This window comes from Elephas maximus, chromosome 15, assembly GCF_024166365.1.
Source record: "Elephas maximus indicus isolate mEleMax1 chromosome 15, mEleMax1 primary haplotype, whole genome shotgun sequence".
In the NCBI taxonomy this organism is placed as follows: Eukaryota; Metazoa; Chordata; class Mammalia; order Proboscidea; family Elephantidae; genus Elephas; species Elephas maximus.
In genome coordinates, this window is record NC_064833.1 from 13,324,699 (window position 1) to 13,613,056 (window position 288,358).

At 43.0% G+C, this 288,358-nt stretch overlaps 3 protein-coding genes across 11 annotated transcripts; 1 reads left to right on the forward strand and 2 right to left on the reverse strand.

The window, feature by feature from the left end:
* The first annotated feature begins 5,963 nt into the window (after positions 1-5,963).
* On the forward strand, positions 5,964-187,111 carry CYRIB (CYFIP related Rac1 interactor B). Of its 9 annotated transcripts, none has more exons than XM_049853753.1 (14): positions 6,083-6,279; positions 66,964-67,016; positions 139,836-139,870; positions 155,616-155,698; positions 156,610-156,692; positions 163,256-163,377; positions 167,072-167,177; positions 172,831-172,967; positions 173,976-174,053; positions 176,391-176,507; positions 177,607-177,686; positions 179,530-179,656; positions 181,234-181,304; positions 186,362-187,111. In XM_049853753.1, exons 5-14 carry the CDS (start codon positions 156,620-156,622, stop codon positions 186,423-186,425), a joined length of 975 nt encoding a protein of 324 aa, XP_049709710.1. In that variant the 5' UTR covers positions 6,083-6,279; positions 66,964-67,016; positions 139,836-139,870; positions 155,616-155,698; positions 156,610-156,619; the 3' UTR covers positions 186,426-187,111. The 9 variants fall into 9 exon arrangements, with proteins under 9 accessions (XP_049709707.1, XP_049709713.1, XP_049709710.1 ...); XM_049853752.1 differs by lacking the exon at positions 155,616-155,698 and adding an exon at positions 129,964-130,123 and having other exon boundaries at positions 6,084-6,279; XM_049853750.1 differs by lacking the exons at positions 6,083-6,279; positions 155,616-155,698 and adding an exon at positions 5,964-6,050.
* A 4,115-nt stretch (positions 187,112-191,226) lies between these two features.
* On the reverse strand, positions 191,227-201,415 carry LOC126059085 (gasdermin-A-like). Its single transcript, XM_049854618.1, has 7 exons — positions 201,291-201,415; positions 200,272-200,446; positions 197,080-197,185; positions 195,132-195,295; positions 194,595-194,736; positions 192,217-192,290; positions 191,227-191,508 (listed from the first exon to the last, which is right to left on the reverse strand). The coding sequence occupies exons 1-7, from the start codon at positions 201,413-201,415 to the stop codon at positions 191,227-191,229; spliced, it is 1,068 nt and encodes a 355-aa protein (XP_049710575.1).
* Positions 201,416-212,553: 11,138 nt separating this feature from the next.
* On the reverse strand, positions 212,554-226,765 carry GSDMC (gasdermin C). Its single transcript, XM_049854619.1, has 9 exons — positions 226,546-226,765; positions 225,481-225,670; positions 222,876-223,044; positions 219,066-219,171; positions 216,526-216,573; positions 214,443-214,582; positions 213,977-214,106; positions 213,426-213,499; positions 212,554-212,793 (listed from the first exon to the last, which is right to left on the reverse strand). The coding sequence occupies exons 1-9, from the start codon at positions 226,763-226,765 to the stop codon at positions 212,554-212,556; spliced, it is 1,317 nt and encodes a 438-aa protein (XP_049710576.1).
* Positions 226,766-288,358: the final 61,593 nt, after the last annotated feature.

A 288,358-nucleotide genomic window follows, 5' to 3' on the forward strand; every position in this document is an offset into this window, starting at 1 on the left:
GAACTGAACAGAAGATTTCAAAGGGCCTCTAGAGAAGACAAAGTAAGGTGTTATAATGACATGTGCAAAGAGCTGGAGATGGAAAACCAAAAGGGAAGAACACGCTCGGTGTTTCTCAAGCTGAAAGAACTGAAGAAAAAATTCAAGCCTTGAGTTGCAATAGTGAAGGATTCCATGGGAAAAATATTAAGCGACGCAGGAAGCATCAAAAGAAGATGGAAGGAATACACAGAGTCATTATACCAAAAAGAATTAGTCCATGTCCAACCATTTCAAGAGGTGGCATATGATCAGGAACCGATGGTACTGAAGGAAGAAGTCCAAGCTGCTCTGAGGCCATTGGCGAAAAACAAGGCTCCAGGAATTGATGGAATATCAATTGAGATGTTTGAATAAACAGATGCAGTGCTGGAGGTGCTCACTCGTCTATGCCAAGAAATATGGAAGACAGCTTCCTGGCCAACTGACTGGAAGAGATCCATATTTATGCCTATTCCCAAGAGAGGTGATCCAACCGAGTGCCGAAATTATAGAACAATATCATTAATATCACATGCAAGCAAAATTTTGCTGAAGATCATTCAAAAACAGCTGCAACAGTGTATCAACAGGGAACTGCCAGAAATTCAGGCCAGCTTCAGAAGAGGACGTGGAACCAGGGATATCACTGCTGATGTCAGATGGATCCTGGCTGAAAGCAGAGAATACCAGAAGTGTGTTTACCTGTGTTTTATTCACTATGCAAAGGCATTGGACTGTGTATGTGATAATAAATTATGGATAACACTGTGAAGAATGGGAATTCCCGAACACTTAATTGTGCTCATGAGGAAACTTTACATGGATCCAGAGGCAGTTGTTTGGACAGAACAAGGGGATACTGATTGGTTTAAAGTCAGGAAAGGTGTGCGTCAGGGTTGTATTCTTTCACCATACCTATTTAATCCGTATGCTGAGCAAATAATGCAAGAATCTGGACATATGAAGAAGAACATGGCATCTGGACTGGAGGAAGACTCATTAACTACGTGCGTTATGCAGATGACACAACCTTGTTTGCTTAAAGTGAAGAGGACTTCAAGCACTTACTAGTGAAGATCAAAGACCACAGCCTTCAGTATGGATTACACCTCAACATAAAGAAAACCAAAATCCTCACAACTGGACCAATGAGCAACATCATGATAAACGGAGAAAAGATTGAAGTTGGCAAGAATTTCATTTTACTCGGATCCACAATCAGCCATGGAAGCAGCAGTCAAGAAATCAAAACACAGTTTGCATTGGGCAAATCTGCTGCAAAGGACCTCTTCAAAGTGTTGGAGAGCAAAGATGTCACCTTGAAGATTAAGGGGCGCCTGACCCAAGGCATGGTATTTTCAATTGCCTCATATGCATGTGAAAGCTGGACAATGAATAAGGAAGACCGAAGAAGAGTTGACGCCTTTGAATTGCGGTGTTGGTGAAGAATATTGAATATACCATGGACTGCCGAAAGAACAAACAAATCCATCTTAGAAGAAGTACAACCAGAATGCCCCTTAGAGGCAAGGATGGCGAGACCGCGTCTTACATACTTTGGACATTTTGTCAGGAGTGATCAGTCCCTGGAGAAGGACATCATGCTTGGCAGAGTACAGGGTCAGCAGAGAAGAGGAAGACCCTCAATGAGGTGAATTGACACAGTGGCTGCAACAATGAGCTCGAGCATAGCAACGATTGTAAGGACGGCGCAGGACCGGGCAATGTTTCATTCTGTTGTGCATGGGGTTGCTATGAGTCGGAACCAACTTGACGGTACCTAACAACAACAACAACAACTTGTCATTGAAGGTGTTCCCCACGAGGCTACAGAAAACAAACTTGTTTCTTTAGGTATAAAGAACGTGGATGGAGCTTAATGTGCTATAATCACTGAGTCTCTGTGACAAGTACCCTGCTAAAACCAGCCAACCAGTTGCCATGTAGTTGACTCTAACTTTTTTTTTTTTATGGTGACCCCATGTGTTTCAGAGTAGAACTGGGGCTCCACAGGGTTATAATGACAACAACAACATCGTGGGTATAAGGAGCCCTGTGGCCCAGTGGTTAAGCACTCGGCTGCTAACTGGAAGATCGGCAGTTCAAACCCATCAGCTGCTCCAAGGGAGAAAGATGTGGCAGTCTGCTTCTGTAAAGACTACGGCCTTGAGAACCTTATGGGGCAGTTCTACTCTGTCTGATAGGGGCACTGTGAATCGGAATTGACTGACAGCTATGGGTTTTTATTGTGGAAATCTTGAAAAGCATGTAAAAGTCCTGCTCACCAGGTTTTAAAGCCCCGGGTTCTGTGTCCGGAGGTTCGGATTCCTGCTTCAGCCAGAGGCCAGCTCTCTCTTCTTGGGCAAGTCCTTCCACCTCAGTGAATGGACTCCCCGTAAGAGGCCGGCTGAGCCATCTGCACGACTGTCTGCCACCGGCTATCCTCCACAAGCCCCAGGTGGCCGTGGGCATTCTTTGAGTACCTCCCTGTCTCTGGGGAAGGGCTGGTTCTGAAGAGGTGTGGGGAGACGGACAACTGGGTAAGTAGAATGTCACTGAGTTTGCTTTTATCCAGGTGGGATGTGGTGTCTGCTTAACTGCAAAATGCTAAACGGGGGACAAAGGCTGCGTCCCTGGTGTCTCCTGACTTCTACCTTCTGTGCATAATAGCAGTCACTCTTGTAAAAAAGGAGAAGCTCAGCAGGGAAACATTGTGCAGGCATATTTTTGAGGGGCTTCTGCACATAGGATGGAAATAGCTATTTTTGCTTGAAAGGTGTGTGGACTGCACATGCCATGAGACAATAGGGTTTGAACATTGAAAGTAGAATGCGCAGACTGCTTTGCAGCTTACAAAGCGTCACCCACTCGTTGTCTACTGCAGTCCTCTCGACAACAGGAGTTAACACCATCATTTCCACCCTGATGATGGTGACGGTAATGCCTGTCCAGTCCCAAAAGAAGTGAGTCAGACAATGTTTTGTTGTGATCCATAAAGGTTTCATTGCCTAATTTTTGGAAGTAGATTGCCAGGCCTTTCTTCCTAGTCTGTGTTAGTCTGGAAGCTCTGCTAAAACCTCCATGGGTGACCGTGCTGGTATTTGAAATACTGATGCCACAGCTTCCAGCATCATAGCACCATGGAAGTCACCACACTATGACATACTAACAGACAGGTGGTGAATTTCTACTTTATAGGTGAGGAAATTAAAGGGATCAGAGGTTCCATAGCTTGCCCAGGATTGCAGAGCTGAATATTGCAAGCAGGACTTCCCAACTCCAAAAACAGTGCTACTACCTGCCATTGTCAAGGTTGATGCCCAGGGAATCAGAGCACTAGTGAATTTCCAGGTTTTCCCAGGCATTTTCCAGTGGGTGGAGACTAGGCATCTCTGAATTCAGTGGAGTGCAGGATGAATGTGATCCAGCCTCTGCCCACACCTCCACCTAGCTTTTCCCCAACCTGCCCCACATTTACACTCTGTATTATATTCACATCAAACTACTTGCAGTTCCCCTAGCACACCGGAAAGTTTCTTACCCCTGTGATGCAAATGGTTAAGTGCTCAGCTACTAACCAAACTAATGAATTTACACAGATATGCACGTCGGAAGAAAGGCCTGGTCATCACCTTCTGAAAGATCACAGCCACTGAAAACCCTATGGAGCATAGTTCTACACTGATACTCAGGTCGACATGAGTCGAAATGGACTAGACAGCAATGGCTTTTTGTTGTTGTTGTTTGTTTGTTTTTATGTCTTTAACAACCATTATAAAAAAAAACAACAAAGGTACTAGCCCTCTCTCCCCCATCCTACTAATGTGCTAGGTTCTATACATGTGTTACTTCTCTTATCCCAACCACAACCTAATAATGTAGAATTGTCAATTCCATTTCACAGGTAAACTGAAGCTCAAAAGTGGCTAAGTGCTTGGGCTTTGGAGTTAGACAACCTGGGTTCATGTCCAGCTTCATCGTTTTCTAATTAGTATGACCTTGGACAAATTCCTCCTCCTGCTCAGCTTCATACCCTCGTGCACAGCACAGAGCATAGTGGACCTGCCTCGGGAGGCTCTTGTGAGAATTAAATGAGATGGGCACAGTGTTTGGCACTTCGTTGGCACACCATAAATGTTTGGAATTATGAATACCCGCTTCATAAGCGGCCAAGAAAGAAACTTGGCTCAGCTCTGATTCCAAACCCCTTTCCTGCTTCTCCACGTGCTGATGCAGAGCCCCAGCTGGTCCACACCGACTCCTAATTCTCCCCTCACCTCTGCAAGGTGGGCATTAGGGGTGAGGGCATTGATGCTCAGGCAAGCTGAGTCACTGGCCCAGGTCCAAGCAGCCAGTGGGTTCATGGCAGAGCCAGGATTTGAACCTAGGGCTCCCAGCCTTCCCGATACTTCATTCCCGCTTTGTTTAAATGCCATTCAAGACTTCTGGGGAAAGTTTTCCGATCTCCTCCTCTGCCTGCTTTCTCTTTTGTTCCCTCCCTTCCAAGTTGATACACATCCTCCTCACACTGTCCCCAGTACACACTGTCACCTGTGCTGCTTTCTGGCAGTGACTATTCGCATAGCCTCCCACCTCCCCCAAGGAGTGAGGTGCCCTTGAGGATCTGGCTGAAATCTTGGTCTCCGTGCCCCCAGCTCCAAGCACTGGGCCTGGTCGGGAGACATCTTTGTCAAAGAAATGAAGGAACAATAATCCGCTAATGATTATAATGTCAAAGGAATGGGTGGATGGAATTTTATTGGGGCACCTACAGCCCAGGCATGGGCACACTCCCTGACCCCTAACTCTCCCAGGACGGCTGGAGGCAGAGAGGGAAACACAAGGAAAGCCTGCTCCCTTAGCCCTTTTGATGCCTTGCTAGAAGTCAGTGGAATTTTAAAGAACATTGTCTATATTCCCGAGAAATTTGGCAGCATTTTGTGATAATAATAGGATGTGCTTGAGGACTGGGGAGCAAGGCAGAGGGAAGAATAACATCAGTTTCTTAGGGATGTCCTGTTACATTAAGAAAATTACATTTTTTTTTTTTGCCATTCTAGACAATGGGAATCTCCCATAATACCCGAAACTGAATCATAGCAAGGAGCTTTTTATCTGGAAATTTCTGTCCTTTGAGGCCACTTATTGCATAGCTCCCCACCTCCATTCTCCCCTGACCTGCCCATTCCCCCCAAGCAGGTACATTTTTTTTGTTTCCTAGAATAGGCCTGGCACTTAGTGTTGCTGTCAGGTGCACATGGTGACCGCATGCCCAACTGAAGGAAACACTGCTTGGTGCCAGTCCTTTCTCCTTAGACCGTCTTAGTCTGAAATAGTCTGTTTAGCATCATGGCAACTTGCAAGCCTCCATTGGCAGATGGATGATGGATGCCCCTGAGTTGCACTGGCCTGAATCCAACCTGGGTCTCCCGCATGGGAGGTGGGATTCTACCACGCAACCATCAGTGACTTTTGGCACTTAGTAGGCTATCGCTAAGATTTATGGAGGGGCGGGGCGCATGTTTTGAATGGACATCTTCACACTGACCCTTATGCAGGTGGGTCATCATTCCCAAAGAACAGGTGAGGAGGAAAGCCGTCCCCAGGAACAGAATTGGCTGGTCTGAAGGTCAAGAGACTCAGGTTGGAGCAGAAGCTCTGCCTGCCTGTCTGTGACCTTGGGCCATCCCTCTGGGTCCCGAAATTGTCTGTACAGGGAGGACGATGGCCCCCCGCACCCTCCATGCTGCCTCTCACCAGCCTGCTGGGACTCGCCCAAGGTCACACAGTTCTGGGCCACACCACCTAGGCTGGGAGCGCAGGAATCAGGACTGCGCCCCACTACCATCCCCGCGCCCCGCCCCGTCTCCCCACCGCGGTTTTGGGGTGGGGGCCGGCGCGGGGCGGTCCCGGGGCGCCGCGCGCTGACGCCGGGCCCCGCGATGCGGCGGCGGGCACGGGGCGCGGGGGGAGGCGGCGTCGCGAGCGTCCTCCTTTTGTGCGAGCGCCGGCGGCTCGGCTTCTCGAAGGTAAACAGCGTTTCCTCTTCCTCCTCGCGGAGTCTCTTCCTTTTATAGTTATTTCGCGCCTGGCACTCGTCGGGGCTGCTGCTGCCGCCGCGCCGGAGCAGCTCGCAAACCTGTGGCGGTGACGTGGGAGCGGCCAACCCGGAAACGGCGGCGGCGGCACCAAGGCTCCCGGCTCCTGCGTTCCGCGCCCGCTTCCCCGCCGTCCGCCTGCCCGCCCGCGGGGCCGCAGGTACGTGCTGGCCCCGCAGCGCCTCCCGGGCCGCCCGGGCCCCGCGCGCGCCCGCGCACTGGGCTGCACCCTCCCGGGGCGCGGGCTGCGGGGCGCGCGCGTGCTGAGTACGGGAGTGGCGGGAGGGGGTGCCATCCGGGCCGCGTCGGGACGGGCAGCGCTGCGGTGAGAGGGGGGCGTCGAGGCTGGCCGGGACGGCCGGCGCGGGGCGCACCCAGAGGAGGCCCCTGGGGTGGGCTAGGGGCGAGTGGAGGACGCGAGGGGCGGAGGCGGTGGTGTAGCCTCCGGGGGGCACCTAGCAGCGGGAAGCGCGCAGTAGCGCGGTGTGCGCCCCGAGGACGGGGGCGCTTGGGGTGGCTGTCCCCGGCCAGATCCCTCCTGCGCGCCAGGTGAGGGCGCAGGAACTGGCCTGGACTCCCGGCGGAGGGGCCTTTCCCCGGTTGCAGCCCCCTCCCCCCCCCGCCCAGCTAACTTCCATTAGGGGTTTGGGAGGCCAGTCGCTTAGAACAGAGGAACTCTAAAAGCGAACTGCAGTCGAGTGGATTCCGACTTATAGCGACCCTGTAGGACAGGGTGGAACTGCCCCCACAGAGTTTCCAAGGCTGTGATCTTTACAGAAGGAGACTGCCACATCTTTCTCCCGCGGATCGGCTGGTGGGTTCAAACCGCTGACCTTTCGGTTAGCAGCGCAGAGCTTCACCACGGCGCCACGAGGGCTTCTTATAGAGGAACTAGAGTGGGTGAAAAACATCTCCATCGGGCTCAGGACTTCCTCCTGGGGTAGCAACCCGCCTGTTTTTAAAGATCACTTCCTCTTTGCCCTGTATCTCTTCATTATCTTTTTTAAAATGGAAGTTCAGGTTAGGGGGTGGATGTCCTGGCCTCCTTGCAGAACTTTCCTGGGGCTGTGCGGGGTCACAGTGGGCCTTGCACCCTTGTGTCCTTTGAAAACGTGTGGCCTGTGTCTGGGGCAGGAGGAAAGAGGAACCAACGACTTCCCTTGCTGGGGGGAGTTCTTGATCCCTACCCTGCTGCAAAAAATGGAGTGGGTGGGGGAGGGGTCGAGGGAGGAGGAGGAGGCGGTGGTGGTGGGCGGTGGCGGAGGCACCACTGGGGAGTGTCACCCAGACTTTGCACCTATGTTTGATTTAATTCTTGGTCTGGCCACTTAATAGCTGTGTGACCTTGGGCAAGTCGCTTACCCTCTCTGGGTCTCGGGGGTTCTGTCTGTAAAATGGGGTTCTGTGAGAATGGGCCTGGTGTGCAGGGGGCCAGTGGTAATGGAGACTATTGTCAATGTCCTTTTTCAACATCGCCAGTGCCTAGAAGGGCTGCCTGGGGACACATGGCCGTAGCTAGTACATATTTACAAAATGAATGAGCTGGTGGTGAATTTCGAGAAGTGAGTGGGTGTGGTTCCACATTTTGACTTCGTTGCTCTGTGACATCCATCCCACAGTCCCCAGACTGCCACTTTTGCCACCTGGGCTGGATGTAACCCACTTGCTCCCTGAGGAGGATTATCGTGTGAAAATATTGACTCCCTGTGAAAAAGAGCTGAAAACTCCGACTTTGAGACTCTCCCGTTCTTGGGGGATTGCATTTGGTGGAGATAAAAAGGAAGCATCATTTTGATTGCCACTGCCAGATGACTAGCCGGGGCGGCTGCCAGGGCCGACAGCTGGGGATGATCCCTGGTCCTGGGGTTCCTGTAACTGTGGACAAAGCTGGGGAGAGGTGGGTTTTGCCCTTGGTTTTAAGTTGTTGGGTATGCAGAAGTGGTCAGCTGGCCTGAGTTTTCTTCTCAGGAGGCACGTTGTAATTTGCATTCTCTAGATCCTTGCCAGGCAGTCTGGATAGGGAGGGGCAGGGTGTGTGGGATGAAGGAGGTTGGGTGGGTTCATGCACAGGGAGGCTTGGAAATGGCTTTTCCATGAAGGCCCACAACGCTTTTCTGTAGGAGGCGTTGGTGGTTCAGTGGTAGAATTCTCGCCTTCGCTGGGGCCGACTGGGTTCCATTCCCAGCCAGTGCACTTCGTGTGCAGCCACCACCCGTCTGCCGTTGGAAGCTTGCATATTGCCATGATGCTGAACAGGTTTCAGCAGAGCTTCTAGACTGAAACAGACTAGGAAGAAAGGCCTGGCGGTCTGCTTCTGAAAAGCAGCCAATGCAAACCCTAGGAATCATACCAGTCCAGTCCTCAACCCATCACGGGGATGGTATAGGACTGGGGGCGCTTCGCTCTGTTGTGCATGAAGTAGTCGTGAGTTGGGGGCCAGCTCCAAAGCAGCCAACAGCAATATGCTTTTCCGCACTTCACTTTGGGAGATTTTCAAGGAATTGTGCTTTCCCTGGCCGCCATCCCTTCTTCTCTCTGAGCTCCCAGTCTTCTGTGCGCCTCTCTTAGGATCTTGGTCTTTTCACCCCAGAGACCTCTAGGCATGCAGCAAGCAGGAAACCAGTCCGAGTGTTACTATTATTTTAAAAAGGCAACAGCAGGCTCTTAGGAAGCAGCAAGCTGCAGTTTGGGCGGCTGTAGGTTCCTGTGTAACTCCTGTAGTGGAGTGGTTACCTGTGCAGTAACCAGAGAAAACCCAAACTTGCTGCCCTTTAGTCGACTCCAATTCGCGGGAACCCTCTAGGACAGAGTAGAGCTGTCCCATGCCCCACAGGGTTTCCAAGGAGCAGCTGGTGGCTTTGAACTGCCAACCATTTGCTGGCAGCCATGGCTCTTAACCACTGCACCACCAGGGCTGTACCTGTGCAGTAGAGGGGTTATTATTCTCATTTTAGCAAGGCTTAAAGTCCAGGCTGTGGTCTAAGACCCTCAGCCAGTAAGGGACAGACAGAGGACCCTCACTCAGCCTTCCGCCTGCAAAGATGAGTTCTTCCCTGTTGACCGTGCTCCCGTCTGAGTGGTCTTTGTGTCTCCCCTGCACCTGGCCTGGCGTGTGCTGGGCGCTCACTGTATGCGTTTGAAAGAACAAACAAGAGTGATGGTGTCCCCTTTGCCCCATATGGATGCGCATCCTTCAGGGTGCTTCATGGTGAGTGTGCTGGCCTGTAGGTGACCTTGAAGTTGTTTTCTGCTCGTTCTTCCCAAATGTGTCTTGATTCTCCAGTGTGGGTCAGGATCCAGAGATCGATGCACAGAAAGGTGCCCAAGGGATGACGGTGCCAAGAGATTGTGGCCTCACCCTCAGTATTTGATTGGAAACCACCATTCATGTGGCTTCAGCGGTCCAGGACTCGGCCACCTTCAGTGAAACCATCTTCTGGTGGCGTTGTGGAAGCACTGTTGTGTAGGTTTAAAATCAGCACACTAGTAGCTGTGCCCTAGTCATGAGGCTAAAGAGAGGTTAATGCCCAGTTAGAACCCTGTTTTCCTTATCTATGAACAGGCAGAGGTCCCTGGCTGGTGCACACAGTTTGCATTCTATCACTAATCTAAGGGTTGGTGGTTCAAACCCACTTAGCGGTGCCACAGAAGAAAGGCCTGGAGATCTGCTTCTGCAAAGATTTCAGCCACAAAAACCCCAGAGGGCGGTTCTGCCCTGTAACACATGGGGTCAGTTAGGTTGTAGGCTCTCAAAGGCCGGAGCCATCTCTCAATTTAACTTCGAATGAAACTTCTTGAAAGAAGTAAATTTGGGGTGAGTGGGGGGGAGACTGATTTTATTCATTTTTTTTCTCTGAAGAAAGATTCCTTGGGATCCTGTTTTTTAACCCATATCTGAGGGTAAAAGACTTCTTCTCATTCTTTTAAAGTCAGCGCATCACATACTTGTGACACTAAGTTCCTGTCTTCTTATAACCTGAGCAGTGACCTCTTCCTGCTTTCGGCCGAGACCTTACTTCACCAGGTTCTCAGATGGACAGGTTTCCCGTCGCTTTAGTAGAACTTGGTGAGGGGTGGTGGGCATCACCAAGTTGAGAGAAAGATAATAAATTCATGGCCATGGAGGCATGCGGTTGAGGGCGGTTTTTCTCTCATCACCCTTTCCTACCTGTAGAGGCAGTGGGGGCTGGTGTGGGCCTGGGTCCCCATCCTGGCTCTGCTACTTTCTAGCTCTGTGATCTTGGGCAAGAGACTTCCTCTCTCGCTGGTCCTTCTTCATCTTTCTAGCGAGGCTAATCACCACCGCATTTGGACTTGCTTGCTCTGTGACATCCATCCCACAGTCCCCAGACTGCCACTTTTGCCATCTGGGCTGGATGTAACCCACTCACTTCCAGAGGAGGCTTATCTTGTGAAAATATTGACTCCTTGTGAAAAAGAGCTGAAAACTCCGACTTGGAGACGCTCATTCTTGGGAGATTGCATTTGGTGGAAATGAAGAGGAAGCGTCATTTTGAATGCCAGATCAAAGATCAAATCAGAGGTTGTATGGAAAGACACCCAGAACAGTGCTCAGCACACAGTAGGTGCTCAGCACACAGTAGGTGCTCAGCAGATGTCGGTTCATCCCCCTGGCTCCCGCCACACCTGGGCTGTTCTGTCCCTACCAGTCCTATCGCCCTGCCCCTCCACCAGCAGAGCTCTGTTTCTGTTGAAATGGCTTTCCCACTGGGAGATGGAACCCCTGGGCTGGCAGGTTACTCCTAGGTTCATGTTGGAGCCTCCAAGCTTCCCAAAGTCCAAGTGTGCTATTTTAAACCAACTGTGGCCACCCGTATGGTGCTTTCACTGAGTGGAAAGATAACTGTACCAGAGCTTGTCAAGAGGACTAAACTGGGGAGTCACCTAGTTTACATTCTGTCCCACTGATTTTTTTCCCCTCCTTTCCAAAGTCTTACGAGCTGCCATCTGCTCCAGGAGGAGGAGACATCATGTTCATAAATATATAAATAATCAAAGTCAAAGAGATTTGTTTCAGGAAGTGTTGCTGAGAATGATTTTTATAAATATTTAAGATGATCTGAAATCAGTAGAGGAATTGCAGGGTTTATTAAAAAAAAAAAAATGAAAACATGTTTTGGAAGGGCTCCTTGTCTTTCCAAGTTTAATAGGGGTCAAGAGTAGAAGATGACAGAAGGGCATTTTCTGAGCATGAACTTGGGGCCCTGAGGGGAAGGTAGGTAGCCAGTCCACTGGGCTCTGCTGTCAAATGTTGGCAGCTGTGCAATCACGCATTTATGGGGGTGCAGCATGGGGGTAGCCAATCCAAGAGGGGAGGACAGAGCCCAGGGTGAGGGGTCTCACCAATTTTGAAAGCTTCCTGGGCTTCCCCGAGGACCTGGGAGGGGCACTGAGTCACATGTGCCAGGAGTCACCCCAAGGGCTACACACTTCAGAGCCTGCTTGTGAGAGTCAGTGGCAGGCTTCTAGAAGGTTCCTAAGGCTAATCTCCACTGGGTAATGATGGGCTACATTTTAGTGAGTCTTACTAAGGCCCTAAGGTGGCAGAGTCCTAAGGGATGTGGGTCAGGGGAGTGTCAGAGCCAGGAGCCACCTTGGAACAGCGTTTTCCAAACCTGGACGCACTTCTGAGCCACTTAGGGTTTACCTTGTAGGGTCCGAGTCCAGAGGTATAAGGTGGACCCCAAATTCCACATTTCTGACATGGTCCCAAATGATGCTGATGCTTCTGGTTGGTGGACACACTTGGAGTAGGGAGAGCTTCGAGATCATCTAGCCCAGCCCCTTCCCCTCAGCCATTCACGACCGGAGCTGGTGCTGAGGATGCAAACCTGAGTGACACCGGAGGTTTCAAGAGGCAGCTTATAGCTTAGTGGAGGAAGCAGGCTTGCAAGAAAACACATACGATAAAACAATGAAGTCTTAGGTAGACCTCAGCGTGGACTACGGTGGGGGCACACATGGGTGGTGGAGAAGAGAGACATCCTTTATCTGCCACAGTGCTTCGTACCCCGCCCCCCAAACCCAAACCCAAACCAGTTGCTGTTGAATCGATTCTGACTCATGGTGATCTTGTGTGTGCAGAGCAGAACTGCCCTCCACAGAGTCTTCAATGGCTATAATTTTTCGGAAGTAGGTAGCCAGGCCTTTCTTCTGGGGCACCTTTGGGTGGGTTTGAACCGCCAAGCTTTTGGTTAGTAGCCATGTGCTTCAGTGCTTGCACCACTCAGGGACCAGGCTTTGCATCCAGCAGGTGCCTAACAAGCCTAGTAGGACCTAGATGGTCTGAACAGTAGAGGTAGGGGTGGGAGCAGGGAGGGAAGGGAGAGGGGCAGCATGGACAGGACAGCTCCTTCACATGGGATTGTGGTCTGGAGGATGGGGTAGGAACCTCATGCTCACATACAGGTCTTAAGTGTTCAACACTCTGAATTAGCAATTGGGGGAACTGGGACCCCGCGGGGGAAACCTCCTGCCCAAGAGGCAAAGCCAGGACCGGAACCAGGTTCTGACTCCCTGGCCAGCTTTTGCTGCCTCATACCGTCTGCCTGTTAGTGTGTGGAGGACTGGCGAGCCTCTAGCACCAGCCTATGATGGCAAGGGGGTGTGGCGGCTGGACATCCTCTCCCTGCCCAAAATGTCCCTCTGCCCCTGACATCCCTTCAGCAGGAGACTAAACCCTGAAGTCCACAGTGAAAGAGAAGGTCCAACAGGGAAAAGCGACAGTGTTGAGATCAACACACATGTCAGAGACTCGTGCCTGTATCCTTTGGTAAGGAAGGGGGCAAGGACAGTGAGGGAACAGTCCTACCAAGGAGTTAGGGGTGGAAAAGCCTCAGGCAGGAAGAGGAAGACAATCTGTCTGTCCTTTGCTCACCTGCTCAGAGTCTCCTGTGACTGGCCCTGTCTGGCTCCGTGGAATTTAAACCCAAATGCCCACTCAGCAAATAATACATTCTGCGTTGTACAGTTGAAGGGGCCTGCGTTGGAATCCCAGCCCTGTCTCTCAGCAACTGTGTGACCTTGGGCAAATCATTTCACCTTGCTGACTCAGAATCGTCACTGCTAAAGCTGGCCTGATTACACCTAGGAGTGCCTGGGTGGTGCAAATGGTGAAGCGCTCAACTATGGGCAGAAGAGTTGGTAGTTCAAGTCCACCTGGAGGCGCCTTGGGAGACAGGCCTGACTGTCTGCTTCCAAAAGGTCACAGCCTTGAAACCCTATGGAGCAGTTCTTCTCTGCACACATGGGGCCACCATGAGTCAGAATCAACTCGACAGCAACTAACAGCAACAGCAGCGGTTATGCCCACTTCTCCGGGCCTCGAGCATTAAATGGGATAATGTGTATAAGGGCTCCTAGCGTGGGCCCTTGGAAGGTGCTCCAGAAGGAACCCCTCCCTCCCACAGACGACACAGTCGTGGGACAGTGAGAACTCTGATGTCCAGTGCTGGTTTCCAGGGCTCTTTTTCTGGCAGAGGTGGGTATGACTTTGATGGAGGGGGGTATTTCTTCAAGATGCTTTCAGACTGCTGACTTGGCTTGATGGAAAGCTGGACACTGGAACCTTGGTGGTCAGCACCTCTGGGGGTCTCCTTTGAGAAGAGATGGTGGTGGGGTTCAGGAGCATGGGCCTTGGAGCAAGGCAGGCTTTGGCTCAGATCCCACTCACTAACTGAAGTCTTTCACAAATTCCATAACCTGCCTGGCACCACGGTGCCTGTTTTACAGCTCGTGTGGCTCTTACGTTAGAAAATGTCTGGCTTAGGGCCTGGTGTATAATAGGTACACAATAATTCAAGTCTTCTGTCCACACAGCAGAGTCCCTTTGGTGGTGCAAATGGCTAATGCAGTTGGCTGCTTACTGAAAGGTTGGAGGTTTGAGTCCACCCAGAGGCGCTTTGAAAGAAAGGCCTGGTGATCTACGTCTCAAAAATCAGCTGTTGGAAACCCTATGGAGCACAGTTCTACTCTTGACACACATGGGGTCCCCATGAGTTGGAAATGTCTCAATGGCAGCTGGTTGGGGGTCCCCAGGTGGTGCATATGGTTAACACTCGGCTGTTAACCAAAATGTTGGAGGTCTGAGTCCACCCAGAGGTGCCTTGGAAGAAAGGCCTGAAGATCTACTTCTGAAAAGTTAGCCATTGAAGACCCTGTGGAGTACAGTTCTGCTCTGACACAAACGGGTCGCCATGAGGTAGAATTGGCTTGGATGGCACCTGGTTTGGATTCGGATTTACCTGGGCTTCTGCACATGCCTCCCCCACCCCCAGGCTTTGCTCAAAACCAGAGTTGAAGTAGAAAGCAGAAGACAAGGTGGAAGTGAAACTCGGGCAATAACCTCCTAAAATGTCTGCTCTGCCCCTGAACTCTCTCTGTGTGTTGCTCTGTGCTCTTGGGGTACACAGACCAAACAGGCTGGGGAATGAAAGGACCAAGTGAAGATTTATGTAAATTCAGAAAAAGGATATTTTACAGTCACTTCTCAACGCTCCTTCATAGCTATCACATTTTCAATCCGTTAGGGAGGAATCAAATCTATCCTGCCTTTCAACCACGGGTATTTCGTGAGAATCTGCTATGTGCGAGGCCCTGTGATCGATCCATGTTGGGAATAAATACTGTGTCTCTCACTGCCATCTCACACAAGTCCCTGAGGGGCCTGAGCAGTTTAGAGAAGGAAGGATTTAGGATTTGTTTCGTTGGGCTAACCCAGGCCCAGCCCTCTAGGCCTCCTTCTCACGCAGAAGTTGGAGACAGGATGCTAGAGCAAATGATCAGCCCCGGGAAAGACAGACCAGAGGGCTGACTGGAGGGGCAGCAGGAGTTAAAGGCGGAGGTGACATTTCTAGATGCTTTGTGCGGGCATTTCGTAAGTGCTTGTGAATGCCAGGCAAAGGCCAGTTCTCCTGGGACCTTTGAGCCTAGAAGTAACCTCCCTAGTGACAAAACCAAAAAACCAAACCAGTTGACGTTGAGTCAATTCTGACTCCTAGTGACCGTATAGGACAGAGTAGAACTGCCCCATAGGGCTTCCAAGGAGCAGCTGGTGGATTTGAACTGCCAACCTTTTGGTTAGCAGCCGAGCTCTTAACCACTGGGCCACCAGGGCTCCACCTAGTAGCAAGGCTCCTATAAACACCGTGTTGTGGGCATTATTATTATTTTTTGGTCTGCATCATTACAATAACAACTTTCACTTACTGAGCATCGACTATGTGCCATGCACTTCGCACATTTTATTTCTTACCTTCACAATTTAACTCAGCGAGGCAGGTAGTATTATCCCCATTTGACAGAAAAGGAATCTGAGAAAACTTAGAGGCTAACATAAAGCAGAGGTGGAATTCAAGGGTGTGTGTCACTCCAGCTTCAGTACCTACCTACTGCTTTTGCTGCCTCCTTCAGGCAAACCTCAAACATAACCCCACAAATTGCTACATGGAGGTTACCAAAGAACGATACTACGCCTGCTAGATACTGCTGGATGCTACTAGTTACTGCTCGACACTGCTAGACCCTGCTAGACATTGCTAGATACTACTAGGTACAGCTAGACTCTGCTAGACACTGTTAGGGATTACTAAAAAAAAAAAAGCTAATGCTGTCAGGTGCTCCTGGTGTTGTTAGGTGCCGTTGAGTCGGTTCCAACTCATAGCAACCCTGTGTACAACAGAACAAAACACTGCTCGGTTTTGGGCCATCCTCATACTCATTGCTACGTTTGATTCCCTTGTTGGAGCCACTGTATCAATCCATCTCGTTGAGGGTCTTCCTCTTCTTCACTGACCCTCTAGTTTACCAAGCACAATGCCCTTCACCAGGGGCTGATCCCTCCTGATAACATGTCCAAAGTATGTGAGACGTAGTATCACCGTCCTTCTTTCTAAGGAGTGTTCTGGTTGTACTTCCTCCAGGACATATTGGTTTGTTCTTTAGCAGTCTGTGGTATATTCAGTGTTTTCGCCAACACCATAATTGTGAAGCATCAATTCTTCTTCAGTCTTTATTCACTGTCCAACCTTCACATGCATACAAGGCGATTGAAAACACCACGGTTTGGGTCAGGTGCACCTTAGTCCTTAAAGTGACATCTTTGCTTTTTAACACTTTACAGAGGTCTTTTGCAGCAGATTTGCCCAATGCAATACGTCATTCAATTTCTTGACTGCTGCTTTCATGGGTGTTGATTGTGGATCCAAGGAAAATGAAATCCTTGACAACTTCAGTCTTTTCTCCTTTTGTCATGATATTGCTTATTGGCTCAGTTGCGAGGATTTTTATTTTCTTTATGTTGAGGTGTAATCCATACTGGTCTTCTTTGGTAAGTGCTTCAAGTCCCCTTCACTTTCAGTAAGCAAGGTTGTGTCATCTGCATATTGTGGGTTGTTAGTGAGTCTTCCTCCAATACTGATGCCTCATTCTTCTGCATATAGTCTGGATTCTTGGATTATTTGTTCAGCATACACAGTAAGTATGGTGAAAGGATACAACCTTGATGCACATCTTCCCTGATTTTAAACCCCTTGTTCTGTTTGAATGACTGCCTCTTGGTCTACGTACAGGTTCCTCATGAGCACAATTAAGTGTTCTAGAATTCCCATTCTTTGCAATGTTGTCCATAATTTGTTATGATCCGCACAATTGAATGTCTTTGCATAGTTAATGAAGCACAGGTAAACATCTTTCTGGTGTTCTCTGCTTTCAGCCAAGATCATCTGACATCAGCAGTGATATCCCTCATTCCACGTCCTCTTCCGAGTCCAGCTCGAATTTCTGGCAGTTCCTTGTTGATACACAGCTGCAAACGTTTTTGAATTCTCTTCGACACGGTTTTATTTGCATGTGATATTAATGATATTATTTGATAATTTCCACATTCTGTCAGATCACCTTTCTTTGGAATGGGCACCAATATGGATATCTTCCAGTTTGTTGGCCAGGTAGCTGTCTTCCAGATTTCTTGGCATAGACAATTGAGTGCTCCAGCACTGTATCTGGTTGTTGCAACATCTCAGTTGGCGTTCTGCCAATTCCCGGAGCCTCGTTTTTCATCAGTGCCTTCAGTGCAGCTTGGACTTCTTCCTTCAATACCATTGGTTCTTGATCGTATGCTACCTCCTGAAATGGTTGAACGTTGACCAGTTCTTTTTGGTACTGTGACTCTGTATATTCCTTCCATCTTCTTTTGATGCTTTCTCTGTTGTTCAATATTTTGCTCATAGAATCCTTCAGTATTGCAGCTCGAGGCTTGAGTTCATTCTTCAGTTCTTTCAGCCTGAGAAATGCCAAGGAAGTTCTTCTTCCCTTCTGGTTTTCTACGTCGAGCTCTTTGCAGATGTCCTTAGAATACTTAATTTGTCTTCTCAAGCTGCCCTTCGAAATCTGCTGTTCAGCTCTTTTACGTGACCACTTCTTACTTTCGTTTTAGCTACTCTTCATTCCAGGGCAAGTTTCAGAGTCTCTTCTGATATCCGTCTTGGTTTTTCTTGGCTTTTTAGTGACTTTTTATTTTCTTCATGTATGGTGACCTTGATGTCATCCCATGACTTGTCTGGTCTTCAGTCATTAGTGTTCAGTGAGTCAAATCTATTCTTGAGATCGTCTCTCAATTCAAGTGAGATATACTCAAGGTTGTACTTTGGCTCTCGTGGACTTATTTTAATTTTCTTCAGCTTCAGCTTGAGCTTGCACATAAGCGACTGATGGTCTGTTCCACAGCCGGCTCCTAGCCTTGTTCTGACTGATGCTATTGAGCTTTTCCATCGTCTGTTTCCACACATGCAGTCCGTTTGATTCCTGTATATCTGTCTGGCGAGGTCCACATGTACAGTCACCGTTTATGTTGTTGAAAAAAAGGTATTTGCAGTGAGTCATTGGTCTTGCAAAATTCTGTGATGAGATCTCCTTTGTCTTTTTATCACCAACGTCATATTTTCCAACTACCAACCCTTCTTCTTTGTTTCCAGGTTTTGCCTTCCAATCACCAGTAATTATCAGTGCATCTTGATTTCACGTTTGTTCAATTTCAGACCGCAGAACTTTGTAAAAATCTTCCATTTCTGCATCTTTGGATCAGTGGTTGGTGCATAAATTTGAATAATAGTCATATTAATTGGTTTTCCTTGTAGGTGTATGGATATTATCGTATTACTGACAGCATTGTACTTCAGGATAGATCTTGAAATGTTCTTTTTGATGATGAATGCAATGCCATTACTCTTCAATTGTCATTCCCGGCATAGTAGACTATATGATCCTCTGATTCAAAATGGCCAATACCAGCCCATTTCTGCTCACTAATGCCTAGGATATCGATCTTTATGCATTCCATTTCATTTTTGATGACTTCCAATTTTCCTAGATTCATACTTTGTACATTCCATATTCTGATTATTAATGGATGTTTGCCGCTATTTCATACTTCGGGTTGTGCCACATCAGCAAATAAAGGTCCCGAAAGCTTTACTTCATCCCCATCCTTAAGGTCGACTCTACTTTGATGAGGCAGCTCTTCCCTAGTCGTATTTTGAGTGCCTTCCAACCTGAGGGGCTTGTCTTCTGGCATATATCAGACAGTGTTCTGCTGCTATTCATAAGGTTTTTCCTGACCAACTTTTTAAGAAATAGATTTCCAGGTCCTTTATCCTGGTCTGTCTAAGTCTGGAAGCTCCATTGAAACCTGACCACCATGTTTGACCCTGCTGGTATTTGAAATACAGTGGCATAGCTTCCAGCATCACAGTAACATGCAAGCCACCACAGTACTACAAACTGACAGACAAGCGGCGGTAGGTACTACTAGACACTTCTAGGTATAGGTAGATACTCCTAGAGACTATAGAGACTGCTAGACACTGCCAGACACTGCCAGAAGTGTATGGTGGTTTTCTAAGTGGACACCTCATTATGACAGGCATCTCAGAAACCATCGTTGCCAAGTGTGACCGTATCAGCCAAGGATGTTCAGAATTTACACGTAACTATTTTTTTTTATGGTAGATAGATGCCTTGGGTTAATCTGAGCGCTGAGGGTTTTGGTAAGCTCAGTGTGAGACTGACTCATGCTAATAGCACACCTCTTGACGGATGTGGTGTTGGGGGTGTGTAGCTCGTTGTATCGTAGGCATTACTCTGCCTGCAAGTACCTGCCCAACGGAGAGACTCAGGGAAGGAAGGGTCCTGTGGCTTCTTGTTTTGTGGGGTTGAATATGAAGGGTAATATTTCTGCATTTGGAAACTGGTTGTCATGGACTTGAGAAAATGAGATGGATATGGGACTTGAGAAACACTGTTTGCAGTGTTTCTCCACTGATTTTCAGCACGTAAACTTGCCAGAATATTCTCTGCACCTGTTCCCTCTTCACCAGCGTTTCTTTCCTCTTAATCGTAACTTGTGGTTACATGAGCTTCCTGGGCAGAATGGTCAAGAATCCAGATTTTAACCAGGGCCCTCAAGTGATTCTGATACAGTGGTCTGCATCATCCAATTAGAGAAACAGCTATTTCATATAATCTTCTGCCCAAGTAAAATCTGTTCCAAGGAGACCTGGTGGCTCAGTGGTTAAATGCTTGGCTGGTAACTGAAAGGTCAGCAGTTCAAACTCATCAGCCACTCCATGGGAGAAAAGGCCTGGCAATCTGCCTTCGTAAAGGTTCCAGCCATGGAAACCCTATGGGGCAGTTCTGCTCTGTCCTACGGGGTCGCTGTGAGTTGGAATTGACTCAACAGCACCTGTTTCTAACTTTGGGTGTGTTGGGGTGGGGGTGGTTGGTGTGAGGTGGAAAGGACATTTAAGATTACCGTATTTTATCCTTTTTTGGGTCATGGTCTACTTAGGAAATAAAATTCGTGAGACACAGGTGGGGGAGGTATAAGAGGAAGCGATTCTTACCTGGAGGTTACTGGCCCAGTGGCCCTGCCCGCTCAGAGTGCTGAGCAGATCAGTATCTGCACACAGTTGTAACCCACTCTTGGGAGTCTTTGATTCTTGCCCGAGGCGAGGACCTGTTCAGACAGGCAGCAGAGGCTCAGAGGAGTGATATGAGTTGCCCAGTATTGCACAAAACAAAAAACCAAACCCGTTGGTATCAAGTCGCTTCAGACTCATAGCTATCCTATAGGACAGAGTGGGACTGCCCCATAGGGTTTCCAAGGGTGTAATCTTTACAGAAGCAGATTGCCACATCTTTCTCCTGTGGAGTGGCTGCTGGGTTCAAACTGCTGACCTTTAGGTTAGCAGCCGGGCGCTTTAACCACTGCACCACCAAGCCTCCTCAGTGTTGCACAGGAGTTTGCAAATCGTCTGGGCTGCCCCTCATTTAAGGAATGAGAGACCAGACCAGAGACGTTAAAGCCCTGCCAAGGGCCACACAGTAGCCTGTGCCCCACTGAGGAGAGGGTGATTTCTTTTTCCTGTGACCAGACAGCCTGTTCTTGGAAGGCAGGTTATAAAGCCAAGGAACAGTCTAGGCTTCCTGTTCTGATCCAAGATGGTCTGATTTTCTCTAAGTACCTAATAGACTGTCCCTGAGTGGTGCACGCAGTTAATGCACTTGGCAGCTAACCAAAAGGTCGGAGGTTCGAGTCTACCAAGAGGTGCCTCAGAAGAAGGGTCTGGCAATCTACTTCCAAAAAATCAGCCATTGAAAACCCTGTGGAGCATAGCTCTACTCTGACACATGTGGGGTTGCCATGAGTCAGAGTCAACTCAGCAGCAGCTGGTACCTAATGGTCCCCCAAGACCCAAAATACCAAAGGAGAGGAAACTTAACCCAGCAGAGCCACAGCTTAATCGTGACATTCAGAAGTCAGCACAGCAGGCAAAATTCATAGTGGAAATGGCTCCTGACAATTTTGTAAATGGTTCCTAACGGGTAGTATACATGGTTTTGTATGTATAATGGTATAAACTACATGTATAATTAAATAACAGGATGTAAACAGTAATGTACACTATGTAATACAGTAAAAAAAAAAAAAAACCACTGCCGTTGAGTCAATTCCGACTCATAGCGACCCTATAGGACAGGGTAGAACTGCCCCGTAGGGTTTCCGAGGAGTGGCTGGTGGACTTGAACTGCCGAACTTTTGGTTAGCAGCCGTAGCTCTTAACCGCTACATTACTAGACAGTAGACATACACTTTTATAGTATTTAAAGTTTTTTGAACTTACGTGTTTGGCCCTCTGTGTGTAGTTGAATACGCTATGTAAAGTGAGCACGTGGGTGATGTAATTCATCCGTGTGTTCTGGTGCCTCGAGGATATCTTCAGAAGGTGCAGTGACCTTGAGCTTCTACAGTAGTTAGATAAATTACACATGCGTATGTGGTTATTCCAGGGAGTCTTTTGTGCTTTTGTGTCGTTAACCATGCAAGGAGTTCTTGGGTGGAATCTAGTGTCCAGCTGTCCAGTTGGGAGACCCAAGGGACAGAAAGGAGGTAGCCTTTTGGTCCACTGAGCCCTGATTCTAATTTTTTTAGTAAAAGCAGATTCTCTCTTTTATCACAACAGCTCCTAGCTTTAGGAGTGTCTTAGTCTCCTACTGCCGCTATAACAAATACCGCAAGTGGGGGCCTTTAACAAACAAATGTATTTTTTCACAGTTCAGGAGGCTAGAAGTCCGAATTCAGGGCACAGGCTCCAGGGGAAGGTTCTCTCTCTGTTGGCTCTAGGAGAAAGCCCTTGGCGATCTTCAGGTGGCTTGTATCTTCCCCTCAGTTCCTGCTTCCTTCTCTGTGCCCAGTCTGCTCTTTGCCTGTCTCAGAGGTGGTTGGTTTAAGACACACCCTACACTAATTTGGCCTCATTAACATGACAAAGTCCTGTTCCCAAAGAGGATTACACACAGGTATAGGGGTTTAGGATTTACAACACGTATTTTGGGGGAACACAAGTCAGTCCATAACCAGGACCTTTAGGTCTTTGTTGTTCCTGCACATCTTGCCTGTTGCTGACTGCTCAGTCCTTGAGTGGATCCTCAGGGCTTGCCTCCGGGGCCCGTGGGCCCTTTGGAGATGGCCCCATGCATGGTCCCTGGGGCCCTGCCTCCTCTGACTGGAACTGCCTCTTTCCCAAGCAGTCTTTCTCAAAGTTTCTGTGGTGAAATGAAGGGGAAGTTTAGAAAAACAGCATTTGCCTGCTTCTAACTCTACCCTAAACCTTCCCCCTCTCCGAGTAAATGAGGAATAAACTAGGTGTGACCTTTTCAGTGTCCCCCACCCTGTTCCCCTCCCCTCCTCTGTGATCAGGAATGTGGCCTCTCTCCAGATAAACCAATCTTTGTCACAAGACCTTGGACACTTAAAACCAAAAGGAACCCGATCTTTTTTCCCTCCTAATCTTTTTTTAATCATTGTATTAAGTAGCTGTGGTGGCGGGGTGGCGGGGGAGAGGGAGTACTTGTTTCCATCTGGGAGGTTGTTCTCTTTTGCCTTATGGAGCTCCCACTCAGGGAGGGAGAGTTGAAAAGCACCTGAGATTGCACACACCCATGTGAGGAGACCGGAATCTTCCATAAGAGCTCTCTCCAGAGAAAACGCCAGTGGGCACCCCTTGTGCACTCCGTCCCCACCTCATGATGCCAGGAAAAGGTCTCATCCCCGTGAAGGACCTGTGTCTTCTTGCTAGTGGCTGGCTGGGCCCTGAAATGACCCTTCAGAGCAACCGTGGCAATTTATGCCAAGAGCTAGGAAAATGTTCCTAACTTTGACTCAGTGAACCCACTTCTGGGAGCCTCCCCTGAGGAAACAATAAAAAAACACGGGCACAGTGCTGCTGAAGGGTCTTCAGCTCAACTCCTTGTAAAATATCAGAATAATTGGAAATAACCTCAGTGTTGGGTAAAAACCTCACACTTAAATAAGCTATGCTAGAGGCACAGGGTGGACTATTCTGGGCCACTACAAGGAGGGCCTTCGGGGCTATGAGGAAACAGAGAAGAAGTCATTTATAGGAAAAAAAGGCTTGAAGGAAGCACACCAAAATGGTGTCAGGGGTTGTGTTAAGGTGATGGGCATATGGATGGTTTTCTTTTCCGTTCTCTCTTTGACACATTTTCTGTAATGTGATTATGTTACCTTTAGGGGGAGAAAAACTTCTCCCTCCGCTCCTCTCCTGTCTTCTCTGCTTTTCTGAGAAACCTAGTCAAAACCAAACCAAACCTGTTGTTGCCATCAAGTCGATTCCAACTCATAACAACCCTATGGGACAGAATAGAACTGTCCCATAGGGTTTCCAAGGAGCAGGTGGTGGATTCGAACTACCAACCTTTTGGTCAGCAGCCGAGCTCTTAACCATTGAGGCGCTAGGGCTCCAGGAACCTGGAGCCCTACTGTTTCCAGGGAAAGGGGGGAAAAAAAGCCAAAGTTTCATTTCATAAATAGTATACAACAAAACGGATCAATTAATAAAACTTAGATGCAGGCATTCCTGAGGTTAAAATACTAACAGATAATACTAGCCAGATAGTAGGAATACCAGGTATAAGATGACTAGAGAAAGAAAAAGCCTGGTGGTGCAGCAGTTAAGCGCTCGGCTGCTAACTGAAAGGTTAGTGGTTTGAACCTGGCAATCTGCTCCTGTAAGGTTGACATCCCAGGAGAACCTATGGGTGGTTCTGCACTGTCTGAATGGGTTGCTGTGAGTCAGAATTGACTCAAGGACACCTAACAACAACAGAGAAAGACGTGTTGGAGAAATATTCCTTAGAAGCAAGGATGGCGAGACTTCAGCTTGCTTACTTACTTTGGACATGTCGTCAGGAAAGACTGCTTGCTAGAAAAGGACATCATGGTTGGCGAAGTAGAGTGCCAACAAAAACGAGGAAAACCCTCAGTGAGATGGTTGACACAATAGCTCAGCCACATCAGTGATCATGAAGATGGCGCAAGACAAGCAAAATTTCGTTCTGTTGTACATAAGGTTGCCATTAGTTGGAGCTAACCCCATGGCAGCTAACAACAACAGGAAGACAGCTAGCAATTCTTGAATATAATAGCTACGATGGATCAGACTCTGATAGACCTAAGCATGAGACATTCTTATTGCCATTTTATAAATGAGGATACCTAAGGTCAAACAGAAGCCATGTGCTTTTTCTAGGTCCCACCCTTCCTTCCTGGTTAGCAGCTGATGGAATCAAGGGATTGTAGAGCAGCAATCAAGAAATCAAAAGACGCACTGCATTAGGCAAATCTGCTACAAAGGACCTCTTTAAAGTGTTGAAAAGCAAAGTTGTCACTTTGAGGACTAAGGTGCACCTGACTCCAAGCCATGGTGTTTTGAGGCACTTCATATGCATGCGAAAGCTGGACAGTGAATAAGGAAGAACGAAGAAGAATCGATGAATTTGAGTTAGGGTGTTGGCAAAGAATATTGAATATATCATGAACTACCAGAAGAACGAACAAATTTGTCTTGGAAGAAATACAGCCACAATGCTCCTTAGAAGCAAGGATGGCAAGACTATGTCTCATATACTTTGGACATGTTATCAGGAGGGATCAGTCCCTGGAGAAGAACGTCATGCTTGGTAAAGTAGAGGGTCAATGAAAAAGCGGAAAACCCTCAACGCGATGGACTGACACAGTGGCTGCACCAATGGGCTCAAACATAAAAACGATCATGAGGGTGGTGCAGGACCTGGCACTGTTTGGTTCCGTTGTGCATGGAGTCGCTATGAGTCAGAACCGACTTGACGGCACCTAACAACAACAGCACCAACAGAGACAGCACGTCACCGGTAACTGTGTTCATACAGACATTATTTCCAGGAAGGCAAAGTGATTGCTGGCTCTTGCTGAGCTATAGCAAAGTATTTTCTGTTTGGGTGACCTTGTGCCAAAAAAAGAAAAAAAAATAAAGCAAAGTGTAAATTCCAAAGCAAAAATGAAGTTTGGGTTCAGAAGAGGGAAGTGCTACCCTGAGGTAGAAGATAAGCAACACTGTGCCTTCAAGGACCTTGAGTCTTCTCTCCTCCTGAGTCCAGAAATGGGTGTGGGGGGTGCGGGGGGCGGGGGGGTGTATTTGGCATCTACCGGCAGGGCACCTTTTCAAAGCCCTCCGCCTGTGTTTTGTGTTCTGTGGCGGGGATGCCAGGGCAGAGGGAAATGGAAGCTTCTGCCTTCTGAGAAACCCATAAGGAGACGGTACCAGCACAGCACCTCAGCAGGTGGCAGAGCTGTAACGGGTTATGGGATTGCAAATTTTCAGACAGTCTCTGTGGTATTTAAAGTGCAGTTTTTTCTCAAGTTCTGTGTCTGTTATGCAACCCGCTAGTCATCTTTGCCTGCGTCTAGGAGAGATTCTGATTTAAAACTCAGCCATTTTTTTTTTAAAGAATGCACAAAATATCAAAAGGTGCCTGGTACCAAATATATGTTTGATGAATGAATGTGTTGATTCATCTTCTACTCTGGGTAGGAAATTGAAATTAAAATATATATAATCAAACATTGGCAGTCCATCATGATGTCCTTTTTAGTATGTATTTCAGACCTCAGTATTTATACTTTTTACTTCTGTGTATTTGTGTTTCTGTGATTAGGTATGAAATGGGGACACTTCTGTTGCTGTTGTGGGGTGCTATCAAGCTGATTGCGACTCATAGTGACCCTGTAGAACAGAGTAGAACTACCCCATAGCATTTCCAAGGCTGTAATTTTTTTTTAATTTTTACGGGAGCAGATTGCCAGGTCTTTTCTCCCGTGGCGCTGCCGGTGGGTTCGAAAGGTCAACTTTTCAGTTAGGAGCTGAGCACTTAACCACTGAGCCACAAGGGCTCCTTGGGGACATTTTTAGGATGCTTAAATGTGTTCATAACCCCCCCCGCCCACATAGGGACATATCTATCTAGTCCAGAAAATCCCTTGTTCTCCCTTTCCCTGCCCCCTGCCTCCCCACTCTCTTCTCTGGCTTCTGGGCTTTCTGCTTCTAAGCACCTTCTAGTGGGAGTGATAATAAATCAGGTAGTTGTGCTGCTCGGGGTGAATGAATGAAGAAATGATGGGGAGCTCCTTACTGAGTGGGGCCTTGGGAATGGAGAGCCACGAACAAGCCTGACCCAGCTCTGTAAACTCAGGGCTGGAGGTAGAAAACGAAGGAGTAAAATACAAAGCGAGAAAGCTGATGGGAGAGGTCTCTGGCCTGCATACAGCATCTCATTTGATCCTCATCTCAAACTTGTGAAGTCCCTGAGGGGCGCAAACAAATGGTTAAGCGCTCAACTGTTAGCTGATTCAAACCTATTCAGAGGGGCCTTGGAAGACAGGCCTGGCCACCTGCTTCTAAGAGGTCACAGTCTTGAAAACCCTACAGAGCAGTTCCTCTCTCCAGGGCACACATGGGGTCGCCATGAGTCCGAATCTACTTGATGGCTCCTGTCTGCTCCTGATGTTGGTAGCTCTGGTGCACGGTTTCATCCTGGGGAGAAGTTGAAACCTATGGCACTCCCAGGTTTTCATTACCTGAGGGCGTCAGTTTCAGCTGCTGTCTGGGCTGGCAGGACGGGGAAACCCTGCCACCTGGCTCCCATCCTGGGAGGGACAAGACCTGGCCTGTGCATTATGTAACCTGCTCTGCCTTTTTGCTTGATTTGCGCTGTTCCTTTACGTGTGGAGTTGGATCATTAGACCTTCCTTGTTGGGTGCTAGGAGGGTGAAATTGAGTGTGTGTAGCCCTCAGGAGGTCCTTGGCAACACATCTGTCCCTCCCCACTGCCCATACCCTGAGACCACAGCCACCTTGCTGCCCCCTGAGACAGGTGGGGGGCTGTTCCCTGGAGGCAGGATGGGGTCTTTTCTAGGACTCTTCCCGTTCTCCTCTGCCCTCTTCTTCACTGCCCCTCCCTCAGGGAATCCACCTCTCTGCCATTCTCAGAGCATAGTATGACTCCCTCGGGTGACTATTTGAGAGTTAACTCTGGAACAGCGCCTGTGAATAGATGTGCTGGAAGAAAGTGGTTTACCAAGTTTGAGCATTGTCGTCGCTGAATTAAAGATGAGCTTCCTGGTTCTCTGTTCTACTAAGCATTGACCAAACACCGTGTCTTCAGTTTTTTTTTTTTTAAACAAAAAAAAAAAGAAGGAAGGAAAAGCAAAAAAAAAAAGAAGGAAGGAAAAGGAAAAAAAAAAAAAGAAGGAAGGGCGTATATGATAGAAAAGATAAAGTATAATAATAACACCACATACCCATAGAGCACTTTTCACTTATTGTGGTCTTGTTCCCACTAAACATCACCGAGCTCTGGGACTGGACTTTTTTCTCTTTTAGATACACAGCGTGAGGCTCACAGTTTGCCTTGCTGCAAAAGTGCTTGTAGAGTGAGTGCCTAATTTTTTTTCAGAAAATTGAAGCCCAGAGATGTTAAGTGAGTTGCCTAAGGCTACACAGCTGCCCAGGGCCAGAGTTAGGAATTATTTTCTTAGCCAGGGCTCTTCTGAACTGTACCCTATGGTCTCAGAGCAGATGAACTTCACGTTGGCAGAGAATTCAAAGGTCAAAAGACACAATCTAATTAATGATTGTGAAAAGAGGGCAATGGTGGTTTGGTTGTAGAAGTTTCATCTTCTGTGCAGGAGACCCGGGTTCGATTCCTGGCCAGTATACCTCACGTGCAGCCACTACCCATCGGTCAGTGGAGGCTTCTGTGTTGCTATGATGCTGAACAGGTTTCAGCGGAGCTTCTAGACTAAGACGGACTAGGAAGAAAGGCCTGGCAATCTACTTTGAAAAATCAGCCAGTGAAACCCCTGTGGATTACAATGGTCTGATCTACAGCCAATCACGGGACTGGTGCAGGACTGGGCAACGTTTCATTCTCTTGTGCATGGGTTTGCCATGGGTTGGGGGCTGACTCGATGTAGCGAACAACAACAAATTAATGAGAAAGGCTTTACTGAGGCTGCAACCTTCCTTTGTTCTGCAGGCTGGTGTTCCTCGAACTCTCATCATTAGCCTGTTCTCCACATACAAAACTGCTCCCTCCTCTGCTTTCCCCAGTCCCTACCCGTTGTGTGTTCATGCATTTTTCAATCCTGTGATAGTCACTGGGCACCTTTCAAAGATCCGGGAAGCTACATGGGGCTGTATTATTTGCCGAGCTTAAAGGGTTGGAGTCAGGGTGCAGCTCCTGCTGTGGGGGCTGGAGCTGAAGGAGAGGAGCCGGTTTTCTGTGTGTGTTTGGCAGGTGTGTGCACGCCCCTCCTGACCTGTTTGTTAGAAGGGCCTTCAGTGAGGCTGTCTCAGAGCAGCCACTCTGTCTTGTTCCAGCCTCTCCATTTCCTTATCTGTAAAAATTGCCATTTGTGCAGCAGACACGTCCAGGGCCCTGCTGTGGGCTGGCACTGTGGTCGTAGGAGAAGCCCTGAGTCCTAGGACAGCTCCTGTTCCTCCCGGGCAGTGCCGCCATGTCTGTTCAGCCAGCCTCGTTGGTGTCTCCCTTGGGTCCTCTGCATGACAGACTCTAATGACCATAGGAGGCATTCAGAGGAAAGCACTCTAGACAGACTCTCATGGATGCCTCCTGGCCCCCTCCCCACTCCCTTCCTGTGGCCAGTGGGTACAAACCTTGCCTTCGATGTGTCAGTGGATGCCTTTTGGCCCCCTCCCCACTCCCTTCCTGTGGCCAGTGGGTGCAAACCTGGCCCTTGATGCACTTATGTTTTTCCATTTTCAACAAACACGTATTCAACATGAACTCTGAGCCGGGGTTTGGGTTGGTGTTGTTAGTTACTATCAAGTTGACACCCGCTCATGGTGATCCCATGTGTAACAGAATGAAATGTTGTCTGATCCTGAGTTATCTTCATGATGATTGGTATGTTTGAGTCCATTGTTGTGGCTGTTGTCAGTCCATCTCATGGAGGGTTTCCCTCATTTTTAATGACCCTCTACTTTACCAAACATGATGTCCTTTTCTTGCGATTGGTCTTTCCTGATGACGCGTCCAAAGTAAACAAGATGAAGTCTCGCCATCCTTGCTTCTAAGGAGCCATCCTAGTTGTATTTCTTCTAAGACTGATTTGTTTGTTCTTCTGGCAGCCCACGGTATATTCAGTATTCTTCGCCAGCACCACAGTTCGAATGCAGCAACGCTTCTGTCTTCCTTTTTCATTGTCCAGCTGTCCATTAGGTGCCCAGATATATTTCGGTTAGTGTCCCAGACCGTGAGAGGAGATAGACATAGAAATGGATAATTGTATTCCTATGTGAAGTGTTAAAGTTATGAAAAATTTAAAACATACTGTGCGTTGTTTAGAGGTAATAAAAATATAAAGAAATCCATGAAAATGATAAATACCAAGCTCAGGATAGTGCTTAAGTTTGGGAACAGGGGAGAGGGGTTTGACTGGGGTGGTGTAGCCAGGGGACTTCTTTTGTTTTCACTGTATTTTATTTCTTAGTTTGGGTGGGGGGCACAAGAGGTGGTTTTATTATTCTCTATATATTTTTGTACATTTTAAATATGCACAGTAAATATTTTAAATAGAGTTGCAAGCAAGGTGTTATTTGGAAGCCGTAGCCTGGGAGGGTCTCTAGCCAGATATGAAGGTTTGACTTCTCTGCAGCTTTAGCGGAGCACAGGGCTTGGCCAGGCTTTTCCGCAGCTTCAGTGGAGCACAGGGCTTGGCCAGGCTTCTCCGCAGCTTCAGTGGAGCACAGGGCTTGGCCAGGCTTCTCCGCAGCTTTAGCGGAGCACAGGGCTTGGCCAGGCTTTTCTGCAGCTGTAGTGGAGCACAGGGCTTGGCCAGGCTTCTCCGCAGCTTTAGTGGAGCACAGGGCTTGGCCAGGCTTTTCTGCAGCTTTAGTGGAGCACAGGGCTTGGCCAGGCTCACACACTCAGGAGGTGTTGAACCGAACTCTGACTGGAAGGACAGGAAGAGCTTTATGGAGAAAGTGAGAGTTTGAGTGAGTTTTTAAGGCCATCGCTGGGAACAGCATTTCAGGCAAAGGGAACAGCATGTGCAGAAGAGGGAGGCAGGGAACTGTGAGGTGTGAACGGGTGGGATCAACTCAGCTTTGGGTTAGTCCTTTGGGGATCTCTTTTGCTCTTGATTATTTATGCTCAGAATGATGCCGAATCGAGGTTAATTTGGAGTTGATTCCAGATGGGCTCCGTCCGCTCTGGTATTAAAACCAAGCCAGCTTCCGGAGAGCACTTTGATCTTTATCAATACCTTGGCATTGTCAGAGATTGGTCCCAGCCCAGGGAGATTGGCTTCAGCTTCAAGTGCAGAAAGCCATTGGTAAAAACAAGTCTCTGATAAAAGAGTTGGACACGCAGGGTGCAAAGGCTGGTGAGAAAGATTGTCTTGTACGGAAGAGAGCCAAATGTGGATTCCTGGACCGTCTTGAGGTTGCCATTGTCTGACGTTAAAGACTCATCTGGGACTCCCTCTGCCTGCTGGGAGTGGGGAGGAGGCAGGGGGCCAGGCTCTCTGTTTAGTGGTTCCAGTCTTTGAAAACACTGCAAAGGGAACCAGACTCCCCAGGGAGCCAGATTAAAGCACCGATGGGGAATTTCATCATCCCCGCAATCAAAGACATTGATTGTTTTCTGGGCCCCACTGGTTACCCTCCCGCTGTTGTCTTTAACTGGGGAAACTTACTCATTAAGGCTGGCCCTGGGCTTCTCCCTCCTTTGTTCCTTTGATCGCTGAGAACCACTTCCTGTGGATCCTCAGTGTCTTGCCACTTACATTCACATTCAGGCAGGACTCCATCGTGTATTTCAGAAGAGAGGTGTTTTTGTGCACCCCAGGTTCCTGCTAGGACTGAGGAAGAACTAGTTCATGGAAGCTGTCACTAGAAGGGTCCTTGGCCAGTATGTAGTGCAGTGGCCACATTTCAGAGGTGAGAAGATGAAAGGAGACTTGGCAGTGCGTGTCCTCGAGGAGGGCAGCCTCAGCTTCTGACGTTCATCGTTGTTAGCTGCCATCGGGTTGGCCCAACTCATGACAACCCATGGTCAATTGTGGATTGGACCTTTGTGATCTATAGGGTTTTCATTGGCTGGTTTTCACAGCAGTAGATTGCAAGACCTTTCTTCCTAGTCCGCCTTTGTCTGGAGACTCTGCTGAAGCGTGTTCAGCATCATAGCAATGTGCAAGCCTCTGCAGACAGATGGGCAGTAGCTGCTCATGAGGTGCGTTTGCTGGGGATTGAACCCTGGTCTTGTGCAACGAACCACCACTTTCCCCTCTGACATTGATTAAACCCAACCCAGTGCCATCGAGTCGATTCCGACTCATAGCGACCCTATAGGACAGAGTAGAACTGCCCCATAGGTGCCTCTTTTATGTGAGCACAGGTTCTTACCCAGAAGGCTGCCGCCACTGAACTGGAGAGTCCACGGGATTTTTAAATGCAGTCTTGACACGCCATGTGACAATCCAGTGGCTGGAGCGGGAGGGAGACTGCATTAACGGCATTGAGATTTCTCTGGCCCGGTCCAGAGGAACTTAGCACGGATCTCCCGTGGGGGACCAATTAATTCTGCAGGAAGTTATGGTTTACATTTTACCCTGGAAGCTGAGCGCTGCACGCATTCATGCACCCTGGGCTTCTAACGCTGCCGCCCTGCAAGTTTTGTTTAATCACAGTCATGGTTGAAAACTCACAGCATTTCCCCCTGAGTTTATTAGTTAGTTCTTACCCACATTTCATCTGCTTTCTCTTAAACACTTCTTTTGGGTCTGTGTTTATAGAGCCTGAGTAAACACAGATCCTTGACTTTAATTAAGAAGCCAGTAATGGCCAAAAGGGAGGCTCATTCTACTTCTCTTGTCCTATGGATGTTGAAAATGGAGCCCTGGTGGCGTAGTGGTTAAGCCCTCGGCTGCTAACTGCGAGGTCAGCGGTTCGAACCTACCAGCCGCTCTGTGGGAGAAGGATGAGGCAGTCTGCTTCAGTAAAGATTACAGCCTTGGAAAACCTGTGGGATGGTTCTCCTCTGTCCTGTAGGGTTGCTATGAGTTGGAATCATCTCAATGCTAGTGAGTTTGTTTGTTTTTGGTTTTATGGATGTTGAAAAGGAGCCTTGGTGGCGAAGTGGTTAAAGCTCTTGGTTGCAAACTGAAAGCTTGGCAGTCTGGACCCGCTAGCCGTTCTGTGGGAGAAAGATGTGGCTGTCTGCTTCTGTAAAGATTTTCTGCCTTGGAAACCCTGTGGGGCAGTTCTAGTCTGTCCTATGGGGTTGTTGTGGGTCAGAATCCACTGGACGACACACAGCAACAACAACATGGATGCTGAAGGGGGAGTGACCAAGAGCAGGGGATCCTCCAATAGATGTCAGAGTGGCATAGGGGTAAGAAGGGAGTCCCTGGGTGGTGCAAAGAGTTAATGCGTTTGGCTGCTAGCGAAAGGTTAGAGGTTCAAGTTCACCCAGAGGTGCCTTGAAGGAAAGACCTGGCCATCTACTTCCAAAAAATCAGCCATTGAAAATCCTGTGGAGCATAGCTGTACTCTGACGCACATGGGGTTGTCATGAGTTGGAATTGCCTGGACAGCAACTGGTTTGGTATTCTGGATTTGGGGGTGAGGATGTGTGGTCTCCTCCCTCCCACAACAGACCACATGCGCTCAGTCAAGTTTAAGTTACATTTTCAATAGATCACTGACATTACCTGCACTTTGTTTCGTCATTCGTTCACCAAAGGGAAACTGCTTTTTCATAACACCATTTCGTGGTCATACCTTGCAGGGCAGCGATTTCTGCTTGTGTTCACTCCTGTAACCCTGCCCTTAGAATAGAGCATACAGTGGGCACTCAGTAAATGTTTATTTAATAAATAAATGAGGACCTGAAATTCTATCACTGGGAATCCATGTCTTTGTTTTAATCATGGGCTTCCATCCCAGGGGAGGATACGGAGCACTTTGGGTCCCCAGCACTAAGTTGATCACTGGAGAGCTGATGGAACTCTGTGGTTCTGGTGGGGGCGGGGGAGAGCTAAAAGCTGGCTGCGGTGCGGAGAGCCGGTATGGATGTTGGTATGAGGACAGTGAGATTAGAGGCACAGCTAATCTTACTATCGGTACCGTCTTGGCAGGTCACGCAAGCTCTCTGAGACAGGTGTCCTAACCTATAAAATGAGGAGAGAATGGTAAAGCCAGAATCTTCCCTGCCCTTTCCCACTTCGTTTCAGGTTCCCTGATGACGCCTCCCTCCCCCCAGGTGTTCCCGTTGGTACTTACCCAAAACATCCATCCCATTTCCCCCATATACCAGACACTGTGCCAGGCCCTGAGGGGCAGGGGTGCACGGGGTGGACGAGCCCATCTCTCCCCAAGCATTTAGATTGAGAGACAGACAGACAGTGATGACATGGGATACTGCAGTTTAGGGAAGCCTGGGGTCTGGAAACCCTGGGGGCTAGAAACCCTGGTGGCATAGTGGTTAAGACCTACAGCTGCTAACCAAAAGGTTGGCAGTTCAAATCCACCAGGTGCTCCTTGGAAACCCTATGGGGCAGTTCTGCTCTGTCCTGTAAGGTTGCTATGAGTCAAAATCAACTCGATGGCCATGGGTTTGGTTTGTTTTTTTTTTTGGTGGGTGGGGGGCTGTAGCCTGTGGGGAGCATCAAACCTGGCCTGAGGGATCAAGGAGGGCTTCCTAGAGGAAGTGGCATCGAAAAGGGCAGGGGCTGCTTTTTATTACTCTTTTTCTTTCTGGATCTAAGGAGAATGCCTCACACGTAGCAGGTGCTTAGTGAGTGAATGATGAGTGAGCAAATGGGTGTAAACGTGTCTTACAGACTGGAGGTGTGGCGCAAATGTTAGATGTTGGTGCTGTGAATTGTGGAGTGTACAGTAGGACAAGCTCCACCTCCCTGTTTCCTGAGGACCAACTGTTGCCAAGAGCTAGGTCTGCCCTAAAGTGCCCACATCAGCCTCTGCCATGTCCCCCTACTCAGGGAAACTGACTGCCCAAGGGTTGAATTTTTTAGTCAACTCAGTAGCCAGCAGCTCTTCCTAATAGGATACAGATTTGGGCACCCAGCCCCAGTTCTTGGGACCCCAGTTCTAAGGCTGGTGGCTGACTAAGGGGGTGACTCATTGGGGAGGGGGTGTGGAGTAATCCTCAGAGATGTCTGAAGAGCATGTTCACACCATCAGCCTCTCAACCCTCCACTACAATTGCCATCCCCAGAGCCCCTCTTTCAGCAGGCTGAACTTATTTGTGTGTGTGTGTGTGTATGTATGTGTGTGTGTTGGTATGTATGTATGTATGTTTTATTGTGCTTTAGATGAAGGTTGACAGAACAAATTAGTTCCTCATTAAACAATTAATACGCACATTGTTTTGTGACATTGGGTGCCAATCCTCTGACGTGTCAACATTCTCCCCTTCTCAGCTTTGTGTTCCCCATTTCCATTTGTCCAGCTTTCCTGTCCCTTTCTGTCTTCTTCTCCTTGCTCCTGGGCTGGTGCATCCATTTAGTCTCGTATACATGAGCTGTGTGTATTGTTGTTTTATGGGCCTGTCAAATCTTTGGCTGAAGGGTGAGCCTCAGGAGTGACTTCAGTACTGAGTTAAAAGGGTGTCCAGGGAGTGGCGTCTGGGGCCTTAAATGCTAGCAAGTGGCCATCTAAGATGCATCAATTGGTCTCAATCCGCCTGGAACAAGGAAGAATGAAGAACACCAAAGACACAAAATAATTATGAGCCTAAGAGACAAAAAGGACCACATAAACTAAGACTACATCAGCCTGAGACTAGAAGAGCTGGATGGTACCTAGCCACAACTGATGACTGCCCTGACAGGGAACTCCACAGAGAAACCCTGAGGGAGCAGGAGAGCAGGGGATACAGACCCCAAATTCTCATAAAAAGACCAGACTTAATGGTCAGACTGGGACTGGAGGGACCCTGGAGGCCATGGACCCCAGACCTTCTGTTACCCCAGGCAGGAACCATTCCCAAAGCCAACTCTTCAGACAGGGATTGGACTGGAATAGGGGATGGAAAATGATACTGGTGAAGAACAAGCTTCTTGGATCAAGTGGTCACATAAGACTATGTTGGCATCTCCTGTCTGGAGCAGAGATGAGAGGGCAGAGGGGCCCAGAAGCTACCCAAGTGGACACGAGGAGAGAGTGGAGGAAGGACTGTGCTATCTCATCAGAGGGAGAGCTATTAGGAGTGTATAGCAAGGTGTATGTAAATTTTTGTATGAGAGACTGACCTGATTTGTAAACTTTCATTTAAAGCACAATAAAAATTAATTAAAAAAAAAAAAAAAAGGTGTCCAGGGGCCATGCTCCTGGGGTTTTTCTAGTTTCTGTCAGACCAGTAGGTCTGGTCTTTTTTTGTAAATTAGAATTTTGTTCTACATTTTTCTTCAGCTCTGCCTGGGACCCTCTATTGTGATCCCTGTCACAGCAGTCGGTGATGGTAGCCAGACACCATCTAGTTGTGCTGGACTCAGTCTGGTGGAGGCTGTGGTAGTTGTGGTCCATTAGTCCTTAGTCCTTTTGGACTAATCTTTCCCTTGTGTCTTTGGTTTTCTTCTCTCTCCCTTGCTGCAGACGGGGTGAGACCAGTGGAGTATCCTATTTTAGATGGCCGCTCACCAGCTTTTGAGACCCCAGATGCTACTCATCAAAGTAGGACGTAGAACATTTTCTTCATAAACTATGTTATGTGGTTGAGCTAGATGTCCCTCGAGACCATGATCGCCAGCCCTCAGCCGAGCAGCAGACTGAACTTCTGGAGGTCAGGAATAGTGTCTGATTCATCTCTGTAACCCAGTACCCAGCACATCTGGGTCTGGGGTCAGTTTGCAGAATGGAATGAATGAAGCAACGTCAGATAACAGCGATTAAGTTATACAGAATGTAGCTGACGCTAAATGTTTTTCTGGGGCTGGGGAGGGAGAGGGATGTTTCTGGAAATAACCTTTTGCTACTACTCTGGATGTTTTGCAATAGCAGATGCTTGAAATTCTCCTTGACACTTGCTCTCTGTGGTGAGGTGAAGAAACACTTCCTTTATTCACACTTGGCTCTGGGGCTGTGTAGACACGCAGGGGCCTCTCCCCCACTTCCGCCCCCTGGAAGCCCCTGAGTACATTCTGTAGGGCTGAGTTATGGGGCCACAGGGGTCATGGGCCTGCACTCACATATTTCTGCAGTGTGGTGGGTTGGGGTGTTCAGGGGCATTTTCTATATTTGAGCTGCCCAGAATTCCCCCACCTTCCTGTTTGGGGGTTTCCCAGTGTGTGTCCTGGAGGGAAGCCAAGCCCCACCACCCAAAATGGAAGCGGAGGTGGACCAGACATTTTTTTTCTCCCTGCCTCCTGGCTACTAGGGTCTGGGGGTCTGACCTCAGCTTGGCCACATGGGCACCACAAAGATGGCAGTTAGAGGTTACTCAGAGTCAAGGGCAATGAGCGTCCTAAGCAGACGTCCTGGGCATGACCTTGGCCACATTTTCCCTCTGTCCAGTCTTCCCGGGTCCTTTTTCCAAGCCTGGTTCTCCAGCCTGCCTGTTGGTTCTGTTGTTGTTGTTAGGTGCCGTTGAGTTGGTTCTAACTCATAGCGACCCTATCTATATACAATAGAATGAAACACTACCTGGTCCTGCTCCATCTTCACAAATGTCGTTATGCTTGAGCCCGTTGTTACAGCCACTATGTCAATCCATCTTCTTGAGGGTCTTCTTTTTCGCTGACCCTCTGCTTTACCGAGAATGATGTCCTTCTCTAGGGAGTGATCCCTCCTGATAACATGTCCGAAGTATGTGAGATGAAGTCTCGCCATCCACTCACTCTTCCAAGGAGCTCTCTGGCTGTGTTTCTTCCAGCCTGCATGTTGATACTGGGAGCTTCCAGTTATCTTCCCATCAGATCCCTTTTTTCCATAAAGTGGTCATATAGCTGGTTTCTGTTTCCTGTAACTGAAACCCTGACTAGCATGTACACTGGGATCATAGGGAGGCATTCTGCCCCTAATATGAGCCTTGGCAACATGGTGAGATGGCGGGGAGCTTGCTTTGGTGCTCCTGTATCTCCTATTCCTGCCTTTTTCTGAGGCAGACACCCACCCAGCCTGACTCCATTACCCGGAAACCCAGTCTACTGCCGTTCCATCTCAGTAAACATCGAGCCACCTGCTGTGTGTCAGGCATTGTGCTAAGCACAGGGATACAGAGATTAAGAAGTTATAATTTCAGCCTTTAAGGGGCATACAGGCCAGAGGTAGAGACAGGTACAAAATCTGAAAATTCTGTCCAGCATGGTGGGAGCATAAAACAAAAAAAAACCCAAAGCAGTTGCCGTTGAGTCAGTTTTGACTCCTGGCAACCCCATGTGTTGAGAGTAGTACTGCATTCCATAGGGTTTTTGAGATTGTGGCCTTTTGGAAGCAGATTGCCAGGCCTTTCTTCCAAGATACCTCTGGATAGGTTTGAACCACTAACCTTGCAGTTAGTAAAGCACTTAACTGAACCATCCAGGGACTCCTGGTAGGAGCATAGGAGGAGGCAAAGGTGCTATGGTTACACAAGGGACTTCTAACCCCAATAAACCAAACCCATCACTGGCAAGTAGATTGCAACTCGTAGCGACTGTATAGGACAGAGTCGAAGTGCCCCATAGGTGTCCAAGGCTAAAATTTTAAGGAAGTAGACTGCCACATCTTTCTCTTGACCACTGACCTTTCAGTTAGCAGTCAAGCATTTAACAATTGTGCCACCAGGGCTCCTCCTAACCCCAATATAAAACAAAAAAACCAAGCCTGTTGCTGTCAAGTCGATTCCGACTCATAGCGACCCTATAGGACAAAGTAGAACTGCCCCATATGGTTTCCAAGTATCGCCTGGTGGATTTGAACTGCCAACCTTTTGGTTAGGAGCTGTAGCTCTTAACCACTACACCACCAAGTTTTCTCCCTAAGCCCAGTAGGGACCCACATAGAGGAGGTGATGCCCAAGCAGAGGTTAGTAGGATGCAAGGAGTTAGCTAGGTAAAATGGGTAGAGAAGAGGGTATGCCTGAGGAGGGCCAGTATCATCACACGGGAGGTGGCAGGTGACACAGTGAATGGGGAGGCAGAGGGCGGTGGATTGTCAGTGTTATGGATTGAATTGTGTCCCTCCAAATATGTGTTGTAAATCCTAATCCCTATGCTTATGGCTGGAGAGTCCAGGTGGTGCAGTGGTTAAGTGCTCAGCTGCTAACCGAGAGATCAGCAGTTTGAACCCACCAGCCGCTCTGCAGGAGAAAGATGTGGCAGTCTGCATCCATAAAGATTACCCAGTGCCATCGAGTCGATTCCGGCTCATAGCGATCCTATAAGATGGAGTAGAACTGCCCCATAGAATTTCCAAGGAGCGTCTGGTGGATTCAAACTGCTGACCCTTTGGTTAGCAGCCGTAGCACTTAACCACTACACCACCAGGGTTTCCGTAAAGATTACAACCTTAGAAACCCTATGGGTCAGTTCTACTCTGTCCTGTAGGTCACTGTAGGGTTGCTATGAGTCAGAATCAACTCGCTGGCATCGGATTTTTTTTTTTTTATACCTGTGCTTATAATCCGTTCTGAGAATGAGTTATCTTTATTATATTAACAAGACAATATTAGTGTAGGGTGTATCAATCTCTTTTGAGATATAAAAGAGCAAATTAAGCAAGCAAGCAGGCAGGCAAGTGCAGTAGGAGGGGAAGATACATGATTGCCAAGGAATAGAAGCTGAAAAGAGACAAGGACCTTCCCCTAGAGCAGACAGAGAGCGAGCCTTTCCCTAGAGCTGGTGCCCTGAATTCGGACTTCTAGCCCGAGTTTAGGAACTGTGAGAAAATACATGTCAGTTTGTTAAAGGCACCACTTGTGGTATTTCTGTTATAGGAGCACTAAGACATGAGTTAAAATGTGCCCCCCCAAAATATGTGTTGGGATCCTAACCCCTAACCTGTGGCTATAATTCTGTTTGGAAATAGAATTTTCTTCGTTATGCTAATGAGATTAAACTGGAGTGGAGTGGGCTCTAAATACAATTGCTTTTGAGTTATAAAAAGAGCATATTAGACACAGAGGATACACCGGGGGGGTGGGGGGGGGTAGGGGGGGACAACAGATGCCGTGTGAGAATTCTCTACAAGCAAAGGAACCCGGGATTTTTGGCAGACACCAGAAACTAGGAGAGAGGCTCACAGAAGGAACTAAGATGGTCAAGGCCCTGATTTGAACTTTCAGCCTCCAGAACTATGAGAAAATGAATTTCTTTTCCTTAAAGCCACCCACTGGTGGTATTTCTGTTACAGCAGTACTAGATAACGAAAACAGTCAATGTGGAAGGGAAGACAGAAGCCAAAACACAGACGACGTTGTTTGCCAGCAACCAGCGGACTTTTTCTGTAAAGGACTAGATAGTAAGTGTTTAGACTTTGGGGACCCTATGGTCTCCGTTACTACTACTCAACTCTGCAATTGTAGCAATCACAGGCAATATGTGAATGAATGAGCCTGACTGTGTTTTAATAAAACTTTATTTACAAAAACAGGTGGTGGATCTGCCTTAGTCTACAGGCTGTAGTTTGCCGACCTCTGTTGTATGCCATTCTAAGGAGTTAATACCTTATTTTCAGACAGTGGTGAATGTATGTTCTTTTGGTTGCTGATAACGGTAATTGCAGTGCAAACTGGCTTAACTAGGAAAGGGAATTAATGAACACATGTACCCAAAACATCCAGGGGTAGGACAGGCTTTAGGTGAAGTTCGATGTGGGCTCTGGCTCATTTCTCTGCTCCTCTCGGTTCTGCTCTTCCCTGGTGATGGTAAGTTGACTTCAGCAGTTCAAGGCATCACATGTACAAGCTCCACTGTCCAGAGGAAAAGAGAGAACTTCCCTTCATCAGTTCTTATTGGACCTTCTTAGGTCATGTGCCCACCCTTGAACCAGTCGCTGTGGCCAGGAGAATGCCATGTGCTGATTGGCTTAGGCCTGGATTCCTTCTTCCTTGAACTGATCACTGTTGCACACTGCTTGCCTTAGGCCAGTCAGGGGCCACCCATAAGGTTGGAGATGTGGTCAGTTCTCCCCAAACCAAATGGCTGCTACCCAACTGGAAAAGGATGCAGCGAGTCCCTTCATGAGAACTTTGTAAGCGGAAGAGTGATGTACAACTTCTTTGAAAAATCACTGTGGTGGCGTTGTGGAGGAGAACCAGGCTGGAGGCAGGGACCCCTTTAGGGGATTGTTTCTCAGGTGGGGTATTAAGGAGATTGAAAGGAAGGGATGGATTGGAGAATTGCTTTGGAGGTGGAATTGATAGAATTTGTGAGTAATTTAATGTGTGTGAAGGTTGATGGGGAGGGAGAGGGTAACGAAGATAGAGTTATCAAGAAAAGCCAATTTCTGGCTTGGAGTCCCTGGGTGGTACAAACAGTTAAAATGCTTGGCTGCTAAGTGAAAGGTTGGAGGTTTGAGTCCACCCAGAGATGCCTAGGAAGAAAGGCCTGGTGATCTGCTTCTGAGAAATCAGCCATTGAATACCCTGTGGAGCACAGTTCTGCACTGAAACACATGAGGTTGCCATGAGTTGGAACTGACTCTACTGCAGCTGCTTAACTAGTAGACAGAGATGAGAAACACATTTGGAAGGGAAGATGTTGCGTTCTGGAATGAATAAGAGGAATTAGAGGAACCCTTATCCAAGGCTGATGCCCTGGTAGCACAGTGGTTAGGAGCTAGAGCTGCTAACCAAAAGGTCAGCAGTTCAAATCTACCAGTTGCTCCCTGGAAACCCTTTGGGGCAGTTCTCTGCCCTATCTGGTCGCTTTGAGTTGGAATTGACTCGACAGCAAGGGGTTTTTTTTTTTTTTTTCAAATCGAAGTTTACCCTTCCCTACCCACCCAGCCTTGCTTACCCAGATTAGACCCTGTCATGGTGTTTTAGAATTTAGGGACAGCCAGGGAAAGCAGGTTACTCTTAAGGAAAGTTGCTCTTCTTCCTAACCCCGTGTTCCTTTCTACCCTGGCTGCCAGGAAGCTCAGCGCCAAATTTATGCTTAACCACAGCAGCTATAACCAACCCTCAGGTTCCATTTGTTTACTTCTCTGTTTCCTCTGTCATTCTTTTCTTCTATTTATAATCCTTATGGGTCTATTTTTTTATTATGGTAAAAATATAACAAAGTATTTGCCAAGTCAACATCATTTTGCATGTACAATTCAGTAATGTTAATTACGTTCTTCATGTTGCGCAACCACTATACTGTTTCCAGATTATTCCATCCTCCTTAACAGAAGCTCAGTGCTCTCTAGAAATGACCCCCCTTTACCCCCACACTCCTGCCCCAGTAACCTGTATTCAACTTTGGTCTCTATACGTTTGCCTATTTCATATAAGTGGGATCATTTTGTGACTGATTTATTTCACTCACTGTAATGTTTTCAAGGTTCATCCATGTTGTAGTATGTATCAGGACTTCATTTCTCTTTATGGCTGAGTAATATTCCACTGTATGTATATACCACAGTTTGTTTATCCATTCATCTGCTGATGAACATCTACATTATTTTCACTCATTGGCTATTGTGAATAGTGCTGCAACGAACATCTGTAAGATACCATAGTCACAGGTTTGAGGGATTCGGAAGTAGACATCTTTGGGGGACCATTATTCTGTCTATCATGTATCTCAATAAAGTTATTTAAAAAAAAAAAAAAAAAGCTAGTGTAGGATGTGGCCAGCATGTTGGGCTCATGTCAGTGGCCTTTCTGGGTCCCCGTCACCCAAGAAGCCCTGAGCAGCCCTGTCCAAGCAAAAATTAACTGAAAGGTTCCTCCTCATTTTGGCTTCATAATTTAAGGAGAGAGCAGAGGAGGGGGACTAGGGGGAGGAAAGAGAGGAGAGGGGGCTAAAAGAATGACAAATCCCTGCAAGAGGACCTGGATAAGTTGTAGATGAGGGAGGGAATCAGGGTACAGAGGAAAAATGCTTCTAGCTTCATCGACTTGGCACCCCCTCCCCGGGTAATTATAAGGAAAAAGAGAAGTTTTATATCTATACTGATCTAAGTCCATTGGTGCCCTGAAATTTCCATCTCATTGATTATTTTAAAAAGAACCCAAATTAAGTTAGTCCCCAAAGCCAGACAGTCTTGGATTTTGGCAGTCACCTAAATCGGTCCTTAGGGAGCCACTCCAAGTCACTCCCTCAGCAAGGCCAGCACAGCAGGCTCAGGGCCAGCCTGCCCCTTATCATCGTGGGGGGAGGGAGCAACCAGAACTCTGCTTCCGTGCTACTTCTTATTGTTAGGTGCCATCAAGCCGACTTATACTGACCCCATGTGACAGAGTAGAACTGCCCCCATAGGGTTTTCTAGGCTGTAATCTTTACGGGAGCAGATCTCTAGACCCTTTTTCCATGGCGCTGCTGGGTAGATGGAACCGCCAACCTTTTGGTTAGCCACCGAGGGTTTAACTCTTGTGCCACCAATGCTCCTTCTTCTACTTGCAGGTTCGAAATACCAAAGGCCTGCATAACCTCTATTAGCTAGCTCACCCCTATCTTCTGGAGGGGAGCCCTGGTGGCACGGCGGTTAAGAGCTTGGCTGTGAACCAAAAGGTTGGCAGTTTGAATCCACCAGCCACTCCTTGGAAACTCTGTGGGGCAGTTCTGCCTTGTCCTATAGGGTTTCTATGAGTCAGAATCAACTCGACAACATCGGGTTTGTTTGTTTCTTGGGGGGTTTGGATGTTCTGGAGGTAACCCTGGTGGCACAGTGGTTAAGCACTCAGTTGCTAACTGAAAGGTTGGTGGTTCAAATCCACCAGCTGCTCCGCAGGAGAAAGATGGGGCATTCTGTGTCTGTAAAGATTTAACAGCCTTGGAAACCCTATAGGGCAGGTCTGCTCTGTCCTCTAGGGTGTGATGAGTCGGAATTGACTTGATGGCAAAAGGAGGCCCTAAATAAAGCTACCAAGGGGCACCTCTTTGCCTAATCATCATCAATTTTGGGGGACTTCTCAGTATACGAAGTAGTGTTTTCTTCTGCTAGGCTGTGCTCTCCCCAGTGCCTAGCACAGTGTGGGCACAAAGTAGGTGTTCAATAAACATGTGTTTTATATACATACATATGTACATGTATATATCTATATGCATGTTATTTATGTAAACGTTTTATATATCTGTACATGTTTCATATATGTAACATAGTTGTGATAAGCAAATGCTTGTTTTATATATATAAAAACACACATAATATACACGTCCAAAAAAAACCAAACTCGCGGCTGTCAAGTTGCTTCCGACTCATGGCAACCCTACAGGACAGAGTAGAACTGCCCTATATAGTTTCCAAAGAGTGTGAATCTGAACTGCCGACTTTTTGGTTATCAGCTGTGGCAATTAACCACCCCGCCACAAGGGTTTCCAACATATATACATACGCATACTTTATATATGTTGTTGCTGTTGAGTCGATTCCACCTCACAGCTATCCTATAGGACAGGGTGGAACTGCCCAATAGGGTTTTGTAGGCTGTTATCTTTTATGGGGCAGAACGCTAGGTCTTTTCTCTTGTGGAGTGGCTGGTGGGCCAACCTTTTGGTTAGCAGCTGAGTACTTAACCATTGCACCACCAAGGCTTCTTTATATTTAGAGATGTTTTATATCTATAAGCATGCTTCACATCTAGCACATAGTAGGTGTTCAATAAATGTTTATTTTATACGTACACATATACGTAGGCATGTTTTATATATAGACATTCTATATATAGCACAGAGTAGGTGTTCAATCAATGCTTGTTTTCTCTATCTGTATATCTCTATCTTCTAGATATATATGCATACATGAATGGATGGATGAATGAATAAAGAACAAGGCATGGTTTAAAGGCAGCCCTAGCCTAGGTGTTGAAATGAAAACCCCATGACGACAGAGGTTGTATCTCTTTTGCCCTCCACTGTGTTCTTAGTGCAGTACCCACCTGTACTTAGTGTATGCTCAGTAAATATTGGTCAAATGATGGATAGCCAGCCTGGGTTCATTCTACACACATTTCCTGAGCACTTACAAATGCCAGGCATCGGGCCAGGCTCCAGGGAGCCGAGGTTCATGAACAGATGTTCTCCCTGCTTTCTGGGTGGTGGGGCAGACCTGATAGTCATGTGAACTGCGCATTACCCCGTGCACATTGACAGGAAGGCTTTGAAAGGTAAGAATGGGTGTCACGATGGACGGCGAGAGCTGCCAGAAAGATGGCCAGAGAGAGAGATTTAAACTGAGGAAGGAGCCTGCTTTGTGAAGATCCAGAGACAACATCACCCAACTGGGCAGCATGTACCACAGCTGGAAGGGCCTCATTTTCTGGGGAACAGAAAGAAGCAGATGGGACTGCCACCCAGGGAGGAAGGGCAGGGGGCGGCTGTGAGCTCAGAGGAAGGCAGGGGCTGGTGCTCAGGACCATGGAAGAGCAGGGTGGGTTTAGTGTAGTTCTTAAATGACAACAGGAAGTCACTGAAGGTTTTGAGCAGAGGGTGGCAGTGATCTGATTTACATTTTTTTTTTATTAACTTTTATTAAGCTTCAAGTGAACGTTTACAAATCCAATCAGTCTGTCACATATAAGTTTACATACATCTTACTCCGTACTCCCACTTGCTCTCCCCCTCTTGAGTCAGCCCTTTCAGTCTCTCCTTTCGTGAGAATTTTGCCGGCTTCCCTCTCTCTCTATCCTCCCATCCCCCCTCCAGACTAGAGTTGCCAACACAATCTCAAGTGTCCACCTGATATAATTAGCTCACTCTTCATCAGCATCTCTCTCCCCCCCGCTGACCAGTCCCTTTCATGTCTGATGAGTTGTCTTCGGGGATGGTTCCTGTCCTGTGCCAACAGAAGGTCTGGGGACCATGGCCGCCAGGATTCCTCTAGTCTCAGTCAGACCATTAAGTTTGGTCTTTTTATGAGAATTTGGGGTCTGCATCCCACTGATCTCCTGCTCCCTCAGGGGTCCTCTGCTGTGCTCCCTGTCAGGGCAGTCATCGATTGTGGCTGGGCACCAACTAGTTCTTCTGGTCTCAGGATGATGTAGGTCTCTGGTTTATGTGGCCCTTTCTGTCTCTTGGGCTCTTAGTTGTCGTGTGACCTTGGTGTTCTTCATTCTCCTTTGCTCCAGGTGGGTTGAGACCAATTGATGCATCTTAGGTGGGCGCTTGTTAGCATTTAAGACCCCAGATGCCACATTTCAAAGTGGGATGCAGAATGATTTCATAATAGAATTATTTTGCCAATTGACTTAGAAGTCCCCGCAAACCATGTTCCTGATTTACATTTTTAAAAGATCTGACACAATACGAAGAATGGATTGGTGGGGGTGACAAAAGCCCCTTTGTCACTTGTCAAGGAGTGAGTGATATCCCTGCTTGTCGTCCTGTGAACCAAACTCAGAAAGGTTTCGCTAATTACCTCAGTTTTCCACAGGTATTTAATGAGCACCTAATTGAGAAGCCTTGGTGGCGTAATGGTTAAGAGCTATGGCTGCTAACCAAAAGGTTGGCAGCTGGAATCCACCAGCCACTCCTTGGAAACCCTATGGGGCAGTTCTGCCGTGTTCTGCGGGGTTGCTGTGAGAATCAACTCGACAGCCACAGGAATATGTCCCAGGCACTGTGATAGCTGCTGGAGATACTGAGATGAAGGAGACACGGACCTGTCCTTCAGGAGCCTGAAATCCAGTATCCAAGATCAAACTGGATGAGTTTAATTCAGATCAATACTTTTCAAAGGCGACAGAGGTCCAGAGCATTGTCTCAACACATTGTCCTTGTTACCTCCTTTCTTTATCGTTTATTTATAATGATAAATGCCTCTTTCCTAAAGAGATTTGAGACAGCTTAACAAAAAGGAAACTCTGATGGTATGGTGGTTAAGAGCTACGGCCGCTAACCAAAAGGTCAGCAGTTTGAATTCACGAGGCGCTCCTTGGAAACCATGGGGCAGTTCTACTCTGTCCTATAGGGTCACTATGAGTCAGAATCGACTGGACGTGTTTTTTGTTTTACAACAAAAATATACCCATGTTGAAAACAGAAATCAGCCGGTGTTTTGCATGACAAAGGGGACTTTGCAGACGTGATTAAGTTAAAGTTGTTGCGATGGGGAGACTGTCCTGCATTATCCTGGTGGACCCGATGTAATTATAGTAATTATAACGGTTCTTATAGGAGGGAGGCAGGGGAACAGAGTCAGAGAAGGAGAGGTGTGGACAGAAGAGAGGTCAGAGTCAGAGACGTGGAGATGCTGTGCTTCTGGCTTTGAAGATGGAGGAAGGGGCCAGGAGCCAAGGAATGTGGGCGAACTCTAGAAGCTGGGAAAGGCAAGGAAATGGACTCTGGCTTAGAGCCTCTGGAGAGAGTGCAGCCCAGAGGACACCCTGATTTCAGACTTGTGACCTCCAAAACTGTAAGATAATCAATTTGTGTTGCGTAAGCCACTAACTTTGTGGTAATGGGTTACAGCAGCAGTAGGAAACTAATGCAAGTATATTTAACGTATCATAAAACCCACCCATTTCAAGTGCATAATTCCGTGATTTTTAGTAACTTTACCAAGTGGTGCAGCCATGAACGTGATGCAGTTTTAGAACGTTTTCATCACCCCAGTAAGATCCTGGCATCCATTTACAATTAATCTGTGTTCCCACTCCCAGCCCCAGGCAACCGTGAATCTACTTTCTGTCTCTATAGATTTGCCTTTTCTGGATATTTCGTATAAATGGAATCATACAATATGTAGTCTCTTGTGTCTGGCTGCGTCTACTGAGCACAGTGTTTTTAAGGTTCATTCTTGTTGTTAAGTGTATCAGTAATTTGTTCCCTTTTATTCCTGAACCATATCCCACTGTGTGGATATGCCACGTTATGTTTATCCATTCGCCATTGATGAGCATTTTGGTGGTTTCCAGTTTGGGGCTATTTTGAACTGTATTTATGAATATTTTTGTGCAAGTTTTGGTGTGGGCATAGGCTTTCGCTTCTCCTGGGTAGATACCTAGGAGTGGAATTGCTGAGTTGTATGGTAGTTTTAGGAGCACTGGTGGCACAGTGGTTAAGTGCTCGGCTGCTAACTGAAAGGTTGGCGGTTGGAACCCCCCAGCTGCTCTGCGGGAGAAAGGTGTGGCAGTCTGCTTCTGTAAAGATTATAGCCTCGGAAACTCTATGGGGCAGTTCCGTTCTGTCCTATAGGGTTGCTGTGAGTCAGAAGCTAGTCAAGAGCAGTGGGTTTGGTTTTTTGGTTTATGATAGTTTTATGTTGCATGTTTTGAGGAACTGCCAGGCTGCTTTCCAAAGTAGCTGCACAGTTTGCATTCCCAGCAATTCCCCTTACCCTGGCGTTTAATTCCCTAAGATGGCTGGTAGCAAAAGGGGCCAGGTATACATATATGTGCATGCACACACAAGGACACACGTGTTCACATGTGCACACTTGGGGAACATTTTCAAGCTACTGTTTCCTCTTCTGTGATTGGCTGTAGCAGGAGAGATGGGGAAGCTGAGAGAAGCTCCACTGCTTTCCTTACTGACGTTTGAAGAAATAAACCATTCCAGCAGCTGTCTCCCTTCTCCCTAGTATAAGCTCACAGCTCAACAAAGAATAGTCTCCTAGGTTCTAGATTCACGATCCTTGATCCATGCTACATTCCCTCATCACCAGATTCATTTTGAAGATTTGCCGTAATGAGGGGTTTTGGCATATGGGTGAGACCTGATGTTGTTTGTTTTAAAACAAAGGCAGAACTTTCAGGTCAGCAAAAGATGAGCCAGAGGGTTAACTCTCCACGTCTTTCCTCTTTACCCCAAGAAGGTTTAACTCAACTTCAGTAGGTCTCCTCACTGGTTCTAGTTTCTCTTTGTGAATTCTTCCCCATCCCCACCCTCATCTGAGCAAGTCTAGACTCCTCTCTGGATGGGTGGGGTTGAGGACTGGGCCACAGACATAGAGGGTTTAGCCTGTAAATAGATGTCTGCCTGGAAGGGTGTCTGCCTGATGAAGGGCATGTTTGATGGGTTGAGATCCAGACGTATTGCCACCACCACATTTGAGCCAGCCCCCTGGCGGTTCTTCGGTAGCAACATTAAACAGAACACAAGCTTAGTTTTGGACAGAGATTTTAAAAGGAATTTTGCAAATGTTACATATTCTTTCTATTGCAATATGTAACATTTATCTTCTGGGAAAGGGCCATGTAGACTTTAGTGATTTATTTTAAATCCATTGATCCCATGAAGAAAAAAGTGAATAATTTTAGGGTGACCGTTAGAGGTTTAGGAGCCCTGGTAATGCAGTGGTTAAGTGCTTGGCTGCTAACAGTAAGGTCCGCAGTTCGAATCCACCAGCCACTCTGTGGGAGGAAGATGTGGCAGTCTGCTTCCATAAAGATGACAGCCTTGGAAACCCTATGGGGCAGTTCTACTCTCTCCTATAGGGTTGCTAGGAGTCGGAATCAACTAGATGGCAGAGAGTTTGCTTTTTTGTTTTGTTTAGAGGTTTGCTGGCTTTTGAAAGGAAACTTGACCATGAGGCTTCTAGAACATACTAACCCAAAAGGAAACTTGACCATGAGGCTTCTAGAACATACTAACCCAAAACCCAGTGCCGTCAAGTCAATTCCGACTCATAGCGACCCTGTAGGACAGAGTCGAACATACTACCCACTAAAAACCCACTGGACATACTAGAACGTTTTAAATCAGGTTGTAGTCATATGACTCCAGAGCTGCTAGGACCTGGGGGGCACCTGATGAAAGTGTGGCCAGTCCATATGCAGCCAGGCAGCCACTAGGAACTGACCTGGCGCTGGAGAGGGGGTGGGGGTGGTGGTGGCTGGGCCAAGCCGAGTCTCTGAGGACTGTGGACTGTAGGCTCAGGGACACAGTTGGCCAGTTGATGGGTGACAGAAGTGGAAAGACAGTGAATCTGGGCCATCATGTGGGTCAGCAGAGTGGCCAGTCGCTAGGGTAGAGCTCAAGAGACTGGAACCCTATTCAGTGGGAGGTCTTGCTGCCATTTTGAAGATGCAGAAAAAGGCCCAGAAAAGCTAAGGGGCTTGTCTAAGGCTACACAGAGTGAAAGGAGCAGCCAGAAATCCCAACTCCAGGCTGGGCCTGAAATCCTTGTTACTTTGCATGACGCTTTTTCTTTAGAGATTGATGAGATACAGAACACAAGACAAAACAAAGTGACACTGAGGAGGGAATGACTATCCTGGTGACAACTGGCTGGCTCCAGGAGAGAGTGGGCATTTTCATAGAGAATCACCACTGCATGGGTCTGCACCAGGAAGTGGAGGTCGCCTTTCACCGCACAACCAGGACTTTTTATTGTCTGTGGTGCCAATCTTGGCGATGTTTATGGGTCTCAGACAGGGTGAGAAACCACACAAGGTCTAAGGCCTGGAACGTTCCAGCCATTCTGCCAATAAACACAGAGACCCCACGTTGCGGAGACCCAGTGAGATGTAATGCAAAGAGCAGAAAATACATACAGAACTTCTCTGTGGTTTACCTTTTTAAGTGAGCATCTATCAGTGTTGTAATAAAAAAAATTAAAATGGAGATTAAAAAAAAAAAAAAAACATTGCTGTTATGTTGGTTCTGACTCATAGTGACCCTATCGGATAGAGTAGAACTGCGCCATAGGGTTTCCAAGGCTTTAATCTTCATGGAAGCAGACGTCTGGTGGATTTGAACCACTGACCTTTGGGTTAGCAGCCGAGCACTTAACCATTGTGCCACCAGGGCTCCTTAAATTGGAGATAAAGTTGTCTATAAATGTCATGGAAAAAAGTTTATCCTGGCTCCTCTGCCTCCTAGCCGTGTGACCTTGGATGGTTCCGTGGTCTGCCCTGGTTCCTCTGCCCCTTGAATCAAGTCCCCCCCCCTTCATTCAACAAACATTTCTTGAGGCCTTGTCGCTCTTATGAAACTCCCAGAAGTTTTTTGCGTTCTTCATGCCCCTTACCAGGGGTCATGGTCAGAATGGTTAACATCGGGCATTTGACAGAATGCTTTCTGGAAACCCCCACAGGGCCTGACACTGATCATTTCCTTGCTGGATCCTGGGGAGGACTGCGAGTGTTGGAGGGAGGTGGGACTTGGAGAGAGGATTCCTGGGCACAACTTCTTCCTTACCTGTTTAAGGTATTTCAGTATTTTAATGATTGGTAGGGCCATACTGGAGCCCTGGTGGTGCAGTGGTTAAGAGCTCAGGTTGCTAACCAAAAGGTTGGCAGTTTGAATCCACTAGCTGCTCCTTGGAAACCCTATAGGGCAGTTCTGCTCTGTCCTATACGGTTGCTATGAGTTGGAATCGACTAGATGGCAACAGGTTTTTTTTTTTTAACTGGTTTAGGGCCATATTGGTCCCTGGCTAGTACAAACAGTTTGTACTCGACTGGTAACCTAAAGGTTGGTGGTTTGAATGCATCCCGCAGCACTGCAGAAGAAAGGCCTGGAGATCTGCTTCCATAAAGATTACAGCCAAGAAAACCCTATGGAGCAGTCCTACTTTGTAACACATGGGTTTGCCATGAGTTGGAATCTATTCAATGGCAGTGGGTTTTTGGTTGAGGGCCATACTGGAGTCCCTGGGTAGTGCAAACAGCTAATGAGCTCGGCTGCTAACCGGAAGGTTAGAGGTTCCAACTCTGCCCAAAGGTGCCTCAGAAGAAAAGCCTGGTGACCTACGGAAAACCAGCCATTAAAACCCTATGGAGCACAGTTCTACTCTAACACACATGGGGTCACCAGGAGTTGAAGTTGACTTGAAGGCAACTGGAGGGAGGGCCAGCCTGGTGTGAAGCAACAGAACCCTTCCTGCTGGCTGGGAAGCTTTGAGGGCGGGGCGGGAGTAGAACGTCCCTCCCTTCACCTCTCCCCCACCCCAGCACTGGCTCACACCCTCAAATGTCTTCTCGTGGGCCTTTCACACAGCGGGTGCCCCACTGATTTTCGTGGAGGTCAGTTGAGGAAAGCGGGGGATGATTGCCCTGGAGATGGCCACCTCGCCCACGCCCCCCCATGCTCAGCCAGCCCGTGCGGTTGGCCCACGCCCCCCCATGCTCAGCCAGCCCGTGCGGTTGGTGAAGAGTGACCGCCTTTTTCTCTGAGGTTGGATGAGGCCACCTCTGCCCACATTCAGTGTCTTTGCTCTGAAGCTCTTATTTATTTTTCGGTGAGCCATTCAGGCTTATGGGTCTTGGAGAGTGTGCAAATATTTGATTTCAATTAAGGAAATCTGGAATGGGGACTAGAAAAAGGTTACTTCTCGTTCATTATTTCTGGGAGGAGAGAGGGGTACATGTGCCTCCGGCCACATCATCAGTCACCGTTACCTCCAGGTGGACCAGGCACCAAAGAAGAGGCCAGGTGCCAGGCAGGGGTCAGCTAACTTGGGCGAGGGGGTTGTGGCAAGAGAAGGGGGTGAATACAGCAAGAGGACAAACACTTAGGAGGCTTTGGTGGCCAGAGTCTGGAGTGAGGAGAAGGCAATGAGAAGGATTGGAGCTGCCACCGGGATAATAATATCCACCACCTGCTAGTACTTCCTGCCAGCCGCCTGGTGCCCATTCTCTGGTACCCTTAAAATGATCACGCTTAATCCTCACCACAACCTATTGTGGTAAATTATCATCCCCATTTTATAGCTGAGAACACTGAGCCCAGAGAGATGAAGAACCTTGTTCAAGATCACCCAGCTACTAAGTGGCAACCCAAGTAAGTCAGGCTCCAAAGCTTGTGCTAAAAGCTACCCCGTAGTGCCTAGAGGAGTCCCAGGGTGGTGCAAATGGTTAAGTATTCGGCTGCCAACTGAAAGATTAGAAGTTCAAGTCCACCCAGAGGTGCCTTGAAAGAAGGGCCTGGTGATCTACTTCTGAAAAATCAGCCATTGAAAACCCTACGAAGTACCGTTCTACTCTGACACACATGGGGTCACCATGACTTGGAATAGACTGGTGGCAACTAGTTTGGTTTTTGGTAGTGCCTAGAGGGCACTAGGAATGGGAATCAACTCGGAGGCAGCGAGTTTAGAGGGGGTTTTGGGAGGATCCCACTGGGCTATTTGAGGAGAATAGGTGAGATCCTACACATTAGAGCCTTAGAAAACTACATGAGACCTTTCCTGACTGGCATAGTCTGCATATTGACTGTAAGAGGAAGAAAAAGAGGTTGGGGGGCGGGGAGGAGAGGGGAAGGGCGGGGTCCCGTAACCTGGGAAATCGGGAAGAGAATGAACCCAGGAGCCCAGAGCTCCGTCCCAGCCCTGCCCCCAGCATCATGTGGCTTTGGTGAGTCATATTGTTTCTTGGAGCTGGTTTCCTTCTCAGTAACACGAGGGCAACAACCACAATAATAGTTGGCGTTTATTGTGGGCTTCCTAAGTGCCGAGCCGTGCCCTGGGGCACGGGGCTGGAGAGGTGCGTGGATTAGGGCTCCTGCCCCCGGATGCTGAAGGTTTAGTGGAGAAGAGGGACTCTCCCCCACCAATGCCGCCACATACCGACATTGGACAGGAAAGCCCTGCTGAACCGGAAGGTGCTCTGCCAACGGGGGAGGGGAGAGGGTTATCAAAAGAAGCCCCTGGTGGCCCAACTGTTGTCTCTGAAGGCAGGGAGAGGGACTCTAACAACGGAGTTTTTTTCTCTCTTCTGGTGCCCTCCGCCCCCATCTTGGCTGCTCATCAGGATCACCTCAAACAGATTAAAAATACAGAGTCCCCAGCTCTTCAGCTCAGTCACCTGGGAGGGTTTGCAACCACCGATTGCCAATTCTGGGCAACAGTGTTTTGAAAAAGCTCCCCTGGGGATTCTGATCCGCGGCTTGCAGCTCTTGGGACCCGCTGCCGCTTGCTGCCAAGGGGTTGTAGTCATTACGCCCAGGAGGAAGTTCTGGAGAGAATCCGTCGCAGGGAGGTGCACAGCTTCTCTTGGCTACTTCCGACCCCAGAGAGCCGCGGGTTGGAGAGCAAGTGGCGTGCCCTCCACAAACGCGCAAGGCTTGGCGCTGCGCAGGACGCACCCAGTGCGCGCGGGCCGTCTCCCGCGCCCCCCACGCTGCCCCTGTGCCCCACACTCCCTGGGCGTCCCCCCGGGCGCCCCGTGCCGCCCCTAGTTGTGGGCAGAGGAGGGAGGGGCACACGTGAGCACGCGGAGGCGCTGTGGCGCTGGGCTTCTCTGGACCCTTCCGCCTGTCTGCCCTCTAACAGGCCTGGACCCTTCCCCTTGGGGCTGTGTAGGGCAATGCTTAGGGTGACCTGGCACAGTGTATCTCTCCTCTGCCTGTGGCTCGAGGTACCTTATGAGGGACTAGGAGACCACCGGCAGCAAGCCTGGGGAGAGAAATCAAGGCATGATGAGCGCAGCGAGACAGTCTTGGCCGTTTAGAGTAAGAATTTAAAACCAACAGAATTTTGGAGATTTGATCAAAGTGATGCTCATTCCTTCACTTTTTTTTTTTAATCCCAGTGATTTTGGTTCAGAATCAGATTTTTTCTAGCAGTTTTACATAAATTTGATTTAGCTACTTCTAGGCAAATCCTGAGGAGCGCTGGTGGTGCGATGGTGAAGCACTTGGCTGAAAGGTTGGCGGTTCCAACCCACCTTGCTGCTCTGCGAGAGAAAGACCTGGCTGGCAGTCTACTGCAGTAAATGAAAAAAGAAGGGAAACAAAGTCAGTGCCCTCCAGTTGATTCAGACTCATAATGACCCTGTCCTATAGGGTTTCCAAGGCCGTAAATCTTTGCAGAAGCAGACTGCCACATCTTTCTCCCACTGAACAACTGGTGGGTTCAGACCATTGCACCACCAGGTGAAGATTACCGGTTACTGTTGAGTTGATTTCTACTCATAGTAGCTGTCCTATAGGACAAAGTAGAACTGCCCCATAGAGTTTCCAAGGAGCGCCTAGTGAAGGGGAACTGCTGACATTTTGATTAGCAGCTGTAGCTCTTAACCACTACATCACCAGGGTTTCCAGGTAAAGATTACAGCTTAGAAAACCCTGTGAGGCAGTTCTGCTCTTGTCACATGAGGTCACTGTGAGTCCTTGGCACCTAACAAGGGAAATCCTATTTCCTGAAGTTCTACTATGGGCTAGCCACTTTCCGAACATTGTCTTACAGCATACTTGTAAGGATTACCAATGAAAAACCACACAGACAAGTTAAATGACACAATAGTAAATGGCTGAGTCAGGATTTGAGCCAAAGTCTGACTCCAAAGCTCATTTCTGAAAACAGTGGTGGCCTCCAAAGACCCTAACTCCACATACTGCATGTAAAACTGGAGTTGAACTGCTCACTATGGCAGCTACGAGCTATGTATGGCTATTTAAATTTAAATTAATTAAAATTCAGTAAAAGAAAAAAGTTGAGCTCCTCATTCTCACTCCCAGAATTCAGTGCTCAACAGCCACAGTGGCTTGTGTTGCTGTATGAGGTGGCGCAGATGTAGACCAACTCTGTGACTGCAGGAAGTTCTACTGGACAGTGCTGAGCTACAGCAGCCATGTTAACAGAGATGGGGCTCTGGAGCCTAGCCTTTGTGTCCGAGGGTGGTCCCAAAAAAACCAAACCCATTGCTACAGAGTTGGCTCTGACTCATGGCAAGCTCGTGTACTTCAGAGTAGAATTGTGCTCCATACAGTTTTCAACGGCTGTGATCTTTCTAAAGTAGATTGCCAGGCTTTTCTTCTGAGGTGCCACTGGGTGGACTCGAACGCCCAACCTTTAGATTAGCAGCTGGGTGCACTAATCGTTGCACCACTGTAGACCTGCTGGTGGTTAATCTGTTGCCATTGAGTTGATTTGCAACTCATAGCTATGAGGGTAGTTAGAGGAGGGGAAATTGTGAGCAAGGTGTCTGTCCTTGTTGGAGTCCATCACTCAAGTAACTAACCATCCTGCTTTACCCAGGACTGAGGGGTTTCCTGGGACACTGGGCTTTCATTGCTAAAACCAGGAAATTCCCAGGCAGGTTGGGACTAGTTGGTCACTCTGTTCACTACCCTCAGTTTTCGTGTAGATGTGGCTTCATTTGTGCCAGGCACACAAAGAGGAAGGTGCACTCAAGTTACTCAGAGTCCAGCGGAGAAGCTAGGTGAATGAGCGATGGCACCTTCTGGGATCGTGTGCGGAGAACTCAGATTAGGGGATGCACAGGGGTGAGGGGTACGGAGCAGGGGCTCTCATCTAGACTGAAGGCTTCCTGAAGGAAGTGCACCTACACGAGACCTCACACTTTGAAGCAGCTAACCAGGTGAAGACGTTTGGAAATGGCTGAAGCTAAATATTGGCTCTCGGTAGTTATAAGTCAGGAAACGTGCTTGCAGGCCTAACTCTGCAGTGGTCCTACTGCCTAACCCCGGGAAGTTCGTCTCTTTCCATAGGATCAACTCTGTTAATATTCTGTACCCTTATGAATGTCATTTTTTTCCAGCACATACTGATATGTATATATACATACACACGTGTATATATATGTATATTAATTATTTTATTGCAGTAAGATGTATTACAAAAAAAGTTGCCATTTTAACCATTTTTAAGCGTACAGTTAAGTGAAATTAATTACCTTTGCTATGTATAGGGTCGCCATGAGTCGGGATTGACTTGACAGCGGTGGGTTTTGGTTTTTATGTAATACTGGCATATCTTTAAAGGCAACACATCCCTACATCGAGAAAGTACTGGATAATGGGTTTGCTATTATTTCAGAAACTTGCTTATGCTCAGCACACCCTCTTTATCTTGCTGGTCTGGTAGTGAGCGTCTCTCTGCTTTAAAGAGGGTGGGGCTAAACCTACTTGAAAGGGCTAAGGTTAACTGAGGTAGTATAAGGGATCTGGCACACTCTGGCTATTACCCGTTGCCGTTGAGTCGATTCTGACTTGTTGAGACCCTATAGAACAGAGTAGAACTGCCCCATAGAGTTTCCAAGGAGCACCTGGTGGATTTGAACTGCCGACCTTCTGGTTAGCAGCCGTAGCTCTTAACCACTATGCCACCAGGATTTCTGCAGTTAATTCAGTGCAGTTAATTCCTTTCCTCTTTCCTTCACCTCCCCTCCTCCTCTTCTTATGCTCATTGAATCATTGGTATATTGAACTGGATTTTCTTAGAAAAGAAAGAAGATCACTTGTACACATAATAAATATTATGAGCTACACAGATAATTAAGGCTTCAAAAAGCCTATTCATTCAATATATTAAGCATCTACTATGTAGTTGGTAAAAGGAGCCTTGGTGGCACAGTAGTTAAAGCGCTTGGCTGCTAATCGTAAAGGTCGGCCGCTCGAACCCACCAGCCAATCAGTGGGAGAAAGGTCTGGCGGTCTGCTTCTGTAAAGATTTGCAGTCATGGAAACTCTGTGGGGCAGTTCTATACGGTCCTATAGGGCCGCTGTGAGTTGAAATTGACTGGAGAGTAGCGGGTGTGCAGTTGGTCCACACACCCCCCCATCTGAGATTTCTTAGAGTGAAAAGCAAATTTATCCCTGGTCAGAGTTACAAGTACTACAGTTTCATTAAAACACCTTTTTTTTTTTTTTTTTTTTTGATATATGAGCAGTAGATCGTGATACTATGGAAAAAGGTAAAACACGGATCTTAAAGTGAAATCGGCCTGATGCAAGGAGAATGACTAGGCAGAACGTAGACACTATGTTTGGATTTTATCATGCTTCAGAATTTGATCCCTGAAAAGGGTCCATGGTCCTAGCAGAGAGGGAATTTAAAGGGAAACGGTCATTAGTAGACTCGACTGCTGTAGGTTGTCTTTGAAGGAGAACTGCCCATTCTCTTTTAGATGGTAGTGTCTCCCCAGATTTCTGGTTCTGGAGAAAAGTGAGCTTCGGCTCTGTTCTGCTTTTCTTTATAGAGGAGGTTCCCATCTGCTAGCCCTTCAATTTAAAAAGTTACAGTCTCAGGGGAGATAGTATGTGAGTAGAATTAGGCATCAGTAGTCTTTATTTCTTCAAATGTTAGGATAGCAAAGTATTTGAAGTTAACCTTGGCTGCGTTTTTAGAAAAAGAAAACAAAAACAAAAGCCTATGCCAGAGAATTTTTATAAAATTGTGGTAGACCCTAAAATCAGAAGAGGGGCGTGAAGGATCTTATTTTCTTGGTGCGCAAGGTTTGCATCTTGGTGGCGAGCGTGCATTGAAAGGCAGAAGTACTTTGTAGAGTCCTGGTATTGTTGTTAAGTGCTGTTGAGTCAGCTCTGACTCATAGCGACCCCGTGTATGACAACGAAACATTGACCCGTCCTGTGCCATCCTTAAAATAGTAGGTATGTTTGAGTCCATCGTTGCAGGCATTGTGTCAGTCCGTCTTGTTGAGAGTCTTCCTCTTTTTTGATGACCCTCTACTTTACCAAGCATGATGTCCTCCTTCAGAGATTGATCCCTACTGATAATGTGTCCAAAGTAAGTGAGACAAAGTCTTGCCGTCCTCACTTCTAAGGAGCATTCTGGGTGTACTTCCAAGACAGATTTGTGTGTTCTTCTGGCAGCCCATGGTGTATATTCAATATTCTTTGGCAACACCACAATTCAAACGTGTCATATCTTCTTCAGTCTTCCATTTTCATTGAGTCCTGGCATTAGGATTGTAGAAAGTGGCGTATTTTTAAAAAATATGCATGTGTGTGCACCTGCATGCACAGAAGCTTCGTAGATAATTCTTAATACTTTGAAATACATTCTTGGGAATTAGGCATACGACTGGTTTTGCAGATAAAAGCAAGACTCCGGAAGGCAGTGCGTCCTGTTGTCAGATAAGAAAAAGAGCTTCAGAGCCAATTAGCAGTAGTTCTGATTAGGAAGTTAAGTAGCTGGGAATGCCTTTCGAAGGGTATCAACCCACCCTCTCCCCTGCACGGGTACTTGGCAGACAATAATAATACATGTTGTTAGAGCCATAGAAATCCTGGTTCATATCAAAGGACACATTTGAATTGATCACAAAACACTTTAGAGAACTCCAGCGTGGGGCAGGGTTCCTCCAAATGCATTTATTTTCCAGGCTGTCTCTTTGGTTCTTTGTGGATTCTGGAACATGCCCAGGGAGATGGCGCCCACAGTCTCGTGAGGCCCCAGTCTCCAGGGAGTCTATGCAGATCTGCTACAATGGGGGTTTCAGACATTGCGGATTTTCCAACAGCAATCCAAATCAACCAAGACAAATTGGAATCTCTTGTGTGAGGCCTTCTACACAACTATCTTACACTGGTAATTTAGTGCTTGGGCGACCAGAATATTAAATAGAAGCATGAGTTAGAAAAAGAGGTTTTGATACTCAGGGAACATGGGTGTCTACACTCATACAGAGGAGCTCTGGTGGTGCAGTTGGTTACGCTCTCAGCTGCTAACCGAGAGATCGGAGGTTCGAACCTACCAGCCACTCTTTGGGAGAAAGATGTGGGAATCTGCTTCTGTAAAGATTTACATCCTTGGAAATCCTATGGGGCAGTTCTGCTCAGTGCTATAGGGTTGCTATGAGTCGGAATGACTTGATGGGCAGTGGGTTTGATTTGGGTTTAAATTCATACAACATACTATACGACACTCAAATTAATACTTCTGTTACTAATAATACACGGTGTCCACCTTCAGGATGCTTCCAGTCTCATTGACAGAGTCCAGACAAAAACGTGAGGTGATAATACACAATGGTGTCTGATGAAGTGTCAGGTATAGGTGATGGGATTAAGAGATGAGCATGAGTGATGAGAACTGCAGTAGTTATCTCAGCATCTCTGTGCACAACCGGTGGTGCAGTGGTTAAGCCTTTGGCTGCTAATCAAAAGTCAGCAGTTTGAATCCTCCAGCTGCTCCTTTGAAACCCACTGGGGTAGTTTTACTCTGTCCTGTAGGGTCGCTATAAGTCAGAATCGACTTGAAGGCAATGGTTTTTTTTTTAATTTTTTTTTTTATTAAGGAGCCCTGGTAGGACAATAGTTAAGGGCTTGGCTGCTAATGGAAAGGTTGGCACCCAGCGTCTCTTCACGAGAAAGACCTGTGATCTATTTTTATAAAGATGACAGCCTTGAAAACCCTATGGGGCAGTTCTACTCTGTCACATGGGGTAGCTATGAGTCAGAATCAACTTGATGGCACCCAACAACAACATTTGTTACCTGGAGTCCCTGGGCGGCACAAATGGTTAAGTGTTTGACCAGTAGCCAAAAGCTTGGTAGTCTGAACCCATCCAAAGGCACCTGGGAGGACAGTCTTGGTGATCTACTTTGGAAAACCCTGTGAAGCAGTTCTACTGCTGTGTAACACTTGGGGTTACCAGGGGTCAGAATTGACTCCACAGCAACTAACAACATTTGTCTCCTAATTTCTAATTCCCACGTAAGTCAAATATTTAAGGCTGCCTCTGTGATCCTTTCCTTTGTGTTTCCGTGTCACCCTGTGGTGCAGTGGTTAAGTGTTTGGCTGCTGACCAAAAGATCAGCAGTTTGAATCCGCTAGCTGCTCCTTGGAAACCATATGGAGCAGTTCTACTCTGTCCTATAGGATCGCTATGAGTTGGAACTGACTGAATGGGAACAGGTTTGGTTTTGGGTTTTGGTCAGCCTGTAGTTATCCTTGTAAGAGCCATATCAATCACATGGTGTTGCAACAGCCAATGTATGAGTCTCCCCTATCCCCCAAGAAGGAGATCCTGGAAGATGGGGACTGTGTCCTCATCGCCCTCTATCTCTCTTACACCTTTGAAACCACCTGGTATGTGAAAGTCAACATTACATTCTTATTGAGTGAAACAAGCTATTGACTAGCCAATGGCTCAGGCATGATCATTTTTAAGCTTATTAACATATAAGATATGAACACAATATTAATGATATTGTTCAGTAATTTCCACAGTCAGTTGGATCGCCTTTCTTGGAAATAGGCATAAATATGGATCTCTTCCAGTTGGTTGGCCAGGTAGCTGTCTTCCAAATTTCTTGGCATAGACGGGTGAACACTTCCAGTGCTGCATCGGTTTGTTGAAACATCTCAGTTGGTATCCTGTCAATTCCTTGAGCCTTGTTTGTCACCAATGCCTTCAGTGCGTCTTGGATTTCTTCTTTCAGTACCATCGGTTCCTGATCATATGCTGCCTCCTGAAGTGATTGAACATTGACCGGTTCTTTTTGGTATAGTGACCCGTGTATTCCTTTCATCTTCTTTTGATGCTTCCTGTGTCATTTAATATTTTCCCTGTAGAATCCCCCACTATTGCAAGTCGAGGCTTGAATTTTTTTCTTCAGTTCGTTGAAATTATCAATGTCGATGGCACGCACCTACCAACAACGGCAACGGCAACAGCAACAACACACATAGAGAAAAGTACACATCGTGACTTTTTTTGGATGTGTGTTTTTCAGTCTGGTTGATCTAAAATATGAAATGGCAAGATTTTGGAGCTGGAAGGCATAAAGGAGTCTTGCAAGGCTCAGGTGTGAGAGCTATAGAAGGTCCACTGATAAAGGAGTGTGAATCTCCCATAAAAACCCACTGCCGTCATTTTTTTTGGCATCCATTGCACTTAACCACTGCGCTACCAGGGTTTCCTAAAAACTTGGAATCCCCCATAAAAATACACCTGCTAAATTCCTCCCATGGTTGGCCCTGCAGGTGAGAAGATGAGCAGGACCACAGTAATTCATCCAAGTACGGCAACAAGATGTTTGGACAAGTTCTTAATAAAACCCTCCACATTTTAATTAAGAAATCGTAGTTTTTTCAAATCGATTTTTGGCTTCTCAGAACTGAGGGGTAATATAAACAGATGTCAGTAACACTTTCTAATTCAGGCTCAGGGAGGCAGTTGTGGGGAAGGAAGTTGGATTGAGAGACCATTTTTAACTAATTGTAATTGTAGTATTTCCATGTTACTATGGAAACTGCTGAGCATTAACAAGTAGTTTTCACAGGACCCCTTTGAACGGGGTGGATTCAAAGCCACACTTACGGTGATCACATTTCATAGTTTTTTCATAAAATTATAAAAATAATTGGTTCCATAAAAAAGTATACTTTCGCAAATTGGTTAAACATTGGCCTAATAACTTCTTAAACTATTGCTAAATCCTCCTTAGAGGATAAGCAAAAAAGAGGAAGACCCTCAACGAGATGGATTGACACAGTGGCTGCGACAATGGGCTCAAGCATAACAACAATTGTAAAGATGGCGCAGGACCGGCAGTGTTTCGTTCTGTTGTGCATAATAGGGTCGCTATGAGTTGGAACTGACTCAATGGCACCTAAACAACAAGACCTCCTAGTAGTGTAAAATAAATTTAAGCTTAATTTAGGTGAATTATGAATTAAAATAATTCTGAACAATGATAATTATTAATAGTTAACATTTATTGAGTGCTTCGTCTATATTAGCCGCTGTTCAGGGGGAAAATTTTATTAAGTAAATGACTAAGGGTTGTTGGAAATATTGCAGAGCTCTTGGAAGTGTACAGGATTATGGGTATAATTTTATTAACAGGGATAGGAGGAATCCTGGTTTTAAAAAAAACAAGTGATAAACAAGCCAATAAAATTACAAGATGAATTCACGAAGGGGTAGGGGTAATTATTTGCATTATATATATTTTTTGCTTAATTAACGTTTCTTAAGTGTCTTCTGGGTGACAGACACTTTTTACATTTGCTATTTTATTTAATTACAAAGGAGTTCTTCATTTCCAGACAAGATTTCCCTTGAGCTTCCTTTGAATAATGAGTTATTTTAGCCTGATGCTTCTCAGTGCCATCTGCACATTAAAATCACCTGGCGAGCTTTGGAAACTCATGCTGCCTGGGGTGTCAGCTTCCCGTCCCCCCCGGCCCCCACCCCTCGCCTGTTTTAATTGCGCTGGATTGAGACCAGGCAGCTGTGTTTTATTCCGCCCCCCCCCCCCCCCCCCCCGAGGAACCCTGGTCAAGTGAGGGTTGAGAACCACTGTGCTAGACTGTTTGAGGTGTCATTTCACTTGCAGAAAAAATATATTGACTTTAACTTTTCAACAATAAGCAACCTGTCTTAGATTGCCAGGGCTGCCTTAAAAAATACCACAAAGTGGGTGGTTTTAAAGAACGTTTATTTTCTGATAGTTCAGGAGACTAGGAGTCCGAATTCAGGCAGTTGGCAGGGTTATATGATCTCTCTCACAGTAGGCTCTAGAAGATTCTTTCTTGTCTCCTGCAGGTTCTGGCAGCCCCAGGCGTTTCTTGGCTTGTAGGTGGATCCTCACATGCTGTCTTCCCTTGTACCTGACTGTCTTTCCATGCCTGTCCTTCTGTTTTGTAAGACATCACTCAAAATGGATTAGAATTACAACATGCGTTACTCCTTTAGGACTGTTAGCTGATAACATCTGCAAAGCACAGTCTTATTTCCCCAAACAAGGTCACATTTACCTAGTGTAGGGGTTAGGACTTCCACGTATCTTTTTTGGGAAACACAATTCAATCCATGACAGCCAACCAACCAAACCAAACCCAGTGCTGTCGAGTCGATTCCGACTCATAGCGACCCTCTAGGACAGTGTAGAACGGACCCATAGCGTTTCCAGGGAGCGCCTGGTGGACTCGAACTGCCGACCCTTTGGTTGGCAGCGTAGCACTTAACCACTGCACCACCAGGGTTTCCTCCATGACAGCAGCTATTGAGAATTCCCAGAGTAGAGTTTGCTATGCCAGGTGGAATAAGTAAAATACCTCTTTTCCTTCGCCTGTTAACTGGGATGTTTGAAGTGTGAGCACAATTATTGAATGAAAACCAAACCAAAACCAAACCCACTGTTTTGGAGTCAATTCTGACTCAAAGCGGTCGACCCTATACGACAGAGTACAACTGTCCAATAGGGTTTCCAAGGCTGTAAATCTTCACAGAAGCAGACTGCCACATCTTTCTCCAGAGGAGGAGACTGGTGGGTTTGAACCACTGATCTTATGGTTTGCAGCCAAGCTCTCTAACCGTTGTGCAACCAGGGCTCCTTACTGAATGAAACAGGCTAAAAAATACTGCCCTAAATGGCTCAAAACCAGAATTTCCAGGTGCACTTAATTTTAGTCTAAGTTTTGCTTTGTGGTGTTTATCAGAAACATGATGACATGGGCAGTAAGAGGTTTTGTTTGTTTTATGAGGACTGTATTTAAGGAAGTTTTACACTAAAGCTAATTCCTTTTAATACATGTGCAGTACAGAAACTGAATAAAAGTTTAAGAAGACAAAGCATTGTGAAAAATTCTTTTGGTAGAGAATTATGGTTAGAAATGTCTTCTTTAAAAATTGTCTTTGATACGATTGTAAAGTTGTTTAATATCGAAACATTAAAAAAACAGGAAGGGATTAAGTGACTTGATAAGCTCAACTTATAAAAAATCCTCATAGCCTCTTTAACATAACACATGAAACTCATTCGCATTGAGTCTATTCCGACTCATAGTGACCCTATAGGACAGAGTAGAACTGCCCCATAGTGTTTGCAAGGAGCATCTGTTGGATTTGAACTGCCAGTCTTTTAGTTAGCAGCCGTAGCACTTAACCACTACGCTACCAGGGTTTCCAACATAATGCGTAATAAACTTAAAAAATGATGCATAATCAAAAATATATTCAGTCCCTAAAAAAAACCCTGGTCATCTTCATTAGATTTGCTCCAGTGGGAACGTTTAGTCTTTGCTAGAAAAGCCTAGGTGGTATCATTTGGTGACCAGATAAAGGAAAGTGTCCACTCAGCCTGCTAACATTAGGTTTTGCTCTAAAATAAACAATGTTTATGGTATGGGTAACTGCCCAGTGTTCCATTTAATCAACTCTGCGCCCCCTCTGAAAACATTATATCACATTTGCTAAGACCTTGGGTAAGTCATTTCTTTTGGCTCTGAGTTTCTTATGTATAATAAAGGGACAGGCTAAACTGGTTGTTAGTTTTCAGACTGGGCTTTACGGAGCTCCTGGACTCTCATGGAATTTCCTGGAGGAAAAGGGTGAATTAATAGGGTCTGGGTACCCCGCCTCCTCTGGCCTCAAACAGCTGCTCCATTAGTGGGCTCTGGCTTTTGAAGAGAGAGAAAATCTGTTCAGCTCTGCATGCGTTTTTGAGGACCTACTATGTGTCAGGCTTAGTGCCAAGTGCTGGGGACCCTGGAATGACAAAAACTCAGCGTCAGCCCTGAGGTAACTTTAAGTCTTCTGGAGAGACAGATGAGGGAGATCATTCCAGTAGTGTCTTCTGTTAGGCCAGGGGCTGGGTTGGGAAAGGGGGTTGGTGAGAAGACTGAATTGTGTAAATGAGCCCTGGGTGCTTTTTTACAACCAGCTGACAAAGAGGACAGCTCCCTTCTTGAGTCACTGCCCAGTTACCCCCGAGGGGAAAAGAAATGAGGAAGGAGGAAGGCCCACTTATGGTGAATGGGACTACCCTGGCGACCTGGAGAGGGCTCAGGATCATCAGCATGCTGGCAAAGACTGTCTGAAGCAGTGGGACCCCGGCTCTCAGAAGACTCAAAAGAGGTCACCTGGCCTTGTGCTTTATGACAGCCCTGGCAAGGCCACCTGCTTATTTATCCAGTCTCAGCTCTCTTCACAGATCTTGTGCTTGACCCTCCATGTGAACCAAACAATCTAACCTGTGAGCCTTTGCATGCTGTTACTTCTACTGGGAACCCCTCCTGTCTGGGCTGGATCAACTTGTCTTTTAGTTCTCAGCCTAGGTGTTACCTCCTTGGGGGAGCATTTCTTACATCTGTCACTCCCCATTCCTGCTGAGTTAATTGGGTACCCATTTCTGTGACCCCCAGCACCTGTTCTCACCCCTGTTGTAACACTTAGTCAATTGTACTTAATTGTAATTACCTGTTTGCCTGCCATTGACCCCACTAATTTCTGAGAGCTCTTGGGCACCTGGGAAGGTTTAGTTCATGGAATTATCTCCCTGACCACAGTGCCTGGCACGTAACAGGTGATCACTAGATACCTCTTGAATAAATGAGTGTCCTTACTTTACAGAGGAGGCTGCTAGAGTGGAGAGAAGTTCAGTGACTTGCCAAAAGTCACACAGCTCTGGGAGACTGAGGGGTTGAAGCCAAGGGTGTGAGCCTCAAGGGGAGACAAGATCTAACCTGTCCAGGTAGTCCAGGGTCTCTCTGCCTAGACCTTGGAAGTGAAGAAGCTGCCCTTGTTGAGAGATGCCCTCTTTTCCTTCTACCAGAGCGACTTACTCCCCATCTCTTGTGTTTGTCTCTAGTGGGGCAGTGATCAATTCCCTCTGGGTGTTTTTCAAAACAAGATAAACGTTTTGTGGGAGTGGGTGAGCGTGTTTGTTTTAATTTCTAGGACTTTTGCCCAGGGCCCTACAACTTTACCCAAGTTAACCATTTGTCCCTATTTTCTATTTGGTGAATCTGATCAAAGAATCAGAAAGAAAAACCGTGCTTTATGGAACCAGAAGACGCAGTAAATCAGGAGAGCTGTAATCACGAGTCGTGTGTGTGCAGGTGCTCGAGCAGCTTATGTGCGTGTTGCACACATTTGAGGACATGGCTTCCGAGTGTGCTTAAATGGTACTTAAATTAAATCCTCTCTTTCTTGGCCCCTGGACAGTTCTGTGATTATTTAAGAGGGAATTTTAAGCCACAACGTGCTGCGGCAACAGCAGAAAGAAAATCTGTCCTGGGAATGAAAGGGGAGCTGGCCAGAGCATTAGAAGTGGCTGGAGTGATCAGCAGATAGTGTTCCCTCATGACAATTAAGCATGGCCCCCAACCTTCTGTGAGTGAAATGATATTGGTGAAGTGGCTTCCAGTCATTTCAGCACCTGATGAAAACCGAAATCCCGTTGCCGTCCAGCCGATTGAAAGCAAAGAGAAAAAACTTAGGCAACTAAAGATTTAATCAAAATAAAGCCCAAGAAAAAGGCATTCTGCTCCTTCGCTGTGCAGTAATCAGTGCGTCTAGACACTGCAGACTTGGCTCCGATCTTCGCGCTAAACGCTGATGAACGCACTGAAATGAGATGTTGTTTGACTTTGGTTTTACTAAGACTCTCTGATTCATAAGCTTATGTCGGTGTAAGAGATTTTGAGGGTGACAAGACAGGTGTCTGTGCGCGTGTTTTCCTTTCCCGGTAATGGAGAAATCCAAGACAGGAAGTGGTTCAGGGGCAGAATGAGGAAGACCAGTTCAGACTCAAGTGAGCTGAGTGCGTTGCTGGGTTCTAGCATTCCCTTTTCAGCGCTCTGAATCTGAAAGGACAGCCTGACCCCTCTTCTGTGTCTCGGAAAATGTAGTCCAGCCAAACTGTCCCTAAGTCACGGGAGTTTGGTTTGAAGCTTTGGTCTTTACTCACTCTGCAACCTTTAGCAAGTTAACTTCTCTGAATCTCCATCTCTTCCTTCATAACACACAAGACTACTGTGAGCATTAAATTAGAAAAATGTTGGTGCGCCATGCTCTGTAAACTATAACGGTCTGTTGTCCCCAGACTATGTCTCTGGTAGATGAAGAAATAACAGTGGCTAGGATTTTTTTTTTTTTTTTTTGGGGATTTTACTGGGAGCTTAGTATGTGCTGGGGTTCCTGGGTGGTGCAAATGGCTCACACGCTCTACAGCTTGCTAAAAGGTTGGCAGTTTGAGTCCACCCAGAGGCACCTCGGGAGAAAGGCCTGGAGATTGACTTCTAAAAAATCAGCCACTGAAAACTCTATGGAGCACACAGTTCCGCCCTGACACACGTGGGTTGCCATGAGTCGGAATTGACTGCAGCTGGTAGTGAGAACTTCCTTCATCTTAATTCTCACTTTTCTTTTACAGGAGAAGAAACTGAGGCCTGGAGGTTGAGTAACTCGTCCAAGGTTACCAAGTTGGTAAGTACCAGGGCCGAGATTTGACCACGGCTGTCTGGCTCCAGAGCCTGTGATCTTAACCACTTCACTATGAAGGAAAATCAAAGTGCTGGGTGGTAATAGCAGGGAGGCGAATTTTAGTCTTTTAGAACGAATGAGCTTCTACCTCTGTTGCGGTCAGAATCCATGTATTCTTCATTCCGTGAATACTTACTGAGATCCTATAAGGTTAAAAAAAAAAAATTATTAATTTAAATAAGAACTGTAACTTTGGAGGGAGGAAAACATTTTCTGTCTCCTGTCATTAGTAATAATGATAGTCATATTTATGAATAGTTACTATATGCTAAGGTAAACCTGAATTATTCTTTTAAGCTTCACAGCAACCCTTCAAAGTTGAAGTTCAAAGAAGGGAAGTAACTTGCCCAAAGTCACTCCACTAGCAATGGATAGAGTCAGAATTCACACCCAGGCAGTCTGGCCCTGGAGCTAGTGCTCTTACCCACCGCAATCCTGTCTCCCCTGTAAGGCTTCTCATGGACAGCCATCAACTCCTTGACTTTGGGTGTCCTCTGTCCCCAGCAGGACACCCCTTTGCCTGCTCCCTCTTTTCCTATGCTTTCTTGATCTAATCACTGCCCTCCATTTGACTGCCCACCCTCTGGAGAGGCTTAGCCATAGAGTGGAGACCACTTGGCGGAATGTTATGTAGCAGTCACTCCTATGTGTGCTTTGAATTATATTTTGAAGTATAATTTATATACCGTAAAATGCACAAATCTTTTTTTTTTGGGAGAGCTTTTGATCCTTTTGTGTGTGTGCATATTTTTTTTATTGTCAAGAATATACACAACAAAACATACACCAATTCAATAGTTTCTACATGTGCAATTCAGTGACATTGATTGCATTATTCGAGTTGTGCAGCTATTCTCACCCTTCTTTTCTGCATTGTTCCTCCACCATTAACATAAACTCACTGCACCCCAAGCTTTCTATCTAACCTTTTGAGTTGCTATTTGCCAATTTGATCCCATATTGATAGTTATTTAAAAGAGCACAGTGCTCAAGGCAAACATACTTTACTAATTAAGCTAAACTATTTTATTGTTTGGTGTTAAGAAGATTTCAGGGGATATTTTTGGTTAAAGTTTAAGATTTAAAGACTATCTTAGGGCAATAATTTCAGGGGTTGATCCAGTTTCAGTGGCTCCAGGAAGTCTGGACTTGATGAGAATTGTAAATTCTGTTCTGCCTTTTTTCCCCCTTTTGATCAGGATTCTTCTAAAGAATCACTGGTCAAAAACGCACATATTCTAATTGTACAGCTCAATGAATTTTTAATACTTTACATTCATCTAACCACCCTAAAGATCAAGATATACAGTGTTTCCATCCCCTTAGGACAGTCCCACATACCCTTTCACCGTCACTACTACTCTCATTCAAAAACCAAACCAAACTTGTTGCCTTGGATTCCAACTCATAGTGACCCTATAGGACAGAGTAAAACTGCCCAGTAGGGTTTCCAAGGAGTGGCTGGTGGTGCGAACTGCCAACCTTTTGGTTAGGAGCCAAGCTCTTAACCACTGTGGCACCAGGGCTCCACTATGCCTGTAGGTGACCTCTCTTCTGACTTCTATCATCATAGGTTCATGCTTTTAACTTGTCCAACAGAACAAAGTAGAGATAAAAATAATACTTTAAAGAACATGGATGGTCCTGTCATTCTACCTGGTGGGCACTGTCTTGAAGCGAGCATGAATGGGCGACGTGAACTTGCTGTATCTTCAGTAGGTCTTCATTCTCATGGCTTTTTAGAGTGTCAGCATCTTGCACCACTGAATGTGTTTCTTATATTTAGTGGTATTAATTATCATACAGTATGGCCCCTAAATCCAAGCCTGCTATTTAATCTGGTGCCCAGCCTAAGAAACCTAATCTAATGCTGAAGAAAAACTGGCTGTTGGAGTTAACAGGAGATAGCTCGTTAGTCTCCAGTCTCCAGTTTGAGACCTGTTCATGGGACTTTCAAGGGGAATATTGACTCTTCAATTTTCCTATTATATGCTGACTTTATAATGTAACCCATGAGTAAGATTCATTTTTAATATGGACAGAACTCGTGTGGGTAAGTGGTTATATTAGATTTGGTGACCATGGAATACTTCTGGCCAAATGATTTGCGTGGATCCTTCCTGGTATTAACATAGAAGTTGACTTAGATTGAAGAGATGAGCTCATAAGAAAGGGAAATCCCCAAGTGCCAAAAATAAGGAGAGGAATCTAAGCCAAATGGTTAAATGTGAGCTCAAGGGCCTTTTACACCCACATGTTGGCCCTAGGGCGTAGGAGCTAAGTTCGTTTTTTTTTTTTTTTTTGTGCGTGTGTGAAGATATATACAACTAAGCATACGTCAATTCAACCATTTCTGTAGTACAATTCACCGACATTGGTTACATTCTTCAAGTTTTGCTACCTTTCTTGGTATCCTTTTCTGAACTGTTTCACCATCACACCACCAACTCACTGCCCTTAAGTTTCTCATCTAAACTTTCAAGTTGCTGCTGTCAATTTGACTTCATATAGATGATTCTTTAAAGGAACACAGTGCTCAAGGTGGACATCCTATTGCAATTAAGCTAAACTACTGTTTGGTTTAGAGATGACTTCAGGGGATGGTTTCAGTTTAAGGCTTAATGATTATCTCAGGGCAGTAGTTTCGGGGGTTCATCCAGCCTCAGAGGCTCCAGGAAAAGGTTAAATGACAGAGTAGATATGGCTGAAGAGAGAACTAGTGAACTGGAAGATAATAATAACAGTTAACATTTATTAAGTGCTTAGTATGTGCCAGGAAACCCTGGTGGTGTAGTGGTTAAGTGCTACCGCTGCTAACCAAAAGGTCAGCAGTTCAAATCTGCCAGGTGCTGCTTGGAAACTCTACGGGGCAGTTCTACTCTGTCCTATAGGGTTGCTATGAGTCAAAATCGACTCACTGGCAGTGGGTTTGGTTTGGTTTGGTATATGCCAGACACGGTTCTTTGTAGTTTATTGCATTAGCTCATGTATTCCTAAGAACAAATTTTTGAGGAAAACATTATTATCCATATTTTATAGAAGAGAAAACTAAGGCATAAGGGGTTAAGTCATTTGACCAAGGTCACATGGCTGGTATATGATGGTGCTAGGATTTAGCCCCAGGCTGTCTGCTCTAGGAGCCTGGGTATAGTGCAGTGGTTAAGTGCTCAGCTGCTAACAAAAAGGTCAGCAGTTCAAACCCACCAGCAGCTTCACAGGAGAAAGATGTAGCAGTCTGCTCCTGTAAAGATTATAGCCTTGGAAACCCCATGGGGCAGTTCTACTCTGTTCTTACAGGGTCACTATGAGTTGGAATCAACTTGATGGAAATGGGTTTGTCTAGTCTAGCTTAGAATTACTGCGTTATGGGAAATCACCAAGAATTTAACACCAAACCATAAAGAGATGGAAATATGAAAGAACAGAAAAGAGACATAGAGGAGAGAATGAGAGGGTACTCCATATACCTAGAGGGAGTGGGGAAAGGCAGTGTTTGAAGACATAATAAGTAGATTCTAAGAACTTGTGACCAATTCAGCATCAAGATTGTTGCTGAAATATCCAGAGAAGGGTGGCAGAGCCTCGGTTTCTACTGTAGTATGCATTGATGAGCTGGTATATATTTAACTGCTATCTGGGAGAATAAGAACAAGCCCTGATTTGTAGTGTTTACTGATTTCTGTGGTGTAAATACTCCCACGCATGACCAATTTCAAGCTATCAGCATAATGGCACAGAAGTCACTGAAGGCAGAGTTGGGACAAGATACATTCAGCTTTTGTGAGCCAGGATGAGCACTGCAGTGCAGCACTGGCTCTGACATCCTGCTGTCAGTTATGATCTCTGGGTTGTGCTTCCATAGGTGGAATTTTCAGAAAGTAGTTAGTGGTGTCACGTGTGATATCACAGAGGCAAGAGGAGACAATGGAGTAAGAGTGGAGCTCTGCTCTCTTTTCCTTGTGTTAAAACAAACAAGAAATCTTTTGTAAATGTGGGAAGAGAAACAGGGATTCTCATTACACTATTGGTTGGAGTGAAAATTACTACACCCACCTTGAAGGGCAATTGAGCGCTGTCTACTCAACTGGGACCCAGCAACAGCCAAACAACGTTTTAAGTGCACTTACCCCTTGACTGCTGTTCCACCTCAGGGGCTTTAGCCTGTAAACCCTATCTGTGTTAAAGATGTGTGTGAAAATGTGCCTAATGTAAGTTATGTTCATTGCAGCATTGTTTTTAATACCAAGATCCTGGAAGCAACTTAATGTCTGTCAATAGAGGAATAATTGAATTATCGTGTACTTTTTTTTACAGTAGAATATGATGCTACGATGTAAAAGAGTAAGTCGTACTTTTATGAAGAAATGATATCTAAAATACATTCTTAAGTAAAAACAAAAGCAATATGCAGAGATGTGTATGTGGTATGCTATAAGGTAGTGCAAGTGGTTTGCGATGGGCTGCTGACCTAAAGGTTGGCAGTTCGAATCCATCCAGCTGCTTGCAGGAGAAAGGAATGGCATTCTGCTTCCATGAAGATTAGAGCTGAGAAAACCCTATGGAGCTTTTCTACTGTGTAACACAGGGGGTCACCATGAGTTGGAATTGGCTTGACGATAGTGGGCTTGGGTTTTTTTTTTTTTCGTAACTGCATATACATTTTCCCACCCCAAACATATACATATACATGCTTGAATATGCATAAACTACTCCTGGAAGGACACCCAAAAAAGCGTGCGAGGCAGGTGGGTGGGGGGTACTGTTTACTTTTTGGAAAAGCCTAGGGGATTGTGGATCCAGGATGGATAGAAGATCTTCAACTGTATATCCTTTATTTTTTTTGAATTTTTAAATATAAATACATAGCATTTTTCAATTAAAAACAAACTAGTTGGAAAAAAAATAAAACTTTGCTTTTGGAGCTTTTGGCATGAAAGTTGCTCTCAATTTTAGAGAAGTTGAGCAGGTCTCCTTGGTGTTACTGATCCCTAAAGGGAAAGAAAAAAAAAGGGAAAGAGATAACATTTATTACCTGCCTTTTGAGCACAGGTGCTTTACCCTGTTCCCTGGCTTAGTCCTCACACATCCATACCTCTCGGACTCTTCATTGCCTGGCACTACTTGGAAACCCTGGTGGCATAGTAGTTAAGTGCTATGGCTGCTAACCAAAAGTTCTGCGGTTCGAACCCACAGGGTGGTCCTTGGCAAGTCTTTGAGGCAGTTCTACTCTGTCCTGTAGGGTTGCTATGAGTTGGAATCGACTCCATGGCAAAGGGTTTGGTTTGGTTTTGGTTTTTACGTGAGCCAAGTAGCTGCCCGGTAAATATGTGTGGTAAACGATAATCCCATCTTCTAGGAAACAAGAGGGTAAAGTAGGTGTGCAGAGTCATGTGGCATGAAAGTAGAGGAAGTGAAGTTCAATGGTAATTTTTTTTTTGGTTGTTATTGTAAAAATACATGTAACACAGTATTTGCCAGTTGAACGTTAGGTTAGGGACATGAGTTTCATTAATCATGTTTTGTAACCGTCACTGATAATCCATTGCTGAATTTTCTGTCACCATGAACAGAAACTCGGTGCTTTGTAAACAGTGACTCCCCTTGTCCCTCTCCCTTCTGCCCCTGGTAATCACTAATAAACTTTGGTCTCTATACATTCAATACGCCTGTTGTAGATATTTCACATGAGTAAAATCACATAATATTTGTCCTTGTGATTGACTTACTTCACTTAGCATAATGTTTTCAAGGTCCATCCATTTCTCTTTATGGCTGAATAATATTTGTTTGATAGTAATCTTAAAGGTGTTTTGAAAACAGAGGTAACCCAACCGGTTCGCTTAGAAATCCAAGTTTGCTGGAAGGTGTTTTAAGCCTTTCTCCTCCTGCCTCTAATCCCTGGCATCTCTGTTAAGACCACGCAGAAGTACTCTGTCAGTATTAATTTTTCCAACTGTAAGATTCTTTGATTTGGAAAGTTGGAGCAGCTGGCTGAATGAGTTGCTGAAGTGTTTAGAAGCAGCAAAGGCAAGGAGAATTTTCTTGCAGGGGGTTCTGCTTTCCTGACTTATTTGACCTTCATAGCTCTCCCGTGGAGCATGCATTATCAAAGGTCTAAGAGACACTGGCTCCTATTCACTTAAAAAGGGCCACCTTTAGGGCCTTTCTTAACAAAATGGATGTTCCCAGAGGTGCTTTCCTTGTTCTTATTGTTGTCTTCTGCTATCAGCCAGATAGCTACCCATGATGAAATGTTTTATGGAACCAGAGGGGCTCTCTGCCTTTTTATCATTTGGTGATTAATTCAGGAAGTGGGTTATCCATCTTAAAAGGGCTGTTCTTAGGATCCTGTTGTGATTTGATCCACAGTAATTCAAGTGGACAAAGAAACAGGAGTGAAAACTTAAGTTTATAGAATGAAAATCACGGAAGCTGACCCGAGTATTATTTAAGGGTGTCGGTAACATTCAGATGAAATTCTTGCCATTCAGGGTTATTTAATCTTGGCACTTTGCTGGTGGTCTCTTGAGACCCTGTTATGTGGGCTCATTCAGAGTGTTGTTAAGCACTTGAAGTATCATTGTGCCTATTGCAATGTGGGATATAGTGGTTTTAGTTTACTGTGAGATGAATGTGAGTCAACAGTGTTATCTGACTCACCAAACAGTAATTCTATCTTTACTGCCTGAATAGAGATACAGAGTAGGTTTGGATACTATTACTTCCATGAAGCCTCCCCTGGCTCTCCCTCGGCTCATATTGTCCTGAGCTGTTGTTGTTAGCTGCCTTCGAGTTGGTCTCCGACTTATGGCGACCCCGTGCATAACAGGATTGGATCCTTGTGATCCATAGGGTTTTCAGTGGCTGATTTTTTGGAAGTTGATTGCCAGACCTTTCTTCCTAGTCCATCTTAGTCTGGAAGCTCCACTGAAACCTGTTCAGCATCAGAGCAACACAAAAGCCTCCACTGACGGACGGGTGGTGGCTGTGGGTGAGATGCACTGGCTGGGAATCGAACCTGGGTCTCTCACATGGAAGGTGAGAATTCTGCCACAGAACCACCACTGTCCCCAGACCCTGTGTAGTATTTAATTAAAGCAGTACAGGTAGTCCTCCACTTACGACCAGTTAGGTACAATGAACTGTACTTACGACTGTCCTTTTTATTTTTGTACATCTTATGGTAATATGAACTACAGTGTTGCAGCATGTCATCTGATGTTAGCATTCTCAAATGTTTCCAATCCCCAAAGACAAAGATCGGCTTTATAAAGATACTGATAATAAAACGCAGTAATAACGAAAACTAAAAAAAAACCCGTATTCCACTTAGGTCAGAACCGACTTAGGAGAGAGTAGCCGTTGGAACGGAACCCTGTGGGAAGTCAGGACTACTTGTAATCTCATTGTCTTTAAACAACTGTAGTTGTTTGTAGCCATCTCCACATCAGACTGTGTGTGCCTGGAACGAGTCCAGGGACCACCCATACCCAGCATGTCACGGCACTTAAGGTTTTATTCTGACTGATTCTTTTGGCCTCAAAATATAGCCCCAACGCAAACTGGCTTCTGCAGCAAGAGGATTTGTTGGTTTATGTCATCCAGCAGCCCAGGGATGGAACTTAAGGCATGAAGGATCCAAGGCTTACACAGTACTGCCAAGATTTTTAAAAGCTTTTCTCTCTCTCAGAACTGCCTGCCTTTTCTTTTTTAAATTTAATTGTGCCTTAGGTGAAAGTTTACAATGCAAATTAGTTTCTCATTCAAAAACTTATATACAAATTGTTTTGTGACATTGGTTGTGATCCCAGCAATGTGTCAGCACTCTCCCCCTTTCCCTTTACACCCCAGGTTCCCGTCCATTCATCCAGTTTTCCTGTCCCTTCCTACCTTCGTGTCTTTACTTTTGGGTAGGTGTTGCCCGCTTGGTCTTGTATACTTGATTGGACTAAGAAGCAGGTTCCTCACGTGTGCTATCGTTTGTTTTATAGGCCTGTCTAATCCTTGGCTGAAGGGTGGACTTTGGGAGTGGCTTCAGTTCTGAATTAGCAGGCCTTTTTTTTCTGGGGCCTTAGTCTCAGGGGTTCCTCCAGTCCCTGTTACCTTTTCTTTTTGGATTGTGATGGTAAGATGGCTGTCAGCAGTTCTAGCAGGAAGAAAAAAAAAATGGCACTTTTTTTTTCTAATAGTTCAACAAAAATCTCCGAACTGAGTCTCCCTGCCTTGTATTGGTTGTATCTGGGTAACATGCCTGTCCCTGAACCAATCCCTGTGGCCAGGTGAATGTGGTGCTCTGATTGGCTGTCCTGGGTCAAAGGCCCACCCCTGCAGAAGCGGGGAGCCAGGCTGTACCTCCCAAAGCACAGGAGAGACTGAGGAGGAGGAAAGGCGGGTGTTTCTCAAGGAAACCAGGAGACCGTTTGTGAATGGTGGGTAGGCAAAAGCAAAGGATAGCCAATATACAGTAGTAGGTTTTTAATCCGTCTTCACCCAGTGGGTGAATCAGCAGATGAATGAGCAAAGAAGCTCGTGCTGTTGGTTATACAACACCCGGAGCAGGGTTTCAACAGATGGAGGAGTCCTTGTGGAGAGGAGGAAGAAAAAGAAGCCCTAGCATCAAGGTCTATGAGGATGACTTTAAAGTAGCTAAAATATTTAACAAGAAATAGGAGACCCAGGAGACATACTGTTTCCAGATGTCTGAAGGGCATTCATGGAAAAGGGACATTGGCTGGACCCACACTATGGCCTAGGTGCAGGGCTAGACACTGACAGGCATCATTCCATGGAAACTTTTATTTCATCTTATTTTCGTTAGACAACCAGTTTGTGTTCATTATAAAAAAACAAAAATGTACAAAAAAGAAAATCAAAGTCCCCCATAACCTAGGGCTAGTTGCTAGGCATTAAAAAAAAAAATTCTTATTTAGTCTTGACAATTGTGTTAGTCAAAGAAAGAAACTGTGACTCAGCAGTTTAGTAACCTGTGTTGAACAGGCCGGAACTCAATCCAGGCCTGTTAGTCGCAGAAGCTCTAGGTCTTTGATTTTATCTGCTGAGGAGCGCAGAAAAACAAATGAAAAACTCAAAACCAGAAAACCCAAACCAGCTGCCCTTGAGTCAGTTTCGTGCACTAAATAATGAGGGAAGGAGCCCTGGTGGCACAGTGGTTAAGCACTTGTCCGCTAACTGAAAGGTTGGTGGTTCAGACCTACTCAGCTGCTCAATGGAAGACCTGGCCATCTGCTCCCCTACAGATTAAAGCCTAGAAAAGCTTATGGGGCAGCTGTACTGTCTTATAGGGTCACCACGAGTTGGAACCGACTTGACAGCACACAACAACAACAGATAATGAGGTTTTGCTATGGTTCTGGAGTCCCCCGGTTGTACAGACGGTTAAGCGCTTGGCTATTAGCTGAAAGGTTGGCAGTTCGAATCTACCCAGTGGCTCCTCTGGTGACAGGCCGGGCCATCTGCTTCAGAAAGGCCACAGCCTTGAAAATCCTATGGAACAGTCCTACTGTGCACACATGGAGTTGCTGTGAGTTGGGACAGACTACTGCAGTAACAAGAAGCTGTGGTTCTATTCCGGAAATCCAGATTTCATCACTATTCTTATCCACCCACTCATCTTTGTGCATGTTCTCAGAAAATATTTCACTGGGTGCCTGCTGGGTGCTGGGGGTAGACCAGTGAGCAAGGTGAGTCCCCCACCCTCCTGAAGCTTACAGTCGACCTAGAGTTCCACATCCCTGGTAGATGGTTGAATCGACAGCCTCTCGGGACGTACAGCTCTGCCACACTGCCAATGGCCCAGTCTCACGCCTGTGCCAGGATGAAATTGGCAGAGCAGAGAGAGGAAGCGTGGCAGCCAAGAGCTGGCTGGCCTAATTTTATACATGCCCTCACCTGAGGCACCTCTCCTAGAGGGAACAGGTGTGTGGAGGGATGGGAGGCCCAGGTGTGCTTCACCTGTTCTCGCCCTCCTACCGGTGGCTCTGCTGAGAGGTCCGGGCAGGTTCTTGTGTGACCCACAGTATCTGTACTGTGCAGTATGTTGTTGGGTGCCATCGAGTCGATTTTTGACTCATAGCAACCCCATGTGACCGAGTAGAACTGCCCTGTAGGTTTTTCTTGGGTGTAATCTTTATAAGAGCGGATTGCCAGGTGTTTCTCTATGGAGCTGCTGGGGGGGTTCAAACTACCAATCTTTCAGTTAGCAGTCGAGCATGTAACCATTACTCCACCAGGACTCCTTGTACACGTATGGGGACCCCGTTTTTTGAACCCCAGGTCAGACTGCATGGTATGAAGTAGGGTTAGCCGAACAGAAGGAGGGAAATAAATATTTGTTGAGTGCAGCCTACCTCAGGTACTTTCACGTGAGAAATAGGTATTAGTATGACCATTTTGCAGGGGGGAAACTGAGGCTCAGTTGGAGCCATGATTTGAGCTCAGTCTTGTCTGATGGCTCTGAGTCCTGTGAGCTTTCCTCAGATGCTCTTCTGATCCAGACATTCTTAGAGAATGGGGATTTAAAAGGTTCTGAAACACCCAGTGATTTGGTGAGTTTAATTACACTCATTTATTAAAAAAAAAAAAATTTATCGAGGACCTGAGTGCAGACCCTGTGCTAGGCCTGGGGATACAGGGTGACCAGGACTCATCTGGTCTCAGGGAACTGAAAGACTTAAGTCACTGGAAGTGTCATGAGTTTCTGCACAGACCTTCACTCAATAGTTCTTTCAGCCATGCCCCGGGATCTATCAGTTAGGATGCTCTGAGTTGCAAGGGACAGAAAACCTCATTCAAATTGTATATGTGATAGAGACAGTTGAGTGTCTCCCATAACCAGAGGTGGGATAGGTTTTAGGCACACTTTGATCAAGGCTCCACCTTCATTTTTTTTGGATTCTCTTGGCTCTGCACTTCTGTCTTTCTTCCTCACCTTTCTATTGCTGATTCTAGCACACTGCCCTGCCCACTTAGAGGTAGTCTTGCGTCTTCAACGTTCACTCCACTCCTCCCCACCAAGCAGTAGCCCTTCAGTCCTTCACTTCTCTGGAATTGGAGATGAGGAAGGCATTATCCCTTCTCCTGAGAAGCTCACATTCTAGTGAACTTCCTGAGATTTTGGAAAAGATCAGAGGAAGAACAGTTACAGTTATTGAGATCTAGGCACCTTACGTTTGTTTTCGCAGTCAGTTCTCATAATATCCTGTAAGATATAGATAGCTTGCTGTCTGGTTGATTTCAACTCATGGAGGCCTTGTGTACAACAGAATGAAATGTTGCCCAGTCCTGCATCATCTGCATGATTGCCAGCATGTTCAAGTCCGTTGTTGTGGCTTTAGTGCCCGTCTGTGTCACTGAGGGTCTTCTTTGCCCTCCCTGGCCCTCTACTTTGCCAAACATGATGGCAACTGACCCCATCTGATAATGTGTCCAAAGCAAGCAAGTCCGGTAATGTTCTGTTGCGATCCATAGGGTTTTTATTGACTAATTTTTGGAAGCAGATCGCCAGGCCTTTCTTCCTAGTCTGTCTTAGTCTAGAAGTTCCCCTGAAACCTGTCCACCATGGATGACCCTGCCGGTGTTTGAAATACTGGTGGCATAGCTTCCAGCATCACAGTAACACGCAAGCCACCGAAGGTCAACACACTGACAGACGGGTAGTAGATTATCCCTGTAAAGCTGGTGGTTATTGCCACGTTACGGATGAGAAGATAAGTTCAAAGAGGTTACGTTGCTTGCCGGTAGTCACACACGTGGGAGGAGAGGGAGGTGTGACTAGCTACATCTGCCTGGCTGTGGAGCCCAAACTTCTTCCTCTCCTTTTTGTGAAGGTTGTAAAGAAAATAGATGGTTAACAGGGACCCTCTGAAGGCTCCTCTAATGGCCTCTCTACAATAAGCAGAGCCTTGGGAGCAGTTACTGCTTTTTATTTTAAGCTTTTATTAGAGGAATTCTGCCGGCTTTTTTCTTTTTTTCCTTAAACTATCTATAGATGGGAGGAAACGCCTCTCCTGGGTTAACAGATAATTGAATGAGCTTCTGAGAAAGACAGAACCATTGTCAACTAACAATGCATCCGAAAAGATTGTTACATCCGCATAATTTTTACAAAAATGATTTCTCTTTCCATTGGACTTTCTGCCTGAGGCTGCCATTAGGTTTTAAAGTAACAGAGTAACTATTATATAATTGCATACACTGCTTCTTTCCTTTGGGCCCAAGTTATATGTTCAAAATACAGAGTGCATTTTTTGGGGAAAGAGTTTATGTAAAGCCAGTGTGATTCTGAAATTAAACTGCGAAAATAAGGGCAAACAAGCTGGGTTTTCTGGTTTTTGTCAAACTATGCAGAGACTCAACACCTGAGAGAGGCAGGTGATTTGCTGAAAATCCTTTGTGAAATGATTTGGAGGAGTTGGGTTCGACTGATTAAAGCTTCCATTCACAAGCCTATAGATTTTGGTAAAAAGACCAAAAAGCCAGTTGCCGAGAAGTCACCTCCCGACTCACAGCAGCCCCATGTGTGTCAGAGTAGAACTGTGCTCCATAGGGTTTTCAATTGCTGATTTTTTGGAAGTAGATCCCCAGGCCTTTCTTCCAAGGTGCCTGGGTGGACTCAGACCACTAGCCTTTTGGTTAGCAGCTGATCGCATTAATTGTTTGCACCACGCTGGGACTCCGTAGATTTGCTGCTGCCGTTGTTAGCTGCTGTTGAGTAGGTTCTGACTTACGGCAGCTACTGTTGTAATATGCCAATGAGTGGATTCCAACTGATAGCAACTCTACAGGACAGAGTAACGCTGCCCCGCCTTGTGGCATTTCTGTTATAGCAGCACTAGATAACCAACTGAATGGCTTTATCAAACAAAAGCTTACTCTGTCATAGTTTAGGAGGCTAGGAGTCCGATTTCAGGGCACCAGCTCCAGGGGAAGGCTTTCTCTCTCTCTCTCTGCTCTGGACGAGGGTCTTTGTAATCAATCTTTCTGTGGTCTAGGAGCTTCTCAGTGCAGGGACCCTTGGTCCAAAGGATGCAGTATGCTCCCAGTGCTTCTTTCTTGGTGGTATGAGGTCCCCCATTTCTCTGCTTGCCTCTCTCTCATATCTCAAAAAAGATTAGCTCAAGACACGACCCAATCTTGTAGATTGAGCCCTGCCTCATTAATATAATGCCACTAATCCCATCTCATCAACATCATAGAGATGTGATTTTCCTATGTGTTGTAAATCCTATCAGATGACAAAATGGTGTACAATTACACAATACGGGAAATCATGGTCTAGCCAAATTGAAAGCATTTTTGGAGGACACAGTTCAATCCATGATGTGCCCTATAGAGTTTCCAAGGTTGTAATCATTACGGAAGCAGGCAGCCACGTCTTTTACCTGAGGAGCCTAGCACTTAACCACTGTGCTACCAGGGCTCCTACGGGTAGCAGAATGTCTGTGCTCATACCACTCCCCACTGCCAGGAGGAAGGGACTCATGTGTTCATAGATCTCCTGGCCTCACCCCATTTCTTCTACCCCATCAGACATACTTCCGTCCTAGAGAAGTTAACAAACCTGGGGAAATCAAAGTGGTGGTTGGTGACAAGTTGGTGAATATGGTTTTCAACTTGGATGCTGTGCTTTTTGAATTCTTGCCTGTTTTCTTTTAGATTATTGCCGATGATAGCCAATTAGTTCACCTGCCCACAGTTCTATGAAGTTGTCTATTATGCTTTGGGTCTTGGGCATCGAGTGTAGCACAAAACATAGTTTTAATTACCAGCAGCTTTGTGGCCCTCCTCTAACCAGATGTCCCCCCAGTCTGTCCACACTAGTGTAATTTTTTGGTTCTGATTACTCTGGGCTGGAAAACTTATTAAGCTGGGCCAGGTGTGAAGTAAAAGTAAATAGGATACTAGAAAAGACCTGAGGCCAAAAGGCTTAGGCCTCAGTGCTAGGAAAAGACCAGAAAAACAAAGTTCCTGGGCTCAACTTGTTGATCCCAGAATGACCACTGTGTCATTATTAGGGCTAGACTTAGGGATTCTTTGTTACCACAGCATCACCGAGCTCATCCTGACTGATTAACCATCATTGTCAAAACCCAAACCCCACTGCCGTTGAGTTGATTCCGACTCATAGTGACCTTATAGGACAGAGTAGAACTGCCCCATAGAGTTTCCAAGAAGCGCCTGGTGGATTTGATCCACTAACCTCTTGGTTAGCAGCCGTAGTACTTAACCACTACGCCACCAGAGTTTCCCACCATTGTCAAAGAGGGGGCAGAATTCACAGAACCTGGAAGCAGGCCATCGTGTACGTGTGTGTATGTGCGCGTGCGCATGCACGTACACGTCCACATACGTGTGTGTATGTCTGTGTCTTCCTCTCCCCCTTCCCTTCCCCTCTTCCCTTTTCTCTCCCTCTCTCCCCTCTTTCTCTCTCTGAATCTTGCTGCCTATGTCAGTGATTCCCAAACTCGTCTGCACATTAGAATCACCTGGGGAGCTCTTAAAATTCCGGAGCCCAGTCCCCATGCTAACTCTGGGCTGGGGCTTAGGCATTAGTAGCTGTTTAAGCTGTCCAGGTGATTCCAGTGGGAAGACAAGTTTGGGAAATACTTTATGAGAATGATAATAATAGCATCGTTATTGTTATTTGAAGAGGAGTAGGGTTAATGGCAGTGACAGTGGTAATAGCCATCATTGTCATTTACTGATTGCCACGTATCGAAATTAACTAGATGGCACACAACAACAACAACTTATATACCAGGCAGTATCTTGGGTATTCACACACAGTATCACATCCAATCCTCACTGCAGCTCTGCAAGACAGCTCTGTAAGTGGTTGGAGAAGGAAAGGAGGGGTCGTACTGTTCAAACTGATTTCAGCCTCAGTGTGGGCTCACCCAAATTGCCAGGTAAAGACTAGAAATATGAGGTTTCTGGGCTCATCTTGTTTATCCCAGAGTGACCATTGTGGTCATCATTAGGGCTGAGGTTTAGGGGTTGTTTGTTACCACAGCATGACCTAGCTCATCCTGACGGATGCAACCATCCTCTTAATAACCACAGTGGATTCAGGAGATGTTCAAATGCACGTTTTGCACAAGTTATAAATTGACACTGAATTTATTTTGGCTTGTGGCTTGGAAAGAGAAAAAAACTGCCGTAAGCCAAGCTATTAATCTTGGGTTGGTTGATTATCCATCAAAACCACTTTGTACGTGTTTCAAGGAATCAGCTTAAAAAAAATTAATAAAACGTTACCTGTGTTTGTATGTAGCACTTTTCCCAAGGGAGTGCTATACAAACCTCATACCATTGCTCATCTTTTTGACACATTCTAGAAGGACTGTCAGGCATAAGTAGGGCTGGGTGTTATGCTAGGTAAAAACTGGCACTAACTTACTTTGAAATGCTTACCCAAAGTCTGGAGAGATGCCAGGTTGGAGTCTCAGTGGGAGGTATGGAGTGTTGAAGAAGGTGTTCGAGAACAGCATGGGCAAAGGCACAAGAGTAGGAAATAATATTTCAGCTTAGTATTATTATCAAGATATTATCCCCTGCTATTATGGTTGGTTTTTTTTATTATGGGTGAGGAAACCCTGGTGGTGGAGTTGTTAAGAGCTACGGCTACTAACCAAAAGGTTGGCAGTTTGAATCCACCAGGCACTCCTTGGAAACTCCGTGGGGCAGTTCTAGTCTGTCCCATAAGGTCGCTATGAGTTGGAATCGACTTGACGGCAGTGGGTTTGGTTTTGGTTTTTTTATTATGGGTGATTGGGAAATTCCCTGAAATCTGCCTTTCCCTTGTTTCTTCATCATTTAGCATACACGTCTCCTAACATTTTTCTCTATTTTGAAAGAGATTTGTATGTGATGAAAGGACCAAATAAGGATAATGCTTTAATAGACCTCTTTTATCCTGGAAGATCTTATCGTACACTGTACCAAATGTTGCACTCTGTTTATTAGGGGAGATTTTTTACAGGATTCTCTTGACTCTCTCAATGATCTAGACTAACCGTTAGGAATGAGATCAGCAGTTCTCTGACAATGTAGACATGGACCCCTCTGACCCTCACTATGGGTCCAGAGTCCAGGCCTGGGGGATTGTGTGCCAGCAAAGCCCCCTGGGCTCCTGGGCAAGTTCCTCAATGTCTCCTGCCCTCCATTTCCTTAAGCGTGAAATGTTGAAGGTGAATCTCAAGGTTTTCTTCCACTTTAAAAGGATGTGATTCATACAGAAACTCTGATGCAGACAATCATAAATACAAAAAAAATATATATATATACAAGTGTCTATTAAATAAAAATGCTAACTAAATACCGAAATGGACACTACAGACATTTTCTCCAGGCCTTTAGGTTCAGACAAGACCAGTACTTGGGCAAGGTCCCCTTCTCTCTGCTGTCCTCATGTGCATGAAAATTGGGGAGAGCTTTGCGTTCTCATAAAGCCTGGCTTTTAACATGCAATTGGCATCAGCTTATGTAGAGGAAGCTAGTTAAACCAGTTAAGCTTCTTCTTAAGTTGGACCATATTGGTTCTCCTTCGGAAAGTTTTTTTTGTTTGTTCTTTTTTGACAGTATTTTTTTAAATTGTGAAAATATACATAACAAGATATATTGTTGTCGTTAGGTGCCATTAAGTCAGGTCCAACTCATAATGACCATATGTACAACAGAACAAAAACACTGCCAGGTCCCGTACTATCCTCACAGTTGCTGCTATGTTCGAGGCCATTGTTGCAACCTGTGTCAATCCATCTCGTTGAGGGTCTTCCTCTTTTTTGCTGATTGTCTACTTTACCAAGCATGATGTCCTTCTTCAGGGACTGATGCCTCCTGATAACATGTCCAAACTTTGTGAGATGAAGTCTCGTCATCCTTTTAAGGAGCATACTTGGCCATACTTCTCCCAAGACAGATTTGTTCATTCTTTTGGCAGTCCATGGTATATTCAGCGTTCTTCGCCAACACGACAAATCAAACGCATCAATTCTTCTTCGGCCTTCCTTATTCATTGTTCAGCTTTCACATGCATATGAGGTGATTGAAAACACCATGGCTTGGATCAGGCACACCTTAGTTTTCAAGGTGTCATCTTTGTTTTTCAACACTCCAAAGAGGTCTTTGCAGCAGATTTGCCCAATGCAATGCGTCGTTGGATTTCTGCTTCCACAGGTGTCAATTGTTGATTGTGGATTGTTGAGGTCATTCAGTATTTGTCCTTTGCGACTGACTTATTTTGCTCAGTGTGATGCTTTCAGGGTTCATCCATGTTGTGGTATGCATCAGGACTTCATTTCTCTTCGTGGCTGAATAGTATTCCATTGGGCGTATGTACCACAATTTGTTTATCCATTCATGTGTTGATGGATATTTCAGTGGTTTCCACCTTTTGGTTATTGTGAAAAGTGCTGCAGTGAACATTGGCACGCAGGTTGCTGTTTGCATTCCCGCTTTTACTTCTCCTGGGTAAGTACCTAGGATCGGGACTGCTGGCTCATATGGTAGTTCTTGTTCAACTTTTTTGAGGAATTGCCAAACTGTTTTCCGCAGTAGGTGTATGATTTTATTAGGGACAGATTACCTAATAAGCAAGGTACGCTGCTTAGTGTAAGCCTGTGCATACCTTGCTAGCTGGTTAATCCGCCCCTGCATTTTGTTTGTTCGTGGTTTTTTTTTTTTTTAATTTATGCAGTAGCTTTCCTGCAGTTTGAAAACCTTAGCTCTTTCTACACTCTTAGTTCATATTTGACTTATTCCAGTCGTTCTGTTGAAAGCTCTCTATTTCAAATATTGAGTTAAACACCTAGTGACCTCATCATTTTGCCTGGCTTTTTTTGGGGGGGGGGGTTTAAATCTTACCTCTTTCTGCAGCTTATCTGATTCTCTGGCCCCAGGCATGTGGCTACACTGGAGCTTCAGAGAAGGCTTATGGCCTAGGCCTGGGGTAGCACAGGCTGGACCGTGGCCGTCCCTTTGACTAGCTGCAGCTGTTCATTGAGTGCGTGCCTCTGAGCCAGGCTCTGTGCCAGGCTCTGTGCTAGGCCGTGTGCCAGGCTCTGTGCCAGGCTCTGTTCCAGGCTCTGTGCTAGGCTCTGTTCCAGGCTCTGTGCCAGGTTCTGTGTTAGCAGTGGTGATATAGTGACGACAAAACAGCATGGCCTCTGCCCTCGTGGAGTTCACAGTGTCCAAGTAACTGTGCAAATAACCCTACAATTACAGTTGCGATACGTGCCGGAAGCAAGAAGCATAGTTTCCTAAGAGCTCTCTAGCAGGGGATCTGACGTGGGTTGCTCAAAGAGGCAAATACAACGACATGATCAAGAGCCCGCAGCCAGCAATTGGAAGCTGGAGGTGTTAGGAGATGTGTGTGACCCTGAGTGCAAGGTAGGACTAGGTGAAAGTCCAAGGTTAAGATCACATCAGCACTAGGGCCCCGTGATTTGATAAAGAGCAGGACAAAGCCTTCCTCAGACACCTTCTCCGTAGCCCGTCTCCCCTACCTCTCCCACCAAAAAAAAAAAAAGGTGCCATCGAGTTGATTCCAATTCATGGGGACCCACGCGTGTTGGAGTAGAACCATGCTCCGCAGGGTTTACAATGGCTGATTTTTCACAAGTAGATTGCCACAGTGTTTTTCTGAGGTACCTCTGGGTGGACTCGAACTGCAAATCTTTTGGTTAGGAGCCCAGTGTGTTAACCGTTGTGCCACCCAGGGCCTCTTCCCCAATCATGGTGTTTCAGTAAAACACACACACAAAATCTTTTTTTTTTTTTTTTAATTTTAAATTGCATCTATAAACTAATCACCCTCAACACAACTTGGGATTCTGTCTTCACTGATAAAGCGTTCCCCTACCTCTGGTGGCATGTCTCTTGAGGTGGGTGGAACTGCAGAGATTAGCCTCTGTTTGGGTTGTTGCGTCACAGTGGGGCATGAGGCCCTGGGCATGGACAGCCCATCCCACTGTTCACTCCCTTCCTTCCTCCAGTTTTTAGTTACCTAGTGCTACCATGTTACAAATACCACAAGTGAGTGACATTAAAGAACAGAAAACTGTCTCTGTTTTGCAGGCTAGATGTCCAGATCAGGGCATCAGCTCTAGGGGAGGGTCCATCCTTGTCTGTAGTCCCAGATATTCCTTGGTCTGTAGAGGGATCTTGACATGACATCATCCCCCATTGTAAGTGTCTCTGGCTTGTTGTTGGGTACAGCTAGGTTCTGACTCAGTGATCGCATGTGACAAAGTAGAACTGCCCCATAGGGTTTTCTAGGCTGTAATCTTTATGGAAGCAGATCACCAGGTCTTTAACCTTAGGAGCTGTTAAAACCAAACCAAACCCATTGCCATCGAGTTGATTCTGACAGAAGCGACCCTATAGGGCAGAGTAGAACTGCCCCATAGGGTTTCCAGGGAACGGCTGGTGGATTCAAACTGCTGGCCTTTGACCTTAACCATTGAGCCACTAGGGCTCCTTGTGTCTTCATCTATTCTGTTTTTTTAATAAGATACCACTCAGAAGGGATTAGGTTAGGGCCCAACCTACACTGACATGACCATTTTAACATAACAAAAGAGACCCCTGTTTCCAAATAGTGTCACACCCACAGGTACAGCAGCTGTCAAGGACTGCAGCATATATCTTTAGGGGAGATAATTCAGTCCATAACGGATACCATCTCTGATCTTATGATATCTCATCCTCTTCTTCAGGCGAGCCCCACTCGGGTATTATTTTTGTTCGTACTAACATGTGTTGCTGTCTGACCCTCTTGGTAGTGCTCCAGGCACGGTGCATGGGGGCGGGCACAGGAGCACCCTTGAACACTGGACAGTCCAGCTGGCGTGGGGTCTGCTCTCAAGTGCTCACCAGGTGTGTGCGGAGGCCCTTCCTCGTGGGTGGAATGTGAATGCTAGCAGAAAATTGCGAGCATGTAGCCCTTTGTGCTGCTAAACCACACCACGGGCTGAAAGAGCTGCTTCTGGATAGGGCATCACATCCTGAGTGTGCCCTTCTGGAATTTTCTGCAGCCAGCCCAGCCCTAAGTGGGGCAATGGGCTTTGGGTTGCAACAGCTTACAACATCTGTAAACCCTGTGGCCCAGGCAGCCCTGCACCTCTTGGGAAAAACTTTTCCTTGGGGCAGGGCTTGGGAAGAGACGCAAAGGCCTGCAGAATGGCTTTCCTACTTTTTACGATTAAGAATCTTGGCAAGGAAACAAGCTCTTTATTTCTGTATCAGCAGCAGATTCCCAAATTGAACTCCGAGGCATCGTCCTTGCTTCGTCATACTTCAGCTTTTCCGGCTGCAAACAATTTTCCTTCTCCAGTTGACGGGACTCTAATAACTCCAGGTGGTGAATGGGCGGTGGGGTGTACAGTTCTGTGGAAATACAGCTCTAAAGCAATACAAACACAGGGGAAAAAAAAATGGGAAGCTTGTTCAAGAGGGAAATGCTGTATTAAAACATTTTACCTTTATTAACATTGGGAAAAAAGTCCTCCCTTTAGTTTAACACTAGGAGATTTGTGAAGTACTTAATGATGTAGCCTATGATATAGCCGCATACAACACCCATCTGTCAGTTTGGTGTGCTAGGGTGGCTTGTGTGTTAACTATGATGCTGGAAGCTATGCCGCTGGTATGTCAAATACCAACAGGGTCACCCATGGTAGACAGGTTTTATCAGAGTTTCCAGACTAAGACAAACTAGGAAGAAAGGCCAGGTGACTTACTTCCAAAAATCAGCCAATGAAAACCCTGTGCATCGCAATAGAATATAGTGCTGGAAGATGGGCCCTCTAGGTTGGCAGACACTCAGAATGCACAGTGGTCACAACAGTGGATTCAGTCATACCAATTATCGTGAAGATGATACAGGACCGGGCAACATTTAGTTCTGTTGTACGTGGGGTTGCTATCAGTCGGAGCCGACTCGATGGCAAGTTAACAGCCACAACATAGCTACGTATCGCAGAATTATGTAGTCTTTAACAATGATGCAGCCGAAATACCTTTATTAAATAAAGGTGATTAGGGTATATTGTGAGATGAAACACAGCAGATGACAAAGCAGCATGTGAACCATTTTTATAAATAGATATGCGTTATCTTTATATAGATATGGGCAGAGGGAAAAAAAGTTTGGAAGAGTATCCACATGGTGTGGGTGGTTGGATCAAGAGTGTTTTTGTTTTCTTCCTTTTGCTCATCTGTGTTTTCAATTTCTTCCTGTAATTAACATGCATGATTCATATAATGGGGGTGAAAAAAGGTATATGGGGCCCAGAACTTGATTTACTGCCCAAACCTTCCTTCTTCTATTCAGACACTCAGCATAGGGACAAGCTCTGTAACAGGTGCTGAAGTGGACAGAATAGCCCCCATCTCTGCCTTCACAGAGTTATTTTACTGATAGTTTTTTTTTTTTTAATTAAAAAAATGTTTTTTAAAGGCAAAACTATGGAGACAGTGGAAAGATCAGGGGTTGCCAGGGGCTTGGGGTGAGGGGGAGAGGGATGAATAGGTGACGCACAGGACATTTTAAGGGCAGTGACATTATGTTAGGTGCTATCAAGATGATTCCCACCTATAGCGACCCCACGTGACACTAGAACTGCCCCATAGGGTTTTCTAGGCTCTACTCTTTATGGGAGCACATTGCCAGGTCTTTCGTTCATGGAGCCACAGGACGGATTCGAACCACCAACCTTTTGGTTAGCAGCCAGTTGCTTAACTGTTGTGCCGTCAGGGCCCCTTCTCTTTCCTGCTCCTCATTGAAACTATAGTGCATGATAATGTAATGGTGGACACTTGACTATGCATTTGTCAGAACCCATAGGGCTGTACAACAGAAAGAGTGAGCCCTAATGTAACCTATGGACTTTAGTTAATGATGTATCATATTGGTCCATCAGCTGTACAACAAATGCATCATAGGAATGCAAGCTATTACTAATAGAAAAGTGTGGGGAGGGGGAGGAGACATATGGGAGCTCTTTTTCTGTAAACCTAAAACTTCTAAAAAAGAAACTCTATTAAAATATTTAAATTAAAAATTAAAATAATTACAGTTTGTGATATGTACTGTGGAGAGAAAAACCAGTGACATGTTGGGGATTAGGGGTTTGACTTTAGGAGGGCTGATCAGGAGCGCTGCTCTGAGGAGGTGACATCTGAATTTGTAGGTGGAGAAGCAGAGAGCCACAGAAGGGTCTGGAAAGCGTATTCAGGCACAGGGAGGAACAGCAAATGCAAGGCTGTGGGAGCCTACTTCCTTCTTGCAGGTCACTTGAGGGCTGGTGACACCAGGCTTGGAGCTGCCCTCCTTGTGAGAACTGGGTTACATTTGGAAATATGACAGAGGTGCATAGCTAGACCTTAAAACTCTAGGGAATTAGGGCGATAAGGACAACTTCATGGCTCCAGAGAGATTGGTTAATGTTTTGCCAAATAATAGGTGGAGGAAGGTACTGGGTTTGATTTGTTGGCTTTGTATTTTGGTTCTTTGTAAATAGCAGTTTTGGTGCCATCTTTCAATGTGGGTCAAGCTTCTAGCCCTACCCAGGGAATTCCTAGCCCCTTTGCCTTGTCCTCTGCATTCAGGGGACTAAACCAATGGATCCTCATTTTTGAGGCAACACTGGGGCTTCAGTCATTAGCCTCGAAACTCTAACTGGAGGGGTTTAGAAGCTGTCTTTTTCTTTAAGGATTCAATATTCATTCCTCAAAAAGGAGGGAAGCACTTGCTAGAAGTCCCTGAATGTTAGATTGAGGAGCAAGGCTGGATACAAAGGCAGCAAGAACTGTATTTAAGTACTTTTTAACATCTTAAGAGGTGTATTTGAGCTAATGGAGGCAGAAGATATTAATAAAGCCCTTTCTAAGGACAATTGGGCAATACAAATCAAGAGCCATGAAACTGCTCAGATCCTTTGACCCAGTAACTGCAATCCAGGGAACTTATGCTGAAATTAATCTTTTTTTTTTTTTTTTTTTAAGGGGAAAAACAATGAAAACAAACGTCTATAGCAATGTTATGTGTAATAGTAATAACATGGTACTTTAGAGTTGCGGAAGTATTTTCCCATACGCTATTTATGAGAGCATCACAACATACCTGTGAAGTAGGTTCTTATCCCTGTTTCACAGATAGGAAGTGGAAGGTTGGAGAAGTCAAGTGAGTGACCCTGGGTCACCCTAGCAGATTCAGGCTCAGAACTCAGCACATGACAAGTGAGCAACTGAAGGGACCGTGGTCAAGGGGAGTCAAGAGAACAGAAGGAGGGACCAGGGCTGAAAACAGTGATTGGACATCATCCGTGGCCAGTACCGTCCCGTGTCTTCCAAGTATCAGAATTAATCCTTATAAAAAATTTATGGGGAAACTGAGGCTTTGAAGGGTTGAGTAACTTGTATAAGTTGTGGTGGTGGTTGTTAGTTGTTGTGGAGTTGATGCTGACTTTTGGTGACCCTGTCTGTGTGTGCAGAGTAGAACTGTGCTCCATAGAGTTTTCAAGGCTATGACCTTTTGGAAGCAGATCGCCAAGCCTGTCTTCTGAGGTGCCTCTGGGTGGGTTTGAGCTGCCACGCTTTTGACTAGTAGTCGAGTACTTAACCATTTGCGCTGCCCAGGAAGTTGTGGAGCAGGTTTCAAACCCAGGTTGGGCTAGATCCAGAGCTTTGAGATGACTTCAGCTCTGCTACATTGCCCTCTGCTTCACGAGAATGCACTGTTGGATGAGTGAATACATGAATGTACAAATGAATGAATGGATGAGAGGGGTTAGGACGTTGGAACCTGCTTCCAGACAGAATTACACATCAGGGTTCCTGTGGAGCCCTTTCCCACAGTTCTGTGGTTCATACATGCAGTATAGTTGCCCAAGGCTCTCCCAGGAGAGTTCCAGCTTTGCTGGGCTAGGAAGTCACACTTCCTAAGGGCTCTCTTTCCTCAATGCATTTATCCCTTACAAATGCCCAGAGCCAAATGAGTCCAGGATAAACCAGGCATATAGGGTGTGGACCTTTTAGCAACTTTAAGGAAGCTGAGCTATTTCGACATGGTGAAATATTCTGCAGCCATTAAAATGATAAATGTGACTGTGTAGCAAGATGAAGAAGTGTTGGGTAATAGTTGGCACATACCTGAAGGTGCCAGTTAAAGCAATGTGTGTTTTCACGTGGTTAAGGGTTGGCAGAGAACATAGAGGAGTGAAAACTAATAATGGTGCTGGGATCTGATGGTGTTACCATCCCATTAGTCTGCTCAACTGGGAACCTAAGGGTCATGTCCCACAGCTCTTCCTCTTCTCCTGGATTCCACCAGTCACAAACTCCTGTAGACTGTACATCAGTATCTTAGTTCTAGGAGCCCTGGTGGCACAGTGGTTAAAGTGCTCGACTGCTAACCAAAAGGTCAGCGTTTTGAATTTACCAAATGCTCCATGGGAGAAAGATGTGGTAGTCTGCTTAGTAAAGATCTACAACCTTGGAAACCCTATGGGGCAATTCTACTTTGCCCTCCAGGGTCACTATGAGTCAGAATTGACTCGATGCCGGTGGGTTTTGGGTATCTTACTTCTAGTGCCTGTCCTCATCTCCGGAGCCCTGGTGGCGCTGTGGTAAAGAGCTCGGTCACGTTCCAAAAGGTTGGTGGTTCAAACCCACTAGCTACTCCACGGGGGAAAGATATGGCAGTCTGCATCTTCCATACAGATTTACAGCCTTGGAAACCCTATGGGGCAGGCAGTTCTACTCTGCCCTATAGGGTGGCTATGAGTTGGGATCGACTTGATGGCAACTGGTTTTGATTTGGTATCTTAATTCTGGTGCCTGTCATTTCTGTCACCAGTGTCCGAGGCCAGGCTGTCCGTTATCTCTTGCCCCAGTGTGCTGTGAACACCCCCTCCCTTGTACTTCTGTGCTTGGCCCTTCCCTCTTCCCTTCAAGACTGAGCTCAAAGATGAGAGCACATCTTTGGTGAAGGTTTTACAGCCGTCCTGGGGAGAGTTAGTTCCTCCACCCTCTTCAGTTACGACAAACCTTGCTGTGTTGTAATTGTGAGGTTAACGCCCTTCCTCTCACTAAACTCTGAGACCCTCCAAGGGAGAGCCCACACGCTTTACTGTCCTTTAACCCAGACCCTTAGCGTGGTAGCTAGGACATGTCGTTGTTGGTGCCATCGAGTCTGTTTCGACTCACGGTGACCCCATGGGACAGAGGAGCTGCTCCAAAGGGTCTCCTAGGCTGTCATCTTTATGGGAGTACATCGCCAGGTCTTTCTCTAAGGGACGTTTTGGTTAGCAGCTGAGTGCCTAACTGTCACACCACCAGGACTCCTTTCCTAGGACGTAGTAAACCAAAACCAAAACCAAACCCATTGCTGTCGAGTCCATTCCGACTTATGACAACCCTATGTGCTATAGAGTAGAACTGCTTCATAGGGTTTTCTTGGCTGTAATCTTTACAGAAGCAGACTGCCAGACCTTTCTTCCACGGAGCTGCTGGGTGGGTTCTAACTGCCAATCTTTCAGTTAGTATTTGTGTGCAAACCATTTGCCCTATCAGGGACCTAGGACATAGTAGTGTGTTGATTGAATCGATGGTTGAGTGAAACATTTTATTTTTTATGTTTTAAAGTTGATTTAATAATAAGTAAAAACTTAAAAGAAAACAGCAACAGCATCTTCTGAAATTCAACAAATTAAACAGGGGCAATAAATACAGTGTAAGCGGAGGCATGAACCAACTGTAGAGTGGACAGATTGGGTTCTAATCCTGGATTTTTTTAATTGTACTTTAGATGAAGGTTTACAGAACTAGTTTCTCATTAAACAGTTAGTACACATACTGTTCTATGACACTGATTAACAACCCCATGACATGTCAACACTCTTCCTTCTCAACCTTGGGTTTCCTATTACCAGCTTTCCTGTCCTCTCCTGCCTCCTAGCCCTTGCCCCAGGGCTGGTGTGCCCCTTTAGTCTTGTTTTGTTTTATGGGACTGTCCAATCTGTGGCTGAAGGGTGAACCTCAGGAGTGACTTTATTACTGTGTGAAAGGGTTTCCGGGGACCACACTCTCAGGGTTTCTCCAGTCTCTGTCAGGCCAGCAAGTCTCGTCTTTCTTTCTGAGTTAGAATTTTGTTCTACATTTTTCTCCAGCTCTGTCCGGAACCCTCTTTTGTGATCCCTGTCAGAGCAGTTGGTGGTGGTAGCCAGGCACCATCTAATTGTACCGGACTCAGTCTGGTGGAGGCCGTGGTAGATGTGGTCCATTAGTCCTTTGGACTAATTTTTCCCTTATATCTTTAGTTTTCTTCATTTTTCCTTGCTCCCGAAGGGGTCCTACCCTCCTTTTCTGATCAACATAAAACTTCTAAAGCTTTGACTTCAGCTAAAGTGTGATCACATTTATGCAGAATGATGAAGAACAAATTGTGGAAAAATAAATTCAGCATTTCTTATCTCGTTTTTGAGTCGGCTTTGTTCTTTCAGGAGCCCTGGTGGCATAGTGTTAGTTAAGAGATCAGCTGCTAACCAAAAGTTCGGCAGTTCGAATCCACCAGCCGCTGCTTGGAAAGCCTATGAGTCGGAATTGACTCGAAGGCAGTGGGTTTGGATTTGCTCTTTCAGGACATCCTGTGTGGTGGAGTGGTGTTCGAACTTTCTCTTGAGTTCTAGCATGGGCCAGGAATGGATCTAGGGCAGATAAGGAGAAAGGTACCTCAGGAAGGAGGTATTTCACCCTCCTCACTGGACTCATCCCATTTTCCTGTACCATTAACGAACTGTTTTCTTTGCTATACTGTAAGTTCCTCTGGGCCAGCATCAAGTTTGTGTTGCCCCACCCAGAGATAAATTTAGAAACAAACAGTGGATGAAAATTGTTGGGCACCAGATTTCTGCTCCGTGTAACCAAAGAGGTTCTTCACAATTAGAGGAGGCACTCAACTGGCAGTAACGAGCTCCCCATAGCTGGAGATAGTGGAGCTAAACTGGATGTTCAGCTACTGAGGATACTATGGAAGGGATTTCTGCTTTTGGTGGGAGGTTGGGTTACAGGTGCGTGGTTACTCAGGGTTCACATCTAAGGGACTGGACAGGCTTATGAACTCTTCCCCTGGTTCAAATTGAGGACAGTGGATCCATATGGACCAGGGTTATTCAAGAGTGTCAGAGAAAAATGGCCAAGGTTCTTGAATTGTGAGGAATGTGCTGCCAGCATCAGCATTTGCGAAACATCGACTTACTAATGGTTTATTTGAAATTGATTTAGATTACATACAGTATGGAAGCCCCAAATCCTCCTGAAGTATAATATTTAGGGTAAAAAGGCTGAGGCCTGGGACTCTTGCCCTTAGTGTGTGCCTTGGAAAAAACCACCTAATCTCCCCATGACATTCTTAGCATGTGTCTGTGCAACATGGCTAATACCACTTTGCCTTGCCTAACTCAAGAGGAAGACAAGAAGGTTCAACAAGGGCTGCTTTTCTGTATTTGGGGACAAGGAGTGATCTATTGGACACGGTTAAGACCCAGGTAGTTCGAGTAGAGAAGGGGCTCATAATCAGGGGTTTCATAGATAGGTTCTCCAGATCTATAACAAATAACACCTCAAACTGCAGTTGTCAAGTCGATTTGGACCAATTTCATAGCGACCCAGTGTGATGGAGTAACACCGTTCCATAGGGTTTTCTTGGCCGTAATCTTTTAAGGAAAGAGATAGCTAGGCCTTCTGTGTGCAGCTAGGTGGATTTGAACTGCCAGGTTAATAGTGGAACAAGGTTGCGCCACCTGGGACTTCTGAGTCCATTAAACCTGGTGCTGTCGAGCCATTCCCACTCATAGCGCCACACAGGACAGAGTAGAACTGCCCCAGAGGGTTTCCAAGGCTGTCCATCTTTATGGAAGCAGACTGCCACATCTTTCTCAGGTGGGAACCGGCTGGTGGGTTTGATCATCCAACCCTTCGGTCTTACCGTGTATGTTCAATAAATCACTCCGTGTCCCCACATACAGCACTATTGTACCATTGTATCATCTGGGTCCATAAACTCCCTGAAATTGTATGTAAGTTTGTGTGCTTCTGTGCATTCTCCTGGGGAGAAAAGCCCGTACTCCATGGGATTTTCAGTGGGGCCTTTGACCCTACATTTATTTAAAAAAAAAAAAAAAATTTACCTTTATCTTAACGATCTGGTCAGCAGCCCAATTGAAAATACCCCTAGGAGAGGTAACGTTGTGAGCATTTATGCCCTAGTGTTAATGAAAAAATCTGGGCTAGCGAGAAGGCATGTTTTGTGTTTGTGTGTGTGGGGGTGGTGGGAAGATTTATGTTTTAACAGTGAAAAAGGGAATTCAAGAAATAATGAAGAGGCTGCGCCCTCAGCCATATCCAAGTTCTCTGCCCAACTAGACATTTTTTTCCCCAGAGCAGACCTCAGAACAAGGGCCTGATTTATCTTTCGGTGCGAGGCGTGGCACGGTACAAGTCTCAAGTGGCGCCTGATTTTTCTTCTCTGATCTTTTAACACCTCCCAAGGGCGTCTCCACGATTGCCGGCGATAACGGTGCGGCTCTGGGGAACCTGCCAAGCGCATCCTCCGCGTTAGGGAGTGTGGGAGGCTCAGTACCTGGCCAGAGAGGGAAAGGCGTGGTGCCATCCAGCCCAGCCGTTCCAGGCGTGGGTGGTGGTGGAATGTGGCCACTTGCAGGGTTCAGCAGAAAGAATTCTGGCCTGCAAGCCCCGAGTTCCAGTTCCTACCATTTCTGAGTTCGCGGACGTGAGGCAGGTCGCCGCCACCTCCACACCTCAAGTTTCTCCATTCTAAAACGAAAAAGCTGGCAGGCCCTGGGCCACCCAGCTGCCATCTCCGCGCGAGGTGCTGCCCCTTTAAGAAGGGCGCGGGCGCGGAAGAGGTGGCCGCGCCCCCTTCCTCTCCACGCCAGGCGGGCCCGACCACCTGTCTCCGGCCCGCCCCGCCCTTTTCGGAAGGGGCGGGGGAGGAGGGGGCGGAGAAGGAAGGCTGAGGATTTACCTTGGGGGCGGGCGCGCGGCGCATGCGCACGGCCGGACAGGTCCCCGGCGCCCTCACTTCCTGGCATTCCCCCCTCCCCCTCCTCGCCGTTACCCTGTACATCCGGGTCACTTGCCCTCCCCGCTCGGAGCAGCCGCTGCAGCCGCCGCTTGGCTTGTCGTGGCTCCGCCACAGGGGCAGGTGCGGAGGGGCTCCCGGTCGTGCCGCGGCCGCCTCTCCCGCTCCGTGGCCGGGGCTCCCCCTAGCGCCGCTGAGGAGCCGCCAGCGCGGCTCGTGGAGGGCGGAGGAGCGGGGCTGAGAGAGCCTGGAGGCTCGAGCGCAGGGTGAGTGATTTCTTTTTACCGTCTTCCTTCACAGCCCTCGCCGTCCGCCCTCTCGCCCCCATTTTGGCGGAGCGAGTGGCTGGCGCGCGGGCTCACGCCCGGCTTCCTCCTTCCCGGCGCGGAGGGCCCGGCCCGGGCGCCCACCCCCCGCGCTGCGGCTGCTCCTCGGGCGGCCCCGCTTCCTCCGGCCGGCGCCCGGCCCCCGCAGCCCCGGCGCCCATTCATTCGGATCCTGCTTTCTGCCGCCTCTCCCTCAGCTTGGACCTCCACGCGCGTGCCCGCCGCAGCCTCGCGCCGCAGCCGCCTCGCACCGCGCCCGGGGTTCTGTCGCCGCGGGTGACCTGCTCCCGGCTCTGCCCCCCGCCCCAGCTCCCTACTTCCCTCCCACCCTGGTGCGCAGATCCACACCCCCTTCTCCGCGGCTCGCCACGCCTGGCCCCGACATCCCCTGGTCGCTAGCGACGAAGCTGCTGCTTAAATTCAACGGCCCCGCGTGACTTCATCTCCCACCTGTGCGACCAGACCGTCCTACTGACCTGCTGCTGCCTTCACCTCTTGACGCCCGGCTTTTAAAGTTCAGATTTTTCGTCCTAGGGTGTGGTGTGAAAGTGTTTCCAAAACACACAGTTTCTACTATAATTACCCAAATCTATGACTGTCAAACTGTAGTGGAAGTGGCAATTGCTGTGGGTTTTTTTTTTTTTTTTTTAAATCTCATGGCTATTCTCGGCCATACCAGCTATCTTTTTTTTCCTCTCTTGGAGGAGTATCAGCGATGGGTTGATTTCTCTGAATGTAAAATCTGGTAGAAGATTGTTACCTTCTACTCCAGATTCCTTCTGGCTCGATTCCTTGAGTGATTTGCAACATTACCTGTTAACCACCGTTTGTTGGTGAGACTTTTTCTTGTCTCATCTGTCAGCAACATTTATTGAGTGTCCCCTGCGTGTGGAATACTGATGAAATGCTCGAATACTTGCAGTACCTCTAAGTGCTGTTCTGGATAAGAATGATTTTTGGAATTTGTGTACACTTTTTTTCTTTCGTAAATGTGCTCTTTAATCTCCATGTGAAAAATGTGTATCAATGCGTTTTGTGTTTTTACAGTCTTGCAGTTTTGCAGATTGATATGCCAGAGAAGTGTTTTCTATCGCTAAAGGAATTTCAGTCTCTTGGGTCTTTAGGGATTTATTATTGCAAGTCATGTTAAAGTAATGTACCTCAAGAAAGATATACTGATCCTTTTAATTCTTTAATTGCATTTAATAATAGAAACAGAATTTTGTGTCTAGAAGAACTTGATAATTGGTGTTTACTTGATACTGGGTAAAGTGTTGCAGTTCACGGAAACTGCCTGGTCAGCATTCATAAGATGAAGTGACAGCACTTTTCATGTGACTTTCATAGTCCATAATCATGAACTTCAAGGTGGGTTTTTAGCCACTCAGCCTATGTATGAATGTGATGATACTTTTGTTATCAGTAATAATAGTAACAATTTAACAGCCATTTTTTCCAGGGAGCTAGGTATTCATTAAAAAGGGCCTTGGCAGTTTGTTCTACATTTAGGTTTTATATAACTAGTCTAGCAGTAAGATTTCTTTTTCTTCTCTCATTCAAAAATTTATACACTTTTTTTTGTGACATCAGTTGCAGTCCCTGCAACGTGTCAGCATTGTCCCCCTTTCTGCCCCAGTTTTGCGTATCCATTAGTCCAGCTTTCCTGTGTCTTCCTGCCATCTCATCTTTGCTTTTGGGCAGGTGTTGCCCATTTGGTTTTGTATACGGGAATTAAGAAGCGCGTTCCTCACGTGTGTTATTGTTTGTATTGGCTGAAACGTAAATTCGGGTGTGACTAGTTCTGAGTTAGCGGGGTGTCCAGGGGCCGTAGTCTCAGGGGTTCCTCCAGTCTCTGTCAGACCTGTAAGTTTGGTTTTTCTTATTGTGAATTTGAATTTTGTTCTGCATTTTTCTCCTGCTCTGTTTGGGATCCTCTGTTGTGGTCCCTGTCAGAGTGGTTGTAGCAGTAAGATTTCTTGACTCATAGTCAAGATTAAATTTTTCTGGCAGAGCAAGTTTGCTAGATAGTAATTTTTTAAATTCCTTAAAACTTTAACAATGATGTGGCTGCTACAGAGGGAATTCTTGCTTTGTAAAATGTGGGATACATTGCATGAAATCTAGATTATGTGATAATTGGGTAGAGGCTGTTATTTTTCTCACTTAAGAAAGTGGTTGACCAAAGAGATTCACATGGAAGCATGATTAGATGAATAAATTGGTTCTGGTTGCCTCAGGAAAAATACAATTTCAGAAAGCTAAATGAATGCTGTTTATTTCTTGTAGATTACAGGTAACATTGGTCTTAAAATTCATTTCTCTGAGTTTTTCAGAGTTAAGTAGGGTAAAAGAAATTACTTGTCAAGTAATGCCACTCTTGAGCTTGTTTGACTCATCTTTTAAATAGGTATTCACCTTTATTTATCAAGTAATTGATGGAGGAGTATAGGGAGATGCGTATTTCATTTTACTCCTAGTCTCTTTGGAGAAGATACTGGACTGGATTAAAGTACAGGCCAACTGATAAATTTTGTCACTGATAAGACGCTGAGAGTACCAGCTGCCTTTAAATCGATTCTGATTCATGGCGACTCCATGTATGTCAGAGTAGAACTGGGCTCCGTAGGGTTTTCAGCGGCTCATTTTTCAGAAGTAGACCCTCGGGCCTTTCTCATCCAAGGCACCTGTGGGTGGACTGGACCCTCGTACCTTCCTCTCAGCAGCTGAACGTGTTAACCAGTTAGCAACAGCTTGTTAACTGCACCACCCAAGGACTACAGCTGAGGTTGCTGAACTCTCACTAAGTATAAGTGCACTCCGCTGTGGTGTTGGTTGCTAGCTGCCGTAGAGTCAGCTCCAGCTCATGGCGACCTTACGTGTAGACAGAATGAAGTGTTGCTGGGTCCTGGGCCGTTTCCATTTAAGAGCCTGTAATTTTCCCTTTAACTGTTTAAGGAGAACAAAATGGTATTTTATTTAATTGTTAGTTAGTGGCATGCCTCCTATTATTTTTGATCTTTTATTTTGTGTCACTCCATCAGGGTTTAGCACAGTGCCTGCCTGGTGCATAGTGGATACTTACTAAATGTTTTCAATGATGGAATGAATGGCAAGGTCAAAGAGTTTTCAGGTCTAACAGCATTTTGTAATTATATGGCAAAAGTTTTGGATAAAGATGTTGATCGTCCTTAGTTGCAGTTTCCTCAAGTATTTTGTGTGTTTTAAAGATTGCTATATTGGATTATTTAAATTGCTTTGAGATCTTTGGGGGAAAGTACAATAGGCTTGTCATTTTGTGTTACGCTTTAACTCACTGAATGGATTTGTGTGCTTAGAGTGGGTATTTGATATATGTATCTTGTCAGCATTAAATTTCTTGTGCACTGAAAGTTTCTAAAAGTCAGCATAAAAATTCTTGAAAGCATGAGCTCATGCAGTATTATGTTCAGTTCACTAAATTTGGTTAATTTTTCAAAGAATATTTTATTTAATACAGCAGGAATGAAAAGCATAATCCAGTAGTGTGGCAGTGGCAACTTAATGTTTCCGTGGTGGTGATGATGCTAATGTTAATATTTATTAATGGTGTTTATTACTTGCCAGGTAGTGTTCCAAAACATATTTAATGTTTATAACAATCTTATTAAATAGGTATTAGTATTTCCATTTTACAGATGAGGAAACTGAGGTTAAGTTGTCACAGTAACTGAGTGATAGAGCTGGTTCCCATCTGTCTGGCTCCAGAGTTCACGGTCTTTGATAATGCCGTAATGTGAAGCATCCACTCTATGCTAGCTTCTTCATATACATCAGGTTAGTTCTGTGACAACTCTAAAAGGTGTAGGTAGTTAGTTTTCACATTAGAAAATTAAGGCACTTAGGTAACTTGCTGAAGTACGCTCCCAAGTAGGGTGTGGAAGGCTGACATATGAACCAAGTTCTGTATGAGTTGTAGCCCTTACTTTGTTTCAGAGTACTAATTTGAGGTCCTGTATTTGATATTAGGAGCCCTGGTGGCTCAGTGGTTAAAGCGCTCAGGTGCTAACTGAAAGGTTGCCGGTTTGAACTCACCAGCTCTCCGTGGGAGAAAGATGCTGCAATCTACTTCTTTAAAGATAGCCTTGGAAACCCTCTGGGGCACTTCTGCTCTGTCCTATAGGGTTGCTGTGAATCAGAATTGATGGCAGTGAGTTTGGTTTTGGGTTTTAGTATCTAGACTGTGGACGGCATACTTAAAATGACAGACCTCAAAACTCTTTTCAGCTGCTGTACTCAAGTGGACATATACAGGATTATAATTTCTTGGTCACTAGCTGTAGATTCACCTCCATTCTCACTCATGCAAGTGTATTAGAACATGAATGATTGACATTTTTATTTGGGTTACCTGTAACTTAACAAGGAAATTATTCTTAGAATTTTAGTTCTTTAAGTATGCACTTTCTTGAGAGAGATCTCATGTCTTAGATATCTAGTGCTGCTATAACAGAAGTGCCACAGGTGGGTGGCTTTAATGAACAGAAGTGTATTTTCTCACAGTTTAGGAAGCTCTTGTTGTATTGTTGTTAGGTGCCATCGAGTTGGTTCTGACTCATAGTGACCCTGTGTCCAACAGAATGAAACACCACTTGGTCCTGTGCCATCCTCACAGTTGTTATGCTTGAGCCCACTGTTGCTACGACTGTGTCAGTCCATCTCGTTGAGGGTCGTCTTCTTTTTTGCTGACCTTCTACTTTACCAAGCACAAAGTTCTCTGGGGACTGATCCCTCCTGATAACATGTCCAAAGTATGTGAGACATAGTCTTGTCATCCTTGCTTCTAAAGAGCAATCTGGCTGTGCTTCTGCTAAGACAGATTAGTTCATTCTTTTGGCGGTCCATGGTATATTCAATATTCTTTGCCAACACCACAATTCAAAGGTGTCAGTTCTTCTTTGGTGTTCCTTATTCATGGTCCAGCTTTTGCCTGCATATGGGGGATTGAAAACACCGTGACTTGGGTCAGGTACACCTTAGTCCTCAAGGTGACATTTTTGCTTTTTAACACTTCAGAGAGGTCTTTTGCAGCACATTTGCCCAATGCAGTGTGTAGTTTGATTTCTTGACTACTGCTTCCATGGGTGTTGATTGTGGATCCAAGTAAAATGAAATACTTGACAACTTTTAGGAGGCTACAAGGCTAAACTGAGGGAAGCTCTTGTTGTCTGCTCTGGGGTAAGGTCCTTGTCTCTTCTAGTGCCTGTTCTTAGGTTCCTTTGCTATCATGTGGCCTGTATCTTCCTTTCCTGTTGTGCTTGCTTGCTTACTTAACCTGCTCTTTTATATCTCAAAAGAGATTGTTATGACACTGCTTTATTAACATAACAGAAAACCCGTTCCCAAATGGGATTATAAACTCAGGTGTAGGGATTAGGATTTACAACACATTTTGGTTACAATTCAGTCTGTAACATCACACATCCTGATCATGGCACCATCAGTGAGAATGACAGTTCCAGATGTGTTTTCAAATATGCATTTTTCCAAACATAAGCTTTCGTTTAAATAGAAGATCGAATGCAAAGATATTTTTTCCAGCTATTTAAAAAGATCATGTTCAACGTAGAGGTACTGTCGTATGCTACATTGTGAACCTTGAATCCTGTACAGTTATTTTCTGCCATGAAAGTAATTTCTACTTGGTGTATTCTAGTTGGTGTATTATGTTTGGTATATTTCAAATTGTTGAGTGATAGAGACTTCTTGTTGTGTCTAGAATACTTCTAGTCATAAATCGTTCTCAGATAATACAAATTATTCTGCATATTAGTTTAGGTCAAACATTCCCAGGAGACGTTTGCTATTAAAATTTTCTGACATACTCCAACCCGACCCATTTATTAATTGAGGATTATTTATGCTATTTTTCCTATTCTTAAGGTAATAGAGAATGGAATGCATTAGTTTAAATAAAATCTGAGATTTAGTAGGTCTTGAAGTAGACTTTTGTGATTTGCTGACTTGTACTCTTATAAAAAAAAAATTTTTTTTTTTTTTTTACTCTTATCAGCAGATTCTACTCATTGTAATGTTTTAGTATATATGGACAAGAACATTTCAGTACTAATTTGCTCTTGTCTGATAGTGTGAAGATCCTCAGGTTATTATCTATGAAACAGAAATAAATGTCTCTGCCATGTGTCTCAGTGCGGTTGTGAAATTTTTATTAATTTCAGTGCAACGTAATAGGTAAGGTAGGATATAGTTTTATTAAAGCAATGCATTTCTAAGTCAAATGATGATTAAAAAATAATTTTTCTGTTTTCGATTATCTTTTTGATACCTGGCACAATACTTGGTATAGGGATTGCTATCAATTACCAAATATGTATTGAGCACACAAGCAGGATTATATAACAATGAATGAAACATTTATGGTCTCTGCTTAGTAGAATAGAAAGTAGGAGGGGAAAAAATACCATTTAAATTCAGTGATAATGTGTTACAGGGTATCTAATCTTATCTTGATGGGTCAGGATAAAAGTCTGTGCTGTGTTGACATCTAAACTAAGACCTGAAGAGTGGACTAATAGTTAGGCAGAAGGGAGAATGCATGGGGGGCAGAAAGAGGGGGAGAGGCAAAAGCCTGGAGATAAAAGAGAGGTCATGTATATTTTAGAAACCGATGTCGTTGTTAGGTGCCATCCAGTCGGTTTGGACTCATAGTGACTCTGTGTACAATAGAATGAAACACTACCCAGTCCTGTGCCACCCTCATAATCATTATGTTTGAGCCCATTGTTGCAGTCACTGTGTCAGTCCATCTTGTCAAGAGTCTTCCTCTTTTTCGCTGACCCTCTACTTTACCAAGCCTGATGTCCTTCTCCAGGGACTAGCCCCTCTGGATAACACGCCCAAAGTATAGGAGATGAAGTCTCACCATTCTCCCTTCCAGGAAGCACTCTGGCTGTATTTCATCCAAGACAGACTTGTTTATTCTTCTAGCAGTGATGATACAGTCAATATTTTTTGCCAACACCATAATTAAAATATATCAGTTATCAGTTCTTAGATCCTCCTTATTCATTGTCCAGCTTTCGCATGCACGTGAAGCGATTGAAGATATCATGGCTTGGATCAGGCGCATCTTAGTTCTCAAAGTGAAATCTTTGCTTTTTAGCACTTCAAAGAGGTCTTTTGCGCAGATTTGCCCAATGCAATACGTTGCTTAATGTCTTTGCTGCTTCCATGGGCATTGATTGCGGATCCAAGTAAAATGAAATCCTTGATAACATCAATCTTTTCCCCATTTATTGTGCTGTTGCTTATCGGTCTAGTTTTGAGGGTTTTTGTCTTCTTTATGTTGAGGTGTAATCCATACTGAAGGCTGTAGTCTTTGACCTTCATCAGTGCTTCAAGTCCTCTTGTCTTTCAGCAAGCAAGGTTGTGTCATCTGCATATCGCAGGTTGTTAACAAGTCTTTGACCAATCCCGATGCCACATTCTTCTTTATGTAGTCCAGCTTCTTGGATTATTTGCCCAGCATACAGATTGAATACGTATGGTGAAAGGATATAATCCTGATGCCACCTTTCTTGATTTTAAATCATGCAGTATATGCCCTTGCTTTGTTCGAATGACTGTCTCGGTCTATGTTCCGGTTCCGCGTGAACACAGTTAAGCGTTCTGGAATTTCTGTTCTTCACAGTGAAACTGATAGTGGTTCTGAATGTCAGTAATATGAAATGTAAAAGAGGAGTGGGACAGATGAGGCAGGAGGTGAGTTGTAAAACTGGCTGCATGAGTCATGTTAAGAAGTTCAGTTTGGAATGAAGGCAGTGGGAAAGCCATTAAGGGAAGGGGGAGTGAAATATTCAAGTTTGTCTTTTTGAAATGTTGTGCTGACAGCTTTTGGAGAATGGATTAAAGGTGAAATAAGATTGCATTCAGAGAACCAAGAAGCAGTTGCTGAAGTCCAGGGAAGACTCGGTAGTGATCTGCACGTGAGCAGTGGCAGTGGAGGGATGGTATTAAATGTCTGTATGATTTACCAGATGTGAGTCCCACTGAGCCAGTGACTTTGCCTCCTGTGACGGAGTTGGGGATAAAGTTTCCCCCAAGGGGCTAGCTGCCACTTTTTCATGTAAAGTTGAGATGCTGCTGAGGCTAAGTCGGATGTGTTCTCAAGTAGGCATTTTCCATTGACTTCCCTCTGTCTTAGCCATTGAGTCCTAGTTAACCCACCCCAGAGTAGGAATATCAGGCTAGAGACTCGAGGCCTTCATGAGTCAGCCATTGGGTTTCCTTGAGAGTCCAGTCGCAAACTAATAGCTGCTTTTCAAAAGCAGTATGTGTCAGGGAGACAGAGAATCCAAAACTCTGAGAGGCATTTCTAGGTGGATGCTGCTTCCCTTTGCCAGAGGTTCCAGTCGTAAAAAATCACAAGTTCCAGAGATTTGTAGCTGAAAATCTTCCTGATTAGGAGAATCCCTTCTGGCGCTTAGGGATGGGAAAGGACATGCGGATAACACATCGATTCCTATTTGATTTTAGGATGTGAAGGCAGCAGCAGCAGTGTATTGGATTGGTCCACAGAGCCCCCGGGCAACATTCCCTGCCCTGCTGTGAACCCGACCCAGATACTATCAGCTGAATCTGGGTGTCCTCTCTCCCCGTGGGACCAGATAAGATGGTGACTAGGGTGTCTGTATCCAAGAGAGCCATAAAGTTTGAGTCCTTCACCAGAGTTCCTCATGCAGTCTGAGACAGGCATGTATGGCCTTCGGTCCCTCTTGGGGGACAGGGACACCTCAGCGCGATCCCTAACCATCTTTCCTTTTAAAGAGAAGAGTTGAGGACAGAAGCAGAGGGAGGGATCAGAGAGAGCAACTCTACCAGTCGTCAAGGCTTGTCATCCACTTTTGCTTATGCCCTCAGTTCAGCCCAAGGAACTTCGAATCTTTTCAGCCCTCCCAAAATCCGTTTTGGGCAGCAAGGTCGTCGTTACGGACAGGGTTTACTTCCGCTTCGGGAACTTCCTGATGCAGCAATCACAGCCACGTTGCATTGCACCTGGGACTTGCTGCCCCATTGTCATGATACATCCCTTTGCCAGCCCAGAGGAGAGTGAATAATCAAGCCACTGTTGGGGCAGCTAATTAAGTACAATTCTACCTCTCCTGCTCAGTCTCTAAACGTTAATTCAACTCCGTTTTATGAACAGGTAGAACAATGGGGGATCCTTACATCTATCTTTGCTTCCCCCATTGATTTTTTTTTTTTTTTTTTATAATTCCCCCATTGATTTTGTATAAAAAAAGTATCCTAAAAATACTATTTTGAAAGCTAGCTTTAGTTGCAGAAGGTTATTTGTTACATTTGAGTTTGTTTTGATTTAAATAGTGTGTTCTGCTATTTCATAACTATACTTAACAAGTTGTTTTCAGAAGTAGAGAATCAACTTCCATTCATTTGGGTTAATCCAAACCAAACCCAACCCAACCCATTGCCGTCAAGTCGATTCCGACTCATAGCGACCCTATACGACAGAGTAGAACTGCACCATAGAGTTTCTAAGGAGGTCCTGGTGGATTCGAACTGCCGACCTTTTGGTTAGCAGCTCTAGCTTTTAACCACTACTCCACGAGGGTTTCCCATTTGGGTTAAAGCATACATGAATTTAGAGACTTGAAAATGTAATCTAGCTTTGGTGGATCTAGTTCTACATTGTTAGTGGGAAAAAGTAGCTGGATGCCTGAGAATGTAGAATCAAGGACTGAAGCCTTTGGAAATAGTCTTTGATAATTGGGACTTCCTATATTAAATATGAATAAAGTTAAACTAAAGCTTTTCCTTTTTATTTATAGCAGTAGTCAAAATATGTAGTCTGGGTTTGGCAACTCTTTGAAATGGGTGTGCCAGCGCTCCGTTATAGTATGTGTGATGGCGACAACTGGCCAGGGCTCTGCTTTTGGTATGTGTCACTGACCCCTACTTAGTAGTCTGTTAGTACATTAAATGTGTGTCTTAAGAACTTTAACTGATTTTCAGTGTTCTTTTTGTTAAGCAACTTTTTACACAGTAAATTGTTTTATTAAAATGTGTATTTAATTTTCCTTTTTAACTTGTCTCAATTATTTGCCTAGTTTGGGTAGGTAGATAGTTGTGCACTTAAATAATTTTTATAGCTTATGCATTTAAATAATTTTTTAAAAAGGTTTAAGTTTCAAATTTCTTCCTAGTTCAGGTCCACAAGCACATCTTTTTGTGAAGTCCTTTCAATGTCTCCAGTCTCTCAGATCCCTTTTAGGATCTGTTTTAAGTCTCACAGTAAAAGATAAATGAACAGATTTGTAAAAAAAAAAAAAAAAAAAAGGTTAACTGGTTAAAGTATTATAAGAAACTGTCTAAAAGTTATAAAGTAGGATTAAACAGGTGTTCCAAGTCGGTTTAGCCTAGGCAGTTTTTTCCCCCTTGTATAGCAAGGTTACAAGGAGCCCTGGGGGTGTAGTGGTTAGGTGCTTGGCTGCTAACTGAAAGGTCAGCGGTGCAAACCCACCAGCCGCTCCATGGGAGAAGGATGTGCCAGTCTGTTTCCATAGGATTACAGCCTTGGAAACCGTGTGGGGTAGCTCTTCTCTGTACTCTAGGGTTCCTTTGAGTCTCAACGGCAGTGGGAAAGCAAGGTTACATTGCACATCAAATCTGGTATCTCATTCACTCTACCAAATCGTTATAGTTTTGCCTCACAGTAAGAATTTCTTTGTGATAATTCCTCTCACTCATCATGTTCCCAGTCTGATAGCTGCATAAGTAAAATTTACCACTGGTTAATGTTAAGGTGCTTATCATTGCTTCGTTTTATTGTGTTTTAAGTGGAAGTTTACTGTGCAAGTTAGTTGTTTTAATATGGAGGAGGAGAATAGACTCAGTATGACAGAGTACATCCTTTCCCCTCATTCTCTGTAAAAATGGGAACTATAAGTATCCTTTTTATGAGTTAATTGGGAATAGCGGAAAGGAGACTGCCCCAGGAACTATTCCTTTAAGCCCCATCTGTTTAGATAGAGCCTTGCTGGATTTCTATCCAAAGAGAGATCTGGAGCAGGTTTTGGATAGTTCTGCTTTCTTTTTTAATCTCTGGTATAGGAATGGAGTTCCTGGCTGGCGCAAACAATTATAAGCCCTTAGCTGCTAAATGAAAGGTTGGTGGTTTGAGGCCAGCCAGTAGTGCCTTGGAAGAAATGCCTGAAGAGCCACTTCAAAAAAAAATTAGCCATTGAAAACCCTACGGAGTATGGTTCTATTGTGACACATATGGAGTCACTATGAGTCAGAATCGACTTGGCAACTGGTGGGGGTATAGGAATATACATAATATGCATGTTTGTTTGTTTTTGTCTGGCTTTGTTCCTGTTACAGCCTTGTATAGCTGGAGAATGTAATCTGGAAGAAACGGGTGACTTTTTAAAACCTTTTTCAGTAAAGATGTGGGGCTAGCGGCTAATCAGGGCTAAAAGATGTGTTCTCATGACTCAGTACTCTACAGAAAAGTTGGAAATAAAAATCTTCTGCAATCCTGACAGTAAAGCTAAGTGTTGTTATGTGTGCTGTTTTGATAAAATGTTAATATGTACTTCATTATAATACAGTTTCTACTGACTTTTGTCTTTGATATCCAGAAAAACTCAATTTCTTCAATTGTAATCATACACTTTTTTAAAAATAATTTTTATTGTGCTTTAAGTGAAAGTTTACAAATCAAGTCAGTCTGTCACATATAAGTTTATATACACCTTACTACATACTCCCATTTACTCTCCCCCTAATAAGTCAGCCCGCTCCCTTCTTCCAGTTTCTCCTTTCATGACTGTTTTGCCAGTTACTAACCCTCTCTACCCTCCCATCTCCCCTCCAGACAGGAGATGCCCACACAGTCTCAAGTGTCCACCTGATACAAGTAGCTCACTCTTCATCAGCATCTCTCTTCAGTCCATTGTCCAGTCCCTTCCATGTCTGATGAGTAGTCTTCGGGAATGGTTCCTGTCCTGGGCCAACAGAAGGTTTGGGGACCATGACCTCTGGGATTCTTCTAGTCTCAGTCCGACCATGAAGTCTGGTCTTTTTTTTATTAACTTTTATTGAGCTTCAAGTGAACGTTTACAAATCAAGTCAGACTATCACATATAAGTTTATATATACCTTACTCCGTACTCCCACTTGCTCTCCCCCAATGAGTCAGCCCTTCCAGTCTCTCCTTTTGTGACAATTTTGCCAGCTTCCAACTCTCTTTATCCTCCCATCCCCCCTCCAGACAGGAGATGCCAACACAGTCTCAAGTGTCCACCTGATACAAGCAGCTCACTCTTCATCAGCATCTCTCTCCAACCCATTGTCCGGTCCCTTCCATGTCTGATGAGTAGTCTTCGGGAATGGTTCCTGTCCTGGGCCAGCAGGAGGTTTGGGGACCATGACTGCCGGGATTCTTCTAGTCTCAGTCCGACCATGAAGTCTGGTCTGTTTTATGAGAATTTGGGGTCTGCATCCCACTGATCTCCTGCTCCCTCAGAAGTTCTCTGTTGTGTTCCCTGTCAGGGTAGTCATCGGTTGTGGCCAGGCACCATCTAGTTCTTCTGGTCTCAGGATGATGTAAGTCTCTAGTTCATGTGGCTCTTTCTGTCTCTTGGGCTCATAGTTATCGTGTGACCTTGGTGTTCTTCATTCTCCTTTGATCCGGATGGGCCGAGACCAATTGCTGCATCTTAGATGGCCGCTTGTTAGCATTTAAGACCCCAGACGCCACACTTCAAAGTGGGATACAGAATATTTTCGTAATAGAATTTATTATGCCAATTGACTTAGAAGTCCCCTTAAGCCATAGTCCGCAGACCCCAGCCCTTGCTCCGCTGACCTTTGAAGCATTCAGTTTATCCCGGAAACTTCTTTGCTTTTGGTCCAGTCCAGTTGAGCTGACCTTCCCTGTATTGAGTATTATCCTTCCCTTTACCTAAAGTAGTTCTTATCTACTAACTAATCAGTAAATAACCCTCTCCCACCCTTCCTCCCTCCCCCTTCTCATAACCACAAAAGAATGTGTTGTTCTCAGTTTATACTGTTTCTCAAGAACTTATAATAGTGGTCTTATACAGTATTTGTCCTTTTGCATCTGACAAATTGCACTCAGCATAATGCCTTCCAGGTTCCTCCAAGTTATGAAATGTTCCACAGATTCATTCACTGTTCTTTATCGATGCGTAGTATTCCTTTGTGCATACACTCTTTTTGCTCAGTCTTTTAAAAAATGTTTTATTGAGGTATACTATGTTGTTGTTGTTAAGTGTTGTCATAGCGACCTCATGCACGACAGAATGGAACACTGCCTGGTCCTGTGCCATCCTCAGGATTGTTGCTATGCTTGAGCCTATTGTTGCAGCCGCTGGGTCAGTCAGTCCCATTGAGGGTCGTCCTCTTTTTCACGGGTGCTCTACCAAGCATGATGTCCTTCTCCAGGGACTTATCCCTCCTGACAACATGTCCAAAGTATATGAGATGCAGTCTCACCATCCATGCTTCTGAGGAGCATCCTGGTTGTACTTCTTCTAAGACAGATATGTTGGTTCTTTCGGTAGTCCATGGTTTGTATATTCAGTATTCTTCACTAACACCACAATTCAAGAGAGTCAGTTCTTCTTCCGTCTTCCTTGTTCATTGTCCAGCTTTCACATGCATATGAGGCGGTTGAAAACACCATGGCTTGGGTCAGGTGCACCTTAGTCCTCGAAGTGACATCTTTGCTTTTTAACACTTTAAAGAGATCTTTTGCAGCCGATGTGTGCAATACAATGCGTCTTTTGATTTTTAACTGCTGCTTCCATGGGTGTTGATTGTGGATCCAAGTAAAATGAAATCTTTGACAACCTCAGTCTTTCCTCTGTTTATTGTGATGTTGCTTATTGGTCCAGTTGTGAGGATTTTTGTTTTCCTCTTGAGGTGTAACCCATACTGAAGGCCACGGTCTTTGATCTTCATCAGTAAGTGCTTCAAGTCCTCTTCACTTTCAGCAAGGAAGGTTGTGTCATCTGCATGACACAGGTTGTTAATGAGTCTTCTTCCAATCTTGATGCCCCATTCCTCTTCATAGAGTCCAGCTTCTCAGATTGTTTGCTTGGTATACAGGGGTATACTTTACATACCATAAAGTTGACCCATTCTAAGTGTACCATTCAGCAATTTTTTTGGTAAGTTTACAGAATTATGCAACTATTACCGTAATTCAGTTTTAGAACATTTCTATCAACCCAGCAAGATCCCTTACATCCTACTACAGTTAGTTTTCACTCTTACTTCCAGCCCAGGCAATCACTAGTCTTCTTTCTGTCATGTCTTAGAAATGTAAGCACACAATATATAGTTTTTTCTTTTTTGTTGAAAGTATACATAGCAGAAGATAGACCTTTTCTATAATTTCCTCATGTACAATTCAGTGACAAAAACCCTGGTGGCGTAGTGGTTAATAGCTACGGCTGCTAACCAAAAGGTCGGCAGTTCAGATCCACCAGGTGCTCCTTGGAAATGCTATGAGGCAGTTCAGCCCTGTCCCGTAGGGTCGCTGTGAGTTGGAATTGATGGCAACGGGGTTTTTTGTTTTTTTAGTTCAATGACATTGGTTACATACAATATGTAGTCTTGTGTGTCTGGCTTCTTTCCCAGGTGTATCACTGATTTTTTCCTTTTTATTGCTGAGTAGTATTCTTTCGTATGGCTGTATTCCACATTTTGTTTATCGGTTCACTAGTTCATGGACATTTGGGTCGTTTGCACTTTTTGGCTGTTATGAATAATGCTGTGAACATTTGCATGTGAATCTGAGTGTGGGCATATGTTTTAATTTCTTTTGGGTAGCTACCTAGGAATGGCGTTGCTGGGTCATATGGTAAATGTATCTCTAACTTTTTAAGAAACTGCTGAACTGTTGTCCAAAGTGTGGGTACCATTTTACATTTCCACCAGCAGTGTTTGAGGCTTTCAGTTTCTGGAAACCCTCCCAACACTTGTCATTGTCTTTCTGATTATATCCCTTCTAGTGGATGCCAAGAGGGATAGCATCTCCCTAATGACGGTGAGCATCTTTTCAAACTACCCTCAATCGTTTTTTTGTGAAATGTCTATTCAGATCTTTTGCCCTTTTTAAATTGCGTTGCTTTTGAGTTGTAAGAGTTCCTTATATGTTCTGGATACAAGTCCTTTATCAGACATATGATTTGCAAATATCTCCCACTCTGTAGCATGTTTTTTCATTTTGTTAATGGTGTCTTGGAGACATAAGGATTTTGAATTTTCTTGGAGTCCCAATTTACCTTCTTTTCTTTGGAAGATTGTGCTTTTGGGTATTATGTCTAAGAAATCTTTTGTTTAGTCCAAGGTCATGAAGATTTACTCCTGTGCTGTCTTCTGAAAGTTTTAGAGTTTAGTTTTAGTTCTTATACTTCAGCCTATGATCCATTTTGAGGCAGATTTTTGTATGGTGTGAGGTCAGTTTATAAGTTCATCTTTTGGCATGTGGATACCCAATTGCCCCAGCACCATTTGTTGAAAAGACTGTCCCTTCCCCCATGGAATTGCCCAGGCATCTTTGTAGTAAATTGATTATGGTATTGTAAATTGACCATAAATAGAAAGGTGTTTATTTACTATGTTTTAAGGGAAAGTTTACAATTCAAGTCAGTCTCTCATACAAAAACTTAGACACACCTTGCTGTGTAACCCTAGCTGTACCACCCCTAATATGACAGCACACTCCTCCTCTCTACCCCATAGTCCATGTGTCCGTTCAACCAGCTCCCATCCCCCTCTGCCCTCTCATCTTGCCTCCAGGCAGGAGCTGCCCACATAGTGTGTCTCATGTGTCTACTTGAGCCAAGAAACTCACTCCTCACCAGTATCATTTTCTGCCTTATAGAAGAGTTGGCTTCAGGAATGGCTGCGGCCTTGGGCTAACAGAGGGTCTGGAGGCCATGACCTCTGGGAGTCCTTCCAGTCTCAGTCAGAGCATTAAGTCTAGTCTTTTTATGGTGATTACTCTAGCTTTTCGTACTCTATTTGAATAAGGAAAATAAGTTTCTTTTCTTATACAATAATATGCTCACATTTATAAAAAATTCACACAACATAGAAAAGTGTAAAGAAGAAAGCAGAAATATCCAGGTAGTCACTGTTTCGGTAAGCATCTTTCTAGACATCTTTACGCATACATGAGTCCATACACCCTCCGTAGAGACACATCAGTGTTTTCCCACACTCACTGTTCTCATGTACTTTTTTGAGTGAAAACGTTTATTGTCAGCTCTGAGAGAAATGCATATTTTCCTTTTTTTCAGGCACCTTTGTAATTCTGAGTTTTTATAACGTCCTACACTCTGAGAAGACCAGAGCCTCTTTGGGCTAAGAACTATGAATGCATTTTTCTTGTTAGCGTGTTTTAAATGAAATTTACTTTACAACTTCATCTGCTGAAAGACGATTTAAACCCAAACAAATGTTTAAATGTGTGCTCTGTGAATGAATGGCAAATCATGTGTGAAACTTGAACAGAATTAATCCTCACATCTAGTTTTAAACATTCAAAGTTCTCACAAACCTGCTTTTGAGTATTAGAGAAACTTTTTGCATTTCATGATAATGAGTGTGAAGCCAGTAAATACTATGTATGTTAGTAATAGAGCTTTATTTGGAGTCATACAAGGACTGATCCCTGCTTGCCAGCTTATTAGTTTTACCAAGCTAGTAAAGGAATAGCAGACTTTGTTATTTTTCACTTTGTGAATTCAATCTGGTGACCCTTGATGAAGCCAGATCCTGTGATACATTCGTTAGTCATCATGGAAGTGTGACCACACTCTCAAACGCTTCTCTTCTGGCAGTGTAGTCAAATCCCGTTATCAGTCATCCCCTTGGCATCCACATTTTTCTTGTTCTGTGATTTCGTATGATAAGCACATGATTTAAAATGACATTTAGAGATGTAACAGCTATAGGAGACCTTAGAGATGATGCTTGATTTAAAAAAAAATGATGTTTAATCATCTGGCAGTGGGAGCCATTAAATTTAAGTTTTGGGCTAAAACCATTCCCGAAGCCAACTCTTCAGTCAAAGATTAGACTGGACTATAAGACATAAAGTGATACTGGTAAGGAGTGTGCTTCTTAGCCCAGGTAGACACATGAGACTATGTGGGCAGCTCCTGTCTGGAGGGGAGATGAGAAGCCAGAGGGGAACAGGAGCTGGTCAAATGGACATGGGAAATCCAGGATGGAAAGGAGGAGTGTGTGACATTATAGGATAGTATCTAGGGTCACGTAACAATGTGTGTATAAATTTTTGTATGAGAAACTAATTTGAACTGTAAACTTCCACTTAAAGCACGGTAAAAAAAAGTTTTAGGGCTGGGAGTGACACGAGACGTGTCAGAAAGGCCATCCTCACATGGATTAGTGGAAATTTTGTGCTTGAGAAAGGCATGTGTAGGTAGTTATAAAATTGACTTAACATGGAAAACTGGATTGCTCAGTGATGTTGTAAATGAGGTGTTTTTGTACTAGGTTTTAAAAAGTTAAAACTCAATAAAATTTCAGATGCCATAGGTACTCTTTACAGAAGGGTAAGTGATAGATACATCAAAGTGTTAACAGCGGCCAGCTCTGAGAGGGTGGGATTGTGGATTTTTATTTTCTTTTCCTGCTTTTTATGGAAGGTATAGAAAATGTAAAATATTTGATAAAAAACAAAAAACCAAACCCGTTGTCATCGATCCTCGAGTTGATTCTGACTCACAGGGATTCTGTAGGACAGAGTAGAACTGCTCCATGGGCTTTCCAAGGAGCAGCTTGTGGATTTGAACTGCCTACCTTTTGGTTAGCAGCTGAGCCACTGGGCCACCAGGGTCTTATTATGTGTTAGGGTGTTAAAATGGGACTGTTTTGTTCTGAGTTTGGCCCTAAGTCAGTGCGTTCTAAGAATGCCGCGCAGGTCTTGAAAAAAAAAGAGCCAGAAGATGGATCTTGTGAGTTAACATCCTAACCTGTCTGGCGATACAAAAAGGTTCAAGAAGTTGGAGATTAGAAAAGAGTTTTCTCACCATCTTGGTGATGTGCTAAGAGTCTTTCCTAGGCCCCACCCCTTGCCATCTTTGTGGGAAGGATGGCGTCTTAGTTATCTAGTGCTACTCTAACAGAAATACCACAAGTGGATGGCTTCAACAAATAGAAGTTTATTATTTCACAGTCAGGGTGTCAGCTCCAGGGGAAGTCTCTCTCTCTGTCAGCTCTGGAGAAAGGTCCTTGTCATGAATTTTCCCTTGGTCTTGGAGCTTCTCTGTACAGGAACCATGGGTCTAAAGAATGCGCTTTGCTCCTGGCACAGCTTTCTTGGTGAGATGAGGTCCCCCTGTCTGTTCCCTTCTCTCTTTTATATCTCAAAAGAGATTGGCTTCATTTGTAGATTAATCTTGTCCCGTGGCTGATCCCATCTCATTAACGTTATAGAGATTTATAACACATAGGAAAATCACATCAGGTGACAAAATGGTGGACAGTCACACAATATTGGGAATCATGGCCTAGCTAAGTTGATAGTATTTTTGGGGGACATGATTCAATCCATGACAAATGGGCAGTATCGTCCCTCAAGTAAAGATAGAGGCACTTTGTGGTGACCACTTGAAGAGCTTAATATGTAACTCCTGCAGTTGAGGAACACAGTGGATTGATGTCTAACACATGCCTGGAAAATTTAAAGGGTGAAAGGGGTTATCTGCTCTGGCAACGAAGCAAAGTGAGGTTTTCTTCCCAAAGTTTTGGGGTAAGGAATATGCGTTTCCCGTAGACCCAGATGAGGGCTGCTAGTGAGAGAAAGCCATAGGCATAAGATGAGAGGAGGATAGAGGGAAAAATGGTGGATTCCCAGTAGAGACGCCTTATCGTGAGGCAAGGGAACTGCAGTGAGAGATCCTGGGGCTGGGCTGGGTGAGTTTCTAAGGAACTCATGAAAGCATTCTGTGATAGAAATCAGCTTTAAATATTTTTTGAGCTCAGAGCGTGCCTGTGGCATCTAAAAACAAAACAAAAACAAAAAACAAACCCCTTGCCGTGGAGTCGATTCCAACTCCTAACAACCCTATAGGACAGAGTAGAACTGCCCCATAGGGTTGCCACGGAGCACTTGGTGGATTTGAACTGCCGACCTTTTGGTTAGGAGCCGTATCTCTTACCCACTATGCCACCGGGGTGCCCTTATGGCATCTAATGAGGTTTAATTGCCCCAACTAGAGTCAGCAGGGTTGGAGAGAGGAGTAAAAGCACAGCCCTTTCCACCGCAGAGGGCCGGCCTGCAGTAGGCAGAGCTGGGAGAGGGGACAAGTTGTAACCTTGAATTAAACAGTTTGATTATTCAACAGGATCTGTCAGTTTCTAAACTGAGATGGTTTTTATTTCCTGAAAGTGACCAAAGTCATGGACTTGGCTAAATAAAAATGTTCAGGGACATTAACTTTGCCACAGAATAACTTTAAAGGCACAGCGGTGGGCAGAAAGTAGCATTATGGTTACATCTTACAGGTTCTGCTTGTTCTGGGTAATGGTTACAGTTAATTTTTCGAATAAGAAAAAAATCAGTGGAGATGAATATTTGTGAAAAGAATGTGCTCATTGTGACATTTTGTTGAGAGTAAAATGGCATCAACATTGGGACCAGGCAGATCTTATTATATAAGCACTGACATAAGGTAAGTTAACCAATATTTAAGATTCAGTTTCCTCATCTACCTTATAAAAGAAGTGAAGATCACTTGTTTTGCAGCTTTTTAGAAGTTACGATCAGCAGCAAAATGCGTAGTATATACAGCAGGCATTCACAGATAATTAGACCCTCTTCCCTCCTTAAAGTAAAATGTTTCCTATGAAGTGTATTCAGTGTGTTTTTACCCTCCTATACTCTTTTACTTTCTATAAATGCATTTCTTAGAAATACATTACCTTCAAATGGAGGTAAGGGATTTAATATGAATACAGGGCACTGTCACAGATGTTAGAAATTTGAAGTTTTTAGTATAGTTAAAAATTCTACTTTTGGTTTGAAATGCAAAAAATTTTCAGAAATAATGGAAAGTAGTTTTACTTACGTGTGTGTGTGTGTGTGTGTGTGTGTGTGTTTTAGTGAAGAAACATGAATTAGAGGTCTAAAGAAAAAGGTAGGCCCAGGTGCAAAATCTTTTCATTGTAACTCTTGATTGGAGCAATTTGGAATATATAAAACAGAAGTATCTTATTGTAGAGAGAACACTTTTGTGTTCTTATTATCTCAAAACATACTTTATTTTTCTTTTTCTGGAAAGTTTTTAGTTCGTTATTTGACTGACTTTTTTTAAAAATGATCTTGGTGATTTTTTATCTTTTCTTCCTGGGTGTTCTCTTATACTTGAATATTTAATGTTCAGATTTTATAATGTGAAGCTTAAAAGTTTTCTTTTTAATAATCTAGGTACCTCTTATGAAGTGTCTGAAGAAAACTGCCCTGTACCATCTTTAACTTCTGGATGGCTTCATTGTTTACACTCTGTACCTCCGTTACGTTTGTAACATTGTAATACAGTTAAGTTTTGCTAATTTGTAGAAATGGCTTTAAATTAGGAGGGAAATGATAGTTAACTTTCTGTTTGTGACCACAACATTCATTATAACTCATTCAAAGATTCTTGGACACAAGCAGCAGAAACTGACTGGGTAATTTGCATGGAAAAGAAACTTACTGAGGTGTTGGTGGGTAGCTCATAGAATTGGTGGAAAGACTAGAGAATGAGGTTCCAAAAATGAGTAGTAACTAAGGCAGGTAGAACAGCAGAAAAATACAGCCCAGAGTATGTTCGGTAGGATGCTGTGGCCACTGGTCTCTTACTGCATCACTATGAATAATTTCTCAGGTATCCCTGGTCTTTGTAGCATCTTTTAAGATACATTAATGTCTTGTGGGGGCTGGTGGTGGAGGGACAGCACTCCTGGCCTGATGTCCTTCCTGAACACAACATATGTGTGCATTCACTGCCTCCACAGCACCTCTGATGGGGTGGCACGTAGGCGTCTCAGGCTTAACGTGTCCAAAACTGAGCTCTGCTTCTTTTTTAATCCCCATTCCTGCTCTTTTTCAACTTTTATTTCTGTAAAAATTGTTTTATAGAAGGCCTCATAGTCTGGCTTTGCCTGTTCTGTGTTTCCTTATGAATAGATTGAGATTAAACAAATTTGACAAGAGTATTATCTGGGGTAATATTGAGTGCTTCTCCTTGGATCATATCAGAAGATGCTAAAAACGATGACATTTTTAGCGATACTCAGTTTAATCCCTCAGGTGATACCGTGTCTGCCAGATCACTCCATTGTAAAGGTACATTTCCCCTTTTAATTAGTAAAGGATCTGTAGGGCAATACTTTCGACCATGTAAATATCCGATTCTCCAAAACTTTTTTCCTCTTAATTGAAGGAAGCAAGGTCTACACTTGCTTGAAAATTTGTCTCATAATAAGAAATCTACCTCTTAAAAAAAAAAGATAGAATGAATTCCTAGATACTGTAAATTAAAATAATAAGCCGTAAGATGAAATCTAGAATATATGGGTGCTCCTATACTTGGTAGAAATCAAATGGAAAGGAAAACGGAAAAAGATGTACAGGTTTTTATAAGGTATTAGTGGATGAGCAGAGCAGCAAAAAGTAAATCAGCAAGGATATGAATTAATGGTGTCCGAATTTATTTTAAGATTATATCTTGTTTATCTTATTATCTTTTCTAGTCTCAAATGTACAGGTAAAAATTACAGTATGAGGTATGCCGAGAGTACCTGGGTGGTGCAAATGGTTAAGACACTCGGCTGCTAACCAAAAGGTTGGAGGTTCAAATTCACCCAGAGGTGCCTTGGAGAAAGGCCTGGCAATATACTTCTGAGAGATCACATCCTTTGGAAACCCTGTGGAGCACAGTTCTGCTCTGACACACATAGGGTTGCCATGAGTTGAATGTGACACCTCAGCAGCTGGTATAAAACTATGCATAACATGGCAGTCGAGGTAGAGCAGTGACATGTTCATTTAGTTGTGGGTGTTTATTTTTTAGAAATCATTTAAACTAAGATGTTGAAGTCTGGGAAATAAAGAGAACAGTGCTAGCTTCTTCCCTACATAGCTTGGGTAAGTTTTAACTTGTTAACTTGCTTTCTCTTTTGTGTTCATACTGTTTCGAGACTAAAAATGCTCAGGTATACTGTTCTCAGCGTATAGCGCAAAATAGTATATATGCAGGCCGACAGCGATCTCAGGAAATGACAGCCCCTTCCACGACGTAAAAGGCAGCACGAGGCAATATACACACATGCGAAAATCTGGAAGCCCTGAATGTTTGCCACTTGATTATCTTGGCAAAACCTCTAAAAGTTAGGAAAAATAAAGTTCAACTAAAGAGTTATTAGCTCTTTTGAGATATTAAGTGAACCTGTATGTAGTTACGTGTATTGGTGATTTATCCCTTGAACCCATTAGATATTATGTGGCTGCTGGTGGTCGTGTCATTCTTAGGAAGAAAGCCCGTAAGACACATGAAATAGTTTTTAAAAAGAAGAGGGTAGACACAGAAAAACAGATTTCATCCCAGGAGGTTTATCATCTTGAATTATGTGTTTTAAAGATAAAGCTTTGATCATTAAAGAGTAATTTTTAGAATAACAAACCACCCACTGAATAGTACGTGTCTTTTGATAGTACAGGTCTTGTTTTGAAAGTGTTTGCCCCTTTCTCATTTTGTTTATAAATTTAGGCTTGAGTAGTGAAAAAAATCTGGATTATCTAAGCTCTCTAACAAGTAGAAATAAAAGCAGAGCAACCAGATTAAGGTGCAGATTTGTACAGCAGATGGAATAGTAATTGTTGAAAAAAATGAGCATGGTTTTGTATTTAGTGGGATTGAAAAATTTTACCCATTGTTCTATTGAATTCTTGATGTTGCTGCCTCAGTCTCAGTTTAACAAAGCCTTTTTCTTAAGGACGTATTAATTATGTACCCCTTTGTTTACAATCTAAAAACAGAAGAATAGCATTTATAACGCCTCATTTAGAAGGAAAGAATATTCTCCTTTTCTACTTCCGTGGATATATTAATACAAATCCTGAAAAGGCTATCATACTTAATTTAAAGCATATGAAAAATGTCTGTGGAAGTTGTTAGTGGTGGTGGTGTTTTTAAATATGCAAGGCAAACTTAAACTTCATCACTTCTCTAGCTTTCTCTGACAGTCTAATAGAATTAAATGACTCCCTCTTCTGTTTTCTCATAGCAGTCTACCCTTAGAACTCAGTTATAACATTTTACTTAATTATACTGTATGGTAGTAATTTGTTTACATGTCATTTCCTTGTAGACTGTGAGCTTAAGGGCAGTCCTTGTCTTACTCAGCATTTTATACTCAGCGTGTTACGGATAAGGAGCCCTGCAGCACAGTAGTGAAGGTCGACAGTTTAAACCCACCACCTGCCCAATGGGAGAAAGATGTGGCAGTCTGCTCCTGTAAAGATTACAGCCTTGGAAACCATATGGGCAGTTCTGCTCTGTCTTATAGGGTCACCATGAGTTGGAACCTATTGGTGGCAACTTTTTGTTTTTTTTTGGTGGTTTGGTGTCGCGTATAACATCTGACCTTTGGGGGCCTTCTACTAATCTTTATTGAATTAGATTATGAAGCAGTTCTCATCACTTTTTTTTTTTTTTAGATTATATAACAAACATTTTTAATAGCCTTTTAAAAATCTATCGTTTGAGTGCTACCAAGTCAAATAGCCTTGCAATAATATATTATCACGTATCAGGCCTTAGGAAACCCTGGTGGCGTAGTGATTAAGTGCTACAGCTGCTAAGCAAAGGGTTGGCAGTTCAAATCCGCTAGGCGCTCCTGGGAAACTCTGTAGGGCAGTTGTACTCTGTCTCATAGAGTTGCTATGAGTCGGAATTGACTTGACGGCACTGGGTTTGGTTTTTGGTATCAGACCTTATTATACAGTATCTCTCCTAAGTAGTTTTCTGTGTTTGTTGTCTCCCACTCTATCACTTTGTTGTAGTGTGGTGGCTGTGGAATTCCATGTTGTTGTGATGCTGGAAGCTGTGCCACCAGTATTTCAAATACCAGCAAGGCGACCATGGTAGACAGGTTTCAGTGGAGCTTCCAGGCTAAGGCAGACTAGAAAGAAAGTCCTGGCAATCTGCTTCTGAAAAACTAGCCATTGGAAACCCTGTAGAACACAGTTCTTCTGTGATACATACGGGGTTGTCATGAGTCATAGGTGACTGAATGGCAGCTGGTTTTTATACATGTATATATAAGTAGATAATATATAATGTAAATTTGTGTGGGGCATCTGAGGGAATACTGGATTAGAGTAGTATGCTTTAGAATAAGGATAGGCAAACTTTTTCTGTAAAGGGCCGGATAGTAAATATTTTAGGTTTTGTGGGCCGCATCCTGTCTTCATTATATAGATTTCTTTGTGGTTTGTTGCTGTTGTTGATTTTCTTTTTACAGCCCTTTAAAAAATAAAAAAATTGTTCTTTTTTCTTTGTTCATTCTTTGTTCACAGGCAGAACAAAAACAAGGCCATGGGTTAGGTTTGCCCTGCAGGGTGTAGTTTGCAGACCTCTGTTTTTTTTGGTTTTTTGGGGGCTTTAAATAGACACAACAATATCTGTCTCCTTAGGAAGCCACACAGTATTTCTGATATACAGTCAGGACTGTCCAATCCCAGGTCAAGAAATGCTTTTTATGGAAAAGCAACCAGCCCCAGCTATTGTTGTGTTGTGACTGAACCAGGCAGAACTGGTTCAGAGCCCCCCCCTTTTTTTTTTTCCATTTTTTTATTGTACTATAAGTGAAAGTTTGCGGTTCAGGTTAGTTTTTTATACCATAATCTAGACACACATTATTATGTGTCCCTACTTGATCTCCCTGTAATGTGACAGTGCACCCCTCCTTTCCACCCCAAGTTTCCCATGTCCATTCAGCCTGCTTGTACCTTTCTTCCTTCTTATCTCACCTCCAGACAAGAGCTGCCCATTTAATCTCATGTATCTACTTAAGCTAAGAAGCACACTCTTCATGAGTATTATTTTATGTCTCATAAAAAAGCCAAAAAACCAAATCCGTTGCTGTTGAGTCGATTCCAACTCATAGCGACCCTATAGATGAGAGTAGAACTGCCCCATAAGGTCTCCAAGGAGCGCCTGGTTGATTTGAACTGCTGACCTTTTGGTTAGCAACTGTAGCTCTTAACCACTGTGCCACCAGGGTTTCCTAGTCCAGTCTAATCTTTGAATAGTTGGCTTTGGGAATGGTTTTAGTTTTGGGCTAACAGAGAGTCTGGGGGCCATGTCTTCCCAGGTCTCTCCAGTCTCAGTCAGACCATTAAGTCTGGTCTTTTTACGTGAATTTGAATTCTGCACCCCACTTTTCTCCTGCTCCGTTAGGGACCTTCTGTCATGTTCCCTGTTACGGCAGTCATTGGTGATAGCTGGGCACCATCTAGTTCTTCTGGTCTCAGGCTGATGGAGTTTCTGGTTTATGTGGCCATTTCTGTCTCTGGGGCTAGTATTTTCCTTGTGTCTTTAGTATTCTTCATTCTCCTTTGCTCCAGGTAGGTTGGGGCCAATTGATGTATCTTAGATGCATCTCACTAGCTTTTAAGACCCCATATGCCATTCACCAAAGTGGGATGCAGAACATTTTCTTAATACACTTTGTATGTTGATTGACCTAGATGTCCCCTGAAACCATGGTCCCCAGAACTTTGCCCATGCCATTCTGTCCCTCGAAGTGTTTGGTTGTGTACAAGAAACATTTTAGCTTTTGGTTTAGTCCAGTTGTGCTGACTTCCTGTTTTGTGTGTTGTACCTCCCTTCACCTACTTCTTGTCTACTCTCTAGTTAGTGAATACCCCTCGCCTTCCCTCCCCAGCGTCATAACCATCAAAAAATGTTTTCTTCTGTGTTTAAACTATTCTTTGATCTCTTATAATAGTGGTTTCGTACAATATTTGGCCTTTTGTGACTGACCAATTTCACTCAGCGTAATGCATTCCAGATTCATCCATGTTATGAGATGTTTAGCAGATTCATCATTGTTCTTTATGGTTGCATAGTATTCCATTATGTGAGTATACCATAATTTGTTTATCCATTAGTCCGTTGATGGGCACCTAGGTTGTTTCCATCTTTTTGCTGTTGTGAACAGTGCGGCAGTGAACATGGGTGTGCATGAACCTATTCATGTGACAGCTCTTTTTTTCTCTAGGGTATATTCCAAGGAGTGAGATTGCTGGATTGTACGGTATTCCTATTTCTAGCTTTTAAAGGAAGCACCAAATCGATTTCCAAAGTGGTTGTACCATTTCACATTCCTACCAGCACTATATAAGTGTTCCACTCTCTCCACAACCTCTCCAACATTTATTATTTTGTGTTTTCTGGATTAATGCTAGCGTTGTTGGGGTGAGATGGTATCTCATTGTGGTTTTGATTTGCATTTCTCTAATGGCTAATGATGGTGAGTGTTTGTGTATCTGTTAGCCCCCCGAATGTCTTCTTTGGTGAAGTGTCTGTTCATATCCTTTGCCCATTTTTTAATTCGAAGCCTTGGTTTTTTAAAGAAATGAGTACATTTCATATGAAGTCTGTTTTAAGAATACATAGAAAGATGTTTGAGAAAATTTTGTAAATCTTTTAAAAAATTGGGTCAGTTTGAGATCACTGATTGTAACATCCCGTGGCATTGCTTTTATTAAAATATACTAGGAGGATGCTAATTCCTATATGATGAATGGATATGTGATCAGATTTCTGTGTTAGAAGGATCCTTCTAATTATACTGAAAATGAGCTTGAAGGAGGATGGACTTGAAGCGGTGAGATCCAAAGGGAGATTGGCTACTGTAGGAGTCCTAGCTTGAACTAGCGCAGTGGCAGTGGGGGTAGAGTAGGAAATGGACAAGAGGTCTTTAGGAGATGCAGTGGTCTTTCAGGCTTAGAGTATGGCTAAGAGTCACGACCTCTAATTTCTAACCTAGATGTAAGAATGGTGTTCGTATGTACATGAAGTTTTTGTATATATATTGGTATATACATGAACGTGTTGGTTTATTCATAATCAGAGCTCACATCCTTGTATTTGTAGAACCTAGCTCAGTATTTGTTGTTGTTGTCAGGTGCCGTCCAGTTGGCTCGGACTCATAGCGACCCTATGCAAAACAGAACAAAACACTACCCAGTCCTGCACCATCCTTAAAATTGTTGTTATGCTTGACTCCATTGTTGCAGCCACCGTGTCGTTCCACCTCATTGAGGGCCCTCCTCTTTTCCGCTGACCCTGTACTTTGCCAAGCATGATGTCCATCTCAGAGACTGATCCCTCCTGACAACATGTCCAAAGTATGTAAGATGCAGTCTCGCCATCCTTGCTTCTAAGGAGCATTCTGGTTGTACTTCTTCCAAGACAGATTTATTCGTTCTACTGGCAGTACATGGTATATTCAGTATTCTTCACCAACACCACAATTCAGAGGCATCAATTCTTCTTCAGTCTTCCTTATTCATTGTCCAGCTTTCACATGCGTATGATGCGATTGAAAATACCATGGCTTGGGTCAGGGGCACCTTAGTCTTCAAGGGTGACATCTTTGCTCTTCAGCACTTTAAAGAGGTCCTCTGCAGCAGATTTACCCAATGCAGTGTGTCTTTTGATTTCTTGACTGGTGTTTCCATGGCTGTTGATTGTGGATCCAAGTAAAATGAAATTCTTGACAGCTTCAATCTTTTCTCCGTTTATCATGATGTCTCTCATTGGTCCAGTTGTGAGGATTTTTGTTTTCTTTATGTTGAGGTGCAATCCATACTGAAGGCTGTGGTCTTTGGTCTTCATTAGTAAGTGCTTCAAGTCCTCTTCACTTTCAGCAAGCAAGGTTGTGTCATCTGTATAACGCAGGTTGTTAATGAGTCTTCCCCTAATCCTGATGCCCCGTTCTTCTTCATATAGTCCACCTTCTCGGAGTATTTGCTCAGCATACAGATTGAATAGGTATGGTGAAAGAATACAACCTTGACGCACACCTTTCCTGACTTTAGACCAATCAGTACCCCCTTGTTCTGTGCAAACAACTGCCTCTTGATCCATATAAAGGTTCCTCATGAGCACAATTAGGTGTTCTGGAATTCCCCTTCTTCACAGCGTTATCCATAATTTGTTATGATCCACACAGTTGAGTGCTTTTGCATAGTCAGTGAAACACAGGTAAACACACTTTTGGTATTCTCTGCTTTCAGCCAGGATCCGTCTGACATCAGCAGTGATATCTCTGGTTCATGTCCTCTTCTGAAACCGGCCTGAATATCTGGCAGTTACCTGTTGATATATGGCTGCAGTCATTTTTGAATGATCTTCAGCAAAATTTTGCTTGTATGTGGTATTAATGATATTGTTCTATAATTTCCACATTCGGTTGGATAACCTTTCTTGGGAATAGGCATAAATATGGATCTCTTCCAGTCAGTTGGCCAGGAAGCTGTCTTCCATATTTCTTGGCATAGATGAGTGAGCACCTCCAGCACTGCATCTGTTTGTTGAAATATCTCAATTGATATTCCATCAATTCCTGGAGCCTTGTTTTTCGCCAGTGCCCTCAGAGCGGGTTGGACTTCTTCCTTCAGTACCATCGGTTCCTGATCATATGCCACTTCTTGAAATGGTTGAAAATCGACTAATTCTTTTTGGTATAATGACTCTGTGTATTCCTTCCATCTTCTTTTGATGCTTCCTGCGTCATTTAATATTTTCCCCGTGGAATCCTTCACTATTGCAACTCGAGGCTTGAATTTTTTCTTCAGTTCTTTCAGCTTGAGAAATGCTGAACGTGTTCTTCCCTTTTGGTTTTCCATCTCCAGCTCTTTGCACATGTCATTATAATACTTACTTTGTCTTCTCAAGAGGCCCTTTGAAATCTTCTGTTCAGTTCTTTTACTTCATCAGTTCTTCCTTTTGCTTTAGCTGCTCGACGCCCAAGAGCAAGTTTCAGAGTCTCCTCTGACATCCATCTTGGTCTTTTCTTTCTTTCCTGTCGTTTCAGTGACCTCTTGCTTTCTTCATGGATGATGTCCTCGATGTCATTCCACAACTCGTCCGGTCTTTGGTCACCAGTGTTCAGTGCGTCAAATCTGTTCTTCAAATGGTCTCTGAATTCAGGTGGGGTATACTCGAGGTCATATTTTGGCTCTTGTGGACTTGCTCTAATTTTCTTCAGTTTCAGCTTGAACTTGCATAGGAGCAGTTGATGGTCTGTTCCACAGTCGGCCCCTGGCCTTGTTCTGACTGATGGTATTGAGCTTTTCCATCGTCTCTTTCCACAGATGTAGTCAATTTGATTTCTGTGTTCCCTCTGGAGAGGTCCATGTGTATATTCGCCATTTATGTTGGTGAAAGAAGGTATTTGCAGTGAAGAAGTCGTTGGTCTTGCAAAATTCTATCATTCGATCTCCGGCATTGTTTCTGTCACCAAGGCCATATTTTTCAACTACTGATCCTTCTTTGTTTCCAACTTTCGCATTAAAATCAACAGTAATTATCAGTGGATCTTGGTTGCATGTTCGATCAATTTCAGACTGTAGCAGCTGATAAAAATCTTCTGTTTCTTCATCTTTGGTCCTAGTGGTTGGTGTGTATATTTGAATAATAGTCATATTAACTGATCTTTCCTGTAGTCATATGGATAGTATCCTATCACTGACAGCATTGTACTTCAGGATAGGTCTTGAAATGTTCTTTTTGATGAGTGCAACACCATTCCTCTTCAAGTTGTCATTCCCAGCATAGTAGACCATATGATTGTCTGATTCAAAATGGCCAATACCAGTCCATTTCAGCTCACTAACGCCTAGGATATCAATGGTATGTGTTCCATTTCATTTTTGACGATTTCCAATTTTCCTGGAAACATACTTCGTACATTCCAGGTTCTGGTTATTAATGGATGTTTGCAGCTGTTTCTTCTCATTTTGAGTCATGCCACATAAGCAAATGAAGGTCCCAAAAGCTTTACTCCGTCCCCGTCATTAAGGTTGACTCTACTTTGGCAGCTCTTTCCCAGTCATCTTTTGAGTGCCTTCCAACCTGGGGGGCTCATCTTCCAGCACTATATCAGACAGTGTTCCGCTGCTGTTCATAAGGTTTTCACTGGCTAATGCTTTTCAGAAGTAGACTGCCGGGTCCTTCTTCCTAGTCTGTCTTAGTCTGGAAGCTCAGCTGAAACCTGTCCTCCATGGGTGACCCTGCTGGTATCTGAATACCGGTGGCATAGCTTCCAGCATCACAGCAACACACAAGCCCCCACAGTACGACAAACTGACAGACGTGGTAAGTATTTAATCTGTATTTTTAATAATAGCTACAGTTCATTGAGTGTTCACTTTGTGCTTTTTTGGTAGACACTAGACATGCATTGTCATTTAATTCTTATAGCAGTGGTGTAAGGTAAATGATTAATCCCGTTCTACAGGTGAGGAAAGGGTGCTCACTAGCCTGTGGCCCTAAGTTACTGTAGCAGGTGTCAGAACTAGGATTGAAACCAGGATCTGACTGATTTCATGAGCCACTAGGTTCAACCCTTTCCACCTCTGTGGTACGCAGTCTCCCTTTCTTGTGACATACCTAAGTACTAAGCATTAAGTAGGGTGCAAAAGAATTGGACAAACTTCATGCCTTTTAGGAGCTTACCTTCCTTTGGGGAAATGACTAACACGAGTAGCAGCACGTTGTTGGGTGAAAGTGCTTTAGGGTTGCTGAGCTCATTGTGGGTTGGAGTACTTGGGAACGGCCTTTTTGAAAGCTTTAAATCTGACTTTTAGGGATAAGAGCATTTTGGAAAGAAGGGGAAAGTGCCTTTTCAGGGAGAGGAAACAAATTGCAGGACTGGAATGGGCAGAGCTTATCTGGGGGCTGTGCTCAGTTCATCCTTCCAGGATGCCTGGTAGGAGTAGCCTGCAACCAGAATTGGGATTCCTAAATGTGCCAGCTTGTGGTGTGTTAGAGAGAACTAGAAGTAGGCTAATAATTTCAAAGATTATTATAGTAGTTCAGGAATGAGAGTATAAAAATCTGAGCTAGAGAAAAGATACAGTCAAAAAAATATAGGAGAGATGGAAAGCAGTGGAAGAAAAGCCTTTCATTTTAGAAGAAATTTGGAATAGAAGATTTTCATTTTATAAGAAAGTAGAATATTTTAGTGCTGACTCTGCCCAAATTTAACCTTTCTAAGTCTCACTTTTCTCATTTGTGAAATGGAGTTGGAATAGAAGATGATTCTAAAGGTGTATTTTGAGCCTTAAAAATCTGTGACTCTATGGGTTTTTCTTTCATTATCCTATTACAGAGATCACTCATAAATTGTAACCCAGATTTTAGAATTTAAATAGAAATGAATGTGTAACAGCCAAGATGTCTAAGTTCTGTATGGGCTTCATGTGGTATTTATGGTGTAAGTGCTCCCTTAGGGCCATGTTGGCGTAAGTATTATTAAAGTAAGTATTTGTCAGTCACTAAGACTTGGTGCTCTAGGAAAAATAGATGGACTAAAGTTCTAATGTATCTATACAAGGTGGGAGTGATAGTTCTTTTGGAGGATCTAGACACTAGAGCCTCCAGATTCCAAAGTATTAGTGGGTATTGAAGTCACCTGGGCCTTGGAAAAATGCAGATTCTTAGGCTCGACCCCCCCCCAACAGATTTTAATTAAGTGTAGGACCTGGCAAGCCTGACAATTCGCATTTTTAGCAGATGCAGGTGGTCCATGGGCCATTTTTTGAAACAGCTTTATTACTATCTAATTGACATATACCAGACTGCACATATTTAAAGTACACGATTTGATGAGCTCATAGATAATCACTCTTGAAGCTAGCACCGCAGTCATGGTAATAAACAAATCCATCACCCCCAAAAACTTCTTCTTGTCTCTTTGAAATCTACTTATCCTGCCTGCTCCTAGACCCCAGGCAACCTACCTGTCCACTTCCTGTCCCTGAAGATTAGCCTGCATTTCCTAGAATCTTAGATAAATGGACACAGTATGTATGTATATGTACTCTTTTCATATCTAGCTTCTTTTACTTGGCATAATGACTTTGAGATTCATTCATATTGTCTGCCTCGATAACTCGTGGCTTTTATTGCTGAATGATACTCCAGCGTACAGGTATACCAGACTTTAGTTATCCGTTCATTCGATGATGGACCTTTGGGTTGTTTCTGGTTGAGGCTGTCACAGAGAGTGGTGTGGTGAACATTCATGTACAGTTCTTCATACGTGCGTAATGCCTTCGTTTTTCTAGGGTAAATACCCAGGAGTGTAATGGCTGTACCATAGGTTTTAAAAAACCAAACCTGTTGCCATCGAGTCGATTCCGACTCATAGCGACCCTATAGGACAATAGGTATTTATTTATTTAGCTTTTTAAAGAAACTGCCAAACTGTTTCCTAGACGAGTTGTACATTTTATGTTCCTGCCAGCATTGTGGGAGCCCTGGTGGCACAGTGGTTAAGCGCTTGGCTGCTAACCAAAACGTCGACGGTTTGAATCGACCAATCACTCCTTGGAGACCCTGTGGGGCAGTTCTACTCTGAACTATAGGGTCGCTACCAGCTGGAATCTATTCAACGGCCCGAACAGCAGCACCCACCTGTGGTGTATAAGAATTCCAGGCGTTCTGCATCCTCCTCAGCACTCGTTACGATGAGTTTATAAAAAATGTTTTGGCCAATCTAGTGTGGTTTAGTGTGGTTTCAGTTTGCATTCTCTGATTACTCATGACGACGAGCATCTTTTCAAGTGCTTATTTGCAGTTCGTTTTTTTTTAGTGAATTGTTTGTTCATACCTTTTTTCTAATTTCTTAATTGGGTTGCTTATCCTCTTATTAAGTTGTAAGAATTCTATATACAGGCAGTCCTTGTTTCGCATCGTAGTGTGGAGCTGTAGAAATACCTGTGCCTGCCGAAATCGTGCACAGTGATTGTGAGAATCCATAGACAAAATTAGTATTCCTGGACCTTTACATTTTTTTCAAAACATTAAAAACTCTCTTGCTGTTATGGATTGTAGGAAAATAAACAGTAAAATTATCATTTATTTACTACACTGAAATTTAAAACATTGGAAACATGGAGAATTAAAGTGTTTGTAAAAAAAAAAAAAACTTGCTGAGAGTGGTTTGAACAGTGATTGTTCTTCTCGTCCTCTACCTTACAATATGGAGTGGGCATCATGTCTCTGCCTTGAGCACATTGTGGTACTTTTTCCTATGTTTGGATCAACTTCCAGCATTTTATTCTTTGCACTTTCAGTGCTGTGAAATAAATCCGAGAGTTCCTTTAACGTGAAGTTTTTTGCTGACATCACTTCCTCTGGGACGTCGTCATCCTTTCATCACAGCCACTGTCCTCATTTATGTTGATAAGTTCGCCTTCGCTAAGTTCCTCTGGCTGTGTATGTAGTCCTGCTAAGGTAAGCGGTATTAACCTTCCCACAGTCAGCTGTTCTTCTGTAACCCCATTTATATTTGATTCACATTTCACTTCCAGTGTTACCACTATTTGTTTCTTTGCTGCGTTTTCATCTTTTGTTCACTGATTCCTTCTTTCTGTTACCTAGTTCTGTAAACTGTCATGAGCTCATACGGTGAGACAAGGAGGCAACACAGCTACAATGGTTTGTGGTCTGTGTGTAAAGTGAATAACGTGCAGTGATCAGTCACTGACAGACTTTAAAAGAAGTGACATAGTTGGTTACTTTATGATGTAAACAATTGGAGCTAACTATAAAACTATAAATAAAGCATTCTGTATTTTTCAGGATCTATTTCTCATTTCTTTTTTTTAATAATTTCTATTGAGCTTTAAGTGAATGTTTACAAATCAAGTCAGTCACATATAAGCTTATATACACCTTACTCCATAAAAAAAAAAAAAAAATTTTTTTTTTTTCATACTCCCAGTTAATCTCCGCCTAATGAGTCAGCCTTTCCAGTCTCTCCTTTCGTGACAATTTTGCCAGTCTCCAACCCTGTTTACCCTCCTATCTCCCCTCCAGACAGGAGATGCCAACACAGTCTCAAGTGTCCGCCTGATACAAGTAGCTCACTCTTCATCAGCATCTCTCTCCAACCCATTGTCCAGTCCCTTCCATGTCTGATGAATTGTCTTCTGGAATGGTTCCTGTCCTGGGTCAACAGAAGGTTTGGGGACCATGACTGCTGGGATTCCTGTAGTCTCAGTCAGACCATTAAGTCTGGTCTTTTTATCTCATTTTATTTTAAAGAGACAGAACTTGGACATTTTAGAAAATTTGTGTTTATGGGCATGGTTTATACAATAGTGATAATGGCAGCAACCATAACAGCTTACATTTATAGAAAACTTTTTACGTGTTAGGGACTGTTTTAAATGCTAAGCATATATTCATTTATTTAATCCTTAAAATAACCCAGTGAGGAGGTTGTTGTTACTTGCTTTTGAAGTTGGCTCCAATTCATGGCAACCCCATGTACAACAGAGCAAACTGTTGCCCAGTCCTGCACCATCTTCATTATTGGTGGTATGCTCAAGTCCATTGTTGTGGTCACTGTGTATTTTGAGTGCCATCCGACCTTGGAGGTTTATCTCCCCGCGCTATATTGAACAGTAATCTGTTGTGATCTTAAGGATTTTTATTGGCTAATTTTCAGAAATAGATTGCCAGGCTTTTCTTCCTAATCTTGTTCTGGCAGCTCTGCTGATACCTGTCCACCATGGATGACCCTGTTGGTGTTTGAAATACTGGTGGCACAGCTTCCAGCATCATAGCAACAGGCAAGCCACCACAGTACAACAAGCTGACATACGGGTGGTGAACCCAGTGAAGTAGGTATTTTATTATCCCCACCCTACAGATGAGCAAACAGAGAGAAATTGATTACTTGTCCAAGGCAGAGCTAGACAGCCTAAATCCAGAGCCCATGCTTTGATTATGCTAACAAAAAAACAAACTCCAAACTCATTGCCACTGAGTTGATTCCAACTTGTAGCAATCCTATAGGACAGAGCAGAACTGTCCCATAGGGTCTTCAAGACTGTAATCTTTATAGAAGCAGACTGCCACATCTTTTTCCCATGGAGCGTGGTATGTTCCAGCTGCCAGCCTTTGGATTAGCAGCCCAGTGCTTAACCACTGCACCACTCCAGGATTCCTTTGATTATGCTAGTGCTTTTTAAAGAGCTCTTCACAGACCACCACTAGTTGATGCTTTGTTGCCAGTCTGCAAAGAATTGGGACTTGGATTTTAGAAGTCTTTGAAAAGCTTCATTTTTCTAGTATTGTAGTTTTTCCTAGTAATTTTTACAGAAGTATTGGACCGTGTTGTATGGGAAATTTAAAACAAAACAGCTGTCCTTAACCACAGATAGCTTAAAGAAGCTCATTAGGCTCTGCAGGAAATGCTATTTCAGTACTCTAGCGGTGACCTGTGTTCAGAGAATAGGCTTTGGCCTTACAGAAAAAGATTAGCTAATGAAACGAACATAAACTATAGATTTTGTTTTTTTTATTATTGCACTTTAGATGTAGGTTTACAGAACAAACTAGCTTCTCATTAAACACTTAGTACACATATTGTTTTATGACATTGGTTAACAGCCCCATGACATGTCAACACTCTACCTTATCGACCCTGGGTTCCCTATTGCCAGCTTTCCTGTCCACTCCTGCCTTCCTGTCCTTGCCCCTGGCCTGGTGTACCCCTTTAGTCTCGTTTTGTTTTATGGGTCTTTCTAATCTTTGGCTGAAGGGTGAACCTCAGGAGTGACTTCATTACTGAGCTAAAAGGGTGTTCAGGGGGCATACTCTCAGTTTCTCCAGTGTCTGTCAGGCCAGTAAGTCTGGTCCTTTTTTGTGAGTTAGAATTTTTTCCTACATTTTTCTCCAGCTCTTTCTGGGACCCTCTATTGTAACCCCTGTCAGAGCAGTCAGTGGTGGTAGCTGGACACCATCTAGTTCTGGACTCAGTCTGGTGGAGGCTGTGGTAGTTGTGGTCCATTAGCCCTATATACTGTATATTTTAAGTGTTTCCACAAGAATTGCAATTAATTGAACAACTTCTGGTTCTGAGTATGGTGGATAAGAGGGCTTTTACGGGAATTATAACACCTTGGGAAAAGGTAAGAGTGATCTCAAAAGCTTCTGCTATTTAGGCATTATCTCGAAAGTGGAACAGACCCCTGAAGTAAAGGTATTAAATTGTAGGATTCGTCTGTGGGCTTTGCTAGTGATGCGAGAAAATGTTTATTTCCTGTCACCATAAACATGATGCACAGATTAGGATTTCAGTGAATCGTCTTACCTAAACCACGCTTCGGAAGTACGTCATCAGCTCGTCCTGTTGGTCATCATATAGAGTTGTTAAAAAAAAAAAAAACCCTGAAAAAGGCAAGCAAAAAACCCCCAAGCCTTTGCTTTTATTTGAATGTACCTTCTCTGGAGTAGGAACCCTGGTGGCTCTGGTTAGGCATTCGGTGCTAACCAGAAGGTCGGAAGTTCCAGTCTACCAGCCGCTCCTTGAAAATGCTACGGGGTAGTTCTACTCTGTCTTGTAGGGTTTGCTATGAGTTGGAATCGACTCGCAGCAATGTTTGTTCCCCCCACCAGAGTATAAATTTTTTCATATGTATGTACTTAACTATTTTACTTTTCCTCTTGTAAAGTATGACAATCTTTCCCTCTTTCATTTTGATGTTTTATATACACACACACTTACATGAACTATTAAAATAGTTGGGATATTTATCTTTTTATGATTGATTTTGTCTTTCCATTTTAGATTTCTTACTCAAATTTTAGTATCTTATTCTTCCATACATATGTAAAACACTTTCTGTTTTCTTTAAGATTTGGTTTTGAAAAATTAAACTCTAATTCCTCTGGGATGTAGAGGTAGAGAAAGCTTCATTTCAGTTTTCCGTGAGGTTATTTCAACACCGTTTATAAATTTTTTTTCCCCCTCATGGTTCTGTGATGCTTATTTTATACTTTCCTCGCCTGGAATATTCTCTTTGAACCTTCCAAATACTCAGTTCTGCTTGTCCAAATACTGTTCATTTTTCAAAGTCTTGTGTCAGATACAGGCTTCAGAAAATCCTTCCTAATACCCTAATTACCGTGCCCTACCTCTAGCTGGAAATAATCTCTCTGTTAATTCCCACGCTCTGCGTATAGATGTTTCTCATGACACTTCATTTTTACCTTGAGCAATTTAATTGCCACAGTTAAGACTGATGCTTCTAGAGAGTACAGTCAGTCTCTTCCATCATAGCATCTCCTGGGGATACCTGTTTTGGCACAATATACGTAGCTGACTTTCCAGTAAACGTTTGAGGAGTATGTGTATGTTTTTTACACATTTATAAATTATTGGGCCTATTCTGATTCTTCTGCTCTTTTCCCCTAGCTGTATGCGTCTGCCAGTCACACGTCATTTTAATTACATTACGGAATTGGGCTGATCCTTTGCATCTGCTCCTCAGCTTTTCAAAAAGAAATTTTATAGACTTTCATGTTTCTTTTTTTTCCAATGACTATAGCATAAGCTTTCAAGTTCTTCTTAAAACATAATTCATAGTTGTTGATATCAAATAATATGACACTTATATTTATTATCTAAGCTGGGAACATGGTCAGTAGGCCTATTAATTCAAGTGCTCTTTTCTGTTTCCTAAGATGATTTTAACATTGTTTATGTGAAGGGGAGCTTAAACAAATTGCATCCAGTTAGATGTCATGGTAATACCCGAGTGAAGGAGGAATGAGGTCTGGGTTGCGTAACCAGTTGGGTTTACATACCCTCATGTAAAATACTGCAGAGCTGTAAATGTGGTTGATAGAATGCTCAGAAGTAATACTCCTATAGTTTGTTGTGCTGGAGGCAAAGAAATTTTATTTTAACGCTTACCTGAAGAATCTCTAGGTTCGTAGACTTCAGATACTTGGATTATCTAATGTAAATGTTATCTAATAGAAAAAAAAGTTTTTTTTTTTTTTAATCTAGTAGTCCGTATTTATTACCTGATGTGGTTTTTATAGGGTGAAAACATTTACAGGTATTTTATTTCTTGATTTATTAAGAATTAGAATAAATAGAAGTTTTTCCACATGATTTTATGCAAGTGGCACTGATTTTTTGCAGTGGTTTGTGAAAGTAGCCAGCTAATACACTTGTTAACTTCTGGGTGGCTGTAGTGGGGTTTTCGACTCGACGGCACTGGCCAGGTGGGTAGTAGGGTTTAGGGAAGGAAGTTTTGTCTTTAACAGAAAAAGCAGAAAGAGTTCATCATTCATTCCATTTGTAGTAACATTGATCCAAGAGGAGTTTTGAGGAAAACCAGAGTGGTTAGGCTTGTTCATAAATAGCCTCCGTTCATCTCTTAGCTGATAGAGAAAAGTGAAAGTTTACCAGTACTCAAAAGATTAACAGTATAATAAATCATAGACAGTATGAAATTTTAAAGCAAAAGTTGCAAACTGGTGGCTTATGGATCAAATACAGCACTCAGACGTGTTTTGTCTGGCTCAGTGAGTGTTTCTAAAACTAATTTTATTGGTTGCTAACGTCTCAAAATTGTTTTACGTGAATATCCCGCACTGAATCACCTGTATTTTTAGCATGACATATGAATAGCAGTGGCATCCTTTAGATAAAGCGTCATATGTTTGCCACAGTCAAAATACTTTTATCTAAATGGTCCTAGCCAACCCCATATGCATTTCAGTTTGCAACTCCTGTTCTTGAGTCTCTTAAATTCAAAAGGAATAGATGTAATACTGCTAAGGCATCTGAACTTTCAACTTAAAGATAGTAGGAGGAAAGATTTTGTAGTGAGAGTTTACGGGGAATATGGGGCATAAGAGTTGTCAAAGAGGAATCCAAGATTTTTGCCTGAGAAACTGGAAGGATAGAGTTGTCATCCACTGAGGTTCAGGAGGCTGCAGGTAGAACAGGTTTGGGATGGAAGAGAAGTTCAATTTTGGACATGTTAAGTTTGAGGTATTGATTAGGCAGTGGCTACATGAACTTAGAGTTGGTGGGAAATGTCTAAACCGGATATATAAATTTAAACTGGGTACATAAAGCCATGAGATAGATAGAGACCACGAAGGGAGCATACAACCCAGGACTGAGCTCTGGGCATGTCAGTGGGACAAGGTTTGAGAGAAGACAAATACAGCAGAGATTAAGAAGGAGCATCCAGTGAGGTAGGATGAAACAAAGGAAGTGTGGTGTCCTGGAAAACAGGTGTTGTAGGCTGGTTTCACCCCAAAAGTCTGAGACAGGGTTTCCTGCGGGTAACTTATTTGGGAACCTGTTAATAAGAAGTAGAAGTTGAAGGACCTGGAGTAAGTGAAAGGAGGAGGGAAAGCTAATTCCAGGGCGTACATTATTGAGCTGGTCGCTTCTGTGAGCAACTGGAGCTTGATCCTGAGGAAGCCCTCTGAGAAGTCATGCGGACTATGCCCGAGTCATCTAACCAATGGTCAGAAGAAAGGATATTTATCTACTAGGTTGTATCCCCCATTGGTTGAGGGTTGCCTACCTGGTGTTAATATTTTCATACTTCAGGTTTGCATGTCTCTGGGTCCCGGAAGAGTTGGTGTAGGTATCTCTTACTTACTGCAAAGCCCTCAGAACAGAAAGTAAGTCAAGAGAGAGTGCAGCTGGAGGGAGGAGATGCCTAAGCTGGAGTGAAAATGTGAGGTGGGGCATAAGAGGTGTCTGATACCATCCAGTCTTGTACCCTCCATTAAGTGCTCTCTATTTCATGCAGCCTGCTCTACAGAGTTTTTAAGGTGGTGGTTGGCCACAGTCTCTACAGTAGACTTACAGCAGGAGGGCAGTGGGACAAGCTCTAGACCCCACCGTTGCACCTAGTCCTGAGGCTATATAGAATTGAAATTCATCGTTTCCATTCTTCACCACCTGATCTAGATTTTCCTCACCTTCAGCCAGCACTTCAGCAGGTTCAAGCTGTTCCCCGGTGGGTGACCCCAAGGGATCAGTGCCCTTAGTGGCTTTATCCTTGTTGGGCCCTTGTTGCTGAAGCTGCCCGTTTACCGTTATCACTGAGCATGGCAGTGTCAGTTGAATCCTCTAGGTTTGTAGTATATTCCTTCCTGACCCCGTTGTGTAACAGCAGCCATAGGTACTCATGGTTATTAGGGTAACTTTAAATCCATCCCCACCCCTAAATATGGTAATTCCTTCCTTAGCATGCTGGTCCACTAGCATAAGGAGTCCAGAATGACCAGGTGGTAGTTGTTGCTTCGGAATTCAGCAGAACCCCTCCTGTGTCTTCTGGCAGAAGCCCCCCTACTCTTCCCTCAGAATCAAAATTTATAATTCAGTAGAACCTAAGGCTGCCAATCCTATTCCTATCCCTTGGTTCTTGAACCCATGCTTTTTGTCTCTCAGAGGTAGAGCTCCACATTTCAGACTTGGGAAGACAGCGCAAGTGTAGAAGCACTTAACATCATAGAAGACTGTGTCCCAGCCCCTCAAGGGGGTTTATCAGGCACATTTATACATAGAAATTGTATGTTTGCTAAATCCCCGACCCTTGGGTTATAGAATAAACAATTAGGGAAAGAAAATTTTACATCAAGGTGAGTGGTTGCGTTGCTCATAACAATATAGAGGAGCTTACGTTACCGTAGTTCCTTATTCTCTATGTGAACTAAGCTAGTTTGCTAGAGTGGCTGTTAGTCGCAAAATTAGAATAAGCTCATTCTGAAGATTTCATTTTACCTAAAATTATTTCAGGCTTTGAAGTAGTAAAACTAATTGTAGAGAGGACTTTGTGGTTCAACAGAGTTTTGCCAAATTTATCTCTGGCAAATAATAGGTTATCACCATGGAATAAAAACTTTAGTATCTGTTGTAAAACTGATTTATAATACATCGAAACTGGGTGAGCTTAAACAGTAATAAGAGTACATAAATATGTGTCCTTTGATGTTAGGCCCCTTGTTACTAGAAGAAAGAGGGGTTCTCATTTTCTTCCCTTCTTATCTCCTTCATAGCTATGATGAGAACTGTGTACTTCTCTTTGTATACTTTTAGGCTTTGAGTCTCTTGAGAGTGACTTACTCTTGGTAGGTCCTTCCTAAATAATGTGTTGAGTAACTCCAACACATACACGCATGCATTTAGATACACACATATATACTTAAGTTGTTAGGTGTCGTCGAGTTGGTTCCAACTCGGAGTGACTTTTTGTACAACAGAAGGAAACACTGCCCGGTCCTGCACCATCCTCACAGTCGTCGTCATTCTTGAGGCCATTGGTGCAACCACTGTGCCAGTCTGTTTCATTGAGGATCTTCTCTTTTTCACTGACCCTGTACTTTACCAAGCATGGTGTCTTTGTCCAGGGACTGATCCCTCCTGATAACCTATCCAAAGTATGTGAGATATAGTCCTGCCATCCTTGCTTCTAAGGAGCGTTCTGGTTGTACTTCTTCCAAGACAGAGATTTGGTCATTCTTATGGTCTCAGCAAAAAAAAAAAAAAAACCCAGTGCTGTCGGTTCTATTGGTAGTCCGTGGTATATTGTATATTCTTCAACACCACTATTCAAAGGCATCAAGTCTTCTGCTTTGGTTTTCCTTATTCATTGTCCAGCTTTCTCATGCTTATGAGGCAATTGAAAACACCATGGCTTGTGTCAGGCACAGATTAGTCTTCAAGGTGATGTCTTTGCTTTTCAACTCTTTAAACAGGTCTTTTGTAGCAGATTTGCCCAGTGCAGTATGTTGTTTGATTTCTTGACTGCTGCTTCCATGGCTGTTGATTGTGGATCCCAGTAAAATGAAATCCTTGACAACTTCAGTCTTTTTTCCACTTATCATGATGTTGCTTATTGGTCCAGTTGTGAGGATTTTTGTTTTCTTTATGTTGAGGTATAATCCATACTGAAGGTTGTACTCTTTGATCTTCATCAGTAAGTGCTTCAAATCCTCTTCACTTTCAGCAAGCAAGGTTGTGTCATCCTGCATATCGCAGGTTGTTAATGAGCCCCCCTCCAAGCTTGATGCCCCATTCTTCTTCATATAGTCCAGCTTCTCGGATTATTTGCTCAGCGTATAGATTGAGTAGGTATGGTGAAAGAGTACAGCCCTGATGCACGCCTTTCCTGACTTTAAACCACACTGTATACCCTTGTTCTAGTCAAACAACTGCCTGTTGATCTATGTACAAGTTTTATTATTTATTTGTACTGTAGGTGAGGGTTTACAGAACAAACCAGCTTCTCGTTAAACAGTACACATATTGTTTTATCACTTTGGTTAACAATCCGATGACATGTCAACACTCTCCCTTCTCTGTCACGGGTTCCCTGTAACCAGCTTTTCCTGTCCCCTCCTGCCTTCTAGTCTTTGCCCCTGGGCTGATGTACCCATTTAGTCTCTTTTTGTTTTATGGGTCTTTCTAATCTTTGGCTGAAGGGTTAACTTCAGGCGTGACTTCATTATACTGATCTAAAGGGGTGTCCAGGGGCCATACTCTTTGGGGTTTCTCCAGTCTATGTCTGGTCTTTTTTTGTGAGTTAGAATTTTGCTCTACATTTTTCTTCAGCTCTTTCTGGGACCCTCTATTGTGATCCCTGTCAGAGCAGTCAGTGGTGGTATCCGAACACCATCTAGTTATACTGGACTCAGTCTGGTGGAGGCTGTGGTATGTACATATTCTTCACGAGCACAGTTAAGTGTTCTGGAATTCTCATTCTTTGCAATATTATCCATAATTTGTTATGATCCACACAGTTGAATATCTTTGTATAGTTAATAAAACATAGGCGAACGTCTTTCTGGTATTCTCTGCTTTCAACCAGAATCCATCGGACATCAGCAGTGATGTCCCTGGCTCCACATCCTCTTCTGAATCCAGTTTGAATTTTTGGCAGTTTCCTGTGGATATACTGCTGCAGGCGCTTTTTAATGACCTTCAACAAAATTTTACTTGGGTGTGGTATTAATGATACTGTTCAATAACTTCCGCATTCGTGTATATACTTATATACACATATAGAATAAACATATGCATATGATAACATTCATGAACTTTAACGTTAGCTTTTAAAAAACTTGTTTTAAAGTATAGTAATGTTTTAGACTCTTTTTTTTTTCCTTTATACAGAGGGACAAGGACAGAATCACCAGCACTGGCTGAAGGTAAGTATGTCTTTGGGGAAATGATTATTCCAATACAAATGAAAAGTTATGATTTAAAAACTGCATTGGCTAAATACAATTAAGGAAACTGTATATGTAATATTGTGAGTTCCTGAAAATATCTTTAGGAAATACCCTATATTGTTTAATTTTTGGCTTAAAATATGAAGTAGTGGGGAAAATGTAATGAGAGCTTTTTTTTTACAGCTTGCTTTCAATAGGAGAGGTATGTTTCTCTTTGAATTGTTTCTGAAGTCATTTCAGCCGTCACCAATGTAGTTGTTCAGCAGAGGTCTGTGCAGTAATTCTAGTCGTTCAGACTTGTTTGTGGTGATATGGGGTGTGTGTGTGTAGTTTTCCTTGGGTGCTAGAAGGGAAGACACTTTCACGCACTATGTTAAATAAGAATTCTACCTATTGGCTTTGATCCTTTTTTTAAATCTTGAAAAGTACTGTAAAGGATCCTGAATTCTTAAACATTTATAATCCATAATCTTTTCAATTCTAACAAGTTAATGGATATTTGAAAATGTAGTTTTTCTATAGACATATTTTCCATTCTTCAAGCAAATGTTCAGCTTAAAGTCTTTCTGTGCTCTTACCTAGTCATAAACGGGGTATTTACACTTCAAAGCCAGCTTGTAATTTCATTAGTGCTGATAAGACAGCTGTTACTGTGGCCCTCAGGAATTATAATCACCTCACGTACTCTGTATGTGACAGTTAGAATCCCTCCTCAGAATAATGATTGTATGTCTGAAATAAAATACATAGGATTAAAAAGGAAACCAGCTGTATCAAAATATAGTTAGTAAATATTGAAAATATAAATTCATGACAGAGTAGTATATGTACTTAGAGAATATGCTTCAGTGGCAGGTCTGCTAATTAGTGTAATTTCATATAATTCAGCATCTGCAACAATTGTAATAACATTTGTGATGTCTGTTACTGACAAATTCATAGATACTGCTAATACTATAGTTTGTTGCCTACAATCTTGAGTGATGGAATTGCTAAATTACCCATAGAGGTTAATAAAAAAGACTCCTGTCCAAGTTCACAGACCCCTGCATTCCATCTGGGATCTTTGGATCCCAGATTAAGGATTCCTGTCAGTGAAAAGTCAACTGGACTTTTTTTCTCTATTACACTTGAGTAAGTGTAGTTTTTCATGTTCTGTATAACTAACCTAAAAGAAGCAGAGTTATCCATCCATTCCTAAAGAAATATCCTAATCATTTATGCTAGAAGTTTGAAATAGTTTTGAAGAAGCTTCTTTTGTTTGTCGATCAGGTATAACAGCAACAATGGCATGTTGTGTGGAGAAAGGAGTAGAAAATAAGTGTAAAGACTTGGAGAGTGCCTCCTTTATAGAACTCACATTCCAGCTGAAGGATCATTAAATAAACATGGGAAAATTGTCAATGTAAGATGCCAAAAGTTTAACAAGAGCAGTGTCATGAGTAACTGCCACAGGAAGGATGCAAATAGTAAGTGTCCTGTGCTTGTGCTCTGGAAGCACCAAAAAAGGTAGACTTCGGAAAAGTCACAAAGTGTTTCACAGGTTACTTCAGTAGCATGAACTGTACAGTGAAAATGTGCCAGCCTATGTTAGGGAAAACCTGGAAGGGTCTCACTAAATTCAGGTGCTTGTCTAGCATCTTGTAGATGACTTATAAGTGAAGAGAAGGGCAGGCCTATCCAAGTTTAGTTGATAGCAAGAACAACGTAAAGATCTGTTTTAAAGGGGACCTGGTGGGATGTCTGAATTTTTTTGTCTGTGGTGCTTGGTTCTTTGTAGCAATATGATGTGGCCCTGATGCCTTATTTTAAACATATCCTCAAAAGCTGCACTGCCAGGGTCATTGGATTAAACCCAGTTCGTTTACCAATTTGCTGCTTTTGCCCCAAGCTGCTGCATTGCTCTGGGTGAGGGCATTGAGCTGCATGATTTCAAGTTATTTTCATGAATTCTTTAATGTGGGCTCAGGTTTTCTATCCTTTCTCATGCCCTTCACTTCCTTTTCTTCTCTCAGCCAGCAACTTTAGACATTTGGTAAAAATATGCAAAGTAGTTTAGTTATTTAAACTCTTTTTTATATATAAATATTGTCCTTTTATATGCCCTGTGAAACTTCAAAAGTTGTACTAACTAGATGGCATACTTAGTTCAAAAGTTTATATGATGTACACAGACTGCAGTTTGGTCTTCATTAATGGTTTCAGAGAGTCATTTAAAATTAGTATCTTAATGAGAACAATAGGTTACCTCCTATTTTTGTTTTTTAATAAATCAGCTTTTCTAATATTATTTAGTCGAAGGTATCAGTCCATGTCATTTGATTATTATCACAGAGGTTGTATTTTAAATCTATCCAGGGCATCTGTTTCTACTTGCCAAATGAAGTCAAATAATATTTTTTAAAATGATATAATGAGAACATATATTGAGCTGTAATTTCCACCTCTTCTGCACCATCAAAATGTAATGAATGACCTCTGCTGGAGTCTCCTTAGCATTACAAGAAGTACCGATTTATAATGTGGAAAAACCATTCAAATCTCTCTCTTTTAAAACTTAATTATATGTTACCAAGAAGAGAAAAATACATTTAATATTTGGTTTTGTATTCTGTTTGATTATGATGTGCTTGGGGGAGTTGTATTTAAGAACATCATTTTAATTTAAATTCAAGAACAAGAACGGTTTTGACTGCCTTCTCCTAATTCTACTGTATTAAATTCCTTTAGTATGTCAGACCTAAACTGACCTGACCAACAATAGAGAAGTATTTAAGGACATTTCCCAAGTCAACACCTGTCTTCTTTTCTTTGTCATTGTACTTTTTCCCCCTTAAAAATTTGTTTTCTAGGAGAATTTTTTTTCCTGATTTAGAAATTTGAGTACTAGTGTTGAATTAATTTTTTTTGAGAACAACTGCAAGAAAAAATTTTAACTCTTGTCAGATGAATTTTGTGTGCTTGTGTTTATGAATAAGAAGCAATGTTGCAAAATGGCTAAGAGGACTGAGTTTGGATTCCAACTTTACTGCTTACTAATTGTTGATGTGGAAACCCTGGTGGCATAGTGGTTAAGTGCTATGGCTGCTAACTAAAAGGTTGGCAGTTCAGATCCACCGGCCACTCCTTGGAAACTATGGGGCAGTTCTACTTTGCCCTATAGGGTCGCTATGAGTCAGAATCCATTCGACTGCAGTGGGCAGTGGGTTAATGTTGATCTTGGACAAGTTACTTAATCCTTCTGTGAGGTTTCTTAAAAGTAAAATGGGAATCATGGTGCTAACTAACTCACAAAATAGTTGAAGATTTCATGATTATGTCTGTACTTAGCATAGTTCATGGCACACAGTAAGATCTGTCATTGACTGACATTCATTTAGTATTGATAGTATGTAAGGCCCTCTGCAAAATAATTTGGGTACAAAGGTAATTAAGATACAGCTACAGGGAAAAATGGTTCTGGTGTCCTTTGTTCCTTTGGCCTGTTACCTTAATATCCACTTCTAAACTTTATTTCAGAAGCTAAGCCCTCATAATTATAGACAGGAGATGTGTATCATTAATGTTATTTATAATTTCGTGCTTATGTGACTATATATAGCTTGATGGATAATTTTCTTTTGACCTCACTTTAATATACTTTAAGATAACTTCAGTTATTTAGTTGGTTGTCAAATGGTGACGGGATTGTTTAGTTTAGTTCCTGGATATCAATGGTAACTGGGACCAATGAGTACAGGTGGTTTAAAAAAAAAAAAAAAAAAAATTTTTTTTTTTTTTTTTTAAAGCTCAGTGTAAGAATTGTGTGATTCGTGTTGTATTTATTATCCACCATAGTCATGTTTCCATATAGTGGTAAACATAGGTGCTTCATAAATATTGGCTGAAGTTTCTAAAAATTTCTAGACATCTACTGAAGTTTCTAAAAATAAAGTTATCATTTGAAAGTAGAACGACTTACTCCTTGTAGTTACGCAGATAAAAGTTTTAAGCAGAAGCTAGATGGCTACTTGGCACATCTTCATATTAAGGTTGCCGGTCAAGCTTGGTGTCTTCCATTTTAGTGTGTATGGCCCTTTCCTGGTCTAAGATTCTCTGATTCAGTGAATATTGGTTATAAAGCCATTCTGCCTGATGTCTTTCAGTCTTCAAGGGGACTGGTAAGAAGAGTCCTCATTCCATCAGAAGGATACTTGAGAGAATACCTTATCTTTTAACTTAAAAACTGTGAGAGAAGGAAGGGAAAAGAATGAATTATAAGACCTTCTTATCCATTTCAGTTATAAAATGGTGTAACTGGGAACAATGGTTTACTCCTAGATGCCAAATTCTGGTGGACTTCCCAATCTTTAGGAATTTCAGGGATTTTATCTAAGTGCTGTAACGCATAAGAACAAGCGAAATCCATTGAAATTCACTGGTGATAAAGAATATTGTGGAAAATGCCATTACTGTTTAGGTGAGCTTTAACTTGTTAACAGTAAACCTTTAACCTTGTCCTTGGTTGAATTTATCTTTTAAGCTTTGTGAAGTTGCATTTTGTTTCATTTGACCTAAAGCTCTCCTTTTACAGGATGCCATTAGTTTAGGTATTCTCTTACAAATTAACGAGCGTTTTGACTTGAATTGCTTGAAGCTAGAGTTCCAAAGATGAAAAAGATGTAGACTTCCTACATGTTCGAAAGAACTTCGTTGTAAAACACATCAAGGAATTGACACTAACATAAACTATCTGTTGACTAGAAAAAGCCCATATATATAAAATAAACTTGGTAACAAAAGTGGACAAGTACAGAGAGGAAAAATTATAAATCAGTCTCACGAAATAATCCAAAGTGAAATACTAATAAACCAAACCTAGAAATATGTTCTTTAAAAATGACCAAATAAAGTTGATCCCTAGAGTGCAAGGATGGTTTTTGCGTTAGAAAATTAGTCATTAATCTACCATATTCACTGATTAAATGAAAGACGGTTGCTATTATAAACATAGCGGTTCTGCATCACAAAACCAGAAAAAAACAAACCTGCTGCTCTTGAGTCGATTCTGACTCGTAGTGACCGACCCTATAGGACAGAGTAGAACTGTCCCATAGCGTTTCTAAGGAGCACCTGCTGGATTTGAACTGCTGACCTTTTGGTTAGCAGCCAAGCTCTTAACCACTACGCCACCAGGGTTTCACGGTGGCCTGTAATTAAACGAAGAATAGAATCAAAATCCCATCGGAGTTTTTCATAGAACCTGACAATCATACGTAAGTGAATAAAAGGCTAAGAATAGTTCAGGCAATTTTGAAGAATTGTTATTAAACAATAAGGAGAGACCACAAAAAAGATGAAAGATTGGATTATGTATGACAAATGACAACATAAATAAAATTATTTACAGGCTGACAAAGTATTTGCCATGTATATAAGCATTAAAAGATTTGTATCCAGGATATGTATGAATTCCTAAAATCCGTGGGGGAAAAAAGTGGATGGCGTGTCAGTTGGAGTCCAGTTAGGAAAACAAACCACTCTGAGCATTTCAAACTGGGGAAATTTTAATATTCAGGATTGGTTACAAAGATAGTAGAAAGGCTGGAGGAGCAAAGGAGGAAATGAGTTGCAAGAAAGGACAGGGTGATGTCTAGAGATAAGCTGCCGCCACCACCACTCAGCTGGACCCCACAGGCTGTGCCTGCTTCTGCCCCTTAATTGGGGCATTGGACACTGGAATGGCTCCATCCCTGCTGTTCTGTAGCAGCTGATGGCCTGTTCTGGTCAGAAACAGGAAGATTCTCTCCTCCTCCTCCTTTTTCCACGTTACACAGAGGAAGAAACCCAGATGGGTGATAAACATAAAAAGATGCTCATTTTAACTGGTAATCAAGAAAATGAGTATTAAAACATTAATGAGATTTTTCACACTCTAAAAATTAAAGTTTGAGATTTCGGAGAGTGGGAAAAGAGGGAATCTTTTACATTGCTGGTGGCCCAGTGATAGAAGTACTTTGGAAAGCAATGTGGCACCATCTAGAAAAGTTACAGCTACCTTTTCATTTCTAGGTAGCTGTGCAGCCCAGGTGGCGCAGTGGTTAAGAGCTTGATTGCTAATCAAAAGGTTGGCAATTCAAATCCACCAGTCTGTCTGTGGAAACCCTTTGGGGCAGTTCTACTCTGTCCTGTAGGGTTGCTGTAAGTCGGAATTGACTCAATGGCAACGGTTTTGGTTTGGTGGTCTAGAAATTCTCATACATGGCCGAAAGTATATATAGTGTGTGTATGGTTGCGTAAGGCATGATTTATTGTTACAGAAACATTGAAAACAACCTTTACAGTCCATCAGTAGGGGAATGCATAAATAAACTTTTCTTTGAACAGTGGAATAGTTTTCAACAGCTAAAATGAATGAACTAGAGCTACATGGATAGTTCTAAAAGAAAAAAAGTTGAATGAGAAAAGCAAGTCTTAAAAGGATTCATATAGTATGTCTTTTATGCAAATTGAACAGCATAACAGTATTATGATGTTAATGGATTTGTACCTTTGTAATAAAAATTTGAAAACTAGGTCTGGAAGTGAGGCATGCTTTTAGAGGGTGGGTTTAAAGATAGTGATTACCTTAGCAGAGGGAGGAAAGTGGGAAGGGCGAGAATGGGAGGTTAACTGTAGAAAGAGTGGGAACCATGTGAGGCAAAATGTCAAAGTGTTATTATTTTAATTTGGGAGGTAGTGTCAATATGATGATTTGTTCTTTGCTTTCTTCATGTTTGAAGAAGTTTCTAATTTAAAGAAATAGAAAAGAGAGAATAAAGAACCAGCCCCTCTGAGAAGCCTTTACTGACCGTACCAAGGCCAGATTGCTCTTAGATGCTGTGAAATCGACTCCCACTCTTGGTGATCCGATGTACAACAGAACAAAACTTTGCCCAGCCCTGCAGCATCTCATCAGATAATATTCTGTTGTGATCCATAGGGTTTTTCATGGGCTAATTTTTTGAAGCAGATTGCCAGGCCTTTCTTGCTGGTCTCTTTTAGTCAGGGAGCTCTGCTGAAACTTGCCACCATGAATGACCTTCCTGGTATTTGAAATACCGGTCACATAGCTTCCAGCATCATAGCAACTTGCGAGATGACAAACTGACAGATGGGTAGTGGAAGGCTAGGTTAGATGTTCCTTTTTCTGTGTGTTCATAGCATCCTTTGCTTTTGTTTGAAAGCATGCCATACACTCTTCTCTATGAATTCCTTAATGCCAGATGTTCCCTATCTATCACAGGGATTGGTAGATAGGTGCACAATTCAATGACATGAATTATATTCCATGTATTGGGCACCCCACATGCCTGTCAGTCAGAATGCTCCTTAGAAGCAAGAATGGCAAGACTTCATCTCACATACTTTGGACATGTTATCAGGAGGGACCAGTCCCTAGAGAAGGACATCATGCCTGATAAAGTAAAGGGTCAGTGAAAAAGAGGAAGACCCTCAATGAGGTGATTGACACAGTGGCTGCAACAATGGGCTAAAGCATAACAACGATTGTGAGGGTAGTGCAGGACTGAGCAGTGTTTCATTTTGTTGTGCGTAGAGTTGCTGTGAGTAGGAACCGACTCGATGGCACCTAACAATGATGTTGTGCAGCCATCACCACTGTTCATTTCCAAAAGTTTTTATCACCCCAAGCAGAAAATTAGTATCCTTTTAGCAATAACTCCTTATTCCTCCCTGTCTCCAACCCCTGGTAACCTGGTAATAAACTCTTATCTATGCATTTGCTATTCTAGGTATTGGGTGGTTTAATTTTTAATGGCCTGAGGCATGGTAGAGTACCAGTGATCTGTGAATCAAACTCAGAGATGCCATGACAGTCTGATACAGTAATAATCAGTTATGGTTCTCCACCACATAACGAGTGGTAGTGGTCTCCTGATTTCTTTATGGCACACAACCAGACATCCAAATGCCGGTCTTTAAAATAGTTGAAATAAGATTTTTTCATTTTAAAATGGCCAAATCTAAGTGCACCCACTAGATGTCAGCACTAGGAAAGGTGCAGCCTCACGTGTCAGAATCGTAGCCAGAAGGAGTGTGAGAGATTAGTCTAACAAGAAGTGAACCGACTTGTGTAAAGTCACATATTTCGTGATAGAGTCAGGACTAGAAACCCAGTTTCTCAATTTTTAATCCATTGTTTTTCTCTAAGTCAATTTCTCTTAAGAGTTTAAGTCCTTACTTTAAGTCAAATTACTTAACCTACATGTAATTTGGAGCCGTGGTGGCACAGTAGTTAAGAGCTCAGGCTGCTAACCAAAACGTCAGCAGTTCATGTCCACCACTTGTTCCTTGGAAACCCTATGGAACAGTTCTACTCTGTCGTCCTATAGGGTCGCTATGAGTCGAAATCGACTTGACAGCAACGGGTTGGGACGTGTAATTTATTAGCCTGAAAATGTGTTGATCTTGACATGGACTTAGGGATTCTTTGTGAGATTTTATTATTATTGTGATAGTTTTATAGGCAGGAACCCAGTAATATCTCAGCCCTTCTGTTTTTAATAACACCTTTCTCTCTTTACAGCCCCCAAAAGAAGGAGAATCAAAGGTTCACTTTATTAACAGCTAAACTAGCAGCTGATAACTTCTAATACAGGGCTCTATGGTAACAGGTGATTTAGGAAGTGTTGGTAAGATTGAGGATTAAACTACTCTTTATAACCTTCCCTGTATCTGCCAGACTCCAAGCAGGAAAGCAGAAACCATGCTAGGTATTTTAAAACAGGAATTTAATATTTACATTATTTACAGAAGTGTTGGAAGCCTGAAGGAACAGAAGGAAGATGCTGGTGGCAGGGGGCGCGGGGAACCACAAGGGAAGAGATGGGTTAGGCAGAACTGAGCCACTCAAAGGAGGAGCCCCACAAGGCAAAAGTCCCCAGGCCTCTGAAGAGGGGGCCGGACACTGCACTGCTTTTAAGGAGCTCCAGAAGAAGCTAGAGCCTGGAGCTGTAGCCATCTTTTGCTGTTGGAGGAAGTGCTGACAGGACTTGAAAAACAAAAAGAGGGACTGACCGTCTTTCCCCATTTACCAGTTTCCTTTTAATGCCATTCATTGATGGAATCTAATGGGAAAGCAGCTGACAAAGGAGTCTGGGAAACGTACTTTCCAGATTTTTGTCCGAGCACTGTAAAGCAAATTATAGAGAGAAACGCTTGGGGCTGAGAGGTAATAGGTAAATAAACAGCACAGTCCGCCTCTTTGGCTACTTAGCATTCATTTATTCTTGTTTAAGTACAACAACGTAATGTTTTCCTGCCACTTTTCAATTCTTGATTTCCAGGAGCTCATGCTCAGATCATCTAGGGATTGAGGTGGGAGAAAAAACTGAATATAAAGCCCCAGAGGGGACATTGAGTCTACTTTTTTATCAAGTTGTGTGGAATGGAGAGTAAGGGGAAGAGTTGAATTCCTGTGGTCTCAGGTTCTGCTTAAGCTTATTCACTACATAAGCCTCAGAAAACAAAAAGGGCCAGGGATAAAGGGAACTCTTGGTGTATGCCATTTAATGAACAGATATTTGTTGCTCAGTCATTATTGTGCAAGAACAAAAGATACTGTTTGCAACTTCTTGAGAAGGGAGAGAAGGTTGAAAAGTAATTAGCAGTGTAACTGTAGAGCATAACAGCATAATGTGAGGATAATTATTACAGATACTTTATTGGTAGATGTGTTTGAGTTGATTATTTCCATTAAACTGGCATTTAGCTACTGGGGGCTTTGTTAGTTCTTACATAAGGCCATTTTAGTGTTTTCAGTACTATCAGCTGCCAGATTCCTACTGTGAATTGCAGCCATTTCAGAAGCCAAGAAGGAATTGTGATTCTACCTGTTCTTTAAATTATTGTGTACCTAACTGCACTTTTAAATAAAAGAAATGCCACTGGATCTCCCCTATTTAAGGCTATCAAGTTAATTCAATAAGTATTTATTGACTGTTTACTCCGGTGCAGTGGTTGAGTGTTTGGCTGCTCCTGAAAGGGCTGCAATTCAAACTCACCAGCCACTCCGCAGTAGAAAGAGATGGCAGTCTGCTTCCGTAAAGGTTACATCCTTGGTACCCTGTGGGGCAGTTCTACTCTGTCCTGGAGGGTCGCTACGAGTCAGAATCAACTTGATGGTAACGGGTTTGGTTTGGTTTTATGTTGAAGATTTTCTTTGTATATGTATGTCAGTGGTGCATCAAATAATGTCGGTTCTGCCAAGGCCAAAGCAGAAAATCATACAGTAAATTCATGGGATACATGAATAAGTTAGAAAGTTTATGAAAGTTTAATTATAATTCTATGGATTTTTACCTTGTACCTATTGCTTTAAGCAATCACTTGAGAAATGCTTGTCTTTAAGGTGAGGACTTGAGATTTGAACACTGGAATGACCAATATGAAGGTCATTTGATGGCCTTTACCAGAGCAATGTTGGTGGTATGGGGTTGGGGCTAAAGCTAGGTTGAAGCAGGTTTAACAGAATGCAAGGAGACGAATAAGAGACCATGAGGATAAGCAACTTTCTTCAAGGAATTCTGCAGCAAAGAGAAGCAAAGGAATAGGGTGGGAGCTGGTAGGAGAAATAGAATCAGATTTATTTCTCCCATCTTAAAAATATCTGCATTATGCAAAGGGGAAGGATACTGAAAAAGAATAGACATAAAGTAGGAAGGGCACTCAGGAGATTGTGTTGTCCTTAATGCCAAATGAAGAAAGTATCTAAGGAAGGAGTGAGTGATAACTGTTGAGAAGTCCAGTAAGTTGAATATTGAGTGAGAATTGACCTTGGAATTTAGCCAGGTGCAGATTTTGGTGATCTTGATAGGGACAGCTTCATCGTAGTGGTAGGCATAAAATCCAAATTGGAATGAGTTCCAAGAATGAAAGGTGAAAGCATGGAAGCTAGTGAGGGGACATGAAGTCTTTGTAGAAGAAGGTGAGTGGGAGAAGTGGGATCATAGAGGAAGGGTTAGCCATCTGGAGCCGGCACGTATCACCTGCTGTAATGGGAGGAGGGTAGAGTGTATGGTTGCTGATAAAGAAAGGGTGGTGGGAAGGACGGTAGATATTTCCATTTTTTCTGTGAGAAAATGTAGCAAGGTCATTTCTTGTATGTGAATATGGCTGGTGGGTTGTTGGAGGTCCTCAAGAGTTTTTAAAACCTGGTCGAGTGGGAGAGTAGACTGATTAAAACCTTGTTCAGTGGGAGGGTAGATTGGGGATATGTAGTAGGATTGCCAGGCAGAACCGAGGGTGCACTCAATGTTTGTGGTCTTGCATTTAAAGCAGGCTTTCATCTCGGGCAGTTTTGCCCCCCAGAGGATATTTGACAATATCTAGAGACATTTTTGGTTGTCACAGCTTGCGGGGGTGGTGGTAGTGGAGCTACTTGGCTTCTGGTGGGTTGAGGCCCAGGTGCAGCTAAATATCCCGCAATGCACAGGACAGCCCCTACTGCAAAGTACTATACAGCTCAAACTTAATAATGGTGAGGTTGAGAAATCCTGATTTAAAGTGAAGCTTGTCAGTATGCTTATGCATTTCTCTTTCTTCCCCTCCTTTTCACAAATATTAAGCTTATAATCTGGACACAAGGAAGAGTGACCCTACAGAAATACACATAATTAAGGTTGTGTTTAGTACTCTGAAGGAGTGAGCTAGATAATGTGATAAAAGGTAGTGGGTCAGAGGGCGCATCTACTTTAAATAAGGCTGGCAGAGGAAAGCCTCTCTGAGGAGGCAGGTTTTTTGAGGTCTGAAGGGTTAAAAGAAGCTAGCCATGGAAAATGCTTGGGACTAGCATTCTAGACACACAGGAAAAATGCTATAAAGACTCTCGAGCTTGAGAGAGTAAATGAAGGGACAGCATCTCTTGGGCCGTTTCTAGAGAAATGGGAGAAAATGGTATAGTAAATGTAACATGTAGTTCTGTTTCTACCTGCTTCTATTGTTATTCTAATTAAGGAAATTTCTTTTCAAATGTTTTATGGGAAAATGGTCTGAAGTATTTATGATGTGCTTTATGTAAGCTTAAAAATACATTCACAAACTACTGGGCTGGAAGAGGGTGTTCCTTTGTAGATAACGCACCAACTTTGAAACAAACGTAACAGAAGAGCTCAAAATCACACAAACCCACCAGAAATACTACAAACTCATGACATAAAATGTATCTGGTTTCTATGTGTTAAATTTGTGTCAAATTTTTTCTTGGCTTATTTGGCAAATATTTACAATATTTAGATTAAATCCAGGGATTACAATAAAAAATAATTTAGAATTCTTTAGGATGAAAAAAGACTTACTGTCCAATATTATTCTAAATGATATTTATTAATTCCTTTGGAAAAAAAATTTAAATAGTACCTCTAAAATACATCAGTAGTATTTTCTATCAAGTTCTACATAACCCGTTAAAATTTTCTTATGTTTTTGGGTTTATCAGGATTTACTTATTCATCTGAAACTTAGAAATTTTATTAGTCAGAACTGTTTTAGATGTGGGTGACCGAAATCCAGCTCAACTAGACAGGTAAAAGGGTAATGGGTTACAAGAAACCAGGATATCTTAAAACCAGAGGGAAAGAATCAAGCTGCTTTAACAGGGAAATCAGCTGGAACTCATGACTCCAGGACGCTTTCTGTGACCTCACTGAATATTGGCTTCTTCTCTTATGACAAACTAGCTTCCTCTGTAGCAGGAAGTAACGGCTCCCACGTGTTCCCACGCCTCACATTCCACGTATTTTTTTTTTTTTTCTTTTTCTCGTTCAGTCAGGTAGCTCCAACAACAGTGACAGCAGTAGTATCAAATAAACAGCCAGGCATGGTGCCAAGTGTTTTACTTTGTCTCGTTTAGTAATTTTAGGAACCCTTTGTAGTGGCTATTACCCTGCACGTTTTACAGATGAGAAAACTGAGGTGTATGTTATGATGGAACTGTTTTCAGATCTTTGAAAAATTCCCTGAGTTTTTGTTCAGAGACGTGCCTGATATGGATTGCCTACACAGCAGTCTGTCCTGTGTGCCATATGGTAGAGGAAATGGCTGCAGTTGTTCTAGATCATTGGTCCTTAACCAGCGATGACTTTGCCCCTCAGGAGACACTGGACAGTGTCTGGAGACACTTTGGTTGTCACATCTTGGGGAAGGGGAGGGTCCTGCTGTCATTTAGTGAGTAGAGACCCAGGATGCTGCTAAGTATCCTACAATGTGGGCATACCCCCACAAGAAAGCGTTACTTGGCCAAATGATACAAGGCTGAGAAACCCTGTGCTAGAGAAACTGAGCTGTTTCCAAACTAAGTGACTGTGTATGGGATGAAGAGGTAAGAAATTTTAGATTCTTGAGCACTTTGGAGAGTGAGTAGGTCAGGACCAAGTATGATGCAGTAGTAACGGGTGCAGGAAGGAAGGACTAAGTAGTGGAAGAGCTGTGCAGAAGGGAATGCGGGAAAATGCAGCAGGCATACTTGGCTAGTTTTAGCAGTTTTCCTGAGGAGTGACTGACTGGCTTTGTGTGGGTGCCCAGGTAAAAAGGTAAGGAAACCTAACCTCTCTGTTCTCCCTCTTTCCTGTACCTGGTGATAGCCTCCTGCTCCTAGGATTAATTTTAGAACAACATTTCAGCCATATCCTTGACCAAAAGGGGGTGAAAATGGGCTTTGTGATTTACAATGTTGAAATTAGTCATAATTTGAAGACTCTGGTTTGTGTTAAACAGTTATTATTTTAAAAAGTTATTTTGTGATTTTGGGTTGTAATAGCTAGCATTTACTGAATGCTTTCTGTGTGCCAAACACTGTGTTAAGTAAGCGCTTCATCTCACTGACCACTCATAATAACCTTTTGAGATTGTTAAACTATAGTTATCTGTGTTTTACCGACCATGAAAATGAGTCCCAGAGAAATTAACTACCATCCTCAAGGTCAAATAATAAGCTGGAGCTGGAATTCTGGTTTGACTTCAGAGACCAAACTCAGCACCAAATGGTGTGCTGCCTTTTCCCTGCTAAAGACAGTTAAAGTCCTTTCTTGTGACATGTTTTCAGTCTGTACTGGTACTTTGGATATCACTCGGTAGATCTTTGTATATTTGGTCTTAGTTCTTATTATTGAGAAAATTGATGTGTGTTTGGAATCACTCGAAAGCTTTTAAGAAATTAAAGCTGTAAAATGCAGTGTTTCCAAATGAGTCTTTAAAAAACTTACGAAATAAGTTTAGTTAACTGATTCGAGGTAATTTTTTGGATGTGACAATTTAAGAATGATGCTTATCTTTTCCTTACGTTTAACAAAACCTTGGTCTTGTTAATATTTTTAGTGTATAAGGTAATTAAGATGAAATATTAAATGTTTCTTCCTTCAGTCCCACCTACTCAGTTTATCTGTGTGAAACATCATACAGAATCAGACTGTTGAAACTCTGCGTACTAGGGGTCTGTATCCTCAGAAGTAAGATCCTGCATCTCCCACTGAGATAATACTGCTTCGAAAGAGAGGGACCATTCAGTATTTACCATATTTGTGAATAAATTGGATTGTTTTTGACATTCTATCAAAAAATGTGTTTCAGCCCATCAGACTTCGACTCCTAAAGCAAATAACTGTTATATATATGTATGTATGTCCTCTGTGGGAAGCTTGAAGTTAGGAACATACGCCATTGTCGGGGAGCAGGTAGAGGAAGGTGGGACAGCACAGGTGGTCAGCAGTACTGTTCTCAAACTTCTTGTAATGGGGTGAGGGATAAAGTGTCTTCTTCCATTGAAAATACTGCTACTGATACGTTTTGTATTTGCCAGCAGTTTGTGATTTGTAGAAAAAAGCCTTGAAAGAAAGAAATTAGAGGGAGGGAGGGGAGGGAATGTCTGCCTTCCCTATAGTTACTGCAACTTCCAGGTTGGAACCTGGTTTCCTGGACGTTCCTGACATCACCTCCTATACCTCTGTGCTCACTGAGTCCCAATTTATGGGGAAAATTTATGCCAATGCCTTATTTTTACTTTTTTTCTCTGCAAATTTACTAAGTTATGATAATAGCTGGCTCCCTATGTGTTTATTTGCTGTGTTAACTTTAAGTTACATACTTTATATATAGTTTTACAGTATATAGCTGAGTATTTAAGAGTTAAGTAATACAAAGTTTCATCAATCTTAGGAGTATAGAAGATGTAAGAAATTGGTTTATGTGTGGTAAAATTTTTAAAAAACAAGTCACTAATTGATAACTTCCTTCAGTCTTCAGTGCTTAAATGTGGTTTGAATACTGTTTTCCTTGTATTCCCAGTAGGGTTTGATTTTGCAAGAAGGAAAGTATCCCCATTAGTTAAAAATAATGGTCTCAATATTTACTTATCCTAGTAATCTATTTTTATGTTAATTTAAATTGAGAATATATGCCTCAGAATTTTTAAAGGAGTAATACTAGCATAGGTAATAATCAAATGTAAATATTGCAAGTTTTTTCCCCTATGTTGCTTTATGTAACTTTTTTGATAATGTGGGGAAAAAAGGAACAGACGCTAATAAACTCAGAGCCAAATGTGCTTTTGTTGTTCCAAATTTTCAGTGGCAGAAGCATATAAACCTGCACCTGTTGGTAATTATGAGCAAGCCAGCCTTTGCCGAATCCCAGGCCTCTGCTTAAAACTTTTACTGGAACTAAATGATGTTGCCATTTTTATTTTTAGGTTTGCTGGCATGGGTAATCTCATTAAGGTGCTAACCAGGGACATAGACCACAATGCAGCACATTTTTTCTTGGACTTTGAAAGTAAGTCTCTTTAGCCCTTCACAGCTGGTGCATAATGGTAAAGTTGAAAGATTAATTCTACTCACACCACAGTGAAGGCCAGCCAGAATACTTGTTGATAAAACGTGGGGATCAGAAAAAAAATTGCATGATTTTTTCTTAATTGTAGGCAAACATCACCATCATATGTACAATTCTTCAGTTTTTCATTTGCTAAAATCATGTTGAGTCTGTAGCCAGTGCTGTCCTTTCATTAGTCCATGAAGCAAGTAGCCTTATGATGAACATTCTAACAGTATACTTTAGTGACTATGTTGAACAGTCTGTTTGCAGAATCTTTTAATAATTTCTTTAAAAATCAGAATTGTGCTGCCCATCCAGAATCAGTACTTTAAATAAGATTATTAATAATCACAGTTGGTTAGAAATATTGCTGTATTTAATGATCAGTGACCATAGGACGTAAGTCTTACATTCTGCTATTTCAAGAATAAATGCAAAGTTGTGCCTTGGCCCAAACACTTAATATTTAACTTTGAAATAAATTGTTGTTTCAGTGCAATAATAAACAAGATTGCATGTGAACAATTGTAGACCAGAGATTTGTTTGGCGAATACTAGCACTATTGGAATACTTAAAGAATTTTTCATCATAAGGCCATTAATGAAACTTGTCTTGGGAGAATTTTGAAAAGAATTTGAACATCAGTTGTACCGTTGTGTGCAGGAAAACCACATTTCACCTCTAGGTCCTACAAATCAACACCTTGAGAACCAGGTTTGCTGTCTGCCAGAGCACAAGTCTGGGTGACCTGAAGGACGAAATCATGGCCTAATGAACATTTTCCCCATTATTTTATTTTATTTAATATATTTCAGATGTTCTTTTTTATAAAGGGATATTTTCTCTTTTCTCATTCTTGTCTCGACAGGTACCTTAACATGGGGAATCTTCTTAAAGTTTTGACATGCACAGACCTTGAGCAGGGGCCAAATTTTTTCCTTGATTTTGAAAGTGAGAAGATGATTTTATATCTATTTCTCTTTGCCTGCAGTAGACTGCGTTTGTCTTGCACTAAATGAATGTGTCCACCTTGCCATCTTTTAACTGCTTTGCATGACTGAGCTATGAATTGTATGAGTAAAATTTCCGACGCCTTCTAGAACTGCAAGTCCTAGTTTATGGGTTAAATTGTAATGATAAAATGTCTATTTGAATTTTTAAAAGAGATTTTTATATCTCTTATTTGGGCATTATTTTATAATTTGAGATCAATTCTCTAATGAAAACATTTTTATGAAAAAGTTTTGGTGGAAGGAAGCAACTACTACCTCCATACTTATTAATAGAAGCAATATTTGGGGAAACATGGCAGTTGAGAAAAATTGACTAGGTTTTAATTACTCTATGCATATTAAAGTGTTTTAAATACAAATCTGTTCATGAAGGCCATTCAAAGCTCAGTAATTTGGGCATAATATTAAAAGGTAAGTGTGAACCTGAACTATTTAATCTTTGCAGATCATTTAATTTGAAACGTTAAAAAAATTTTCATTATATGTATTTCAGGAATTCGTTTTTTAAAATTTTAAATAAAAAGAAAAATACTAGGTTCACAGACCTTTAAGTAATTTGCCTTCTGTTTGTTTTATGTTGCATGACCTATTGTAATATGGTCTAAGAGGGGCAGGTAAGTGTCATTGACCCTGGTGCATGTTGAAAGCTTTTGCTTTTTTTGGCTGTCAGTATTGCTTCAGCTTGTCTCTGTGTCCAATTGAGAAAAATGATATTAAATTGATGTTTTAGTGTGAATGTTGCAATTTTAACTGATCACTAAAGAATTGTTAGGAAAGGGTGAAGAGATAGCGTTTAGGTTTTTAAATCATTGATCCCCTTACGTTTTTATTTGAGATATAGTATTGGATGAAAAGATTTTTAAATACTTAAGACTTTTCTAGCTTTAAAAACAAGTCCCCTAAGCCCCCAGAGATTAACTGCAATTTAGTTTATATGTAAAAGTTCTGTTACAGTTCGTGTGCAGGCTAGTAAAGAGTAGTAATGTCAGTATCCGGACCATATTAAATTGTTGGGTTTGGGGGGCAAAATGTGTTAGCTGAACACTAGTGTTCTTGACCCTTCTCAACAATTTAACAATGCTGCTTTAAATGCATGTTTAGCATGAATTTTAATCAGCTCCCGGTGTCAAGCAGATTGCCGATTTGAAGATGATTCTTTCAGATGAGGCAGCTCACCTAAGAGCTGTATTCCAGTTTATCTGCATCTGTTTCAAACTTGGTCTTGTGTATCTTTCTGCTATTCTGTTTCCTTTTTTCCTCTTTGTCTCAAATTCCTTACATTTGCAGAATCTTGGCTTTGATATGGTCAAGATCTTGTTCAAGACTTGGCACTTGATCTTTTTATAAACCTAACGTTACGTTATGGTCAAGTGAGAAGCAAGAGTTTAATGTATTTAAAAGATGATTTGTTCTTGGTTTATCAGCCTGTAGGGGTTTGGATCATTATTCTTTAAATAACTAATTTAGTGACAGAAAGAAGTTTAAATTGCTGACAACAACAATAATAATAACTAGTAATGAAGAACTACATAAAGCGTTAACTTCTTAAAGGCTGGTATAAATTAGAATATGATACTTGGCCCACATCAGCCAGTGTAGAAGTTTTGGTTTGACGCTTTAGTTGATGACATTGTATTCCAGGCCAGAGTTTACCGTTGTTCTTATTTAGACTTAGAAATGTTGTATTGGATTCTAACATTGGACTTCTCTTAATGTTTTCTCTCAATATTTGCATATTCTTCATTTTGGGAGTATGTTTTTGTAAAAGTTGACCTTATCATTGGGCTACTGTAGTGAACTTGGCCTACAGACAGGTCCTCCTTTATATTGTTTGATGTTAGACTCAAAGTTGCCAGCACATTGATTTGCCAGTTTCTTATCATTACTTAGAATAAAGTGACTTTTTTATCAAATAGGTAATTGAGTACTACATGTTTACTTCTAGATGCACAACATTCAGGTCCCCAGAATGGTTTCACTATCCCATCATCCTCAGTGGTTAAATCCAGCCCAGTATGTCTTTGTGGTTGGCCACATAAGGAAATAAATCCATGTGGATATATCTGACTTATATCAAATTGTGCACAAATGATTCCAGCGCATTTGAAACATGGTTTAGTGGGATCCTGTAGTTGATGACATGGCGCGCCTCCTGCGTGCTAGGCAGTCGGTGTTGGGGCTGCAAGGGTAACTAAGATACAAGCCTGATAGGGTAGATAGAAAGGCAGGTGGAATCATTTACTTAGTTTACATCCAAAGTATAATCGGGAAGGATTAGCTTTAACCTGGCAGTGAGTGCATCGGACTTCATAGGAGACATCCTCTGACATTTGAATTGAGTTTTGGAGGGTGGATCAGAATGTTCCAGGCTAATTTAGTGAGGGATATCGTAGACAGAAGAAATAGCATGTGTAAACACCTAAGACATGAGATGACACCCGTTGTTCAATGAAGTATTGTTCTCTACCCTTGACGTACCAGATAGAGGGATTTTTTTTTCTTGAAACACATTACACCTATGTGAGAAAAAAGTTTAAGATATAAGCCCGCCATTGCCTCCATAAAATTTGGCAGTATTTATACTAAAAACAGCATATAAAAGCACTGAATAGTTCTTGAAATGTACTATTATTTTATAACAACATTATTGATTTATAGTTCATTCTAATAACAAGTCTTTAGTCTGAGTACATACTATATCTACTAGTTTGCCAAATTGTGGTTCTTGGGAGAAAGACTTTTATTTTTGTGTCCCTTCCCAATCTTAGCATACAACAAAAAAAAAGCAAACCCTTTGACATTGAGTTGATACTGACTCATAGAGACCCTACAGGAGAGAATAGAACTACCAGATAGGGTTTCCAAGGCTGTAAACTTTATGGATAGGAGCCCTGCTGACGCAGTGGTTAAAGCGCTCAACTGCAAACCAAAATGTCGACGGTTCGAACCCACCAGCCACTCTGGGAGAAAGATGTGGCAGTCTTCTTCCTTGAGGATGATAGCCTTGGAAACCCTATGGGACCATTCTACTTCGTCCTATAGGGTCACAATGAGTTGGAATTGACTCCAGGGCAGTGGGGAGAGTAAATAGAAGTAGTTGTTTTGTAAGTGGGAAATAGGATCTGCTTTCTCTGATTCACTACTGTGCCTTCCCAGTGGTCAAACTTTCCTCCAGTTCCTTGTCTTCCGTGTCACCTGTTTCTCCTCATCTTCTAGATGTTACCATTCTTGCATATTTTTAATTGCTTTTGCCCTGTACTTTGAAAAATCTTTATCATGGTGGCATTTTTCTTACATACATTTTTTTAAAAATTATGTAGGATTATATTTGTTCAGAGATAAAAGAGCATAATAGCCTCCACTACTTTATGCTGGGGGCGTGTTTATGTCTCTATAGCTTCTCATCCCCTGGGTGCTACAAAGGGTTAACTCATTCCACTGCTAACTCAAAGGTTGGAGTCCATCCAGAGGTGCCCTGGAATCAGGCCTGGTAATCTACTTCGAAAACTCAGCCATTGAAAACATTATGGAGCACAGTTCTACTTTGACACGCCTGGGATTGTCATGAGTCGGAATTGACTCGAAGGCAACTGATTTTTACCTTCTCATTCATTCATTTGTTTAGCAAATGTTTATTATAGAAAATCTTCAAGTATTGAGTTTACATACTGCACAGTGGTGCATATATGATCATAGTTCCTGCCTCGATGACATTTATGGAGATAAATCATAAATATATGCTAAACCAATGAATGCAGAGTTAAACTCCCGTTATAATTTTTGTGTTGACTTTTTTTTTTCCTTTTATAGCTAACCTTTGCTTCATTTTGTACTATAACTTCAGTTTTAGCAGTTTTTTTCAATGACGTTTCCTCTACCCTCCACCCTGTAGGAAACTGATGTGAAATTGTTAAAATACTTAATTTTACTATCAATTTTAATTTTAGTTTCAATTGAAATATGCCTTAATTTCCCTTGAACAGCTTTTAAAACTAAGCTTGATGAGTAGTTACAGTGTAATCAGGGTCCTTTTGTTAGCTAGTTTAGTAGTACATTTTTCTTCAAGTAGTAAAACCATTCTTTGCCATGAAATATCAAAGTGACAAGTCTTGGTTACATTATATAATGCCATTTAAAAAATGCTTTATTTTACATATTTTTCCCTCTAGTATTTTCACCCTTTTGCATGACTTGCTGTCAGTAAAGTAGTGCTTACCTGTCTGCTCTTTTCTGTTTGTCTTCATTTCTACAGCAGTCTTCAGCAGCTTTCAAAATTATAAATGTGACTTTCCTGTGACAGTCTAAAAATGTTTCATCAGTGTGGTGCTGGGTGTTTTTCTCACCCTAAGGGGAAACTTGGATCTTACCTTTTATTTTTAAATCTGTTCATTATTAAATTTATTTAATAATAATTAACCATTTACAAGGTCTTTTTAAGGCTACTTGATAATGTCTTGTTTGTATGTAAGTCTCAGTGTCACATTTTTATGTTAACAACTAGTCACCACACCAAAAAAATGCATAGCTTAGTATTTTCGAGCTTCACAAAGTACCTTTGGATACATAACAGGTAGTTAAAGTACTGTCCTTTGTTGTGAACCCTGCTTCATGAATTCAAACTATAATGTGTTTTTCTATTGATGTTATGTCTGTAGTTCCACAATTTTATCTGAAAAAGTGTAAAACGACTGTTTTTGCATGTAAAAAAAAATTATCTCTATTGCATCTGGTGTAAGTATAAAACTTATGAGATGTGTTTTTTTTAGCGTGTGTTTGTTACTTTGGAGAATATGGTCTGCTAAATGTGAAAATGATTACTGCTGAGTAACAAACCCTGTTTTTTTTTTTTTTAAAAGAAATCATTTAGGTACAGTATCAGTACTTGCTCCTAGTAAATACTTTTATGGCATTGGACACAAGGTCTTTTTAATTTTTGTCAGTTGGGTCCTCTTTTGATTTTTAATTCTTGATTTAGGAAAAGAAATTTGAAAATAAGTGAACAGATACGTGATTATGAATTCTTCAGTTGACTTTGCACAAGAATGTTACTTTATTACGTTTTTAAGTATGTTGAATTTTAAATTTGATACTGTGTTGATTTTTAAAAATATGTAGTATATTTTCGACTAGTTGATAGGTTTATTAGATGGAATTATGATTTACCCAAGCACAAAATAAAGTTAACAGTTAAAGGAGTAAATACTAGATCATCATGTATTTTTGGGGAGGTGAGGTGGAAGCAGAGAAGTCTAGTTACTAGTTCTGTATAATTGGTGACAAAGATATTTACCAAAGCTTTCTTAATTCGTGTTATAAATTTGAACAACACAACCCTCCTTTTCTCTTCCCTTCCCCACATCTCCGATAAAAAGAAAGTTTTAGCAGTAAGGAATTTTGCCAGCATAATGATCCCTAAACCATTATGGCAGTCATAATGTTTATCATCTTAAGTGCTTTATGCCTTATATGATAGTGTTTGTGGTTCTAGTTAGAAAGATTTGTGGAAAATTCAATTTCCTTGTGGAGTGCCCATTTATCTCTTAAAAATAAATCGAATGTATTAAATAAAAATTTGTCCTTAGAGAAGCAAACAACCAAGCTATTAAAAATGTTTACAAGATTGCCGTTGCCTGGCAGAGAAAGCCAGACTTAGTCATTCAGTTGGTGAAAACGCCCAGATGTTTGTGTCCCTGATTATCCTTTTTATAATTGACCCTCATTTTTCTTTCACTCCTTCCCACATGTACAGGAACTCAGTGTTTGCTTTAGCATTTCAAAATTTCAGTGGTTGTATTGTGCTTAAAGTTTATAGTTTTCCGTAGCTCAGTAATTCTGGAAGAGTTTCATGGTTGAACTCCTCTGCACAGGAATCCTGAGCTGTGTTCATCAGGGGTGTCCATTCATAAATTGCCCGAGTTTGGTCTTAGATACATATATCCTCCCTTCCTTTACCTAGATTTCCATATTAATGAGCCAGAATTTAAAGTGATCTCTAGAAAAGTGGAGCATTAAGACAGTTTTTACGTTTCGTATCAAAACTCAATGATGAAAGTAAAATGACCTTTATAGGAAAATAGTTTCAGTCTTAAAACTATAGATGAGCCAGATATATTAGTAGGCCTTTAAGTTGTTACATTAAAATAATACATTATTGATGCAGTTCCATTCCTTATTAATAGTGATGAATATAGTAGAAAAAGTATTAAGAGTATCACAATTTAAATTTTTAATTATAATTCTCAGTATACAAAGTCATGATTTGTAATTTGAACTAAATAGTCATGTTTGGTGTTCCTTTTCTTCTCTGTGATATTTGCAGACTTGAGGCTAGTTATTCAGATGTAGAACTGTGGAACAATTATTGATACAATAAGTGCAAAGTTAACACTGAGTAAAATAACTCTACGGAAGTTTGGGTTGTTAATTGCTTAATCTTAAACATAATATATTAAAAAAAAATTCATGTCACTGTGAATTCTCTTGTGCTTTCCTGCTGTTTAGATGCCCAGCCTACAGAATCTGAGAAGGAAATTTATAATCAGGTGAATGTAGTATTAAAAGATGCAGAAGGTATCTTGGAGGACTTGCAGTCATATAGAGGAGCTGGCCATGAAATACGAGAGGTAAAGCATGTTTATGTGTTTTTCCGAAAACTAAAATGTACCGTGTCCCTCTGCCCTTTCCTCTTGTTTTCTGTACTATAAAATTCTGTGTTGTATATTACGTAATACTACATTTGAAGGAAGACTGCTTACGTTATTTCAGATGTAGTTGAACTAAAACTGTTCCGTAAATACATAATTTATTTATATTAAAGAAATTTTCTTTGCTTAATTTTTTGTGGTTCTCACATGTGAAATTTATAATATCCATGAACCAGGGAACTAAAATGCTTTCTTTTGGGGTAGGGGGCGGGGGACCATAACTTTCTGTGACTTTGCTCTGTCAGTCTATTATTTCCACCCTTAAACTTTCTAAGAGAAGATTAAATGTTGTGTGGTCTCCTTCAGTTTTCCTTTTCTAAACCTCTGAACTTTTCCAGGTTGCATCCATTTCTTTTTCCAAAGGAATCTGTGTCCCTACTTCTTTCCAAGACTAACTTGTCTACATTTGTTCTCCCTCCTATTCTGAAACTTCATTCTTTTAGTTATTCCTTCCCTTAATCAAATCTTCTGTCCTCTTTTATTGACTACGTCTCCTCAGCATATTCATACTCAGGTATTCTATACTACTCAGAGAAACTCCCTGGTCTCTGGACCATATCTCTGTCCAAGGCATAGCCTTTGTTTCTTCATTGTTTTTCACCCTCCAATTCCATTATTCTCTTTAATAGTGGGGAGGTTATCAAGGACCTGTCTATTGAGCTTAGAGCCCAAGTCCAACTTGATTTCTCATTTGGAGAAATGGTGAAGGCAGGATTAAGTGCAGGTGGTGTAAGATGACAATCCAAGATCTATTTCAGACCTGAAAAGGCACAGTTTTTAGTGATTGGATGTTTAGTGTAAGGGAGAAACCAGTAACCAGTTGCCTTCAAGTTGATTCTGACTCATTTGGAAATAGGTCTCCAGGCCTTTCTTCTCAGGTGCCTCTGGATGGACTCAAACCTCCAGTCTTGTAGTTAGTGGCCGAGTGTGTTAACCATTTGCACCATCCAGGGACTCCAGTGTAAGGGAGAAAGGGAACGGGGTTAAATAATTCCATAGCTTTTAGCAGATGGTGATAAGCGGAGGAAAATTGTAAATAACGTGAGTTCTACTTCTTATCTCTCTTGCACTGACTGGACTGAGTGTCCTGCACGTGCGTGCTTCCTCTGACTTTGCTTTTGTTTGGATGCCTTTCCTTTTTTCTCTTCCCCGGAGTTCCAGGCCTTCCTTGGGAGCCCAGTAGTCTTCTATTTCCCCTTATTCTTTTGCTCTAGCACTTTGCACGTACTTCATTAATGATAACCATCACCTTTTTTTTTTTTTTTTGAACCGTCGACATTTGATTTTATCTCCCCGCCTGTGTTTGAGGAGGGTAAACTCAGTTTCATACTTAAATTTTTATATTATCAGCACCTAGCATGGTGCTTAGTAAACAGTTAATGACTGTTGAAGAAATAAATACAAGACTTTTAGACCAATCTTGGCAATATCATTAGCTTAAGTAAAACCTAAGATATTTAATAATAAAGGTGCGTATGTTTCTGTGAAATTCAAGTTCTCTAAACATTTAAACATATTTCAGAAAACCAGGTGTTTTTGTAAGTGGAAGATTTAAATGATTAAATGTTTGATAGTGTCTCTGTTGATTATGAGTGCTGGAAATGAACTTTTAATCATTTATCAGTGTTTTGTCATTGTACTTTTTTAGTTTTATAATTTTTACCAACTGGTTGCAGTGGTCTCCCATCAACAATAAAAAAAAAAAAATCTCATTCACTTTAGAGATGAACTGTTAATTATTTAAGGTTTTTTTTTTTTTTTAAGCTAAGCATTCTTTTTTGTAATTACAACACTGGAAAGATAATTTGTCCAAATGGCAAGGTTATTTCCATAGGAAAAAAAGCACTACAATAAAGCATAGTGTTTGCCCCAAATCTGCATGTAGACTTAATTGAGTGCATATTACGATTCATGTATAATTTTCAGAGAGGAGCCCTGGTGACACAATCTATTGTAGATGGAGGATAAGTGTGTGACTTGAAGCAGCTAAAGAACTTTTTATTGAGACATATATATGATGTTTGGGTTTAACTAAATGGAAAAGCTATCTGCATAGTAGAAAAACGAATTAAGAAAGGAAGATACCAGTCAAAGCTGAATGTATACCAAATGCACAAAGAACTGATACAAACTATCATATCTGCCTTAGGTCAATGATAAGACTTATTAGCCTTAGAACAAGCAACAATTTACGTGTGAAAAAGCACAGACGATAGAACACAATCTTCAGTTTTGCTAATAAGTACACATGACTGTCAGGTTTTATTACATATAACAATATATGGTTAACACTCAATATTGGTTGGTTTAGGAAGAAGCAGGTAATCTTGAGCAGTGCAGGTGGTATTGTAAAATAGTCTTTTTGGAGGTCAGTTTGGCAATGTGTAAAATAAGAACTCTAAAATTTATCTGTACACTTTCACCAGGCCACTTACATTTTAGAAAATACATTTCAAGAGACTATGATTCGAGAGGAAAAACTATCTACGTAAAAACCTTTATGGCCATCTTATTCATGGTTGCAAAAATGTGGAAACAATTCATAGAGCTGTCGTGAGAATAAAATTAGATAATCCGTGTCAACTGCATAGTGCAGTGCTTGACACACAGCTAAGGTAAACTGAGAGTTACCTGTTATGCTAGTAATGTGGAAGTAGACAGAAGTATTTATTTAAACAATATTTGGTAGGTTTCTTAGAGCTAGTTTGGACCCTGAAGTTTGAATTTGGGGAAGGTTTCTTGGTCTCCTCAGATTTGGCACCTTATTTCATTTATTATTTTATGTTCTTCGTTTCTTTTTTTTTTAAGGGAATATACAATTTATTTAACATTCAAACTTTGTTAAGATTTGCAGTATGGCAGTTTTAAAACAAAACAAAAAAAAAAACCTGTTGCCATTGAGTCAATTCCGACTCATAGTGACCCTATAGCACAGAGTAGAACCGCCCCACAGGGTTTCCAAGAGGCACCTGGTAGATTCAAACTGCCAGCCTTTTCTATAGTAGCTGAGCTCTTAACCACTGAGCCACCAGGGCTCCCGGGCAGTTTTACTGGGGGGTTAACACTGTTTTGGTTTCCTTTTATTCTACCAAAATAATATTTTGAGAAATAATTACTAGGAGTGCCTGTCTGTGATATGGGAAACAGCAATATAAACTGTTTTAATGTATCTAAAAAACAACTGTGTTGTGTCCTTATTTTTTTATTTTCTACGTATATCTATTGCAAGGGTAACTAAGAGTGTATTACACAGTGAAATCTGTGAGAGCCGGAACTCGATGCACTGCTTTGTATTTTCAGGTTGTGCAGATTTTTCACCTTTGACAGGGTGCATTCACCACTTTTCTGTAGCTCTCTATTTAGTGGAAAATATTTGAGTTTTTCTTCTCTGACAGGTTTCTGCCTTAACATGAGTTCCAGCTTTCACAGGTTTTACAGTAACAGCTTTAACATATCTGTGGATTTGAAAAGGACCCATTCCTGGGTTCTGTACTCTGTATTTTATTTATTATAGCAGGGCTTCTTACGTTTGCTGAAACCTGTGTTTTAATGTGAAAATAATACCGTTGTTATTTTTTTAAACTCTTACCCTTTTTATCTTTGGGTTTTTAAGGCAATCCAGCATCCAGCAGATGAGAAGTTGCAAGAGAAGGCATGGGGTGCAGTTGTTCCACTAGTAGGCAAATTAAAGAAATTTTATGAATTTTCTCAGCGGTTAGGTAAGTTAAAAGTTTTTGACTAGGACCTCCCTAGTGAAAAAGACATTAATTTACAGCAGGAGTTATTTCAAATATTTTGTGTTCACCTTGCTAGATTTGACTCAATATCCATGTTATATATGTAAAGTAAACTTGTTAGACTATAAAGACAGCTTAACCTTCTTCAATCCTGATCTTTTATTTGTTGACAACATTTTTCATGACAAATTATAATTTCCACAAGGAAATCTCCTTGATTTTTTTTGAACGCTAAAAGGTCCTAGTATGAGAAACCACTGGTACAGTTTCCCTCCAGCTGTCCATCAGGTTCTTTCCCATTCAGGGGAACTAACCCTCAGGCCCCTGCGTTATTTACATCTTTGTGTTCTTAAAATCGGTGCTGATTATGATCCGTTCATGTATCTGAAACTGGAAGATTAAAACTAGGAAGCTGATGGTATACCCAGAGTTAGCCAGGGAGTTATTAAAGTAGAAACAGTTTAAAAAACAATTTACCATTTCCCTTGCATGGGAAAAATTAGAGGTCAGAATTTGTTCAATACAACGAATAAACAAAAATGGAATTCCCTTTCTTGGAAAAGGAAGAGGTAGAGCAGGTAGGATCTGGCCATTTGGCTACTTGTATACTTTGAAAGACATAAATTTGAAGGACTTTACTTTGTGGATGCCTGGTGGCACCGTGGTTTAAGAGTTTGGCTGCTAACCAAAAGGTTGGCAGTTTGAATCCACCAGCTGCTCCTTGGAAACCCTTTGGGGGGACGGGGGGCGGTCCTACTCTGTCATATAGGGTTATTGTGAGTCGGAATCGACTCTACAGCAGTGGGTTGGTTTTACTTTGTGAAGCTGTTGATACAGGGAGGGGTACAGTATAGACGTGCGTCAGAAATTTGAAACATTTAAATTCAATTAAGTTCTTAACATGCTTTTATGTAGTTTTGATTTTTGAGTTGAATAAACCTGTTATGTATTCTAAATAAATATATAAAAAGTTAATAAACTATACTGCAAAATAGAAGTCATATTGGAGGCTTGTAAGCTAAATTTAGGCCTGAGGTGTGATTTGTTTGGCCCACATAGGTTTTAAAAATTCCTAGTAAAAGTCTCCAGCCTCTTTGGAAAAATCAGTATCTTAGGTAACAGTTGGTCTGCATTTCAGTTGGCTGTGTCTGTCTCATCATGAATGCTAACAACAGTCCCCGCCACTGCCTATTATATCTTGCTCTCTTTATTGCATTATATTACCTACTTGGTCATTTGTGTTTGCAACCTCTACTTTAAGGTTGAAATTGACATCCTGAAGTGTTCCATTTTTGAAAAAATGCCTGTATTTCAAAATAGTAAGAGAATTGCCAGTTATCCTGTAGACTGTGGTGTACGGACTGTTAGATGTAACGTTAAAATCAACAGTGGTTGGCATAGAAGTGCTTGTATAAATTATACTTTTCTTAATAGAAATAAGAATTGTAGTTTATTCTTTCAGTTCTTCTGTCAACCCAAATCTTATAATCTTGTTTATCTTGACTGCTACCTACTTAGAGTTTTTCTTACACTGCTAGTTCCTAGCTCCACTTGAAGTTAAATTGCCTTTGATGGTGCTCAGGTTCCATTCAAGCTCACCCTGGTCTCTCAGTATTACCAGTGTAAAAAGAATAATTGTAAAATAAGAAACAAGTTGGGCTTCAAGATTTCTTGTATTTAAACCATTGGAATTAATCGAGGTAGTGGTGTGTTGTCTCGTCAAGAGTGCTGTGCTTCATTCAGCAGAGGGATATAGTAACCAAGGTAGTAGCATACAGCTACTGATTTTCATTCTGTCGCTTGGGAGCCTTGAACCTTCATAATCTGAGTATGGCCAGTCACCTGGTAAATGTTCCCAGTTTCCTTGCTGACAGGTGAGAGCTGCTTGCATATGATAAAAGACTAACTTAATGTTTGTTGAATGAATGAGTGAAGGGTTAATTGGTGAATCAAATATGTGCTGATGTAGCGTAATGGATTGCTTTTATATGGCCTTTCTTGCCATGATCTTGTAACTGCCACCAAGTGATTGGGTGAAACTATACAAATAAGGTGCTTGTGACCCACCAAGGGGATTGGACAGCTTGCTTATAATGCAGATAAGGTGCATGGCACCCTTGTGTGGGACCATGCCAATAAGGTGTATGGAACCCTAATGAGGGGATTGGTCAGCTTTGCCATTCTGCTAGGCTTAAGATGAGCCATCCCAGAAGCAGAAAGGGGGAACCTCACTACTACCAGGAAAGAAGAGCTAGGAGGGAAGCGTGTCCCTTGGACCTAGGATCCCTGCACGAGAAGAACCTCCTAGACCCAGGAGAGAGAGAAAGCTCTGACACCAGAGGGGGCAAAAGACAACAAGCAGCAGCGGCAGAGAGATGGCAGCAGCAGAACCAAGAGATGGGTGTGGTGGGCTTCCTGGCCCATACAGCGAGAAAAATGAGCACCTTCAGGCAAGAGGCTTGCTGGCAGAGTGGGGTGTCTTCTGGGCACTTGTGGGCAGAGCTAGGCTTGCTGATCCACAGAGCTAGAGAGCTGAGTGCCTTGGGCTGAGGCTTATTAGTGGAGTGGATTGCCTCTGGGCACATACCTGACAGAGCTAATGAGCTTTGTAACACTTGTCCAAAGCAGGGCAGAGGACGGGCTGAGGGCCACAGAGAGAAAGGCCTGCCTGCAGGCACCGCTGAAAGAGGCTGTCCTGATCAAAGAACTGTATCTTGAGTCGTTTCTGATCCTGAGTTGTATCCTGTTACTTCCCTAATAAACTCCATAATCATGAATATTTGTCTGTAAGTTCTGTGTGGCCATTGCAATGAATTACCGAAGCCAATAGAAGAGTGCCATGGGAGGGACAGCTGGTGTCAGAAGTGGTAAAAAGGTTAGAGAAAGGGGATATGTCTGACTCCCGGCTCATAGAAATCAGCCTTGGGCTGTTGATCTTGATTCTCCATCCCCCTTGTAAAGTTAGAGGTCAGACATCCCCACTATGCCACCATTTTTACAGCTGGGTATTAGGAAAAGCCATAGTAAGAATTTTAGGCACTGGAAACATGTAGGCCTATGATTGAATCCTGGAGTTTGCCGCTTACTTCTTGCATGGTTTTGATCACATCGCTTAACTTCTGAGTTTCAGTATCCTATCTGGACCACCAGTGTATAAACGTTTCTACTTTGTATCCACAAAAAAACCAAACCCAGTGCTGTCGAGTCAATTCCAACTCACAGCGACCCTACAGGACAGAGTAGAACTGCCCCATAGAGTTTCCAAGGCCTGCCTAGGGGATTCGAACTGCTGGCCCTTTGGTTAGCAGCCTAGCACTTAACCACTACACCAGCAGGGTTTCCTACTTCAGAAAAGAGACCCTAATTCCTTGCCATTTTGCATATGTGTAGTGGGTCAGACAGGGATCTCCTGACTAATTTGGAGGATGCTGAGCTTTGCTGACCGGTTTAGGCTTGCTAGCCAGGGAAACATCCTGCACTTGCTTATTGGAGCCTGAGGCCTTGGAGTCTTCCCTGCTTGGCCAACTATCAGAGGGAAAGTTGGGATCATACAGCAGACAGGCTGCTTTGTCTCTCCCCTCCTGGCCCAGGGGCTTATTATAGGGACCGCTTTCAGGATTGTAACGAGTGAGTCCTTCAAGCATGTTGACTTCTTTTGACTGAGCTAAGTTTATCAAAATCTGTTCAAAAGGTCCGAGAAAGTGCTCATCATAATTGTCTTCATGTCCCTTGGCTGTAAGTAACACCAGTCCTGAATCCCAAAATGGAATTTTTTCTTTTCTTACTGGGTAACCCTTAATAGGTCTCTTATGTCTATTAAACCAGAGAATATCTGTGGTTACTGCCATTCCCCACCCACCTCCCCCCTACAGTACACAGGGGCTAGAGCTTATGGTCACTGATACTTTTGGGGCAGAGGGAAAGATAGCAGGTTCTAGTCACAGGAGACTCAAATCAGGGTTTAGGGATATATACAGATCAGGATCAACTCACGAGACAAGCTAGGGCTTATTTCAATACTGCCAGAGTGTATTGCTGTGTATCAGACCACTCTAAAACATAGTGACTTAAAGCAACAATTTTATTATTTCTTACTGTTTTCTGCATTGACGTGGCTCAGCCTTTTGATTTCATCTGCTCCGTGTGATAATGGTTGGGACAGTAGTCATGCAGGGGCTTGGTTGGGCTGGAACATTCAAGATGACTCATGTTCCACGGGTAGCACTTGATGCAAACTGTTGGCTGGGAACCCAGCTGTGGCTGTCATCAGTCAGAGCCCCCTCTTGTGGTCTCTCAGTGGCCTAGACTTCTCATGGCATGGGCGCTGAGTTTTAAGAGAAAGTGTCCCAAAGCAGTTGGCCCAGGAGAAGAAAGTGGAAGCTGCCAGTCCTTTGAAAGGCTGGACTTGGAACTAGCACAATGTTCTCACTTCTGCCACATTGTATTGGTCAAGCCCATTGAGTCACTGGCCATACCAACTCAGCCAAATACTCTGACTCCACCCCTGCTTACAGAAGGCTGGGTAACATGCTGCTTTATTTGAGAGAGAGTTTATTATGGTGGAGAGAATAGAGCTTTAGAGTCAGAAACAACCTGGCACTTACTAGCTATCACCTTGGGCTCTGACCTCTGAAACTCAGTTTATCAATCTGTGAAATGGAGTTAATGCCCATATCACAGTTGTTAGTGAAAGCTGAATTGGAGACCATGTTAAGTGTGCAGTACTGACGTTGATGAGTGCTTCATAAATAGTAGAGCTAGTACTTTTTTAAGTTAAGGGTTGATGATCTGACATTAATTTATCATCAACATTTATTTTTTATTGATCCGGTATTAATGTTGGATCATCTTTCAACACTGTAAGCTTTTGTTTTCTCTGAATAGAATCTAGCATTGTTTTCTGAGCCTGTAATCTGTAACTGAATTAGTTTGATTTCTGATTTTTATAAAATGAAATATCAGTATTTCTGGTTTCTAACACAGTTATTAGTCTGGCATTCCAAAAGTAGCACTTATTTCAAAGGACCTGTTTTGAATATTTATATTACAATGCTAAGGTACCAAGGTCTGAGATAGGAAGCTTATTATTAACCAAATATTTTGTTCTCTTTAACAGTTTGTGCTTTATAAAGAAATGGCATATTAAGAGTCTGAGAAGTTAGTAATTTGATCATAGCCATGTGCAGATTTGACAGTGTGGACACAGTGTCATTGTAGAAGTTACTCAGTTGTAGATAACAGTTGGTATTTCATAAAATATGCAGAAATTGCATATTCTGAGAATGATGAAAGTAATTAGAAAACTTACCTCTGGTCCTGGTATTTAATTTAAACTTACATTCTCCATTATTTTCAACTTGAGTGTACAGAATTATAAATTTGAATTACTTTGTTTTTTATTTTATTAAATAGTATTCAGATTGCTGCCATGTAATACGTTAACAATGGCAGAATTTTAAACTTCTTTGTTTTGATTGTCATATATGTTGTATATTTAGGTAACCTGGATTTTAAAGTGACCTTACTTTTATGGGAATTAAGATCACAACATTCATGGAATATTTACTTCTTAATAAACAAATATTAGAGAAACAAACAACATTTTTATCTGATTTTCATCATTTATTTTCTTTAGAAGCAGCATTACGAGGTCTTCTAGGAGCCTTGACAAGCACCCCGTATTCTCCCACCCAGCACCTAGAGCGAGAGCAGGCTCTTGCTAAACAGTTTGCAGAAATTCTTCATTTCACACTCCGGTTTGATGAACTCAAGGTAGATTTTCTGATGATCCTCAGATTGCTAAGGAAGTCACGAGTCTTTAAATGAACACCAGGAAGAAAAGCCTGGAGACCTCGTTAAAATGTGTTTAAGTGATTTCTGCTGGACCTTAGCAGAAATAGAAAACTGGATTTTGAAATCATGGCAGGTCTTTTGGTATATGTTATATGGCAAATAGTAAATCACCCAATATTCAGTCTTCATTGAAGTTCATTGTGAAAATTGTCTCTGAAACAATATTGACATTTTTTAAAATTGTTTTCTGCTCATCCTGTTTTTTTTTTTTTTAAAACTTCTTCCCATAAAAATGTTGTTAAAATATATTTTTCTTTAGGCTAGAAATTCCTATTGTTAGAAGTAGTGAGTGTAATGGAATAAGCAATAAATTTGCTATCAGGAGACCTGAGTTCAAGGTTAGGGCTCTCTCAGTAATCGATGACGAGACCATGGTTAGGTCGTCTGACTTTCCAGGGCCTCAGTTACCTCATCTGGAAGGTGGAAGGGTTGGATCCCTAATTCCAGCGTTTTATGTTTGTGTCTCTGACAGCTGTGGCTCCTTTTTTATTAATACTCTGTACAAATGATTTGCATACAGGATTGTAGTCCTTTTGAGGATTGTCCTGCTGACGAAATAGATGTTTTATTATAATAATCTAAAACAAGTACTTATACATTCCTTGTTTTTATTTGGTAATCTTTTTTGGGTAAATAATCTTTTTATTGTATTACCTGAAATTATTGAAATGAAAAGGAGAGTATGCTGATCACAACTGAGAAAGAGCCTGCATAGTTTTACATATTCAGCGTGGACTAAGCACAGCGTTGGAGCATTTGAGTGCGAAATGCCGTCTTGGATGATGACACCAGTTCAATTCTTACACAGGCGTTACAAGTTAGGGAGTGTTGTAGGACTAGTGAAAACGGTTTAATAGATCTTTCACTTAACTTTTACATTAACATTTAGTGTTTAATGCCCTTTTCTCTCATAAATGTCTTCTTTAGATGACAAACCCTGCCATCCAGAATGACTTCAGCTATTACAGAAGAACATTGAGTCGTATGAGGATTAACAATGTTCCAGTAAGTTGCAGCCTTGGATCAGGGGTGGAAAGAACCACCCAGCTCTTAAGTTTTTCGTTTTTCTTGTATTCCATCCATCATTTGCTCATTCATTCAGTTAGTAATTAGGAGCAACCATAGCTGGTTAGGAGGAGAGAACAGAATTGCAGCAAATCCTGTGGTGTGTACGTATTTTCTTGTGGTTCTCTTAAACCCCTCATAACTCCATCAATAAAGTTGCTTTTTTGTATACATAACATTGATACTTAAAAAATTTCTCTATGTATTGTCATTTTAATTTTATGAAAACTTTGTGCATTTGTAGTTATGGGTTTTTTTGTCCCCATATTCTCAGAGTGGACGAATCCTAGAGGGGATTCGTCTGTCTGGGATAATACCCTATCTTTTCTTTCTGGGATAGGAGAAATACTAATGTTGATAGAAGAGGAGAGAGAAGTCATGTACTTTCAGCATATGGGTACCTTATGTAGCTGTTGGAGAAAGTGGCTTCTATGCCTGTTGCTTGGCCAGCATCTCTTCTGGTTTCTTTAGGCCTCTTAACCTCTTGACTTCCTCCTCTTGAGCTGTTTAGCACACCTTTTTTACCTCCAAAGAGTTAAGTACCATTAAGTAAAATCTTAAATATAAAGAAAATATCTTTTTTCTAGGTATTTTGAGGACCTATGTTGTGCTAATTGGTGTGAAAAATAGGGAAAATTTCACGATCAACCCTAGCCTCCAAGTAGATAGCAGTTATTAGAAAAATGTAGTAACCACATATGGAATTGATAAGTGGCATAAAAGGTTAAAAAATGTACAAAGGAGGCCACTCATTTTTTTTCTTTGTTCAATAAATAGTTTACGAAGTAGTTGCTCTGAGTCAGGCTCTCGGTTGGGAAAGATTTCTCTTCCATGAAGCGTCTGTTATTTGCATCGTTTTGGTTTTGCGTATACCACTTCCTGACCTTACCCATCGATACCCACCTGTAAAATAAAAGCAAAACACGCGGTCCTCCTGTACGATTGCCTGCCTCGCATCACTCAAGGCCAAAGACATTAAAGTCGTCTTTGTACCGCCTTTCACCCTCTGTGATGACAGGTACATCTAGTCGTTTGTCAAGTGAGTTATCTCTCATATCTCGTCCCCTTCTCCTTTTTCATCTCCTGCTTCTGTCCCAGTTGAGAGCCTCATTTGCACTCCGGTTTTGACAGTCATTCTGCAGCAGCGTAACTCGTTTTCTGACCAGTCTTTTTTCTTTTTGGTACACTTTGCCTGCCATCAGCGGTTAACTTAGAGAGCTGACTTAATTGTCATTCCATTCCCCTATCTCTCTAAATGGCTTTCCATTATATATGGAAGAAAAATATAAACTTAGGCTAGCATTCAAGGCACTCTGCAATCTGATCCCAACCTTCCTTTTCAATTTTATCCTTCATAATTTGCTACCCCTTATTACACTGCACTCTACTGAGTGATTTGAAAACATAAAACATTCTTCCCCCTCTCCCATGGGTTTGGAATACCTCGTTTACCGTCTGACTTAATCTTTCTCTCCTGTCTTTTTCTGTCGGTCTCAAGCCAAAAAAACCAAACCAGTTGCCATCGACTGGATTCCAACTCAGAGCGTCCCAATAGGACAGAGTAGAACTGCCCCATAGGGTTTCCAAGGAGCTGCTGGTGGATTTGGTTACCTTTTGGTTAGCAGCTGAGCTCTTAACCATGGTGCCACCGGGGCTCCTCTGCAAGTCCCGGTTGGCATTTGACTGTGGATGCTGTGTGGATACTTGTGTGTTCATACTGGAGGAGAGCCTATGATGTCATAACCGTCTTTTTATCCACAGCATTTAGACCTGTGCCTTGTATATAGCAGAAGGTTCTTCAGATTTTTGTTGAACCGTTTAATAATAATCTTTTTAAAAATTCCTTATTTTTGATATTCTTTATTTTTAAAGATTAAGCATTGGAGCCCTGGTGGTGCAGTGGTCAGGCACTCGGCTGCTAATCTAAAGGTTGACAGTTTGAACCCACCAGCCGCCACACGGGGGAGAAAGATGTGACAATTTGCTTCTGTAAAGATTACAACCTTGGAAGCACTATGGGGCAGTTTTACTGTGTCCTATAGGGTTGCTGTGCATCAGAATTGACTGATCGGTAATGGGTTTGGGGGTTTTTTTTTTTTTTTTGGTATTTGAATATTATGCACACATGAGGTTTTAAAAGTATAATTTGTTAAAGGTATTTAGTAGTTTAGTTTAACCAAGTGTTCATGAAACAGGCACCGTGCCTCCACCCTTTGAGAGGTTAAGTGTATTTACTATCTTATGCACTGATATCGACTGCTCTTTCTTTCTACACAGGCAGAAGGAGAAAATGAAGTAAATAATGAATTGGCAAATCGAATGTCTTTGTTTTATGCCGAAGCAACCCCAATGCTGAAAACCTTAAGCGATGCCACGACGAAATTTGTATCAGAGGTAAGTGTTGCACAAGGAGGTTATTCTTTGTGCTGTTAACTGTCCTGGCTGCCTGAGGAGGTGCTTTTTTTCTAGGTGAAAGTACTCTTTGACGGTAGAGCTTGTATGAAATAACGTTTATTGATCTACGTAATTTTCCTCTTGGAACTTTTGTCATGTAAAATCTTCTACCTTTTTTTTGGTGGGTGGTGGGGGGCCTCACATTCAGAAGACTGGCTTATTTTGAACCTGTACTACTAAATCTGATGATGTCAAGAAGTTCCATGACTTTAAATACCTTCCCTAAGCTGATGGACTCTCAGCTGTTAATGTTGAGCCTCAGTCCCTTCCCCAAAGCCCACGTGTGCACGTACACCACCTGTTTGCAGTCTTCCTTTGGACATATAGTTGACACCTCAACGATATCACGGCCAAACCAAACTCCTAATTTTTCTCTTCCAAGCCTTTTCTTCTGTCCAGTCTTTCCCATCCCAATTAATGCTACCACTGCGCAAGCAAAAAACTTAGGGGTTGTCATCCCGATTCCTTCCTTTATCTCAGTCCCTAACATCACCTCCATCAGACAGTCTCATTGGCTCTCCCTCCAGAGTGTGTCCTGAATCTGAAAACTGAGCCCCTCTTTTGCTGCCTCTCCTATTCAGACCACCACCCTTTCCCCTGGATTACTGGGTACTGTTCCAGTATTCATCTCTCCTCCACTCTTGCCCCACTTTCTCCATAGAGCAGCTGAGTGATCGTCTTAAAACATAATTCATTCATTCTCTCCTGTGCTTCCCAGTACTCTTAGGATAAAGTCCAGATACGTTATAGCCTACATGGCCTACAAAGTTCTACATCCCTTGATCCGTCTGCATGGTTGTGGTTGTTCTCCACACAGCTGGAAGGCAATGCCTCTTGGGAGAGCAGGGTCTTGGCTATCTTGCTCATAGCTGTATCTTCAAACCTTAGAGCAGTGCCGAGAATCTAGTGATTTTTTTAGAAACTAGGAGTAGGAACCAGGTTTTAAAGTTGCTAATTTTTGATATTATGCTGGGTTTTAAATTGTACTTGAATACTAATGGTTATGTTTGCTTTTTTTGTTCTCTGTACACTTTTACAGAATAAAAATTTACCAATAGAAAATACGACAGATTGTTTAAGTACCATGGCTAGCGTGTGCAGAGTCATGCTTGAAACACCGTGAGTATTAGCAGATCGTTTTCACTCTAACAATAATACTGAGATGATTGGTATTTTATAACATGTCCAAATAGGAACATGTCATGTTTGGAAGGTAGAAACGAAGCATATCCCAAGTATGGAATGTTAATACATAAACAAGATTAAAACAGGCGGCTTAATGTAACTTCTGGTTACGTTTAAAGTACACTTGGTTTTCAGGTGCCTCAGACCAGTCAGACTAACTTGGACTCTTCAGAATTGGGAGCCCCCCCTTTTTTTTTTGGTGGGGGTGAGGGGAAGTAAGAGAAGAACCTTAAAGCTCCTTCTCTTCTACTTCTCGTAAACACTCTCCTTTTCAGTAAGGAACTTCACTTTTTTGCTAGATGGCTAGAGTTATTCAAATTATTTCCTTTCTCTTTCGACATTAGTTCTCAGTTTTTTTTTCCAGCACAGGCCTAAATTCTCTTCTGGGTTTCTCCTCCCTCTAAAGCCATTTATGATGTATCCCACAATGTTTTCTGGCTGGATTCACATCAGCAGGCAGAAAGAAGTCTTCTGGATCATTGAATAATATATGGTTTTACTAGATAATTTGTTTTTGGGCTTTTTATTTTCCAAAGCACTACTTTACATACACCATCTTATCAGAAAAGTTACAAAGTGGGAGGGCAACTAGCTTCCTCCTCGTCCTCATTTTAGGGGAGTGAGGTCCCAGGAAATGAAAGGACTTACTCACAGTGGTCGACTCCATCCGTGTCTGGATGTCTCCATCCTGATTCTGGACTCTTCTTGCTGTGCCATGCTGCCTTCCATAGAGACAAAATCTCTGTTTCCATTTTTCTCAAGGAAAGAAGAGTATGAGTTATAGTAAAATTCAAATCTAGTAGTACAATAATGTAGGATCCTGGTGGTGCAATGAGTAAGTGCTCAGCTGCTGACCAAAAGGTTGGTGGTTCAAACCCACCCAGTGGCTCCACAGGAGAAAAGACCTGGTGATCTGCTCCCATAAAGATTTGGGGGAAAAAAGTTGCCATCAAGTGGATCCTGACTCGTAGTGACCCTATGGGACAGGGTAGAATTGCTCTGTAGGGTTTCCAAAGCTGTAAATCTTTACAGAAGCAGACTGCCCCATTTTTCTCCCATGGAGTGTCTGGAGGGTTCCAGTCACCAACCTTTCATTTAGGAGCTGAGCGCTTAACCAATCCACCTCCAGTGCTCCTTCCCATAAAGATTACAGCCTAGAAAAACCCTATAGGGCAGTTGGATATGAGTCGAAAATCAACTCAGCGGCACCTAGCAACAATACAGTAATCTGTTCAGATCAAGTTAAGTTCTAAATAGCAAGCATTTATTAAGTTTGTGGCTATTTTCATATTAGTGGTAACAGCCTTTTTGTAGGCATCTATCCCCAGACTTTTACTTAAGAGCTACTTCTGTTTTCTCTGGAAACCCTGGTTGCATAGTGGTTAAGTGCTACAGCTGCTAACCAAAAGGTGGGCAGTTCGAATCAGCCAGGTGCTCCTTGGAAACTCTATGGGGCAGTTCTGCTCTGTCCTGTATAGTCGCTATGAGTCGGAGTCGACTTGACAGCAGTGGGTGGGTTTGTTTCCTCTGAAATCGTCTGATCTCTGTCAAGCAGAAGGGGTAATGTACTAAGGTGGGTATAAATAGAGACCAGAGTATGTGTGTGATAACTGCCCCACTGTCTTCTTGTCTCTCTGGGATCTCGTGGAGAAGGGGGTTTAGTGTTAACATCCCTTTTAGAGATCACGGCCTCAGCATCAGCTCTCATGAATTGTATCAACTCATGAAGTGAGTTTTGTGATGTGTCTCATTCTCTCATATCTTTCCTACCCTCCAGGGAATACAGAAGCAGATTTACAAATGAAGAGACAGTGTCCTTCTGCTTGAGGGTAATGGTGGGCGTCATAATACTCTATGACCATGTACATCCAGTGGGAGCATTTGCCAAAACTTCAAAAATCGACGTGAGTGACATTGTTTAAATAATTCCAGAAGGTTTTCCTGAAATGGAAAACATGGATTTTTTTTTTTTTTTAATTTAATTTTATTTTAAAGAGCTAGGAGACTGCTTTGTCACAGAGCTCAGATTCATGGTTTGTGATAATGGTGGCCTCTGCCCTCCTCTGTTTTTCTTATAGCCCATGTACAGGCAGCTTAGGAGGCTTGAAGGATAACTGTATTGTCTTTAGAGTGTTTTGTAGGGAAGCCTTGTATTCATGAATGGCTCTTCTGTACTTTTGGCGATATAAATAGATAATGAGACATACAGAAATGTGTGTGTGTGTCATTTAATGTCTTTGATCAAAGGTCATCTCAAGTAAAAAGTTAATTTCTAAATGTATGTGAAAAATCATGAGGTGTGCTTCAGTGGAAAAGTTGAAGACTTTACATGCCTCTCCTAGTCCCCCCGCTTATCATCATAATTTGTGGCTGTGCTCTAGACTTCTCCTTTCCTTGTCTCTCTAAAAGTATAAGAAATAAAGTAGTTTTCTAGCTTCTCTATTTTGTAATTTCTCTCCTTATATCCAGTTCATCAGCATTCTAACCAGTCTTTTGTGAGAATAGTCCTGTGTTCTCCCTTTCACAGCTAGTTCAGGCCCTTCGCAATTTGAATCTAGATGACTGATTACTAGCCAGTCTTCCTGCCTTCATTCACGTCATCATGTATAAGGAGAAGTTAGCTAACATTTACTGAGTGGTTTTTGTGTCCTGGGGATTTTATACTTGTTCTCCTGTTTAACTCTGAAAATACTCCTCAGAGGTAGGTGGTGGTATTGCAAATGGAGAAACTAAAATTTAGGGAAATTAACTAATATAATTGCTAGCGAATGGTGCAGTGGCTGTGGTTTCCAAAGCCTGTGTTATCTCTACTATGCTGTACTTTTTCACAGTGGCCAGTTTTATCTTCCTTAAATACCGTCTTCATTGAATTGTTCCCTTTTTAAATAGCCTGTAGCATGTCACTGGTATCTGGACCACTGGTTCCAAATGAGTCATCCTGCTTTCAGGGAAGCCCTCTCTCAGCTCCCCCTGTGCCAGTCATTTCAGCCTGCAGAATTCCTGTGTCTCCTCTGCATTCGCTATTTTATTAGTTTTGTCATGGGGTTCTTTTCCCTGAAAAATTCCTTGTTCTTCCCAACTCATGTCTCTTCCATCCTTTAAAACTCTGTTTAAAAGCTACCTTTACTGGGATGCCTTCCCTCAGCAAACCCTCCGTTTGTCATTAGTGTGGGTAGCACTTCAGTTTTAACTGATTTAAGTTGCGGTTGTTGTTTTTTGATTGTTCTTTAAACTTAACAGTCATGAGATCTCTTTTTTTTTTTCTTACTACTGTGCACAGTGGTTCTCAAAAAGTTTGACAAACTGAGAATAAAACACTTAGGTAGATTTTTTATCTGGTCTAAGAATAATTATTTTGACATTCCTAGTACGTAATCCCTCATGAGTTTCATAGTTGTAGCCCTAGTTTGTTTTCATTATTACCATTTTGAAAATGAATGTCGTGTGAAGAAACATTTTACTTTTTTTTCCTTCTCCTTAGATGAAAGGTTGTATCAAAGTTCTTAAGGACCAACCTCCAAATAGTGTAGAAGGTCTTCTGAATGCTCTCAGGTATGTATATGTACATGTTTATATGTGTACGGATAGGAAAGTGTATATGGAAAGAAAATGCTTTGTTTATGTATACCAGAAACCAAACCCACTGCTGTCTAGTCGATTCTGACTCACAGCGACCTTACAGGACAGAGCAGAGCTGCCCCGTAGGGTTTCCACGGAGCGCCTGGTGAATTCAAACTGCCGATCTTTTGGTTAGCAGCTGAACTCTTCACCACTGCACCACTGGGGTTCCTGGTTTATGTGTACGTAGAGAAAATCCTCCAAAACGTGAACAGTGCCAAAGATGTGAATTCCATGTTCAGGTTAGAAATGTAAAGATTTTATTTTGCTTATTGGTAATCTTGCTTTTAAATATTTCTTGTAATATTTTTATAATGAGGGTTGTGTTTGTGTCTGTACACATAAATGGGAATACCAGCTTCATTTCTTTGCTGAAGATTTTGGCTTTTGCTTTTTACCCTTCTTGAAGCAGTGCTGCTTATTGTTTGATTTTTTTTTTTTTAATTAATGAAAGGAACACATGATAAATGTAAATAGTATTCCAAAAACAGAAAATTTAAAGAGAAAGAAAGCATGTAATCTTACCGTTTGGAGATAAGCAGCTGTTTAACACTTTGGTATACATTCTTCCAGAGTGTTTTCCTCACACATGTAGACACAGCTCTGTGTGATTGTTACCCTTCTACAGTATAGTATCATATTACACAAACTGTTCTATAACAGCTCTTTCCCCCCATTCACAAGTACAGACCTGTATTATTTTTGTGTATTTCCTATGAAAATGAAGCAGTCAGTTATTATTTGATGTCTTTTTTCTACTTAGACTTAATAGAAGTGCCTAAGAATGCCGGTGTATTTTTTAGTGGAAATGTCAGCAGTTTATAAACTCGTTACCACAGAAATTTAATTGGTAATATAATTTCCCTGACATAAAAGATGTTTTGCCTATTACTTGATTATTTGGAGTTTAAACACAAAAATTACATGAACACAGGCATATTCATACAGCGATGTTCGGAGGTAACAGCATTTGCTCTTTGACTGTTGTGCATTGTGGTTCAGATGAATAGTATGTCGGGATGTTTTCAGTGAAGTGATTTCCACTGCACTATCCTGTCCTCCACGTGTTACGTGAGCCAGATGGATTGTTACTCTTGAATACTTCGTTACACCTGGTATGTCATAAAGCAAAATGCAGGAAGTGTCACTTCAGTGGGAGGAACCATTAAATGACTTTGTTAAGATTGTGAGAAGTGCTGTAGAGACAGCGACTGCCTGAATAAAGGAGGTCTTCTACATGAACATCAGGAAAATAAGGAACGTAATCTAAACAACTGAAAATCCTATTCAGACTGTGCAGCCAAAGCCTAGTTTTGGGGAAGTTTTTACACTTGAGGTTTTACAAAGCAAGCTTGGTTGGTTTTGCCAGGATGTATGCTCTTGTGAGTCTTTCCTACCTAGTTCCTTTGTGAACACTCCTGTGTCCCAGTCAGCCTGACTTTTCTCCCAAGCCCTTTTCTTTCTCGTTGGTGAGACTCTCCGAAGCCAGCAAATAACTGGAAATCCTTTTTAAATATTAAGAGGTAATTGAGGTTTGGGAGATTTTAGTATTATTTCTTTCCCTTGAAGGGCCTATGCCTAAAGAATTAATTTAAAATCTCAGAGTTTACTTTTATGATTCAGAGTTTAAGGAAGGATGTCTTAGTCATCTAGTGCTGCTGTAACAGAAATACCACAAGTGGATGACTTTAACAAAGAGAAAGTTATTCTCTCACTGTCTAGTAAGCTATATGTCCAGATTCAGGGTGTCAGCTCCAGGGAAAGGCTTTCTCTCTGTGTCGGCTCTGGGGGAAGATCCTTGTCGTCAGTCTTCGCTTGGTCTGGGAGCATCTCAGTGCAGGAACCTCAGGTCCAAAGGACGCACTCTGCTCCCAGTGCTGCTTTCTTGGTGGTACGAGGTCCCCATGTCTCTCTGCTCGCTTCTCTCTTTTTAAGACACTGTCTAATCTTGTAGACCTCATCAGTATAACTGCCACTAATCCATCTTATTATATCACAGTGATAGGATTTACAACACACAGGGAAGTCTCATCAGATGATAAAATGGTAGCCAATCATGGAATCATACAAGGGAGTCATGACCTAGCCAAGCTGACAGGTATTTTGGGGGACACAATTCAGCCCATGACACAGGGCTTCAAATCAGTTCTTCCCTGTTCAGTCATGGCTGAGGAAGCAAAACTGCAGCAGACCCAAATTTTTAAAATTTGGGCGAACCGGAACGATAACTGGAATGGGAAAAACTATGGGTCAGAGCTCTGCTAGAAACATAGTCTCCCTCTTAGGAAACAATGGCGGCATACTTGCTGCTTAGCAACCAAATCTCTTGCCCCGTCAGAAACAGTGCTGTGCTGCTCAAAGATGGTAGCCGACCACGCCGCTTGGAATGGGTGTCACTTTCCACGTTCCTGCCAATAATCCGTTTCAAGCATCAGGCTTCCGAAAGGGCTCACTGCTCCTATTCCGAGTCTCCCATTCCAGGGTTTTGACCCATAATTTTTTCCTGTTTGGTTATCATTCCAGATCACCCAAATTTTAAAATTTGAGTCTTCCGGTTTTGCCTCGTCAAGCATGACCAAACTGATTTGAACCAGTTCAAAGCCCTGGTATAAGGATAATGCAGTCACTTTTTCTCTAGAACGAGGTCAAGGGAGGGCAGTGGCGGTGAGTGAAAGATGGAGTTGAAGTCTCCCACACAGTAATGTTTGTGGTGGAGGGAAAGGGGAAGAAAGATCCGTAGAGGCAAGAGCCACGTGTATCCCTGTAAATGTACAATGCCGTTTCATCTACATGACTTCATTAGTCCTTACCACAGCTCTGTGAGGTGGGTGGTGATACGGCGTCTTGATAGCGTCTCCATTTTACCTTAGGCTCTTGAGAGACTAAAGATTATACAGCTAGTACATCTCGGGATTTATTTCCCATATACTCTGTGCTAGTCCATTGAATCTTAGTTGTACTGTTATTGAAACTTCTGTATGCTCCATCACCTGGATGGTTATGGAAAATGCAGACTCCCAAGTCCCCGCCCCCAGAGAGCCTCTCTGTGAAGTGTGGGAGGGACCTCAGGCAGCTTCATTTTAAATGAATGCCGTAGGTGATGCTGATGTTGCTGGTGCTTTGAGAAATGGCGCTTAAATCAGCCCAGCTCTAAATACGCTTCACTCAGAGCAGATGAGACAGTAAGAGAGCAAGTCGTAATCTCCAAAAGTACTAGGCCAGTGTTTTTATTTATACCTCTACAAAACGGAACAAGTATCCTTTACAGAATCATTGTTTTTTTTTAGCGAATAGCTAATTTGTTCAGAGATGCACACTTTATTTTCCTCAGAAGCAGTAATTAGTGACCAAAAGATTTAAAATGAAGGTATAATTTATATATACAAATTACTCTGGTGTCTGTTAAATAATATGAGGACAGTTTGGAAGTAACTTCTAAGTAACACTGAGGAGAGTGTATCACTGAAGAGAGTATATCAGATACTTACTAAGCACACATTTGTCTCTTTACTGCTCCAGAAATTTGTTTAAGTACTTTCTTGAATTTTTTAATTTGAAATGAACCTAAAAGAAATTGAGTTTAAATTTCTTCAACACAGGAATTCCGTCTGTGTATGTACCTTGCTTAAAGTAATATATTCTTTAAAGATTATATGTGAAATTCTCATAAACCAAATTAACCAACCCAGTATTAAGCTCTATCAGAATTATCTCCAAAATATATCCCACATTCAGGCAATGGACACCTGTCTCCATTGCCACTGCCTGGTCCAAGCCTTTGTCATCTCCCACGTGGACCTCTGTGAATGCCCGCTGATGGGTTCCTCTGCTGCTCCTTCTGCACCCACGGTTCTCCCTCAACACCAGAGTAATTTTTTTCAAAACATGAATCATCACTGTCCTGCATAAAACCCTCCACTGGCCTCCATTGCGCTTGGAATAACTCCTTCCGGTGGTCTCCGGGTGTCCACATGCCTTGGTCTTTGGCTTCTTGCCAGCCTCATCTGGTTGTACTTTCCTCCCTGCTTCTGGGCTTTACCCACAGTAGCCTTCTATAATGTTATGTTTTTCCCTTTGCCAGATTGTAAACTCCTAGAACGGTGCCCGACACATAGCAGGATTCCAGTAGATATTTAATAATTATATATTATTGGATTTCTGCTATTCAGAGGAATCCCATGATGAATCTTCTCACAAAATAATAATCATTAAGTGATTATTTTTGTGATTCTTCATTTGGATTTGCATGCTTATAGCAAAACACACCTGCCTAGAAATAAGGCACTTAGAGAACGGGAATATTTAGGGACGCAGCAGTTACAGCTGTAGTAGTTGAGCTGTCCTGAGTGCAAGGTAGAACACGAGTTGGCAGACTTTTCTTGTAAAGGGTCAGTAGTAAGGAAGTATATATGGTCTCTGTCAAAGCTCCTCAGCTCTGCCTTTGTAGTAAGAAAGGAACCATGGACAATACATAAATGAATCAGCGTGGATGTGTTTCAGTAAAACTGGATCAACACTGAAATTGGAATTTCATGTAACTTCCATGTTAATTATTTTGATTTTTTTCTTTCCAAACATCTAAAAAATCTAACAATCATTCTTAGCTCCCAGGCCATATAAAAGCAAATGGTGAGCCACGTTTGGTCCATGGGCTGGGATGGAACAATTATTTTCAATGGAGTGAGAAGTTACAGCTGATTGTTTATGTTTAGAATTTAACCATATCATTTCAACAAGGTAGTTCTAACTCAGATAAATTTGAAGTCTCGTTTTTTCCTAACGGAAAATATTTGTTTTTAATAACTTTAAATGACCATTGGGTGTTCTTTTTCAAAGGTGGTGGGGAGGATACGCCCACAAACCCGGAGCAGGGTTAAAGCTGGGAAGAAACGTGTAATTGTGAGCGAGAAGATTTGCCTGGGCAACTACTCCTAAGAACCCAGTGCAGATGCTTTCTTAAATCTTTAAATTGATCATTTTTTTACCTCTAGGTACACAACAAAACATTTGAATGATGAGACTACCTCCAAGCAAATTAAATCCATGCTGCAATAACAGTTCTGGGATAAGCACCTGCTATGGAAAGAAGAAGACAGTATTCTGCAATGGCTGGGAATGCACAGTTTTTTAGTGATTGCAATTACTATCTCATTTATTCTTGCTTTTTATTTCTTTCCTCTGTTCCTCTTCCCTCTTTTTTAATCATGTTCTTGTTCTTAAGACTTCTTTTCTGTGCCAAAATCAGTAAAGTTATACTCTGAAAGGATAGTGTCCTTTCAAACAGGCCATCTAAGGCAGCTAATTATGCATTGCATTGGGGTCTCTACTGAGAAAAATTCTGTGACTTGAACTAAATATTTTTAAATGTGGATTTTTTTTGAAAACTAATATTTAATATTGCTTCTCCTGCATGGCAAAACTGCCTATTCTGCTATTTAAAAACCCTCAACGACTTTATTTTCTACTGCCGCTTTTTTCATGTTCAGCCAAAATGAAAATGTTTAAATTAACTGTGTTGTACAAAATGGTACCCAACACAAACTTTTTTTAAATTAGTAAGACTTTTGTTTAAAGTTTTAAGTTTGCATTTTGACTTTTTTTGTAAGGATGTATGTTGTGTGTTTAACCTTTATTAACTAACGTTAAGAACTGTGATGTGTGCGTAGAATATTACGTATGCATGTTCATGTTTAAAGAACGGCTGTTGATGATAAAATAAAAATCAGCTTTCATTTTTCTAAGTGTGGTTTGGTTTACTCATGTCTTGATTTTAGGCTTCTAAAATTTTTTCCTCACGTATGTTTTTATGGAATGCGTATACACATATACCATATTTTTATGCAAATAACACAGGTCTTCTACATTTGTTTGCCAACCGTGCCCTCCCCCTGCCAGTATTTTTGTACGTGTGCTATGCTTATTTTTTTTACAGCAACATGTAGAAGTAAATTGGCATCGCAGTGCTTACAAAAATATCCCGTGGCGGGAGGGTGCAGTGGGCTGGCAAACATGTAGTTTTCTTTCCTTTTAAGGGGAGAGCTGGGTCTTTCCGTAGTATTTTTCTTCATTGTCTATGTACATGATTTTAATTACCTTAAAAGTCTTGCTAAGTACAAGAAGGCTGGTGATCTTGTCATTAACTTGAATTTATTCTTGATTTACTGTTGTGTGTATATAGTAACAGGAAAACCACACTTACCTCACTCTCAGCTTCCAGGAGTGAGAGGGTAGCAACGTAAAGACAAATGCACTGCTGAGTGTGGAGGGAAGAGCAGCCCTTGATCCTGGAGGAGTGAGGTAAGAGGGACTTCTGAGGAGAAAATCGAAGGCTACGATCTCACTGGTGGCAGAAAATGAACACATTTGTCATCAAATCTGAATCTCATGGCTGAAGAAGCTGCTTAAAGGTTGTCTAGTCCAGCCATGCTGGTGGTTCCTGGAGAATACCACTGAGGTATAACCTGTTGCTGCTGAGTGGAGTTCAACTCCCAGTGATCCTACAGTACAGTGTAGAACTTCCCTGTAGGGTTTCTAAAGCTGTAATCTTTACAGAGGCAGACTTCCACATCTTTCTCCCGTGGAACAGCTGGTGGGTTCAAGCCACCGACCTTTTCACTTAGCAGCTGAGTGCTCAACCACTGTGCCACCGGGCTCCTTATCTGAGGTAAAATAAAATGAAAATGGTTAACTATGGAAGAGACTTCCAGCAAAACCTAGTCAAAGGATGCCAGTTCACGGCACATACAGTCCTTTATGATCAGATCCCTGCTGACTGTGGTCTGTACTTATGCGGCTGTCCTACCTCACACCCTGTTCTCCAGCCAGGCTCAACTGTTTGCTGTTCAGATTGTTCCCTCTGGTGCCACATTCTCTTGACTCTGGTCAGGCTGGTCCATGGGCCTGACTCCCCCTTCCTTCCCCATGTTCATCTGACAAACATGAACTCATCTTTCAGGGATCAGCTTCTGGATAACATTGGTCACATCTTTCTAGGCTCCCTTTAAGAGCATTGTGAGGTGAATAGTGGCCCCACAGAAGGAAGGAGCTGGTCTTTACTGAGGAGTCCCTGTATGCAAGCATGCTATTCAGGTGGCCAAGACAAATACATTATTACCTGTCTTTACTAATGAGGAAACAGGTTCAAAGAGGTGAAGAAGCTTTGCCTGAAGTAACAGCTACTGATAGAACTTGGATCAGTCCGTATCTGTGGGTTTCAGAGCCTTTGCTCTGTGTTAGCATTATTCTTCTCCATCTTGGATGGTGATGGAAGTCTGACTTCTAGAGCTGGTTTAATTTTAGTTGGTATATTATTGGTCCAAATTATGATCATCTCTAATTTCAGCGAGAATTTTCAAGACAGTTAAAATTTAAAAATGTTATGGCACAACATTTTTTAACATGTTTCCCAGACCACAAGAGAGGGTCCTTCAGTTGTACCAGGTGTCCAGTCCCTCGTGTTGTGGACTGAATTGTGTCCCCAAAATGTGTGTTGTAAATCCTAACCCATGTACCAGTGCATGTCATCCCATTTGGGAACAGGGTTTTCTTTGTTAACGAGGTCAGGTCAGCGGTGGAGGGTGTCTTACACCTAACAACTTTTGAGGTATAAAGAGCATATTAGGCTCAGGAACAAGCAAGCACAAATGGCGGAAGGTAGATGATGCCACGTGGAGATCGCTCAGGAGTGCTGTGGAGCCACACTGAGAGCGGACTGGTGAATTTGAACTGCCGACCTTTTGGTTAGCGGCCACAGGTCTTAACCACTGCGCCATCAGGGCTCCAAACCATCCTTTAAGGCGTGCAAGTAGATAATAAATTCCTTTTAACTTACTTGTGGCTGTTAAACTGTATTTCTTGATTTAAACTCCGGGATTAGAACATGACGGTCTCTGAGCCCATAAGAGCAGTGTGCTAAAAGAGGATTCATTTGATGGCCTGGACAGCTTTGGCAGTGGCCAGGGGAACAAATAGCTATGTTCTTGCTTTCCCACAAGGGGGAGCCACTGTCTGCACTCGCCAGTCAGACAAAACTCCAAGGACACTTAAATTTGGTTGAAAGTACGACGTGATGTGATTTCCAGGATAGGACTTTCCAGAGATTGATGTAAGGCCTACAAAGACCCCCGTGCCAAAAACCTCACTTCTCATGTTAGAGAATATTTAATGACATGCACACAATATACAATGAAAACTGTGAGAGTCAGAATGCAACAGGACTGCCTTGTTTTTCCAAGTCTCGCCACAGGTTTTCTGCCTTTTACAGGATGCAGTCTTACCACTTTTCCATCGCTCGTTTTAGTGGAAAATATTTTAGTGTTCCTTCTCTGACAGGTTTCCACCATCTGCAGGTTACAGCTTTTGCAGGTTTTACTGTATTAAATTTTTAAAAGCAAGTTTGTGTGCCATGTTAACACATTTTTCTGCAAGGAAATTTATATGTTCGTATAGAAAAATAAAACTAAAAGGATAAACACCAAGGTGTCAATCATGGTTATCTTTGGGGAGTGAGATTATGGTGATTAAAATATTCGCCATGTTTCTGGAAAAAAAATTTTTTTTGTTTTAGATGAGCATTAGTTGTAAAATCTTTTGTATCATTGGAATGGAAACCCTGGTGGCATAGTGGTTAAGTGCTACGGCTGCTAACCAAGAGGTTGGCAGTTCAGATCTGCCAGGCGCTTCTTGGAAACTCTATGGGGCAGCTCTACTCTGTCCTATAGGGTCGCTATGAGTTGGAATCAACTCAACAGCAGTGGGTTTGGTTTAGTTGGTATCATTGGAAAAGGACTCTGGTGGTCAGAGTGGACAGAGTCAGGTGAACTGTCTGCCTTATAAGCAGTGTCTAACGAAGCGTATAATGTCCCTGCTAGGAAGATCACTGAGCATCAAGCTGGAGTCTGGCAGCCTGAACCTGGTCCTGGCCCACTGGTATAACACGTTCTTGGGACACAGGACTACTGGCCAAGGCCCCAGCAGAGGGCTGCATCTGGGAACCCATGAAGCCCACTGCCTCGGGGGTTTCCATGTACTCTGGCTCTTCCCTGCTCCCTGTCCGTGCCCCTGCAGACACTTGCGCACTTCTCACATACACAGCCGTCCTGGGCAATGTGTGCTGTACCAGAAAAACATTTATTATGGAAGAAATCCAGCTGCTGTCCTAGAGAGATGCTGGGAAGTGACTCAGTGAACTTCAACAACTAATTATGCAAGGAGTCCTGATCCAGAGCCAAGGGCCCAGCTTCTGGTCCGGTGCTGTAAACTCATCCTGGCCCTTGCACCCCCGTCTGTGTGGCCCGTAGAATCACTGAATGGTGCAGTTGGGTGAGAACTGAGCAGTTTGATCCATCTGTGCCATTTTACAGATGGAAAAACTGAGGAAAAATTAAGGAGAGACTGTCTGAGTCCTTTGTTAACGTGAGAAAGTTTCTGCAGCTTCCTTCAGAAATGGGGTAATGTCAACACCGCGCAGTAAAAGCTGACTGTCCTAAGTATTTTATAACAACTTCTGAAATCTTTGCTATAACCTTCCTAACTAGGGATTATTCTTCTTCTGATTTATGGGAATAATTTAACAGGAAAGCGAGCACTGAGAGGGAAGTGGCTTGCCCAAAGCTACCCGGCTGTGAGGGGTGAATGGACCCCTGGTTGGTCTGGAGCCAGCCTCCACTGCCTCTCCAGGAAGAACCCTGCTCCAGGGTGCCGCCCTATAGGACCCACCCCTGGCCCTGGATGGGCAGGTCTCGTGCCTGGGGACCAGTTTTGAGGACAGGAGAAACAGTGCGTGAGCCAGTCCCTGGGGAGGCTGACATCCTTGGGGGCCACTGGAGGATCGGCTGCCGCCTCATCTTCCCTCGACTCAGCATTGGGCACCTTCCTCAGGCATCAGCCTGGAGGGCCTAGGGCCGGGGCAGGCCAGCAACTGCAGCCCTGCAAGAGCCCCACAGAGTGCGGAGAGCTGCGGCAACGCCTCCGGGTCCCAGACGAGCTGAAGGCTGGGCCCCTGCTCCAGCCCACAGCTCTGCACCAGGCTCAGGGTGAGGGCTGCATCCTCACTCTGCAGGGATGAGAGGACATCTTGCCGGAGGGAGACGGCTGTTTCCTCCATCTGGTTAAAGTTGCCCTCTAAGATGCTTGCCATCTGCAAGGAACCACCCAGAATGAACAAAGAGGTATCCCAGGCACAGGCAGGTGGAAGCTGCATTGGGGGCAAGAACCTGGGGCCTCTGCTGCCCACCACAACCAAGCTGCAGCCCTGGGACATCACTACCTGCAGAACTATGGTCCCAGGTAAGCCCCAGCACCACCACCTGCTCTGCCAACCCCAAGTCAACATGGCCTTCACTGCAGTTGTCTGCAGTCGGAGGAGTTCCCACCTCTCCCCAGTTCCTCCAGCCTTTGCACCTGCTGTTCCACTTGCATACCCAACTCTATCTCATCTTTCATTCACTTCCTCTGAGAGATGCCCCCGAGCCACCCTTTTTGGTGCTCCCATAGCTGCCTGCGTGCAGCTACTCTTAGCCCTGTCAGTAACCGCCTGTTTGCTTATCTCCTTGACTAGACCCCGAGCGGTGGGTTGCCTTTGTCTCCTAGGTATTCTCCGGTCCTAGCAGAGGATCTGGCACGCGTAGGGAGACGGTATAATCAATGACTAACCAGCGCATGACTGAATGTAGCCCACCTAGAACGAGCTGCGGGGAACCTGGGTGTCCTGAGGGCATCTAGTGGGTGACAGCTGTAGCAAGGAGGCTGAGGAAGGGACGTTGGGGACCGAACCCCACAACAAGCCACTTTCGGCTGTTTATAGGGATGTTTTCCCCCCACCCCATCTCCTCGCGAAGGCTCTCACCAGCTCCAGCTGCTGGGCTAAGATGCATCTCCCTAGGGACTCGGCCAACAGACAGTGTTGGGTGTCACTCAGCACTGTGGAGAGATGGAGAGTGAGGGGTGCCAAGGGTCCAAGGCATCCTGTGTCTCCCCTTCATGGGCCCTGGTGACCCCAGGGAAGAATGGCTGGGATGCTGGAGTCCTAGGGTGGGAAGAAGCCCCTCTAGGTACTGGCACCCCTGGGGCCATCTTTGTGTGGAAGGTTCTGAAAGGCAGGAGCTGTGTCTGCCCTGGAACTGCTGAGGGGCCTTGCACAAGTTGCTGTCCCTCCCTGTCCTGCTCCATTTCCCCATATGCGTATGGCGGCCTTGACTTTACAAAGGGTTCACAGATACTAGTTCATCTGCAGGGTTCGTGGCTTTTCAAAGTGTTTATTAACCAGAATGTGGTGGGACTTGCCCGAGGCTACTTGTCCTGTTAGCGGCTGAACCAGGATGAGGACCCAGGTCTGCCTGGTCCTAGACATGATGCTCCAGCCTTGGGCAACAGCATCCTCCAGCCCCAGGGCAGGCTTCGCCCTAACTGGCCAAGTGACTGGGCCGTATCACTGGTCATCTCTATCTCAACCTCCACACCATGGGGAGGGATCCAGAGGATGTTGAGCACCTATGTACCAGGCACATAGGCAATGGACCAGGCATGTAGACAGTATAGACAATAACGGTCACTTTCTTGCAATTGATAATATGCAATAAACACAGTTAGCCTTGTGGGGCTATCAGGGAAAGAATATTGCAGGCAGAGGGAACAGCAGTGCAAAGGCCCTGAGGTAGGAGTGCGTCTGACTTGTTCAAGAAACAGCAGCACAGAGACCACTGAGGGTTAAGCAAGGAAGAAAGTTGTAAGGCTGAGTGGTGGGGGGACCGGGAAGGGAAGCTGAGGAGAGTCCTGTGGGAGGCTGTTGCCTCTATGTAATTCCCACCTCTGGTCTGCCATCAAGTGTCTGGTGACGGGGCCGAGGCCACTGTCATCAGCAGGGTCAAAGTCGGGAAGAAGCACTACGCGTGGAGGGAGGAGAGCAAGTACGCAGGACGCGCTGGGCGCCTGCCTGTCTGTCACCGAATCTGACTGCCACAGACCCTTCAGAGAAATGGGTGTTGCCTCACTTCCCTCCCCAAACCTCACGCAGGCTCCTCTTGGCCGCCTCTCTCCCAGGGCCAAGCAGAAGAGGCGATTCTGGGAAGCGCATTCCTGACTTCACCCAGGGGACAAGAACAGCCCAGCCCTGTCTTCAACACTTGGCCCTCCCGCTGCCCATGAGCTGCTGTGCACCCCAATCCTGGCTGGGACCCCTTCCCACGGTCTTCTTGTCAGCGTCTCCTCTCAGCTTGCAGGCCACCGCCTCAGGGAAGCTGCCCTGGGCCTAGCTGAGTCTGCTAATCCCACTGCAGAGTGCAAAACCACAACAAAACCCGTTGAGGTCGAGCTGACCTACTACTCTATAGGACAGGGTAGAACTGCCCCCATAAGGTTTCCAAGGAGCGCCTGGTCAATTCTAACTGCTGACCTTTCGGTTAGCAGCCATAGCACTTAACCACTATGCCCTCGGGGTTTCCGCAGAGTGCAAGCAGGGATGGATTAACCAGTAAGCACCCTCCATACTGGCTTACATAAAGCAAGGTACACCAAGGGCTTAACCGGAACAACAACAACAAAAACCCATTGCCGTTGAGTCAATTCCAACTCATAGCGACCCCATAGGCCAGAGTAGAACTGCCCCATAGAGTTTCTAAGGAGTGCCTGGGGGATTCGAACCGCCTACCTTTTTGGTTAGCAGCCCCAGCTCTTAACCACTACACTATCAAGTTTTCCAGTGAGGACCTACTTGTGTTTATATACTAATCTGTGGTGAATAATTTCACATGAATTTCACGACATCCTTGATGTGAAAACAGGTGAAATTGTTCACTACAGATGAGTAAACATACACAAGTAAACCCATGCGTGCTTTGTTTATTGGATAATCCGGCCTGGGCAAGCATCTGTCTGTATTTGTGCGCCATCTGTCCCCACTCCCGGACTCACAGGAGAGGAGAGCACCCCACAAATGGCTCCACAAGTCCTTACAGAGGGAAAGAATGAAAACCCTGCACGCTGAGAGGCCGACCCTTTGTAGTCAAGGAATGTGAGGAAGCAGAGGCCAGGCGTTTGTCCACTCCACCCACCACTCTGGCGGGCTGCCCTGAGAACCCCGTGTGACCCAAACTGGAGAAGGGGTGCTCCTAAAGGTGGGAGAAAGTGCGAGAGGCTGGGGGCTCAGCAGGGTTGGGGTAGGGGCTTGAGAGACCTTCCTGTGGGGGTTCTCTTTCTCCCACCCCAGCCGCACACCCACCCCCTTACCCACAAGGGCTCCAAGGAGGCAGAGGAGGGCCCTGACTCGAGAGGGCGACAGGTTGCCGCAGAGGTCCCGGAGGGTGCTCAGGATGGAGCCACCAGGACCCTCCAGCTGTGCCAGCAGCCCGGTGTAGAGGGTCTGCTCCAGCTGCAGGGAAGGGGCAGGCAGAACAGAGAGGGGTAGCTGTGAGGCTGCCCTCTGCCCCTGCCCTGCATGCCACCTCCCAGGCTCCATTCCCCACCTCCCCGCACCCAGTCCCAGCCCGAGAGCTGGAGTGGGAGACCCGCTCTGCTGAGCCAAGGCCCCTCCTTTTCACCCCCAGCTCAGCTCAGGGGTGGTTCAGGGCAGCAGCGAACAGATGCCTGGGGCTGTCTGACATATACCTGCACGGAGCAGTGCAGCTCAACACTGCCCGGCCCACCTTCCAGGGCTGTGGGCTCCGAGATGGCGGGGCAACCCAATCACTCCTGGGACCCGCCTCCCATTCCCCTACTCCCCCCCATCCCAGTTCACATCCCTAGTCTGGCCTGTGGGCCCCTTACCATGTCCTCCAGCTCCTGTAGTGCCCGAGGGTCCCTAAGCAGCTCTTGGAGGGCGCCCAGTAGTGAGTACCGCAGGTCAGGGGGCAGCGTGGCCAGGTCGTGCAACTGGGCACCCGCCCACCTCTGCAGGCCTAGGAAGTCGGGCTCCTCACCTGGGGCCTTGCCTGTACAGGAGGGTCTGCGATCACTGGCTCCTGTGCCTGGGCCCCTGCCCAGGGCAGCTTAGCCCCTGGCACCTTCAGCCTGACCAAGAGGTCCTGGCACCACAGAGCTGACCTGGTGAAGGCCTGCCTCATGAAGGGCACCCCTTTCTGTGCTCACCTCTTATTCATTCGTATACCATTTATTGGGTACCTACCACAGACCAGGTACCAGTCACAGGCCCTACCCTGGCCTTTCCCCATCGTCCACCACCCTTGTACCCTTCCACGCTCTCCTTCCTGCCTTTTGCCCCTCCCCTTGCCACTCACCCCATGACTCCTGGTTCAGCCAAAAGGAGAAAAGCCCATGGTTACATTTCTCTGTAGAAGAAACCGTCTGTTCCTCGAACCCTGCTGGCTTAGGCCCAGCCTCCCACTCTGCTCCCTCCTGCCCCACAGCCCTGCTTGGTTTTATGAGGCAAACACTGGGGCACTGGGGAGAGTGGTCATATGGCTGGAACGTGTGTGAAGTCTAAGCATCATCTCAGGGATGAGCGTGAGTTTCCACACACCCCTCACCTTCCTGCTCCCACACTTGTTAAGAGTCAAAGCTGCCTCATGAGAGCCTTCCAGAACGTCCCTCATTCTCACAACCTGGAGAAACGAGTGTCCATCTCCCCCGTCATGTGGACAGGAGACCACGGGTGTGAGAGCTGGAGCGTGGGGCCCAGGGTGGGCCTCCCACTCGTGCCTCTTCCTGCCCCATCGCTGCCTCCTCATTCTTCCAGTGCGTCTCCACCCCATCGGGGAAGAAAGCACAGGCCTGCCCTAGCCCTGGGGTGACGTGGGGTAACAGCGTGGCAGAGGACGTGGCACCACACCCTCTACGGGAGGAGGACCAGTGCTGTGCCACAGGTGGTTTCTGGCTTGTTCACTCACCTCCACCATCAGCTCTACAGAGCTTCCCTTCAGGGAGGTAAAGAATCGCTGTGGGAGCAAAGCAACGGAAAAGAGAATGTGCCTGAGAGGAAGGCAGAAAGTCAGCCATTACTGAGCTCCATGGAGGCAGGCATGTAGCAGCACTTTAGGGGTGGTCGTCTCATTGTGGCCTCACAGTACCTCCATGGGGTCGGGAGCAAGAGCCCCTTCACAGATGAGGATACTGAGTCACAGAGATAATACTGAGTGATGTGGCCGAGGCCACACAGATAGCAAACAGCAAAGCCATGATTCAAACCTCAGTGCATTGGACTCGTGAGCTCCTGCTCTGTCTGCTAGGATGGGCAGCTGTTTGAATCTCTGTCCGCCTGCCCCACCCAAGGCTGGCCCTGCAGATCCCATGGGCTAGATCAGAGCATCCTGAGTGTCGCAGGGCCTTTCTGGTCATCAGGGCCAGGGCACTAATGGGGGAGCAGAAACCCACTGCCTCCCACTCCTGGGCCATGGGTGGGCAGGGCCACCACCAGTCCCCATGATTCTTTGTGTCACTTAGAAGATGACGGGCCTTCATCCAGTTGAATGCAACCCCCCACCAGGGCATGTGGGGTGCAGGCTGGCTTGTAAGCCCTCCCTAGGTGACTGACCTCAGCGGCCCTCTACAAAAGTCAAATCCTTTTAGGTGCTGCTGTAATGAGGGCCCGGGCCCCTGACCATAGCTGGCTTACTGCTCAGGCCAACAAAGAAACAGCCTTTCTTTCCCTCTTCCTGAACGACTCTTGGCGTAGCCTCTGGCCCTCTCCCAGCTCTCCCAGCGTGCTGGCCAAGGGCAGGCGGAGCCCAGGGGGTGTGGGGGCCCGGCCTCTGCTTACCCCAGTGATCCTCCTCGATCACCAGCTGCAGCACCCTGTAGGCCAAGACACTGCCCCGAGGGACGATCACTGTCTTCTCTTTAGCCACGTGGCTCTGGCATTGGCCCTATGAGGGTGGTGGGGAGAGCAGGAAGTCACATCCACACAGGATTCTAGGACCTGCAGGAAGGGATCTTAAAGGCAGACAGGAGGGGCAGAATGCAGGGGGAGGGAGTGAAGGATATCAAGAGACGATCCATTGTTCAGAGTGGGGGCTGTGGAGGATGGAGGGAGAGGCAGACCGACAAGCTTGGGAAGCACCCAGATAAAGCAAGAACAGCATTTTGCAAAATATGAGGCACATGAGATATTTCCAGAAAAAAACAGAAGGCATTCTGGCTTCATAAAGATTCGGAAATGACTACCTGCTATCTCCTCCTTCGGAGATGTGCATGGTAAAAGCTCTGAGAAGTCTTGCAAACAACAGATTTCGTTTTGTCTAAATAAGCATTTTCCAGAGTTTGGAACATACACTTTGGAAATGTTGAACTGGAGTCAGGATGCATTGCACTTGGATAACCCCAATGACGATTCAGTGCCACCCTCTCGTTTTACAGGCAGAGACCAAGCTGCAAAGAGGGGGAGTCGGGGAGGGAGAAGTCACCCCTGATGGGACCCCTGACTGGGGGATAGTGATACTACCATTATCATCCTACTCCAGTAAGGACAGTGCTATTTAATAACAACGACAATCATAGAGCTTTTTCACCTGGCACATGGATATCCTGAATGAAGACCATGATTCCTAGCAACTCTGAGCTAGATGTGGCCATGTAAACAAATTCTGGCCAATGGGATGCAAGGATAAGTGGTGTATGTAAGTTCTGGGAGGGATCTTTTCCTTTTCTTTCTCCTGCTGGCTGGAATGTGGACATGATAACTGGAGATAGAGCAGCCATTTTGGACCATGAGGTGAAAGCCTAAATCAAGAGTGGCAGAGTGACAAAATCGAAGGAGACTAGGTCTCTGGTAACCCACGATCCAACAGTGCATCCCTGGGAGGCCTATCTAGACTTTGATGGAAGACAGAAATATTATTCTCACTTTCCACCACCCAGAGACTGTTCTTGTTTTGAGCCACTATTATTTTCACTCACCGCTAGGGTGGTAACCATCCTGGTTTGCCTAGGACTCTTCTGCTTTAGCACGGAAAATCCTGTGTTCCAGGAAAGCCCGCAGTCTTGGGTAAGCTGGGAAGGCTGGTCACCCAATACTGAACCCCAGCTCATGACACGGTCTGGATTAACTACTTATTATCAGTAGCAAATGTTTAATTCCAGGATGGTTTCCCTACCCTCCAGCTGCTCCCAGCCGTCCCCTCACATGCTTCTCTGCCTCTTTCCCACAACTGGCAAGCTGGCGAGAGCCTGCATATTTTAACATCTTCTGAAATAACAAATGGCTAGAAGGCCAGCCACCTGTTGCCTTCAGAGACTGTGCTTCGATTTAATCGACTTGATTAGACACATGGGCTTCAGAACCAGAGAGACCCAGGTTTGGATTTCAGCTCCATTGCTTACCAGCTAAGTGCTCTTTGAGCTTGTTTCCTCCCCTAAAAAATGGACATAACTATAGTTACCTCCTGGAATCACCTGGAGTATTACATGAGCTCATTACAGAGAACATTTAGCACAATGCTTGGCTCCTAGGAAGTGTTCAATAATGGTAGCTAGAATCACCTTCATTCAGGTGGATGGTGAAAGTGGGGTCAGCTGTGACACTGGGGATGACTACCTAATTTGTACGAGACAAACACGAGTCTCAGAGTCCTAGAATGTGGGGTCCAAACTGCCTGTGTTTCAGATGAGAGACTGGGGCCCACATAGCCTCAATGACCTGTCTAAGGACAGAGCTGTGGCCTGGAAGTCTGGCTGAAGGAGAATTGAAGATTGAGTGTCCACCACTTTTCACACATTGTTGCTTAACCCTCACAGCGATTCTCCAGCCCAAGTTCATGGACGAGAGAAGTCAGCCCAGAGGTTTATGTAACTTGCCAAGGCCACACAGCTAGCGAGGGACAGAGCAGGATTCAGACACACCTGGTTCCCATGCTGATGCAAAACCCCCTCCGCTGAGGATGTCCACCCTGGCCATTCGTAAGAATCACAGTGTGTGGGTTCCATTCCAGGCCAATTAAGACAGATATCTTGGGAGTGTTGGCGGTGTTTGGGAATCCCTGGAGGTGCAGTGGTTAAGCGCTCAGGCTGCTAACCAAAAGGTCAGCAGTTTGGATCCACCAGCCACTCCCTGGAAACCCTATGGGGTAGTTCTGTTCTGTCCTATAGGGTCGTTATGAATTGAAACCTAAGGCAATGGGTTGGGTTTGGTTTGGTTTTGGGTGGTGCAAATGGTTAGTGCACTTTGGCTGCTAACTGAGAGGTTAAAAATTCAAGTCCATCTAGAGGTGTCTTGGAGGAAAGGCTCGATGATCTACTTTTGAAAAATCAGCCATTGAAAACCCTATGGAGCACGGTTCTATCCTGACACACATGGGGCTGCCATGAGTCGGAGTCTGGCCTGGTTTTTTTTGGGGGACTGGGGTGTTTGGGCATGGGTGTTGAACAAAAACAAACTCAACCTCTTCAGGTGATTCTAATGTGCAGTCCAATTCAGAATCATGATACAAAATTCCCAGGGACTCCATTCCCATCTGGATGTGGTGATTTTCAGAGTGAGGCAGCTATCTGGTATGAGTTACAACTTTGAATTGTGGTGCTGGCGAAGAATACTGAATATACCATGGATTGCCAAAACAAAACAAAACAAAAAACGAACAAATCTGTCTTGGAAGAAGTACAACCAGAATGCTCTTTAGAAGCAAGGATGACGAGACTACATCTCACATTCTTTGGGCATGTTATCAGGAGGAATCAGTCCCTGGAAAAGGACGTCATGATCAGTAAAGCAGAGGGCCAGCAGGAAAGAAGACCCTCGACGAAATGGATTGACACAGTGGCTGCAGCAATGAGCTCAAGCATAGCAAGGACTGTGAGGATGGGGCAGGACCGGGCAGTATTTTGTTCTCTTGTACACAGGGTCACTGTGAGTCTGAACCAACTCGACAGCATCTAACACCACCACCGAAGGGCAGCCTCTTTGGTGGCACTCAGGACCCCACACACCCATGTTGACCCCCCAGGACACACTCTGTACCTTGAAATGGCTCGGCCCAAGGAAGGACAGCTGCCCTGCCCCCTCCACTTTGCTCAGGCTCTGCAGTGTGGTGTCCTGCAATGTCTCTATGGCCTCCGTCACCACGTACAGGCTCTCCCTCTCCTTCCGGCTCTGCAGTTCCCTGAGGAAGGAGGGCCTTGGCATCCTCAGTTTCCTGGGAATGGGGGCGGGGTGAGGGACAGGAGAAGAAGCAGAGCTGGGGAGGGGCCTCTGCAAGGCTCCCCCGGTCCAGGGGCCTTGCAGGCCTTGTGCACAATGTGGGCAGCACAGGCTGAGTGCTGATCTAGGTCTGTGATACCATGAGCAGCTGGCCCGTAGTTGGGGATGGCTTGTTAAAGGTCGGTTGGGGATGGTGGGCAAAGGGGAGAAAGCGGAGGGAGTCTGAGGTATCCTGTCTTCTACAAGATTTAAAATGCCCTAAAAAGAAGCCAAAACTGGTTTTTTTCAAGCCGGACTGGGCCAAAGGCATATGGCATCTGGCCCACATGGTATGTAAAATTGAGATAATGTTAAAAATTGGTAGGTTTCACACAGAAATCCAGATGTCTAGCTTCACTTGGAAAATGGGAATTCTGGCACCACTGAGCCCCACATTCCTGCCTTGCAACAACTAACTAGTGGCAGCTGAGTAGCAGCTACTAGCTTTAGGCAGGCATGTGTCCCAGTTTGCCACAGTCTCCACCACTCCCTACTGTCTCACACTCAGCAGCTACCCACACCCTGCCTGGCCCTGAATGCATCTGGGTTGAAATTACTGACCTAACATAGCCCCTTCTCACTGCTCACTTCCTCTTCCCTGGGCTCCTGGTTTCACTCTTAATAGTGGATTCACCCATCCCAACTCAAACCTTGGGTTGACTTCACTGGAGGACTCAATCTGGCAAGAGCCTTGGACCCCCACCCCCATTCCCACTTGGATTGGATGACCCGTGCCCACAAACCTTAGCCAGTAGAGCCTGCCTGATTGACTCTCCCCATCTCTTCTCCATGACTCTCACCTCTTCTCCACCAGAGTCTCCCAGGTATGGGGGGAAACCCTTAGGGTCTGCAGGGCCAGGGTGGAGCTGTGGGTCACCATGCCGCTCCCCATCACCTTCTCCTGCAGCCCAGTGCTCAAGCTCATGGCTCCTGTCACTGCTGCTGTCACTTTCTCCCGGATGTGGATCGGTTCGCTCCTGCTTACCTCTGGGGGGCGAGAAGTCAGGCTGGGACCAGATAGTGAGAGGGGGAGGTTTGCGCTGTGGTTCAGGGCATGAGCTTTGGCTCCAGCCTTGGGTTCTAATTTGGGTTCCACCACTTACTAGCTGGGTGTGACCCTGGAAAGTTCACTTAACCTCTTGGAGGCTCAGTTTCCCCGTTTATAAAAGGGGAAGAATGGCAGGCCTTCCTCCAAGGGTGGTTGTGAGGATGAAATGAGGAATTGTCAACGTGGCCCTTGTCACACAACAAACACTTAATCAATGTTAACCGTTATTGTTGTTTAAAATTATTATTTATTACACATCTAGGGATGAGAAGAAGAAATCGGTTCATGCATTCTCCCACATGAAGAGCCCCCAGGTGTCGATTATGTTGATTACCCAAAAAGCAAGGTAAGCCCGGGCTTACTTGTGCTTACTCACTAATCTGTAGTGACTCATCTGTAGTGAATTTAGTCACTACAGATTAGTAAGTAAGCACAAGTAAGCCTGAGCTTACCTCGCTTACTGAGCACTCAGTCCCTGTCCCAACCCACTCCATTGCCATCGAGTTGATTCTGACTCACAGTGACCCTATAGAACAGAGCCAAACTGCCCCATAGATTTTCCAAGGAGCAGCTGGTGGATTCGAACTGCCACATTTTGGTTAGCTGTGCCACCCTGTCCCACCCGTTGCAGTTGAGTCGATTCCAACCCATAGTGACCCTACAGGACAGAGTTGAACTGCCCAACAGGGTTTCCAAAAAGTGGCTGGTAGATTCAAATGGCTGATGTTTTGGTTAGCAGTGGAGCTCTTAACCACTGTACCACCAGGGATCCTTCACCACCCTGTCTGGGATTATAAATTTGAAAAGAAACTTTGATTCTGTAGGGAGGTGCTTTGGTGTTGGGAAAGAGACAGATTCCAGCCATACCCAGGAGCAGAATCTTTGATGTGGTGAAAAAATGTGAAATTTTTCACTACTGTGCTTACCTTGCCTGTTGGATAACCTGCCCCTGGCACACCCATGGCATGTGAGGTGCCTATGGCATGCTTCTGGTCAGGCAGACTAAGGGGGCCTCTGTGTGCCTGGGTGGACAGTGTCAGTTTGTCTGTCTTCTTTGCCAGCTGCCTTGCAGCCCCTGCCCACCAGCCCCACCTGAAGGTACCTGGGACTGGGGAGCCAGGCTCCAGCACATCCAGAAGGGAGAAGTCCGTGGGGATGAAGGGGGTGTCCCAAGACCAGGGGTGGAGTTTATGCTTCTTTCTCACGAGGCAGAAGGGGTGGAGGCGTGGGGAGCTGTTCAGGCTGTCCACCGGCAACAGCTCACCCTTCCTGCCCAGCTCCCTGACCAGGCTCTTGGTGCTCCGTGCAAACAGGGAGGACATGTTTCCTGTGGGGTAAAAAGGAGGGTGTCGTCCGTGACTGTGGAGGTGGGGGCGTTGGTAAAGGGTGCCAGCAGGACGGAGTTTCCAAACAGTACAGGGCCCAGGAGGATGAGAAGTGGGGGCCCTGGGCAGATTTCTGGAGGGGAGAGACTGGTGCACAGGAAGGGGAAGAGCAGGGCCGGCTTATCCAGTGGGCACAGCCTCCAGGACCCTCAAGAATTTTAGGGTCCACGAAAATGTTTTAATTTCTTCTAAAATCAGAAAAACAAACAAACTCCTTTTAGCTGGAAAAGAACACTATGATGCATTCTTGTTGTTTGCTGCCTAGTCGATTCTGACTCATAGCCACCCCATGTGATAGAGTAGAACTGCTCCACTGAGTTGCCCAGGCTGTATTCTTTAAGGGAGCAGATTGCCAGGTCTTTTCTCCGCAGAGCCACTGATATGAACCACCACTTTTTGGTTAGCAACGCTTAACCATTGCGCCATCAGGGCTCCTGCATGGTATTAGTATTATTTGTGTTAAAAAAACAAAAAACAAAAAAACAACCCATTGCATGACTCATAGCAACCCTATAGGATACAGTAGAACTGCCCCATAGGGTTTGCGAGCAGCAGTCGGTGCATCTGAATAGCGGATGTTGCGGTTAGCAGTCAAGCTCTTAACCACTGCGCCACCAGGGCTTCTTTACAACAACACAATCTTAGTGTTTTTTATGGAGGAAGGGAGCTATGAGGGCAAAAGTGCCTCTGGTCCCCCACAGTCTCACCGTGGGTTAGGCAAATGGGAGGCCAGCTGAAACCAAAGCTGTTCCTGCGTCCGGAGCCTGAAGGGGCCTCAGGTCAGACAAGGGCGCCCAGGCCTGGGGAGGCGCCGCTCTGCGGCCCTCGGGGGAGACATGAAGGGCCTGGGGGTGGACATGCTGAGTAAGAGGGTCCCAGAAGACACTCTGGGGGAGATGCCAGCACAAAGTTGGGAATTTAGCCTCAGAAACGGGGCTGGAGACGGGCCGGGCTGCGGAGCGGGCCCAGGAGAACAGGACGCCATAGCCGCGGAGCTACAAGCCAAGGCCCTCGCCGCCCCTGGGGACGCCGCCTGGCGGGGCCGCTGGGGGGCGCCCTGTCCCAGGGCAGCCGGGGGAGTCCGCGCTTCCATCCCTCCGGACCCTCCCAGCCCGGTACCTGAGGCCCGTCCGGCGGCCCCGAGGGCCGTCGGGTGGCTGTGTCGGCCCAGCCTGCGCCCCACGCGGGACTCTCTGCTCCGCCCCCACCGGGGCCACAGGGTTTCCGGCCCTGCCCCTGCCCGAGGGGTCGTGACCTCAGGAGGGGCGCTCCTCGTCAGCCCTGAGGCCGGAGCGTCCCTGAGGTGACTCCAGCTTTCAGCAGTGCCCTTTAGAGGTACGCGAATGTTTGTTTTGCTTGTTTTGCTTTCCTTAATCGGTTATACATCCACAGAGTTTAAAGAATCAGATTGTTCCACAAAACTTTTTGTAAACCACAAGCCGGCTCCCCTCTCTCCTCTATGCCCTCTTCCCGGACCAGTTTTGGCCTTTTTTTTTTTTTTGCGGCTGCTTTTGGTAATTCCCTGTGCCCCTCTTGTGCCGTGGAATCCACCCGGTACATCACAGAGTGGAACTGTGCTCCGCGGGGTTTTTTGGCTGTAATGTCTATAGAAAAGGAGCCCAAGTGATCCCACAGGGAAGCCCTCCGCTGCTAACGGCGAGGTTGGTTCTAAACCCGCTCCGCGGCTCTGTGGGAGAAAGAGCCGGCAGTCTGGTTCCCTAAAGGTTACATCCAGAAAACCCCATGGAGCAGTTCTGCACTGACACGCACAGGGTCGCCATGAGTCAGAATCGACTTGATGGTGGCGGGTTTCTTTTTTTTTTTGATCTGTTAAATGGAGTCCCTGCGTGGTGTAGTTCGCCCTGGTGGTGCAGTGGTTAAAGCTCTCAGCTCCTACTGGAAAGGTCAGCTGTTTGAACCCACCAGCTGTTCCATGGGAGAAAGATGTGGCAGCCTGCTTCTGTAAAGGTTTACAGCCTTGGAAACCCTGTGGGGCAGTTCCACTTGGTCCTATAGTGTCCTTATGAGTTGGAATCAACTTGAGGACAGTGGAGTTGTTGCCGAAATTGAATAAGGTTCTTGCCTCTCATTGCTCAAGAACAAGCAGGTAAGGCACAAAGAGTTTTCCACACGAGCAAAGCTTTATTGAAGAGGCTTGCAAGTGGAGAGGAGGAGGGCCTAAGCTACGCTTACCCCTGTCTCACAAAAGACTTGCCTGGGTGTTTAAAAGTTCTTGGGTGGGAAAAAGATTGATGTTTATTTAGAGGCATAGGCGGGGGTATGTTAACTATGTGTGTGTGAGTGCAGCAGCTTTGTAAGATGGCTCCTGTCCTGGAGGCCTCTGGGATTTGTAGCAGGACTTATTATGGTGTGTTGCACTTGCGCAGTCTCTCACTCCAGAGTTCAATTCCCAGGCTACAGCTGCAGCCCCTCACTGTCCCTAGTGGACAGTCACACAGCCGCCACAGGTGGATGTTCTGTGCATGTCCCTGGGACTGGTTTCATCCAGCTGCTCTGAAAGACAAATTTAAAGAAGCTTGTGGGCTCTTTTCTGATACCCTGCAGCATTGTTCTGGGGAATGGCTTTGTTTCTGCACCGTGGCCCATTTCCTCTTACTTTCTTTGCAGATATGGGGGCCCCTCTGTTCCCTGTCTTAGGTTTTGGTTCTGGGTGGTGCAAATGGTTAATGTGCTTGGCGGCTAACTGAAAGGTTGGAGGTTTGAGTCCACCCAGAGGCACCTCAGAAGAAAGACCTGGCAACGTACTTCCAAAAAACCAGCCATCGAAAACCCTACGGAGCACAGTTCTTCTCTGACACTCATGGGGTTGCTGTGAGCCAAGTCCATGCAACGACAGTTGGTTTAACTGGTATCTCTTAAATAACAAGCCTGTCGTTAGTCTTGCTTTTTCATTGTTAGGCATTATTTAGTGATTTACCTCATGAAGATAAAGATTTAGGTCTCTCCCCAACCCCCTGTGTTTTATTGACCATGCTAAGGCATTTAACTGTGTGGATCATGACAAATTATGGATGACGTTGCGGAGAACGGAGATTCCGGAACACTTAATTGTGGTCATGAGGAATGTGTACATGGATCAAGAGGCAGTTGTTCAAACAGAACAAGGGGATGCCACATGATTTAAAGTCAGGAAACGTGTGTGTCAGGGTTGTATCCTTTTACTATACTTATTCAGTCTGTATGCTGAGCAAATAATCTGAGAAGCTGGATTATATGAAGAAGAATGGGGCATCAGGTTTGGAGGAAGACTCAGTAACAGCCTGCTTTATGCAGATGACACAACCTTGCTTGCTGAAAGTGAAGAGAACTTGAAGCACTTACTGATGAAGATCAAAGACCACAGTCCTCAGTATGGATTACATCCCAACATAAAGAAAGCAAAAATTCTCACAACTGGACCAATAAGCAACATCATGACTCATAGCGACCCTATAGGACAGAACAGAACTGCCCCACAGAGTTTCCAAGGAGCGCCTGGCAGATTCGAACTGCCAACCCTTTGGTTAGCAGCCATAGCACTTAACCAGTATGCCACCAGGGTTCCCAACATCATGATAAACGGGAAAAAGATTGAAGTTGTCAAGGATTTCATTTTATTTGAATCCACAATCAACGCCCATGGAAGCAGCAGTCAAGAAATCAACAGATGCATTGTGTTGGGCAAATCTGGTGTGAAAGACCTCTTTAAAGAGTTGAAAAGCAAAGATGCCACTTTGAGGGCTAAGGTGCTCCTGACCCAAGCCATGGTGTTTTTGATGGCCTCATATGCATGTGAAAGCTGGACGACGAATAAGGAAAACCGAAGAAGAATTGACGCCTTTGAATTGTGGTGTTGGCAAAGAATGTTGAATATACCATGGACTGCCAAAAGAACAAACAAATCTGTCTTGAAGGAAGTACAACCAGAATGCTCCTTAGAAGCAACGATGATGAAACTACGTCTCACATACTTTGGACATGTTATCAGAAGGGATCAGTCCCTGGAGAAGGATATCTATCATGCTTGGTAAAGCAGAGGGTCAGCGGAAAAGAGGAAGACCCTCAATGAGATGGATTGACACAGTAGCTGCAACAGTGAGCTCACGCATAGCAACAATTGTGAGAATGCTTAGGACCGGGCAGTGTTTCGTTTTGTTGTGTGTAGGGTCGGTATGAGTCGGAACCGAGTCGATGGCACCTAACAATAACAACCTCAATCCCATACCACTACACCACTACACCCCGCCATCATCCCAGCAATTACATTGTGCTTTGGTTAGTTCAGTATTATTATTACGGATATAAATGTGATTCAGAAAAAAGCTATTTAGTAAATCATGGTTATTTCTCCTTTCTTGTGGGATTTTGTTTTGTTTCTAATTGTTCTTTTTTCTTTGTACTTTATAGCAATTAAATTCAAACTCGACCAGTTGCTTACATCTCCTTGTAATATGCACAGATTCAAGATATTCTATCACTTTAATCTCCCTGGAGAAATCTCTCCTAAACTCTTCCACCTGCTCCCACTGGAACTGGTTGCCTTTTGCCAGGTACTTGGGGTCTCCTGGGAATTCACGGTCTCTTTTCTATACTAGGAGCCCTGGTGGTGCAGTGGTTAAGAATTTGGCTGTCAGCCAAAAGGCTGGCTGTCAAATCCACCAGTTGCTCCTTGGAAACCCTATGGGGCAGTACTGCCCTGTCCTATGTAGTCATTATGAGCCAGAATCAACTCTATGGCAATGGGTTTCTATACCAGAACTCCTTTTTCTGGTATCCTGTGTCTTCCTCTTTATTATATTTATCTTTCATTTTGGTTTATCACATCCTTTTATAGTTTTTGGAAAAAGGGAACATGGGAAGCAAATGTTTTGAGACTTTACCTGAAAATGTCTTTATTCTACTCTCAAATTTGATATTGAATTCTAGTTTGGAAGTAATTTTTCTTCAAGGTTTTACAACACATTGCTCCATTGCTTTTAGTTTCCTTTGTGGTTGTTTGTCAAAGTCATTTTCACACTGGATCTTTTGTAAGCAACCTTTGTTTCTCTCCCAGGGTTTCCGCTTCATTCCTGATGTTCTGCAGTGTCATGAAAATGTGTTTTGGTGTGCGCCCACTTTTATGCACCTGTGTCAGGCACTTGATGGAGTCTTTAAACCTGGAATCTTCTATCTTAGTTAGGAGATATATTCTTGAATTATTTCATTGGTTATTTTCTCTTCTTTTTTCTCTCTGTTTCCTTTTGGAACTTTTTTCAGAGGTTAGGCTTCCTGAATTGCTCTTCTAGAATTCTTATCTTTTCTCTCCCATTTTTCTGGTGTCTTTTCACCGAGTGGATGAAGAAGAGATAGATGACTCCTAAACATCCAGAGTTAATATTTGTGAATTTAAAAAGAAAAAACAGGAAAATTTCACGCAGGATAAAGCAAAATATGAGTCAGATAAAATCATCTGAGGAAGCAGGACGAAGCTGAAGTGCCCTTGGGTTCAAGGTCAAAAAATTTTTTTAAGAAATCTGTTCCTGTCATCTGTTTGGTTCGGACATTGGGGGAGGTAGGATTTGGGACGAGAAAAGACTGGGCACGGCTTCTGGGAAAAGAGGGATGACACTGAAAACAAGAAAGCATTTGGGGAAAGCAAAGCTATGCTGTGTACTGTAAATGAAAATCAGTAGCCACACCTGTAATCATGTTCTCAGAGAAAGCGGGCCCTTGTCCAGGGCTGAATCATTCTTCCCACCCCCACACCCCTAAGCAATGGGGTGAGCTCTCAAGGAAGCTGTGACACCTGAGTCCCCTGCCTTTTTCAGCCCCCTGAAAACTGGGTACCTCTCTGAAGACTCAGGTGTTCTTGGATTGGAAAGACAAATGCTTCTGTGGAGGCGGAGGGAACTGAGGTGCAGGGCATTTAGCACATGCGTAGGCAAAGGGACAGGGCCCAAGTCAGACTCCCAGGATTGCTCATAGCCCCTTCTATACACCGTAACTCCGCTTCCACACGCCAGAATGCTAGGCTACAGAAAACGCAGCCTTCAAACTTTAGTTTGCTGTAGAAGATAAACAGGTCTCAGTTAAGGTGGTGAAGGAGTCAAGAAAGACTCATCTAACCCGTGGTCTTTATGCAAGTAGAGAGTTTGAACAGATCTGCCGATGCTTGGGATGAACAGTCATAAGAATTAAATGAAGAAGGAGATTACAAAGCTTAGGAAACAATTTGAGATCAGAACAATACAATTATGAACTATTAAATATTAGAAAAGCAAATGGTATGATAATTACAGTTTAGAGCTGAATTATAGGTACAGAGGAAAGGCCTGCCATGTTCTCAGAGAATGCAAAAGAAAAAGATGATAGCAATTGGGCAAAATAAAATATATATGGAGGACCCAAAAGGACAATTGTTGTCTGTGAAATAGAAAATCCAACAAATAGAATGTAAAATATGTTTAATGATAGGAGAAATTTTCCATGCAATGAAAGAAGAACTGAATCTGTAGCCCAAAAGGCAGTTGTTTCAGGAAAAGTCACATAGCATGACTGACACAGAGGTGTAGCTTGGTTCATGGATGCAGGAGGAATTCTTTAGGCATTCAGTTACGAAGAGAAAGTCATTTGCAGAGGGGAGAACATTTGACTTGCCTTGGCTGTCTCCATAACATCATTCAATACCAGGACACGTTCACATGTCTGCAAAGACTGAGGTCAAGAAAGTATTACCTAAGAATGTGATAGCTTCTCAAGTTGTTCTTCAAGTGTATAGGCAAGAGGTAGCCATTTTCAAGCACGAAGGAACTCAGGGAATGAAGCCCTCTTGGGCAAACTGCTTGATGACAGTATTCAGCCATCCAAGGCGTGAAAGGACTGGTAGTTAGCACTGACGCAATTTAAAGAAAAAAAATTAACACTAAACAACCATGGGGAGTATTGTTACAGACCTTGGTGATGTACCAGTAATAAAACAATTGGAAACCAGGAGATGGAGGGAGAGCCAAGATGGGATAAGTATGAGTGCACTCATTCCCTCCTGTTTTACGTGGAAAGCGAGTAAACATTGTCTAAGAATGAGAACATAAAGCAAGTGACAGGGATGGAAGGAGACTGGGGTGAACTGGTGAGTACTCATCTTCACTTGATCGTTGCCATGTAGAAATGTGGCCTAGGCGATTCTGCTGAGTCACTAGATTTGGAACCTCGGCTGTAGATGATGGAGTACCACTGAAAGGATTTTAGGCTGGGGAGTGACATATGGGGGTGGCCTTTGGATTAATTCCCCGTGGCTACTGTATGAAGTATGCATTTAAGGAGAAGACTGGTGGTAGGAGCCCAGTTAGGAGGGCTGGTGCAATTGTTCAGGTGAGAGGTGAGGAAGGCTGTGGTGAATAGGCTGGACAGGTGTGGCTATTGGGGTTAAGAAAAGGGAGCAGTCAGGGTGGACTGCCATGCCACCAGGTAGTGTTAGCCAGTGAGACAAAGAGCATGTGAGTCTTAGCAGAAAAGGCAGTAAGGGAGTGAAGAAGAGAGCTGGGGGACAGGGACATCTTTCTTCTGCACAGTGGCTGGTGGGCTCAAATTGCTGACAATTTGCTTAGCAGCCAAGAACTTGACCATTGCACACCAGGGCTCCATATGTATATGTATGTATGTATACATACATATATACATACATAAAAATAAATAAACAAATGTATATATATATATGTCAGTAGCTTGAAGCCACTCCATGAGAGAAAAGACCTTGCGATCTGGTCCCTTAAAGATTACAGCCTATGAAACCGTATGGGGCAGTTCTACTCTGTCATATAGGGTCACTAGGAGTTGGAATCGACTCAGTGACACTTAACAACAACAAATATATGTGTATGTATATATATATGTAGAGAGAGAGAGAGAGAACGAGAGCCCTGGTGGCATAGTAGTTAAAGTGATTGACTGCTAACAGAAAGGTCAGTATTTTGAAACCACGAATGACTGCAGGAGGAAGATGCCGCAGTCTGCTTCAGTAGAGATTCACAGCCTAGGAAACCCTATGGGGTCGCGGTGAATTGGAATCAACTTGCTGGCACACACACACACACACACACGTATACATATATGTATATATGTATACACGTACACCTTCTCATCATTTATTGACTATCTCACTACCTGACATTTTGCATCTACAACAGTAGTAAAAAATCTACTATCCGACTATTTTGAGCATTAACGACATACGCCTGGCAATAATGAATGCTGAGGTATGAGGCAAGAGTAACACTGGCTGTGACGTTTAAGATTATATGTCAACTTTGCTCGGCCATGATTCTCAGTGGTTTGGCAGTTATGTCATGATGTAATCATCTTCCATTTTGTGATCTGATGTGGTCATCCCCCATTTCCACATTATACTGATTTCGCATAATGACCTGGCGTTTGGAACCTAACATGTTGATAAGTGAAGAGAGGGTGTATATTTATACAGCTGATCCTCATTATTCACATATTCTGTATTTGTGAGTTTGCCCATTTTCTAAGATTCATTTATAACCTTAAAGTCATTACTCCCTGTGCTTTTGTTGTCATTCACAGACATGCACAGAGCGGAGAATAATTTGAATTGCCGAATGCGCACATCCCCAGCTGATGTTGAACAAGGCAACCCTCTGCCTTTTTGTTTCAGTTCTTATACTTTAAACAAACTGTCCTTTTTGTGGTATATTTAGTGCCACATTTTGGCATTTTTGTTCTTTTCGTTGGTGATTTCACTGTTTCAAAGGTCCCCCAAATGCAGTGCTGAAGTACTGCCTACTGTTCCTAAGCGCCAGTAGGCTGTGATGTGTCTTACTGAGAAAAACATGTTAGATGAGCTTCCTCAGGCATGAGTTATAGTGCTGTTGGCTGTGAGTTCAATGTTAATGAATCAACAATGTATATTAAATAAGATGTGTTCAAATAGAAACACACATAAAACAAGGTTATGCATTGATCAGTTGATGAAAATATTGGGACCAGAGGTTCAGAGGACCCTAACCCTGTATTTTACTGAGAAGCAGTGTTTCCCTATTCACTAATTCAGTGTTTGTGGTGATGTTATAGAACATGACTACTGAGAATAATGAAAATTGACTGTATATAGAAATTTTGAAACCATCTTAGACTTACAAAACATTTCAAGAATGAAAAAGAACTCTTGTATATCCTTCACCCAGATCCCCAGTTGTTACCATTTTGCCACATTTGCTTGGTCACATATCTATCCATTCATCCATCCAACCACTGTATTTTTTAATGCATTGCAAAGTAAGTTACAAACACTCAGTGCATTACCCAAACAGTTCAGAAGGCATATTGCTGACTGGAGTTCATGATTTGTTTACATAGTTTTGAAGCAAAATCAGCATATAGTGAAATGCTCAAATATTTAATATACTGTTTGATGCGTTGTGTGGATTATATAAACACTTATCAAATGATAGAATTTTTTTGTCATTCCAGAAATGTCCTTCATGCCTCTTCCCTGTCAATCTCAGTTGTATCCACCCAAAAAAGCAGATAGATGTGGCCCTGTGTCTCCGGAGCCCACCAAGGACACTTCCAACATAGGCCTGTGGTGGGGCCAGCCTCTCTGGACTGACTGCATATTTCAGGGAGGGCTTAGGGGTCAGCCAGCTGCTGCAGCACTGAAAGGGTTGCGTAGAGGGCAGAGAGAGGCCCCTTGGCTTCTAAATCCCAGGTCGACCTGGGGATATTGGGCTCCATCATCAGGCCGCACTCATCTAGCAGGCCGAAGGTGATGGCCACACCCTCATCCTGGAGCAGGGCGAGGAGCTCAGGTTTGAGGGTGAAGGGAATGCTCCAGGGATATTTGAAGTTTGGCTCCAGGATGCTCCTCACCTAGAAGAAACATTGTCAGATTGTACAGATCAGCATATGAGGTCAGAGCCAAGGGGCAAGAGCTTTCATGTCATGGGAACCAGCAGTTACATCCTGGTCAAGTCTTATGATCAGTGTGATCTTAGGCAAGTTATTGGAAATCATTGCACCTTGGTACTTAATTACAAAGTAGTGATAATAAGATTTACTTTGCAGAATAGTGGTCAGTGTTTGAAATTATATACGTATATATATGTGTGTGCATATGTATTTGTCTATGTCTGATATGTATTTATATGTACATTTATATGGAAAGAAAAAGAGAAATTTGCAAATGGTAAATGTGAAATAAAAGCAGGGTTATTACCCAGATCCCCTCAAGCCCAAGGACCTGTATTCTTATAGCTAATTTAGAACTATTGGGGCCCACTTCAGGGTTTGCCATGGAAACAGAGACACTCCTGAGGTCAACTCATACCCATCCTGCCTGCTGTCTTGAGGGAGGCTGCAGTGGGGGATTTCCCAATGCCATATTGAGATCCTGTCTCTCCTCCCAGCGGGACCTGCATCTTCTCTCTTTTCTCAGAATCTTTCTTCTTGTCTCCTGTTCCTTCACCCTCTTTCCTGTGCTGCTGGCCCCAGTGGTTTCTTACCAGCTCCCTCTGCTGGGCCAGGATCCTCATCTTCATAGACTGGGCCAGCAGATCATGTTGGGTGTCACTCAGCACTGGAGGAGGAGACATTTGGGGAAAGACAGTGATGAAGAATCCAGATTTTCCTCTCCCCACCATTAACTAGTAGAACCGGTGAGAGGGGAACTCTGAGACACAGGGATAAAACCCATTAGACTTGAAGAGAAGTTCCCAGCCCTGGGAAGTCTTCCTTCTGCTCTTGGCAGTGGTCTGCAGTATGCTAACTAATGGTCCAGAGAATGGGATTCTGAGACTGGAGGCTGGAGTCATTTGCCTCCAGTGATGTGTTGGATAGACATAGGCCAGTCACTTCCTAGGTCTCAGGCTCTTTTCGTCTCGCATAAGGAGTTTATCACACTAAGCCCTCCAGACCTCAGTGATAATGATGCTGTGAGGAGGAAGGATCATGGTATTTGAAGGGCTTCAGAGAAGTGGCCTCTAATGCATCCTTTTCAGGGGGTCTGGAGGTCCACCCTTGTGACTCTCCCTTTCTTCCCCCAGGTCACTCTTACCCATTATGGCTCCAAGAATGTAAAGGATGTGGTACTTTGGGCTGACCCACGGATCTTCAGTGTTCTTCCTCAGTTCATCTAGAATGGTGCCACCAGGGCCATCCAAATGACCAGAAGGGTTCTCTTCCAGCTATAGGAGGCAGGTATTATTGATAATAACAAGAATACCATTATTATGTAATATTGCCTTTGTCTTTTGTGTCTGTAAGTGATTAACCAAGGTGTGGTAGGTAAGGGTTCTCTACCGCCCCAGGGGACGTCCATCAGCCTCAGTATATGGGGGCTGCAATCCCTGGCCCTGGTTATTGTACCTGGAACCAGAGCCCTTAATCTTTGACTTCCCTTCTCAGTCCCATGGCATTTTCCCCATTTCTTCTCCACCATATATCTTGGTATCCATATCTCCAAGTCTGTCCTCTTCACAGATTTCATCAGCCCTGATCAGCTGTGGGACTGAGCCCCTCACCATGTCCATCAGATGCTGCAAAGCTCCTCTGTCCCCGAGCATGGCCAGAATATTGTGGAACATGGTGTCCCGAAGGTCCTTTGGGAAGCTGGCCAGTGCCTCCATTTCCCGGGAGATCTCCTCTTGTAGATGATTGAAATCTGCGAATGGCATGCTTAAGCTCTGGAGGTGGAAATGCCATAATAGACTAGAAAGATGGACAGTCTCACTTCTCCACAAGAGGGCATAGAATGCGGGTAGGTAAATTAGAGCTTCTAAAAAGGGTTCATTGGAAGTGGAAGAAAATGACCAAGTGCTCATTTCTGAGAAATGTCTGGAATAATGGAGATTCTAGTGTTGAGCTCTAGGGTGGGATTTTTAGGTGCTCTGGCTCAGTTTCTACATCTGTTTAACAGATGTTCCATGTCGTGAGGACTCAATGGGTTCACGTATATAATGTATTTGGGATAGTGCCTTGCACATAAGAGCTACCCTTATTGTCATGTAATTGTGCTTGTGTCTTTATGGGGATGGAAAATACGGCAGTGGAAGCTGGTGATGCTTACACGACATGATAGGTGTAATTGGTTTCATTGAATTGTACAAGTGAAAAATGTGGACTTGGCAAATGTTGTGTTACCTATATTTTTACAATAATAGAAAAAAAGAATTAATTGATGCGTGGATGTTGGAGTTCTCAGCCTCCCCCAGAAGACTTCACCTGACCTCAAGGTGATCTGCTGAGATCGAGAAATCACTAGAATGGAAGCTTCAGAGAGTTGGGCCTTCTGTCTGTGGCATTCATTACTGTATCCCCAGTGTGCAGAATAGTGTCTGTTGCTCAGTAGCTTCAATAAATGATTATTACGTGCATGTAGTAATGAATTAATGAATAAGTGGGCTGAAAAGAAGATAAATTTGGAAATAGAGCACCATTGTGTGAGTTTTGTGAAAACCTCTAGTTGGATACTCAGCCTAGTGATTTCCCACCCAGGCAGCCCCAGATTCCCTCTTAATAAATACTTGCCTTGAGAAGAGCGTCCCTCTATTCTTCCTAGAAAGAGAATCACCAGTGATTGTCTCCTTTCTTCATCCCCCCACATTTGCTTGTAAGACACTTTGAAGGGTTCTGCCTTCTACCACCTCCTCCTCTTCCTGCCCCCACCCCATACACCCCTCCACCACGCCAGGTTGTCCCCAACCCTTTCCATTCCATCCAGCCCCTTCCCATCCTATCCCTCCGGGTCTTTAGCCTTCCTAGCTCTTTCCCATTCTACAGAAAACCAGAGCCAAGGCCATAGGGCAGGGGTGGCACAGGCAGAGGCACTCCCTGCCTTCAGCAAACACGTACTCACCTATTGGGAGAATATCTCCTGTGTAGGCTAGAAAGAGAAATTCAGTTTCTCAACCCAAGAGTTAGTCTCAGAAATACTTGGTTTTGCCAGCCTTCTTCTATTTCTCCTGACCCCCTCCTGTCCACCGAACCTGCCCTTTGTCCAGGTGACCAGATCCCAAGGCTTTGCATATTGGCAACAAAGACAATCAGATGGGTTTTTGGTTGTGACCCGGTATGCAAAGTGGAATGGTGAAGGGATCAGATTCCATTTTCCTAGTTCTAGAAACACCCACTCACCTGACTGGACGTACATTTCTGGAGAAACCTAAGTGCTCACCCACTAAACGTAAGTTAGTCTCCCCCTCCCCTTCCCTTTCCACCACTTTCCCTCCTCCTTCCTCCCCCTTATTTCTCTCCTCTTACCTTTATTTGTAATAATAAAACCTATTCCTTGACTCCTTAAAATGATTTCTGTAAATACAAAACGGAGAATCTAGGAATCCCTGAGAGAGATGGAGCCCCAGGTAGCCCCCTACCCCAGATCTCAGGTTTGCAGGAAGAAAGTTTGGTTTCCCTGTGGCCCCAAGGGTTTGTGGCTGGATCAAAGCAGGGGAGACTGGGAGGTGGTGGAAGACCCTGGCTGGGAGGGAGTCTTTGTGGGTCTGTGGGGGCTGACCCTATAGCAGGGCTCTTATGGACATCTGAAGGGGGTCAGGGCTCAGCAGGGCTCTAGGGCTAGGCAGAGAGCCTGCCAGCTCTGAAACTCACCATCTTGAAAGGTGTTCTGCTCATCATCGTCTGAGATGTGAAGAATGGCTGGATGGGGAAGAAGACAGGTTAGGAGAGCTGGGTTATTCCGGTGAAGATCATTTCACTAGCTCTAGCCTACAGCCTCCGGGGGTGTCCTCTTCCAGGCCAGGGTGTGGCAGCTTTTCCCTGTATGGCCTGGGGACCCCTGGCATGAGAATCACCTGGGATGCTTGTTAAAACTCAGATTCCCTGGCCTCATTCTGTCTTCTGAGTCAGACTCCCTGAGGGGGACCTGGAACCTGCATTTTAAACAGGCGCTTGAGGTAACTGTTATGCTGGCTAACACCTGAGAACTGCCTTATCAGGTGAAAGAAATGGGCCCCCCGCCACCCCCTATGTTGGACTGTCTTCCTGTTGCTCTTTGATTTACTGCTCTGCCTTGTCTGCTACCAATCCGACCATCTTCCTGGGTGATTCGGATTTCACATAGAAAAATTTTATCCTTGTGCAAGACCATAATTTAAGTGTTTGACAAGGGAAAAGAGCCTGTGAAGGAGTCAGAAAAAGAGACCTCATAGAACATGGTGTTGTAGTATCCAGGCAGAGGAGAGTTCCAAGGAGGGACTAATGGAGTGTGTGTGTTCATTGGTGACTTACTCTGAAGCAGTTCACTGGAGGATAGACTGCAGTGGGTTGAGGCATGAATGCCCCTGAGGAAGTGGGGACGCAGATGCTAGGGTAGTCTTTGAGAAAGTTGGCTGTGAGTGGAAGGTGGGTGGGGAGGAGAGGGGAAGTGGAGAGGGACCCTTGGTTGAGGGTGGTTTATAGGCTGGCAGAGACCTGAGCATATCTCAGGCTACGGGGGAGGATCCAGGTCAGCTGAGGTGGCTTAGATAAATTGGCACCAGTCACATTGATGGGCATTTATCTCCATCCTTCATACCAATTTTGGAGAGAAGGTATCCTTTCCATTTTTCAAATAAGAAAGCGGACACTTCGAGAGGGAACCTAATTTTCTCCAAAGTGACCCAGCAAGTGTTGCGGCCAATTATCAAACTGTTCCACACGTTATGTTCCTTTCTGGGATGTTAGGAGTGTGTAAAATGGTTAACGTGCTCTGTTGCTAACTGAAAAGTTGGAGGTAGAGTCCATCCTTTGATACCTCAGAAGAAAGGCCTGGTGATCTACTTCCAAAAAATCAGCCATTGAAAATCCTGTGGAGCACAGTTGTACTCTGACACACAGGAGGTCACAGTGAGCCAGAGCTGACTGATGGCAGCTGCCGTTCTGAGGATTAAACTCATTAACTTCATTCACGTGTGTCAAGTGTTTACTGCGCTGGCACATTGTCATGGTTAGTTCCCTTCATCCTTAGGCCTAACTTGTTTCCACAGGCAAGTCCTACTCCCCCCCAGTGGTCGATGCATGATTTGCAGTCACTACCGTGGGTTTGGGTTTACCGTGAAGTTAATCTTTTGTCTAACTTTGTTCACACTTGCCAACACTTATAAAACATAAAACATTTTGAAGGTGGAGCTATATCCTCTCCCTCCTTAAATTTATAGCACTTTCTCGTTCACCATGACCTTTAAGAGAACTACCATCTCTTGGCCTTCAGCAGATCTCTCCCTAAAGTATGAGTCTCATCCTGTCCCTGTTCCTCAGCAGAGACATCCCTGTTTCGTGTACGGTTGTTCTTTGTCCAGAAGCCAGACTCCACTAACCCTGTAAAACTCTTTTTGTCTGTTTTCATCAACAGAGCAGCTGACACCTGGACACTCCCTGACCAGATACTGCATTGAGGATACAATAGTGGGCAGTGTGTCTGTGTGTGCTTCTTAGTGTGTATGGTGAGGGCATTCCCCCATCTTGGAGGGACTGGGCCCCAGGCTGAGCTCTAGCTGGGACTCAGCATTTGGGGAAAGAGAGACCAAGTACTCTGAGAGCTGGCCTTGTTCCAGCACTCACCATTCCTCCCAGGTATGCTGCAACTGGCTGACACAGATCGGCTCTACCCACGTGGAGTCTGAGCCCAAAGTGGGTGTGTCGGGGGACTGTGGGTTTCGAGGCTAGTGTGGGAGGAAGAGATGTAGACAGAATTTTGTGTTATGTTGTTCAGGAATGCCTGCAGTTTTGTGATTGTGCTAATGTCTTATAGGGCCGTGAGGTAGGGTTATGAGTAATCTGGGCAGAGCTCTGTGGCTCCCTAAGGTGAGCTGCTGAGAGTGATGGGACCTTGAATTAATAGTGGTGGTTGGGATTAGGGGCCTGACTGCTCAGGGATAAAGATGCTTCCAAGTTAGGCACTCCCTTTTGTCTCTCTCATGTAGGAAGATTGCCTCTATATCTCTCTAGTAAGCAACAGTTTAGTTGGAACATGCCTCGGAGGTGGTTTTGAGTGGGTGGTGGGTGTGCGTGTACCCTGGCACATTCTACTTCCTCAACAGGAAAAACAGCAAATGGTCGTATGTCGATGGCCTTTCTCTTCTTGCTTCTCTTCTCAGGAGATGCAGACTCCCTCTCCTCACCTGCCTCCTTCAGCCTCTGCTTACCCCAGCCATCTTCCTTGAGAACCAGCTGCTTCCTCTGATAGGCCATCACCATGCCTTTGGGTAGAGTCAGGGTCTTCTTTCTCACGTTCAGACCTTCTCCCTGGACTTGACCCTGAGGAAAGAAACCATATCCAGAAGTTTACAGCTCTTTGCCTCAGATCACCATTTAAAAAATAATGTTTACTTCTAATCAAGGTTTTATATATATATATGTGCGTGTGTGTATATATATTGTGTATATATAATTTTAAAAGTCAAATAGATGTACAAAGCTCAGGAGAAATAAAAATAACCACAGCAGTCACTTGCTGACTCTTGATTCCTGATTTCCAGTTACCGCTCTTTTTTTCCTCTATTTCAGCCAGTATTTACTTGCATATTTCTAAATTTCATGCATATATTGAAATACTTTCACTTTTTCCAGATTTAAGACTAGCTATTTTTATTCACTTTCTCTTTTTTGATGATGAGTTTTGAGTTTTCTTACTCAGTCCCAACCCTTAGCCTGCATTTCTTCTTTCCCATCTTTCTAAATTAGGTACATCACAATGTCTGTTTAAGTTCATATTCAGGGTTTCCTGTTGGGGAGAATGCTTTTCCTCACTCCGGACACTTCCTTTATCAGTTATTTAACGTGATGGCCCTGTTCCCTCTGCCTTTTTACTCTTCCTTTTCAGGGGAGGTGGGAGATACATTTTTGGAGACCTTATATATCTGAAGACATTTTTATTTTGCTCTCACACTGATCAATAGTTTGATTGTACATCGATTTTTAGGCTGGAATTCTTCAGATTCCTACCCACCCCCCTTTTTCGAAACATTTATGATCTTTTTGAGGCAACTGTCCTGAAATTTCACACTTACACTCCTTGCTTGGGTCTATTTTGACCCATTTATGCAGTGCCCTCAGTTAGCTATTTCATTCTGGAGTCACTGTCTTCAGATCTCAGAACCTTTCTCGTTTTATTTCTCTGATGATTTTTCCCATTGCATTGCACCTCAATTCTTCCTTTTTAGGACTTCTGTTATTCAGAAGTTGGGTCTCCTGAACTGACTCTCATTTTCTTATTCATGTTTTCCAGTTACTTTGTTGAATTTCCTTGATTTTATTTTCTATTTAAGTTAAACAAATTCTGCTAACATTTTTAATTTTTAAGAGCTAAAAATTACGTTTCCCCAAAATTTGCATTCAAGTCCTAACCCCTGTTCTTGTTTGGATATGGGGGTTTCTTTGTTATGTTAATGAGGCCATTCCAGAGCAGGGTGTGTCCTAAACCTAATATCTTCTGAATGGTCTCTTGTAAAAAAGCAGAATAGACATAGACACACACGGACAGGAGAAAATGCCTTGTGAAGACCTGTTCCTAAGGAACATGAAAAATTGCTGACAGACACCAGTAACTGGGAGAGAGACCCACAGAAGGAATTGACATGACCGAGACCCTGATGTGAACTTTTAGCTTCTATGACTGTGAGAATTCCTGTTCTTTAAAGCCATCCACTTGTATTTTTTTGTAGCGGAAGCACTAGGTAACTGAAACACTATGAATAGTCTTTTTTTAAATAGTGAACTATTTTTTCATGGAAACAAAATGTTACCTCTTTGCTAGATGAAATATTTCTTTCCTTCGTATGTTGTCTTTGTTTCTCGGAACTTGTGCATTTCATCTAAGTTTTCCAGTATGTCGGTGTACCGTTGTTTACAGTGTTCTCTTATGATCCTTTTTATTTCTGCGAAACCTGTAGTGTCGGTTTCATTCTCATTTTAGTAATTGAACTCTTTTCTCTCTCTCTCTCTTTTTTTTAAGTCATTCTAGGTAAAGTCTTGTCAATTTTGTTGATCATTAAAAATAACCATCTTTTGGTTTGTTGATTGCTCTGTTGTTTTTCTATTCTCTATTTTGTTTTACTCAACTCTGATATTATTTTCCTCCTTCTTCTAGCCTTGGGTTTAGTTTGCTCTTCTTTTTCTTGTTTCTTAAGCTATAGCATCAGGTTACTGATTTTGAGATCCTTCTTTCCTAACTCAGCTCCTATCCCTGGATTGGGGTTTGGATGAAGCTACTGCACTGTTCGTGTCGGGCACAAAATTGAAGGGAGTGCCAAAAAACTCAGTAATCAAGATACGTGGTAATTTCAGGCAATACTTTAAAATAAAAATTAATGGCAAAAAATCCACGATGAACAAAATATCGAACTTTTGAATAAACACAACAAGCTTCTGTAAAGATTTGCAGCCTTGGACACACTATGGGGCGGTTCTACTCTGTCCTATGGGGTTGCCATGAGTCGGAATTGACTTGGTGGCGATGGATTTGGTTTTTGGTTTTTATTCCTTACGAAGTATGTAATTATGGTATTTTTGGAGGCCTGCTTGACAGTCAATATATATCACCATAAACATTTATTTATGAGAGAGCCATATCTCAGAAACATGAAGCATGTCCCCAGGCAACCTAGTTAGCAGTTGGCTCCATCTTCTTATTCACCAGGATGCCATTCTCATCAGATACCTGTGGAGAGTCCAGTGTAGACCAGTGGAATGGAAAGCTTTAATGTACATAAACACACACCGATCCAAAATAAAATTGATACAAACCATGAACCAGTGGTGATGTTCAAAATGTTTAACTGACTTTAGAACTGTGTCTGGCTGAGAACAGCTGGGATGGTACACTGGTGCGCACAGCTGAGCAGTCGCCCTGTGAGAAACAACCCAGAGGGTTTTCTTCTCCTCTTCTCAAAAAAAAAAAAAATTTTTTTTTTTTTCTTTCTCAGAAGGCACAGTCTACCAACCAGAGCTGTTGGAAACTCAAAGCTGAACATCAAAATATCCTCCATTCTGGAATAATGTTTCATTTGCTTCAAGCTTCTTTTATCCACTGGACTTGTTATCAAATGGCCGAGATTGGAGTCTGGGTCTTCTCCAGTGCTAATTCACCAACCTTGGGAAAGTTACCTAACATCTCAGCTTTTTTTTTTATTTTTTGTAACTCTAAAGCTGCTAACCAAAAGGTTGGCACTTCGAATCCACCAGGTGCTCCTTGGAAACCCTATGGAGCAGTTCCACTGTGACCTACATGGTTGCGATGAGTTGGAATCAACTCAGCAGCAGCGGGTTTTTTTTGATTTAACTCTAAAATGAGGGCAAATTGCACGTGAAATATCTTTTGCTTAAAAGCATATTTTAACTTAAAAAAAAACTTTATATATCCCTGGCACATTACTGATGCAGAATAAATATTTGATAAGTGAATTTGTTTAAATTAACCTGGTGGTGCAGTGGTTAAGAACTCGGCCGCTAACCAAAAGGTTGGCAGTTTGTATCCACTAGCCACTCCTTGGGAACCCTATGGGGCAGTTCTACTCTGTCCTGTAGGGTCACTGTGAGTCGGAATCAATTCGATGACAGTGGGTTTGGTGCTGTAAGTTTGATGTTAGAGGTCTCTTATTTCTTCCAGCTGTAAAACTGGAACCCATCGTTTACCCCCCCCAAAAAAAAAGCAAAATATAATACCACATAATTAAATCTATTTCCTATTTTATTGCATATATTAAAATACTATGAATGATACAAGATATTTAGATTAGATATTAGATTGAATTAAATAGTAGAATATACTCTCAGATCAGGAGTCAGGTTTTCTTTGTATGTGAGATTTTCTTGACAACTGAGAAGTGGGTAATACTCTATCCCACCCCAGCTCCTAGATAGAGGCCCTGATTAGGATCCAGAGGCTGCTGGAAAGTGAGGCAGGACTGGCTGGGCTGGTTGTGTTCTTTGTGCTTTCATCCCACTGCAGGACAGATCTGTACCTTGACGTATGGATTCCAAGGGGTGGAGAACTTGCCCCCACTGCTCACATGGCCCATTTTGTTCAGCGTAGTATTCTTGGTCAGTTTCATGATCTCTGTGACCACGTATAAGTTCTCCCTTTTGTCACGGCACTCCTTCAGAAACGCTGGCTCTTTCTCCAGTGTTTCCCTGGGGATATAAGGAAGGTAAAGAAGGGTAAGAGCTGGGAAAGGAACACCTTCTTTCCTTGCTCTGGATTACACTTCCCCTTAGGACCTAGAAGGGGTGCAGTGCATTTAGACTTAGACAGGTAAATCCTCAATGGGTAGGAAGATACTGACTTAGGAGGTTAAGTTACCAATGGCAACAGAACATTTTCTCTGATGGCTAAGGTGGAAGAGTATGTGTGCCATATCTTTATGGGCATCTACATGTTCCAGAATGATAGAGGTCATGTTATGGGTAGTTTATAGATTTACCCCACCAGGACCTCTCACGAAAAGGCTAGAAGTAGACCAGTTCAGATGGTTGAGACAGACCTAGGGAGATCCCACTGACCAAGCTGGGGAAACCCATACCACTCACACAATTGGGATGGGAAATAGAGCAGAATGGGTGAAGTATGAAGAAGCAGAGAGGATTCTTTTCTTTCTCTCTTTTTTTTAAAAAAAATTTTTTTATTGTGCTTTAAGTGAAAGTTTACAAGTCAGTCTCTCATACAAAAATTTATATACACCTTGCTGTATACTCCTAATTGCTCTCCCCCTAATGAGACACCCTGCTCCTTCCCTCCATTCTCTCTTTTTGTGTCCATTCCATCAGCACAGAGAGGATTCTTGACGATTTTCAAGACTAATGATTTTCAAGACAGGTGGATCTTTATGCATTGACTCTCCTTGGTGGGTAGATTGGTAAATTGAGGATATAGGTTTGGGAGAGATGTGAGAGGTTTGAAGTCCTAAAGGCAAATTTCATCTCTGTTTCAGCTTTGAGGCCTCAACCTTGTTTCTACACAGAGCCACTACTGGGCTTAGTGCCCTAGATTCCAGCTGTGTGGAATACTGAGACACTTAACTTACTTTTCCGGGGAAGAGGTTACTGAATATCCAGTACTGAGTTTTCCCATTGCTCTTGGAGTAAAATTCAAGCTCCTTACTGTGCCTTCAAGACTGTCTGTCATTTGGCCTCTGCTTATCTCCCTAGCCTCATTTTTTATCACCCTTAGGCTTAGCTTCCACCTTGCTGGCCTTGCTCTGATCCCTGAACACACCAAGCTCTGTCCTGCCCCAGGGGCTTTAAGCCCTCAGTCTAGACCCCTTTTCTCTTGCTCTGGAGTGTATCTTCTCACCTGGCAGGTCTCACCTCAAATACTAGCTTCATCAAGAGACCTAAACAGACTTCTCCATCGAGCCCCCCTCTTTCATCTCATCCAGTTCATTGTCTTCAGAGTACCTATCAGGGTCTGTCATTACTTTTGTACCTGAGAAACATTACAGGCCTCTCATCCCATTTATTACAAGGATCTAACTGCCTGTTTTCTGAATTTAAAGTTTTGATTTCAGGCTTTTTTCTTTTGGTGGTAGCTAATAAACTTTATCCTTGAAATAGCAGCTTCTTTAAATGCTGAAAGAAATCCCTAAGAGAATTTTTTTTTCTTTCCATGCAGCTACAGAAATCCAGATACTGTTTTGCATCATAAACAGTCTTTGTAGTTGTTAGCTCTGATAAGGGTCTTCTAAGACACCAGCAAGGAATACTGGTGGTGCAGTGGTTAAGCGCTCGACTGCTAACTGACAGGTCAGCCGCTCGAACCCACCAGCTGCTCTGTGGGAAAAAGATGTGGCAGTCTGCTTCTTTAGGGATTTACAGCCTTGGAAACACTATGGGGCAGTTCTACTCTGTCCTGTAGGGTTACTATGAGTCTGAATTGACTCAGCTGCAATGGATTAAATGGGTTAGCACACCAGTACAGAAATTGTGTAATGAGTGTCAAAGTAACTTTTAGTCTCTAAAACAGCCTGTGGATTTTGACTAGTTACTCACTAAGTAAGTCAGTGCCTTGGTAGGAATACTGTTTAAATTGACATGTCTGGTTTCTAAAAGATATAAGAACTCACGAGTTTTTTTTTTTTTGTTTCTTTGTTTAAGCCTTTAGAGGATCATTGGACAGCCGCCTTTTTCTACATGCATGGAGATAAAGTAAGTTCTAGGACCCTGCTGCATACGTTATTCAAGAGTTTCAGAGTCTTTTTCTCATTTAAATGAGTACTTCATTCATTTATTTTTTAATTGCCATTTTCTCACTCTCTGCCTGTCCCCTGTCCCCACTAAATACAAGCTACTTTAGGTCAGGGATTTTTATCTGTCTTGTTCATCATTCTGTCGCTGGTACATAATAGCATGCTAATGGGCAATTACTGATTTAATAAATATATATTAGGTAACAAGTGACTATTTGTTGGGTAAATGAATGAAAAAATGAATGCCCCAGGAGAGCAGGGCAACCTGTGATATCATCATCTTCATTCCTAGCCTCAAAACAAAGCCTGCTAGGTGTCTCTTTGCCTCTGAGGAGAGCATCCTTTAGGGTCTGCTGACTGCTCCTGTCCTTTCTCATGGGCTCACCTCTTTTGAAGGTCTGTCCAGGTTTGGGGTGGGATTCTAACAAACTGAAACTCGAGGGAGGATTCTTGGAACTCAGTAGCGTTCCCCGACACGCTCATTTCTAGCCCAACGTTCACCTTCACATCCACACCACCCTTCTGCTTCTGGACCTCAGCGATATTGAAGAGGAATGGTTCTGTCGAGACAGTTTCTGAGGAGAAAAAAATTGACCTTAGGTTTAGCCAAGAATGAACTTTGGAACAGCTAGTGTATGAAAAGGAATAACTGAAGCTTCAGCCCCAGGGGTCCCTGGGTGGTGCGGATGGTTAATGTACTTAGCTGATAACCCCAAGGCTGGAGGTTTGAGTCCACCCAGAGTCACCTCGTGAGAAAGACCTGGTGATCTACTTCTATAAAAATCAGTCATTGAGAACCCTGTGGAGCACAGTTCTACTCTGACACCCCTGGGACTGTCATGAGTTGGAGTAGGCGGGATGACAACTAGTTTCTGGTTATTTTGCCCCATCTTTCCTTTACATTTAAGTGTCTCAGTGGTGAAGCGAACTGATCAATTAATGTTTTAAGTCATGAGGCCAAACGTTTAATTCCGCAGAGGGGTTGATTAACAGGGATAATATCTTTACCCTAAGAAATGATGACGTCACTTGTACAGGAGACTCACGGGCCCGTCTTTCCTGACACAGCATCTGTGTCTGCTGCCAATACAGCATCCAGCACAAGGAGGCAGCACACTGGAGCAGAACATGCTTAGAGCAGACAGACATGGCTTTAGATCCTAGTTCTACCAGTTGCCAAGAATGTAACTTCTAACAAATTATTATCTTCATTTCCTCTTATGCAAAATGGGGATAATATCCCTACCTCAGGTCTGTGAACTAGTGTTACCTGGGCCCACATATTTAGTAGATTCTCAAATAATCTTAATTCCTTGCCTCTTGCCTTTAGGGAAGGTTGGTCCTGAGATCTGCCCATCTTGGGATTTCAGAAACTCTTGGTTGTAGTGCTACCTCTGTCTGTGCACCTGTGTTTTATACTCCTTGCCCCCTTACCACTGGATGGCAATACCTGGGATTGAAGAACTTGGCTCCAGGATGTCCATAAGGGAGAATTCGGTTGGAATGTCAGGTTGTTTCCAAAACTGTGAGAAAAAGTTGCCCTTCTTCTTCCGTATCATAATAAACTGTTGAAATTTGGTGGCACTGCTCAGGCTTCTGACGGGCTTCAGATCTTCCCTCCCCACCTCTTTGAGCAAATTCTTGACGTAACGCTCAAACATGGAGGTCATGTTGCTAGGAGCGGATAGAAGGGGAGTACAAAGCTCACTTGGGAGGAAGAAGAAAATGGGGAATCTCTTACAGATGTTTGATATTTTTCCTAAAGAGAAGGGATCTAGACATATCATTGCCAGTTTTCATCTTAGAACAGTGACTAGATTGTTACTCTCTCAATTTTGGCAATCTGTGAAATTCATTGCTCCTTATGGCTGGAGTAGGAAAGCCTTTGAATCCTTTAGGGGTGCTGTAAAGGCCAAAAGACAGCTTGAGTCTATCTTCAACTGAAGGGCCAGAGAGAAGGTTGGGTTTGTGTGAAGAGGACATGGGTAGTGGTTGTGGGAATGGTGGGGTTTGCAATTTTACAGCTAAGGTCTCACTGAGAAGTGACATTTGAATGAAGACTAATGGAGGTGGGGAGTGAACCATGTATCTAACTTAGGTAAAAGGATTTAATCAGCAAATGCAAAGGCTCTGAAGCAAAGTTAGCCTGGAATAAGTGAGGTGGAAAGAATAAGATAAGTTCAGAAGACACTGAGGGTCAGACGATGCAGGTCCTTGTTGGTTGTTGTAACGACTTTGCTTTGACTCGGAGTGAGAAGGGATGCCATTGCAGGGTTTTGAGCACAGAAGTGACATATTTGATGCATCATTTGAAAAGATCCCTGGGGTTGCTGTGTTGAGAATAGACTGCAGTGAGGGCAAAAGTAGGGAGTCTGGTTAGAAAGGTATTGCAGTAATACAGGTAAGAGTTTATGATGGATTGGGCCAGTGTATTGGCATTCAAAGTGCTGAAAAGTGATGCATTTATGGTCTACTCTGAAGGTAGAGCCAAAAAAATGTTTGAATAAAGCAACTTTAGGAAAGTGTTATGTATAAACCAGAAGAATAAATCTGAAATGAGTTATTTGTTAGCGAGTCATACGAGTAAAGGAAGATATGGAGTATGGGTAAGAAGAAGCAGAGAAGGTGACATGGAGGAATCATGAGGCATGACAAATTAATGGGAATTGGCCTGGAAAATTCCAGAGAATAAAGTATACATGTATCTGGGACTTTTTGTGTGCTCTTAGTGTACTTGTAAGGACAAACTGTGTTCTTTTTAATAGGTGCCTTTGATTCTCTCATTTTTAAAAAAATTTTTATGTGCTTTAAGTGAAAGTTTACAAATAAAGTCAGTCTCTCATACAAAAATTTATATACACCTTGCTGTATACTCCTAATTGTTCTCCCCCTAATGAGACAGCACACTCCTTCCCTCCGCTGTCTCTTTTCGTGTCCATTCGTCCAGCTTCTGACCCTCTCTGCCCACTCATCTTCCCTCCTGTCAGGAGATGCCAACATAGTCTCATGTGTCTACTTGATCCAAGAAGCTCATTCTTCACCAGTATCATTTTCTATCCTATTGTCCGGTCCAATCCCTGTCTGAAGAGTTGGCTTTGGGAATGGTTCCTATCTTGGGCTAACAGAAGGTCTGGGGACCATGACCACCGAGGGCCTTCTAGTCTCAGTCAGAGCATTAAGTCTGGTCTTTTTATGAGAATTTGGGGTCTGCATCCCACTGCTCTCCTGCTCCCTCAGGGGTTCTCTGTTGTGTTCCCTGTCAGGGCAGTCATTGTTGTAGCCGGGCACCATCTAGTTCTGGTCTCAGGCTGATGTAGTCTCTGGTTTATGTGGCTCTTTCTGTCTCTTGGGCTCATAATTTCCTTGTGTCTTTGGTGTTCTTCATTCTTCTTTGCTCCAGGTGGGTTGAAACCAGCTGATGCATCTTAGATGGCCACTTGCTAGCGTTTACGACCCCAGATGCCACTCTTCAAAGTGGGATGCAGAATATTTTGTTAATAGATTTTATTATGCCAGTTGACTTAGATGTCTCCTGAAACCATGGTCCCCAGCCCCCCGGCCCTGCTACGCTGGCTTTTGAAGTTTTCAGTTCATTCAGGAAACTTCTTTGCTTTTGGTTTAGTCCAATTGTGCTGACCTCTCCTGTATTGTGTGTTATCTTCCCCTTCACCTAAAATAGTTCTTATCTACTGTCTAATTAGTGAAAATCCCTCTCCCTCCTTTCCCCCTCCCTCCCCTTAGCCCGCAAAGAATATTTTCCTCTATGTTTAAACTATTTCTTGAGTTCTTACAATAGCGGTCTTGTACAATATTTGTGCTTTTGCAACTGACTAATTTCACTCAGCATAATGCCTTCCAGATTCCTCCATGTTACAAAATGTTTCAAGGTTTCATTAATGTTCTTTATCGACGCGTAGTATTCCACTGTGTGAATATATCATAATTTATCCATTCATCCATTGACGGGCCCCTTGGTTGCTTGCATCTTTTTGCTATTGTAAACAGTGCTGCAGTGAACATGGGTGTGCATGTATCTGTTTGTGTAAAGGGTCTTATTTCTCTAGGATATATTCCAAGGAGTGGGATTGCTGGATCGTGTGGTAGTTCTATTTCTAGCTTTTTAAGGAAGAGGTGTCTTTGATTCTTACAGAAGTGATTAAATAAGTTTTGTCACAGGGAGACAGACAGAGAGAGTTGGCATAGTGATTTGAATACTTCACAGAGAGATTTAGGCCTTTGGCACGTATATACAATAAAATAGCATGCATACGCAAATGATGCCCATGCTAGTAATTGCAACAGGCCAGCTTGCTTAAGTCTTACTTAAATGACTATCTAGCAGGATGATCTTTAGGGAACAGAGATAAGATCCCGAGACTGTGAGTCCCTGCCAGGGCCAAAGGGGGCCAGTGAGCACCTCGTTAATCTGTTGGAAGTGGCAAAGAGGAAAATTTCCCCTTCAAAGGGTAAAAATATGCATTTACTTATGCTGCTATAGGTTAAGATCAATCTGGTCAAACTGTATGATTTGTATTTACCCACTAGATTACTGGTTTACATATGTGTGTGAATTGCCTATGTACAGTGCTTCAAACCTCTGTACTTCAAGATTTTATACAATCTTGCTGTGATTGAAATTGGACAAGTATATAGCCTTTGTGCAGATGGGCATGGAATGGTTAAATAATAAACTCGATTCACCCCTGGCTCTTCTTTCTTGGTGGTGGTGAGATCTTCTTTTCCCACCTCTGGATGGCTCATTTTAAGCCTAGTGGGGTGGCAAAACTGACCAATCACTTTGTTATGGTCCCATAGACCTTATTTGCATGGTCCCACTTCCACACAGGTGCCATGAACTTTATTTGCATTATTAGGAAGTTATTTACTTCCCTTGGTGGGCCACAATTACCTTATTTGGATAGACCCACCAAATCACTTGGGTGGAAATTACAAGACCGCGGCTAGAAAGGTCATGTAAAAGTGATCCATTGCACCGCAGAGCACTTCCAGCATTTCAGCTGTTTGTTCAAACATCTCAATTGGTATTGCATCAATTCCTGGATCCTTGTTTTTAGCCAATGCCCTCAGTGAAGCTTGGACTTCTTCCTTCAGTACTATTGGTTCTTTATCATACGTTACCTCCTGAAATGGTTGAACATCGACCAGTTCTTTTTGGTATAGTGATTCTGTGTATTCCTTCCATCTTCTTTTGATGCTTCTTGCATTGTTCAACATTTTGGCCATAGAATCCTTCAAAATTGCAACTCAAGGCTTGAATTTTTTTCTTCAGGGCTTTCAGCTTGAGAAATACCGAGTGTGTTCTTCCCTTTTGGTTTTCTAACACCAAAAAAAAAAAAAAAAACACCAAACTTGTTGCCATCGAGTCGATTACAACTCACAGCAACCTTATAGGACAGAATAGAACTGCTCCTATAGGGTTTCCAAGGAGCGGTTCGTGGATTTGAACTACTGACCTTTTCGGTCAGTGGCCAAGCTCTTAACCACTGTGCCAGCAGGGCTCCTTTCTAACTCCAGGTCTTTGCATATTTCATAATGATATTTTGTCTTTGATGGATGCCATTATCAAATTAAAAATAAATCCCTCAATTCCTAGTTTACTAAAAACAGTTACCATAAATGGGTGAACTTTATCAAATATTTTTCTCACATTTTCTAAGGTGATCATAAAGTTTTTCTCATTACTATAAGAATGTGAGAGTTATAGCAATAGATATTTTTGTGGCAAATGGTCTTTGTTTTTACTGAAATAAACACAACTTCTTTTTCTTGATTGTATTAAGACCTTTATGGATCAAGTTTGCCAATATTTTATTTAGAAGTTTTTTACACTTGGGTTCGTAAGTGAAATTGTCCATTTCCCCCCCTTTTTGTGTCTACGTTCTCTTTAATTGTGTTCTGGTGTTCCATTTCTAGTACTCTAGTTTCTCTGCCCCTTATCTTCTCATCTTTGCTTTAGAGTAAATGTTGACCTTTTGGTCTCATATAGTTTTTTAAATGGAACCCCTTACTCACAGATAATATCCTTTATTTTTGTGTGCCAATCTGTTATTTCACTGAAAGGTGACTTCAGAGGATAGTTTCAGTTCAAGGTTTAAAGAGTATCTCAGAGCAATAGTCTCAGGGAGCTCTCTAGTCTCAACTGGTCTAGTAAGTCTGGACTTCTTAAGAATTTGAGTTTTCTTCTGTATTTTTCTCCCACTTTATCAGGGTCCATATATTGTAGCTGTGATCAAAGTGGTCAGTAGTGGTAGTTGGGTACCATCTAGTTTTCTAGTAACTGTTTCTTAAGTATTTTACAAAATTCGCCTGTAAAACTGCCTGAGCCTAATTAAAGATTTATTTTGGTGTATATTTTGTAATTATTGGTTCACTGTCTTTAATAGCTATAGGTCCTTTTGTCTGTTTCTTTTTAAGTCAGTTTGTGTGAATTATATTTTACTAGGATCCCTGGTGGCACAGCGGTTAAGAGCTATAGCTGCTAACCAAAAGGTTGGCAGTTTCAGGCAATTAGTAGATACATGAGGAAATCCTCACAATCATTAATCATTAGCCATTAGGGAAATGCAAATCAAAACTACAATGAGATACCGTCTCACCCCAACAAGGCTGGCATTAATCCAAAAAGCACAAAATAATAAATGTTGAAGAGGCTGTGGAGAGACTGGAGCACTTAAACAGTGCTGGTGGGAATGTAAAATGGTACAACCACTTTGGAAATCGATTTGGCACTTCCTTAAAAAGCTACCAGTAGAACTACCATATGATCCAGCAATCCCACTCCTTGCAATATATCCTAGAGAAATAAGAGCCCTCACATGAATAGATACATGCACACCCATGTTCATTGCAGCACTGTTTACAATAGCAAAAAGATGGAAACAACCAAGGTGCCCATCAATGGATGGATGGATAAACAAATTATGGTGTATTCACACAATGGAATACTACACAGTGATAAAGAACAGTGATGAATCCGTGAAGCATCTCATAAAAAAATGGATGAATCTGAAAGGCATTGTCACGAAAGGACAAATATTGTATGAGACCACTATTATAAGAACTCAAGAAAAGGTTTAAACACAGAAGAAAACATTCTTTGATGGTTACAAGGATGGGGAGAGAGGGAAAGGGGTATTCACTGATTAGATGGTAAATAAGAATTACTTTAGGTGAAGGGAGGACAACACACAATACGGGGGAAGTCAGCACAACTGGACTAAACCAAAAGCCAAGAAGTTTCCTGAATAAAACCAAACTCTTCAAGGGACTGAGTAGCAGGGTGGGGATCTGGGGACCATGATTTTAGGGGACATCTAGGTCAATTGGCATAAGAAAGTGTATAAAGAAAACGTTCTTCATCCCACTTTGGTGAGCGCCATCTGGGATCTTAAACGCTAGCACACGGGCATCTAAGATGCATAAATTGGACTCAGCCCACCTGGAGCAAAGGAGAATGAAGAGCATCAAAAACACAAGGACAGTATGAGCCCAAGAGACAGAAAGGGCCACATAAACCAGAGACTCCATCAGCCTGAGACCGGAAGAACTAGGTGGTGCCTGGCTACCACTGATGACTGCCCTGACAGGGAACACAACAGAGAAACCCTGATGGAGTGGGAGAAAAGTGGGATGCAGATCTCAAATTCTAGTAAAAAGACCAGACTTAATGGTCTGACTCAGAGTGGAGGGACCCCAGAGATCAAGGCCCCTGGACTCTTTGTTAGCCCAGAACTAAAACCGTTCCCAAAGTCAACTCTTCAGACAAAGATTAGACTGGACTATAAGACGTAAAATGATATTGGTAATGAGCGTGCTTCTTAGCTCAAGTAGACACATGAGACTATTTGAGCAGCTCCTGTCAGGAGATGAGATGAGAATGTAGAGGACAACAGGTGCTGGTTGAATGGACGTGGGAAATACAGGGTGGAGGGAAGGAGTGTGGTGTCGCATTGTAGGGAGAGCAACTGGGGTCACATAACAATGTGTGTATAAGTTTTTATATGAGAAACTGACTTGAATCGTAACCTTTCACTTAAAGCACAATAAAAAAATAAATAAATGAAAGCAATAGGTAGGCAGTTTGAATTCACCAGGTACCCCTTGGAAACCTCATGGGGGCAGTTCTACTCTGTCCTATAGGATCGCTATGAGTCAGAATCGACTTGATGGCAACCGGTTATTTATTTGTTTTTATGACATGGCCCAGTCTATCTAAGAGTTCAGATTTGTTATCTACAGTTTAAACTTTGTTGTGTCTGTAGTTATGTTCCTGTTTAGTTCCTAAGTCTGTTCATTTGTGCAATTTTCTTTTTTTTGTTCCTGGTCAGTCATGTTAAAAGTTTGTCTATTTTATTTGCCTCTTCCTAAAACTTTTTTTTTAAAACTAGCTTCGACGTTTGTTGATCTTCACTGACATCTTTTTCTGTTTCGTTAATTTATATTTTACCTTTATCGTTTCTTTCATTCTATTTTTTGATTTGCTTTGTAGTTGCTTTTTCTAACTTCTTGGTTTGGATGCTTCACTCATTCATTTTCAGCCATTCTTTTTTTCTGATAAAAGCTTTAAAGCTACAGATATATCTTATTACCATATTAGGTGCATTCCACCAGTTTTTGCTTGTAACATTCCCATTGTTACATTCTTTGACCCATGAGCTATTTAAATGTATGTTTCCTTTATTAGTTCTCAAACATCTTGCGGTTTTAATTATGTTTTCATTATTAAAATTTAATGGAATTGTGTTTAAAAAAATTATAATCTGAATGATACTGATACTTGTAGAGGCTTGCTTTATGACATAATACATGATCTATTTTCTGAATATTCTGTGTGTGTGAAAAGAATGTGTAGTCTCTATAAGGAGCACGTAGAGTTTTATTTATATATACCCGCTAAATCAAGCTTGATCATTACATTGTTCATATTTTCTATATCTTCATGATTTTTTTTATACTTGATACATTATTTACTGATTTCTATAAGTCTAACAATATTTTTTTATATGTTTGAGGTTATTTTATTAGGCTCACACATGTTTTTTGTTGTTTGTTTTAGTATCTCATTCAACAATTTATACACGAATTGTTTTATAACATTGGTTGCAATCCCGGCAATGTGTCAACACTCTCCCCTTCCACATCCTAATGTATTGGACAAATCTGTTGCAAAAGACCAGTATAAAGTGTTAAAATGCAAAAGTATCACTTTGGGAATTAAGGCACGCCTGTTCCAAGCCATGGTATTTTCAATCACCTCATATGCATGTGAAAACTGGACGATAAATAAGAAAGACTGAAGAAGAATTAGCATTTTTGAATTATCATGTTGGTGAAGAATGCTGAATATACCGTGGATTACCAGAAGAACGAGCAAATCTGTCTTGGAAGAAATATGGACAGGATGCTCCTTAGAAACGATGATGGCGAGAATTCATCTCACATACTTCAGACATGTTATCAGGAGGGACCAGTCCCTAGAGAAGGAGATCGTGCTTGGTAAAGTGGAGGGTCAGTGAAAATGAGGAAGACCCTTGACGAGATGGATTGACATGGTGGCTGCAACAGCGGGCTCAAACATAGCAATGATTGTGAGAATGATGCAGGACCAGGCAGTGTTTCATTCTGTTGTACATGGGGTCGCTTTGAGTAGGAACTAGCCCCACGGCACCTAATAGCAACAACATTCATCAAAACCCTACAGAAGGAGGTGGGGCCAAGATGGCGGACTAGGTGGACGCTACCGCGGATCCCTCTTGCAACAAAGACTCGGAAAAACAAGTGAATCGATCACATACATAACAACCTACGAACCCTGAACAACAAACACAGATTTAGAGACGGAGAACGAACAAATACGGGGAGGCAGCGATTGTTTTCAGAGCCTGGAGCCAGCGTACCAGTGAGCGGATTTTCTGGAAAAACTAGTTTCCCAGTGATGGATCGGAGACAGCAGTCCATATCAAACCACATAAAAAAGCAGACCATGACACCTTCTCCAACCCCCCAAACAAAAGAATCAAAATCTTTCCCAAATGAAGATACAATCCTGGAATTATCAGATACAGAATATAAAAAACTAATTTACAGAATGCTTCAAGACATCACAAACGAAATAAGGCAAACTGCAGAAAAAGCCAAGGAACACACCGATAAAACTGTTGAAGAACTCAAAAAGATTATTCAAGAACATAGTGGAAAAATTAATAAGTTGCAAGAATCCATAGAGAGACAGCATGTAGAAATCCAAAAGATTAACAATAAAATTACAGAATTAGACAACGCAATAGGAAGTCAGAGGAGCAGACTCGAGCAATTAGAATGCAGACTGGGACATCTGGAGGACCAGGGAATCAACACCAACATAGCTGAAAAAAAATCAGATAAAAGAATTAAAAAAAATGAAGAAACCCTAAGAATCATGTGGGACTCTATCAAGAAGGATAACTTGCGAGTGATTGGAGTCCCAGAACAGGGAGGGGGGACAGAAAACACAAAGAAAATAGTTGAGGAACTCCTGACAGAAAACTTCCCTGACATCATGAAAGACGAAAGGATATCTATCCAAGATGCTCATCGAACCCCATTTAAGATTGATCCAAAAAGAAAAACACCAAGACATATTATCACCAAACTTGCCAAAACCAAAGATAAACAGAAAATTTTAAAAGCGCCAGGGAGAAAAGAAAGGTTTCCTTCAAGGGAGAATCAATAAGAATAAGTTCAGACTACTCAGCAGAAACCATGCAGGCAAGAAGGGAATGGGACGACATGTACAGAGCACTGAAGGAGAAAAACTGCCAGCCAAGGATCATATATCCAGCAAAACTCTCTCTGAAATATGAGGGCAAAATTAAGATATTTACAGATAAACACAAGTTTAGAGAATTTGCAAAAACCAAACCAAAGCTACAAGAAATACTAAAGGATATTGTTTGGTCAGAAAACCAATAATATCAGATACCAGCAAAATACAAGGTCACAAAACAGAATGTCCTGATATCAACTCAAATAGGGAAATCACAAAAACAAACAAATTAAGATTAATTAAAAAAAAAATAACAATACACATTACAGGGAATCATGGAAGTCAATAGGTAAAAGATCACAATAATCAAAAAGAGGGACCAAATACAGGAGGCATTGAACTGCCAGATGGAGAGTGATACAAGGCGATATAGAACGATACAAGTTAGGTTTTTACTTAGAAAAATAGGGGTAAATAATAAGGTAACCACAAAAAGGTATAACAACTCCATAACTCAAGAAAAACGGAACGACTCAACTAACATAAAGTCAAACACTATGAAAATGAGGATCTCACAATTTACTAAGAAAAACGTCTCAGCGCGAAAAAGTATGTGGAAAAATGAAATTGTCAACAACACACATGAAAAGGCATCAAAATGACAACACTAAAAACCTATTTATCTATAATTACGCTGAATGTAAATGGACTAAATGCACCAATAAGGAGACAGAGAGTCACGGACTGGATAAAGAAACACGATCCATCTATATGCTACCTACAAGAGACACACCTTAGACTTAGAGACACAAACAAACTAAAACTCAAAGGATGGAAAAAAATATATCAAGCAAACAATAAGCAAAAAAGAAGAGAAGTAGCAATATTAATTTCTGACAAAATAGACTTTAGACTTAAATCCACCACAAAGGATAAAAGAAGGGCACTATATGATGATAAAAGGGACAATTGATCAGGAAGACATAACCATATTAAATATTTATGCACCCAATGACAAAAGGGCTGCAAGATACATAAATCAAATTTTAACAGGATTGAAAAGTGAGATAGACACCTCCACAATTATAGTAGGGGACTTCAACACACCACTATCGGAGAAGGACAGGACATCCAGTAAGAAGCTCAATAGAGACACGGAAGACCTACTTACAACAATCAACCAACTTGACCTCATTGACTTATACAGAACTCTCCACCCAACTGCTGCAAAGTATACTTTTTTTTGTAGCGCACATGGAACATTCTCTAGAATAGACCACATATTAGGTCATAAAACAAACCTTTGCAGAGTCCAAAACATCAAAATATTACAAAGCATCTTCTCAGACCACAAGGCAATAAAACTAGAAATCAATAACAGAAAAACTAGGGAAAAGAAATCAAATACTTGGAAAATGAACAGTACCCTCCTGAAAAAAGACTGGGTTATAGAAGACATCAAGGAGGGAATAAGGAAATTCATAGAATGCAACGAGAATGAAAATACTTCCTATCAAAACCTCTGGGACACAGCAAAAGCAGTGCTCAGAGGCCAATTTATATCGATAAATGCACACATACAAAAAGAAGAAAGAGCCAAAAGCAGAGAACTGTCCCTACAACTTGAACAAATAGAAAGGGAGCAACAAAAGAACCCATCAGGCACCAGAAGAAAACAAATAATAAAAATTAGACCTGAACTAAATGAATTAGAGAACAGAAAAACAATTGAAAGAATTAACAAAGCCAAAAGCTGGTTCTTTGAAAAAATTAACAAAATTGATAAACCATTGGCTAGACTGACTAAAGAAATACAGGAAAGGAAACAAATAACCCAAATAAGAAACGAGAAGGACCACATCACAACAGAACCAAATGAAATTAAAAGAATCATTTCAGATTACTACGAAAAATTGTACTCTAACAAATTTGAAAACCTAGAAGAAATGGATGAATTCTTGGAAAAACACTACCTACCTAAACTAACACATTCAGAAGTAGAACAACAAATAGACCCATAACAAAAAAAGAGATTGAAACGGTAATCAAAAACTTCCAACAAAAAAAAGCCCTGGCCCGGACGGCTTCACTGCAGAGTTCTACCAAACTTTCAGAGAAGAGTTAGCACCACTACTACTGAAGGTATTTCAAAGCATAGAAAATGACGGACTACTACCCAACTCATTCTATGAAGCCACCATCTCCCTGATACCAAAACCAGGTAAAGACATTACAAAAAAAGAAAATTACAGACCTATACCCCTCATGAACATAGATGCAAAAATCCTCAACAAAATTCTAGCCAACAGAATCCAACAACACATCAAAAAAATAATTCACCCTGATCAAGTGGGATTTATACCAGGTATGCAAGGCTGGTTTAATATCAGAAAAACCATTAATGCAATCCATCACATAAATAAAACAAAAGACAAAAACCACATGATCTTATCAATTGATGCAGAAAAGGCATTTGACAAAGTTCAACACCCATTTATGATAAAAACTCTTACCAAAATAGGAATTGAAGGAAAATTCCTCAACATAATAAAGGGCATCTATGCAAAGCCAACAGCCAATATCACTCTAAATGGAGAGAACCTGAAAGCTTTTTCCTTGAGAACGGGAACCAGACAAGGATGCCCTTTATCACCACTCTTATTCAACATCGTACTTGAAGTCCTTGCCAGGGCAATTAGGCTAGACAAAGAAATAAAGGGTATCCGGATTGGCAAGGAGGAAGTAAAGTTATCAGTATTTGCAGATGACATGATCTTATACACAGAAAACCCTAAGGAATCCTCCAGAAAACTACTGAAACTAATAGAAGAGTTTGGCAGAGTCTCAGGTTATAAAATAAACATACAAAAATCACTTGGATTCCTCTACATCAACAAAAAGAACACCGAAGAGGAAATAACCAAATCAATACCATTCACAGTAGCCCCCAAGAAGATAAAATACTTAGGAATAAATCTTACCAGGGATGTAAAAGACCTACACAAAGAAAACTACAAAGCTCTACTACAAGAAATTAAAAAGGACATACTTAAGTGGAAAAACATACCTTGCTCATGGATAGGAAGACTTAACATAGTAAAAATGTCTATTCTACCAAAAGCCATCTATACATATAACGCACTTCCGATCCAAATTCCAATGTCATATTTTAAGGGGATAGAGAAACAAATCGAAGGGAAAGAAGCCCTGGATAAGCAAAGCATTACTGAAAAAGAAGAAGAAAGTGGGAGGCCTCACTCTACCTGATTTCAGAACCTATTATACAGCCACAGTAGTCAAAACAGCCTGGTATTGGTACAACAACAGGCACATAGACCAATGGAGCAGAATTGAGAACCCAGATATAAATCCATCCACGTATGAGCAGCTGATATTTGACAAAGGACCAAAGTGTCAGTAAATTGGGGAAAAGATAGTGCTTTTAACAAATGGTGCTGGCATAACTGGATATCCATTTGCAAAAGAATGAAACAGGACCCATACCTCACACCATGCACAAAAACTAACTCCAAGTGGATCAAAGACCTAAACATAAAGATTAAAACGATAAAGATCATGGAAGAAAAAATAGGGACAACGTTAGGAGCCCTAATACAAGGCATAAACAGAATACAAAACATTACCAAAAATGATGAAGAGAAACCCGATAACTGGGAGCTCCTAAAAATCAAACACCTATGCTCATCTAAAGACTTCACCAAAAGAGTAAAAAGACCACCTACAGACTGGGAAAGAATTTTCAGCTATGACATCTCCGACCAGCGCCTGATCTCTAAAATCTACATGATTCTGTCAAAACTCAACCACAAAAAGACAAACAACCCAATCAAGAAGTGGGCAAAGGATGTGAACACACACTTCACTAAAGAAGATATTCAGGCAGCTAACAAATACATGAGAAAATGCTCTCGATCATTAGCCATTAGAGAAATGCAAATTAAAACTACGATGAGATTCCATCTCACACCAACAAGGCTGGCATTAATCCAAAAAACACAAAATAATAAATGTTGGAGAGGCTGCGGAGAGATTGGAACTCTTATACACTGCTGGTGGGAATGTAAAATGGTACAACCACTTTGGAAATCTATCTGGCGTTATCTTAAACAGTTAGAAATAGAACTACCATACAACCCAGAAATCCCACTCCTCGGAATATACCCTAGAGATACAAGAGCCTTCACACAAACAGATATATGCACACCCATGTTTATTGCAGCTCTGTTTACAATAGCAAAAAGCTGGAAGCAACCAAGGTGTCCATCAACGGATGAATGGGTAAATAAATTGTGGTATATTCACACAATGGAATACTACGCATTGATAAAGAACAGTGACGAATCTGTGAAACATTTCATAACGTGGAGGAACCTGGAAGGCATTATGCTGAGCGAAATCAGTCAGAGGCAAAAGGACAAATATTGTATAAGACCACTATTATAAGATCTTGAGAAATAGTAAAAACTGAGAAGAACACACACTTTTGTGGTTACGAAAGGGGGAGGGAGGGAGGGAGGGAGAGGGTTTTTTATTGATTAATCAGTAGATAAGAACTGCTTTGAGTGAAGGGAAAGACAACACTCAATACATGGAAGGTCAGCTCAATTGGACTGGACCAAAAGCAAAGAAGTTTCTGGGATAAAATGAATGCTTCAAAGGTCAGCGGAGCAGGCGCGGGGGTCTGGGGAAAATGGTTTGAGGGGACGTCTATGTCAATTGGCAAAATAATTCTATTATGAAAACATTCTGCATCCCACTTTGAAATGTGGAGTCTGGGGTCTTAAAGGCTAACAAGCGGCCATCTAAGATGCATCAATTGGTCTCAACCCACCTGGAGCAAAGGAAAATGAAGAACACCAAGGTCACACGAGAACTAGGAGCCCAAGAGACAGAAAGGGCCACATGAACCAGAGACCTACATCATCCTGAGACCAGAAGAACTAGTTGGTGCCCGGCCACAATCGAGGACTGCCCTGACAGGGAGCACAACAGAGAACTCCTGAGGGAACAGGAGATCAGTGGGATGCAGACCCCAAATTCTCATAAAAAGACCATACTTAATGGTCTGACTGAGACTAGAGGAATCCCGGCGGCCATGGTCCCCAGACCTTCTGTCGGCACAGGACAGGAACCATCCCCGAAGACAACTCATCAGACATGAAAGGGACTGGTCAGCGGGTGGGAGAGAGATGCTGATGAAGAGTGAGCTAATTATATCAGGTGGACACTTGAGATTGTGTTGGCAGCTCTTGTCTGGAGGGGGGATGGGAGGATAGAGAGAGAGGGAAGCTGGCAAAATTGTCATGAAAGGAGAGACTGAAAGGGCTGACTCAATAGGGGAAGAGCAGGTGGGAGTACGGAGTAAGATGTATGTAAAGTTATATGTGACAGACTGATTGGATTTGTAAACGTTCACTTGAAGCTCAATAAAAGTTAATAAAAAAAAAATGATACTTTGGAAAAAAAATTGTTAAAAAAAAAAACCCTACAGAAATCATCAAATTAATGTTATAACATTAGCAGCCCTCCTTTAAAAACAGGAATAATTCAGTGATGATCATTACCACCATTACCTATATTTTTCTGGAAATTCTAGCCATCACGGTGGTAGAAGGAGAATAAATGAGAGATACAAGATATAGAAGGAAAGACATGAAAACCGACATTGTTTCAGATGATATGTTTCTCTACAAGACAAGAGAATCAGAGAATCAACAAATTACTAGAATATTAAGAATTCAGTTAGGTTGCCAGATACAACATCAATACAAAAAATCAATTGCGGTCCTGGATACTAGCCATAAACAATACAGAGTATAACTAAGGGAGTGACCTAAATAGATTTGTTATACAGAAAGATCCTCCTGTCTGCAAAGGGGCAATGTGGATGAGTGTAGATCAGTTTTAGGGCTTTTATGGCAGTGGTTCAGGTGAGCGATGATGATGGCATCTTCTACTAGGATGATGACCGGGAGATGGGGATAAATGGAGATACTCTAAAATCTAAAGGAGTTGGTGATGGCTTTTGTGGGGGTGCAAGGAAAAGGGAGGGATACAAGGCGATTTCTGGGTTTCTGACTTTGTTAACCTGGTGGTGCCGTTTTCTTGAGTTAGGAAACACTGAAAGAAAACCTCCTTGAAGAAGAAGCAAATGAATTCATATTTGGACATGTTGATTTTGAGATCCAAGAGGAGATTAAAACAGCCATACAGACTGACACTTCTGGAGAGCTTTCCTAGAGATGTAAAATTTTGATTCATCTGTATGTAGGTAGAAATTGAAACTTTGAGTGTAGATGTAGGCAGGTAGAGAAAAGGCCTGAGAGTCAGAGAAGAGGCACTTGAATATTTAATAGCTGGGTAGGGGGAACTTCAGCAGGCATTTTGTAGAACAGATCAGTAAGAGCAATCTGTTTAAATTGCTCTCTCTGGGCAAACAGGAATAGAATTTCCTAGGTATATAAAAGATAGTTTTTGAACATTTTTTGAGTGGTTGATTAAAGACAGAATTTTTGACCCGATGTGACCATTCCAAATCTGTCTGGTGTGGGCGACGGAAGAGGTCAGTGGACAATAGAGAATAATGGAAACAAAAGAAGAGTCTGGACTTGACCCGGACAAAGATGTACCTGTTAGCCTTACATGCTTGCATGTTGGTGTTATCAGGAATTCTCCACCATTAAGGAGAACTTTTGGAGGAAATGCTGCCTTACTTTTGGGTAAAATTATGCAAAAAAAAAAAAGCCTAATTTCTCAATCCCACACAGGAATACTTCTGTCTCTGACCATAGTACTTTTTCCTTTTCTTATTCATGCCCTGATCCCTGGTTAGAACTTACCAGATGTGAATTGTTTTGTAGAGGAAGACTACAATGGAGGAGGGCGTCTGCTAATCTTCAGATATCCTGATGCCAAGGAGAATTTGTCACAGACCACTCCAGAGACCAGATGAAGGTGATTCTGCTCTGCTTTCTACCTGGCAGTCAATCCCTCTCTCAATTTCCAGTGCAATATCCCGGAAAAATAGACACTTGAGGACCCTCTTCTCTTCCAGGAGACCAGGTCTGGAACTGTGTTCTAGATTACAGAACCTTAGCTGTCAAGTCCTTCGCTGCCAAAGTTTTATGAAACAGATCTGGTAGAGCTTGGTTACTATTTCTGCTGGGTTGTCTGAGAGCAGAGCCAGTTGGAATCCTTGGGAGCAGTGCCATTTTCTTGCCACAAACAGAACTGGCTGAACAAGTCTTTGACTCATAGATTTCTATTCACTGTGACTGAAATGCCTTATGTGGCTCATATCCTGCCTTAAATGTGCTGTGTGTTAAATGTAACCATTTGGTAATTTTTTGTAGCCTTTTGCCACACCAGTGTTATGTAGGATTTTATTTAAAAAAATTAATAGACTCAGGTTTGTCATGCAAAAACTCATCTGGTTTATTGCCAGGTAGCCATGGCAAGACACACAAGTAAGATCTCACAACATTGATTTAGAACTGGAGAATCAGAACTAACAATTACAATTAAAAAAGTGTTAGTTAAATGGCTAGAGTTTAGATCTTTAGACTTCAGATTGTACCTTTAACAACAGGTCTTGGGAGGAAGGCTTAACCATGGCTGGAACTCAGCAGTGGTCTCTCATAACTAGAGTCCTAGGTGGGCACTGGTGGACAGTGTCTCAGCAAGCTGTCCATCTTCAGAGAGACTAAGAGACTGGAGTAAGCCATTTGCCACTGCCTTCTCTCAGTGACTGAGTAGGAATTCAGACTTTATATGTGAAATTCTCACCTTGGCCTCACACAATAAAGGCCAGTGTGAAGTAAAAGACTAGTATGTTAGGATGTTTCACCAGGGTTAGAATTTACCTAATTGTCACTTTTTTTTAATGTAAAAGATTAGGGAGGTTGTTCAGATTTATGCCTCAAGGATAGTTGACAAAGATTAACTATGTTATTATTATTATTTTTTATCACAGCATGTCAGGTCAAAATCAATTTAACATAAAGGTTGTTTACCTTCTTTACATACTTCGCACGCTTCTGTGTTTCTATGTCTAAGTTGAAAAATTTTCTAAATAACTTTCTCATGAGTTACAGGTTTCTGATGGCTTATAGTTAATGTTAGAGAGCCTCACAAAGACAAATTTCTAAGTTCATATTATGAATGTGTATACACATGTACTTTGAAAGCATAGTAATGACTTATACCTTATGAGATCCAAGATCATTATAGAAACACATAGAACAACCACAAAACTGGGGGCAGTGATGACTTTTGGTATTTAGGGTCTGGATAAGACATACAATGGCATGCTTAAACAGGATAATAGAGGACAATTGAATGAAGACACTCTTTACAAAGGTGCATGCAGGGGTAAGAAAAAACTGAAAAAGGATTGTGATGTCCCCTACAGTCATTAGTCCTTCTAGGATAGAAGTTTGGGGTGAGGCGGAGGGGATATTACTAGAAACTGGAAGGCAAGCAGGCCATTTTGAGAGGAGCAGCCAATCTGAGATGATCTCATAGGGAGGGAGCTGGAAGGACTATCTCCAACTCATTCTCCACGTATCTTCTGATTTTCATTGGTGCAATCTATCTGAAAGCCACAGGCGTGCACAGGAGTCTACTGATGCAATCCAGAGGTTCCAGTCCTGGAGGAGAATCCATAGGGAGGGTCAAACAAAAGATCGCTAAAGCTTTGTTTTCCCCTCCTGAGTATATTGCACTGTGGAGTTCCAACTTAATTTGGGAAAGGTCTCTTGTGAGTCTCCCCACTCTGTTCAGGCCCTGGTCTTTGACATCTGTCCCTCTCATTTACTGAAAATAATAAAACCACATATCCAAATAGCTCAATGAATCACAAGCAGGATAAGCACAAAGAACATCTTAAAAATCTTGCAAGCAGCCACAGAAAGAAAGACATTGTATACAGGGAATAAAAATAAAATTATTTCTAATTGCAATGCGGACAAGAATACAATGGAGCAAAAAATTTTTTTTAATGTGAAGGGGGAGAAAAACCAAACCCAAACTCTTAGCCTAGAATTGACAATAACTTTTAGCAAAATACCTTTCAGAAATTAAAGGAAACTTTTGCTTTTGACCAACATTGAGTGACAGGGACTGGATTTTTCCTTCCACTTGAGATAACTAAAAAAAAAAAAAAAAAAGAATGTATGTAATAATAGCTTTCAAGACAGTGGACACCAGGCAACAAACGACAGTGATCCTTGAGATATGGGAGGAAGAGAAGGTGAGTTCTACAATTGCCCCAGCTTATTGCCTTGAGAGAGCTTCCAGGCTGTGGTGCAGGGAGGGGGAACCCACGCAAAGCCTGGCAGTCTCGCTGAGTAGAAGTGACAGAACTGAGATTCCAGGGAAGCTAAGGCAGCTGTAGTTTGCAGGAGAGAGTACCAGAGAGGAAAGAGTTGTACAGAGAAAAAACTCCAGAGACTTGCAGAGGGTCCCTGGTTAGTTAACATAAGAAAACAAGTTAACTGAGGTTAAGTTCTTAATTGATTCAACAGATTTAATTTGTTCTGGTGGATATTTGTTACAGAAGAAAATGTAAGAATTATGTGGGACAAATCAAGAGTAAAAATCTGTGTGTGATTGGAGTTCCAGAATAGGAGAAAAAATGGAAAACACAGAGAAGAGTGTTGAAGATTTGCTTGCAGAAAAGTCCCCAAATATCATGAAAGAAGAAAAGCGGACTATCCAAGAAGCTCAACAAACCCCATATAAGATAGATCCGAAAAGAAAGTCACCAGGACATATGATAATCACACTTGCCAAAACCAAAGACAAAGAATCCTTAGAGCAGCTCGAGAAAAATAAAAAGTCAATTATAAAGAGGAAACAATAAGATTAAACTCTGGTTACTTGTCAGAAACTAATGCAGGCAAGAAGGCAATGGGATGACATAATATAAAAATAAAACCGTGAAAGAAAAAAACTGCCAACTAAGAATAATGTAGCCTCCAAAACTCTCTCTCAAATATGATGGCAAAATTTGGACATTTCTAGATAAACAGAAATTAAGGGAATTCACAAAAACAAAACCAAACTTACAAGAAATAGGGAGTTCTTTGATTAGAGAACCAACCACATCAGACAACAACTGTAGTCCAGGACACAGGACAGCATCAACCAGATGCCGACCTAGGTAAAGAACTCTCAGTACTAACACAAAGTTAAAAGACTTAAAACAGGGAAACAGTGACATCAATCTGTAAATGATGACAATGTCAAAATAATAAAAGAGGGAATAAACAGTGTAGGTATAGAACCTTCAAATGGAGAGGAAGTCAAGGCAATATCAAGTAATAAAAGACTGGTTCAAACTTAGGAAGATAAGGGTAAATTTCAATGTAACCACAAAGTAAGTTAACAAACCTACTCATCCCAATAAAAAAGAAGAAAAAATAAAGACTCAGCAAACACAAAATCTGTAATAATAAAAGAAAACCCTCAAACAAAAGCAACTCAGCACAAGAAAGTAAGAGGAACAAAGAAAATATCAGCACCACAAAAAAAAAAAAGCACAATATGACAGCAATAAACTCATACCTATTGATAATCACACTAAATGTAAATGGTTTAAATGTGCCTGTAAAGAGACTGAGAATAGCAGGGTGGATTAAAAACAAAGCAAAACAAAACAAAAAAGCCATCAGTATACTGTCTACAAGAGACACACCTTAGACACAAAGACATACTGTCTACAAGAGACACACCTTAGACACAAAGACATAAATATATTAAAAATCAGAGGATGGAAAAAAATACATCAAGCAAACAGTAACCAAAAAAACAAAACAAAATAGGAGTGGCAATACTAATCTCAAATAAAATAGACTTTAAGGCAAAATCAACCATAAAAGAGAAGGAAGGACATTATATAATAATTAAAGGGACAATCCGCCAAGAAGATAGAACCTTAATAAATATCTATGCACCCCCATCGACAGGGCTCCAAAATACATAAAACAAACTCTAGCAGGACTGACAAAAGAAAAACAGAAGAGGGAGCAAATATCCCAAGTTAGAAATGAGGCGGGGGACGTTACAACAGACCCAACTGAAATTAAAAGGATCATAATAGAATACTATGAAAAATTGTTCTCCAAAAAAAAATTGAGAACCTAAAGGAAATGGACAAATTTGTAGAAACACACTACCTACTTAAACGAACACAAGCTGATATAGAAAACCTGAACAGACCCGTAACAAGAGAAGAGATGGAAGAGGTAATAAAACAAACTGCCAACAACAGAAAGCCCTGGCCTGGACGGCGTCATTGGAGAATTCTACCAGACATTCAGAGAAGAGCTCACACTGGTACTATTCAAAGTATTTCAGAGTATAGAAAAGGAAAGAATATTCCTGAATTCATTCTATGAAGCAGGCATAACCCTGATAAGAAAACCAGGCAAAGACACCACCAAAAAAAAAAAAAAAAAAATTACAGACCAATATCTCTCATGAATATAGATGCAAAAATTCTCAGCAAAATTCTGTTGCTGCATTGAGACCCCAGACTGCTTGCCTGGGATGTATAGTTCAGGCTGGTGTTGTCTTGTCCCCTTCCATCAACTGTTTAAGCTCAATTGCCCATATGGCTTGGGGGTGGTATACAGTGTGAAGAGCTCATTCAAGATTCAGTGGCCGCCCCTGTATAGGATAAGAGGCCCCTACATGATTTACCTGCTGAGAACACCCTGGCCTGTTGGCTCGGGGATGTGTCCCTGGGCAAGTTTTAGCCTTGGCCAGGGTCTTGTAGGCAGGTCAGCTTTTCTATGCTGTGTGACATTTTCTGATGACAGTGGCAGTTCATGCGTGTAGGCCCAGCCTAGGATGGTGTGTAAATCTCCATGGGCCGTCTTCTCCTAAATCCTGGTAGATGGTTGGTTGCCCATCTGTTTGCTCTGAAGCAGAGGATGCTTCAGCCTCTGCAGTCAGTTGGCAGGAGCTGTCAGCTTGTTGGTTGTTTTCTGTCTCAGCATAGGGGCCTTTCCAGTGACCATCCACACAGGTAACAAAAGCTTATCAGAAGCAGAGCTGATTTTCTTTTTTTTTTGTTCAGATGTCTCATCCCCAAAGAGGTTTGTTTTGTATGTCAATCTGAGTGGTGTCAGTGGCCAGATTGAATGGCCAGGCTATTAGCTATATTCCCATGGCCCAGTTTCCATGTGCCCCATTAAAAAATGGCTCTAACTGCAGCAAATCCCGTCAGGGCTTGGAGGCAGAACTTTAAAAAGGTGTACATTAACAGATCAACACCTTTAATACATATAATAGGGGTTTGTAGGGGCCTTGACCCCCACGAATCTGTCAGTTTGTCATACCATGGGGGCTGCGTGTTGCTGTGATGCTGGAAGCTATGCCACTGATATTCAAATACCAGCGGGGTTACCCATGGTGGACAGGCTTCAGCTGAGCTTTCAGACTAAGACAGACTAGGAAGAAAGACCCAGTGGTCTACTTACGAAAAGAATTAGCCAGCAAAAACCTTATGAATAGCAGTGGAGCATTGTCTGATTATAGTGCTGAAAGATGAGCCACTCAGGTTGGAAGGCACTCAAAAGACAACTGGGGAAGAGCTGCCTCCTCAAAGTAGAGTCAGCTTTAGTGACATGGATGGAGTCAAGCTTTTGGGACCGTCATTTGCTGATGTGGCACAACTCAAAATGAGAAGAAACAGCTGCAGACATCTGTTAATAATTGGAACTTGGAATGTATGAAGTATGAATCTAGGAAAATTGGAAATTGTCAAAAATGAAATAGAACACATAAAGTTTGATATCTTAGACATTAGTGAGCTGAAATGGACTAGTATTGGTCGTTCTGAATCGGACAGTCATATGGTCTCCTATGCTGGGAATCACATCTTGAATGGTGTTGCATTCATCATCAAAAAGAATATTTCAAGATCTACCCTGAAGTACAATGCTGTCATTGATAGGATAACATCCACATGCATACAAGATCAGTTGATATGACTATTATTCTAATTACACACCAACTGCCAAGGCCAAAGATGAAGAAATTGAAGATTTTTACCAACTTCTGCAGTCTGAAATTGATCAAACATGCAATCAAGATGCATTGATAATTACTGGTGATTGGAATGTGAAAGTTGGAAACAAGAAGAACGATCAGTAGTTGGAAAATAATGGCCTTGGTGATAGAAACGATGCTAGAGATCGCATGATAGAATTTTGCAAGACCAACATCTTTTTTCATTGCAAATACCTTTTTTCAACAACATAAACAGCAACTATACACATGGACCTTGCCAGATGGAATACACAGAAATCAAATTGACTATATCTGTGGAAAGAGATGATGGAGAAGCTCAATATCATCAGTCAGAACAAGGCCAGGGGCCGATTGTAGAACAGACCATCAGTTGCTCATATCCAAGTTCAAGTTGAAGCTGAAAAAAATTAGAACAATTCCACAAGTGCCAAAGTATGACCTTAAATATATTCCACCTGAATTTAGAGACCATCTCAAGATTAGATTTGATACATTGAACACTAATGACTGAAGACCAGACGAGTTGTGGGATGACATCAAGGACATCATACGTAAAGAAAGCAATAGGTCATTAAAAAGACAAGGAAGAAAAGAAAGACCAAAATGGATGTCATACGAGACTCTGAAATTTGCTTTTGAATGTTGAGTGGCTAAAGCAAAAGGAAGAAATGATGAAGTAAAAGAGCTTTACAGAAGATTTCAAGGGGAGGCTCAAGAAGACAAAGTAAAGTATTATAACGACATGTGCAAAGAGCTGGAGATAGAAAACCAAAAGGGAAAAACACATTTGGCATTTCCCAAGCTGAAAGAATTGAAGGAAAAATTCAAGCCCTCAAGTTGCAATATTGTACGGGCAAAATGTTGAACGATGCAGGAAACATCAAAAGAAGACGGAAGGAATGCAGAGTCACTATACCAGAAAGAATTGGTTGAAGTTCAGCCATTTCAGAGGTAGCATCTGATCAGAAACCCACGGTACCGAAGAAAGAGGTCCAAGCTGCACTGAAGGCTTTGGCGAAAAACAAGGTTCCAGGAATTGATGAAATATCAATTGAGATGTTTCAACAAATGGATACACCACTGGAAGTGCTCACTCGTCTATGCCAAGAAATTTAGAAGACAGCTACCTGGCCAACTGACTGGAAGAGATCCATATTTTTGCCTATTCCCAAGAAAGGTGAGCCAACCGAATGCAGAAATTGCCAAACAACATCACACTCAAGTAAAATTTTGCTGAAGATCATTCAAAATCTGCTGCAGCAGTACATTGACAGGGAACTGCCAGAAATTCAGGTCAAATTCAGAAGAGGGCTTGGAACCAGGGATATCATTGCTGATGTCAGATGGATCCTGGCTGAAAGAGAGATTACCGGAAAGATGTTTACCTGTGTTTTATTGACTAAGCAAAGGCATTTGATTGTGTGGATCATAACAAATTATGGATAACATTGCAAAGACTGGAAATTCCAGAACACTTAATTGTGCTCATGAGGAACCTGTACATAGATCAAGAGGCAGTCATTTGAGCAGAACAAGGGGATACTGAGTGATTTAAAGCCGGGAAAGGTGTGCATCACGGTTGTATCCTGCCACCATACTTATTCAATCCGTGTGCTGAGCAAATAATCCAGGAAGCTGGAGTATAAGAAGAAGAAAGGGGCATCTGCGTTATGCAGATAGTACAACCTTGGTTGCTGAAAGTGAAGAGGACTTGAAGCACTTACTGATGAAGATCAAAGACCATAACCTTCAGTATGGCTTACATCTCAACATAAAGAAAACAAAAATCCTCACAACTGGACCAATAAGCCACATCATGATAAACGGAGAGAATATTGAAGCTGTCAAGGATTTCATTTTACTTGGATCCACAATCAACACCCATGGAAGCAGCAGTCAAGAAATCAGAAGACATATTGCATTGGACAAATCCGCTGCAAAAGACCTCTTTGAAGTGTTGAAAAGCAAATATGTCACCTTGAAGACTAAGGTGTGCATGTCCCAAGCCATGGTATTTTCAGTCACCTCATATGCATGCAAAAGCTGGAGATGAATAAGGAAGACCAAAGAACTGATGCCTTTGAATTATTGTGCTGGTGAAGAGTATTGAATATACCATGGATTGCCAAAATAACAAATTTGTCTTGGAAGAAGTACAACCACAATGCTCCATAGAAGCAAGGATGGCAACACTCCATTTCACATGCATTGGACATGTTATCAGGAGGGATCAGTGCCTGGAGAAGGGCCTCATGCTTGGTAAAGTAGGGGGTCAGCAGAAAAGAGGAAGACCTTCCTTCATGGAGATGTATTGACACAGTGGCTAAAACAACGGGCTGAAGCATAACAATGATTGTGAGGATGGCGCAGGACCGGGCAGTGTTTCGTTTTGTCATTTATGGGGTCGCTCTGAGTTGGAACCGACTCAGCAGCACCTGACAACAACAACAGGGGCCTTGAAGGGGCTTATCCGTAGTCAGGCTTTGGCAAGGGTCTCAATGATGGTGATCTCTGACTTAGAAATTTTCCTCGTTGAACTTTACTTGCAACGTAAAGCTTTTTGATCCCCCCTGATGGTAGAGGGACCTAGGTTTAATCCTCAGTCTTAATTATTTCTGAAAGTTGGAAGATCTGGGAAAAGTTGGAAGATCTGGGCAAAGTTGGCAGAGCTCTCAGTGTTTTGTGGAGCCACACCTCCACCGTACTAAGTGCAAGCATGGGATCAACCCAGTTGCTTGGTAACCTGAAGGCTGGCCCTCCTACTTTAGTTTTCCTCTAACAATTGCAGCTGTGACTATGTTGCTGCTCGATTATCTTGGTAGGGGTAGTTATCAGAGAATTCCAGAGGGGCCTCTAAGATCTCTATAAGGCTGCTCAACACAAGCTATCTTGAAGGACTTTTTATTCCTTTTTTTTTTCCTACTGTTTTTACTCTTGCTTTATGTTTTTTTTTATGTTGGGCGTTACTCTTGCTCAGTGCCAGGGACCTGCTAAACCACTCCAGCTATCTCCAGTCCCATTGTTCGAGAGTTTTGAGCAATGGTTAGGGTGTTGTTCCCCTAGCTGCTGAATCTCTCATCTTTACAAACCTGCAGACAAGCATTTCTTTTTGCTTATCCTGTTTGCAGACATGGCTGCTGCTTACATCAGTCGTGCCTTCATAAGACTGCCGCACATTCCTTTCCCACTGTAGCTCTTTCTGCAAAGTTGTTATTCGTGCTTCAGCAGCTAGCTGGGCTTCAGTGGCCAGCCAAACAGCCTGGAGCAGCAGCCATCCCACAACTGCTATTGCTCTTCTAGCTTCTTTTCCACACTTACGAAAGCATGTGCCTGTTCACAACTGCACTATGCTGCCTGGCTCTTTCGAGGGATCCCAGTACTCTGGCCAGCCTGGGAGTTACCCTGCAGAAAGGCAAAGGGGCCAGACCTCCCCATATGGAGGTTGCTGGCCAGCCCAGAATTTTCCCTGCACATGCCTCACTCTCACCTGCCATTAGCTTAGTCTCCTGGCTGGCTGGCCAATTGTCTAGGCATAGACCAGTAACTCGAAATTTGTCTCCAAAAATGGAGGGTGCTGAGAGACCGAAGAGAGAGGCAGACAACTCCAGGGTGGCAGCAAAGAAGCTTCTTAGGGAGACTAACATACAAAGTGAGTCCTGGGTGGCAACAGAACCGAAGCAGATCTCTGTACCCTGCAGTGGGAGGGCAGAGGTTTTATAGGAGAGGTGGACAATAGTGGCTCCATACCAGAGGCTTACATCAGAATGCAAACTGTAGTGAACTAGTGGGCCGTATGAGGTGCCCATGTTCGGTGTTGCAAAGTGTGTTTCCCCTTTAGGACCAAAGTCCATTAAATGGGAGAAAAGACAGTCTTTGTAGCAAATTGTGCTGGCAAAACTGGATGTCGATCTGTCAAAAATATGTGGCAGGACCCATATTTCACACCATACACAAAAGCTAACTGAAAATGTATCAAAGACCTAATATAAAACCTCAAACGATACAGATCATAGAAGAAAAAATAGGGACAACACTATAGGCCCTAACACATGGCACAAAGAGAATACAAACCATAACTAACTGTCAAGGATTGAATTGTATCCCCACCAAAGTATGTGGCAACTTGGCTAGGCCATGATTCCCAGTATTGTGTGATTGTGCACCATTTTGTCATCTGATGTGATTTTCCTATGTGTTGTAAATCCTACCTTTATGATGTTAATGAGGCAGGATTAGAGGTAGTTATGTTGACGAGTCAAGACTTAATCTACAAGATTAGGTTGTATCTTAAGCCAATCTCTTTTGAGATATAAAAGAGAGAAGTGAGCAGAAAGACTTGGGAGACCTCATACCACCAAGAAACCAGAGCCAGGAGAATAGTGTGTTCTTTGGACCCGAGGCTCCTGCACTGAGAAGCTCCTCTGCTCACCGAAGATTGATGACAAAGACCTTTACCTAGAGCTGACACAGAGAGAAAAACTTCCCCTGGAGATGGCACCCTGAATTCGAACATCTAGCCTCCTAGACTGTGAAAGAATAAATTTCTCTTTGTTAAAGACATCCACTGTGGTATTTTTGTTATGGCAGCATTATATAACTAAGACACTAACAGTGCACAAACAGCAGAAAATAAACTAGATAACTGGGAGCTCCTAAAAATTAAACACTTAAATGCTCACGGACAGACTTCACCAAAAGAGTAAAAAGAGAATGTACAGACTGGGAAAAAAAATTTGGGTACGACATATCCAACAAGGATCTAATCTCTAAAATTTTTAGAAAACTTCAGTACCTCAATAACAAAAAATAATCAAGTTAAAAAAAGGACAAAGGGTATGAACAGACACTTTACCAAAGAAGACATTGAGGCAGCTAACAGACACATGAGGAAATGCTCGTGATCATTAGCCATTAGAGAAATGCAAATCACAACTACAATGAGGTACCATCTCACCCTGACATTACTGGCACTAATGAAAAAGTCAGAAAATAACAAATGTTGGAGAGGTTGTGGGGAGACTGGAACTCTTACGCATTACTGGTGGGAATGTAAAATCGTACATCTGCTATGAAAAATGATATAGCACCTTTTAAAAAAACTGGAAATAGAAATACCATACAATCCATCAATCCCACTCCTAGGAATATATTCTGGAGAAACAAGAGCCGGTACATGAATAGACATATACACACTCGTGTTCATTGCAGCATTATTCACAATAGCAAAAAGAGAGAAACAACCTAAGTGTCCATCAACAGATGAATGAATAAACAAATTATGGTACATACACACAATGGAATAATACCCAATGATAAAGAACAATGATGAATCTTTGAAACATCTTACAACATGGATGAATCTGGAGGGCATTATGCTGAGTGAAATAAGTCAATCACAAAAGGACAAATACTATATGAGACCACTATTAGAAAAACCCAAGAAAAGGTTTATACACAGAAAAAAAAACTTTGATGGTTACAAGGTTGGGGAGGGGCGGGGAGAGGAAATCACTAACTAGATAGTAGACAAGTGTTAACTTTGGTGAAGGGAAAGACAACACACAATATAGGAGAAGTCGGAACAACTTGACCAAGGCAAAGTCGTAGAAGCTTCCTAGACATATCCAAACACCTTGAGGGACCGAATTACTGGCGCTGAGGCCTGGGGATAACAGTCTCAGGGGACCTCCAGCTCAATTAGCATAATGTTTCATAAAGAAAATGTCCTACATCCTACTTTGGTGAGTAGCGTCTGGGCTCTTAAAAGCTTGTGAGCAGCCATCTAAGATATATCTATCGGTTCCATACCGTCCGAGGCAAAGATGAGTGAAAAAACCCAAAGATACAAGAAAAATATTAGTCCAGAGGACTAATGGACCACATGAACCACAGCCTCTGCCAGCCTAAGCCCAGAAGAATTAGATGGTGCCTCGCTACCACCACCAATGTCTCTGAAAGGGGTCACAATAGAGGATCCTAGGCAGAGCAGGAGAAAAATGTTGAACAAAATTTAGATCTACAAAAAAAGACCAGACTTACTGGTCTGACAGAGGCTATTGAATCCCCTGAGACTGTGGCCCTTGGACACCCTGCTAACTCAGAACTGAAGATCAATACAAAAAATCAGTTGCAGTCCTGGATACTAGACATAAACAATAGAGGGTATAACTGAGGAAGGGAGTGACGTAGATTTGTGGTACAGAAAGATCTCCTGTCTGCAAAGAGGCAATAGTGGATGAATGTAGATTAGTTATAGGGCAGTGGTTTCAGATGAGCGATGATGACAGGAACTTCTGCTAGGATGATGACTGGGAGATGGGGATAAATGGAGATACTCTAAAATCTAAAGGAGTTGGTGATGGCTTTTGAGGGGGCGTGAGCAAGAGGGAGAGATAAAGGGTGATTTCTGGGTTTCTGACTTGGTTAACTTGGTGGCTGGTGGTGCCATTTTCTTGAGTTAGGAAACACTGAGAGAAGACCTGTTTGAAGAGGAAGAAAATGAATTCATATTTGGACATGTTGATTTTGAGATCCAAGGGATATTAAAACAGTTACACAGACTGACACTCAGGAGAACTCTGTTAGAGATGTGAAGAGTTTGAGTTGTCTGTATATAGGTGGAAATTGAAAGCTTAAGTGTAGATAAACTCATGTAGGCAGGTAGAGAGAGAGCCAGAGAGTCAGAGAAGAGGAACTTGAATATTTAATAGCTGGGTAGTGGAAAGTTTAGCAGGCATTTTGCAGAACAGATCAGTAAGAGCAATCTGTTTAAGTTGCTTTTTCTGGGCAAATAGGAATAGAATTTCCTAGGTATATAGAAGATAGTTTTTGAATATTTATTGAGTGGTTGAATAAAGACAGAATTTTCAACAGTTTATGTAAAAACCCTGATAAGACCATTTCATATCTGTCTGGCATAGGCCACGGAAGAGGTCAGTGGACAGCAGAGAATAATGGAAACAAAAGAAGAGTCTAGACTTGACCTGGACAAACATGTAACTGTTAGCTTTACATGCTTGCATGTGCGTGTTATCAGGAATTCTCCACCCTAAGGAGAACTTTCTCCCCACGTGTCTGTCAGTTTGTTGTACTCTGGGGACTTGCATGTTGCTGTGATGCTAGAAGCTATGCCATCGGTATTCAGATACCAACAGGGTCACCTATGGCAGACAGGTTTCAGCTGAGCTTCCAGACTAAGACATACTAGGAAGAAGGAACTGGCAGTCTGCTCGTGGAAAGAGTTAGCCAGTGAAACCCTTATGAATAGCAGCGGAACATTGTCTGCTGTAGTGCCGAAAGATGAACCCGCCAGGTTCGAAGTCACTCCGAGACTGGGAAAGAGCTACCTCCTCAAAGTAGAGTTGACCTTAATGACATGGATGGAGTCAAGCTTTTGGGACCTTTATTTGCTGATGTGGCATGACTCAAAATGAGAAGAAACAGCTGCAAACATCCATTAATAATTGGAATGTGGAACGTACCAAGTATGAATCTAGGAAAATTGGAAATCATCAAAAATGATATGGAACACATAACCATTGCTATCCTGGGCATTAGTGAGCTGAAATGGACTGGTATTGGCCGTTTTGAGTTGGAAGTCTTATGGTGTACTATGCCCAGGAATGACAACTTGAAGAGGAATGGCATTGCATTCATCGTCAAAAAGAACATTTCAAGATCTATCCTGAACTACAACACTGTCAGTGATAGGATAATATCCATACTCCTACAAGGAAGACCAGTTAATATGAGTATTGTTCATATTTACGCACCAGCCACTAAGGCCAAAGATGAAGATTTTTACCAGCTTCTGCAGTCTGAAATTGATGGAACATGCAATCAGGATGCATTGATAATTACTGGTGATTGGAATGTGAAAGTTGGAAACAAAAAAGAAGAATCACTAGCTGGAAAATACGGCCTTGGTGATAGAAACGATGTATGATGGAATTTTGCAAGACTAATGACTTCTTCGTTGCAAATACCTTTTTTCACCAACATAAATGGTGACTATACATGTGGACCTCACCAGATGGAATACTCAGTAATCAAATTGACTACATTTGTGAAAAGAGACGAGGGAAAAGCTCAATATCATCAGTCAGAACAAGGCCGGAGGCTGACTGTAGAACAGACCGTCAATTGCTCCTATGCAAGTTCACGTTGAAACTGAAGAAAATTAGAATAAGTTGACAAGAGCCAAAGTATAACCTTGAGTATATCCCACCTGAATTTAGAGACCATCTCAGAAATAGATTTGATGCGCTGAATACCGATGACCGAAGATGAGACCGGTTGTAGAATGACATCAAGGACATCATCCGTGAAGAAAGCAAAAGGTCGTTAAAAAGGCAGTAGAGAAAGAAAAGACTTAAATGGATGTCTGAAGAGACTCTGAAGCTTGCTCTTGAACATAGAGTAGCTGAAGCAAAAGGAAGAAATGGTGAAGTAAAAGAGCTGAACAGGAAATTTCAAAGGGCAGCTTGAGAAGACAAAGTAAAGTGTTATAATGACAGCTGCAAAGAGCTGGAGATAGAAAACCTAAAGGGAAGAACATGCTCAGCATTTCTCAAGCTGAAAGCACTGAAGAAAAAAATTCAAGCCTGGAGTTGCAATAGTGAAGGATTCCATGGGGAAAATGTTAACTGATGCAGGAAGCATCAAAAGAAGATGGAAGGAATATTCAGAGTCATTATACCAAAAAGAATTGGTCAACGTTCAACCATTTCAAGAGGTAGCATATGATCAGGAACCGATGGTACTGAAGGAAGAAGTCCAAGCTGCTCTGAAGGCATTGGCGAAAAACAAGGCTGCAGGAATTGATGGAATATCAATTGAGATGTTTCCACAAATGGATGCACTCACTCCTCTATCCCAAGAAATTTAGAAGACAGCTACCTGGCCAACTGACTGGAAGAGATCCATATTTATGCCTATTCCCAAGAAAGGTGATCCAAACGAATGCAGAAATTATCGAACAATATGGTTAATATCACACACAGGTAAAATTTTGCTGAAGATCATTTAAAATTGGCTGCAGCAGTATATCGACAGGGAACTGCCAGAAATCCAGGCCAAATTCAGAAGAGGATGTGGAACCAGGGATGTCATTGCTGATGTCAGATGAATCCTGGCTGAAAGCAGAGAATACCAGAAAAATGTTTACCTGTGTTTTATTGACTATGCAAAGGCATTTGATTGTGTGATTCATAGCAAGTTATGGATAACATTGCCAAGAATGGGAATTCCAGAACAGTTAAGTGTGCTCTTGAGGAACCTGTACATAGATCAAGAGGCAGTTGTTCGAACAAGGGGATACTGCGTGGTGTAAAGTCAGGAGCGGTGTGTGTCAGGGTTGTATCCTTTTACCATACCTAGTTAATCTGTATATTAAGCAAATAATCCAAGAAGGTGGACTGCGTGAAGAAGAATGGGACATCAGTATAGGAGGAAGACTCTTTAACTACCTGTGTTACACAGATGACACAACCGTGCCTGCTAAAAGTGAAGAGGATACCTGCTAAAAGTGCAAGAGGACTTGAAGCACTTACTGATGAAGATCAAAGACCACAGCCTTCAGTATGGATTACATCTCAACACAAAACAGAAATCCTCACAACTGGACCAATAAGCAACATCATGATAAACGGAGAAAAGATTGACATTGTCAAGGCTTTCATTTTACTTGGATCCCCAGTCAACACCCATAGAAGCAGCAGTCAAATCAAAAGACCCATTGCGTTGGGCAAATATGCTGCAAAAGACCTCTTTAAAGTGTTGAAAAGCAAAGATGTCATCTTGAAAACTAAGATGCGCCTGACCCAAAAAAAAAAAAGCCATGGTATTTTCAATTGCATCATATGCATGGAAAAGGTGGACAATGAATAAGAAAGACTGAAGAATCGATGGCTTTGAATTATGGTGTTGGAGAAGAATATTGAATATACCATGGACTGCCAAAGAACAAACAAATCTGTCTTGGAAGCAGTACAACCAGAATGCTCCTTAGAAGCAAGGTTGGTGAGACTATGTCTTACATGCTTTGGACGTGTTATCAGAAGGGATCAGTCCCTGGAGAAGGACATCATGCTTGGTAAAGTAGAGGGTCAGTGAAAAAGAGGAAGACCCTCAAGGAGATGGGTCGACACAGTGGCTGCAACAATGGGGTCAAACAAAACAACGATTGTGAGCATGTTGCAGGACCGGGCAGTGTTTTGTTCTGTCATACATGGGGTCGCTATGAGTTGGAACCGACTGGACGGCACGTAACAACAACAACAGTAACAAAGAAGAGCTTTTTTTTTTTAATTTTTATTGTGCTTTAAGTGAAAGTTTACAAATCAAGTCAGTCTCTCACACAAAAACTTATATACACCTTGCTACATACTCCCAATTACTCTCCCCCTAATGAGACAGCCTGCTCTGTCCTTCCATTCTCTCTTTTTGTGTCCGTTTCGCCAGCTTCTAACCCCCCTACCCTCTAATCTCCCCTCCAGGCAGGCGATGCCAACATTCTCAAGTGTCTACCTGATCCAAGAAGCTCACTCCTCACCAGTATCCCTCTCCAACCCATTGTCCAGTCCAATCCCTGTCTGAAGAATTGGCTTTGGGAATGGTTCCTGTCCTGGGCCAACAGAAGGTCTGGTGGCCATGACCATCGGGGTCCTTCTAGTCTCAGTCAGACCATTATGTCTGGTCTTTTTATGAGAATTTGAGGTCTTCATCCCACTGTGCTCCTGCTCCCTCAAGGGTTCTCTGTTGTGTTCCCTGTCAGGGCAGTCATCAGTTGTAGCTGGGCACCATCTGGTTCTTCTGGTCTCAGGATGATGTAGTCCTTGGTTCATGTGGTCGTTTCTGCCTCTTGGCCTCATAATTACCTTGTGTCCTTGGTGTTCTTCATTCTCCTTTGATCCAGGTGGGTTGAGACCAATTGATGCATCTTAGATGGCTGCTTGCTAGCGTTTAAGACCCCAGAGGCCACTCTTCAAAGTGGGATGCAGAATGTTTTCTTAATAGATCTTGTTATGCCAACTGACTTAGATGTCCCCTGAAACCATGGCCCCCAAGCCCCTGCCCCTGCTACACTGGCCTTCGAAGCATGCAGTTTATTCAGGAAACTGCTTTTGGTTTAGTCCGATTGTGCTGACCTCCCCTGTATTGTGTGCTGTCTTTCCCTTTACCTGAAGTAGTTCTTATCTACTATCTAATTAGTGAATGCCCCTCTCCCACCCTCCCTCCCTCCCCTCTCTCGTAACCACAAAAGAATGTTTTCTTCTCAGTTTAAACTATTTCTCAAGCTCTTATAATAGTGGTCTTATACAATATTTGTCCTTTTGCAACTGACTAATTTCACTCAGCGTAATGCCTCCATGTTATGAAATGTTTCACAGATTCCTCACTGTTCTTTATCGATGTGTAGTATTCCATTGTGTGAATGTACCATAATTTATCCATTCATCCGTTGATGGGCACTTTGGTTGCTTGTATCTTTTTGCTATTGTAAACAGTGCTGCAGTAAACATGGGTGTGCATATATCTGTTCATGTAAAGGCTCTTATTTCTCTAGGATGTATTCTGAGGAGTGGGATTGCGGGATCGTATGGTAGTTCTATTTCTATCTTTTTAAGGAAGCGCCAAAGCAATTTCCAAAGTGGTTGTACCATTTGACATTCCCACCAGCAGCGTAGAAGGGTTCCAGTCTCTCCACAGCCTCTCCAACATTTATTATTTTGTGTTTTTTTTGATTAATGCCAGCCTTTTTGGAGTGAGATGAAATCTCATTGTAGTTTTGATCTGCATTTCTCTAATGGCTAATGATCGTGAACATTACCTTATGTATTTTTTTTTTTTTATCTGTTAGCTACGTGAATGTCTTCTTTAGTGAAGTGTCTGTTCATACCTTTTGCACAAAGGAGAACTTTTGAGGGAAGTACTACCTTACTTTTAAGTAAAATTGTACCAAGAAAAAAAAAATCCTAATTTCCCAGTCTCATCCTGAATACTTCTGTCTCTGATTATAGTATTTTCTCCTTTTCTTATGCCCTGATCCCTGGTTAGAGTTTACCAGGTGGAGGTTGTTTTGTAGAGGAAGACTACAGTGGAGTAGAGTATTTCCTAATCTTTAGCCAAGAAGAGTTTGTCATAGGCCCACTCCAGAGACCAGATGAAGGTGATTTTGCTCTGTTTTGTGTCTAGTCCCTCTCTCATTTTCTCAATTTCTAATACAATATCCTGGAAAAATAAGCATATGCAAGAATCCTCTTCTAGGAGACCAGGTCTGTGGTCCCACCTTTCACACCCTTCCCTGCCTAAGGGGTATGGGGCAAATCCAGTAGAGTTTCCAGAGAAGCACTTATGGGGATTTTGATGAGCAGTGCCCTTTTATTGGCCTTTTTATTGCCACAGCCAGAACTGGCATAGCAAGTCTTTGACTCAGATTTACAGTCACTGTGGCTAGAACACCTTATATGGCTCATATCCCTTCTTAAATGTGCTGAGTATAAATTGTAAACACTTGTAATTTTTTGTAGTTTTATAACACACCACAAACCTTGGGGCAGCGATGAATGTGAATCAGTTGGGGTCCAGACAGGACCCAGGATGGCACACTCTCAAAGAGGATAATTGAGGAAAATTGAATGAAGACAGTTTACAAAGGTGTAAGAGGTGCCACTCTTTACAAAGGAAAGAGAAACTGACATCTTGATGACAGGAGGTTGATTTGCAACTTGGAGCAAGGTGCTTAGTGAAGTCAGGCTGCTGCCCTCCCCCAGAAACTGGGAAACAGGGCCACCATTTTCCTTAATGATTTCATTTCAAAGAGATGACGCCTAGGTGTTTGAGAAAACGTTCCTGGGGTGTAAAATTGGCAAGAGGCTTATTTATCCTTTTAAAAGGATTACTATACATCTTAAAAGAGGCAGAGCAAAATTTACAATTACAAGCTTTGTAAAGTAAATGCTCTAAGAAGAGAGGATAAATGCTCTAAGAAGAGAGAGGATAAATGTTCTAAGAAGGAGCGTCCCTTTCCCGTTCTGTATCAGGAAAAAAAATAATTCTTTGTTTATATTTACCCTTACTATCCTTCTCTTGTTACTAAAAATAATAACATTATAATTTTCTAATTATCTCCATTGCTGTTTTCATCTTTCTCTGCTGAGGTTGCAGCCATCTAAATATCCAGCAATTCCTTAGTAAAATACCAAGCAAAGCAATTTTGTAGATAGTAAAATATAAAGCAGAGCAATATTGTAGAATTACAACAGGGTGAATCAGAAACTTCACCTTGGGGGAATAACCTTTAAATATATCATGCCAGTGTTGAACAGTTAGATCACATTCTGGATTAGCAATGTACAAAAATTATTCTTTGTCATAAATTTATCTTACAAGCTGTTGCCATGTCTTTATTGCTTGTGCTTTCAAGTGCTAACCAGTTGAGCACTATTTTGTAGTTCCTTATGCAGTTTTACCCAATCCATGTGTAAAGAGGAGCTTCAATTCTCCTTGATAAACAAAATTTTTAATTAAGATTCACACGCCCCCCCCCCCAATAAATTTCTCCAGAGTTCAATCCATCATAAATAACTTCACATGTACATGGTAATTTAGGGCCTTTAGTAATTGTCTTATTTTCTCAGATAAATATTTCCCAGATGTGAAACACAAAGACTCCCAAGGCTATCATGTAGTATCAGTGTCTTATGAGGCACTCGTTGAAGATGGACTTCTAGTGTTTAATGTTCATGACTCTGTTTTAAGCCTTGAGTATGAACCAACTCAGGGGCAGATTATCCAATAGGCAAGGCAAGCACAGTGCTTACCTTGCTTACCAGATCATCTGATGATCAAAGATGTGGTGAAATCCATGTGAAATTGTTCACTACAGACTAGTAAGCACTAGTAAGCTTGTGCTTACCTTGCTTAATGGGTCATCTGCTCCTGTCAGGGATTATAAATTTGAAAAGAGGCTTCGATTCTGTAGGAAGGTGCTGTGGAGTTGGGACAGATGCCAGCCTTACCTAGAAGCCGAGTTCCTGCTGTGGTGAAAATATGTGAAAGGTAACCACCGTTCTTACCTCGCCTATTGAATAATCCACCCTTAAACCCACCCAATGGGCCGTCTTTTCTGCATCAGTCTAAATCAATAGTTACATTATTATAAACAGTTAGTTAAATATCCATAAATAGCAGCCATCCACCTTTGTTTTTCCATCTGTCATGGGACTGGAGGATTTTGTATCCCAACGTTAATCTAGTGACATTAGACCTGCCTTCTGTGGCCTTGATCAGGAAATGCCAGATCTCTGTTTGTCTGTCAATGAGATATTTCTCTTTTCTACACCATTCGTCTGTCCCTTTTGGTATAGTCATAGAGCTGGTACCTAATTATTCCCATAAATATGAATAGTTCTGTGATCCTGAACTAGTGATGCTTTCTTGGAGCTACTTTGTAGCTAACTGCTGCTCTTCTATATGAGAGTGCCTCGGAGACCTTTGTGGTGATTTTTTTTTTCCCCAGCATGAAATTATTCCAAGCAGCCCAGTTACAAATTTTAACAAATAACGTATTTGTTTTCTAGTAAAATGTGATTCTTAAGTTGAATTTACCAGTAGTATGAATAGGACAGCAAGATAGTCTCTCAGAATAGTAATAAGTTCACTAGAATACCTGTTTTCAATTGAGTTTAGTATCAATGTCAGTTACTCTCGAAAACTTAAGTTTCAGATCTTTCGTGGGAACCAAAGTCCAGTCCTCCTGAGGCTTTGAGTGGGAGGCACAATCCAGCTGCCTTTTTTTTTTTTTCCATTCTGTTAGCAGTGTGGGTGATCAGTAGCACTCGAAAGGGTCCCTGCCAGTGTGGTGACAGCACACCTTTCCTCAGAACGCTTTATTTTAATTTTCTTTTAAAGTTGTACTTTAGGTGAAAGTTTACGGCTCAAGTTAATTTCTTATTAAAAAATTTATACACATATTGTTTTGTGACATTGGTTGCAATCCTCACAATGTGACAGCACACTTCCTCTTTCCACCCTGGGTTCCCTGTGCCCAATCAGTTTCTTGTCCCTTTTTGCCTTATCCTACCTCTGGACAGGAACTGCCCATTTGGTCTCATGTATCTGACTGAACTTAAGAAGCACTTTCCTCATGTGTATTATTTTTTGTTTTATAGTCCTGTCTAATTTTTGTCTGAAGAGTGGGCTTTGGGAATAGTTTCAGTTCTGGGTTAACAGAGTGTCTGGGGTCCATAGTTTCGGGAATTCCTTCAGTCTCTGTCAGACCGTTATGTCTGGTCTTTTTTTTGTGAATTTGAGTTCTGCTCCACACTTTTCTCCCCCTCCGACCGGGACTCTCTGTTATGTTCCCTGTCAGGGTGGCCATTGGTGGTAGCTGAGCACCATCTAGTTCTTCTAGTCTCAGGCTGGTGGAGTCTCTGGTTCATTTGGTCCTTTAGCCCTTTGGGCTAGTATTTTCCTTGTGTCTTTGGTTTCCTTTGTTCTCCTTTGCTTCGAGTAGGATGGGATAAATAGATGTGTCTTAGATGGCCCCTCACAAGCTTTTAAGACGGCAGACGCTACTCACCAAAATAGGAAGTAGAACATTTTCTTTATAAACTGTGTTATGCCAGTTGACCTAGATGTCCCCAGAAACTATGGTCCCCAGGCCCCAGCCCCAGCTACTCTGTCCCTCAAAGTGTTTGAATGTATCTAGGAAACGTTTTTGCTTTTGCTTTGGTCCAGTTGTGTTGACTTGCCCTGTATTGTGTGTTGTCCTTCCCTTCACCGAAGTTGACCGTTGTCTACTACCTAGTTAGAGAATTCCTCTCCTCCTCCCACCCTTGTAACTATCAAAGAATGCTTTTTTCTGTGTTTAAAACTTCCTTGACTTCTTATAATAGTGGTCTTATACAATATTTGTCCTTTTATGACTGACTGATTTCACTTAGCATAATGTTCTCCGCATTCATCCATGTGTGAGATGTTGCCTGGCATCATCATTGTTCTTCATGGTTGCAGAGTATCCCACTGTGTGTATGTACCGTAATTTGTTTATCCATTCATCTGTAGATGGGTGTTTAGGTTATTTCCATCTTTTTGCTATTGTGAATAGTGCTGCAGTGAACATGGATGTGCATATGTCTATTCGTGTGATGGTTCTTATTTCTCTTGGGTATATTTCTAGGAGTGGGATTGCTGGATTGTTTGGTATTCTAGCTTTTAAGGAAGCGCCATACTGTTCTGCAAAGTGGTTGTACCATTTTACGTTCCTACCAGCAGTGCATAAGAGTTCTAATCCCCCCACAGCCTCCATCATTTGTTATTTTGTGTTTTTTGGATTAATGCCAGCTTTGTTGGGGTGAGATGGTATCTCACTGTTTTTTTTTTTTTTTTATTAACTTTTATTGAGCTTCAAGTGAAAGTTTACAAATCAAGTCAGTCTGTCACATATAAGTTTATATACATCTTACTCCTTACTCCCACTTGCTCTCCCCCTAATGAGTCAGCCCTTCCAGTCTCTCCTTTCGTGACAATTTTGCCAGCTTCCAACTCTCTCTATCCTCCCATCCCCCCTCCAGACAGGAGATGCCAACACAGTCTCAAGTGTCCACCTGATATAATTAGCTCACTCTTCATCAGCATCTCTCTCCCACCCGCTGACCAGTCCCTTTCATGTCTGATGAGTTGTCTTCGAGGATGGTTCCTGTCCTGTGCCAACAGAAGGTTTGGGGACCATGACCGCCGGGATTCCTCTAGTCACAGTCAGACCATTAAGTATGGTCTTTTTACGAGAATTTGGGGTCTGCATCCCACTGATCTCCTGCTCCCTCAGGGGTTCTCTATTGTGCTCCCTGTCAGGGCAGTCATCGATTGTGGCTGGGCACCAACTAGTTCTTCTGGTCTCAGGATAATGTAGGTCTCTGGTTCATGTGGCCCTTTATGTCTCTTGGGCTCTTAGTTCTCGTGTGACCTTGGTGTTCTTCATTTTCCTTTGCTCCAGGTGGGTTGAGACCAATTGATGCATCTTAGATGGCCGCTTGTTAGCCTTTAAGACCCCAGACTCCACATTTCAAAGTGGGGTGCTGAATGTTTTCATAATAGAATTATTATGCCAATTGACTTAGAAGTCCCCTTAAACCATGGTTCCCAACCCCCCGCCCTTGCTCCGCTGACCTTTGAAGCATTCATTTTATCCCGGAAACTTCTTTGCTTTTGGTCCAGTCCAATTGAGCTGACCTTCCGTGTATTGAGTGTTGTCCTTCCCTTCACCTAAAGCAGTTCTTATCTACTAATTAATCAGTAAAAAACCCTCTCCCTCCCTCCCTCCCTCCCTCCCTCCCCCCCTCGTAACCACAAAAGTATGTGTTCTTCTCAGTTTATACTATTTCTCAAGATCTTATAATAGTGGTCTTATACAATATTTGTCCTTTTGCCTCTGACTGATTTCGCTCAGCATAATGCCTTCCAGGTTCCTCCATGTTATGAAATGTTTCACAGATTCGTCACTGTTCTTTATCGATGCGTAGTATTCCATTGTGTGAATATACCACAATTTATTTACCCATTCATCCGTAGATGGACACCTTGGTTGCTTCCAGCTTTTTGCTATTGTAAACAGAGCTGCAGTAAACATGGGTGTGCATATATCTGTTTGTGTGAAGGCTCTTGTATCTCTAGGGTATATTCCGAGGAGTGGGATTTCTGGGTTGTATGGTAGTTCTATTTCTAACTGTTTAAGATAACGCCAGATAGATTTCCAAAGTGGTTGTACCATTTTACATTCCCACCAGCAGTGTATAAGAGTTCCAATCTCTCCGCAGCCTCTCCAACATTTATTATTTTGTGTTTTTTGGATTAATGCCAGCCTTGTTGGTGTGAGATGGAATCTCATCGTAGTTTTAATTTGCATTTCTCTAATGGCTAATGATCGAGAGCATTTTCTCATGTATCTGTTAGCTGCCTGAATATCTTCTTTAGTGAAGTGTGTGTTCACATCCTTTGCCCACTTCTTGATTGGGTTGTTTGTCTTTTTGTGGTTGAGTTTTGACAGAATCATGTAGATTTTAGAGATCAGGTGCTGGTCGGAGATGTCATAGCTGAAAATTCTTTCCCAGTCTGTAGGTGGTCTTTTTACTCTTTTGGTGAAGTCTTTAGATGAGCATAGGTGTTTGATTTTTAGGAGCTCCCAGTTATCGGGTTTCTCTTCATCATTTTTGGTAATGTTTTGTATTCTGTTATGCCTCGTGTTAGGGCTCCAAGGGTTGTCCCTATTTTTTCTTCCATGATCTTTATCGTTTTAGTCTTTGATCCACTTGGAGTTAGTTTTTGTGCTTGGTGTGAGGTATGGGTCCTGTTTCATTTTTTTGCAAATGGATATCCAATTATGCCAGCACCATTTGTTAAAAAGACTATCTTTTCCCCAATTAACTGACACTGGGCCTTTGTCAAAAATCAGCTGCTCATATGTGGTTGGATTTATATCTGGGTTCTCAATTCGGTTCCACTGGTCTATGTGCCTGTTGTTGTACCAATACCAGGCTGTTTTGACTACTGTGGCTGTATAATAGGTTCTGAAATCAGGTAGAGTGAGGCCTCCCACTTTCTTCTTCTTTTTCAATAATGCTTTGCTTATCCGAGGCTTCTTTCCCTTCCATATGAAGTTGGTGATTTGTTTCTCTATCACCTTAAAAAATGACATTGGAATTTGGATCGGAAGTGCATTGTATGTATGGATGGCTTTTGGTAGAATAGACATTTTTACTATGTTAAGTCTTCCTATCCATGAGCAAGGTATGTTTTTCCACTTAAGTATGTCCTTTTTAATTTCTCGTAGTAGAGCTTTGTAGTTTTCTTTGTGTAGGTCTTTTACATCCTTGGTAAGATTTATTCCTAAGTATTTTATCTTCTTGGGGGCTACTGTGAATGGTATTGATTTGGTTATTTCCTCTTCGATGTTCTTTTTGTTGATGTAGAGGAATCCAGGTGATTTTTGTATCTTTATCTTATAACCTGAGACTCTGCCAAACTCTTCTATTAGTTTCAGTAGTTTTCTGGAGGATTCCTTAGGGTTTTCTGTGTATAAGATCATGTCATCTGCAAATAGAGATAATTTTACTTCCTCCTTGCCAATCCGGATGCCCTTTATTTCTTTGTCTAGCCTAATTGCCCTGGCTAGGACTTCTAGAAGGATGTTGAATAAGAGTGGTGATAAAGGGCATCCTTGTCTGGTTCCCGTTCTCAAGGGAAATGCTTTCAGGTTCTCTCCATTTAGAGTGATGTTGGCTGTTGGCTTTGCATAGATGCCCTTTATTATGTTGAGGAATTTTCCTTCAATTCCTATTTTGCTGAGAGTTTTTATCATAAATGGGTGTTGGACTTTGTCAAATGCCTTTTCTGCATCAATTGATAAGATCATGTGGTTTTTGTCTTTTGTTTTATTTATGTGGTGGATTACATTAATAGTTTTTCTGATATTAAACCAGCCTTGCATACCTGGTATAAATCCCACATGATCGTGGTGAATTATTTTTTTGATATGTTGTTGAATTCTATTGGCTAGAATTTTGTTGAGGATTTTTGCATCTATGTTCATGAGGGGTATAGGTCTGTAATTTTCTTTTTTTGTAATGTCTTTACCTGGTTTTGGTATCAGGGAGATGGTGGCTTCATAGAATGAGTTGGGTAGTAGTCCGTCATTTTCTATGCTTTGAAATACCTTTAGTAGTAGTGGTGTTAACTCTTCTCCGAAAGTTTGGTAGAACTCTGCAGTGAAGCCGTCCGGGCCAGGGCTTTTTTTTGTTGGGAGTTTTTTGATTACCGTTTCAATCTCTTTTTTTGTTATGGGTCTATTTAGTTGTTCTACTTCTGAATGTGTTAGTTTAGGTAGGTAGTGTTTTTCTAGGAATTCATCCATTTCTTCTAGGTTTGCAAATTTGTTAGAGTACAATTTTTTGTAATAATCTGATAAGATTCTTTTAAGTTCAGTTGGGTCTGTTGTGATGTGGCCCTTCTCGTTTCTTATTCAGGTTACTTGTTTCCTTTCCTGTATTTCTTTAGTCAGTCTAGCCAATGGTTTATCAATTTTGTTAATTTTTTCAAAGAACCAGCTTTTGGCTTTGTTAATTCTTTCAATTGTTTTTCTGTTCTCTAATTCATTTAGTTCAGGTCTAATTTTTATTATTTGTTTTCTTCTGGTGCCTGATGGGTTCTTTTGTTGCTCCCTTTCTATTTGTTCAAGTTGTAGGGACAGTTCTCTGCTTTTGGCTCTTTCTTCTTTTTGTATGTGTGCATTTATCGATATAAATTGGCCTCTGAGCACTGCTTTTGCTGTGTCCCAGAGGTTTTGATAGGAAGTATTTTCATTCTCGTTGCATTCTATGAATTTCCTTATTCCCTCCTTGATGTCTTCTATAACCCAGTCTTTTTTCAGGAGGGTACTGTTCATTTTCCAAGTATTTGATTTCTTTTCCCTAGTTTTTCTGTTATTGATTTCTAGTTTTATTGCCTTGTGGTCTGAGAAGATGCTTTGTAATATTTCGATGTTTTGGACTCTGCAAAGGTTTGTTTTATGACCTAATATGTGGTCTATTCTAGAGAATGTTCCATGTGCGCTACAAAAAAAAGTATACTTTGCAGCAGTTGGGTGGAGAGTTCTATATAAGTCAATGGGGTCAAGTTGGTTGATTGTTGTAATTAGGTCTTCCGTGTCTCTATTGAGCTTCTTACTGGATGTCCTGTCCTTCTCCGAAAGTGGTGTGTTGAAGTCTCCTACTATAATTGTGGAGGTGTCTATCTCACTTTTCAGTTCTGTTAAAATTTGATTTATGTATCTTGCAGCCCTGTCATTGGGTGCATAAATATTTAATATGGTTATGTCTTCCTGATCAATTGTCCCTTTTATCATTATGTAGTGTCCTTCTTTATCCTTTGTGGTGGATTTAAGTCTAAAGTCTATTTTGTCAGAAATTAATATTGCTACTTCTCTTCTTTTTTGCTTACTGTTTGCTTGATATATTTTTTTCCATCCTTTGAGTTTTCGTTTGTTTGTGTCTCTAAGTCTAAGGTGTGTCTCTTGTAGGCAGCATATAGACAGATCGTGTTTCTTTATCCAGTCCGAGACTCTGTCTCTTTATTGGTGCATTTAGTCCATTTACATTCAGCGTAATTATAGATAAGTATGTGTTTAGTGCTGTCATTTTGATGCCTTTTTATGTGTGTTGTTGACAATTTCATTTTTCCACATACTTTTTTGTGCTGAGACGTTTTTCTTAGTAAATTGTGAGATCCTCATTTTCGTAGTGTTTGACTTTATGTTTGTTGAGTCGTTACGTTTTTCTTGGCTTTTATCTTGAGTTATGGAGTTGTTATACCTCTTTATGGTTACCTTAATATTTACCCGTATTTTTCTAAGTGAAAACCTAACTATTATTGTTCTATATTGCCTTGTATCACTCTCTATATGGCAGTTCTATGCCACCTGTAGTTAGTCCCTCTTTTTGATTATTGTGATCTTTTACATATTGACTTCCATGATTCCCTGTTATGAGCATTTTTTTTTTTAATTAATCTTAATTTGTTTTTGTGATTTCCCTATTTGAGTTGATATCAGGATGTTCTGTTTTGTGACCTTGTGTTGTGCTGGTATCTGATATTATTGGTTTTCTGAGCAAACAATATCCTTTAGTATTTCTTGTAGCTTTGGTTTGGTTTTTGCAAATTCTCTAAACTTGTGTTTATCTGTAAATATCTTAATTTCACCTTCATATTTCAGAGAGAGTTTTGCTGGATATATGATCCTTGGCTGGCAGTTTTTCTCCTTCAGTGCTCTGTATATGTCGTCCCATTCCCTTCTTGCCTGCATGGTTTCTGCTGAGTAGTCTGAACTTATTCTTATTGATTCTCCCTTGAAGGAGACCTTTCTTTTCTCCGTGGCTGCTTTTAAAATTTTCTGTTTATCTTTGGTTTTGGCGAGTTTGATGATAATATGTCTTGGTGTTTTTCCTTTTGGATCAATCTTAAATGGGGTTCGATGAGCATCTTGGATAGATATCCTTTCGTCTTTCATGATGTCAGGGAAGTTTTCTGTCAGGAGATCTTCAACTATTTTCTCTGTGCTTTCTGTCCTCCCTCCCTGTTCTGGGACTCCAATCACACGCACGTTATCGTTCTTGATAGTTTCCCACATGATTCTTAGGGTTTCTTCATTTTTTTAAATTCTTTTATCTGTTTTTTTTTTCAGCTATGTTGTTGTTAATTCCCTGGTCCTCCAGATGTCCCACTCTGCATTCTAATTGCTCGAGTCTGCTCCTCTGACTTCCTATTGCGTTGTCTAATTCTGTAATTTTATTGTTAATCTTTTGGATTTCTACATGCTGTCTCTCTATGGATTCTTGCAAGTTATTAATTTTTCCACTATGTTCTTGAATAATCTTTTTGAGTTCTTCAACAGTTTTATCAGTGTGTTCCTTGGCTTTTTCTGCAGTTTGCTTTATTTCATTTGTGATGTCTTGAAGCATTCTGTAAATTAGTTTTTTATATTCTGTATCTGATAATTCCAGGATTGTATCTTCATTTGGGAAAGATTTTGATTCTTTTGTTTGGCGGGTTGTAGAAGGTGTCATGGTCTGCTTTTTTATGTGGTTTGATATGGACTGCTGTCTCCGAGCCATCACTGGGAAACTTGTTTTTCCAGAAAATCTGCTAAAAAAAAAAATGCAGTCAGATCCCTATTAGAACTGCCTTTGGATTATAACCACCACCTTGTTCCCTGTAAGGATGAAAGTCCAAGATTTGGATCATATATGCTTGGCTGTAGCTGGTTCTGTGTTTTTAGTCCAATTAGGGATGGATTTTTGGTCCCTGGGTTTTTTGTGGTTCCTTCTCTCAGGCTGGAAGAGTGGGTTAGGAAAAGACTGAAAGAAAAAAAGGGGGAAAAGCAAAACCGCCGTGGAGCCGGAGCTGTTCTCCCTCTGGCTCAGGAAATTCCAATGTTAATGAAGCCACCTGGGAAGGGTGGGGGAGGGATCAGAGAGATAGGAGAGTAGCACCTCGGAATATAGCCAGAGTTGATTGTCTTGCTTGGAATGACTATTTTATCTGAGATTCCAGAGGGGCGTGTCGCCTATGTGTGTTGGTTGTGTGGAGATTACCCCCGGGGGTCTGGCCTGTTGAAGCCACGGTCAGATCCTCCACTGCCAGTCCAAAGCCCAGCGTCAAGGTTACCCTGCTGGGACGCTGCTCTCCCGGCTTCAAAATCAGTCGCTGACTCCCGGGGATTTCTCGTCCCGCCAGCCGCGTCGCCGTGCTGCCTCCGCAGACTGGCTGGGCCCCTTCCCGGGGTTAGTTCAGGGGAGTAGAGCTGTGCCCTGTGCTTGCGCCGTGACAACACCCAGTCAAAAGCGCGGCACCAAGGTTCCCCGGCTGGGACGCTGCACTCCCGGCTTCAAAACCAGTCACTGCCTCCCGGGGACTTCTCCCACCAGCCACGTGACCACGCTGCCGGCGCGGACTAGCTGGGCCCCCTCCCGGGTTCAGTTCAGGGGGGTAGGGCTGCGCCTCTTGTTTGTGCCGTCACAAGATTTATGAGTTTAGCTCCCCTGGGCCCAGATGCCCGGCGCCAAGGTTACCTGACTGGGACGCTGGCTCCAGGCTCCGAAAACAGTCGCTGCTTCCCCGTATTTGTTCGTTTTCCATCTCTAAATCTGTGTTTGTTGTTCAGGGTTCCTAGATTGTTATGTATGTGATCGATTCACTTGTTTTTCCAAGTCTTTGTTGCAAGAGGGATCCGAGGTAGCGTCTACCTAGTCCGCCATCTTGGCCCCGCCTCCTTACTGTGGTTTTGATTTGCATTTCTCTAAAGGCTAATGATTGCACATTTCCTCATGTGTCTGTTGGCCGCCTGAATGTCTTCTTTGGTGAAGTGTTTGTTCATATCCTTGGCCCATTTTTCAATTGGATTATTGTGTTTTTATTGTTGAGGTGTTACAATATCTTGTGGATTTCATAGATTGGATCATAGCCAAAATTTTTCCCATCCTGTAGGTCCTAAGAACACTTTTTTGTAAACAAAATCTCCCTATCGACTGAGGTGGGTCTTAGTTACCTAGTGCTGCTGTACAGACACGTATTGTCTCACAGTCCTGGAGGCTAAAATTTCAATCAAGGTCTCGGCCTTTTTGATTCCTTCCTTATTGGTGAAGATCTTCACATGACACCTGTCTTTCTTGTGTGTGTGTGTTTGTGTGTATGTGTATTCTGGCCTTTTTTATAATTCAGAATGATTAGGTTTAGGATTCACCTTACACTTGTTGATCTCATTAACAGAAAAAAAGAAAAAGCCTATTTCCAAATAGGATCATATCCACAGGTTACAAAAAAACCAGAAAACCAAACCTGTTGCCATTGAGTTGAATCCAACTCATAGCAACCCTATAGGAAAGAGTAGAACTGTGTGATAGGGTTTCCAAAGAGTGGCTGGTGGATTCAAACTGCTGACCTTTTGTTTAGCAGCCATAGTTCCTGTAACTTTTATAACCACTGCATCACCAGGGCTCCTCCACAGGTGTAAGGGCCAGGAATTCAACACTTACTTTGGGATGAGACAGTTAACTCTGTAACAGGGTAGCAGACTTCTTCCGATGGGTCCTTCTAAGTCCTTATGATTTGAATGTCTCAGGGTTTCTAGGGAAAGAGAGAAGCCCATTTAAGTATTGAACATGATTATGAGAGAACTCAGTTAAATCAGGCACAGGTTATGGCCTCAGGCTCAGATTCATAGTCCTGCCAACATAAGTTCAAAGGGAGAGATAAATGCTTGCTTGCAGGGGTCATTCTAATCATTAAGACTAGTGGTAAAGCTCTAGGCTATCCTACCCCAGTGGATTGTTGAATCTTAACCAATTATTTGTTTTTTTAAAAGAGTTTGATTCATCTGTTCAGCTTGTCCAGAGTACTGGGACTTAGAGGAATTTGCAAATATTAGTATAATTTCTGGACAAGAGTAGGAATAAAATGATTTCCTCTGTCTTATTCAAGATGCTCTGGTATCCCCAAAGTGGGAATTATGTGGATTAAGAGACCCTTTATTATTGCCTGAGCATTGGTTTTTGAAAAGAGAGTGACTTCAGGCCATCCAGACATCATATATTACCATACCAAACCAAAAACCAAACCCATTGCCTTCAAGTTGATTCTGATTCATAGCGACCCTACAGGACAGAGTAGAAGTGCCCCATAGAGTTTCCAAGGAGTGCCTGGCGCATTCAAACTGCTGACTGTTTGGTTAGCAGGTGTAGCACTTAACCACGCCACCAGGGTTTCCATACATACCATAACTAAATAGAATTTCTTAGCTTTCCTAGGCCTTAAATCTATGAAATTCAGCTACCACCAGATTCCTGTAAAGTTAGTCAGGAAAACTTCCTGCACTTACCTTGGAAGTGTTGTGTAAAGATTGTGTTGACAAATAGCACACCTGTTTGATATGTTTTAAAATAACTTTATTTTTTGGTAGATATAGCAAGAGTCTAGCACCTTCAAAATCTCTTTACTCAGGTGATTTTATTGATGACACGACAACACTAACCACACAAATAGGGACTGTGGTATAGGAATTATTTTGTTAGGCATTTCCCGTATCCTAGTCAACTTTCTTCTAGCCTCCTTTTTAGCCCATATGTCCATTTCCTTTTGTGAAGCATATTTTTAAAAATGAACATAAGCTTCTTGTATTAAAGTAGGACTTCTCAGTTTGTAGTCTGTCATGTTTTAATAGCACCTTTTGCAGCTTTGTGAGTAAAATCATAGAAATTTTGTCATTTTGTCCTGTGTGGTGAGTTCTTCAATGAATCATTGATATTTGAGTGGGCAGTTGTAAAGTCTAATACATTAGCTATCAATTTTTCATGAGATACTTTAGTTCCTGTCTTAGGCTAGGTTCTCTAGAGAAGCAAAACCAGTAAAGCATATATGTGCGTGTGTGTGTGTGTATATATGTATATATACATCAAGGAAATGGTTCACATGATTGTAGAGGCTGGAAAATCCCAAGTCCGTGGGTCAGAATGGAGGCTTCCACTGATTTCACGTAGCCACAGGGGCTGGCGAACCCAAGACTGGCAGGTCAGAGAGCAGGGCTCTTGTTTACAGGCTGCGAAGACCAACAAACCCCAAGATTGGCAGGCAAGATGGCAGTTAAGCTATTAGCTCAAGTCCCAAGAACCAGGGACCAGACGAGCAGGAGCCTGCTGCAGGATGCAGAGCAAGCAGAAGCCCCCGAGACTTGTCAGAATGTCTGCTTATACTCGATGCAGGCCACACGCCCAAGGAAACTCCTTTTCAACTAATTGGCTACTCACAGCAGATCCCATCATGGAGGTGATCATATTATATCAAATCTCATCATGGAAGTGATCACAACAGTACTACTGCCAAACCACCGAGAATCATGGCCCAGCCAAGTTGACACACAACCTTAACCATCACGGTTCCTACTGGAGTTAAGAATTCCATATTTTTCCAAATTTGTTCTGTTGCATGACAGACATCAAACACATACATTTTCCTATCCATCCATCCGTCCGTCCATTTGTCCGTCCACCCCGTCTGTCCACCCTATTCGTCTGTCCACCCCGTCCGTCCATCCGTCTACCCTGTCCGTCCGTCTCTCCACCCATAGCGTCCATCCATCCCGTCTGTCCATCCATCCTATCCACCCACCCACCCACCCACGTACGCACCCACCCACCCCATCCATCCCATCCATCCATCCATCTACAGTGAAACCTGTGAGAGCCCAAACATGATGGCAGCGCCTTGTTTTTCCAGGTCTTTCAAGTTTTCTGCCTTTGACAGGGCACAGTCTTACCCTTTTCTGTCACTCTTTATTAGTGGAAAATATTTGAATTTCCCCTCTGACAGGTCCACCTTACACAGGTTCTACTGTATCTATCATCTTCACTTTAAGTCTAGAACCAAGAATTGCAACTCTAGTAATGGCTCTTAATGCGTGTAGTTATGTAGACTTAATTCCAGACAAAACATAAGCTTCCAAGATTTTATGATAAGCCACCACAGCATAGGAAGGTTTCCTCAGCCACTTTGATCCTGAGTACATGACTCATCAGTAAATATTGTCAAATCTGCACTATGAACAGGAATAGGTCCTTTCGTCTGCAAAATGGCTGACTCCTAGGTTGTTGCATTTTGCAGTTTTAAGGTGACAACAGATTACCTAAAATTTTTGACAATATTCAGTTTGTCTACTGAGGCCTCATGCCTGTGTGAATCAAGGCGTTTAACAAAACCGAAGTGTCAGTTTTGCATTGCTCTTCAGTTTGTGAGGCTACCAGCAAATCATCTGTATTTTGAATAATTATCGATCCCTTTGGTAGAACAACTTCTTAAAAAATTTTCTGTAAGGGCCTGGAGAAAATGCTAGGAGAGTTCCCAAACTCATGAGGAATCTTATGCCATAAATATTGGACTCCTTTACAAGTAAAGGCGGCATCCCTGGGTGGTGCAAATGCTTAGGCACTCAACTACTACCTGAAAGGTCGATGGTTGAAATCTACCCTAAGGTGCCTGGGGAGAAAGGACTGATAATCTGCTTCTGAAAGGTCACAGCCTTGAAAACCCTATGGAGTGCCATTCTGTTCTGCGCACATGGGGTCACCATGAGTTGTAGCTGACTTGAGGGCAACTAACAATAACAACATAAGCAAAGGAGTCCTTGGGTGGTACAAATGGTTAATATGCTCGGCTGCTGACTGAAATGTTGGAGGTTCAGGTCCACCCACAGTTGCCTTGGAAGAAAGGCCTGGTGATCTACTTCTAAAAAAGCAGCCATTGAAACCCTATGGAGCACAGTTCTACTCTGACACACATGGGGTTGCCATGAGTTGGGGTTGACTCGATGGCAACTGGTTTATAAGCAAACACAAACAGGAATTTAGGTTCTCCTCTGAGGGCATTTGGAAACCCTGGTGGCATAATGGTTAAGAGCTATGGCTGCTAACCAAAAGGTCAATGGTTCGAATCCACCAGGCGCTCCTTGGAAACTATGGGAAAGTTCTACTCTGTCCGATTGGGTTACCGTGAGTCAGAATTGATTTGACAGCGACGGGTTTGGTTTTTCGGGTTTATGAAGGCACTGGTGGTTGAATGGTAGAATTCTCTCCTTCCATGCAGGAGACCTAGGTTCAATTCCCACCCAAATGCTCCTCAAGCTCAGCTGCCACTTGTGTGTCAATGGAGGTTTGCATGTTTTTATGATGCAGAACAGGTTTCTGTGGAGCTTCCAGACTAAGACTAGCGCAAAAGGTCTGGAGGTAGATCTTCCAAAAATCGGCCAGTGAAACCCTATAGATTATAATGGTCCAATCCCATTGTATATGGGATCACCATGAGTTGGATACAGATTTGGCAGCAACTTACAACAACAACTAGAGGAACAGAAAGAAGAATGAAGGACATTTATAAAAAAGCAAAACATAGATAAGATACAGGGAAAAACTTTGCAGATGACAGTACCAAATTCAGAGGTCAGAAGAGTTGTAAGAGTTAGGAACTACAGTGGTTAATGGAACATCAAATTTATTTACTCCTCAAAGTTTTTTACAGATCTGTATAGTGGTTAACCATCTTTATAAAATGTATTCTCTTTATTTACTGGATGTATGGGAATATTATATGGTGAGTGCCCCTTTTAATTATCCTCCCCCCCTTTAAAAAAGAATATCCTTTGTTTTCATTGTTTTGCAGCACAGTGGCCAACATAAAACATAATTGCAAATATCCATATGCGCAAAAGAGAAGCTAGTGCTTAAGTACAAATGGGAGACATGATTCTTTAAATAGTAAAAAGAACCTGTTGCCATTGAGTCAATTCTGACTCATGGCAGCCCTGTAGGACAGAGTAAAACTGCCCCATAGGGTTTCCAAAGCTGTAATCTTTACAGAAGCAGAATGCTGCATCCTTCTCCTGCAGAGAAACTGATGGGTTCGAACCACTGACCTTTTGGTTAGCAGTCAAGTGTTTGACCATTGCACCACCAAGGCTCCTTTTTAAATAAATACTTAAACACAACTCAGGGTCCTACAAGCATTTGGGCTCTACGGTTTCTAGAATGGTGGAGTTGAGCAGCCTCACCTGTGGTCCCTCAGTGATAGTCATGATCTCCCTCCCCCTTCAAATTATCAGTACAGGGAATCAGTGGTGCCAGTAGTCAAACTCACTGATCGCTATAAGCCCTTTTTTCAGGAGTTTTCCCTGGCTTTCTAGATACATGATCTGGCCTAGATAAAGACACTGTTTCTGCTTTTGAAGATGGAGGTGATCACGTGAGGAGAAATGTGGGCAGTCTTTAGGAACTAAAAGGAGGCCTGTAGTGAGTTTGAGGGATTTTGAGGTTTACTAAATACATGGGAACCTCAGCACTACAACTACAAGGAACTGAAGTCAGTCAACCTGAATGAGTTTGGAAGCAGATTCTTCTCAAAGTGTCCAGATATGAGTCCAGTCAGCTGACACCTCAAATTTTACCTGTGAGACCTTAAGCAGAGAACCCAGTTAAACTTCTATGGATTTTTATAAATCTTTTAACTGTATTTGCCAAAAAAAAAAAAAAAAAAAAAGAGCAAGATACTTACAAAACACACACACAAGAAAGATGAAGAGAATTTTTTTTTTTTAATAATCTGCAGGCCATCTGCTATACATAAGGTTTTCACTGGCTAATTCCTTTTAGAAGTAGACTGCCAGGCCCTTCTTCCTAGTCTATCTTAGTCTGGAAGCTCAGCTGAAACCTGTATGCCATGGGTGACCCTGCTGGTATTTGAATCCTGGTGGCATAGCTTCAAGCATCACAGCAACACACAAGCCCCTGCAGTATGACAAACTGATGGATGCAGGTGATAGAACCTTGCTTGTTGAAAGTGAAGAGGATTTGAAGCACTTACTGTTGAAGATCAAGGACTGCAACCTTCAGTATGAATTATACCCCTACATAAAGAAAACAAAAATCCTGACAACTGGACCAGTAAGCAACATCATGATAAAAGGAGAAAAGACTGAAGTTGTCAAGGATTTCATTTTATTCAGATCCACAATCAACACCCATGGAAACAGCAGTCAAGAAGTCAAATGATGCGTTGCATTGGGCAAATCTACTACAAAAGACCTCTTTAAAGTGTTAAAAAGCAAAGATGTCAGCTTGAAGACTAAAGTGCACCTGACCCAAACTATGGTGTTTTCAGTCACCATATATGCATGTGAGAGCTGGACAGTGAATAAGGAAGACTGAAGAAGAATTGATGCCTTTGAACTATGGTGTTGGGGAAGAATATTGAATATACTGTGGACTGCCAAAAGAATGAACAAATCTGTCTTGGAAGAAGTACAACCAGAATGCTCCTTAAAAGCAAAATGGTGAGGCTGTGTCTCACATACTTTGGACATGTTATCAGGAGGAATCAGTTGCTGAAGAAGGACGTCATGCTTGGTAAAGTGGAGTGTCAGCAAAAAAGAAGATGACCCTCAGCAAGATGGATTGACACAGTGGCTGCAACCATGGGCTCAAGCATAGCAACGATTTTGAGGATGGCACAGGACTGGGCACTGTTTCACTCTGTTGTACATAGGGTTGCTATGAGTTGGAACTGACTTGACGAAACCTAAGAACAACAACAGGCCATCTGCCTGCCGTCCCTTCAGGAAGCATGAGAATATGTGTCCATTTCAGCTCCCTTATGATTCTCGCAGTGAAAGAACTCCCCTGAACTGGTGCAATTCCAATGTTCAAAGATAGGTATTTTTCATACAAGGTGGCCCCTAAGCTCAACCTTCTGGACTTTTGACCTTTTGACCTACAGAGCTGTGAGATAATATAACCTTGTGGTAATTTGTTATCACAATAGAGACCTAATATAGGTGGCCTGAGAAACAGAAAGAAAACCAGGAACGTGTCAAGTCATCAACATTATAGGAAGAATGTGTTTCAAGAAGGAAAAATTTCAACATATTCGAATGCTGCTGAGAGAGAAAAAAAATTAAAAATACATATTGGGTTTAGCCTCATGGATGTCATTGGCTAGCAGAATTTCTGTGGAATGATGAGCCCTGCAGTCAAAATGATGCTGGTGAGAAATAAAGGGAGGCGAAACATGCTGTTCACAAGAGATTGACTTTAGATCCAAAGATCCAAATCCAAAGATAAAGGGAAAGAATAGAAAAAATATTCCATTAAAATAATAATCAAAGGAGAGCTGGGGTAGCTATATTATCAGACAAAATAGATTTTTAAGTAAAAATTGTTACAAGAGACAAGGAGGGTCATTATGTATTGGTAAAAGGGTCAATTCATCAAGAAGATATAATAATTATAAATATATACACACCAACTAACAGAACCCCAATATATATGAAGCAAACATTGACAGAATTGAAGGAAGAGATACTTCAATTATTATTGTAGAGATACTCTACAATAATAGTTGGAGCCTTTACTATTTCACTTTCAATAATAGAACATCTAGACAGAAAATCAGTAAGGAAATAGAGGACTTGAACAACACTATAAACCAGCTAGACCTCCAGATATATCTAGGACATTCTACCCAACAACAGCAGAATACACATTTGTCTTAGGTGCACATGGAATATTTTCCAGGATAGACCATATATTAGGCCACAAAACAAGCCTCAATAAATTTTAAAAGATTAAAATCATACAAAGTGTCTTCTCTGAACATGATGTAACAAAGCTAGAAATCAATAACAGAAGGAAAACTGAAAAATTCACAAATATGTAGAAATTAAACAATGTACTCTTAAACAACCAATGAGCCAAAGAGGAAATCACAGAGAAATTAGATAATATTTAGAGACAAATGAAAATGAAAACACTACGTACCAAAACTTACGGGATGCAGTGAAAGCAGTGCCCGGAGTGACTTTTATCGCTGTAAATGCCTATATGAAAAAAGAGAGATCTTCAATCAGTAACCTAGCTTTAAATCTTAACAAACTAGAAAAAGAAGAGCAAACTAAACCCAAAGCTAACAGAAGGAAGGAAATAATAAAGATTAGAGTGGAGATAAAGGAAAATAGAGATTAGAAAATAGAATCAATTAAACCCAAAAGTTGTGTTTTTTTGAAGAGATCAAAATTGAAAAGCATTCAGCTGGACTTGCCAAAGAAAAAACAAGTAAGGAATATTAGAAATGGAAGTGGGGACATTACTACTTACCTTAAAGGAATAAAAAGGATTGTAAGAGAATACTGTGGATAATTGTATGCTAATAAATTAGATAACCTAGATGAAATGGACGGGCTCTTAGAAACACACAAATTACCAAAGCTGACTCAAGAAGAAATAGAAAATTTGAATAGACCTACAAATAAAGAGATTGAATTAGTTATCAATATCCTCCCAACAAAGAAGAGTTGAGAACAAATGGCTTTATGGTGATTTCTACTAAACATTTAAAGAAGGATTAACACCCGTTCTCCTCAAATTCTTCCAAAAAATATAAGAGGGCTCAACACTTTCTGACTCATTTTATGAGGGTAGCAGTACTCTGATACCAAAGCTAAACAAAGACACTACAAGAAAACTATAGGCTAATATCCATTATGCATAGAGATGTAAAAATTCTCAACAAAATATTAACCAGTGGAATCTGGCAGCATGTTAAAAGGACTATATACCATGAGCAAGTGTGATTCATTCTAAAAATGCAAGGGTGGTTTAACATTAGAAAATTAATTAATGTAATACACCCTATTATCAGAACTAAGGAAACACACACACACACACACACACACACACACGATCACCTTAAGTGATACATAAAAAGCATCCTACAGAATCCAGTACTCTTTGATGATAAAAACACTCAACAAACTATATACCTTAGAAATTGAACAAATCCAGCTAGGATAAATATGGAGAGAACGAGACATAAACACACTGGAGTCAAGCTGTTCAAAGGCAAAGGAAAAATCTCAAAAGCCTCAAGATAAAGACAACTCAAGTACAAGGAAACCACAATAAGCCAAACAGCTGACTTTCCATCAGAAACAATGGAGAGGAGGTAAAAAGAGTGGGATTACAGGTTCAAAGTGATGAAATGAAAAATAAACAAAAAAACCTGACAACCTCTCATTCCAACCAGGCCTGAGCTTTTCCTCTCCTACTCTCTTCCCTTTCTCCCAACATCCTATGGTTGAGCTTCCAAGCAGAAGGAACAGCAAGTGCAAAGACCCTGCTGGTGGGGTTATCTTGGCATGCTCTGGAAGTTAAAAGAAGGCCGGTTTGGCTGGAGGGTGGAGATTCATGGATGTGAGAAGAGGTGAGATTGGAGAGATGTGAAAGAGCTAGGCCAGGCAGGTAAATAAATACATGAAGAAGCATCCATCTGTGTGTTAGGTATGGGAGGAATATTGGCAGCAGGCTGAGAAAAGAGTGTCCAACCTAAAAGCATTTAAGACGTGGCTCTGGGGACGAACACACACACACGCACGCACGCACACACACACACACACACCCCAGCTACTGCAGATTGTGCAGGCTGCTTGTTTGGGATCCCTTGTGATCCAGAGTACAAATTCAGATTTGTTCCAAGTACAATTAAAAGTCATTGGTCTGACAGAGACTGGAGTAGCCCCTGAGACCATGGCCTCTGCTAACTCAAAACTGAAACCACTCTTGAAGCCCACTTTTCAGACAAAGATTAGACAGTCCTATGAAACAAACAGCATGTGAGGAACGTGCTTCTTAGTTCAATTGAATATATGAGACCAAATGGGCAATTCCTGCTCAAAAGCAAAACGAGAAGGCAGGAAGAGACAGGAAAACTGGGCCAATGAATACAGGGAACCTGCGGTAGAAAGGAGGAGAGTGCTGTTACATTGTGGGGACTGCAACCAATGTCACAAAACAATATGTGTATAAATTTTTGAGTGAGAAACTAACTTGAGCTGTAAACTTTGACCTAAAAATAAAAAAAACCAAACATGTTGCCACAGAGTAGATTCTAACTCATCGTGACCCTGTCCTAAAGCACCTAAAGCACAATTAAAAAAAAAAAAAAGTCATTGGAGACTTACATGGAGGCAGCCCATGATTTGGTAAAAGCTGAGAAGATAACTCTGGCTGCTGGTGGGGAATTGATTGGAAGGGGCATGCATGGGAGTTTCTCTCACTGTCCAGGCGCTATGTGATATATTTTAAAATATGGAAGCTTAAAAATTGAATATATTGAATTCAGATTTAAAGAGGTCTCAGAAATACCTGGTGTTAATTTGTGTTATTTTTAACCTGCTTGGTATATAGGATCACATCTTTTGGTTTATCTACTGATTAGCAACATTTTTGGAGTCCCTGGTGGCACAAATGATGAAGCACTCAGCTGCCAAGTTGGTGGTTCTGAAAGGCTGATGGTTGATGGGAAGGTTGGTGGTTCTAATCTACCAAAAGGCACTTCGGAAGAAAGACCTGGCAATCTACTCCTGAAAGATCATAACCATTGAAAACCCTATGGAGGGCAGTTTTACTCTGAAACACATGGGATCACCCTGAGTCTCAATCAACTGGCTTCTTTTTTAGCATTTTCTACAGAATTTCCTATTTATACCAGAAGGTGGCAGCATTGCCAAAAAGTAGAAAACTATGCTGCCAGTCATCTTTTCCTTTATTTGCTTTGGGGACCTATTGCGTTAGAGGCAGTCTTCTCTTCCCCACTCTCTGCTCACCTGCCTCCCTTCCCGCATCTCCTCCTCCATGTCCTTTTCAGCTTCTTCACTGCTGGGTTAACATGGGAGAATGGGGGCAGCGGCGGAAGGGGTTGATTAACACTTCCAAAAACCGAACCCACTGCTGTAGAGTCAATTCCAACTCATGGTGACCCTATAGGAGAGGGTAGAACTGCCCCATAGGGTTTCCAAGGCTGTAAATTTCTATGGGAATGGACTGCCACATCTTTCTCCCATGGAGCAGCTGGTGGATTTGAGTGGCCAAATTTTTGGTTAGCAGATGAGTGCTTTACGACTGTGCCACCAGGGTTCCTTTGATTAACACTAGTCCCCTTTTAATTCAGTATTGCCCTCTTGAACACTAAATTCATTGTATTAAACAGCTCCCTTAAAAATCTTTGGGTGTTAAGACCTGAATTATGGGGAACTTAGAGCTATTTTTGTTGTTTCAGAGAAGCTATGGGTTGGTTAAATGTCAAATGCTTATGCTGGGATTATTATGGATTCTGTAATAAATCTGGCTGTCTCACGCTGAGCAAAAGCTCAGGTTTGGAGTTTTAAATATCTTTAATAAGCAGGGAAACATTGCTTCCAAATAAATTCAGCCAGGCAATTTAACTGTTTCAAAATATTGTAAAATCTGGGATTCACTTGGTGGAAACATAAAGATTGATTTCAAACATTAAGAAGAGATTTGTGATTGGGGCAGTGGTGACAGGTGGAAGACCCTACATTTGGAGACAGGTGTGACACTAGCTTTGCATGTCTAGTAGATAATTCAGATTCTCTGAGCTTCATTTTTTTGATTGTGTCTGTTTTGTTGGGTTGTAGTTGGATCAAATTAAATACACCCACTCCTCACTTACTGACATGACTAGGTTCTAAAGACCAGGTTGTTATGTCAAAACAGCCATTATGTGAAAATCGAGGATGACCACATCAGATTACAAAATAGAGGATGACTACATCATTCCGTAACTGCCAAATTACATCATTATATAACTGCCAAACCACTGAGAATCATGGCCTAGCCAACTTACTTATTGTCATGGATTGAATTGTGTCCCCCCAAAAATATGTGTCAACTTGATTAGGCCATGATTCTCAGTATTGTGTGGTCATCCTGCATTTTGTGACAGTAGTTTTACGTTGAGAGGATTAGGGTGGGATCGTAACACCATCCTTACTCAGGTCACCTCCCTGATCCAAGGTAAAGGGAGTTTCCCTGGGGTGTGGCATGCACCACCTTTTATTCCTCAAGAGATGAAAGGGAAGTAAGCAGAGAGTTGGAGACCTCATACAACCAAGAGAGCAGCACTGGGAGCAGAGCGTGTCCTTTGGACACAGGGTCCCTGTGCCTGAGAAGCTCCTTGACCAGGGGAGGATTGAGGACAAGGCCCTTCCTTCAGAGCCAATGGAGAGAGAAAGCCTCCCCCTGAGCTGATGCCCTGGATTTGGACTTGTAACCTACTAGACTGTGAGAAAATAAATTTCTCTTTGTTAAAGCCATCTACTTGTGGTATTTCTGTTATGGCAGCACTAACTAGATGACTAAGAGAATTATCATAGCCAGTGTTACTCTCTCCTCACACCTTGGCATTCATTACTACCAGGCATATGTCCTTAGTGTGCAAAATAGTAGGATGGTAGTTTTTTTACTATTGTTGTAAATGTGGTAATGAGATAGTTGATAAGTGAGGAATAGGTCGCTGCAAGTCAGAATCGACTCAACGGTGGTGGGCTTGGTTTTTTGGTTTAGGTGTAATGCATATAGAGAACCTAGCACAGCACCTGACACATAGCTGATGTTCAGTTGAACTAATGGTAATGATAGCGTTGAGTTTTAGAGGCTTACTGTGTACCAGACATTGTGGCCATATGGAGATGCAAAAGCAGTGGGTGGAAAGAAGAGAAGAATCTGATTCTCTGGTCTAGGATATTTAAATTACTGTCTTTAATTTTTAGATATTTTTGGGCAATTGAGAGCATTTAAAAATGTCCCCTCCCTCTAGAGTGGGGAGATAAATAACTGGGATGGAAGGCTAGATACTTCTTATCTACCTCACAGCGTATAGTAGAGTACTCAGTATGAACTAGAAAATTGAGTTGTTAGAAGAGAGAGAAAGCATCAGTGGGTCTATTCATTTGAATACCTATCGAGTTAGCACTTGATTTTCTGAGGTTGGCATAGAGGGCAAGTCTGACTTTTAATTTGTTGTTGTTAGGTGCCCTGACTCATAGCAACCTTATGTATAACAGAACGAAACATTGCCCAATCCTGTGCCATCCTACTACAATCCTTGCTTTGTTTTAGTCCTTTGTTACAGCCACTGTGTCAGTCTGTCTCACTGAGGGTCTCTTTCTTTTTCACTGATGTTCCAGTTTATGTCTTCTTCAGCGATTGGTCCTTTCTGATGACATGTCCAAAGGACAAAGTCTTGCCATCCTCCCTTTTTAACCTTTAATCTACACTGCCCTAATTATCACAGAGAAAGCAGGACGGTGATTTGCTGTCCTTATTCTCTGTCTTTTATTTCTACAGAAGCATTTAGCACATCTTCAAACAGGTCGTCTGTAGGATACTTAATGGAGATAGAGAGCACATGAACTTGAATGTGGGAAACCTTGGTTCCACATCTTCCTCTTTTGGCCAGCAGAGGGCGTCAAGTGTATGCCCTACCTGCCTCCCAGGTGTCCAGGGAGGAAAGGAAGGCAGAGGTCTTCTAATCACAGCAGCTCAAGTGGGGAAAGTACTTAAGTGTCATTTTGTCCAACCAGCCGTCGTGTGTTTGAATGCCTCTTACGACATTGTTTCAGGAGAGTGTCAAGAAAATCCCCAGGAGGGTTCTGAGACCTTAGTCCCCTTGTGCTGCCTTGTAATACCTTTCGTTCTAATGACATGGACTTATCAGACTATGCTCTTTGTTGATTGCTCTTACTTTGTGTAAGTCAAGACCTTATACTCCTTCTAGATACCATTCCTCCCAGCTCACCCTCCAGTAAGGGAGGAGGACTGTGCAAATTCTAGTAGTTCTTTTTTGATACTTTCTAATAATTACTTTTTTTTTTTTTAGTAATTATGCTGTCTAATTTTTTTTTGTCAAAAAGTCTCTCTTTTATTAGTGAATTATGCCTCGTTTTCTCTGTGTGAATATGCATGTATGTGTTTCTGTAAAAGATAAGGGAAAAGCTTGCCATTAAATTAGTTGCTACCCATGGTTTATTAGTGGATACAAAATGCCAGGTGTAGTTCAGGGTGCTAGGGATACAGGAGTGAACAAGACAGACACGGTCCCTGCCCTCGGGAGTTTATATTTTAATAAGGTGTCAACTCAAGTAAGGTAAAACATGATTGTGTTATCTATTCATGTGTAACAAATCACCCTAAAATTTAGTGGCTTAACATACCAAACATTTCTGTCTCCTGTTTCTGCGGGTCAGGAATTTGGGAGTGGCCTAGCTGGTGGTTCTGGCTCCGGGTCTTACATGTGATTGCAGCTGGATGGTGGCAGAGGCTGCAGTCGTCTGAAGGCTTCACTGAGACGAGAGACTGTTTCGAAGATGGTTCCCTCACAAGGCTGTCGGTAAGAGGCTTCAGTTTCTTGCCATCTGACCTTCTCCATATGCTGCTTGAGTGTCCTTGTGACATGGCAGCTAGCTTTCTTAAGAGCGAATGATCTGAGAGAGACGAGACAGAGGCAAGAGACTGAGAGCAAGGAAAAGCTGCGATGCCTTTTATGACCTAGTTACACATTGTCATTTCTGCCATATTCTGTTTGTTAGAAGTGAGCCACTAAGCACCACCTACACTCATGTTTCATGTTTTGAAGGAGAAATACCAAAGAATTTGTGGGCTTATTTTAAAAAACTACCACAGAGTTGTATTACTGTGTGTGTGTGTACATATATATGTACACATATACATGTATACATATACATATATATTCCCACCACTTGTCAGTTTGTCGTACCGTGGTGGCTTGTGCATTGTTATGATGCTAAAAGCCATGCCAGCAGTGTTCCAAATATCAGCAAGGTCATCCACGGTGGACGGGTTTCAGCAGAACTTCCAGACTGAGACAGATGAGGAAGAAAAGCCTAGCGATTCAGCCAACAAAAACCTGTGGGCCACCACAGAACATTGTCTGATGTAGTGCTGGAGGACAAGCCCCACAATCTGAAAGTTACTCACAATACACAGTGCCTGCAGCAGTGCACTTGAGGATGCCGACAACTGTGAAGGTGGTGCAGGGCGGGGCGGTTTTGTTCGGCTACATATAGGGTCACCATGTGTTGGCGCTGACACGGTGGCAGCTAACAACAATTACCATGTGTTGGAGCTGACTCAGTGGCAGCTAACACCAACAAATACACACACACACGCGCGCGTGCGCACACACACACACAGAGGCCATGATTCCCTCAGGATGAAAGAGCAGGCCCCATGTGCCCTCATATTCATTCATTCAAGAAATACTTATTGAGCTTCTACTATTTGCCAAGAGTCCATGGTTGAAACATATCCCTTTGTTTTTTCATTGGGATTCTGGAAAGAGTAAAAAACGTTTTCATCTTAGATAAAAATTTGAAGGGATGGAGTAGTAGTATTTTTTGGAGTAGCCAAAAGACATAGGTCACCTAAGCAAGGTAAGGGGAAATCTAACCGGTCGCAAAGTAACAGTGCGGTTG

What these genes read in the sequence shown, in the direction of transcription:
- CYRIB (XM_049853750.1), top strand. Translation starts at nt 156,620, where the DNA reads ATGGGGAATCTTCTTAAAGTTTTGACATGCACAGACCTTGAGCAGGGG. An exon ending in TGAATTTTCTCAGCGGTTAG is followed by an intron (nt 167,178 to 172,830) that starts GTAAGTTAAAAG and finishes TATTTTCTTTAG; the next exon opens with AAGCAGCATTACGAGGTCTT. An exon ending in TCCGGTTTGATGAACTCAAG is followed by an intron (nt 172,968 to 173,975) that starts GTAGATTTTCTG and finishes TGTCTTCTTTAG; the next exon opens with ATGACAAACCCTGCCATCCA.
- LOC126059085 (XM_049854618.1), bottom strand. Translation starts at nt 201,415, where the DNA reads ATGAGCTTGAGCACTGGGCTGCAGGAGAAGGTGATGGGGAGCGGCATG. An exon ending in TACAGGAGCTGGAGGACATG is followed by an intron (nt 194,737 to 195,131) that starts GTAAGGGGCCCA and finishes CCTTCCCTGCAG; the next exon opens with CTGGAGCAGACCCTCTACAC. An exon ending in CCTCCTTGGAGCCCTTGTGG is followed by an intron (nt 192,291 to 194,594) that starts GTAAGGGGGTGG and finishes ATCTCTCCACAG; the next exon opens with TGCTGAGTGACACCCAACAC.
- GSDMC (XM_049854619.1), bottom strand. Translation starts at nt 226,765, where the DNA reads ATGACCTCCATGTTTGAGCGTTACGTCAAGAATTTGCTCAAAGAGGTG. An exon ending in GCAGAACACCTTTCAAGATG is followed by an intron (nt 214,583 to 216,525) that starts GTGAGTTTCAGA and finishes TGCCATTCGCAG; the next exon opens with ATTTCAATCATCTACAAGAG. An exon ending in CATTCTTGGAGCCATAATGG is followed by an intron (nt 213,500 to 213,976) that starts GTAAGAGTGACC and finishes CTCCTCCTCCAG; the next exon opens with TGCTGAGTGACACCCAACAT.